The sequence below is a fragment of the Lepus europaeus genome, chromosome 19, assembly GCF_033115175.1.
Source record: "Lepus europaeus isolate LE1 chromosome 19, mLepTim1.pri, whole genome shotgun sequence".
Taxonomy (NCBI): Eukaryota; Metazoa; Chordata; class Mammalia; order Lagomorpha; family Leporidae; genus Lepus; species Lepus europaeus.
Window position 1 is genome coordinate 60754147 of NC_084845.1, and position 225077 is coordinate 60979223.

A 225077-nucleotide genomic window follows, 5' to 3' on the forward strand; every position below is an offset into this window, starting at 1 on the left:
CGGGTGACAAGCGGGAAGGCCCCGGCAGATGCGAGACGCCACCGACCCACTTCCTGGAGTGCTGTCAGATGTGGGCCTTGAGCATCCCCTGGGCCAACCTCACGCAAAGAGGTTCTGCCATCCCCCCCACTCCAGGGATGCCCAGCTTTGGCCTGGCAGGAGGAAGGAGAGTCCTCACCCCTACAGAGATCAGGAGGGGGGCGGGGACGTGGGGGGGCCGGAAAGAAGTGTGGTGCCAGTGTCCAGGGCCACATCGGTGAGGTCTGAGCGGGAAGGGTGATGCTGGCACACACATGGGGGGCCTGGGCGTGCGGGCTAGATGCACGTGGGGGCCCTGGGCGTGGGGGCTGCCTCGAGGTGTGGCAGGGAGAAGCCCTCGAGGTTGTCTTGGTCCCGCTGGTGAGCCAGCCTGCAGGGTCAGGTGGAGTCCTGGGCAGAGAGGAGGTACTGAGAGGGAGGGGTTGCTCGGCTACCTGCCCCCAGGGACCGACAGGGATGACTCCAGGCTCCTGTCCCCTGGGCCACACAGAGAGACAAAGGCAGTGAGGGCTTCGGAACAGATGCATTTATTGGGGACTGTGGGGTGGGGAGGCTCAGTTGGCCGCCAGGATCTCCTGCACCCAGGGGATGAGCTCAGTGACGCGGGCGTACACCGCGGGCGTGGAGGTGGAGCAGGTGTTGCTGCCCCAGGACACGATGCCCACCAGGGTCCAGGCTCCGTTCTTCTGGCAGACCAGGGGGCCGCCAGAGTCACCCTGTGGGATGGAGAAGGCACTTGTCTCCAGGCCTGGAGAGGGTGCCAGGGCCCCGGGGCCCTGACCTGATGGGGTGCACAGAAACAGCCAGTGGCACCTGCCTGTGCCCCCAGGCCCAGCTCTGCCATCTGCTCCCGGAGGGCCCCAGGCAGATGTCTCCCCCTCTCCAAGCTTCACTGCTGTCCAAACCGGGCTGACACATCCAGCTCAGCGGCTGGTGAGGATTGAGTCCCTGTGGGCAGCACCGCACCCCCCTGGGGCATCTGTCAGCCTCAGACCCGGTGTTCCTGGGAGCACTGGACAGGGAGCGAGGTGAGACTTAGGGGGCAGAGGAGCAGGGTCCCCGCCTGGACCCTGTCCACAAGCGCACTCGCGGCCGCACTACCTACATTGCAGGAGGAGACTCCGTTGGCGCCGGCGCAGATCATCACGTTGGTGATCTTGGTGCCCCAGTACTTCTGGCAGTCGGCATTGGATAGGAGCGGCAGGGCCGCCTGCTGCAGCTTGTCAGGGGTCGTGTTGGCTGTGGGGACAGAAAGGGAGCAGTGAGGGCCCCTCAGCGCCCCCTGGAGGGAGAGCCTAGAGGTTGCCCAGCTGCGCATGCCCAGCCCCTTTAGCCTGCACCAACCCCACAAGCCCCCGGCTTGGAGAATGCGTCTCCGGGAAGCAGCTCCTGTCCCAGCGCCCAGGGGCCATTGATGCACTTGTACCATCCCTGCCCGGCCCCGGCCCTGCAGCCACTCCGGTGGGGTATGGGGGGTGGCCTTGCTCCTGCTGGACACACTGGGTGTCCGGCGCCTCCCTGGGCCTCCCCCTTCTGGCCTGAGAAGGTGGACAGGGAGCCCAGCAGCTGAGTCCAGGCCCAGGCACTCTGGACGAAAATCAGACAGAGCAGCGGGAAGCGAGCACCTGGGCGCTGACCCCGGCCCAGCGGGCAGCCTCCTGGTGAGCTGGGCCCCCAGCCTGTTCCGGCCTGGACACCCCCCGGCCTGGTTCTCCCGCCTTTGTGCAGCAGCTACTGTTCACACCTTTGCTAGCTCTCAGTTTCAGTCGTGTTGACTTGGTGAAAGTATTTTAAATGCAGAAATGGGAAGATCTGTGAGTGTTGGAATTTAGGTCGGAGAGATGGGGGGAGGGGAGAACCAGCGCCCGAGGCGCCCCACCTGCCACGCAGGGGTGCCCGGCCACCTCTGGCTCCCGCGGGCCTCGTCTTACCGTTGTACCGGATCTTGCCCCAGCCTGTGGTGGCGCACAGCGTCCCCGCGGGGAAGTCGTCATTGGCGCTGGGCAGGCACACGGCCGACACAGTCTGTGAGAAGCTGGCGGGCGTGGCCAGCTTCAGCAGGGTGATGTCGTTGCGGATGGTGAAAATGTTGAACTTGGGGTTCTTGAACACCTGTGCGCGACACCAGAGCCCCAGGTGAGGCCCTGGCAGGGGCAGGGATCTGCAGGCCTGGGGGCCGTTCAGGAGCGGGGGCCTGGGGTGAGCCCGCTGAGGCTGCCTGGCCCCTGCCCCAGGCTCAAGCAGCGAGGGGCTTCCTCCTTCCAAGCGCCTCCCCGCCCACCCGGCGAGACCCGGGCGTACCTTGGCGATCTTCAGCACCTGAACCTTCTCCTGGCTGGAGCCCTGGTCAAACTCCCCGGCCACGACCAAGTGGGAGGTACTGGAGAGGCCAGAGAGGGGACGGGATTCCCGCCGTGAGGAGGGGGCCAGGCGCAGGGGGCCGCGGGCTTAGAGTGTGTGTGTGTGTATGGGGAGTAAGGGCCCCCTGCCCACCATGCGCTCATGCGTGTGCAGGACGCATGGGCAGCAGCAACACGAACGAGGCTGCAGCCTTGGCTCCAGCCCTTCTATGGGACCCTGGGCAGAGTGAACTTTGCACACATTTCCCACAAGGTCTCTGAGGAGTGGAGGGGATAAAGGACTCCTCAGCCATGACAGCTTCCCTACCGTACCCCTAGGGCCTTCCTGGGGACCCACGGCCCTCACCTGACCCCACAGTGGGCGGCGGTGACCACCCAGTTCTCGTTGATGAGGGAGCCCCCGCAGAAGTGGAAGCCGGTCTTGTCCTGGGGAGGAGAGAGGGGGTCAGCAGTTCCCACCAGGCGGAGCCCCCAGCCTGACCAACACCCCCCACCACCCAGTGCCTCCAGGCGCCCAGAGTCCCGCTCTCACCTGCAGGGACACCTGCCAGGGCCAGGACCCGGGGACGGCGTTCTCACCATTGACGATCCTGGACAGGCCGGTCAGCACGGGTTGGATGGCGGGGACCCCGCAGCCTGCGGGCAGGGTGCAGAAGGGCTGGACGGAAGCCACCGGGGCGCACCTGTTTCTATCTCAGCCTGTCCAGGCCATCTCCTCTGCAGATGGCCCCTGAACCCCAAATCTCTAGGTTGCAGGGTCCCCCACCCAGCCTGCTGACCCCAGCCGGGGCCACCCAGGCTGCCAGAGGAGCAGAAATGAGGTCCGCCGTCAGGCCCCAGGCCCACCGTCTGCTCTCTGCAACCCTGCTCTGAGTCTCAGTTTGCCTGTCTGTGAAACAGGGAGAACACCACTGACTTCACAGGGCCACACTCCTCTGCAGGACTTGGGGAAGGCTGGGGCTCAGGCTCGGTGACCCCGAGCCGCGGGGAATCCTGGGTGCCGCCTCTGCTCTGGGAGGGGAAGTGCACCGTTCTGCACTGGGGGCTCACGGGGAATTCCTTCCGTGACGTGTCGCAGTCTCAGGAAATACTCACTCTGTGCAGTTGGGGCTTCTCGACTGTTTAATAAAATAGGACTTTGACTCCGTGCCAATGGGGAATAAGAAAAGAAGAAAAGTGAGAGAAGGCAGCTGTACTCCCCATGTCCCAGGTGCCGTTGCGGCATTGGGACTCAGTGAATTCCTGCGCCTGCGCCGGGTTCCTCAGCTGGGCGCTGCACGTGAGCTGGTGCCCAACGTAGCCCCACAGACCAGCTGTGCCACCCAGCGCCTGCCCTCCTGCCCTCAGCACCAGGGATGGACAAGGCCCTTCACTGAGATTGGTGTGCGTGGAAATGCCGTAAGAACCATCTAACAGCAAAGGATTAAATGGTGTCGGGGGGCACTGGGCGATGTGCCTGGGTTCCAGTCCCAGCTCCACCGGTTCCAGTGTCCTACTGATGTGCACCTGGAGGGAGGCATAGCAGGTGACGACTCCACTGCTGGCTTCTGCCACCCACGTGGGAGACCTCGATGGACGGCTCCTGGGGTTGGCCCCGTCCATTTTGGACAATTGGAAATTGCAGATGTCCTCGCAGGTGGGGGTACACTCCTGTCCCTTTGCCTCTCAAATGACTAAGAATTTTAAAAGAACTATCTGGGGCTGGCACTGTAGCGCAGTGGGTAAAGCCACCGCCTGCAGTGCCAGCATCCCGTATGGGTGCCTGGCTGCTCCTCTTCATATCCAACTCTCTGCTACGGCCTGGGAAAGTGGTGGAGATGGCCCAAGTGATTGGGCCCCTACACCAGCGTGGGAAGACCCAGAGGAAGCTCCTGGCTTCAGATTGGCGCAGCTCCAGCCATTGCAGACATCAGGAGAGTGAACCAGTGGATGGAAGATTCTCTCTCTCCCTCTGCCTTTTTTTTTCTTTTCTTTTCTCTTTTTTTGACAGGCAGAGTGGACAGTGAGAGAGAGAGAGAGAGAGAAAGGTCTTCCTTTTCCTTTTTGCTGTTGGTTCACCCTCCAATGGCCGCCACGGCTGGCGCACTGTGGCTGGTGCACCATGCTGATCCGAAGGCAGGAGCCAGTCGCTTATCCTGGTCTCCCATGGGGTGCAGGGGCCAAGCACTTGGGCCATCCTCCACTGCACTCCCGGGCCATAGCAGAGAGCTGGCTTGGAAGAGGGGCAACTGGGACAGAATCCGGTGCCCCGACTGGGACTAGAACCCGGTGTGCCGGCACCGCAGGCAGAAGATTAGCCTATTGAGCCGTGGTGCCAGCTTCCATCTGCCTTTCAAATAAATACATTTAAAAAAAATAAAAAATAAAAGGAGCTATCTCAGGGCTGGCATTGTGGCAGGTGAAGCTGTCGCCTGTGACACTTCTAATCCAGCTCCCTGCTAATGGCCTGGGAAAAGCAGTGGAAGATGGCCTGAGTGCTGGGGTCCCTGCCACCCTTATGGAAAACCCAGATGAAGCTCCCGCTCCTGGCTTCAGCCGGGCTCAGCCCTGGCCGCTGCGGCCATCTGGGGAGTGAAGCAGCGGACGGAAGACCTCTCTCTCTCTTCCTCTCTAACTCTGGCTTTCAAATAAGTAAATAAATATCCTTTAAAAAACATCTGAAGCAAATACGCAAAAAGATAAGATTCGCTGACTCTCAGCAGGTGTCACAGCAGGTGTCACATTCGTCGTCTTTCTTTCTTCCTTACCGTTCCTTTCTTTTTCAAAGAAAACACAATGCTCAGCAAGTGCTGGTGGACCCCTGGGGAAGATTCCCGTGGCCACGCCCTGCCCCCTACAGCACCGCACTTCCGGAGCCTCAGGTCACGGCTGAGCCCCCACTCCTGGGGATGGGCGGGAGGCTCAGACAGCCCCAGCAGCCCCAGCTGTCCATGCGAGTGCCCTAGGGCCCGGGGCAGGGAGGGGCTCAGAGCTCCTCCCAGCCAGGCCGCAGGGTCCTCAGCAGCCTCTCCACGGGACCCTGAACGCAGGGGCCACCAGGAGCTCAGAGACTCCCCCCCCCCCCGCACCCCCCACCCCACCCCCACCCCCCACCCCCGGGCCTGGCTGGCCGCTGGGCCCAGCACTCACTGAAGGCGGTCCCCAGGAGGGCGAAGCAGGAGAGGAGCCCAAGGAAAGCCATGGTGCCACAGGCGGGGAGGTGTACAGCTTACCTGCCCCAGCCGCCTTTTATATCCCAGGGCTCCCCAAGCCCCACCCAGCACCTACGGCCCTGCCCAGCCAGGGAGGCCCGAGAGCCACCCTTCATTATCCGAGGACCTTGGGCGATAAGTGGGGCCAAGATCCCCTCACAGCCCAGCCTGGCTCTTGGCCTGGAACACCTCAGGTGTCTCTGGGAAAGAGTGCACCTGCTCGTCCCAGGGCCCCACCCCACAGGCCTTGGCCATGCCCATATGCCCAGGGCACTTCGGGCAAGGCCAGGGCACGGCTCAGGAGCTCAGGACGCAGGGCCGGGGGACCTGTAGGGCCCAGTGCACCAGGGGGCTTTGCAGTGCCTAATTAAGGCAATCCCACTTCAGGATTCGAGAGCCCAGCTGATGGGGCTGGCACCAGGGCGTAGTGGGTGAAGTTGCCACCTGCAGTGTCGGCATTCCATACGGACACCAGTTCAAGTCCTGGCTGCTCCTCTTCTGATGCAGATTCCTGATAAAGTGCCTGGGAAAGCGGCAGAAGATGGCCTCAGTGCTTCGGCCTCTGCCACCGCGTGGGAGACCCAGATGACCCTCCTGGCTTCAGCCTGGCTCAGCCCTGGCCATTGCAGCCATCTGGAGAGTGATCCTATGGATGGAAGACCTCTGTCTGTGTCTCTGTCTCTCCCTCTCTGTGTAACTCTGACTTGCAAATTAAAACAATCAGCAGAATTTCCCCAGGGCTGGTGACCCTGGGACCTGACCCTGGACTCTCGGCAGATGGCGCTGACCGAAACTGGCATCCAAAAGCAGAGCACCGCCGAGGGCATCGGGCGGGGGCTGCTGGTCGCCAGCCCAGCCAAGCAGCCTGTGGGTGACAAGAAGTCGCCCTGGCTGGTGACGTCCACCGCGCCACCTGATGACTTGCCACCCAGGGAACCAGTTGTGGGGTCGGCTCTTGGTTTCCCATAAAATGGAGCTTTGATTCCACGTGGCAAAATGACCCAGGAAGCAGGGGGGGGGGGGGGGCTTGGTAACCGACACCACCGTGGACCTTGATGCTGTTTCCAGTTTTGCTGGTGCTTCCTTTATAAATTTGGTTTTGCTTCCAGCTGTGTGTGGATCAAGGGCTCTGACTGGGGGTCCTGCCAGCGGGGAAGCTGCCTGTGGCCGCCCAGGGCTGCCGCCTCCCTGATCCGGCGCAGGCAGGCTCTGCTGAACACACATACGCGAGTGTCCTGGCCCAGGCTGTCTGCTGAGAGCGCCGCCCGGCGCTGCTCCCCACCGCCCAGTCCGAGCGAGCAGCCTCGCCCCTGGTATTTTCCTCGCTTCAGGGAATTTTCCAGAACAGGAAACAGAAGCCGGCTGAAGTCCCTTCATCTGCTGTGGGTCATAGGGGCGGGGCGGGGGCCAGGCTGGGGAGGGAGAGCTTCCCGGCCTGCGAGAGGTGATCCCGGGGAGGTCCAGGATGACCAGGGCCTCATCTACACCTGTAGCCATTCCTCTGGGTCCCCAGCCCACTGCCCCCATCCCAGCCAGGGAGCCCGGGACCGCTCTGTGAGGAGGAACCTCCCTGCCCTCTCGTCCACACGGTCAGCCTGGTGCTCAGGGGCAGCTCAGGACAAGCTATTGAGGCAGAGAGAGGTGAGGATAATCTAACTTTCCGCTTTCTGTGCCCTGGCACATTCTTGTGGGGATGTGATACTCAATACCTGGAGCTTCGGCTGCCACTTTGATACCATGAGAACCGCAAAAGCTGCAGCTCTCTCCCCCAGATCTGCTCTCAAAGAGCAGATGCCAGGCAGCCACCAGCAGCCTCCCACTTGACCACAGCGCCCTCGTGGTGGCCTCGGCCTCCATCCCCCACAGCTGCACTCCATTTCTGGCCTCCCAGAAGCTGACCGCCAGGGGCGGGACTGCACCCACAGGTTCCCTGCCCTCTCTCCCTTCCTAATGGCTTTAGCCCATGGGAGGCACCTACAGGAGCAGCCCTGGAGTGGGGGAGGCACAGCTGTCCCCAAGTACCCACAGGGCCCGGCTCCAGGGCCCCTGGATACCAAAACCCGCAGGTGCTCACTCCCCTCATGTGAACTGGCATGGCCCTGCGCGGAAGCCACACACCCTCCCGTGCACTTCAGGTCACCCGTGAAGGCCGTGGACATGGCTGTCGCAAGGCTGTTCCTCGGGACGAGGACTGGACATCGGCCAGTGCACTCAGGGCAGACGCAAATGTTTCCTTACGTATTTGCCACCTGAGGGTGGCTGAATCCATGGGCGTAGGCGGCATGGATCCGGGAGCCCCAGATGCTCCCTAGGGCTGCGGTGGGCGGGCCGCACCCCTTACAGAGACCACAGGCCCTGTCAGCGCCCACCCCATAGCCCCCCCTGAGTCCCTGCAACTCCAGTGCGGCCCTGGGTGTCTCACTAGCCCTCCGCTGACTCCCCCTAAACACTGCCACACTGTGCACAAATTCCTGGCACGGAAACTCACCTCAAACCCTGCCCTTGGCAGTCGAACTCAGGACCCCTGGCAGTGGTGCTCAGCACCTGGCGCTCACACGGCGAGAAGTCCCCAAGCGCCTCACGGCGGGGATGGCGAGAGCCTGGTGGCCCACGCCAGAGAGTGGGAGGAGCTCCCATGGCCACGGCACTGAGCCCTCCACACCGAAGGGGCGGCCAGCAGGCACATGAGCAGGTGATCAGCAGCCCCAGGGCTTAGGATCAGCCAAGCCAGCCACGGCTTCACTCCTGCCAGGAGGGCTGCAAACCGTGCGACACAGGGGCAGGCGTGGGGCACGCGGGGGAGCTGCTGCTTAGAGTGCACGCACCCCACGTTAAGTGTCTGGGTTCAAATCCCCGCCCACTTTTCATCCAGCTTCCTGCCAACGCACACACGGGGAGGCAGCAGGCGGCGGCTCGAGGACTCGGGTCCCTGCCACTACGTGGGAGAGCGGATGGAGTTCCAGGCTCCTGGCTGTTGCAGCCATTTGGGAAGTGAACCGGCAGATGAAGATCTCTCCTCATGCATCTATCTCTCTGCCTTTCAAATAAAATGAAAATAACGAAAAATTTTAAAGCAAAAACAAACCAACCAACCAGAAAGTAGCAGGTGTTGGTGAACCTATGAAGACCCTGGGCTCCTCCTCCATGGCTTGTGGCGTCTGGGAGAGGAAAGAGGTGGCAGGGCCAGGCAGGTCCTCAGAAAGCTAAGCACGGAGCCCTGTGACCCAGCGAGCCCACTGCGAGGGGTGCACCCCAGCAGACAGACAGCGCCGGAACACGCACCTGCACGCCAGTGCTCACAGCAGCACCATTGCCAAAAGGTGGCAACCACACTTGGTTCACAAACACAACAAATTGTAGCTCCTCCATAAAAGGAGATACTACTCAGCCAGGAAAGGAATGAAGGGACCCGTGCTCCAACATGGAAGAATCCTGAAAACTCGCTAAGCGAAATGAACCAGACACAGAAGAACAAATATCATCTGATTCCACTTATATAAAACACCCAGTGTCACATACCAAAGTCCAGGGAATCAGGGACCTTATTTTTTTTAATGTTTACGTATTTATTTCTACTTACTTGAAAGGCAAAGTGAGAAAGCAACATCTTCCAACTACTGGTTCACTCCCCGAATGCCCCCAACAGTTGGGGCTAGGCAGAGCCAAAGCCAGGAGCTTGGAACTCCATGCAGGTCTCCCGTGTGGGCAGCAGGGACCCAAATACTCGAGCTGCTGCCTGTGCCTCCCAGGATGGATTAGCAGGAAACTGGATCGGAAGCAGACGTGAAACTTGAACCAGGGACTCTGGATGTGAGATGCAGGCGACTCAGGTGTCATCTCACCCACTGTCCCACAGCGCCAGCCTACATCACCCACCTTCGATGGCGCACACATGCAGTATAGAAAGTACACCCCTAAAGCTGGTAAAGACTCGGCTTGTGATGCCAGCACCCCACATGGGTGCCAGTCCCAGACCTGGCTGCTCCTCTTCCGATCCAGCTCTCTGCTGGGGCCTGGGAAAGCAGTAGAAGATGGCCCAGGTCCTTGGGCCCCTGTACCCACGTGGGAGACTGGAAGAAGCTCCTACTTCCTGGCTTCAGTCTGGCCCAGCCCTATTTATGGCAGCCTTTTGGGGAACGAACCAGTGAATGGAACATCTCTCTCTCCTCCCTCTTCTCTCTCTGTAACTTTTTCAAATGAATAAAAAGCAAAGAAAACAAAGAAAGAATAAAAGACAAAGAAGAGAAAAGAAAAGGCAACCTTCTGGGGAACGGTGTTGTAGCGTATGAAGCCACCTGCAGCGCCCGCATCCCACATGGTTGCTGGTTCCTGTCCTGGCTGCTCCTCTTCCGGTCCAGCTCCCTGCTAATGCAGCTGGGAAAGCAGTGGAAGATGGCCTGGGGAACTGGGCCTCTGCCCTTGCATGGGAGACCTGAAAGAAGCTCCTGGCTTCTGCCTGGCCCAGCCCTGGTCTTTGCAGCCGTTTGAGGAGTGAACCAGCAGACAGAGGGTCCCTTTCTCTCTCTCTGCCTTTCAATTACACATATTTTTTAAAAGGAAGGAAGGAAAGGGTACGTGCAATCAAAAGGCTCATGATGGCTGCAGAGCAGGCCCAGGGAAGCTGTCCCAGGGCAGCTGAGGCCAGCAGGACCCCCAAGCCTGCCCATCCAGGTGGGAAGGTCGTAGGACCCATTGAGGACTCAACACTCAGCCCCAGCAGGCCTCCTGGGCACAGAAGCTGCGCAAAGGGTGTGGGAGCCCAGAGATGGGGGTGCGGTCCCCCGGGCAGACAGAACCAAGTTCCAGAACCGCAGCCCAAGGCGCCTCGAAGGGCCCTCGCCCACCTGGTGGTGGTCCCCCCGAAACCCAGCCACCGGGCTCACTGACCCTGTGCCAGAGCAGGCCCTGCAGCCGCCTGGGAAACACCCAGGTCCACACTCGGCGCCGTGGAAGTTCCTGGGGAAGGTGAGAGGCCGAATCCACACGGGAACACGGCCACACGAGGAGTGAGATCCACACGGGAATACAGCGAGACCACGGGCGCGGCGCCAGCCCCAGCAGCCAGCCCCGGGAGCCAGGCGGGGAGAGCCAAGGATACCCCCCCCCCCCACCCCCCCGACAGCCGCGCCCGCCCCTAGCCCGTGGCTGGGTCTACCTCGTGCTGCACAACCACCACGTCGCGGACGTGGTCTTTCTCCCAGGTCCAGGCGCCCGCGGGTCTGGCGCTTCTGCTCCCCGGATGCCGCCTGGAACCCTGCGGCCCAGCCGGCTCCAGCCTGCCCAAGGCGGCCTCCCCAGGCATCGTGAACCCCACCCAGGAGCCTGCGCAGCCTGGTTGTCTCTAAAGGTCCCGCCTCCTAATTCTGTCAATTAGGTGTCAGCTGCGAAGGCTTCGTGCTGGGCGCGGCGGCTGAGACACCGCGTGCCTGGCTTCTGGTCCCGGCTCCTGGCCCCCCGCCTGCTCATGTACACCCCGGGAGGCGGCAGGCCATGGCTCACTACGTGGGCTGCCGCCGCCCACGCCCACATGGGAGACCCAGCCCGGGTTCTCTCTGGCTCATGGCTCCCATTGGCCCCAGCTGTTGCGGTCACCTGGGGAGTGAAGCAGCAGGTGGGAGACTCCTGTTGCTCTGTCCTCCAGTCTCTTGGATAAACAAACACATAAGCGAGGACCCAGCCTGCGCTTGGTAGGGGAGAACCAGGCAGACGGCAGCCGCTGCCTCAGTTTCCCCAGGCCAATCAGGGCCCCCCCCTTTGTCCACTGTGGTGCTGGCCTCCCCCTGCTGCCCTGAGTCCCTGCCAAAGATGGGGGACAGCCACTGCTCCCCTGCTGTGGCCCACAGCCTTGCCCTGCCCCCTTGGGTGCTCCTCGCCTGTCTCCCAGAGGCCAGCTCGCCCAGCCCCACTCCCCTTCCCGGAGGGAAACTGCTTCTGCAGGCCTAGCAGAAAGGCCTGGCGCCTTTGTAAAGGGCTTGTGCCGAACCGCCCATGGTTTGCGCTGGGGAGGGGTCCTCCGTTTCCACCAGGACTGCAGGCGTAGCTGGGCACACCTCACCCCTCTCCACAGGTCCTGGCAGGGCCCCCTGGGTTGAGGCACTGAGAAGCCAGGTGTGGACAAAGGCCAGGTTTGCACAAGCTGGTTTACGCTGGTTGCTGTGTTTGCTGCATTTAAGACCTCTGCAAAGGGGCTGACGCTGTGGCGTAGCTGGTAAAGCCGCTGCCTGTAGTGCCGGCATCCCATATGGGCACTGGGTCGAGTCCCGGCTTCTCCACTTCGATCCAGCTCTCTGCTATGGCCTGGGAAAACAGTAGAAGATGGCCCACGTCCTTGGTACCCTGGACCCATGTGGGAGACCCAGAGGAAGCTCCTGGCTCCTGGCTTCGGATCAGCTCAGCTCTGGCCTGTGTGGCCAATTGGGGAGTGAACCAACGGATGAAAGACCTATCCTCTCTCTATGTAACTCTGACTTTCAAATCAATCAATCAATCTTAAAAATAAAAAAGACCTCTGCATTTTGCCATGTGCACCAGCACTGTGGTACAGAGTAGCACTTGTGACAGCGGCATCCCCTGTTGGTGCTGGCTCAAGTCCCAGCAGCTCCACTCCCCATCCAGCTCCCAGCTAATGCACCCGGGAAGGCAGCAGCAGATGGCCTGAGTACGGGCCTCTGCCACCCACGTCGGAGATGCGGATGGAGCTCCTGATTTCAGCCTGGCCCAGCCCTTCTCTCTCTCTCTCTCTTCCTGTAACTCTCCCTTTCAAATAAATAAACCTATCTTTTAAAAAAGATAAAAAGAAATTATACTTTGATATATTTGTTTTTTTGTTTTGTTGTTGTTGTTGTTTTGGGCAGGCAGAGTGGACAGTGAGAGAGAGAGAGACAGAGAGAAAGGTCTTCCTTTGCCGTTGGTTCACCTCCAATGGCCGGCGCATGTGGGTGGCTGTGGCTGGCGCACCGCGCTGATCCAAAGGTAGGAGCCAGGTGCTTCTCCTGGTCTCCCATGTGGGTGCAGGGCCCAAGCACTTGGGCCATCCTCCACTGCCTTCCTGGGCCACAGCAGAGAGCTGGCCTGGAAGAGGGGCAACCAGGACAGAATCCGGCGCCCCAACCGGGACTAGAACCCGGTGTGCTGCAGGTGGAGGATTAGCCTATTGAGCCACGGCGCCGGCCGATATATTTGTTTTTAACTTAAAAAAAAAAAAAAAAAAAAGGCTGGGATTTGACTCCAGGGCAGGCCGTGAGAGAGCAGGCTGGCCTGTACCCCACAGGTTCTCATCTCTCGGAAGGTGCCAGGCATGGAGGTGCCCGTTCGGGAGGAACCCAGGTCTGAGGCCCCACTGGGCCCTTGAGGTGGGGCAGCTGCTTGGCCGGCACAAGCCTCCCCCAAGGAGGCAGAGGGCATGGACGTGGCAGGGTGGAGGCTCCCTGTCCCCAGCCACACTCTGCACCCAAACCCAAGCTGCCCAGGACAGCCCTGGCTCTGGGACGCCCTTCTGGTACCCACAAGGGTCTCCCTGAGCTGGGCTTGCCTCAGGCTGGCAGTGCGGGAGGCAGGGCGGGGAGGATTCCTGAAACGGCTGTGGCCCGGCATGCTCTGCACAGCAGTGAGGTGACACCGTCCCTCAGGGAAGCAGCAGGAGCAGAGGGCATGGCATGGCCTCCCACACGTGCACCGGTCCGTGTCCTGGCTGCTGTGCTTCTGATCTGGACCCTGCTACTGGCAGGGGAAAAGCAGCAGAGCATGGCCGGGTGTTTGGGCCCCTGCCACACACGTGGGAGACCTGGATGAAACTCCTGGCTCCTGGCATCAGCCTGATCCCGAGCTGACTTGTTGTGGCCATCTGGGGAGTGAACCAGCAGATGCAAGCTCTCTCTCTCTCTCCTTCTCTCTCTGTCACTCTGACTTTCAAAATCAATCTCTTTTTTTTTTTTTTTTTTTTTAAAGACAGTGACAGAGAGGCCAGGCTGAAGCCAGGAGCCTGGAATTCAAGGAGAGGCAGAGGCAGAGAGAGAGAGAGAGTCTTCCATCCGATGGTTCACTCCCCAAGTGGCCTCAATGGCCAGAGCTACGCTGATCTGAAGCCAGGAGCCAGGAGCTTCTTCTGGGTCTCCCACGTGGGTGCAGGGGCCCAGGGACTTGGGCCATCTTCCACTGCTTTCCTAGGCCACAGCAGAGAGCTGGATCGGAAGTGGAGAAGCCGGAACTCGAACCAGCGCCCATATGGGATGCCGGCACTGCAGGTGGCGGCTTTACCCGCTATTCCACGGCGCCGGCCCCAGGGAGAATTTTTAAAACCAGTGATGCTCTCTCTGATTAACTCTGCACATAAATACATGTGGATGCACGTAGGGATTCGTGGCAAGCTGTGGGCAGCCGAGTCCCGCAGCCGGCGTGTGGGTTTGTGATTACTATTATGAGGGTTTGGGATTTTTCAAAAATGAGTTGACACCCATCGGGAGGTGCGGGTTTTGCTGTTGCCTAAGCTGCAGGGGCATGTGGTCAGCTCAGGGCAGATATTCCCACAAGCCCCCCCAGCCAGGGAAAAATCCGGGTGGACGACATTAGCCAAAGAAGCATGTGTCACACGGCTCTATCTATCTATCCCAGGGAAGCCTGGGATGGCGTCCTGGTGCTGTAGACCCAGTCGCCACGCCCTCCGGGAAATCTGATGAGGGTGACGCAGGATGGGGGACACTCAGAATGGGGGTGGGCGCCAACTCCTTCAGTTCTGCTGTTTAAAGGAAAAGGTGGGCACCCGAGCACCAAGACTTGGACTCACGTGTTCACAACAGCTGTCCCCCTAACAGCCCCAGGCTAGAGAAGGGGTGACGGCCAAACAGTGACAAGGCTCATGGCGTGATTCTGTTGCCACACAACTCCAGAAGCCAAAGGAATCCACACGCAAGGGTGCACACTAGTGTCAGTTTTGTGAGACGGAAAGCCAGCCTATGCAGAAACAGCAGCTGCTTCTGGAGACGGGACTGGGCCCGTGGGCGAGGGGACTCTGTGGGGAGTGGGAAATGTCCGGCTGCTCACTCTGGGGGGGCGGGGGCGGGGCTCCCAAGGCCCACGCCCTCATCGGAGGCCACTGACCCATCGGTGCTGCAGTCAGCGGCGTTCAAGCAAGAGCAAAGGACCCGTGCACCTCATTTAGGAAATTCACAGATAGCAGGTGGCACCCATGTCCCACGAGGGCCTGGGTTTCAGATCCCGACTTCCTGCTGGGAGGCAGCAGGTGGCTGGGGTAGTTTGGATCCCTGACACCCATGTGGGAGACGTGGATGGGGTCCCCAACTCCTGGCTTCAGGCTGGCCGCTGCAGGCACTGGAGGAAGTGAACCAGCGGATGGAAGATCTGTCTGTCTCTGTCTCTCCGCCTTTCAAATAAATTAAAAATAACTAAGTAAAAATTTAAAAAGAACCCATGAAAGAAGGGAGCCCAGGAGGCCGGAGTCCATGGGGACTGGGACACAAGCCGCTTCCCCTCTCCATCCCCACCAGGCTGCCCGACAGAGCCACTCAAAGCTGCCCTGGCCTCAGGCAGTGCTGGCTACGGGGTCCTGCCCACAGCCGGGCTCAGGCTCCCCACGGCCCCGCAGCTGCGCCTGTTCCCACGCACTAGGCCGCTGGTGCCAGCTGCACATTCCCATGCCGGCCAAGGCCGCGCTCACAGCCACGTGTCGGCCCCTCACCCTCCCCACGCTGGCTCCTGCCTCGTGGCTCCTGGCTCCTCTGGACCACGTGGGCTCCCTGTGACCCCAGACCCTTGCCTTGACCGTTCCGTGTGCCTGGACCCGGTCCCCTCTGGAGACCCGGGGTTGCTCCTGCACACACAGCTGTTGCCCGTCCTAAGTGATGATGTTGATGTGATGATGGTGACGACTGCTCTCAGCAGGGCCTGATGCGCGCGAGTGTTCTACTTCTTTCGCCTAAACTCTCCGACCCAGGAAAGCTTGCTAAAGGGAAGGCGGGGGTTTGTGTGCCCCCCGGGAGGGGGCTGCTGGCTCTGCTGCTTGCTGGGATGAGCTGCAGGCATTCAGCACTGTGTGCCCAGCCGTCCCTCTCCGCCAACACACGGCCTCTCGGATGTGGAAGGGGCCTGCCAGGACATTAGCTGAAGAGATACCGAGAAGGGGACCACAGCGTATACCTCCTGCCGACTCACGGAAAGACGGCATCAGAGAAGGGAAGGGACTCGCCCTCGGCGCCACAGCTGGCTGACGCCAAAATCCGAGCCGTGGACGCACACGTCACCGCCATCCATTCAGCGGATGTGACGACAGCCCCGAGCCACGTTGCCTGCACTCTTTGGGAAGCTTGCCCTGTGTCTGGCAGCCTCAAGCACAGACTTCTCCCTCCCCGAGCCCCAGGGGCTGGGAAAGGGCCCCAGTGTGTCATCCAGCGCCCCCGTGCCTCCCACATGTTGAGGCCCAGCCCCGTTAGCCCTCATCGTGGGGACGAGGGATTCCCAGTGGGCACAGGCCCTGTCTTGCCCCCGACCTGCCCCAGGACACCACACACTCAAGTCCAGGGTCAGGGCCGCTGGCCCCTGGCTGCGGGGGCTGGCTCAGGTGAACGGGCAGTGGGCAGCTGTGCCCTGCCCAGGCACTCTGAGACAGTCCGATAAGCAGCTCCATGGCTGGCCGAGACCCTGCGGCCCTGGCCTCCCAGCCTCACTCCAGCCTCTGACCTGACCCAAGCCTTCCCGAACATCGCCCTGCTTGTGCAGGGCCCAGGGACGTTTGAACACATTTTTTGTCCAAGATCCTCCAGCCACAGGGACTCGGCTGGGACTTAAACCCTGGCCTTCCAGATTCAAGCCATGGAGGCCTGCACAAGAGGCAGGGCCTGGAGGAGGAAGGCTCTGGCCCGGTGATCGCTTGTCCGGCCTCATTCTGCCCTTGGCTCTGGCCCCAAGCTCGGCGGTGGGCCACAGCTGCTGCCCTCCCAGGCTCCCGCCCGGCCAGGCACACACCCAGGGAAGGGATTATCACCTCAAGGTCTGCAGATAGCAGCTGGTGCGGGGGCCCTGGGCTATAACAGGGAGCTGCGGGCAGGCGCCCTGGATCCGCGCACGCGGCGCAATGGCCTTCCTCTGGCTGCTCTCCTGCTGGGCCCTCTTGGGCACCACCTACGGTAGGTGTCAGCAAGGCCTCCTCCTTTACCCCAGGCTACAGGGTCCCTGCTCCCTGCCCACAGCGTGCTGAGCCAGCGCCAGCCCCTCCCACTCTGCGTGCCATCGGCCACATCTCCAGCTCAGGGACGCTGGGAGGATCCGCCCGGGCCCCCAGCTCCCTCGCAGTCTCAGTCTCAGGGCTGTTCCCCCTCCTAACGCCCATCCAGTCCGAAGCCCCCAGGGAAGGCAGCGAACATTCCTGGGGCTGCCTTCAGGCCCTGCACCCTGGGCAGGGGTCAGGAAGACAGGTCTAGAAGGAAAGACAGTCGGGGCTGCCACACAGGCTCGGATGGTGACAGGTGGGCACTTGCAGCTTCGTCCCTTCCACTCCTGCTCTTAGAAGCTCCTGTTCACTGTGCACCTACTATGCGCCAGGCCCAGAGCCAGCACTTTGCAGGCTAACTCGTCTTGCATCCTTACTCCAACCCTGTAAGCCTGGCAACTTTGTGATCGCCATGTCACTGGTGTGGAGACAGACTGGGCAGTGCTGGGCCGGGGAGCAAAGGCATGGAGCCCACCTTGTACCCCACCTGTCAGTCTGGCCAGGGTAGAGGTGGGCACCAGTCGGATTCCTTTGCCTCTGATGCCCAGTGCACGTCAGCCTGAGTTGCCCTATGGGGATTTCAGGGCCAGAGTGTAGTCAAGGCCACCTTCTCAGAGGGGAGGTGGGAGCCAGGCCTGGTCCCAGAGGCTGGGACAGGGGTAGAGGTGAGGAGGCGGGGCCCTGGGTCAGGGTCAACCTTGGCATCCACCCTCACCCTGCCCTGCCCGCAGGCTGCGGGGTTCCCGCCATCCAACCCGTGCTGACCGGCCTGTCCAGGATCGTTAATGGTGAGAACGCCGTCCCCGGATCCTGGCCCTGGCAGGTGTCCCTGCAGGTGAGAGCGGGACTCTGGGCGCCTGGAGGCTCCGGGTGGTGGGGGGTGTTGGTCAGGCTGGGGGCTCCGCCTGGTGGGAACTGCTGACCCCCTCTCTCCTCCCCAGGACAAGACCGGCTTCCACTTCTGCGGGGGCTCCCTCATCAACGAGAACTGGGTGGTCACCGCCGCCCACTGTGGGGTCAGGTGAGGGCCGCGGGTCCCCAGGAAAGCCCTTGGGGTGCGGTAGGGAAGCTGCCATGGCTGAGGAGTCCTTTATCCCCTCCACTCCTCAGAGAACTTGTGGGAAATGTGTGCAAAGTTCCAGTGCTGCCTGGGCCCCCGGGAAAGTTGTGCCACTGTTTGCAATCACAGCCGTGTGTGCTGCCCCGTGGTCACGAGCACGCACACAGGCACACTGTGCACACACGCCTGCACACGGGCTCCTGAGAAGCCGGCCGCCTCCTGTGCCGGGCCCCCTCCTCATGGCGGGAACCCACTGCTCTATGACCCTCTCCAGTACCTCCCACTTGGTCGTGGCCGGGGAGTTTGACCGGGGCTCCAGCCAGGAGAAGGTTCAGGTGCTGAAGATCGCCAAGGTAAGAGGGCTACCAGGGTCCAGGTGCCACCCTGGCGGGCAGGGCCTGGGGACTCCATGGCTACTGAGGCTGGACCAAGAGCACGGGAAGACCTCCAGCCCCGGCCCTTCCTGATCACCCCAATAACCCCCGATGGCACAGGCAGATGGGAGCAGAGCTTGCAGACCGCGTCAGGGGCAGGCCCGGGCCTCGGGCTCCTGGGGACACAGAGGGCGCAGCTAACTGAGGCCACTGTCCAGGGAGGAGCAGCGGGGCGTCGAGGGAGCCACGCACCCCTCACTGTCCTTCCGGCCCCGCATCTTCTCCCTGGACTGCAGCTGGATCTTTTTGGTCCCAAACCACAGGTGTTCAAGAACCCCAAGTACAACGCAGACACCATCAACAACGACATCACCCTGCTGAAGCTGGCCTCATCCGCCCGCTTCTCGACGACCGTGTCGGCCGTGTGCCTGCCCAGCGCCAGCGACAACTTCCCGGCGGGGACACTGTGCGCCACCACGGGCTGGGGCCTGACCAAGCACACCAGTGAGACACCAGCCAGGCGGGCGGTGTGGGGGCGGAGGTGGCACTGTGGCCGGGCGGGCCGTGGCTGCTGACCACCCCTTGCCCTTCCAGACGCCAACACGCCCAACAAGCTGCAGCAGGCGACCCTGCCGCTCTTGTCCAACACCCAGTGCAGGAAGTACTGGGGCACCCAGATCACCGACCTGATGGTCTGCGCCGGTGCCAGCGGTGTCTCCTCCTGCATGGTACAGCCCCCACCCCGGGGGGGCTCTTCCTGCACCCCCTGCCCTGCCACCTGGGGGCAGGGAACGCCACTCCCAGCCCGGCGTCTCACCAGGGCCTGTCCCTTTCTCCCTGCACACATTTGCCCAAGTGGTGGGGGAGACGCACCCGGTGTATCACGGATGGCCTCAGCAGGGGGAGAGGGTTAGGGGCTCCGGGCTCGGAGGCGCACTGCTGGGAAATGCCACGGATGCCATGTGAGCGGAAGGCACTGGCCGGAGCTGTGCAGTGCGCAGCCTTGGCAGTGGGATACGCTGGCCAGAGGACTCCAGATCAGGCAGCCCCCCCTCCCTTACCGTGGCCACATGGCAGCCCCACTCGTGCTCTTTCTCCTCTTGGACAAGTCAGCTTTACGGAGCCCTGGGGCCGCCCAGACCTGCAGGGGCCACAAACCACACAAGGAGCTCCCGAAGCCTTTCCCAGCCCAGCACTAACCTTGCCCAGCACCTGCAGGGAGGGCTCTGGGAACAGCATCGAGGCCCCTGACCAGGCTACCAGACCCACGGCCTCTGCTCTCCCCCCACTCCTGCAGGGTGACTCTGGTGGCCCACTGGTCTGCCAGAAGAATGGAGCCTGGACCCTGGTGGGCATCGTGTCCTGGGGCAGTGACACCTGCTCCACCTCCAGCCCCGGCGTGTACGCCCGCGTCACCAAGCTCGTCTCCTGGGTGCAGGGGATCCTGGCGGCCAACTGAGCCGACAGCCGCACCTCACCCGATACCACACAAGGCAAAATAAATATTGGACCCCACGCTAGCGCCGTCTGCTGCCTGTTTGGGAGCCGCCAAGGCCTCTCTCTGCCTCCAAACAGGACCCTCCTTGGGTGGGACCAGGCTGCAGGTGTCCTGAGAGACCCTCCTTCGTCCCCTCCCCCACCACATGGGTCCCTACTCTCCAGACCCAAGAAGGGCACACGCAGGGAAAAGGAGGGGCCAGGTGGGCCCTGCCCACTCCGGTCCCATGTACCTGTGGTATCAGGGGGTCCAGGTCCCTCGTATCCCTGAGCCCCAGCCCAGGTGACCCGATGCGTTCTCCCCTCTTCTCATCCCCTACTGCCCCTCGGCCGGCCTCCTGCCTGCCCCCAGCCCCTCTGGGCTCTTCACTTGGCCCCCAGCTGTGCATGGGGCACAGTAAGCACCGGCAACTCAGATGGACACGTGCAGTCCTCTCTCCCCTCCGCCTTTTCCATCTACTTGGACACCAACCCCCAATCACCGGCCGAAGCTGGGGGAGGCCCCAGCTCTACTTGCACGCCTCCCAGGCGTGTCCCCCCAGCACTCCAGGTATGGAGCAGGCTGTGACATACCAGGCCCCTGTCCTACAACCCTGAGCTCAGAGGGGGTCAGGCACGCCCCTCAGGGAGCACAGCAGCCAGGGGCCCTGCCCTCCCACCTTGGGGCTCCAGCTGCAAATGCCTGCACGTTTCTTCCCTCCACGGGCACCTGGGGCAGCCGCGCTCTGGGTGTCTCGGAGGCGTGGCACTGCTGTCTCAGGCCACCATCAACCCAGCGTTCCCCATGATGGATTAGTGCACTCCACCCTCCCAGAGCCAAGAGCCAGTGTCCAGGATTCCCCAGACTCAGGGTTCCTGACCTAATCCCACACCCACCCACCCATGGAGTTAGCACTGTTCTCCCCATTTCAGACAGGGAAACTCATGGCAGACCTCCTTTCTGCTTCTTCAGGCAGCCTGGGTGGCCCTGGCTGGGTGGGGGACCCTGCAGCTTAGATTTGGGGCTCAGGGACCATCTGCAGGGGAGGTGGCCTGGACAGCCTGAGGTAGAAACAGGTGCGCCCCAGCAGCTCCTGTCCAGCCCTTCTGCACCCTGCCCGCAGGCTGCGGGGGCCCTGCCACCCACCCTGTGCTGACCGGCCTTCCAGGATCATCAATGGTGTCCCTGCAGGAGAGAGCAGGATTCTGGGCGCCTGGGGACACAGTGGGGGCTGCTCGGGTGGGAGCTGCTGACACCCAGGGCAGCACCAGCTTCCACTTCTGAGGAGGCTCCTCCATCAGCAAGACTGGGTGGTTGCCGCTGCCCACTCAGGGCTCAGGAGAGGATGCTCGTCCCCTCCCACCTGGGTCAGCAGGGCAACCCGAAGGGAGAGCAGCAGGCCAGGATGTACCCCATCTCTGCTGGAGACCCCAGGCCGCGTCCTCAGGCCCTCCGGCCATTGGAGTTGCCGCTTGGGAGCCCGGGGCAGTACTGTGCCTCCACTGCACCCCAGCAGGCCCCTCCCAGATGCCCCTTGGGGCCCCCTCCCAGATGCCCCTTGGGGCCTGAGCACCTTTGCCACCTCCCCTCTCCAGGAGGAGCCACCTGGCTCGTTGGGGTAGGGGGACCGGCTGTGTGACCCCTCCTGGAGCTACTCCAGGCCTTCCGGGCCTCAGCCAGTGTCTCTCCCCACCCCACCTCCAGGAGCCACTGGGGCCTGTGCGCAGGCCTGGGGTTTTGTGTGGGGCCGGCAGCCTCCAGCCCTTTGTACTTGGTGGCCTTTTCACCATGGCCCGACTCGGGCAGCTGCTTTTCATTTTTACATTTTTATTTAAATGTAGATTATTAGTCAAATGATTGGAAAATCAATAACGAAAAATAATTGCTTAGGGTCTTCCCCTGGTGTGGAGAGCCCGGCACGGCTGCACCAGCCCTGTCGGGGCAGGGTCCCCGCACGCAGTGGGATCCAGCCTTGGGGCGGCCCCCCGGCTGCCCTGGGCTCCACTCCTGAGGCAGTGCCGTCCACGGCCTGCCCTGTCATAAATACAAACACACCCTGGACAGTCAGGGCTGCTGGGCCGAGGCAGAGTGGGGAGGCCTGTCCCCATGCCTGCCGCGTGCCCTTCAAGGCGAGCACCTGCTGCCCCGGCCCACTGCCCCCGCCCCCATCCACTGGTCTCAGGCAGCCGCCAGCTGGCCCAGGACCCGGCGGAACTGCTGGGTGCTGTGGCCCAGCTCCTTGACCCTGTCTACCATGTCCTGGGCAGCGGAGGGGGACGGGTACTGCAGGGCGGCGGCCTTCGTGGTGGCCACGATGCCGCGCAGGAGGTCGCAGAGCAGGTTGCTGTAGTGGGTCACCTGGCTGCGCACGTCGGCGGCCTTGGCCTGCCGTGACAGCGTGTCCCCTATGAACACCAGCTTGTGGGCGCTGAGGATGACGAACTTGCTGTGGGCCACAAAGATCTTGGGTGGCTGGTTGGTGGCCACGGCAGTGAAGAACGCGTCCACGGCGTTGGTCAGAGTGGTCAGGTTGGCCTCGCACTGCTCCAGGTAGAAGAGCAGCAGCTGTCGGTCTGAGGGCCCGAGGCCGCCCGTGCGCCCTGGCGCCAGGGGCTGTGCTGGCGTCCAGCTGCTCAGGTCGTGGTCGATGGGCCGCGACACCTCCTGCTCCAGTCGCTCAAACTGCTTCAGCTGGATGGCAGGGGAAACACAAGCAAGGTTAGAGTCCTGGACGGGAGCCCAAACCGCAGCCAGAGGCTGGCCCCGTCCCCGGCCGGCTGGCGAGGGCCTTCCTCACAGTCGCCAGGGTCACGGGGACGCAGGCAGGCTCCTGTCCTAGCAGGGGTCTCAAACCCTCACTGGCCTTGCACAGATCTCCCAATTCCTCTCCTGCTTATGTAACACTGGGAAACAAAGACAAGCAAGATGGAGCACAGGTCAGTAGTATGACCCCAGGGGTGGGGAGGCCGGCGTCTGGGACTGGGGCCCACACCAGAACTTCTTAAATGGAGCCATGGGGGCAGGCACTGTGACACAGCGGGATAAGCCATCACCTGTGACACTGGCATCCCATATGGGCACCGGTTCAAGTTCTGGCTACTCCACTTCCAATCAGTTCCCTGCTAATGGGAAAGCAGCAGAGGGCGGCATAAGTGCTTGGGCCCCTGCACCCATGTGAGAAACCTGGATAAAGCTCCTGGCTTCAGCTTGGCCCAGCCCTGGCGGTTGTGGCCATTTGGGGAGTGAATCAGCTGTCTGCCTCCCCCCCACACCCGTAACTCTGCCTTCCTAATAAATAAATAAATCTTAAAAATAACAACAAAAAGAACCACATATTAAGAAAAAAAGAGAGGGGCCGACACCGTGGTACACTCGGTTAATCCTCTGCCTGTGGCACTGGCATCCCATATGAGCACTGGATTCTGTCCCGGTCGTTCCTCTTCCAGTCCAGCTCTCTGCTGTGGCCCGGGAAGGCAGTGGAGGATGGCCCAAGTGCTTGGGCCCTGCACCCCATGGGAGACCAGGAGAAGCACCTGGCTCCTGCCTTCGGATGGGTACAGTACACTGGCCGTAGCAGCCATTTGAGGGGTGAACCAACGGAAGAAAAACCTTTTTCTCTCTCTCTCACTCACTGTGTAACTCTACCTGTCAAATAAATAAAATCTTAAAAAAAAGAAAAAAGAAAAAAAAAAAAAAAAGAATGGTGCACTAAAGCGCTTGCAGAAGAAACGGCCTGAGGGTCTCAGCACCACCTGGGGGTGGGGACGGGGCCACACCAGATGGGACTGGCTGTGCGCAGGGTGGCTGGAGACAGACCTGGGTGACTATTTTCTCCAATTTTAGAAATTGTTAAGTTTTGGCCGGCGCCGTGGCTTAACAGGCGAATCCTCCGCCTTGCGGCGCCGGCACACTGGGTTCTAGTCCCGGTTGGGGCACTGGATTCTATCCCGGTTGCCCCTCTTCCAGGCCAGCTCTCTGCTATGGCCTGGGAAGGCAGTGGAGGATGGCCCAAGTGCTTGGGCCCTGCACCCACATGGGAGACCAGGAGAAGCACCTGGCTCCTGGCTTGGATCAGCGTGATGCGCCGGTCGCAGCGGCCATTGGAGGGTGAACCAATGGCAAAAGGAAGACCTTTCTCTCTGTCTCTCTCTCTCTCACTATCCACTCTGCCTGTCAAAAAAATAAAATAAAATAGAAACTTTAAAAAAAAAAAGAAATTATTAAGTTTTCCACAATACAGATTTTAAGCAAACGAAAAGGGCATATGGCACTTGCAAAATATTCAGAAAGGAAAAAATTCACATATGCACAAAAATTGGTGGATATTAAGACATTTTCTTTCTTTCTTTTTTTTTTTTTGACAGGCAGAGTGGATGGTGAGAGAGAGAGAGACAGAGAGAAAGGTCCTCCTTTTTGCCGTTGGTTCACCCTCCAATGGCCGCTGCAGCCAGCGGATATTGCTGATCTGAAGGCAGGAGCCAGGTGCTTCTCCTGGTCTCCCATGGGGTGCAGGGCCCAAGCACCTGGGCCATCCTCCACTGTGTGCCGACGACGCAAGGCGGAGGATTAGCCTGTTAAGCCATGGTGCCGGCCGACATTTTCTTTCAATTGGAAAAATGGCAGTGCAGCGTATGCTTCTGTGACGGACTTCTCTCTCCTAACACCACATGACCCACGTTCTCATGGTAGTGAGCACGTGGTAAGGAGTCTGCCCTCGGGTCGTCTCGAAGCTGCAGCCTTCGTGCACAAAGCCCACCAAAGCCTCGCCCACCCGACACTGGCCCTCACCTCTCCCTTCTCGCACCCTGGGGAGAACACACTTGGCTTCTTTCTGTTTTAAGGTAACCCTGGCGAATGCCGCTTCTCTTCACCATTCCCCAGTGCTGTGCTGACAGTCTGCGGCGTGAACGCCCCCCCATTCCTGCCCTGTGACTCCTGTTCACGACAGCCCACCTCACAGCAGCAAAGGCCGCGAATGATCTAACCACCCAGTTACAGGGGACTAATTAAACGCTGGGACAGCACATGTCCACTTCTCAAAACAGCGGAGCTTCTACGTATGTGTGTGTAAACCCGTATGTGTATATGCACACGTATGTGTGAACTGTTGTTTCTTAATTACTGATACTCGCTCCTTTCCCGAGGGTTTTCTACATGCCAGCCACTTGCTAAGCATCTCAGCCGCATGGATCTCACAGCAGCTCTGTGACACGTCCCCGCCAACCGGGGATGCCACGGCTGGGCCTCAGGGCGGTCACAGGGGACGGGGCAGGCTCTCTCCTCTGCCTTCCTCCTCACAGCCACGGGGAAGGTGGGGTGAGGGAACCTTAACGCGTGATATTTTGCGTTGATTTTATACTATCTTATCAAAATAGAAGTCCTTGCTCTTTTTTATACCCTTTAGCAGGAAGAACATTGTCTGTAGACGAACACGGCACCGCACTTCTCCCGGGGGATGGGGCACAGCGAGAAGATGCAGTGTCACGTTACTGGGCACCTTGTGACCTTCAGAAAGAACCTCAGTGCCATGGAACGTGCCCGAGAGGGCACAGTGGCTCCCCGAGTGTCCCCGTGAAGAGCGCAGCACGGCAGCCCAGCAGAAGGCCTCCCAACCTGGCTACTGGCATCTGTCCCTGCTCTCCTCCCCAACCACACAAGGAGGTGGGGATGGTCTCGCGGGCGGGGCCGGCTGGGCCTGGGCAGCAGAGGCGGGGCCTTACCTGCTGGGGCTCCAGCTGGCCCTTCCCCTGCCGCACGATGCTGCCCCTTTCCAGAAGCTCCTTCTGCGTCTTCTCAAACTCCTCCTTGCCCTGGGAAAGACAGGGAGCCGGCTGAGGCACCTGCTCCGGCCCAGGAGCCCACGGGGCCCTGTGGGACTCAGCAGGGGAAGACAAGGAGCCGGCTGAGGCACCTGCTCCGGCCCAGAGGCCCACGGGGCCCTGTGGGACTCAGCAGGAGCACAGCGGCCACCAGGTGGCGCCGCAAGCACACGCAGGCCCGGGGAGAGGCGGCTTCCAGAGGAGGGTGCTCCTAGGCCTCTTGCCAGCTCAGGAAGGTGCCGAGCACCCGCCTGACACCCACTCAGAGGATGCAACTCCACGTGGCCATGGCCTTCTGCCCCACCCAGCTCTCACTCTCTGGTCAACCTACGAGCCTGGGGCCTGCGTCCCTAGCCACTGTGCACCTCCCAGGCCGGGCTGTTGGGCACTGGCGGCTGCTGGCTCTCAGTATGGGATGTTCCTCACCTCACTAGGATTTCCTTCGGTCTCAACCCATGACCACGAAAGGGTCCTACCTCAGAGACCCCCACCCCGACCTCCCCACTGCCCCGCTCTATGTCCCCCTGGCCTCAAACAATCTTGCTCCTGTTTATTCTCTCCAAACAGAACCCTGGCGTGTCTGCTGGGGTCACTGCAGTAGCTAAGCTTGGGAGCCATTCCTGGTGAGCACTGCCAGACCCAAGGACACAGCCACACTGGCCACAGGGATGAGCAGGGGGCTTCCAGGGAGCCATCTGGCCCAGAAGGCTGGAGAGGAGGGTGCGGGGTGTGGGGTCTCACCAGTGTCTGGGCCTCAGCTGGGGCTCACATCTCCCTCCGACCACAAGAGCCCTGTGTGTGTGTCAGGGGCAGGTCATGGTCCCCAGGACGGGGGTGTCCGGGCAGGGCAGGCACCCACCTGCAGGTGAACGTAGTCATAATCCTCCATCCAGCCCCCCTCACTGTTCTCGTACTGCCCATCTGGTGAGTCCTGGGACGTGAACTTGGGCGGGGAGGGCAGAGGCCGCGACTGAATGCTGCTGGCCTTGTCAGTGTGGTTGGGGTGCAGGGGGCCACCCCCATCGGGCCCTGGGGCGGGGGCCTTGGTCCGTCTGAAGAGCAATGAGGCGTTGCCATGTAAGAAGGAAGCCAGCTGCTTAGCGTCCTCGGGCACAGCCCGGGAGCAGGCCACCAGCCGGTCCAGGTCTTCGGGGGTGGCGCCCAGGCCTCCCCGGCTGCTGTCGAGGGCCTGACCGTGCGCCACCAGCGTCTGGTACACATCGTCCATCTTTTGCAGTTGTCGGCTGAGCTTGGCATGCAGGGTGCGGTCAGAAGTGTGGGCGGCGTTGCCCACGGCGCTGCGGGCAAACTCCAGCAGCTCATGCACAGCCCCCTGGACGGCGGCCACCGCAGCCCGCAGGTCCTGCACTGGCGGCTCCTGGGGCTCCGGGGTGCTGCGCCAGCCCCCAGCCCCAACAGCACTACCCGCTAGGTCCAGGAGGTGGCCCACAGTGGCGCTCACACTGTGCTGCAGCCGAGCCAGGGCCTCCACGGCAACTTCTAGCTCCAGGGGTTCCCGGCCTGGCACCGCTGCCTCCAGAGAGGAAGCCGACTGGCTGCTGCGTGTGCTGCCCGTGCTGGAGGCCGACAGGCGCTTGGCATCCGCCGGGGCTTCTCGCTCAGCTGGGGGGGGCACGGCGTACACCCCATTGTCAGCCACGCTGCCCTCGGCCACCTCGGGAGGTGCCCGCTCGCGGGGCAGGTCGTACAGTGTCCCAGGGCCCGGCCGCCGCAAGCCAGGGGGCACGTCGTAGAGGTCAGGAGCTGGGGGCGGCACGTCATACACGTCCTCGGGGGGTGGGGAGTCTGGAGGCGGCGCGGCGAGGACCAGTGGATGGCGGGCTGGGTCAAAGGGCTTGGCCTTGGCAAAGGCAGGTGGCACATCGTAGGTCTCTTCACGGAGCAGCGGGCCGGCAGGCATGTCCTTACTCACCGAGGGAGGAACGTCGTACACCTGGAAGCCAAGAGGGGGGTCAGGACTGGGCATGGCCCAGGCACACGCACTTGTGTGGCGCTCGTGTGCAGTGGTGATGGCTAAGGGCCTGTCTGGAGCGGGGCCTCGGCCTCCCTCTGGCTGTCTGCTCACCTGGGAGGCAGGAGCCACACAGCACAGGGGGATCACAAGTGTGTTAACACACACAACCGTAGGACACGCAGGGAAAGGCTGGCTAGCACACTGCTGCTGCCACCGCCACCACTGGGACTCTTCGCCCTAGGCGCGTTCCACTCCAGTCTGCCCAGGACAGGCCTGGGTTGCGCCTGAAGCCCCACGTAATTACTGCCCCTCCGCTTGGTGGTGGCCTTGCAACTACCCTCTCCAGGAGGCCCAGAACAGGCCATTCCACAGGCTCAGAAGAGATCCTGGTTCCCACATCTGCCCCACGCAAATGAGAGCAGAGCTGGACGGGACCGGTTCCCACCCACAGCCGCCCACAGGCACGGCCTTGGCCGCTGCAGTCCGGGTCCTGCTGGTGGCTCACCGCGTGGTGGCTGGAAGGTGGCAGGCCTTTCTCCACACTGGGAGGCACATCGTACACGTCCAGCAACGGGTCTCGGCCATTCGGACCCTTGACGGCCATCGGAGGGGTGTCATATACCTGGGAGCAGAAAAACACAGTCAAACAGGTGTCAGGGCCCCCTGGGTGAGACGGGAAGAGCAGAAACCCCATAGGTCCCTGGGCTGCAGACGCACAGACTCGCCGCCCCTGCCTCTCCCAACCGCCCCAGCCCCCAACACCTACCTCCTGGCCATACTGGTTGGGAAGCAGCCCCCGGACAGGAGGCACATCGTAGATGTCCTGGGGCCCAGGAGCCAGCAGGTGGCGCGGGATGTCATACTCGTCCTGCTCCGGCTGTGAGGCCTCGTACACGTAGCCCTGCCCGGCGCGGGTGGGCACCACCACCTGGGGGCGGACAGCCCACTTCACCACTGGCTCTGGCACTCAGTCCTCAGACGGCCACCCCTGCTGTGAGGGGGCCAGGCGCACACTGGAGCTGAGGGAGGGCCCCACCAGTGGGCTTGCAGGCGCTGGTCCTCACTCCTTCTGTGACAGCCACATGGGGTGAGCCCTAGGCTTCGTCTGCCGCTGCCTGGCTCGGGGACAGGGACAGAAGAGCTGGGCACGTGGGCTGCTGAGGAGGCAGACGGGCAGGGCAAGAGGCCCTCGACCCTGCAGGACGAGAGGCCTCAGCCGAGGTCTCCTGAGCGCTGTCTGTCCAGCGGGGACTTCCCCAATCCTGGCACCCAGCAGCCACCTCCAGACACAGAGGTGCCAGGAGCCACAGCGGCCAAGCCTGGCACTGAACGGCAGGCAGACAGAGGCCTGGGGGCGCCACCCTGGGCTGCTCACAGCCCCCACGAGGGCCATGCTGCCCTCACTGAGTCCGCAGCCTCCTCCCAGACCGGAGGCCCAGCAGGGTTCTCCCACACGGCCTGGGTCAGCCGCCCCCGCTGAGCCTCCCCCGGGGCTCCCTGCTCAGCTCTTTCCACAGAAAGGCCTTTGTTCCCTAATCAAAGGGGATGTCTGGGCCAGGGTTGACTCAGGCCCTCCCCACACGTCTCTCTCTCTCCGCAGGCTCAAGGCCCCCTGATCAACGCCAAGGCCCCATTCGTGGCCACGTGCCGGCTCTCCCAGGGGCAGCAGATGGGTCTGGTGCCCCCAGGAAGCACGGGCACCAGCAGCCCCAGGCTGGCAGAGGCTCCCCTGCCCACCTCCCGGGCAGGGCCCCGGGCTGCTGGGCTGCCGGCCTGGTGGTGGGGTGTTCCCTGCCCAGCAGTGTCTGGGACTGGAGTCAGGGCTGCCTCTCCACACTCATCTCCGTCCTGGAGCCCCAGACTTGAGTGGCCTCCAAAGCTATTTTTAGATGCTAGAACCTGCCAACACAGGGGCAGGCGGGGCAGGCGGGGGCTGGAGGGACGTGGCAGGTTGGCCAGTCCAGGAGGCGGAGCCTGGGGCTTCTCCAGCCTCTGCAGCAGCCCTGGGGGCAGGCAGGACACACCTCTCCAGGTGGAGGTGAGCCAGAGCCCAGGGCCAGGACGAGTGGGGAGCGAGTGGGGAGCAGCCCCGCCCGCAGGCCCCATCTGTGCTCATGTCACCCTCACACAGAGCAGGGCTGGACCCCCAGCAGCTGGGGAGGGCCAGAGTGAGCAGTAGGAGGGGCCAGCAAAGGCTTTCTGTTAAAGCCGCCACCAGCAGCAAAGCTCATTAGGGAAACGGATTCCCCAGAGAAGGGAGCATGCTAATCACAGGCCACCCTGCACGGCACCTGAGCCCCACTAGCAGGACCTGGAGGCCCCTGGGGGCTGGGGAGCAGGGCCAGAGTCTAGAAGGAGACAGAGACAGAGACACTGACACGAGGCCCACCTGCTGCCTCCAGCCTCGCACACACAGAGAACCCATGTAGCGCAAGGTCCTGCCAGGGCCGGGGATGCTGACCCTTCCAACCTCCTCCCCCACAACAGGGTCTGGGGAAGGAGTGGGTGACCTAGAAACGTGTGCCGAATCCAGGTCAGTCCTGGGCGGCAGAGTCAACCTCCAGAGCAGAGGACAGGGCCCCTCCCTGCCCCTCGGCAACTCGGGCTGAAGCCTCCCAACTAAAACGGCCCTCACCCCTGACCTGGGCCAACTCCTGGCTACGGAGCATCCCGCCCCTCCCATCGAGGACTCCCACTTTGTCCCTCTCACAGCCACAGAAGTGTCTCTGCCAAACCAGGACACATCCTACTGCCAGGCAGCGCCTGACCGGGGTCACAGGCGTGGTGGCCTGGGGGCCCAGCGCGGTAGCACACTTCCCCTCCCCCACTCCAAGCTCCTGGTACCTTATGGCTCAGGCAGTACAGCTGTCCCTTAGCGCAGCTGCAGCTCCTGACCCAGAACATGTCCACACCCCCTCCCCACACCTCCCCTACTTCCAGAGTGGCCTCACAGATGCCTTCCCCTCTGCTGGTCCCAACTGCACACAGAGAGCCTGAAGCCCTCAAGTCCTGGGGACCAGGCACTGGCCCTAAGCACCCAGGCCCTGCTGGCCACCCAGCCCTCCCCTCACACCAGATGGAACCGGCTCTGGAGTCTGACCCTCCTGGCCCCAGCCTCGCCACTTGCCCTCTTGGCTTCTTGGGGCCAGGCCCCTCCCACCCACCTACAGTCCTCGCCAGGGCTGGTCCTCAGCCCACATCCTACCCTGGGCCCAGGAGCTATCTGAGGGAAGACCTCAGGCTCATGAAAGCAGGACTTTGAAATGCAGGCACAGATGTGCAACCCAAGATGCTTATTGCTTCGCTGTTTGTAATAAAGACAAAAGCAATCAGACTGCACAGTGCCCACCTCCCACTGGGAGCAGCCACCCCAATCAGGCTTAGAGAAGTCTTACCACCAAGAAAATGGTTTTGATACCTCATGTTGATTTTATAACTTTAAAATGCAAAAGTATGTATATAAGCCTACAAAAGACAGAGAGTATGTGACAAAATAGGCTGAAATTTCCCAGCAATTACCTCTTGATTGGGGAATTTTATCTCTAGACTTGTTCATGCATTATGCATTTTCCAGGGTAAACAAGCATCACTTTCAGTCATAAAATACAAGCAGATACATTCCAAGCTGCCCAGGGCAAGAGTGATGAGGCTTCCTGGGGGGAGCAACCAGGTGCTGGACACGGGGCTCCCCTGCTGGTCCACCGGGCAGGGCAGGGCCCTCAGTGGGCCCCTCCCAGTCCAGGAGCACACCCGTGCCTGGGAAGGAAAGAGCGGCTAACAATCAACAGCCTGAGTCCAAGGCCTGGCTGAGGTCCTTGCACCGCCCGCCCCAGCTTCCCCACTGTACCAGGACAAGCTGTGCTGCAAAGGCGGGGCAAGGGATGCCTGACTCGGGTACGTGTGGAGCATGGATATGTCTAAGAGTGTGTTCAAGGACATGGTGTGTGCACACATGATCACACACATGGGGGCATGGGAAGTCTGTGTGCGTGTGCATGTCTGTGGACATATGGCTGTGCGTGTGCATTCGTATGGGAGGTGTGCTGTGTGTGGAGGACAGACCATGGCCTGTCTCGAGGCTCACCAGGCTCAGTGTCCATGGACTCCTACCTGCTTCCGGCTGACTTTCTGTCCAGTATTGGCAACAGCAAGATCCCTAACTCAGCCAAGGCCATCTCTGAAGACAGAGGCTCATGTCTACTTGGCCACTGACTCTCCAGACACAGGAAGCTCCAGACTGGACATGGAAACAGCACAAGACTGGGCAGCAGCTCAGGGAAGCTGCCTGGGCTGAGCCTGGGCTGCTCCTCCTAAGGGGAGCTGTGCCCCTCCAGGGGGCCTCTCTCCAGCACAGCCTCCCTGAGGAGCAGTGGGGGGGGGGCACTCCTTGGTGTAGGCTGGGTCTTTCGGGGCCCCCTTGGGTGAGCTACAACGGCAGAGCAGGCTCGTAACGGTGTAGGGCTAGAACAGGGGACAACTCTACTTCTGGGCCCAGACACAGGGCAACCAGAGGGGAAAAAGCTGTTCCCGACTGCCAGAAGCAGGGGAGGTGCTTGATTGCCTATCCATAGACAGACAGATCTGGGAGTGGCATGGGAGTGCACAGGGCGGCCACATGGAGCTGAGTGCCCGGGTTCAAGGCTGCGGCCCAGAGGCCTCGTCCCCAGGCCCAGCGTCCCCCAGTGATAGCCTGCAAGGGACTGAAGGCTGAGTCTCTCGGGGCAATCCTGCTCTAGCGACCCCGGAGCAACACCCTCCCCACGGTCACTGCCCCAGAAGAGCCGACAGCTGGCCTTTGGGGCCAGGGCACAAATGACTCCACTCACACGCAGACGCTGACACACAAGCTGAGAGCAGGTGAGCCCCTGAGCACACGGCCGCCGTGCCTTTCTCCCCGAGCACAAGGAGCCCCCCATCCCTTCTGCCTTAGAACCCGGCCCCTGAGTGACGTGGAGCACGTGGCCAGCGGGGAGAGGCGCCATTTCCACCCTCCCTGGCAGCTAGGTGGACCACAGGCTGCAGCTCCGGCCGACAGGAGGTACCCTCCAGGAAGGGCCACACACAAGGTCCATCTTCCCTGCTGGGCAGACCGCACGCACAACAGCCGCATCCCAGGAGACACAAGCGCACACTGAGGATGAAAGAGGAGGACACAGGGCAGGGCGGCTCCGGTAGTTAGGGAGGGCCCTGGCGGTCCCGGCCCGCTCGCCGCCAGACCTGGCTTACGCGACAAAGAAGTAAGTGTCTCTGCTGTACTGGCGCTCATCCAGATGACCACTGATCTCTACCCACAATTCTCCTAACTGCCACCGGAAAGCTCAAGTCCTCCTCTCCTAGCATCCCCGCCCCAGTCTTAACCGGTCCAAGCTCCAGGGCGCTTGGAGGACCTCACTCAGTGGTTGGAATGACTTCATCAAGGCATGGAGAGGGGCACATCACTCTCACATGAAACCCCCGACCCGCAGCACAGCATCCAGCTATTCAGTGGGCACCAGGCCCCTAAAAACCGTCCCTAGCTTGCAGCTCTGGCCTCCGGTGCCACTGCAGGCACTTCCCCACATCTCAAGGCTGTGCCCTCCCAGTGACACCCTGCCTCTGGGGTCAGCCTGCTGAAGGCCTCCACATTCTCCGAGGTCAGCCTGCTGTGTCCCCTCTGGTGCCGCAGCCTGTTCAGGACCATCTTCACCCAACAGGAGCACAGTCTCCAAACGGTCACCTCCCACCTGGCCCCCAGAGCAAATGCTCAGCTCCTATGGGAGCGTGGGGACCAAGAGTGGCAGTGCCCAGCTGCCGGGGTGGACTTACCTTTGCTGGTGGCTTCGTCCCCTCCCAGGTGCGGGAGTCCATGGATGGGGGGACCTGGTAGATGTCATGGCCCATCCCGGCGGAAGGTGGCACCTGGTAAATGTCCTGAGCGGGACTTCCTGGCCCTGGCGGCACCTGGTAGAGGTCAGCGGCTGGGCTGGGAAACGGGTGATGGGATGCCTGCTTTGAGAACGCGGACGTCTGCTTGGCTGGGGGTGACTGGAACTGCGGGCTGGGCCCAGGGGCTTGGTAGAGGCTTTGCTGAGCCTTGCTGGGAGTGGGCACCAGGTAGACACTGTCGGGCTGAGGCTGGTACGTGGCAGGGAGCATGGGGGTGTACTGGGAGGTTGGGGGCACTGTGGTGTGGACACCCTGCGGGAGGCCAGGCTGGGGCTGGGGCTGGGGTGGGGTGGCAGGTGGGCCAGGCCCAGGCCCGGCTGGTTTCTTGTCGTACATGCCCACCAGGATCTTGAGGCGGTTCCCAGGCACGATGCCTTGGCGCCCATGCAGCGAGCAGAGCCACCAGCCATCCAGCCCCTGTGTGTCCCGCTCCAGCACCGTCATGATGTCACCCTTGCGGAAGGAGAGCTCATCCGGGGACTCAGCCACGTTGTCGTAGAGGGCTTTGGCCAGCACATTCTGGAGGAAGAGGGTACAGATGGGCATGAGGGCAGGCGGACACGCACAGGGACTGCTCCCCACCCGTCTCTGAGACCAGGGAGGCCTCTGGCTTTAGGGCCAGGAAAGGAACTCCGCTGAGTGTGGTGAGACTGCGGCACCTTGCCCCGGGCAGGAAGCCCCTGCTGATCCTGGCATTTTTTTTGACTGAGCCTGGACAACACCTCAGATTCTTCTTGATGGCAGCCACCCCCAGGGTCATGACAACAGTAGCCACCAGGTTAAACAGGACAGCAAGTGATTATCTATCTCACCAGATGCAAGAAAGTAATTTGACAAAAATCAGAACTCAAGATAAGAAATACTGAAAAAAAAAAAAAAAAAAAAAAAAAAAAGGAAATTTCCTTAACTTAATGAAGTCTACTTACTTAAAAAAAAAAAAAATCTATGAGAATACCAATAATTACTGGAGAAACTCCGAACACCTTCCCTTAAGGCAGGGAGGAAACAGGGACTCTCCCTGCTCAAGTCCTGCTGCCCTGGCCAGCACAGTTCAGTAAGAGCAAAGAAGGGGCCGAGCGAGAATCGCACAGCGCGCAGGGAAGCCAGCGAGCCGTGGTCGCGACATCAGTAACCGGGGCAGCAGTTCAGTGCAGACGCTAAGCCGCTGCCAGGGACGCCCTCACCCTGTATTGGAGACCCTCGTCTGAGTCCTTGCCACTCTGCTTCTGACCCAGCTTCCTGACGGGCAGCAAATGCTGGCTTGAGTCCCTGGGTCCCTGCCACCATGTAGGAGACCTAGATTGAGTTCTGGGCTCCTGGCTTTGGCCTGGCCCAGCCCTGGTCACTGTGGGCATTTGGGTGACTAAGTAGCAGATGGCAGATCTCTTTTCATCTGTCTCCCTGCCTTCCAAATAAAACCAAAAGCTAAAAGTTACCCAGGAATTAATCACGGAACAACTGCATAGACCTCCGAGAAGAAAGCTCTGTCAAGGCACCCGAGGAAAAATCTGAAGAAGAAAAATCTACCAAGTTCACGGCCAGATTTAACACTGTAAGAAGTTCACACGCTCAAGCTCTCTTAGCACAGTAGCTCCCCTCCCCTGCCCACTCATGGTTTTTCGTTGACCACAGTCAACTGCAGTCAGAAAATATGAAATGGAGAATTCCACAGACAACTCATAACTCTGAACTGTGTGTGTTTCTCAGTGTCACAATGAAATCTCACACCGTTCCGCTCCCTTCTAGCCTGAACACAAATGTCCCCTGTCCAGCGTATCCACGCTGTATATGCTACTCACACGTTATGTCACTCAGGAGTTAGGTCAGTCACCAGATGGACTGTCCTGTCACCCTATGTCACATTAACAAAATTATTTATCTGAAAGAGTTACAGGGAGAAAGAGAGAGAGAGAGAGAGAGAGCACGAGCGAGCTATCTTCCATCTGCTGGTTCACTCCTCAAATAACTACAACAGCAGGGCTGTTGCAGGGCTGGATCAGGACGAAGCCAGGAGCCTCTTCTGGCTCTCCTACACAAGTACAAGGGCCCAAGCACTCAAGCCATCTTCCCCTGCTTTCTGAGGCGCATTAGTAGGGAGCTGGATTGGAAGTGGAACAACCGGGACTCCAACTGGCACCCATATGGGATGGTGGCGTTGCAGGCGGCAGCTTTATTTGCTACACTGCAGCATGGGACCCACCCTATTTCATTTAATAATGGCCCTAAAGTGCAGGCGCAGTGACCCTGGCAACTGGAATGTCGAAGGGAAGCTGTAGATGACTCCTTTAGGTGACACAAAGTAAACTAAGACACTGTGGGAGGAACAGAGAGACCACATGCACACAACTTTATTATATTGTTATAATTGCTTTATTTTATTATTTTTAGGTGTTGATTTTTTACTATGCCTAACTTACACATTAAATTTTATCACAGGTATGCATACTACATAAAGCATATATGGGAAATCTTGAAATACATCTCCTGCAGTTTAGATCAGACTACTGTAAACTCATTACAATCACAGTAAAAAGGCCAGCAGGATTTCATTTTTTTAAAGGAATTTGACCAAAGGGGGAGAAAATCTTTCAAGAACTACATGGAGGAACAAAGGCTCATGGATTAGAAGGTTAATCTCGAAGATGAGAAGGCATCGGGGCCCTGCCCCACGAGGCAGCACCTGCCACAACTCAGGCACAGGGACCAGCGCACTGGGGCGGAACTCTACAAGGGCCCCCTGCACAGACGGTGCCGCACACAGCACCCCGTGGAGACAGCTCAACTGGGACATATTTCAAACAAAGGGCAACCACAGGTCTGAATGCAAAAGGTACAACTCTAGTACAAATAACAGTGATTACCCTAGAATTCGGAGGGATGCCTACAAATCAACAAGGAAAAGACAAGAACAAGACAGGAACACCATCAGGAAAACTCACAAAGATGAAGAGTTCACGAGAGGGGAAGGTAAATGGTTAAGGCCTACATGAAGGAGGCTGAGAGCTCCAGGAAGCCCCTCGGAGACCCTGCTATGCGGCCCAGCAGCCCCTGTGTGGCACCTCGACAGCACCGAGCACAAAGGTGCCTGTGCTTGTCCGTCACTCCCTGCACCCTGCGCGGCCCGGGACAGGCGAAGGACTCCTGAGTCAGAGCATCAGACCGGAGATCGCCGGTCTTCTTGTCAACCTTAAGATCATCTACAAAACAAGCTTATACATTTCAAAGGCATTTATCCAGGAACAGATTCCAGACATACTGCATGAGTACAGCGGGTGCTTCTGAGAGAGGGAGAACCGAGGCAGAGAAGCACAGACGAGAAGAGCTGGGCGGGCAGCAGGTGTTCCCAGTTCCAGGAGCTGCCACCCGCGTGCCCCAGGAGTCCTGGGCCAGAGCTCACTTTACCAGAGCTGCTCAGAAAGACCCTAGAAAGGGCCAGAGGCAGAGAGGTGGCAGCCGAGGGGGCAAGGTCCAAGGGAGGAGGCAGGCCAAGCACAGCCCAGGCAGACTCAGCACAGCCCCAGAATGAACACCACCACCCACGAGGTGGGAACTGCTAGTTCCTACACCACCCCCCACAGGACCGCAACAGAAAAAGACACCGAAGTATCAACCAGGCCTCAATAACACTGCCTGATGGGGCTGGCGTTGTGATGTAGCAGGTAAAGCTGCCATCTGTAGCGCCAGCATCCCATATGGATGTTGGTTTGAGTCCCGACTGCTCCACTTCAGATCCAGCTCCCTGCTAATGGCCTGGGAAAGGCAGTGGAGGATGGTCTAAGCGCTTGGGCCCCTGCACCTATGTGGGAGACCTGGAGGAGGTTCCTGGCTCCTGGCTTCGGCCTGGCCATCTGGGGAGTGAGCCAGTGTATGGAAGATACCTCTCTCCCTCCCCTCCACCCCGCTCTGCATAACTCTGACTTGGAAATAAGTAAATAAATCTTAAAACAACAACAACAAAAAGCATCTGAAATTTTTAAGTGGGGAGGGTCTGAACAGCACTGTTCATATCTGAGACAATGGAAGATAATTTCTCTTCCTGTTTTGCCGAATTTTCCCATTTGTAGTTAATAAATATTTCTTGCTTCGTGGCTGAAAAAACTCACATCCTATAAAAGAATACAGTGGACTGCCTCCTAAGCTTCAAGGGAGCATGGACAACAGTGACTGTGCTGCGGCAACCCAGAGCAGAGCCCTGAGGAGGACCAGGCAGGGGCTGCTGCCCTGCAGCCCACCAGGGCGCACGACGCCCATCCCCAGGCTGCCAGCAAGCAAAGCAAATTTCCCAAATATGGTCCGCAGCCTGTCTCGGGGAATCACATCCCGTCCAGGGGCGGGACACCCGGCCCGTCCTCCCCTAGTGACCCTAGAACACAGCACAGTCTGCTGGGTCCCCCCAGCCCCTGCCCCAGTGACCACAGGAAGTGCCAGCAGAGTGAGTCACAGGAAAATCCCCTCCAGCCGCGTCAGAGGGGGTGGGGTGCAGAAAGGGGACCTGCCTTTTGGAGGCCCCTCACCACTTAGGAGGGCAACTCAGGAAAGGCAGAGAGGCCCCTGCAGCAAGGCTGGCCCCCAGGGAGGACTTTGCTGAGGCAAGGTCAGTGGGGGGGGAGGCGCTGACCAGGTGAACTCCCAGGACCTCTCCGCTCTCAGGGCAACCAGCCCTGACCCCGTCACTCATGGTGTGAGCTCAGGACATGAGCTCACGGAGCTGAAGCTGTCCAAGGCGGCCAGCAGACTGCCACTGTATAGTCTGGGGCAGTTGGAGCCAGGCTGGGAAGCACCTCGCGGCTGGGCACGTGGCACCAGGCGCCTGGCACCAGCAGCTCCTCGCCTGCGTCAGCTGGCATGTTCCTACCCAGGGCCTCAGGCAGCCTCCCCCCACAACAGCTCAAGTCCTGCGCACTGCTGGTGTCCAGCCAACCAAACAGCTCCAGCTGACCGAGCATCCGCCCCTTTGGCCACTCTGCCTCCCCAGCTGCTCCCCCTGGGTCAAGCTAATCCTTTCTTCTCTCTCAAGTCATTAAGTAGCAGCCAAGATCTACACCAGGGCCCACTGCTCTGTGGCCCTGGGCAAACCCCTGCACCTCTCTGGTGATGAGGGGACAGTCCTAGTTTCATAGGATGGTCCCCTTGTTTAACAGAAGATTCACCTGACTCCTGATCCTGGCCAGGATCCTCCAGAGAGCAGAAGCCTAGCTCAACAAGGGCCTTGTCAGCATGGGGCTTGCATTGCAGTAGGGCAGAGACACCAAAGCAGTAATTCGCTACGTGAGCTGCCAAATACAACATGGGACAAGGTTCTGCACTCGCATGCACACGGCACATACAGCTATGAGCTTCTAAGAGCTCGCTGGGCCCGGCGCTGTGGCATAGAAGGTCAAGCTTCCGCCTGCAGTGCTGGCATCCCATATGGGTCTGGTTCAAGTCCTGGCTGTTCTGCTTCCGATCCACTTCCTGCTAATGTGCCCAGGCAAGCAGTAGAAGGTGACCCAAGTACTTGGGTCCCTATACCCATGTGAGAGACCTGGAAGTAGCTCCTAGCTTCTGGCTTCAGCCTGGCCCAGCCCCGACTATTGTGGCCATATGGCTAATGATCCAGCAGATGGAAGATCTGTCTCTCTCCTTCTCTCTATATATCTCTGTCTTTCAAATAAATAAACAAATTTAAAAAAAAAAAAGCTTGCCAAAAATTCTCATTTTTTCCAAATACTTACAGCCTCCTTGCAGATATGTGTATGTTTTCTTCAAAAAGTTCATGGAACTGCATATTATGAAAATATTATACATGGATTTCAAAAATTTTTCATACCAAGATAAACTTATCTTTTTTTTTTTTTTTTAATCTGACACATAGAGTTAGACAGTGAGAGAGAGAGAGAAAGACAGAGAGAAAGGTCTTCCTTCCGTTGGTTCACCCCCAAAATGGCCGCTACAGCCAGCGCACTGTGCCGATCTGACCCAGGAGCCAGGTGCTTCCTCCTGGTCTCCCATGTGGGTGCAGGGGCCCAAGCACTTGGGCCATCCTCCACTGCCTTCCCAGGGCCATAGCAGAGAGCTGAACTGGAAGAGGAGCAACGGGGACTAGAACCTGGCGCCCAATAAACTTATCTTTTAATTCAATTTTGCATGAACTTTCCAAAGTACTCTCAGCTACAGGGGAGTCTCAAAAATCTATGGCTGGGGGACCAGTGCTGTGGCACAGTGGTTTAAAGCCCCAGCCTGCAGCGCCGGCATCCCACATGGGCACCAGTTTGAGTCCCGGCTGCTCCACTTCCAACCCAGCTCTCTGCTATGGCCTGGGAAAGTAGTGGAAGATGGCCTAACTCCTTGGGACCCTGCACTCGCATGGGAGACCTGGAAGAAGCTCTTGGCTTTGGATAAGCTCCGCTCTGGCCGTTACGGCCATCTGGGGAGTGAACCAGTGGATGGAAGACCTCTCTCACTCTCTCTCTCTGCCTCTCTGTAACTGCCTTTCAAAAAAAATGTTTTGTTTTTTTTTTTTTAACCTATGGCTGGGGCTGGCACAGTGGCACAGCGGGTTAAAGCCCCAGCCTGCAGTGCTGGTATCCCATATGGGCACCAGTTCAAGTCCTGGCTGCTCCACTTCTGATCCAGCTCTCTGCTATGGCCTGGGAGAGCAGTGGAAAATGGCCCAAGTCTTTGGGCCCCTGCACTCATGGGGGAGACCTGGAAGAAGCTTCTGGCTCCTGATCGGCGCAGCTCTGGCAGTTGTAGTCATTTGGGGAGTGAACCAGCAGATGGAAGACCTCCCTCTCTCTCTGGCTCTACATCTCTCTCTAACTCTTTCAAATAAATTAAAAAAAAAAAAAAATCTATGGCAAAACAGAATTACAGGATAACTTGAGGAGCCAGCATTGTGGCACAGTAGGTTAAGCTACTGCCTGCAATGCCAGCATTGCATATGAGTGCTGGTTCAAGTACCAGCTACTCCACTTCCAATCTGGCTGCCTGCTAACGGGCCTGGGAAAGCAGCGGAAGATGGGCCGAGTACTTGGGCCTCTGCCACTCATGTGGGAGACCCAGATGGACTTCCAGGCTCCTGGCTTTGCCTGGTCCCAGCCATTCAGGGAATCCACCAGGGGATGGAAGATACCTCCCCCCCCCACCCAGGTTTTTCTCCCTCTCTGTAACCCTGCTTTTATACTTTTTTTTTTTTTTTTTTAAAGGATAACTTGAGGGTTGGGTGTTTAGTGGCTAAGATTCCGGTTAAGCCTCCCACTTTGGAGGGTTCAGCATCCGGCTCTGGTTCCTGACTCCAGCTTCCTCCAGACCCTGGGAGGCCACAATGATGACTGAAGTCATTGGGTTCCTGCCACCCATGTGGGAGACCTGTACCCAGTTTCAGCCTCCAGGCTTTGGTCTAGCTCAGCCTTGACCATTCCAGGCACTTGGGAATTCAACCAGTGGATGCGAGCTCTCCGTGTCTCTGTCTCAACCTTCTGCTTCTCAAATAACACATCTTTAATCTACCAGTTCACTCCCCAAACACCTGCAATAGCCAGGGGTAGGCCAGGCCAAAATAAGGAGCAGGGGACTCTTCCAGGTCTCCCCACATGGGTGGCAGGGGCCCCAGTGCGTGGGCTACCGTCCGCTGCCTTTCCAGGTACACACTGGACCGGAAGCGTGGAGCAGCCAGAACACAAACCAGGCACCCTGAAGTGGGGTGGCTTCATCAGTCGCACCACAACGTCCATCTCCACTAACTCTGGAAGCCTTCTCACACGTATCTGATCAGACAGCCTCCCCACGGAGGCGACACTTTGGCTAACGCACACCAGGGAAGAGCGTGAGGGCAGAGGAAGGCCAGGGACTCGGGTGCTGGAGCAGCAGACAGGATGGAAGGGAGATGGGCTACCAGCAGGGCCAGTCACGCGTGGGTGGCTCAATACACGCCATCAAAGTGGTGACTCCCCCTGACCAGACAAGGGCGAAGCCCACACCACTCCAAGCATTCCTGCTCCGGACATGCTTTTAGCTGATCTCATCTTCTCCCCCAGAACCCTGTATGCGGAAGGTCACTGGACTCCCTCACGCTGGGCAAGCCAAGCTGGGCCAATCAGTACTCACGTCCCAAGCTCACAGGGCACAACTGAGACCCTGTAGGGGTGCACAGCTAAGGAACAATTAATTGCCGGTCCAAGTGGACGCCACCGACCACCCGTGTCCAGAGCACCAAAGGCTGCTGACTGACCTGACTAGTCTCTGGGCACCTTACACATTGTGGCCCTCTAGGAAGGCTTCTGTGTCCCTCGCAGGGTATATCTGCTGCCCCTTGCCCTCATCTCATAGTACTGACCACTGTGTGTTATTGCCACCCAATCATGCCTCCTGATGCCACCAGCCTGGGGCCCCTGGGTACCCACACACCAGGGCTGGCACAGGGCACATCAGCAGCAGGTGTCTTCTCACTCATCCCAGAGGACGGGAACAGAGAACTCCCAGCCTGATGCCAGCACTCCTCCGCCAGCCCCACTCTGAACATCATCCTGGCAGCCAACAGGACTGCCCCTGGGCCCTGCCCGGCCCTGAGGCTGCTCCTCACTGTGTCTCCAGGGCCTGCCAGTGGGCCAGACTCCAGGCCACAGACGTGAGCAGCAGAGGGAGACTGCACGCAGCCAGTCAGGGCTCAGGTCTCCTCCTCGGCCCTGCCAGCTCTTCTGGGAGTCCTGAGCAATCTGTGGTGTCTCTAAACTTCAGCTCTGGGGTACAGTGCAAGCTGGTAGCCGGGAGTGATAGAGAAGGGAGGACACGCTGCAAGGCCTCCTCTCCAGCCTCCCTGGTCGCCTGAGGGGAAGGCCCCCAGCAGTTCCTTAAGAGCAGGGTCAGCCCAGGCCACACTGACCACAGCCCCCTCGGCCAGGCCTGGCTCTGTATCTGTCCTGCATTTATGCACTGGACAAATGTGTTCTCAGTACCCACAACCCAGCCCAAGGTGGGAGCTGGGGACGGACTGTGGAAGATCACAGGACCCTGTGTCGTGCCCAACTTGGAGAGAGGAGTCAGCTTCTCCGGGCTGAGTGAGAGCGTGACACAAGCGGGGCCAACCAGTTCTCCCAGTCCAAGCTGGCAGGGAAGGACCCCTGGTCCCTTCAGGCCTCTTCCCTGGCTGGGGGGAGGGGAACAACTGACAGGTGACACAACTGACAGGTTCATAAGAAACCAGAAGAGCACACAGACTGCACACCGGAGGCAGAGCTCCCTCACGCGCGGTGATCACCTCGTTTAACCCCCAAAACGACCCTGTGATGAACTAACTAGGATTACCTCCAACTCACGGTAGGGAACACAGAGCATAAAATAGGTACCTTACTAGGTCAGAGGCGGATCTGGAGCCGTGAGATAAAACGGAGCTGAACGCAGTGGAAATTTCGGAGACCTTGCCGAGCCCTCCACTGGCCCCAGCCCCACCACCCCACCACCCTACCCCAGCCCAAGCACAGAGCCGCAGGCAACAGGAACTCAGGAAACACTGGCTCCCTTCATACCCCAAATGATGGCAAACAGGGGCCAAGTTTACTGCTGGGGAATTCTGTTTGTCCCAAAGAGCCCCTGGTAGCCAAGGGACAGAGGCCCAGGGAGCATGCTGCATCCCCAACCCTCCCCCTTTGTGCCCCAGCCTATACCTGGAGGGGCCAGCAGCCACAGGCCTGCTGCTCAGGGTCCTAAGCATCTACCTCACCCTGCCCCAAGGCTGGGTGCGGCGGGAGGAATGGCGCCTGCTCCCTTCTCTGCCCACACGTCCCGGGTGGAACACTGGGAACAGCCCACCAGGCTCAGCAGGATCCTCACGAGCCGGTGTCTGGGCTCCAGTCCCTGGGGCAGCTGACAGGGCCTACATGAGCCACGTGGCCAGAGCCAGCTCCTACCTGCTCTCTCAGGAGTGTGAGGCTGGGGGAGAGGCAGGGACAGGGTGCGGGTCTTCCGCACTGGGTGGGGGAAAAGCCACCTGCACAAGCACAGAGCCACAGCCTGGCCTTGGCTACTGCAGCTACAGACGCCTCTGTGTCCAGGGCCAGCCATAGGCTCCCCTCCTGTCCAGGAGACCCAGGCACTGTCCCCAAGAGGCGGGGCAGAGAAATGGCTTGGGGAGGGCTCTCCTGCTGCAAACACAGCAACGGCAGCCCCAATACCACTCTGGACAGGGGCACAGGCTGGCAGCCCCCCGCCCGGCCAGCACCCCTGCTCCTCTGGCCCTGCTAGGAGGAATCACAAGACTTGAGCAGGCTGGCTCAAGTTCACAGTGAGGCTGACGCTGCAGGGACAGCCCCAGCCCCTAGCTTAGTTACGGAGGGGTCCTGGGCCAGAGGAAGAGGGGTCGGGGGAACCTCACTCCCTACAACTCCATCCTGACACCTGAAGTCCCTGACTCTGTCACTCTCCAGAGCTAATGATGACTTCCCACAGCCCGTACCAAAGCACCACCCACCTTACTGGAACAGAGGGGCACAAAAGGCCACAAGAAGTGAGCTTTTCCAGCCTAAAAAGAAGTACCAAAATCCCAATTTTTAAAAGATTTATGAATTTCAGAGGCAGAGTTAGAGAGAGAGGGAAAGAGAGAGAGAGAGAGAGGTCTTCCATCTCTGGTTCACTCCCCAAATAGCCGCAACAGCCAGAGCTGGGCTGATCCGAAGCCAGGAGCCAGGAGTTTCTTCCAGGTCTCCCACGTGGGTGCAGGGCCCAAGGACTTGGGCCATCTTCTACTGCTTTCCCAGGCCACAACAGAGAGCTGGATCGTTAGAGGAGCAGTCGGGACAGGAAATGGTGCCCATGTGGTACACTAGCACCATGGGCAGAGGCTTAACCTACTATCTACAGCACCAGTCCCAACTCGTGATCTCTGCAATGCACTAGTAGACGGAGCCCTGCCCCTCTGGCCCTGAAACTTCTTCCACCCAGGTGAAGACACCTGGGTCCACTCCTCACCTGGAGGTGGGAGGGAGTGAGGAGCTCTCCCCAGGGCTCATACACCAACAAGTGCCTGACGGAGGGCAGGGCTCCACCCCGGGAGGTGACTACCTACTGTCTACCTGGACACCGTGTCCTCTGAGGACGAGGCACTGTCCACCCAGGAGGGGACCACCTGCTGTCTACCTGGACACCGTGTCCTCTGAGGACAAGGCACTGACCACCCAGGAGGGGACCACCTGCTGTCTACCTGGACACCAGTGTCCTCTGAGGACAAGGCACTGACCACCCGGGAGGGGACCACCTGCTGTCTACCTGGACACCGTGTCCTCTGAGGACAAGGCACTGTCCACCCAGGAGGGGACCACCTGCTGTCTACCTGGACACCATGTCCTCTGAGGACGAGGCCCTGTCCACCCAGGAGGGGACCACCTGCTGTCTACCTGGACACCAGTGTCCTCTGAGGACAAGGCACTGACCACCCGGGAGGGGACCACCTGCTGTCTACCTGGACACCAGTGTCCTCTGAGGACAAGGCACTGTCCACCCAGGAGGGGACCACCTGCTGTCTACCTGGACACCGTGTCCTCTGAGGACAAGGCACTGACCACCCAGGAGGGGACCACCTGCTGTCTACCTGGACACCAGTGTCCTCTGAGGACAAGGCACTGTCCACCCAGGAGGGGACCACCTGCTGTCTACCTGGACACCATGTCCTCTGAGGACGAGGCACTGTCCACCCAGGAGGGGACCACCTGCTGTCTACCTGGACACCGTGTCCTCTGAGGACAAGGCACTGTCCACCCAGGAGGGGACCACCTGCTGTCTACCTGGACACCAGTGTCCTCTGAGGACAAGGCACTGACCACCCGGGAGGGGACCACCTGCTGTCTACCTGGACACCAGTGTCCTCTGAGGACGAGGCACTGTCCACCTGGGGGGGGACCACCTGCTGTCTACCTGGACACCGTGTCCTCTGAGGACAAGGCACTGTCCACCCAGGAGGGGACCACCTGCTGTCTACCTGGACACCGTGTCCTCTGAGGACGAGGCCCTGGCGCTCTGCGTGCCTCTGCTCCTATCCATGCCAGCCACAGATCGGGAACAGCCACCTCAGGGGCCTTTCCTGACAGAGAGGACGCGCTAGTGGCATTGTCCTCGTGCAGGCCTGGTGGGACGGTGCCAGCCCACAGCACTCACCCTCCTGTCCAATACAAACAGCAGTGGCCAGAAGCTCCGGCCCTCCTTCACCCAACAGGAGGTGGTTTTCCTGGCACAACCGGGGCTGCCCTGCCCTGCTCGGCTTCTCTGGGCTCCATCCCTGGCCAGGGCAAGCAGGAGGTGGGTGCCGGTGCCGGCAGCTCCTCTCCCTACAGGTTCCACCTGTGCTGCGGCCTCGGGTCTCCAGTCCCCAGGTCCCCAGACCCGCTCTTCCCTGTGTGCGAGCCCCTGCCCCGCCCACCTAGCAGGGCGGGTGGGGACCTGTCCCAGCAAGATGGTCCTGTCCCAGGGCTACTCTGCAAAGGTGATCAAAGCCACAGCCAAGCCAGGCCCCGACCCCCAGCTGTCCTCAGGCAAGGGTGCGGGGAGAGGAAGCCACAGGCTCTCCAAAGCGACCTGGGGGCCTCGCGGCGGCCGCTGCCAGAACCTACACTCGCGCCCCGCCCCTTCTCCGAATCGGCGTGGACCGTGGAGCCCGGGCTGCCCAAGCCAAAACCGACTACCCAGCTCCGAGAGCTGTCGGGCCGGAGGATCCCCAACACGGGCCCCAAGGCTCCCACGTCAGTGCTGCAACGGGACCCCCTCTGCGGGCCGGCCCCGGGCGCCCGCCCCCAGCTCTTACACGCGTCCAGGGTAGGGAAAGGCCGAGCGCACCCGCCCGCTCCCGGAATCCAGGCCGCCGGGCCGGAGTGAATCATTAACAGAGCCGGACGGCGCTCCGGCAGCGCCCACTTCCCGCCGACGCCGCCAACCCCTCGCCGGGGGCGGTGGGCAGCCGCACTCCCGCAGGGCGGACGGGCCACCACCGCGCCTGGAAGCCCGGCCACCTCCAGGGACCTCGACCCCTCCTCGCAGCCGAGGCCGGCTCCGAGGCCCAAGGTCACCGGGCAGGCGGCGGCTGGCAGGGGACAGCGGGCCTCCAGCCAGCAACTCTCCTGCCGGCGCCGGCCCACAACGGCCCCCACGCGGGCGCGCCCACGCCATCGGTTCCCAGGACCCGCAGGTCCGGCAGGAAATGCCACTCGTTTAACCCCTTCCCGCCCGCGCGAGCGGACTCACCAGGTAGTTCATGGTGCCCCGCTGGCCGGGGGCCCGGCTCTCCGCAGAGGCGCACGCCGACTGCCGGGGCAGCGCGCTCTCCGGGCTTCGAGCGCGCCACGGCCACCCCCGCTCCGGCCCCGGCCCCGGCCCGGCAGCCCAGCGCCGCCCGCACCTCGCTCCGCCCGCCGCCGCGGCCCAGCCCGGCTCCCGGCATGCCCAGCCGCGCGCGCCCATTGGCCGCCGAGGCTCCCCATGCAAATGAGCCGCCGGCCCCGGGGCGCGGGAGCGCGCGGACACGCGCCCGCCCAGTGGGGCTGCCTCCCACCCTGGTCCCCCCGGCTCCGGGACCCAGCGCGGTGCCGGCTTCAAGCCTCCTGCGTGGGATACCCCTCTTCCTCCAAGAGCGCGCCGCCGCCTTCGCCGGCAAGGCTCACGCAAACGCCTCCTCTTCTGGGAAGACTGCCCAGATTGCTCTCTCCGCCGGCACACCGAAAGCCCTACAAACCCCCTTTCCTCTCCAGAGACCGAACTCAGGTAGACTTCCGCCTTCCACGCCCACCAGCACTGGGCATTCGCGTTTCCACTGGGTCATCCACTCAGATCTCAATCTGTAGGGAAACGGGGAGGGGGCGTGCCCCAGTCTGCAGGGAGCATGGACTAGCCTACAGGGTAAGGTCCCCAAGAAGGCTTTTCACATGCCACATCTCCACCCCCACATTGTCCCGTGAAGCAGAAGTGTCAGGGCTCATCTGGTTCTCCCCATCGGCCCTGGCACCAAAGGGCAGGAGACTTGCCAGCTCCCACCCTTTCCACTCATGTCCAGCTGCCTCCTACGCTGGCTGTCCTCCGTGGGAGCTCTTCGTGGCTACAGGATCGCATTCTCCAATTGGGCCTAAAAGCTGTGCCCAGCGCCCTCCTGAGTCCTGCTCTAACTCCTGTCTGAGCAGCATGGCCGTGAGAGGGTGCCTGTGATGGAGACCTCCGCAGGAGGGAGGAACCACTGGAGCTCAGAGCCGCGGCTCTCCTGGGTCCGTCTGGCAGCGTGGCTGCAGGCTGCTGACACTCACTCCATGCAGAACCAGGGTGCTGCAGCCCCTGCACAGTCCAGGGATGCACGGTGCTCTGCAGGGAGATCTAGGGGCGCCTGCTCCAGCCCCGACAGGATCCTCGAAGTCAACAGTCCTGGGGCCGGCGCTCCAGTGCAGCTTGGGACACCTACGTCTCATACTGGAGTGCCCGAGTTGGGGTCCTGGCTGCTCTACTTCTGATCCAGCTGGAGTTCCCGGCTCCTGGCTCCTGCCTGGCCTAGCCTGGGCTGTTGTAGCTCTTTCCAGAGTGAACCAGCAGACAGGAGCCCTCTGCCTTCCCAAAAAATAAGTACACATTTTTCTTTAAAAAAAAGCCAACAGTCCTGGGCTCCTCCCAGTGCAGGTGAGGCAGCTCCAGCCTGCAGAGAATTCTCACACACGGCTTCTCACAAGCACACGAGCCCAGGTGCACCTACAGCGTCCACCAGGCACCTGACGCCCAGGCTGGATGGACCAGGCCCCTGCTGGATGTGCCACCATCTGTAAAATGAAGACTCTGGGCCAGGGGAGCTCAGACCCGGCTGCTCACAGCCCCTCCAGTGGGCTTCCTAAAAATATTCCTGGGTCCCGCCCCTCCAGAAAAACTACCCATCTGCACCTCCCCAGAGCCAGGACCCAGTGGGACAAGCAGCTGGCACCTGACAGCCTCAGAGCAGCCCACTCCCCACTGCAGAGGCGCCAGCTCTCTGGGAGCACTGCCTGGAACACCCCTCCTGCTTGTCCCCTTGGCTGTGCCCCGTCCAGTCCCTAACTCCTCAGGTCTCAGAGAGCAGGTCTGAGCCTGCCGGGCCAAACCCCAGGCAGAAGGGAGTCCTCCGGGCTTCTTCGGGGAGGGGTGAAACCAGGCCACTGGCAGCATCAGGCCTCCGCAGGGAGGGGGCTGGCCCCCACGGAGACCTAGCAGGGGGCGGGAGAGGGGAGGGAGCAGTGCAGAGGCGGCGGCTGGCAGGGAATGGGAGACCCCCTCTCCCTCCCTTTCTCTCTCTGGAGCTAGATTAAAGTGGCATCCGGGGGTGGGGCTGCTGGTGTGGGCGTGGCGGCGGGGGAGGGGAACCCGGCTCAGGCAGAGGCATTTCAAAAATTTGCTGCTTTTCCACTTAAACTCCCTCCCCCCCCCCCAAGCCTGTGCCTCCCAGAATGGCATTTCCGCTTTGGAAACAAGGCCCCAGGACCTACATCCCACTTTGTTGGGGGGGCTAAGTGGGGAGAGGGGCGTCACCTCGGGGTGAGATGCAGCCCACCCGGCCCAGCCTCAACGGGCGCAGCGCGCTCTGTGGCCACTTGCTCATTTCATGCCCAAGCAACCCTGCAAAGGGAGCTCCAGCAGCAGCCCCATCTGACCAGCCCTTGCCTCACCACACACACTCCCAGGCACAGAACCGGCAGGGCTGGCAGCCAGGCTGCCAGACCGGAGCCCACCCTGACTACCCTGCAGCAGGAAGGCGTGCTGGGGACAGCGGCACTCCCAACTCCCCACTCCCAACTCCCGGCCAAGTCAAAAACCCCATCACACCTGGGACTCAGCAAGGACAGGCAGCTGAGGCCAGCGCTGGGGGCAGCAACACCTGCACCCACCGAAGTTAACCCTGTTGGTGAGGAGGGGGTGCAGTAACTATTTAGAAACTGGGTGGAGTCTCCGAGCTGGCTGTGGTGGGAAGGGCTGTCCTGGGTAAGGCACTGAGGCTGCCCTCACTTGGGGAAAGGTACACACGGCACACACAGTGCAGGACCCGCCGGAGGAGCTGGGAGAGGGGGCTGTGGATGGAGGAGAAGACAGGAGCATGGCCTGGCGCCAGCCCTGTTCTTGACAGCTGTCAGTCATCCCTGTTAAGAGGCCTGGCACCTCCAGACGGACCAAAGATGAGCTCATGGGCTACAGGGAGATGTCACCAACCCCCGGGGCCTGGAAGAGCCGATAGTGCGGGGGACAGCACCCAGGACACTGGCTCTCCTTTGTCCACTAAAGTGTCCACTGGGCAACAGGCTGCTGAGTGGAGCGAAGAGCCTGGGCTAGGGCCTGAGCTCTGTAGGCTTCTCAGGGCCTAGCTTCAATACAGACACTGCACAAAAGAGCTGTTCTCGCTGGATGCCCAAGCACGTCCACTGCGGCGCTTAGAACAGCAAGGGACGGGGAGACACCAAATAAGTGCCCGGCTCCCGGAGACTGGCTGGACGAACCCAGCCCCCCAGTGGAATGCCACGCAGCAATGAAGACTGGAGTCATGCAGGAAAATGCTTAGTGAGAGAACCGGCCGAAAAGGACTGGCACGGACACTGGCGGCCACCAGTCCCGTTCCAACGTCCTGAAGCCTCCGCTTTCCCGGCAGCACCGCAGGGTGGGCTGGACAGGTCAGCTGACAGCCGGCCCTGGAAGCGGCAGCAGGGAAGGATTTCCTGAGGCCGGAGGCGAGGGCTGCCAGGCCCAGGGACAGGAAGAAGTGATGTCTCCGGAGGGCCACACGGAGCTGCTGCCTCTCAGCTCAGCTGGCCACTCACGGCGACCCCCTCAAAACCTGGGCCAGGGAGCATACCCTTGTGCATGGCTCAGACAAGGGGTGAGCCCCGCTGTCACACACAGGCCAGTCACCCCAAATTCACTGAGTCCTTGCTGCTGCCCTGGGGACCAGGACAGAACTACCACTAGCCAGAGGTTCAGAGAGGGGCAGCGCCTCCCCCAGGTCACACAGCCGGGAAGCAGCAGAGCTCACAACCCTAACCCTGCCCCGAGACTCAGGCAGGTCCCCAGCAGAAGCAGCCCAGGTGATGTCAGAAGAGCAGAGGGAGAGCTCTTAGGGTGGGGCTGAAGCGGTCAGCCACAATAGCCTTCCCCATCCTCGGCTCTCAAGGGTGGAGGGACCGAGGGGGCTGCTCCTGTGTTGTCATGGTGGTGGCGACTCTGCCTGGGCTGGGTGAGGGGCTGCCAGGTGCATCCTAGATCCCAGCCCCGGCCCCCCACCCCGGCTCCTCCCTTTTCCCTTCTGGGGCTTCCAAGGAACAGACCAGGGGAGTGGCCCCACAATCCTCAGCGTGCTCACTGCTTGCCTAGGGGGACAATTACTGAGCGCAGAGGCAGCACCAACACCCAAGGCCCATGGCTGCAGGGGCCACAGGGTACGTGCTGAGTGGCCTGCATCTCCCACGCCTGCGCCCTCCCCTGCCCCGCCCCATCACAGACTGCCCAGGGTGTGTGTGCTGGGGGCAGACTGCTGGAGGCAATGGGGACTAGGGAGAAGAGGGCTGAGGGAGGAGGAAGGGCAAGGAGCAAGATCCCGTCCTCAGGGACAAAGCCCAGCTGCTGGGCTACCAGCTCCTGTCTGCCAGCCGGGGTGGGCAGGGACAAGGGTGTGGTCAAGAGGCCTCCCCAGCCCGGCCATCTGCTCTCCCTCTGCCATGACAACCAGCCCCAGCAGATCAGGCAGACAGACAACCTCACAGCCATCTGCTGCCCGCCCTCGCCGCTTCCGCCACACACAGGTGCCCACGCCCACAGACACCCACAGCCACTGCAGGAGGGGTCCCTGGGCTGTGGGGTGGGAGTCGGAGAGGGTGTCTACAGAGAAGGCAGAGCTCGGGCAGCCACGGGGCCATGGGCTCTCCCGCCTGGGCGGCTTCAGCCCGCTTGCCTAGGCTCAGCCCACAGGGACAACAGCAGACAACTTAATGACTCCGGCTGGCCGTGGCCCTGCAGCCAGAACTGCGTCTCTCAGAGCCGGTGTGTGTGCATCAGTTAAAGGAACCACGCCAGCAGCCTGGCTGTCCCCAGGGTGGGAGACTATGACGCCTGCACCAGCACACACATCCTGCGAGGTCATCCGCCAGGCCCCTGGGGCCCCTCCTTTGGCAGGCACTACATGCACCCGTGCCCCCGACCAAGCTCTTCTTGCTCTCCCCACGCCCTGCACAGACACCCTGTCAGCAGGTGCCTAGAGATTCCCCCTCATCTGGGACTCTGGGGCAAACACCTGCTCCTGGAGCGCTGGTGCCCCGTCAGCAGCCCGCACTCGGGGGTGGGCAGGCGGTGGGGAGAAGCGGTTTCGGGCTCTGTGGCTATGCTTCCTGCCCCCTCACTGGGCGTGCGGTGTGTGTGCTGGGCGCTGTACGAGAACCCTGCCATGAACAGCCCCCGTCCTCGGGGGACATACACTCAGGCTGGAGTGCCGCGGTGGGGGAGGGGAGGGCACCGAGGGACAGGGGAGAAGAGAGCAGATGGCCCTGAGTGGTGGGGAAGGGCTGTTATCTTATACAAGGTGTTTGGGGGCCGCTCTGATGAAGCAGCATTTGAGCAGCTGCGTGAGCCTTTTGCTAAGCCTCACCATGCAGAAGAAAAGAACAGTCAAGACACACAGGCAGCTAGTTCCTCCTGTGGGTGGGCAACACAGGAACCTTAGGGGCCAGGACCCCCCCGGGGGGGCTCCCCCAACACCCCTGCCCTGGCTTTAGCTTTGACTTCTGGGGTGGGGGACACAGTAGGCAGGCATGGCTGCCGGTGGGGTGGCTGAGTGGACAGCCAGCCGGGGCTGAGGCGGGAGGGGCACAGGCGCTCCTCGGACTGGCTGCTTCCTTCCCAGCCAGGGCCACGGTGGTGCTGGACAGGCCGGGAGATGAACACAAGATGCCTCAAAGGCCTAAGACCTTAAGGTCCCAGATTACTTGTGAGGAAGGAAGTCCACCACGAAGCCACCTGGGTGGCTGTGAACAGGGGGACGGAGGGGTGTGCGTGCTGGTGCCAGGCCGAGCAAGCCCGCAACGTGCTGAGGACCAGGATCCGCACTCGGATCTGTGTAGGCCACAGGCGGATACTGGCGCACAGTGTTATGCCCACAGGAAGCCCCGAGTTCTGGGATGCAGACACGCACGGCCCACACACGCTAGCAACACACATGCCCCAGCAGAGCACGTGGCAGCACGCCGTGGAGCACCACTCAACAACCATGGAGAGCCCAAAACCTCCACGCTGCGTGGAAGAAGCCCGATCCAGCAGAGTGCCGCCGTCCGGTCCACTTACACAGCGCTCACGGACAGGCGAAGCCAAGCCAGGGCGACAGCAACCAGACGGGCGACGGCCAGACGTTGGAGTGGGCACCTGACCGCAAAGGGGGGCTCTGAGAGCATCTGGGGCGAGGGGACCGTGCCGCCACTTGACTGACAGCTGCACACAGGTCACGTAAATCAGATCTGAAGTCACCCAACTGCACAGCTAACACCGGCACATCTCACAACACAGGAAATCCTCCTCCGTAAGAGTCTCTACTGGTCAAAAAATAGAACAGGAGTGGGGGCCTGGCTTGGCGGGTAAGGTGCCAGCTGGGACACCTGCACCCCACACCGGAGTGCCTGGGTTCAAGGCCCGCCTCCGCTCCACTCCCAGTTTCCTGCTAATGAAGACCCTGGGAAGCAGCCGATGAAGTCGAGTGGGTCAGTCCCTGCCCTGCATGTGAGAGACCCAGGTTAGGGTCCTGGCTGTCAGCCTAAGCTCTGACCCAGCGGAAGGGAGCTCTGTCCTCTCTCCAAATCTCAAATAAAATCTTAAGACAAATACAAATAAATAAAACGCAGCACAGAAAACACACGGCATTCTATACTGTTTTGAAATACCAAAAAGCGGCTGTTTCAAACCTAATCAACACAACACCGTGTTACCCTTTTTGCCCTGCCTGTCAGGAAGCTCAGAGTTGAATTTGTGTGCCTGGGCTTTCTGGAAGAATGTTTCTTCCTTCTCCATGCATTACTTAGTACGGATCTTTTGATGACCCTAACCTATTTGTCTTCCGCTGTAATCTGCTTCAAGTCCGTGGAACTTGGCACGGTTTAAACAATGATTTTAAATCGCCAAAGAGCCCCTTAGCCTCTAATTCCCCCCAGAGAAGAGATGAACTTTAGGGCCTCCTGCCACAGCCAGCTTCCTTCAGCACCGCCAACAAGGCTTCCAACCCGTGCCAGCTCTTTGTCTCTCTCTTTTTTTAAGATTTATTTTATTTGAAAGAGTTACAGACAAGAGAGTGAGAGACAGAGAGTGAGAGACCTTCCATCCGCTGGTTCACTCCCCAAATGGCCGTAACAGCGGAACTGGGCTGATCTGAAACCAGGAGCCAGGAGCTTCCTCCGGGTCTCCTATGTGGGTGAGCGGCCTAAGCACCTGGCCCATTTTCTACTGCTTTCCTAGGCCATTGGCAGGAAGATGGATCGGAAGAGGAGCAGTTGGGACTTGAACCAGCGCCCACATGGGATGCCGGCGCCCAGGCGGAGGCTTAACCTAGTGCGCCATGGCACCGGCCTCCCACCTCTCGTTCTTTTCTGAGGCCCCAGCAAACGGTGACTGCGATGAAGCCAAAGCAGCAGCGGGTTTGGCCCAGATGCAGCAAAAGCAAGCAGCTGTAACGAAGCCAGGGGAAGCCAGGGAGGGGAAGGTGAGCAGAGGGGGCAGGGGCAGGACGGGAGGGAGCACAGACTGACGCCCGAGTCTGAGGTCAGCAGGGGTCACCACGCTAACGTCCACTCACAAGCTCCCGCCTCCTCTGTAAAGTCCACTCACCATGGCGTGGGGGGCGTCCTTCTCTGCCTGCCCCGTGGGGACCAGGCTGCTGCAGAGTACCCCCGAGGACAGGCCTGCCCCGCGCTAGGGGCTTCTGCTGCTACTCTTGGGGCACTAAGGACAGCGTAGGCATCTGGCCTGGGACATGCAGGTGAGGCCCCGGACCTGTACATCCAAGTATCAAGAGGCAGGGGTCCCAAGCCCACACCAGGACACGGAAGGTTATCAGGGTCATCCCACCACTAAGGTCTTGGCAGGAACCACACCAGCCACAAAGGAAGACTGAGAACGCCACGGAGAATCGCAAAGGGTGAGCCTGGGCCAGATCAGCGAGGCAGAGCTGCAACTCCCTCCCCAGGCTGGTTGCTGCAGGAACTAGGAGGGGTCTTGAGCCCTGACACCAGCCCACTGTGGCTGGAGATGATCGCAACAGCAGTAGCCGCTAAGACTCAGCTTCGCCCTAACGGCGTCAGCGCTGGAAACGCCCCCAACACACAGCTGAGGCTCAGGAGGTTTAGTAAGAGCCAGCACTGTTCATTCTAGAGCCCTCGCCCCGCCCCACCCTACAGCGGTCACCCCAGAATGTGCTAAGGGCCAGACTCTGCTTGGGGCCGCACTCCGAGCAGGCCAGGAGCACGCCAGACCACTGAGGCAGAGAGAGAAAACGCCAGGTGGCCACGGGTCCCGCCCTGCCCGCAGTCTGAGCAGGCGTTTGGCAGCCCCCCTCCTGGAAGTGCACACCCACAAATGGGGCTGGGAGGGCTTGGGGGGGGAGGGGCAGCCCATGCCAGGGAGCCTCTCAGCACTGCTGAAGCCAGGCAGGGCTACCCCGACCCTGCTGCACAGCCCGGGCAAGCTGCTGGGCCAGGAGCCTAGAAGGGCTCACACAAACTCAGGTTCGGAAAGCCACAGGCATAGGGTCCATGTCTGCTGCAGTCGTGACCTCTGGACAGCTCCAGGCTGTCGGCCCCCACGGCTGGAGAAGCTGTGCAGGATGATGGCCGCTATGGCTTTGGATCCCGGCAGGCTTGGTTCCCGGCCATGCCACGCTGGCAGAGCCCGGAACACAGGAGGTGCCGGGCACAGTTCAGCGTCTGCACTCCTTGGAAGGGCCCTTCCCTCAGTGGGAGTACACGCGCGGCTGCAGGGACTGTGTCTGTTTCAGACGGGAAACGGGGGGCAGAAGGTGACGGCAGAGGGACTCCCCTGGCAGCTGGAGGCTGGCCCCTCACCTGACAGTGCTGGAGGGGTAGCCAGCATCCGTCCACTCAGAGACACGATCCCAAGCCGGTGCTGGCCAGGGACCGGAGGCGGTGACAGAGCCGTTCTCAAGTGTGGCCCACCTGCCTACAGAGCAGAGACGCCAGCGTGCTGGACAGTCATGCCCAAGAGGAAGGCAGAGGCCACAGAACACCCGGAAGCGAGTGTCCAGGGACTCCCCGAGCACAGCTCTCAGCTCCAAGCAAAGAAAGGAGCACTGAGCAGGGGGCCGGGGACAATGGGTGCCACTGGAGGTCACGTGACGGGGCGAGACCAGCTGATCTCGGTGCACTCCCTGCTGGAACTCAACCTGGCCATCCTGTCACTCCCACCCTGTTCGGAGGCTGCTTGTAATTTCTGTGGGCCGAGTGCCTGCGTCAGCCTCATCCAGGAAAAGACTGCCCAAATGACTGGGTGTGCCTAAAACCCAAACGTGTCCCCGAGCACCACATGGGCACCGCTCTGGGTAACCAGGGCTGGGCTCGAGCAGGCGGCTCACTCTGGAAGCCTCCCCGGTGGCCACTGGCCCATGAAAGCAATTTTCTGAACATGTCATAGCTGCCCGAGAACTCCTCCTCCTAGCTTCAGCGTCTGACACACAGCCCAAGGTCCCCGCAGACGGGCAGGGTGTGACAGCTCAGCCACTCGGGGAGCAGGTGGCAAGACCCCCACCCACCCTCTGCAGAACTCCCGCAGGCGGCGGCTACAAGCAGGAGGCTGGGAAGTGACCTGAAGCTGGTTCTGGTGTGGACAGGCCCGGAAGACCTCTGCTGTGGACCCCTATCTGGGCAACCCCACCTGGCCTGCCGCCGTCCCTCATCACAGGTGGAGCTGCTGAGGATGGCCGCCCAAAGTCCTGTCGAGCAAGCGGTCTGAGTGTCATCCCAGACTCCACAACCAGGGCTCGCTCTGACCGTGGACAACCAAACCACATGGGGACTTCCCCGGCAGAGGCCTGGCCGGGCTCTGGTGCGGCCACAGCGACGTTCTCTGTTCTCTCCTGCCCTGGAAACCCCGGCTCTCCAGCAGGCTCTGGGGTCGCCCTCATTCCTCTCACTGTGCCCACAGGGGCAGGGCCGGTCGGCCGCCTGTTGCCCTGGGCTAGAGAAGATTCAGAGCAGAAGAGAAGACAGGCTTGGCAGGCACTTCGTGTCTTCCTTCTTTCTACAGATGAGACAATTACGCTTTGAACCAGAACAGACTTGGGGGGTGGGGTGTCACTTCAGCAGGGTCTGGAAGCCCTAATTTTTCCTCTCTGGAGGTGGCCTGGGGCTGGGATCTTTAACTCCGTAATAACAAAGCTTCCCACTGACACAGCATCTCGGCTCCAGTCGTCTCCACGCACTCGATGGCAGTTCAGTCCGAGGCCACTGGTCCTGCCAGGGAGCCCCCACTGTCTGCTTCACCCAGAAGATGGGGTCCTCCAGGGGAGGCCAGGGTGGACAGGGCGCTGGCCCCCTCCCTTCCCGCCCGCGGGAAAAGGCCCTGACTCAGCAGAGAAACAATAGCCCCAGGCCAGGGCTCTCCAGCCGGCAGCCGGTGCCAGCAGGAGGCAGGGTGCTCGTGCCACCTCCCTGTGCCCATCTGCAAAGTGGGCCGGAGCTTCCTCCGGAGGCCTGGGAATCCCAGACAGCCCGGCGCGCTTGCTAACCCTCAGGAGCAAGACCCAGATGGCCAGAGCGGCCCGGCCCCAAGTGCCACCCCGGAGGCTGGGGGAGTCAGGCTGAGGGGAGCCCCCCACGTGGGGGAGCAGGGAGTGACCTTACCAGAGCCCTGGGGTTCTGTGCCCACCAGAAAGACTTCCACCGGCATCGGCCACTCTGGGGAGGGAGCCGGGCTGTCCCCGGGGCCGAGACAGCCTGGGGGAGGGGTGTCTCGGGGGACAGACACAGCCCCTGGCCCGCCGGCCAGTCTGCTGGGGTCCCCGGAACACAACAAGGCAGCTCTCTGGGGTGGGTCCTCGGGGAAGGGCAGACCTGCCCCCTTCCCGGCCGGCGCAGCGGTCCCGGAGTGGGCTCCGGAGAGCGAGCGGGACGGCTCCGCGCCAGGCCTGGCCACCTGGGGAGGAGTCCTGGGGGACAGCACGGGCTCCCGCCTGGCCCAGCCGTGCCGGGGGCCAACAAAGACCCCTGCCCACTCCGCCGTCCTGCGGGGCTCCCGGAAGCAACGGCACGGACCGCAGCCCGACCCAGCTCTCCTGGAAAAAGCCGGAGAGGCCGGCCCGGGGGAGACGCCCCCATCTTTGCCCCTCCCCGCCACAGAAGGCACGGGTGGGGCGACCCCGCCCGCGGCCCCCGCGTCCTGGGCCCGCCCGGGCGGGGGGCGGTGAGCCGGGGTCCGGGCGGCGGGCGCTACTCACCGGCACGGACATCTTGAACGCCGCTCCGAGGGCCCGGCGGGCGGCGGGGCCTGCAGACTCGAGGCTCGCGTCCGCCCGCGCCGCTCAGAGCCCCCCGGCGCGGGGTCTCGGCTCTCGCGGCTCCGCGGCTCCCGCGGCTCCTGCGCGCTCCCGGCCGCCGGACTGTCCGGCTGCTCCAGCCCGCGGCGCGCATGCGCCGCCCGCGCGCCCCTCCCCCGCCCCTCGCGTCGGCTCTGCCGGGGGCAGCATTAAAGGCGAGGACCCCGGACCCCGGCGTTTTTCTGTCGGCCCAATTCGGCGAGGAGCCTGCTTGCCCACACCTTGCCGCTCCTTCTAGGCCGCCTCCAGGGTCTTCCAGGTCTGATCTCTAGTCTGCTTCTGGGGGCCGGAACTCCGACCCCCCCACCCCGCCCAGACGTGTCGCGTAGCCGGGCGGCTTCGGGTCCTTGCGTCTGGGTGTGGACGGGGAGGGGTCGGCCCAGCCGAAGGACCCCCCTGCCCTCCCCACCTGCGACCCCCAGGACCCGCACGCTGCTGCCCAGGGCCGCTCTGCTCCCACTGGCTCAACCTAGGGTGCCCAGACCTGGACTGGCTTGTCTCCCGGTGACCCCACTCATGGACTCGCCATGCGCCGGGGAAAGATGGTCATTTGCTGGCCCGAGCCTTCCTGGGCCCTTGTTTCTTCAGCTGTCCCTGACTGACATGGTGCCCAGCACTGCACCTGGCCAGTTCGTCCTCACCCCAACACCTCTGCCATTGCTGTACCCATGCTACGGCCGAGGACTGAGGCTTTGAGATCCCTCAGCTCCACAAAGGAAAACCCAGCAGCCTGATCCCTCGGTCCTGCTCAGCACACCCCGCCTGTACCTGCTCCGTGGGGCCGTTCCTCGGCAAGGCTAGCCCAGGAGAAGTGGCTGCCACTGCCCACCCAGGGGAGGAGAGATGCAGCCGCCTTGCTCACGGGAGGGTGCTGGGAGAGCTCCAGACCCTGAGAAAATCTCCCTGTGGGTGCCCAAGGTCAGTGACAGGAGGCCCAGGACAACTGCGTGGGGGGAAGCAGAGATGGGCACCTGGGTTCCCTAGAGGCCCAGGGCCGGACCCTGCTCCCCCAGCTCAAAATGTCGGGGCCGGCGCTGTGCCGAAGTGGGTTAACACCCTGGCCTGAAGCGCTGGCATCCCATATGGGCACCGGTTCGAAACCTGGCTGCTCCACTTCCAATCCAGCTCTCTGCTATGGCCTGGGAAAGCAATAGAAGTGGCCCAAGTCTTTGGGAACCCTGCACCCATGTGGGAGACCTGGAAGAAGCTCCTGGCTCCTGGCTTTGGATCGGCACAGCTCCGGCTATTGTGGCCAGTTGGGGAGTGAACCGTCTGATGGAAGACCTCTCTCTCTCTCTGCCTGTCCTCTCTGTGTGTAACTCTGACTTTCCAATAAAAATAAATAAATTAAAAAAAAAAATGTCCCACTGCGGGTGTGGAAGGCTCTCAGCCTTCCCCCAGGGCGTCTCCCCCACCCCACCCCAGGGTTCTAACAGGGCCACTGGCAATGAGGGAAATAGAGTGGGCCAGAAAGGAGGTGTGGCTCTGGGCCTGAGGAGCAGGGTGGCCCCTGCCTTCCAAGAGTGGAGGTTCCCGAGTGTGCACCTCTGTGTCCCCGAGTGTGCACCTCTGTGTTCCGACTGTGCACCTCTGTGTCCCCGAGTGTGCACCTCTGTGTCCCCGAGCCCTGTGCTCGGCAAGGCCCTGCTGCAGGGGGCAGGCGGGGCCATGGCAAGCAGAGAGGGGTCTGGGCCCACAGCTGCCACCTCCTCAAAGGGCGCTCTGTGTGTGTCTGGCACGCAGCCCTGCCCGTGCCCACCCGCCCGCGACCAGCTGGCACAGGGGCTCTGGAGCTGGGAGCAGCCGCTCAGCCTGGCGCCCGGGCTCTGGGCCACACGCGCCTGCGGTCTCCGGGGCCCAGGCTCCGCCTCTTCCCTTCGCTCCTGCTTGGTCCTCTGTTTCTGTCCAGGTCCCAGGCCAGAAAGGGATGGGCAGTGGGGTCAGCCCCGCTCCGCCTCAGGGGAAGGATCAGTGGTGGCCATGTCCTCAGAGCCGGCGAGTCTTTGTTTCCTGCCGCTTCCCGGAGAGGAGCCCCTGACCACTTGCTGCGAGGCCGGGATCCAGGGCCTTGGTGGGGGCTTGGGAGCGGCCAGAGGGGCTGCGTCAGGCCATGAGCGCCCTCCCCTGGCGTGCGGCGGAGCAAGGGCGCTGCCTGCCCCTCCTTCGCCCACCTCAGCCGGCGGTGACTCACCCCGACCCGCGGAGAACCAGCAGCTACAGCTGGCGGCCCGGCAGGCGCCAGGCTCGGGAGGGTCCTCGAGGGCTGCCCGGGGGCCCTCCCGCCTGAGGGCGCCGGCTCTCCCCCAGGGGGAGGCAGGATGACTGTTGCTCCTGGCGCTGGAAGGGAAAGGAATTTGGACAGGGCCCCGGAGTCTATGTGAGCAGACACCAGCTTCACACCCAGCTCTCCAGGCACCCAAGCCAGCCTTGCGTCCCCTGGGCCTGGCCACGTCGGCAGGGGGTGAGGGGGGTGCTCCTTCTCGCCTGGTCTCCTTGGTAACCCGGGACTCCTCTGGTCCAGGAAGATACAGTGCTGTCAGCTTGCATGAGCACGGTCCATCTGTGACGACTAAACAAGCCCCAGTGCTCATGCCGATCAACCAAGTCCAAGCTGTGTCTAGATTCCTTTAATTTCCCCCACTGCCCTCTCTGTCCCCGGAGCCTCTATAGGACCCCACATTACCTGGTCAAGTCCTCTAAGCTTCCTCTCACCCATCCGTTTCTCACACCTTCCTTTATTCGGGCCGCCTTGGCTGCTCCGAGATGCGCTGGTTAGGAGTTTATAGAATGCCTCATGTTTTCTGTGTGATTAGACGGGGGTTATGCGTTTCTGGGGAGGAAGACAGAGAGGGCGAATACTAGTCTCATCACAACACGTCCAGGGTACGCACTGCACACATGCCTTCTTCCTGCCAGTGTTGGCCTCCGTCAACTGGCTGGGGCAGCGTCTGTCAGATTTCTCCTCCGTGCAGTTGTCTTTTTCCTTCCTGTTTCCCATGCTTTATTTGCTTTTGAAATTCTTCTCTGTAACTTATTTTGAGAGGCAGATAGAGATCTCCCACCCTCTGGTTCACTCCCCCAAAGGCCCACAACAGGCAGGACAAACCCAGGAGGCCGGGAGCTGGGAACTCCATCCGGGTCTCTCACTGCTGCCTCCCAGGGTGTACATCAGCAGGAGGCTGGAATGGGGGCCAGGGGAGGGACCTGGACCAAGGCTCTCAGATACAGGACGTGTGCGTCCTAACTACTATGCCAAAAGCCCACTCCTCCTCTTCTTGGAATGAAGCCATGAGGCACAGCTCAGGCTTCAGGGGCCGTGAGTTAGTTTCTGCCTCTTTGAGGGTTAGAGTAGGTGCATAAATTATTTGGAATTATTCTGTATAGGGATGTTTGCCTCTACCCCATTCTTTAAATTTTAAATGAAGGTTTATTTATTGAAAAGGCAGAATGCCAGAGAGAGGGGGCGAGACAAAGAGAAACACATCTTCCATCTGCTGGTTCATTCCCCAGATGTTCACAACAGCTGGGGCTGGGCCAGGCCAGAGCCAGGAGCTCCATCTAGGTCTCCCACATGAGTGACAGGGATCCAAGTACTGGGCCGCCATCTGCTGTCATCCCAGGCGCATTAGCAGGAAACTGGATCAGAAGTGGAGAAGCTGAGACTCCAAAGGCACTCCAATGTGAGATATAGGTGTTACCAGCGCCAGCTTAACCCATCACACCCCAGCACCTGACCCTCCCTCATTCGTTTGTTCATTTATTTGTATGTTAGTATGGACTTGTGGGCGTTTTATGCTTTGGACTGCACTACTTTATGTATTTTGTTGCTCAAATTGGTCCCGCTTTGTCCATGTCCATTGGCAGCTCTTTGTTGTGAACCAGGTTTCAGGAGAACCCAGGGATTCAGCCCGTTTTATAGACTCTCCGGCTGGACGAGGCAGGGTAAATGCCTTCCCAGGCCAGTTCCAGGCAGCTGCGGGCTCTGCAGACTCTGCCTCTGTAACCATGTCTCCTCCTCCCTCCCTCTTGGAAGGACCCTTGTTCTTCCACAAACCTTCCCCCCCCCCCCAACCCTTCATTTAATCCCATCTGAGAGACATCTTCTGCCTGTGAGGTAACTCAGTCACTTATCCCAGGGATTAGGATCCACCTGCGAGAACCATGCGTTGCTCTTGCGCCTGCGCCTGGGAGAAGTACCGATTTCTCATGCAGGCCCCACTTGGAGTCCCAGCTCTTCCTCTGGTGGCAGACCAGGCCTTCTGGGCGGCAGTGTGGGCAAGGAGACAGACAGATCCTCTGCAGCCCGGGCAGTGGCAGGGAGACACCCCGCCCCCCCCCCCCCCACTCTTCCTCCACTGGGTCCCACAGCCTGGACTCAGCGTGGCTGAGCTGGCCTTCTGTTCAGCGACTCACACAGGTCGTGGGAACAGCTGCCGATGATGTGTGGCTGCCGTCACGGTGCAGACGGATGACATGAGGTCCAAAACTCTCACACGTACAGAAATTCCAGGAATTCATCCTAAAAATGCACTCACCAGTAGCCAAAGATAAACATGCAAGGATGTTACTTGTGGTTTTCCTGAGGATCCAGAAAACTTGGGAACAGCTCACTGTTCAATAATGCTACCAGTTAGACAACTCACTGACCACTCCCAGCAGAATCCCAGGCAGCCCACACAGTGGGTGACACACCAGTATTTCAGTGTCCTGGGGAGAAAGACAGGCTTCCAGATAACAGGTTTTCACAATAGCTTGCACATTTCTATTTATGTCATATAGTAGCACTGGGAAATGTATACAGGAGGATAAAGTCCAAAACAGCAGCTGTGGTCATCTTGGAGCTGGGGATGAGTTTTTCTTGCCGTTGTGTAATGTTTCGGGAGGGTCTCTTGGGCTCTTGTACTATGTGGCTTGTAAGTGGGCCTTTTCCCAATCTTCATGGCTGGGAATTTCAGATTTTTTAAAATTTTTGGCAGGAAGTGAAGAATTATTTTGTTTTTTAACTGTTCTCAAATTCATTTGCTGCTTGTGTGACTTTGTTTCTTTACAGTAAGCACACTTTTAAAATTGTGGCCTAGAGTTGAGATGCACCAGGTTAAATCACTGCCTGTGATGCCAGCAGCCCTTATCTGAGCACCGGTTTGAGTCCTGGCTCCCTGCTAATGTACTTGAGAGAGCTGCGGAAGATGGCCCCGAATTTAAAAATAATGAAATAGGGGCTGATACCAGTGCCGTGGCTCAACAGGCTAATCCTCCGCCTAGCAGCGCCGGCACACTGGGTTCTAGTCCCAGTCGGGATGCCAGATTCTGTCCCAGTTGCCCCTCTTCCAGGCCAGCTCTCTACTGTGGCCCGGGAGGGCAGTGGAGGATGGCCCAGGTCCTTGGGCCCTGCACCCGCATGGGAGACCAGGAGAAGCACCTGGCTCCTGGCTTCGGATCAGCGCGGTGCGCCGGCCGCAGCGCGCCTGCCGCAACGGCCACTGGAGGGTGAACCAATGGCAAAGGAAGACCTTTCTCTCTGTCTCTCACTGTCCACTCTGCCTGTCAAAAAAAAAAAAAAAAAAAGAAAGAAAGAAAGAAAGAAAGAAAGAAATAGGGGCTGGCATTGTGACACAATGAGTAAAGTGGCCATTCTGTGATGCAGACATCCCATATGGGCAATGGTTCAAATCCTGGCTGCTCCACTTCTGATCCAGCTCCCCACCAATGGCTGGAAAGCAGCATCAGATGGCCCAAGTGCCTGGGTCCCTGTCACTCATGTGGGAGACCCAGAAGCTTCTGGCTTCGGCTGGCTCAGCCCAGCCTGATGTGGCTACTTGGGGAGTGAACAACCAGATGGAAGATCTCTCTCTCCCTTCTCTGTAACTCTTTCAAATAAAAAAATCTTTAAAAAGAAATAAAATTGTGACAATAGACATGAAATTGGCCATTTTCACCTCTTCAAAGTCTGTGATGCCGTGCCGTTAGACACGTTCACATTGTCACCGTGTTTCCAGAACAATGCTGTCATTCCCAATAGCAACCCTGGACACTTAACGCTCACTGCTCACCCACACCCTCATCCCTGGTCACCACCATCCCACTTCAGCCTCCAGGAACGTGCCTGTTCTAGGTGCCTTGTGTACACAGTCATAGATTATTTGTCCTTCTGTGTCTGGTTTGTTTCACTCAGTGTCATGTTTTCAAGTGTATTTTTTTAGAAGCACGTTGTGAAGGGATACTCCAATGACCGGGTTCTAGGAGGCAAGCTGCTCTGCAGAGGTTGCCATGGGCCCTCCGGGGCCTGACAGAAGTGCTTTCTCAGGGGCAGACGCTGCGGGAGGCCAGGGAGGAGTGCCAGTGAGTGCCATGTGCAGCCCCATCCTTGGCCAGCTGGGCTGGGGCACATCCCCACACTCCCACCTCTGCGGGCTCCCAGGGCACTGGCTGGGGGCCTCCTGGTCTCCCAGGCTCTTTGCAAGCACCCAGAGACCAGGGCCCCTTCCAGGAATATGCTCCCATGCTCAGTGACTGTGACAAGTGGAATTCCACCCTCCACTGCAAAGGATCCCCAGGGCATTCACTGCCTTTCTGAATCCAGAGATGAAGGCGCCTGGCGGAAGAGTGCACATTTTCTAAATTATTAAAGAGCCCAAAAGAGCGGCTGCCACATTGGGGTCACCAGTGCGAGTCCCCTGGAGTCACAGTGTCCTGTTCTCAGCGAGGCCAGAACTCCAGCACCCTGTCAGCAGTCCTGTGATGTTTGCCCAAGGCCAAAGTGCTGCCCCCTGGGGTGTGCTGTGTTGGGGAGGGACAAGGCTGGGAAAATCTCACCAAGCTCTGGGAGACCGAGCTCTGGGAAACGAGAACAGACTCACTAGGAATGAGGTCTGTGCTTTGGCACGAACCCAGGGTGTACCTTTGACCCCCAGTGGCAGGGCAGGACCGAGTGGCTGACCAGGGTTCCAGTTCAACTACGTGAACTTCAGCACGGGGATTACCAAGGCACCAGGCGTCTGGGATGGGAGGGCACACCACTGCTCCACTTGGTGTCCTTTTCACATCTCTTGCCCTGCAAGGACGAGGGTCTAAGGCGTGGGAGGGACAGGTGTGGCACCTGGCATGTGGTAAACTGTTAAAAACTGGTGCTGTTGGAATGACGGTCAACCCTCACACCCTCCAGCTGCACCCCCTGGCTCAGGATTTCTGCTTCTCCTTGGATGAAGGCCACTGTGTTGACTGACAGGGCTGAGTGGGGGTGGGCTAGAGAGGAGGTTGGAGTCTGGCCACGTGCTGGGCTCTTAGATAACCTCAGGCAAGTTCTTCTGAGTTCAATGTTTGACAGCAGGAATGTCTGGCAGAGATTTCTAGAAAGGGCTGCACATTTTCCAGATGACAGACCTCCTGAGTGGGACAGCGTGCTGCTTCCTGAGGGGCCCCTGCCCCACTGGGGTCAACAGCCCTGCTACTCAGGTTAAGATCTAACAGAGGTCAGCGTTGAGGGCTCCTCCCTCCTGGCCTGCTTGGATTGGCAGATGCTTCCTGGAGGAGGCAGCCTGGAACAGGAGCTTGAAGGATTTGTCAGAGGTCAGCTGGTGGCAAAGTCCGCGTGGGGAGTGGCTACCCTCCCAGAGGGCCATTCCGCCCTGGTCTGCCACGTGCCCTGGGTGACCCTTCCCTGCTCCACAGCCTTCTGTGCAATAGGGCAGATCTGCAGGGTGTAGACGGGGTGGCGGGGGGGAAGAGTTCTGCACCAGGTCCAGCTGCCTCGGGACTCACTGGTTTTCTCAGAGCCATGTGTGTTTTTTCTGCCCACTTTAACAAAAGCCTCCAGTTTATTTTAGGCACCAGTAACCTCCTTCTGGATACCTGTGTCCTGGTAGGGGTCAGGGTGGGGAACTGGGGTGAGCAGATGTCATTTTGAGGGTGGATAAATCCCAGGATCTTCGGACACTAAACCACTTTCCAAGTCCTCCAGCGTCCAATGGTCCAGGGAGCTGTTGGCTCCTGTGCAGCGTGTGCTCCACACCCCCAGGAAATGAGGAGGGAAATGGTCAGGTTAAGCCCCTCCCCCGCCGAGACCCTCCAAGAGTCTGCTCTGCCCGCTCAGACGAAATGCAGAGCCCACCTGCAGGGGTAACCTGGGAATAATCAGGGATGGAGAGATCTAAGGACAGGGTGGTTGTACAAGCATTATTTTGAAAAATATTTGAGAGGCAGAGAGACGGAAACACAGAGCAAGCGCCCATCTTCAAACGCCTGCAACAGCCAGGGCTGAGCAGACTGAAGCTGGGGGCCCATAACTCAGTCTAGGTCTTCCATGTGGGTGAGAGGGACCCAAGGACTTGAGCTACCACTGCTACCTCCAGGGAGTGCATCAACAAGAAGCTGGAATCAAAAGCAAAGCTGGGATCTGGGGAGTCAACCAGTAGATGAATCATCTCTGTTTCTCTGCCTTCCTTTTTCCTTTTTTTTTTCTTTTTACTTGAGAGGCAGAGTTACAGAGAGGGGGAGACAGAGAGGTCTTCCTTCTGCTGGTTCACTTCCCCAAATGGATACAACAGCTGGAGCTGAGCCAATCTGAAGCCAGGATCCAAGAGCTTCTTTCGGGTGTTCCATGTGAGTTCAGCGGCCCAAGCACTTGGGCCATCTGGATCAGAAGTGGAGCAGCCAGGACATGAACCAGCGCCCACATGGGATGCTAGTACTGCAGGTGGCGGCTTAACCTGCTACACCACAGCGCCATGCCCCCACCCCTGCCCCATTTTTGAGAGGGGGAAACTTGCATGAGGTCTTCAGGGAGCCAGCCAGTGCCCCCCACCACATGACTGTGGGAAGGGCAAGTGCCACTCTTCTGCACCTCCCCAGGTTCAGGGGTGCCCATCACAGCCTTTTTCAGTCTCTTTTCATTGCTCATGCTTTCCTGCGCACAGGCACGCTGACACCACACGGAGACTGGGATGTGGAAGCTCAGCAGAGCCCTCCCCTCAGGGGCTGCCCTCCTAGTCTGCAGCAAGCTTCCACGGTGTGTGATCTCAGAAAGCCAATGGGAGGCACAGTCTGTGCTCCTATAAGCTAGAGGGGGAGCGTGGTCAGTTAACGTAGGGTTAGCCACACTGAGGTTGGTGCCGTGCCTCAAACATTCCTGGCTGTGTGGTCCCACCGGGTCCCTGAAGTTCTTAGTCTCAGACACCGTGTTTCCAAAGGTTTCTGAGAATGACAAATAATCCCACTCTGCCTACCTCACAACATTGTATTCAGTCAAGTACACTCTCCAAGTGTTAGGTTGCTATAATTAAATTGTGCACCTGGTTCCTCTTTCTCCAAGAAAGTCAGGCTTCTGGGAGTATAAATCTGTGCCATCTGAAGAGCACGCTGGTGCCATCTGACCAAACCAGAGCTGTCGCTGGCTGTGGCCCTGCAATCCTCCTGACTTAGACCCAGGAAGCCCCAGGAAGTGTCACGAGGGATGATCACTGGCAGTCATAAAAAGCTAGAAACCACTGATAAGGAGGAAAGAATTCTCTAAGAATTAAACGGACACCATACAGATTAACAGGAGAAAAACATACAAGCTTCAGGTTTTTGTTTGTTTACATGTCTTCTGAGGGAGTCCTCACAAGAAATATAAAGACTTGGCACTGGGGTTGTGAGTGGGTTAAGCCACCACTTGCAATGATGGCATCCCTTACTGGAGGACTGGTTCAAGTCCTGGCTGCTGTGCTTCTGATCCAGTTCCCTGCTAACGCTCCTGAGAAAGCCGCAGAAGATAGCCCTAGTACTTGAGCCTGTGCCACCCACGTGGGAAACAAGAAAATGGAGTCCCTGGCTCCAGGCTTCAGCCAAGCCGACATAACTGTTGTGGCCACTGGGGAAGTGAACCAGTAGATACAAGATCGAGCTCTCTCTTTCCCTGCCTCTTTTCACTCTGTGTTTCAAATAAATAAATCTTTGAAAAAAATGAGAGAAATATGAAGACCCAAGAAAGCAGTTAGTTGAACACTCAAATCCTAAGTGAAAATACAAGGCTTAAGGAGTTGGCTTAGTTAGCTGGGTAGAGAGGTCACTGGGAAGGTTAGAGCTAATGAGGGTTGTTTGTACAGATCTCTGTCTCGACTTCCTGTCCTTGGAGATAAAGGTGTGTCTTCTGGTAGAGGGAAGATACATTTCACAGGGGAATTTCACCTGCTTTTGAGAAAAGGAAAGGTCAGAGTTTCACTGTATCAACTGCTTTTCATGTGTCTTTACCTAAAAATAGTCAATAGGCCAGAGAGGCAAAAGGTAGGTGGCAGGTTCTGTACTCCACTACCAGTGTCTGCCAGGAGAATGGATCCACTGTGAAATAAACACACACTGGTAATGATTCAGTAGCAAAACAAACAAGCTATGGGGTACCTACATCCACAACGCAGCGCTGATGCCAAAGACCTAAGTACAATCCTAGTAACATAGGTTTTTTTTTTTTTTTTTTTTTTTGACAGGCAGAGTGGATAGTGAGAGAGAGAGAGACAGAGAGAGTTCACTTCCTTTTTGCCGTTGGTTCACCCTCCAATGGCCGCTGCGGCCAGCGCATCTCGCTGATCCGAAGCCAGGAGCCAGGTGCTTCTCCTGGTCTCCCATGCGGGTGCAGGGCCCAAGCACTTGGGCCATCCTCCACTGCCTTCCCGGGCCATAGCAGAGAGCTGGCCTGGAAGAGGGGCAACCGGGATAGAATCCGGCACCCCAACCGGGACTAGAACCCGGTGTGCCTGCGCTGCAAGGCGGAGGATTAGCCTGTTAAGCCATGGCGCCGGCCCGTAACATAGATTTGAAAGGTAAATACAGAGGCCAGGGTTGCTCAATATTGTGAATTTACTGCATGCCACTTAATTGTACATTTTCAGTGGTTGGGTTTATATTCTGTGAATGTAACTTCAGCAAAATATTTCAAAGATGCAGTTTGGAACCCTGCATCCCATTTTGGAGTGCCTGGGTTCAAGTCCTGACTCTACTTTCAATTCCAACTAATGCACACTCTGAGAAGCAGATGGTGGCCCAAGTACTTGGGTCTAACCACCCACACAGGACACTCTTGGCTTTACCCTGGCCTAACCCCGGCTGCTGGGAGTAAGCAAGGCAGATGGAAGGTCTGGTTCTTTCTCTCTCTGTCTTTACAATTAAGATAAGTAACTAAGACATGGAAAAGACACTCTACGATACACTAAACTCAGCATGGTAGGCACCTCTGCAGGACAGGGAAGTGATCAGAGAAAAATGCAAAAGGCGCTTTGCTTACAGACTTTGATTTTTATTTACTTGTAGAGAGATCTATTTCAGTGCAAAAAAAATTGAAATTCATACATAGCTTTTTTGTAATACACATTTTCCTTGTACTTTTTAAAGACTCCTTGGGAAGAAATACCCGAGTCTTACCTCTTTTAATTCCATTCATTTGTTTTTAATTGTTTTCTTTTTACTTTTATGATTTATTTATTTATTTGGAAGGCAGAGTTAGAGAGGCAGAGGCGGAGGCGGAGCAGAGAGAGAATGAGAGAGAGAGAGAGAGAGAGAGAGATCTTCCATCTGTTGGTTCACTCCCCAAATGGCCTCAATGGCCGGAGCTGGGCTGATCTGAAGCCAGGAGCCAGGAATCTTCTTCTGGGTCTCCTACCGGGTGCAGGGGTCCAAGAACTTGGACCATCTTCCACTGCTTTCCTGGCCATCGCAGAGAGCTGGATCAGGAGTGGAGTACCTGGGTCTCAAACTGGCACCCATAGGGGATGCCAGCACTGCAGACAGCAGCTTTACCTGCTATGCCACAGCACCAGCCCCCTTAATTCCATTTTTCCACAAACTTTTTCAGGTGTCCTTGTACAGATTTCTACCTATCTAAACTATTCAGTATTTCACCTTGTCTCCTTCCCACAGGTCCAAATGCAGGGCTGGAATGGTTGCCATGGTGACAAGCTCACTGGATGTCCAACAGCTTGCCCTGTAGCCCATCCTGGCTCTCAGGCATCCACGGTGGCTCCTGGACCATTTCTCAGGAGCTGAACATGCTGGGTGCCCTCTACTCCCCTTTCTCTGAGAATCAGGTTCAGGGTGGCTGGGAAGCTGAGGGTCTGGGCAAGGCTGTCTGCCTCCTGCCAGCACAGCTATATGGTGAGATTGCCCCGCCAGCCCACGGTGGGAACCTGCCGAGTCGGCCTTAACACGGCCCTGAAAGATGCAGAGACAGGGTGTGAACAAGCCATATGTTACAAATGCTACAGCAGGCCTCGACTTGCTTGATGCAAAATAAATGGTCCCTGGATAAATGAGACTGAAGTCTGAAGGCACCAAAATGAATTAGGCAATGTCTGGATTTTTGGGCAGAAGGTGTGGAGCTGCCCCAGGACCCCTGGCCATGGCTGGGATTGTAGGCTGCTGTAGGTATCCGCTCAACGGAAATTATGGCCAAAGCACTCAAGAGTGGAGAAATAGCTGCGACAAGCTCCTCCCCTCCCGGGTGCCCAGTAGGGAAGCATGAGCTATCCTTTGACTGCACCTGCTAGGCGCAGGGATTGAGACCTGCCTTCTTCCACTGAGCACATCTGCATTGTAACCTGGGCCTGCCCAGAGTCTGAGGGACCCTGACTGGCAAACAGAAGACTTTTTTTTTAGCACTCTGGGTGCCTAAAGGCACCTTCTGTGGCAGGGTGGTCCCTCTGTCCCAGACCCTGTCAAGACTGCCTTCTCCTTATGTTGTCTCTGATTATGTACACAGTTCTGTTACAGATCTGCCATTGAGTGCTGTTACTGCTTCTTGGAATTTGAGTTTGGGGATGGGGATCCTGAGAAAGGAAGGGGAACCTGCTGCCCCTGCCTATCTCCCAGTCATGCTCCTTCTCCCCAGCACCCCTAAGCCCACCCCCTACCATCAGTGTCAGGCCTATGCCCTTGGCACCTGCTGCTGACAACTGCCTAGAAATGATGAAAACAGCATCACTGTAGCGGCCTGTCTTGTCTCTGCAGTGCAAGTTGTATTCTCCAAAAAACTGCAAATAACCCCAAGTAGTATAATACATATTTGGCTTCATGTGCTTGGCACAGAGCTCCAGAAACCCTAGGAATTTACTGTCTTTTGTATGCTAGTAAGGGGTGGAGCGCATCATCTCCCAAGCCTACTACCAGGTCTCTCCCTCTTACCAAGCCACTGATGACCTTATCTAATCCTAATCACCTTCCCAAGTCCCTGCCTCCAAATACCATTGACAGGAACTTGAAGAGTAAGTTTCCAACATAAGAACTTTTGGGGACGTATTAAAGCCACAGCAAGGCCTAACTGCCACAGACAACTGAGAGGCAACGGAACAGAGTGGAAGACAGCACGTCAGACACCGGATTCTAATCCCAGCTCTGCTGATCAGCTCGTGGCCCCAGGCACATGGCTTGGCTCTCTGCCTCCCTCAGTCATTCTGGCATCTGTAAAATGAGGGGGTGAATTAAATAATCCCTGAGGCTTAATGCCAGGAATCTACAAGTCTCCAGCCAGGCAGGTGATTTTTAGGCACTCTAACATCTGAGAACCATGGTTTATAGCCTCCCGACTTGTAAAAAGTTTAAAAGCCTCCAGCTATGCATTTAGGAAAATTACATCTTCTTTCATCCTTGCAACTTCAAATAATTCAAATTCCTAAGACTCCGGCAGCGCCAGCAAAACCGTAACGAGTCAGCCCACATTCCCTCCCTGGCCTCTGCTCAGACTCACCTGCAGGAACCCTCCTGTACTTACAAAGACTTTGGAGCCCTTACCAAGAGCTTAGCAGACTCCACCTTCAGACTGTGAACGACTTGGGAAAGCAGCCCAAGTCAGGTCTTGAAGGCAAGCATGAAAGTCACAGAACAAAATCCACCCAGGTCCCAGTAAGCACAGCTGAAGAGGCAGCACCTGCTGCCAGGCTGGCAGCGATGGTGAGGCCCATGTGCGCACACTCACACCACTCAGCCGGGTCTGTAGTGTGTCAGCGAGGCTGCACTGCAGCTTGGAGAAGACCCAACGACCAGACACACGGTTCTCCTGTGCCAGGCGGGTTCCCCCAGCTCCCGGGTCAGCTCAGCCAGCGCTGGGCCCTCCCTGCCTGCTGGCCTCCTCCTCCCTACTTCCCCTTTAGATACAAGGGCTCTTCAAAAAGCTCATGGAAAATGGAATTAAAAGATAAGTTTATTTGGTGTAAATGCGTTTTTGAAATCCATGCATAGTTTTTTCATAACACATATTTTCCATTAATTTTCTCTTCTTTTTATTATTATTTTTTTATTTTATTTTTAAAATGATATTTGTGTTTATTTTGGTCTTTTTTTTTTTTTTTTGACAGGCAGAGTGGACAGTGAGAGAGAGACAGAGAGAAAGGTCTTCCTTTTGCCGTTGGTTCACCCTCTAATGGCCGCCGCGGTTTGTGCGCTGCGGCCGGTGCACCGCGCTGATCCGATGGCAGGAGCCAGGTGCTTATCCTGGTCTCCCATGGGGTACAGGACCCAAGCACTTGGGCCATCCTCCACTGCACTCACTGGCCACAGCAGAGAGCTGGCCTGGAAGAGGGGCAACCGGGACAGAATCCGGTGCCCCGACCGGGACTAGAACCCGGTGTGCCGGCGCCGCAAGGCGGAGGATTAGCCTAGTGAGCCGCGGCGCCGGCTTAATTTTCTCTTCTTTTTAAAAATATTTTATTTATTTGAAAGGCACAGTTACAGAGAGAAGGAGAGACAGAGAGGTTGGTCTTCCATCCACTGGTTTACTCCCCAAATGGCCACAATAGCCGGAGCTGAGCCAATCCGAAGCCAGGAGCCAGGAGCTTCTTTCGGGTCTCCCATGTGGGTGCAGGGGCCCAAGCACTTGGGCCATCTTTTGCTGCTTTCTCAGGTGCATTAGCAGAGAGCTGGATTGGAACTGGAGCAGCCTGGTCTTGAACCGGTACCCATATGGGATGCCAGCATCTCAGGCAGCTGCTTAACTCATGATGCCACAACAGCCCTTACCATTTTTTAAAGATTCCTTATATACTTATCGTTCTGATTATAGAATGAATCTGCTTGCTTGAGAAAAAATGTTTTACATATTTAAAATTTTTATTTTCATTTTAGAGAAAGAAAAAAAATGCAGGGCTGGTGCTATGGCGTAGCGGGTAAAGCTGCCACCTGCGGTGTTGGCATCCCAAATGGGTGCTGGTTCGTGTCCCAGCTGCTCCACTTCTGATCCAACTCTCTGCTGTGGTCTGGAAGGAGTGGAAGATGACCCAAGTCCTTGGGCCCCTGCACCCACGTGGGAGACCCTGAGGAAGCTCCTGGCTTCGGACCGGCACAGCTCCAGCTGTTGAAGCCAACTGGGAAGTGAACCAGCAGATAGAAGACCTCTCTCTCTGCCTCTCCTCTGTTTAATTCTGACTTTCAAATAAATAAATAAATCTTTAAAAAAAAAAAAAAAAAAAAAGCCATGGGTCTTACCCAGCATGCCTGAGCAATTCCAGCTCTGGTTAAGGATTGATGGCAGAAAGCACAAGACAACACTCCCAAGAGCCCACTTTGGGTCCTTTCCATCATGCCATACCAGACCATGCCAAGCAAACCACACACGCCATACCATACATACCGGACCACACCAACCACTTCCTCTACCACATCACACGTGCATCTCACACCATCAACACTGCCTCTGTGGAGCAAGCCCACCACTCAGCCTCCCTCTTCCCAGCCTGGGTACCCGAAACACCTCACTTCCCTCTAAAAGTTCTCTTCCTCTTTCTGTGGTGCCAGTCACTCAGCCAATCTTCTGTGCCACACAGTTCTCAGGAGGATAGGCCCCGGGCTAGGTTGCCACCAGGGCTCTTGGCCCAGTTCTGCCTCATTAGCTGTGACAGCATACAACTCACTCAAGACTCAGCCCCAGAGGCCCTATGCAAAGCTAATTAGAGCGCCGCATTCTTCCAGAAGTAGGTGAGCTGAGCCCAGCAAGAGGCGTCTTCTATTCTTTGACCTTATACTGTTTTAGGGCAGATTTCAGTGAGAGAAGGTAACAGATACCCTGGAAATCCAACATGTTCATCTGGGACAGGGAAAAGACAAAGCACTACCGGCAACAGCAAGACCAGGAAGCTCAACTCCTGGGGAGCCTCTGGGCTTCGTAGGTCCAGCCTCTCCTGTCTCTCAGGCCACAGGGAGGGCTGAGCACTGTGGGCAGAGGCCGCCAAACTGCCCCTCAGCACTGACTCATGCTTTCCACTTCCACTTCCTGCAAACGTTTTCCTTAACTCCCGAGTAAGGGACATCATTTCCTTTGGGAGTCAGTTTTCACTAAATGTGGATATGTGGAGCTGGATAAAATATTCATTTGCTCTTAAAAACCGTGGGCTGGCCGGCGCCGTGGCTCAATAGGCTAACCCTCCACCTAGCGGCGCCGGCACACCGGGTTCTAGTCCCGGTCGGGGCACCGATCCTGTCCCGGTTGCCCCTCTTCCAGGCCAGCTCTCTGCTGTGGCCAGGGCGTGCAGTGGAGGATGGCCCAAGTGTTTGGGCTCTGCACCCCATGGGAGACCAGGAGAAGCACCTGGCTCCTGCCATCGGAACAGCGCGGTGCGCCGGCCGCAGCGCGCTACCGCGGCGGCCATTGGAGGGTGAACCAACGGCAAAAGGAAGACCTTTCTCTCTGTCTCTCTCTCTCACTGTCCACTCTGCCTGTCCAAAAAAAAAAAAAAAAAAAAAAAAAAAGAAAGATAGAGTTACAGACAGTGAGAGGAAGAGACAGAGAGAATGGTCTTCCTTCCGTTGGCTCACTCCCCAAATGGCCGCAGTGGCCAGAGCTGCGCTGATCCGAAGCCAGGAGCTAGGAGCTTCTTCCAGGTCTCCCATGTGGGTGCAGGGGCCCAAGGACTTGAGCCATTTTCCACTGTTTTCCCAGGCCACAGCAGAGAGCTGGATTGGAAGAGGAGCAGCCAGGACTAGAACCGGTGCCCATATGGGATGCCGGCACCACAGGGGGAGGATTAATCTACTGTGCCACAGCACCAGCCCAGAAAACGGGGGTTCTTGAGTGATGATGAACACACTTAATCCAGCCCAGCACCCAGCCTGGTCTCAGTGGCTCTGAGAAGGGCCAGGCAATTGTGGTGGTGGAGCAGTTCTTGGTGGATAAGGTAGGGAGGGATCAGAACAGGTGGCAATGCTAGCTGAGAAGGCCAGTCCCATAGGGACATGGATGGGCTCAGGCAGAAGTTCAGATGACTGAGAGGAAGACAGGCCTCAAGTGTCCCCATGGATGCCTACCTGCTTAGTCTCTGCCTGGGTTGCTGGCTGGCACTGGGGGCACCCTTTGATCTGCAGCCACACCACTCAGTCCATTGTGAACGGCCAGGCAGGGCTGAGTGACTGCTGGCTCTTGGCTTACAAGAACCACAAACAGCTACTCTTTTGAAGAATAAGCTACCACGCCCCAAGAGCCTTGCTCCCGGCCAAGTTCCTCTGTTCCTTGAAATTGACCCACAACAGTAAGAAGTGAACAGGAGTCAAACGAGGTGCTTCAAAGACTGGGAAGATGAGAGGCGAGACTTGGAAACCTTAGTTTCCAAGCTGTCAGGATGGATACAGGATCTTGGGAAGCAGGAAGGGCCTCCTCCTGAGGCCAGGGATCCCAAACTGTACTCCTGGCCACGGGGCTGCCCACTTTCTCCCAAACACCTCAGAACATTTCAAAGTCCCTCCTTACAGAGGTCAATTCTCTCTCATACAAACTTAAAGCATGTTCCATTACAAAATGTTCTACTATGAAAGGTTCGAATCTATAAAAAAGACAACAGCACAATGAACCTCATATATACCCCTCCCAGCTTCACAGTTACCAAGATGTGGCCTATCTTGCTTTAGCTCTAACCCCACTCACTCCTCTGGACAACTTTAAAGACCAAATGGAGAAAAGCCTAGACAGAACGTGCCGGTGGGGCCGGTGCTATGGCATAGCTGGTACAGTGCTGGTAGCCCATATGGGTGCTGGTTTGAGTCTCAGCTGCTCCACTTCCGATCCAGCTCTCTGCTATGGCCTGGGAAAGCAGTGGAAAGTGGCCCAAGCACTTGGGCCCCCCACCCATGTGGGAGACCTGGAAGAAGCTCCTGGCTTCTGATTGGCACAGCTCCAGCCATTGCAGTCTTCTGGGGAGTGAACCAGTGGATGGAAGACCTTTCTCTCTGTCTCTCTGTCACTCTGCCTTTCAAATCAATAAATAAAATCTTAAAAAAAAAAAAAAAAAAAAGAAGAAGAAGAATGTGCCAGTGTGCTGGCTGGCTGACCGATCACCTGTCCACATTTCGTTCTTCCCTGCCTGTTGCCCACAGCAGAGTGGGATGGCTGAACCCTCACCTTTCCAGTGGATTTCAGTCTTCGGAATGCCACTTTTACCCAAACATTCCTTGCCCCAAAGTCAGGAGCAGGCTAACGCTTTGCTAATATGAATGGTGACCACCTCTACTTCCATCCTCACCCCAAATGTGTTTGTTACCTATCCCCTTGCTGCTTCCCAGAGAACATATGACTCGAAGCAGGAACTTGGGACTTAAAGTTTCTTTTAAAAGTCTAGGAAAAAGAAAAAAACAAAAAAAAACCAGGGTCCTCCAGAGTATTCTCTGACAAATAAAAAATTTCAGAATTACTGAGGTAGAACACATCTGAAGTTGGTTCTTCTCTGGAAGGAGGAAAAGGGCTGGTGGCAAAGCCATGACCTCAGCAACAAAATACCCTGATTTTCAGCCTGGTGGGGGAGGAGGCCGGCTCAGGAGTGATACAGGGAGAAGTGCAAGGGGATGCGCATAGACGCCAGGGACCTGGCATCGTGCTCTCACTGAGAGCCTCCTCCCGAGGTCCCCAGAGCAAGGCCAATTTCAGAAAGCGCCTGGTGCCCAAGATTCACATCTACGTTAGACTGGTTAGCTTTTTCCACTGCGGCCGCCCAGGCCTGGGGAGGACTCCGCAGCAGAAAGGGAAGGTGGCCAGTCATTGTCTTCAGCAGCCTCTCACAGGACCACTTTTTATTGTAGCTTGTTTTTTTAAGGAGCAACTTTTCAAAGTAAAATGAATGAAATCACATGAAGTCAGGGTACATACATGGAACTTCAACGTAGAAAAAGAGATCTCGCCTGGAAGTAGTGGATGAGAAACACTGGAAACATTTCACAGATGCACGAAAAGCTCACACTGTAAATAGGATTAAGTGGCTACTGATTTCCCCCAAGACATCCAGGTTTCATTTTGCTCAGCCTGAGGTCCCGCTCAATTTCGAACTGCCTGTGATCCACGCGGTCTAGAAAAGCCTTCCGTTCAATATACCTGCAGGAAGATGAAAAAAGTACTTGTCAGCAGAGTAGAGGGGAGCATGGCCTCCCCTGCTCCATCTGGCCCCTCGCATATCAACGGGGTGCAGTCGTCCCAAACAGATGAACACAGCTGGTGCCCAGAGCGACCACCCACAACTCTTTCAGGAACATCCAAACCACTCATATTTCAGCTAAACAAGGTTGCTTGTGATCCAGATGTGAGTGAAAATAAAATGAAGAGGAGAGGGGAGGGCAACACCTCATCAAAGGGAAAGAACACTAGAGGCTTGGGGCCAGGAAAACAGGGCACTTTTGTTACAAGACTTTAGGGGAACATGAAGAAAACGACTTAGCCAAGCATAGGTCCAAACCCTAGCTTGGTCACACATGAACTGGGCAAGGACCCAATCTCTCTGAGTTCTGTCTAGCTCTACAGAAAGTTCACGATGCTCCATGTTCTGGGGTTAGTGGGTGCTGAGTTGGGTGAGCAGAAGCTATGCCTCCCATGTATCCGAATCACAACGTGAAAAAGATGCATCTGAAAATGGAAGACACAGCACAGTAGCAAGACCTCAGGGGTCCGCTGTGAAGAAGGCATAAGTATGTGGAGTGCACACTGAAGCTACTTAACTGGCCTCGCTCTTTGCCTCCACTCCTACCTTGCTCCTCTCCTTTGTCTTCTCCACCAGTTTGGGTCACCTGTTAGGGTGACCCCCACCACAAGATTAGGGATCTCTGCGGCCTGCAGTCCGCATGCAGGGTCCCCTTCAAAGGCTGGGGCTCTGCTCAGCAATGAGACCTCCCCCAGTCCTCTCAGGCAGCAGGGAAGGCAGCCCAGGCTGACACAGGCAGGCGTGCTCAGTGAGACACAGCTTGCATTTTAATGCACCGTCTTGCCATGAAAGTGTGCTGCCACTTGCCTGGGGGGAGGAGATCTCTGCCGCTAATTAATCTATTGAGAGAGCAAAATTGCCATTGAAAATGGGAGACATAATTGAATCTCTGCACTAATTTTTCTTTTGCTGCACTGTGGAAAATGTGCATCTGTTGTTGCAAGGTTATTACACTTAACGGTGCGATCATTACCAGGTTCAAGAACTTGTGTCCCCTTGCTGAATCAACGTCTCACTTTCTCTCCCAGCAGCCTCCTGTGAAGGGCAAGACCCGCTCACTGCCTGACAGCCATTGACCCTGCACCGACTGCGGAGGGCTGGTGGGAACATGCAGACTCTGAGGGCGGGAGCTCCGAGTCTGACTCCCGACTGTCACTCACTGAGTGTAGGACCCCGTCAGGAAAAAGGATGGCCCGTTCTTAGGTTTGCTATAAACCCTCTGACCAGGGTACCTGCCGGGGAGACAAGGTGGAGAGGAGGAGGAGTAAGTATGTGGGTTTCAATGTTTGTGGTTTTTCCTTCCTGCTTTCCTTCAGAGAAGAGGAAGTGATACTTAGATTGGGACACTCACTGAGCATGAATAAACCCACTGCGAGTTCCCAGAAGCTGTACTGGGTTGAGATGACCTTGAGACCATTAAGAGGGAAGCACAGGCTGGACACTAGATGGGCAGGTATGGCGGAGTTCAGGGTAGGGAAGGCTTCAGACAGCAATGAGCGGCAAGTGCAGGATGCAGTGCGTTCTCAAGGGCATCTCGCACAAGGACCAGCTTCACTCCTCATTCACAGCCCTCTGCAGCTGCTAACAGGATCCTTGTGACAGCCTTGGTTTACTGCCAGGAGTTGACCATGAACAAAACTTCTACTGACAAGGACTCTCCCACCTCTAAGAGACAGAAAGGTGCTGAAGAGGACAGAAGCCCTCACGTCTTACTATTTGACTTTGGGCAAGACACCTAATGATTTGTGCTTTATTGTTTTCTTCTCTGTAAAACAACAGTAAAAATTACAATATCCTGGGGCCAGCATAGCAGGTAAGGCTGCCATCTGCAGTGTCTACATCCCATTTGATCACTGGTTCAAGTCCTGGCTGCTCCACTTCCAATCCAGTTCTCTGCTATGGCAGCCATTTGGGGAGGGAACCAGTGAATGGAAGACTTTGTCTCTTCTCTGCCTCTACCTCTCTGTAACTCTTTCAAACAAATAAATAAGTATTTTTTTAAAAAAATCACAATATCCTTCTGAGAACCCAATGACTGTGAGAAGTACAATAAAACAAAAAATGTCATGGGAACTGGTAGGGAGTAGGAGGGTCTTGTCCTCCACTTTTTTTTTTTTTAATAAGATATATAGATTTGAAAGGCAGTGAGAGTGAGAATGAGGGTGGAGAGGGGGAGAGGGAGAGGGGAGGAGAGAGAAGAGAGAGAGAGAGTGAGTGAGAGAGCGAAAGAGAGAGCTTGATCTTCCATCTACTGGTTCATTCCCCAGAGGCCTGCAACAACCAGGCTGGGCCAGGCTGAAGGGCCAGGAATTCCATCCAGGCCTCCCATGTGTGTGGCAGGAAGCCAAGCACTTGGACCATCATGAGCTGCTTCCCAGGACGCACATTAGCAGGAAGCTGGATCAGAAGCAGAACAGCTTGGACTCAAACCCAGGCAATCTGAGATGAGATGTGGGCATCTGCTGTGCCATGGTGCCCCCTCTTGCTTCTCTTTTCTTTCTTTTTTTTTTGATTTATTTTTATTTATTTGAAAGACAGGGTTACAGAAAGGTACAGAGAGAAAGAGGTCTTCCATCTGGTGGTTCACTACCCAAATGGCCACAATGGCCAGAGCTGTGCCCATCTAAAGCCAGGAACCAGGAGCTTCCTCCAGGTCTCCCACGTGGGTGCAGGGGTAAAAGGACTTGAGCCATCCTCTGCTGCTTTCCCAGGCACATTAACAGGGAGCTGGATTGAAAGTGGAGCAGCCAGTCTTGAACCGGCACCCACATGGGATGCCGGCACTGCAGGCTGCGGCTTTAACCTGCTGTGCCACAGGCTGGCTCCATTTTTTTTTTCCTTTTCTCTTCACTTTGCTTCTCTCTCTCTTTTCTTTTTAAAAGACTTATTTATTTATTTGAGCGAGTTACAGAGAGACAGAGGCAAAGAAAGTGAGAAACGTCTTCCATCCACTGGTTCACTCCCCGAAATGGCCACAACGGCCATAGCTGGGCTGATCTGAAGCCAGGAGCCAGTATTTCTTCCAGGTCTCCTATGCGGGTGCAGGGGCCCAAGCACTTGGGCCATCTTCCACTTCTTCCCCAGGCCATAGCAGAGAGCTGGATTGGAAGTGGAGCAGCTGGAACTTTAACCAGCATCCATATGGGATGCGGGCACTGCAGGCTGGGATTTAACCTGATGTGGAAGAGTGCTGGCCCCATTTTTCTTTCTTTCTTTCTTTCTTTTTTTTTTTTTTTTTAAGAATCAGGAGTTTCATCCAGGTCTCCTACGTGGGTGGCAGGAGCCTAAGTACTTGGACAATCTTCTGTTGCTTTCCCAGGCACTTTAGCAGGGAGCTGGATTGGAAATGGAGCAGCTGGGACCTGAACCAGCGCTCATACGGGATGCTGGCATTGCAGGCGGCGGCTTAACCTGTTGCTCCACAAAGCCAGTCCCCTGCTTTCCATTTCTGACCTGTCACTCAGTAGGAACGGAGACCAAAGGGCCAATACTCCAGGAAGGGGAGTAGGAATACTCCAGTACTCCAGGAAGAGGAGCAAGGCTGCTTCCAAAAGATGGCCTGGGTGCTCAGCTATCTCAACTAACCCTCAGGGAGCTTCCAAGCACTTTATGTGGGTCACAGTCCCAGAACAACATGGCCACAGACAGATGCAATGGGAATCGTAACTCTGGCTCATTTTCTGTCTTGAAGCTTTTCTGACCTGTGCCCAGCCCTCCTGGGGCCCTAGCCTGGTTCAGCCCAGTCCACAGGGAAGCTAGAGGACACATCATCCTTTTCTGCTGCTACTGTCTTTTATGGCCCATTTAAAAGGCAGTCAGTCTTCACTTTCTATAATAAAACATCCCAGTAGCATCAAGAACCTAAGGGATTTTCTCATTTTTTTCCTTTTAGAACCAGGTTAGACATACCAGGCTCTGACATCTTTTATCTTTGGACCTTCCAACCCAAATTACTTTCTTGCTACAGATCTTCCTGAGGCCCAGGCAAATGGAGAGGGAGGGAAGGAGGAAGGGACAGAGGGTAGGAAACGCTGCCAGAGAAGATGTCAGTCACCAGCCACTATGGGGCAATCCAGCCCACAAGAGGTCAGAGGGCTCGATGGTGGGAAGGCCCAATGGTGTGCTGACCACCCCTGAGAGGCCTCCTGCAGGCTGGTCAGGACACATAAGAACACAGGGAGACACAGGAAACTGGAAGCAGGCACATGTAACTGAGGCCGTTTTCTGGCTTCATTATTTGCACATTGCTCCAAGCAGAGCCAGTGTGTGGTTCCCTAAGTGAGCATTCAGTGCAAAGCAAACACGGGATGGAAAGGGGTATGCCTGTTTCTCACACCACATTGCAATAGGCAATGAAACATGCCAAGGCTGGAATACAGCTCCAGGATGGTCATTCCTGCCCCTAGAAATACAACTGAAAGAAGCAGTCTGCCTGATACCGCACAGGTCTACACTCCCAAGCTGGGATCTAATTTACAAACACTTCAAGGGCCAGAATGAAAGGGCAGAGATTTTAATTCAATTTATTCTCCACTGCTTTCCCTCCCATGTCACCTCAAGGATGCACCAGTTCTGAAAGACGCTTAGCGGTCATGGAGACAGATTCTTTGGAAAAAGAAAATTGTTTTCTCTGGTCTCTCTGTCATGCCTCTTTGACTCACAAAAACATCTGGTTTCCAATCATCACGCTTCATGAACTTCAATTTGATTGGCCAGATGAAAGCAGTCAAAAACACACCTGCATTTCTTTTCTTTTCCGCATGATTCCTCCCCAGCAATGCTAGTCTCCACGCTGGCACTGCTGGAAAGCAAGGCTGCTGATGGCCACCACCAAACAGGTTACAGGGCTAGAGGGACTTGTGCTCAACAACCCAGTGCACAGCGACTCTGCTCCAGGGCTGCTGCGCCGGGCTTCGATGGAAGGCAGCAACCTTTGCTGGACAGATGACTCTTCTGGTGGCCATTTCTTTTTAGTTTTTATCTATTTGAGAGACTGATATATGCACAGAGAGACAGAGAGGTAATTCTCATCGGCTAGTTCACTTCCCAAATATCCACAACAGCTGCGGTTGGACTGTGGCCAAAGCCAGGAGCTGGGAACTTAGGTCTCCCATGTCGGAGGCAGGAACCCAGTCACTTGAGCCATCATGGGTGGGGACATTTCAACCAACTCTGCTGACTGAAAGTGATACATGGATGGAGGCATCATTCTGATGTATCATGCTCCTCTCTTCTGGGTGGTTAATTCTAATCCTATCAGGCAACCAACCAGAGCCAAGGCTACCAGCTGGCTAGTGGGATGGGCATTTAGACATTGCAATGGTGTAGTTCCTGCTCTGTGCTAGGGGCTGCTCTGGGTGTTGCTGATAGAGTAGGGAGTAAGATCTTGCTGTAAGTCCCAAACAGGACAACACATATCAGTCAATAAGTGTGACAGAGAAAATCAAGCAAGGTGATATGGCTGACAGTTGCTGGGATACAGTCTCCCTGGGGAGGAGAACCACAGAGGGGCAATGAGGCCAGGCTGCAGCAGACATGAGGAAGAGAGGCCAGGGGAGGGTGGGAGACAGCCTGCGGAGGGCCTGGCTGGTTGGGGGAAGGAACATACCCTGATCTGCAGTGCTCCTGGAGGGGTCAGGGCAGGGAAGGACCACAGGCTGAACTGTACTCTCCAAGCTGCATTTCAGATGCTGGGTGGACAATGGCTAGAAGGGCACAGAGGCAGAAGCATGGAGCAGAGAAGATGCCAGTGGCTGGAGCTGGGGTGGGTGGCAGTGGGGCAGGATAAGGAGGCACGGATTGAACTATTCTGTGATGGAAGCACAAACAGGACCTCAGGATATAAATGGGAAGAGAAGAAATCGAGGATGACACCTGGGTTTTCTTTTCACAGTGGCATGGACTGTGATGTGTCATTTTCTGAGAAGTCAGAGGAGTCTGTGGAGAGAGATCAAATGTTTGGTTTTGGACATTAAGTTTGATGTGTGGCTTGGACATTCAAGTGGAGATGTGAACTGACAGCTGAATCACAGTCTGGAGCTCAGGGGAACGGGCAGGGTAGGGGAGAGTGACTTTACCAGCAGAAAATGGTAGTTAAGTCCTGGAATGAGTGAGCTTTCCTGTGTAAGAAGAGATGGCGGGGCCGGTGCTGTAGCATAGTGGGTAAAGCTGCCACCTGCAGTGCCAGCATCCCATATGGGCACCAGGTCAAGTTCTGGCTGTTCCACTTTCGATACAGCTGTTATGGCCTGGGAAAGCAGTAGAAGATGGCCCAATTCCCTGGGTCTCTGCACCTGTGTGGGAGGCCCAGCAGAAAGTCCTAGCTCCTGATTTTGGATACGCTTAGCTCCGGCCATTGCAGCCACTTGGGGAGTGAACCAGTGGATGGAAGACTTCTCTCTCTCTCGGCCTCTGCCTCTCTGTAACTCCAACAGCTCAGGGAAGGAAGAGGGACTAGAACAGATGTCCCCAGTTCCACTCCATACCACTGTGGAAAATATTCCTGAAGAGCTGGCAGGAATGCACCAGGAATGGATTCAAGGCGGTAAAGCTTGAGCCATGTATGGTCAGTAATGGCAGGTGGGAGGAAGAAATGCAAGCAGAGGACTTGGGGGACTCCTATTTCTCAACACATTAGGTATCTCTACTTAGTTAACTCCCACAATAACCCTGAAAGGCCCACTCAAGAGGCCTCACGTTACAGATGGAGAAATGGGGGCTAAGGCCCATAGCAGGTTGATGGCTGGGTCAAGACTGGAACTCAGCTTCAATTCAGTTTATTGTGAAATAACATACATGCAGAAGAATGCAAGGACAAGGCAAATGAATGATTATAAAGCAAGCACTTGTAATGGGTCCAGAAGAATAAGGCTGCTAGCCTTGACAAGGCCCCTGAGTAACTCTGACCCCAACACCAACAGCCCAGAGAGGTGTGAGCTCACCCAGGACCTGGTTACTCACTTCCTCACTTTCAAGTTTTTGTTTCCTCAACACTGAAGTTCAGTTGTATCTATTTCTTGCACTTGACATAAGTAGAATGATACTACATGTACTCCTTTGTGACTTTCTTAACAAACTGACCTAATGGACGCAATGGTTTTGCCTGGTTTTGGACTGAGGGCATGTATTCCTTTGTGTTATGTTCCTACAATTTCTTCGCGTGCCTTCCCACTGAGGAACAGCACCCCACTGTGTGAACATACCACACTTCTATTTTCTATTACCCTGTACATAGACATTTGAGTTGCTTCCAGTTTCTGGATGTTAATTTCATTTCTGTTGGAGACAAAGCTAGGAGTGGCAGTGCAGAATCACAGGGAACGACTCTGTGGAGCTTCAGCAGGTAATGCCACAGTGCCCTCCAACTCAGATCACTACTTCCCAGAGAAGCTGGGTATTTTTATCACATGAAGAGACTGCATTCTTTCTTTCTGGAAACAATTTTGTCTTAAAGCTTACTTTTTTCTATTTCTATGGCTACCTCCACTTTTTTGGGGTCAGTATCCACTTGATTAATCTCCCATCTTTTAATTTTAAGCATTTTTGCATCCCATTGTTTCAGATAAATCTAAATAGCCAATAGCTTGTTTTTTAAAATTCAAAATATTACTGTCTTTTAACTGGGGCTTTGGTTTTGTCTATACTTTATGGAAGCATTGATAAATTTAGTCTCCAATCTCATACTACTTTGTTTTTCCTATTGGTCTAGCCTTTTCTGTGTTACTCCTGTATCTTTTTTATCCCTCTATTACTTTGGAAATTATATACCGTGCTTCTAGCCTAGAAATTCCAACATGCACACTTAATTAATGCCTCTACCCTCCTTCCAACTCTGTGGCACTCTTCCCAACGGCATCCACTCTGCAGTTGGCTCTCTGGTTGTATGTATGCTAGAAAGGACACTGTTGTCTGGCTCTTGCCTCCAGAATTTTGATGCTATGATTTGTCTAGGATTTTTAACCCTAGCTGTGTAGCAAAATCACTTGAGGCGTGACCTATCTGTCCTAGACTTTCTGATTCAGTATTCTGTACAGGGGCGACCTTGTCATCTGAAATTCAGAAATGTTCCCCAAGGGAAGTTCATACTCAGGCAAGGTGAGAATCAGAGCTACAGTCCCTTCCCTGGATAAGGGTCAGACTCCTTTACTCCATCTGTAGAATCTGGGAAAGGAAAGCGAGGGGGAGGCATGGGGTTGACATAGGAGCAGGCAGGTGAGGAGGGTCAAGGCAGAGCACAGTATCATCAGGTCTGCAATGGAAGAACAAAATCACCAGGCCAGCACTATGGGTAAAGAAATCATCTGCAGTGCCAGCAACCCACATGGGCAATGGTTCGTGTCCCGGCTGCTCTACTTCAATCCAGCTTCCTGTTAATGTGCTTGGGAAATCAGCAAAAGATGGCTCAAGTGCTTGGGCCCCTGCACCCATGTGGGAGACCTGGAAGAAGCTCCTGGCTCCTGGTTTCGGTGTGGCCCAGGCCCAGCTGTTGTGGTTATCTGGGGAGCGAACCAGCGGACAGAAGGTCTCTTTCTCTGTCTTGCCCTCTCCCTCTGTAACTCAAACTTGCAAATAAATAAGTAAATCTTTAAGAAAAAAAAAGACACCATAATCTCATCTGTGAAATCTGGGGGAGGTGTATGTGCTCAGACGGAGGAAGGAAAAGCAGAGCAGCAAAGCGGCAGTTTCTTAGCTACCCCTAAACCACTTACGTGATTTTCCCTTGCTTGAAAGGCCCTCACCAGGCTGCTGTCCTTCTTAATCATGCTTTCTCTCTCAGCCTACATTTGATTAACTCTTCCTTATCTTCAACAGCACCTACTCTTACTTTTCTAAGATCTCCATTAACTGGAACAGAGTGAATGTTGTCCAACCTGTATCATCAATACCCAAGAAAGCAATAGAGCATAGTACACACTAGCAGCTTCTCTGTTGCCCTAGATCCCTGTGCAAAAGCGGAGAAGAGGAGGGAGCTGTGAGTTAGCAGAGCTGAATCAGAGTGGAGCAGCCTGGGGCAAATGTCAGAGCTGCCCAGCCCTGTGGAGCCAACACCCACTCCTCCTTGTGCTTCATCCTGGGTCTTCCCACATGGCTGTGGCTCCTCTGCCTCTGGCTAAGTCTGACTATTAGGCAAGTCCACAAAGTCACTGAAACGTTTTATTGCAAAACATACCAGCTAGCTTCTAGGTTCATTCAAATAATCTTGAAGATTAATTTGGGCATATGACCACCTCTCCCAAGAAAATCCCTCCTGTCTTTCCACTGATTTAGCTTATTAATAACCCAAATGACTTGTATTTCATGTAAGCTTTTACATGACAGGTGTGCTGTATGGTGCATTATGTATTTCACACACATGTAACATGTATATACATACTATATATGTATATAGTATGTATATATGTACACACACACACATATAAAATATATCTTTTCATGAAATCCTCACAACCACATGATGAGGGTGTTAACAAAATGGTGCCATCTTATCTGGGGTGCCATCTCAAGCCCCAGATGCCGTCTTAGGCTCTGGCCCTGTCACCATTTTGTACAATCAGCTTTGACCCTAAGCCCAGCCTGGCTTACTAAAAGTCGGGTGATCAAAAGGCCCAATCACAAGCATCAGCTCCACCCCCACCCTAATGGGATTCGCTGCTCCCACTTCCTTACTTCTGCAAGCTGTGCAAGACCTGTTCTCCTAGTACAGGCTGCTGTTTTCTCTTGCACGGGGAGGCAGCTTGTTAGTGCCCCCCGCCCCCAATAAACCTTCCTTACTCCAGTGTTTGCTGTGTTTTGTGGTGGCCTTCCAGAGGCCAACCTCCGTGGGGAAGAGCCACCTCAGGGGTGCCCGGTGTGCTGCCTCTCAGCACTTCTTTTCACCCAGAGGGGCTGGGAAGTTGACTTGGAGCCTTCAATCCACTTCTGCAGTAACTTTGCTCCTGAACTCTTTATGGGGTCCCTAAGTACTTACTGACCCTGAAAATATTCTCTTGACATTTTTTTTAAATCAGCAGGAAAACAAACATGAGAAGGAAGGGATCCCTTTTACCACCAAATACATACTTGGTGGATATCTTTGTGTTCCAAAAGAAAGTGGAAGGGGGGCAAGCAATGGCCTGGGATGCTGTCCAAGGGGTAGTCACATCAGACAGGCTGTAGCCACCAGCAAAGTCCCACCCTGGGTCACAATGACACGAACAATAAGTGAATGAACAAAAATAAAAAACTCCCACTAGGCACTGTGCTGGTGTTGCTTTTGAAGCATCTGAACTAGTCTGGCTTCTCTGGAGGCCAAATGATTCGATCAGGCCAAGGCTGCTCCGAGGAGCCAGATCCGATCACGTGAATAAATCAGGCGACTTGCGGTTCACTGGAGCCGTAATTCAGCAAGTTCAGCTTGGCAGATGTGACTGGCCCCGAGAGCAGTGCCGCTCACACAGCCTCCTTTCCTTCACCCGCAGCGACTTTCCTGCTCATGGGACCTGCCCCACGCTAGGACGGCGCTTCCCTGACAAACCGGAGCACTCCCGCTTTTGCTTCACCACGGAAAGGCCCTGCTTTTTAAAATTGCACTTTGCCTCTAAGCAATCATTTGAGTTCTGAGGACTGGGAGAAGAGCAGGCTCCTCCTCCTTACCCCTCTTTGCCTCGGTTATGGATGGCCAGTTCTTCACTGATCCCCTCTTCCTCCTTGAAACTCTCCCAGTCCAGCTTGGATTTCTCAAGGGTGCTCATTTTCTGCTTCTTGGCTCCGATTTTCCCCAAAAGGCTGCTCATGCCACTTGACCTTTTCAACCTAAGGGGAAAAGAACACGAAACATGTAGCACGCAAACACTGTACACTCCTGATGAATGGTTTTTCTGATGGGCCCAGGTTTCCCTCGACTGGAGTCATTTGTCTTAATGGAAGTCATGCTCTCACCCAGGGCATTTCCCCGCGGTGTGGAGGATGCTGGGAGTATACGGGAGTTCTGACACGATCTTTCGGCCAACGCCTCTGACTGCTCTGCACGCTGCGAGCTCCTGTACACCTCTGTGTGCTCTTGAGGGCAGGTCCCTGCTTGCAGAAAGGGAAGAGTGGTGTGGCTCAGGTGTGGTTTTGGAAACCTACGCCCAGGTTCAAATTCCAGTTCTGCCTGTGTGACTTGAGGCTACTTACTTAAGTACCTGTGCCTCTGCTCCCTAATCTAGAATGTGAATGCTTACTCACAGGCTGTAGCATATTTTCTGTGTAAAAGTTAAAGCAGCACCAGGCCTGGGGTCAAAGGTGCAAAGTACTGGCTTCTTTAGTAACTGCCATCATTTGTGCTTGGAAGCCCCAGGGGATTCAGTTCCCAGCACTGAGGAGCCGGAAGCCACAGTACCATAAAAGGGCCCCAAGGACACTTTCCTTTCAACTATTGTGAATTTCTCCGGGGAGGTGGAGAACATTCCTGTCCTGTAAGCAGGGAACATACAGTGACGCCTGATCTGCTGGTGACGCTATCAGGAGCTGTGGGAGAAACCCCATGTGCCCAAACTCAAACTCTTGGCAGATCAAATGTTTCCAGTCAATGTTAAAGGTGCGAGATAAAGCAAAAAAAAAAAAAAAAAAAAAAAAAAAGTAGGCAGTCAGTTTGTTAAAGGTGGTACAAGGGGAAGGATCTACAGAAGGGATATGGCTTTTGGTTTCTTTATGAAACTAAAACAAGTCATCAACCAGAAGGTGGGATTTGGAGGTGGTTCTCTGCCTCACAGAGATTTGTATATTAAACATCTGGAAACTACAAACAACGCAACGCCTACCAAAAGCACTGAGCCCTGGCCTAGAGTGCTTGTTCTCCAAGTGCTTCCATAGTCACTTTTTCCTTCTTCTTTTTTATTTTTTTATTTTTTTTAATTTTTATTTTTTTTAATTTTTGACAGGCAGAGTAGACAGTGAGAGAGAGAGACAGAAAGGTCTTCCTTTTTCCTTTTTGCCGTTGGTTCACCCTCCAATGGCCGCCGCAGTTGGCGCGCTGTGGCCGGCGCACCGCGCTGATCCGATGGCAGGAGCCAGGTGCTTCTCCTGGTCTCCCATGGGGTGCAGGGCCCAAGCACTTGGGCCATCCTCCACTGCACTCCCGGGCCACAGCAGAGAGCTGGCCTGGAAGAGGGGCAACCGGGACAGGATCGGTGCCCTGACCGGGACTAGAACCCGGTGTGCCGGCGCCACAAGGTGGAGGATTAGCCTATTGAGCCGCAGCGCCGGCCCCTTCTTCTTTTTTTTTTAAGATTTTATTTATTTATTTATTTGAGTCGCAAAGTTACACAGAGAGGGAGAGACAGAGAAAGGTTTTCCATCCACTGGTTCACTCCCCAAATGACCTCACCACCTGGAGCTAGGCCATTCTGAAGCCAGGAATCAGGAGCTTCTTGAGTCCCCTATACAGGTACAAGGGCCCAAGCACCTGAGTCATCCTCTACTGCTTTCCCAAGCCACAAGCAGAGAGCTGGATCAGCAGAGGAGTAGATGGGACAGGAACCAGCGACCATATGGGATGCCGGTGCCACAGATGGAGACTTTACCTACTATGCCACAGCATCGGCCCCTCCTCAGTCACTCTCTCAACAGCTTCTCAGAGGCCACTGCGTTTCTGAGTGGGAAGGGGGTCATCTTCGAGACAGGCTAGTGTCACTCCAGCCCATTCTGAAAGCTGCCCTCTGCCTGGGGTGAGTCAGCAGGCCAGTGTCCACTACGAACATGAGGCTCTTGGGGCCAAGTGACTGTGCACATTCTCTTCCCCGATCACTGGTCCACAGTGATCAGTCCCTGTCAGGTCACACCCCACTATGCGCCAAGCCTAGTAAGTCCAGCGCACAAAAGGCTAGGTAGGTGTCATCATCCTTGTGCTGAATTGACCACATAAACAAAGTTCAGTGAGGCTAAATGACACAATGAAAGTCAAACCAACAGGACACAGCTCTGGGACAGCAGACGTCTCTGGGGAATCTCGGTGTGAAGCACTCTGTGGCCTTGCCTCTAGGACGAGGCAGCCCTTGAGATTTTCTGACAGCAATTTTACTTTCCAATTTGTTTAAGATGTTTTCGAACAGCTCTTTCATGAAATTTTAAATGAACTTTCCATTCACATCAAGTCCTACAACAATCTATGCATGTGCGCGCGTACATACACATACAGAATTTAGCCAGGAGCAGAGTGTAGATATGAAAATGGAACGTGTCTTACTTTCCTCCCTGATACTGCTCTAATATTTTCCATTTCCTCACCTGCGTAATTCAATAGCCTCTTAACATGTCTCTCGGCCTTCTTTTATCCTGCCCCTCACTCACTGGCCCTATCATAGCACCTACTGACATAATCTGATTACACTAAATTTTCTACAACACAAACTGATTGTATCTTCCTGCTTACATGGCTCTTCCCTGACCCTTACTGCCCTTCTTGGTAATCAATGCCCCAATCACACAGTTCTGAACTTGCACTTCACCTTTACCTGCCTCCTTCCCTTTCATATTGTTTTGCCTCAGCTTAGAAACCACTTCCTCTAGGAACACTACCTTTATCTCTGGGTCAGGTGACTGCTCCCCTGTTCTTCCCCTATGGAAGCACCAGTCCTTTCCAGAGCAGCTGTAGGCGCAGTGGACAGTTCTGGGCAAGCTCAGACTCACTGCAGATGGCATTCTACCAAAAGCACACACCTGGGGGTTTCTCATCCCTGCCTGGATATCATAGGCACGGTAGGGACATATGATGCAGTTCTTGCCACTGGGGCTACCTTCCCACGTGACAGGAGCTGGTGGCTAAGTGTCTCCCATCCCCATACTCAGTCAACTCCAGGAGCTGCTCTGAATACTTCTCATGAGTTCTCGTGGCACCAAGTCCTTATGCCTTAAAAACATGCTCATGTATTGGCTTGTCCTTCTTCCTTATCCAACTCTATCCACACCTCACTCTTGCTGTGTGGAATCTTTTTCCAAATAAATTCTTGCGACCCCAAATCCTGTCTCAGGTTCTGCTTTTTGTTTTGAGGGTGCAGTTTGTAACTAAGATGTTTAAGAGAAGAATTGTCCTCCTAATATAATCTCCTAATATTTAAATATTTTTATTCATTTGAAAGGGAGAGAAAGAGGAACAAACAGGCAAAGAGAAATTATTTTCTGCTCACTGACTCCTCCAACACCTGCAACAAGAAGAGCCAGGCCAGGCTAAAGCTGAAAGCCCAGAACTCAATCTGAGTCTTTCACATGGGTGGCAGTGACCTAAGTGCTGGAGCCATCACCTGCAGTACCCCAGGGTGTGCATGAACAGGATGCTGGAAGGGAAGTGGAGCCAGGCATCCAATCCAGACATGGAAGTGGGCGTCTCCAACAGTTGTCTTAACCACTCTGCCAATCACCTGCTCCTTCTTTATGTAATTTCTATCTCTCTGTGAATATTTGATTTCCTGTAAGCCTTTCTTTATCACATGAACATAGTTCTGCAAATACAGGGTGTTCCATGCAGTCAACAATGCCAACTGGATCACAGAACCAATGAGCAGAAGAGAATCAGATCTTTGTAGACAAATGGTATTCAGGGCACTTCCAGACTCTAGGGTTCTAAGGAGAGTAATTTCCACTTTTATTCTCCCACCAGTCTGGGGTTTCGCATTTTGTCGGGGCAGCACAGAGGCTATGCTCGCCATTTCACCCCTAAGCCTGGCTCTGATGGTCTTCCTAGATACTCCATCTTTTGGACAAAGCACTTTGAGAAGTCTGTGAGAATGATTTTTTTTTTTTTTTTACTGCAAAGCAGTCAGGAAAGGTTCCAGAAAAAAGGAAAACAAAAAACAAAAAACAAAACAACTTCCTTTGCCTTGTTTGCCATTAAACATCAGTGAAATGTCACCTGTGCTATTATGCTTTTGGGGAAAGCTTTCAGCTCTGCCTTCACTGGGTCATTAACACGCTTTATGATGTCCTAATCTAACAGTCTCTAGAGCAAAACAACTTGCCTTTTATTTGAGGCTAAATCAAAGTGCATGACACACTGACGGCAGCAGCGAACACATGTGGGCGGCTCATCCTGACAGACCCGCAGTGTCTGTCTGGAGCCTGGTGTGTGGGTCTCTGCAGGCTGCCGAGACCTCTTGCTCTCTTTCCACCTGAACATGCAGTTTGGGCAGCGTCATAGTCTTGTCATTGCACGACAGCTTCCAGGAAGGCAGAGGCACCATGACCTTCGTACCATCTCTGCCATTAGGGTACATCAGTCAAGCTTTCAGAAGGTGGAGGCAGGCTAGGGGGCTGCCTCTGAGCAGGGGCTGTAGACTCTGCTGGGAAAGAACATCGGAGAGAACCCACGGCTGCCTTTCAAAAATCTGCAAAATTTATTTTAAAAAGGGGCAGAAAGGAGGAAAGGAATATCACTGTATTCTTAGCATTTTATCCATTAAATATATTGAATCTGTTAAAAATAAAAAATTTCATAAATGCTTAAAAATACAAAGATGTCTAAGGAGCATGGTCTTTTCTCTACCTGCCCAGCTTCTACACCATGCCATGAGAGGGCACAGCTGGCCAGCGCTGTGGTTCACTTGGTTAATCCTCCGCCTGTGGCGCCGGCATCCCATATGGGCGCCGGATTCTGTCCTGGTTGCTCCTCTTCCAGTCCAGCTCTCTGCTGTGGCCCAGGAGGGCAGTGGAGGATGGCCCAAGTTCTTGGGCCCCTGCACCCGCATGGGAGACCAGGAAGAAGCAAGCTCCTGGCTTTGGATCGGCACAGCACTAGCTGTAGCAGCCTTTTGGGGAGTGAACCAACAGAAGGAAGACCTTTCTCTCTCTCTCTGTCTATAACTCTACCTGACAAATAATAATAATAAAAAAAGAGAGAGAGAGAGCACAGCTGAATGCAGTTTCCTGATGAGAAGACCCTTGTTTTTTTTAAATTTATTTACTTGAAAGGTAGTTACAGTGAGGGGGGGTGGGAGGGGGAGAGAAAGAAAAAGAGGGAGAGAGATATTGATCTTCCATCCACTAGTTCACTCCCCAAATGGCTATAACAGCTGGAGCTGGGCCAGGCCAAAGCCAGGAGCCAGGAACTCCATTTGTGTCTCCCATATGGGTAGCAGGGGCCCAAGTACCTGGGCCATCCTTTGCTGTTTTCCCAGGTGCATTAGCAGGGAGGTGGATCAGAAGCTGAACAGCATGGCAGGCAGCGGTTTAATCCACTGTGTCACAATACCAGCCCCAAGAGGAGACACTTGAGCTGATTTTCTTCGTTGGGTATTTTGTCCCTATCCATCAATCATTCGGCAGTTGTCTTAAACTTTCTTCCCACTGAATCTAGTCCAATGACCATCCTGATACCAGACATCAACTATGCATAAAAAAGACTCAGAAACTCAGCAAAGTGAAAAAGAGACAAAGAAGCCAAAGCAACAAGTCATTTTTTCCTTTCTGGGCTCAGAGTTTACAATGACAGTTTGCTAGAATTTACTCTGTGTCTCTTTAGTCCAAGAAATATAATATTAACAAATTCCACTGTAACTAGATGATAAACTCCATCCTGCTGCCTCTGTCATAAAGATATCATGGTAACTTGTTTACTTTGTTCCATGCTCATTAGCACGAACTCTGATTCATCCAACTGATTTGTTTTGCAGCCAGAGGACTGCCCCATCTGATCGCACTCAGCAATCCCCCTGTCTGCTGTTTACTGACAAGAGGTCCTGGGAAGGAGTGGGGGAGGTGACTTTTTAAGTGGAAAAGCTGAAAGGTTCATCAACTGGTTGTGATGGAGGGTGGGAAGAACCATCAGTTCCTGAAACTGGTCTTTAAAAATCAGCTCCGGCACCTGGCGGCCTCCTAGAGTAGAATTTTAAGGTTTGGGAAGAATGTAGTCATTCACTGTACTCATCCTATAGAGATCACTGAGAACTCACAGTCTACCACTCACTGAGCTAGAAACTGGGGACACAAAACCACACAAGGTATAATCTTTGGCTTCAAGGAGAAAACCTACAGGAGGAGAGAGCAACACACAAACTAAGATCACACACTGACAGCAGAAGAGCAAGCAGCTGAGGCTTTTTGTTCCAACCTCCAAGTCTTACAGAAGAGGTGCTAAAAAACACCAAAAAGGGTGAGAAATCTGCCCAAGTGCACAGTGGGAGACTTGAGATCAACACTCAGTGCTTCTGAAGCCTACTATCTTCACCATGCATGAAGGCTTGCGATGGGAGACAGAGAACCTCAGATCTCTCTCCACACTCTAATTTCTTTTTTTTTTTTTTAATTTATTTGACAGGTAAGAATTATAGACAGTGAGAGAGAAAAAGAGAGAGAGAGAGAGAGAGAGGTCTTCCTTCTGTTGGTTCACTCCCCGAATGACCGTAATGGCTGGCGCTGCGCCAATCTGAAGCCAGGGGCCAGGAGCTTCTTCCTGGTCTCCCATGCGGGTGCAGGGGCCCAAGAACTTGGGCCATCCTCCATTGCTCTCCGGGGCCACAGCAGAGAGCTGGACTGGACAAGGAGCAACTGGGCCTAGAACCCGGTGCCCATATGGGATGCTGGCGCCACAGGCGGAGGATTAACCAAGTGAGCCACAGTGCCAGCCCATCCACACTCCAATTTCTAACACTGCTCATTTTGGGGTGGATATTCTTATGTTCCCTGTTGTCCTGGGGCATGTCTTATTTTTTCTTGACTCACCCACTGCAAAGCACAGAGCCTTGTCCCTGGTACGCAATTACTATGCTTTTCATGAATGAAAACCCCATGATGTGACAAAGGACTTACGGAAATGACTTTTGTTCTCATGACAAAAAGATTCAGTGCTGCACTTGAACAGTCCAGAAAGGCCAGCTCCAAAAGTGGTTATGGAGGCACTACTGACCTTTACTCAGAACCTCACACACAGAGCCTGGTTGGAGACTACGCCTTGCATCTCAATATTGCATGATCACTAAAATCCACATGTCTGGAACAAAGATTCTTTGGCAGAGACTCAGTTTCCTTAGTATCTGCCCTCTGTTTAAAAGGCAGCAGTGGGTTCTCTGTAGCTCACACACACTATTTCCTAGAGCCACAGAAGGGGCTGACACTGGCAAGGTTCTCTCTGAGAAATGAGAAGGTGGCTTACTGGTAATTCCTGCTTGAGCACTGCTGTTCCCTGCAGATCTTCTCTGGGTTTAGATGAAATCCCTAAGAATGAAAAGTAAAACCCAAATCTCTGGGCCAATTTCATTACCTACCTGTGTAAATCTCTAAGAAATCTCCCCAAACCCTAAGATCAGACCACTCGAAGGAACAGACTGGAAGCCAGTAGTACACAAGGGTGGCAGTTTTAATCACATTCACTTTCCAACACTGTACTGACAGCATTCTCCATGACAGCATTCTACATGTGCTCAGGAGAGCAGAAAGCCAGAGTAAGACAGGAAGTTCCAAATGATCTGAAACAAACTGTGACTTGAAAAATCATCAGCACTCTTCAATCTGTTATTGAAGTTGGCACAGCATCAGCAAAAAAAGTGGCACCTATCAGCAAAGGGTGAAAATAGAAGCTGACAAACAGCAGCAGTTTCAGTTTTTATACAAATAGTGACTTTCTACTCAGTGCAATTACTCTTGTTCCTATCTAAGAGTAAAGGGAACTTGAGTTTGACTGCTTTGATTTCTGCTGCTCAACACCCTAACAGCACGTGAGTGAACACACCTGATTATTCTGGCGACAGAGCCCTGAATTCTGACCTCTTCTGGAACATTACAGGAAGCCTCTGCAACTGTTCCCTCTACACGTTGGTAAGCACAGGGGTCTGTTTTGCCTTGCTCTGGCTTCTCAGCTGACCATGTAGGAGGACTTTGGGTCTATTTAAATGAAGAGATCTTCCTATGTAAGATACCATGTATTTGTCATTAACATGACAATAACCATTTACCCAAAAGCAGTAGAGGTACTCTGGCCATAGTCTCCTGCTCTCTGCTATGGTCAAAGGCAATCATTTCTGGGACAGTTAACTGAGGTTAGGGACTTTATCTCTTGACAAGCTTCGTGCCTCACTGGGCAGTCTCACTAGTAGCATCATACTCCAAGACAAAGTTATGGCCCTGTCTTCTGTGAAGAACCCTCCACTAAGGGTCTCATGGTCTGCAGAAATCAGCCAATCCAGCGAGTTTAAATCCCTTGCCACACAGGGAACTGCTGTTTGGTTTCACTAATCTACCTAGTTCAGATGTTTCCAAGAGGGTCGAACTTTGGTAAGTATTAGGAAAGAATGGGCTCCTTTCCATGGGGTGCATATTAATGCTTGGTTCTCAAACAGTCGTCGAGTGCAGAGGGAAACGCTGTGTGAACACACAAACGGACTTGTATTGCAAGTTAGCCATGTCAGTTTTAAGGCATTTGAGTTGTTCATTCTATTGCTTTTGAGGGATGTTATATATGATGGAATATGTCTCAATACTGCAGAAAGCAAAATAACATCTTTAGTTGCATGTATACCCTTGAAATATATAAAATCAACTCCAGAGAGAACCTTAAGTTGGAAGTTAAAGTTGCTGGACTTGCCCCTAACCAAGGCAAATGAAATGCAATGAAGTTAAGTGTTCATCACTGTAGGTGCATAGGAATAACTTCAAGGATAACAAGAAAAAACTACTTAATACACTAGAAAAAGAAATGGAGTATCAATCCATGCATGCTACAACATGGATAAACTAGGAAAACCTTACGCTAAGTCAAAGAGGTCAGTCACGGAGACCCACATGTCATGTGGTTCCATTTATGTGGAATGCTCAGAATAGGTCAATCTACACAGAGTGGATTAGGGGTGACCAGGGGAAAGGGGGAATCAGGAGGACTGAGGAGCTGAAAGCAATGATGGCTGAGGGGTGCAGATTTCTTTTGGGAGTAAAGAGTATGTTCTAAACCTGTAGTGACAAATGTACAACTCTGAATATACCAAAAGCCACCAAAATTTTTAAAAAATTTATTTATTTTCGGGGTCGGCGCTGTGGAGAAGCAGGTTAACACCCTGGCCTGAAACGCCAGCATCCCATATGGGCACTGGTTTGAAACCCAGCTGCTCCATTTCCAATCCAGCTCTCTGCTATAGCCTGGGAAAGAAGTAGAAGATGGCCTAAGTGCTTGGGCCCCTGCACCCATGTGGAGACCCAGAAGAAGCTCCTGGTTCCTGGCTTCGGATCAACACAGCTCTGGCGTTGTGGCCAACTGGGAAGTGAACCATTAGATGGAATGGTTCTCTCTCTCTCTCTGCCTCTCCTCTCTCTGTGTAACTCTTTCAAATAAATAAATAAATATTTAAAAAATTTATTTATTTTCATTTTATTTGAAAGACACACACAGTGGGGGGGGGGAGGAAGGAAGGGAGGGAGGGAAAGAAGGAGGGAGGGAGAGGGAGAGGGAGAGGGAGAGCAAGCAAGAGAGAACATGCACAAAACAGATCTACTGGTTAACTGCAAATGCCTCCAACAGCTAAGACCAGGCCATGGGAGAGCCAAGAGCCCAGAACTCAATCTGGATTTCGCACATGAGTGGCAGGAACTCAAGTACTTGAGTCATCACCTGCTGTCTCCCAGGAGGTACATTAGCAGGAAGCTAGCTGAATTGGAAGTAGAGATAGACTTGAACCCACAAGGGATGTAGGCACCCTGAGAAATGTCTTAACCTCAGTGTCAAATCTCTGCCCCACTAAAAGGCATTTAATTGCAGATTTTAAATAGGTGAATTATATAGTATGAGGATTATATCTCAATAAAGCTATTTTGAAAAAAGGTAAGTGACCACTCTTTGTCTTGGCATTGAATTTATGTACCCAGTTTATCTTTTATCATTCAGAAGTCAGGAGCTTCTTCTGGGTTTTCCACGTGGGTGTAGGGGCTCAAGAATTTGGGCCACCTTCCACTGTTTTCCCAGGTGCATTATCAGGTAGCTGAATCAGAAGTGGAGCAGCTGGGACTCAAATCAGTACCCACATGGGATACTGGTGCTGCAGGCAGAGGCTTCACCTGCTACACGACAATGCTGGCCCCCACAGTGCTGTGATATATATAATATATATAAAATATGCATTGTCATGAAAAATTTGAAGACCCCTCAATGCAGATTCCAAAGTATTTCTGCATCAAAATAAACTTACCTTTTAATTCTATTGTCCATAAACTTTTCAAAGTGTGGATGACTGGGTGGACTGGGGACGCTAAGTGCGGACCCAGGGTAAGGAGGCTACTGCCAGAGGTCTCACTTGTAAGATACATTTCCCCCTCTATAACTGATGTGTGCTATGTGGGACAAGCTTCTAGGAGGCTAGGAAGTTCTGACTGTTGCTTATTTCTAGCATCTTACTTTATAATGCCCTGGCCATGTCTGTGGATAGACTGCAGTGAATGAAAAGTAAAGGAATCTATTTGGAAAGTAAACATTTAGAAAATCTCCAAAGGATAATACTGCTCTAGCTCTAAGAAGAGCAGTATCGAGAGACAAGGCAGAGGGCTTTGGGATCATCAGCAGGGTCTTAGACCAGACAGAACAGCCGCAGTCAGAGGCCCTGCCCCACACAGAAGCCTTTACCTAGCTGCGTGGATACTCAAGGGCCGGGATCCTGGTAGGCGTGGGGGTTAAGTGACACAAACTCAGTGGCAAAGAAAAACCCCCAGTCCTTTAGGAAATACTTGCGTTTCCCTTCCTCTCTGTCCCACCAGAACATGGTTTCATCAGATTCCCTGGGAAAGAGACAATGCTGCGGCCCTTCCTGCCCCTGCTCCAGCCATTTCCTTCCTTGAGTCATTCCCAGGATGAGGGACTCATGGCAGGCAGGGGAGGGCATGCAGGGCAGTGGGGGAGTGAAGGAGGTGGGGGGCTTTCCTAGCAGGAATTCCAGATGAACAGGAACCAGGACTTGCCTGGGGGCGGGGCCCTGCTTGCCCCCCCACCTCCCCCAGGCACAAACTGCTGCTGCTTTAATTTGTGTGATTAGACTCAGCTCAGGGGATAATTTATTGACCAATACAAACAGGCTATTTACATTTCTGAGACAGAATTTTAAGGGAATTATTAGACACAGCTTCTAACAAAGCCCACATTGACATTCTTCTTTATGCAGAACCCTGAGAGCTCAATGGAGGGAGACACAGCTCATTTTCCAGATGCTGGTTCCATATGGGCTCCCGACCAATCACAACCACAGAGCCCAGGAAGAGCTGAGGCAGGATCAGGACTTGACAAGTAAAAGCAACGACCTTTCTTCTCAAGGAGGACACTGCCTGGCTTTCTGCTGCAACCATTCCACTCCCAGGGCAGGTCTGTGCAGGTCTGAGGGTCCCAGCCACACACCCTCACACACATCAGGAAATTATGGTTGGGCAAGGAGCGCATCTCTCCAAGCAGCCAAGTCGAGAAGCAGAGCACAGGGCAAAGAAGGGCAATGTGCCTCCATGACAGGCTGGTGGGCTAACTTCTGGTTAGGGATTTGGCATGCTTCCTTAAACAGCAGCATTCCGCCTTTGCTTTGACTTTGAGCTTGCTTTGTCTTCCCAGGAAAGTCTCTGCCTCTTCATTAAGAAAACAAAACAACTAAGGATGTCTTACACAGGAATTCTTGGGTACCTCTCACGTTGAGGCCAGGTTAAAATTTCAGCATATGTGTCTCTTAGTTTTACATCACAGAGACCTCATTTAAAATGGGCCTCATCTGCCCCTTTCTAGAAATGAGTCGGCACACTAACCACATGCTTTCAATGAACTCACAGGAGCTGGTGAGCACACATTTCGCAACATTATTCCTCCTCCTTCCCAAATGTCTCACTGCTACTAAACAAGCATGCAAAATTCCAAATGAGAAGCTGTGGTTCCAGACACCTCGAGCTATGTCTGGTGCCGGTATTAGATGAGGCTAAGTGGTGAGGGAGGCCATTTTTCAGCAGGCAGTGCTCCTGCTGTGGTCCCCAAATCCGTTTCTTGGCAGCATCTGCTAACACTGCTTATTTGCTCAGTTGACAGGGAAGCATCAGACAGGCCACCATCCTGCTAACTGAAATGGGCCACTTCCCCTCCATAGGCAGCTCTCACCCCTCCTCCAAGTGTAGCTGCACCATCAGCAGCACCAGTTTCTCTTGTCAGGTCACCCCTTGCAACTCAGGATCTAAGGAGCCCTTGGGAAGCACAAGGACAATCACAAGGAGGGGTTATTTAAGCAAGAGACCATGATGCCACTTTGCTATAGCACCACAATGGGTTTCAACCAAGAAATATTTGTTCCCACGTAGGACGAGTACCAAAAGCAGAAAACTTTCATTTAACCACACACAGGAAATGGTTTTCATACATGCTAACCACAGCTGGGGCATCTGTAAACCACAACATCGTTTCTCTTTAATAAATGAAGATTTTTACCGACTGCATCACTGACCACCAAAAAGAATCCCCATCTCTTCAGCAAGAGAAAAGGCTAAGTAGAGTCTCTTTAATCTGGCAGCCAGGAGTTGCTTAAGCAGCCTTTTCTTGCTTCCGTTCTTGTTAAAGACTGATCTATTCATTTGAAATAAAGAGCTAGAAAGAAAGAAAGAAAGAGAGAGGGTCGGGGGGAACTCATCCATCTGCTAGTTCACTCCCCAAATAGCTGCCAGGAGCTTCTCTGGGTCTCCCTTGTGGGCATAGGGATCCAAGCACCTCGTTTATCCTCTGCTGCTCTCCCAGGTGCATTAGCAGGGAGCTAGATCGGAAATGGAGCAGCTGGGACTCAAACTGGTGCTCATATGGGATGCCCACACCACAGGCAGTGGCTTTACCTGCTATGCAACAGCGCCAGCCCCTAAAGCAGCCTTTTCATTCAGAAATGTACATTTCTTTCAAAGGTTCCTGCCTGGCATTTTGACCAGTGAGTGACACACGACCCCTTGCACAAATCCAGTTTCTTTGTACTCTGGAACCCCCTCAGGGCATGCCTTTTGTGACCAGTGTTCACAGTGGGTCATGGCCAAAGAGTGAAAAAGGTGCTTTAGCAGTCACTGGCTGGTAGATGAAGTCTGATAAAACATAGCTGGCTGGCCCTGCTGGGCACAGACCGAGGGAAGACACATAAAAACATCCAAATGCATCAACTAACCATCAGCTACAGGAGGGCACACGAGCCTGCTCTGTGATGTGTCCTCGTAGATCACAGTTGCCTGGATAGTCGGCATCACTCTCTCGCATCCTTGACCGGCAGGACAGCCTGTCAGGGTCTGGGACTACCACCCTCTCTGGGCACCAGTGGCAACTCTGTAACAATTGTGTGAGTGGGTGTATCCTCCTCATTGCCAGAAGAAGGAATCAGGATGATGTAGCAAAAAAGGAAGACACTGACAAGGAAGACAGACTCAAACACGACCTCAGTCACACTGAGGAAGTTTTCCTCTAACAGTGAAGAAAATGGAAACCAGCTAAGTATAAGCTACTAAAGTTACTGATATTCTGAATGAATGCTGGAAAGTTTGATGTTCAATCATTTCCTGTTTTCAGCTAATACTTTTTTTTTTTTTTAATTTATTTATCACTTGAAAGACAGAGTTACAGAGAAAGGTAGAGACAGAAAGAGAGGTCTTCCATCCACTGGCTCACTCCCCAAATGGCTGCAACAGCCAGAGTTGAGCTGATACAAAGCCAGGAGTCAGGAACTTCTTTTGGGTCTCCCACATGGGTTCAGGGACCCAAAGACTTGGGCCAGCATCCACTGCTTTCCCAGGTGTATTAGCAGGGAGACGGATCAGAAGTGGAGCAGCCAGGATTCGAACTGGCACTCGTATGGGATGCTAGTGCTGCAGGCCAGGGCTTTAACCCGCTGCACCACAGCACTGGCCCCTCAACTAATACTTTTCAAAAACAGCTTTACTGAAACAAAATTCACATACTGAAGAATTAACCCACTTGAAGTGTATACGTCAATGATTTTTAATATATTCATCCCATTTTAGAACATTTATTACCCCACCAAAAACCCCTCATATCCAATAGCAATCACTTTGTATTCCCTCTAGTTCTAGGAACCAACCATTAACTGACTTGTGCCTCTGCACATCTGCCTGTCAGTTAACATTTTATTTTGAAAATCAGGATGACCAGAGACAACCACAAAGACACAGGGAGACATAGACAGAAGACAGATCTTCCACACACGGTTTATTACCCAGACAACCCCAACAGCTGAGGCTGGGCCAGGCTGAAGTCAGGAGCCCAGAACCCCATCCAGGTCTCCCACAGGGGTGGCAAGGACCCAACTATTTGAGTAATCCTATGCAGCTTCCCAGGATGTGCAACAGCAGGAAGCTAGATGGGAAGTGGAGCTGGGACTTGAACCCAGTCACTCTGATATGGGAAGTAGGCATCTTAAGTGCTAAGCCAAATGCCAGCTCTGAGGTAACACTTTTAAATCAGAAGTTTTATGTTGCACCTAAGCATTCACACACAACACATCTCTCAGCCATTGTCCACTACAGCCTCAACTAGGAAGCACCTTTAAATTAACATTTCTAATGTGTTCTCTATGGTTGTATATAAATCCCACAAGGGCCAGAATTACAAATCTAGACTTTCAAAAAAATGTACTTGAAAGGCAGAGTTGAAATTTTAAATACGTATTTCAAATAGAGAGGGGGAGAATGAGGGGTGGGAGAGATCGATTTTCCATCTGGTTCACTCCCCATATGGCCACAATGGCTAGGGCTGGCAAGGCTGGTACCGGGAACCAGAAGCTTCATCCCGGTCTCCCACATGGGTGCAGGGGTCAAAACACTTGGGCCATTCTCCACTGCTTTTCCCAGGCCAATAGCAATGAGCTGGATAGGAAGTGGAGTAACCAGAACACGAACCAGTACCCTTGTGGGATGCTAGCATAGCAGGCAGCGGCTTTACCTGATATACCACAATGCCAGCCCCTAAGCTTATCTTTTAATTCCATTTTTCCAAAAACTTCTCAAAGTAACCTCATTCATGTCCTAAAACAGCACATAGTTTCCCATTAATATATGCAATTTTAGCATGTCAATTAAAAAATAAAAGATTATGAGATGGGCATTTGGTGCCGTGGTAAGACTGCATCTCATATTGGAGTGCCTTGGTTGGAGCCCTGGCTATACTCCCAATTCCGACTCCCTGCAAATATGCACCGCAGGAGGCAACAGCTGACGTTAAAATAAGGTGGGTCACTGACACCCACATCAGAGAACCGGGCTGAGTTGCTTGTTCTTTGCTTTGGCCTGGCCCAGCCCTGATGTGGTGGGCATTTGGTAACTGAACCAGCAGATGAAAATCTCTGTCTGCATTTGTGTCTCTGTATCTTTGAAATTAATTAATTAAAAGGTAAAAAATTTAAAAAGCAACCAGTTTCTGCAACTGGCAGAAACCAGTCCCTGCTACTAAATCAAGTTTTATTTATTTATTTTTACTCTGAGCAAGTTAATTTCTGTGTCTCAAGTAACCAATTAGTCAAAAGAGGATAATAACTATCTAGAAGGGTGATGATGAAATGAGACAGTCACTCACTCAGCCATAACTGCTGAGAGTCCTCAGTGTGCCAGACACTTGGTTGGCAGAGACAGACACAGATTTCTTACCCTCACTGAATTCAATCGCCAGAAACAGATACACAAACCAGCTATTATATGATGTACCCACATGGGAGACCCGGAAGAAGCTCCTGGCTCCTGGCTTCAGTTCAGCACAGCTCCAGCTGCTGTAGCCATCAGGGGAGTGAACCAGAGGATGGAAGACCTCTCTCTCTGTCTCTACCTCTCTCTAACTCTTTCAAACAAAAATAAAATTAATCTTTTAAAAAAAATTTTGGCTTCTTTTCTCAGTTTTTGAGAAATTTCAAGCCAAGAAAAGTTCATTCCTTTAACCAGGACCAGTTCCCCCATCTGTAGAGCAGTCCACAACTTGGACTTGACCGACTGTTAATTTCAGATTCTATGAAAGCACCTGGAAGTCTCCAGCATGTGACCCTTGGACTTCATTTACTCTCCACTGTCTCTGCACGGGCTCATCCAATCCTGAGGCTTAAACAGTACATGCTTAAGGGCCCAAGATGTCTTTTTCAGCCTCACCTTTCTCTGGCTCCAGCCTTATGTACCCAACTGTCCACTGGATGCCCCTCAGAACTGCCCCACCTGTAGTCTTCTACATCTTAGTGGTAGGCAACAATATCTGGTTGGTACTTACCTCTCAGATGCCCCTCCTGTCCCCTCACTCCTTCCACCTTAGCCATGTGTCTACCTTACAGGCCTTGATTCAAGCCACACCTTTCTGCCCAGAGTGGTCTATGCCTTGTTTTACTTTTCAACTTTTAGAGTCTTTACTCAAATTTCAATTTCTCAGTGTACTTACCCTGTCCCCGTCTATTTAATACTATAACCTTCAATATTACCCCATACCACTGATGCTGCTACCCTTCTCAAACTTCTCCTTTTTAAAAAAAAAAAAAAAGTTTTATTAATTTTTTTTTTTTTTTTGACAGGCAGAGTGGACAGTAGAGGGAAACAGAGAGAAAGGTCTTCCTTTTTGCCGTTGGTTCACCCTCCAATGGCCGCCGCGGTAGGCGCGCTGCGGCCGGCGCACCGCGCTGTTCCAATGGCAGGAGCCAGGTGCTTCTCCTGGTCTCCCATGGGGTACAGGGCCCAAGCACTTGGGCCATCCTCCACTGCACTCCCTGGCCACAGCAGAGAGCTGGCCTGGAAGAGGGGCAACCGGGACAGGATCGGTGCCCCGACTGGGACTAGAACCCGGTGTGCCGGCGCCGCAAGGCGGAGGATTAGCCTACTGAGCCATGGCGCCGGCCAAGTTTTATTAATTTTAAAGAGTTACAGAGAGAAAGAGAGGAGGTAGACAAAGATCTTCCATCTGCTGGCTCACATCCCAGATGGGCCTAGGCCAGGCTGAAGCCTAGAATCAGAAACTCCATCCAGGGATAACAAGGGCCCAAGTACTTTAGCCATGACCTGCTGCCTCCCAGGCACATTAGAAAGCAACACTGGAAATAGGAGGTAGGATTTTAAGCCCAGGCACTTTGATATGGGATGTGGACATCCCAAGTGGCAGCTTACCAAACTGTGCCACAATGCCTGTCCCCTCCTCAGATTTTTCTTTTTCATCACACTTAGCATTTTCTTTTCTTTTTTTTTTTTTTTTTTTGACAGACAGAGTGGACAGTGAGAGAGAGAGAGAGAGAGAGAGAGAGAGAGAGAAAGGTCTTCCTTTTTCCATTGGTTCACCCTCCAATGGCTGCTGCAGCTGGCGCGCTGCAGCCGGCGCACCGCGCTGATCCAAAGCCAGGAGCCAGGTGCTTCCACTGGTCTCCCATGCCGGTGCAGGGCCCAAGCACTTGGGCCATCCTCCACTGCACTCCCGAGCCATAGCAAAGAGTTGGACTGGAAGAGGAGCAACCAGGACAGAATCTGGTGCCCCAACCAGGACTAGAACCTGGTGTGCCGGCGCCACAGGTGGAGGTTTAGCCTAGTAAGCCGGGGCGCTGGCCTACACTTAGCATTTTCTAACATGTCATGATTTACTTATGTTTATTCTTTACTGTCTGTCTCCCTGTTGGAATGGAAACTATAGAAGGGTTGGAAACAAGGTCTGTTTTGTTCACAGATAAAATCCAAGAACCTGGTCTGCTAGGTACTAAATAAATATTTGTTAAAAAGGAGGGTTGGTGTTGTGGTGCAATGGATTAAGTTGCTACTTCCATCACTGACATACCATTTTGGAGCAGTGGTTGGTGTCCTGGCTACTCTGCTTGTAATCTAGTATCTTGCTAATGTGCCTGGGAAGGCAGTGGAAGATGGGTCAAGTATTTGGGCCCCTACCACTCATGTGGGAGACCCAGATGGAGTTCCTGGCTCCTTGCTTTGGCCTGGCCTAGTCCCAACTGTTGTGGCCATTTGGGGAATGATCTCTTTCTCTTTGTCTTTACCTGTGGCTCTTTCAACCAAATAAAAATAAGTATTTTAAAAACAAACAAAAAAGTGCTACTAGTATTCATTTTACATGAAAGTGGAATTCTAGGGGCCGGTCCTGTGGCACAGCGGGTTAACACCCTGGCCTGAAGTGCCAGCATCCTATATGGGCGCCGGTTCGAGTCCCAGCTACTCCACTCCTGATCCAGCGCTCTGCTATGGCCTGGGAAAGCAGAAGATGGCCCAAGTCCTTGGGCCCCTGCACCCGTGTGGGTGACCTGGAAGAAGCTCCTGGATCCTGGCTTCGGATCAGCGCAGCTCCTGCCATTGCAGCCAGTTGGGGAGTGAACCATTGGATAGAAGACCTTTCTCTCTCTCTCTCTCTCTCTCTGTTTAACTCTGACTTTCAAATAAATAAATAAATAAATAAATCTTTCTTTCTTTCTTTTTCTTTTTTTTACAGAGTGGATAGTGAGAGAGACAGAGAGAAAGGTCTTCCTTTTCCGTTGGTTCACCCTCCAATGGCCGCTGCGGCCGGCTCATCACGCTGATCCGAAGCCAGGAGCCAGGTGCTTCTCCTGGTCTCCCATGGGGTGCAGGGCCCAAGAACTTGGGCCATCCTCCACTGCACTCCCGGGCCACAGCAGAGAGCTGGCCTGGAAGAGGGGCAACCGGGACAGAACCCGGTGCCCCAACTGGGACTAGAACCCGGTGTGCCGGCGCCGCAAGGCGGAGGATTAGCCTGTTAAGCCACGGCGCCGGCCAAATAAATAAATCTTAAAAAAAAAAAAAAAAGAAGAAGAAAGTGGAATTCTGTTACCCAGATCAGGATACTGACTTTCCTGTGTGTGGCAAGTGAGTACTCCAACCTCTGCCTGCTGTCACTGCCTGTTTTGATTGCTTTCTGGTGTGTGTGTATAGGAGAGTTTGATTTTTCATAAAGTTTTTTAGCGACTGACTGCCTGGAGAGGCAGGCAGACAGAGCTCTCGTGCACTGTCACTCCCTAAATGCCAGCAATGGCCATGGTCAAAGCCAGGAGCTGTGAATGCAATCCAGGATTGGGGGAATAGTTTTGAAGTCATATCCTCTACTATGTTAGGAGCCAGAAGCAATGCCTGGATCCAGCCTGGAAGATAAACACCAACACTAGATGTATGTAATTGGAACAATTAGCTCACTCAGTACTCAGCCAAGTGAATAATTTGTCAGAATCTGCCAGAAAGAATTATTTGGCTATACATATTCGCTATAGGCAGTAGGCTCAGCTGCAGAAAAGAAACAGCCCGCCTCCAGCTGCCACATTCTGCCAGGAAAAGGTACAACAACGATGTGGAGAGTAACTTGCTCTCCTGTGCAGTGGGAATCTGAGCCAGGATGGAAGATATCTCTCTCTCTCTGTGCAGTGGAATAGGGACAGTGCTAACAGCAACTCAACAAAGGGTGGGGAACTCAGCGCTCATCACTGCTGCAGATTTCAGTGCCTAGTGAGGACCCCAGGGATAAAAAGAGGATCTTAAAATCTTGCAAAGACAGAGGGAAGGAGATGAAGTCATAAACAGACTTCCAAACAGCTCCAGACTTCTCAACAGCAACACTGGGTCAGAAGCCTGATGGTGGAGCAATGTCCTCCCAATTTGGAAGGAAAATAATTTTCCACCTGTAACGCTACATGCAGCAAAACCACTGCTAAAATGCAACAGTGGAGTAAACTTGTTTTCAGACGTGAAATTAACACTTTACTCTCTTTAAATTTACTCTGAGGAAGCTACTGGGGGATGAGCTCTACCAAAACGGGAATAAACCTAGAAAGAGAAAGACCTGGGATCCAAGAAACAGGAGAGCTCCACAGGAATAAAAGGCAGTCTCGGAACAATGGCTGCTTAGAGAGCCAGGACAAAAGAGTCCAGACCGCAGTGGGAGCCTGGGGAGAGCAGAACTGTCGGAGTACAGAATGCAGATGAATAGGGAATAGAGTAGAAAACAAAGTACAGTAGAAAAAAGTATTCAGAGGGATTTGGGGAATTTAGAAAAATATTTTTGATAGGAACACAGAAAACCACCCAGACAACCAACATACATATTTATACACAAGCAGGGAAATACGATGCTAGTCTATACCCTGGCTCAGTGGTGAACACTAACAGTGACAGTAAGGTGTAGACAAATATGAATGTAATTGGGGCTGGTGCTGTGGCACGGTGGTTAGGTCCCCCTAGTCCCAGCTGCTCAGCTTCTGATCCAGCTCTCTGCTGATGTGCCTGGGAAAGTGGTAGCAAACAACCCCAAGTCCTTGGGCCCCTGCACTCCTAGGGGAGACCTGGATGAGGTTCCTGGCTCCAGGCTTAGGTCCAGCTCAGCTCTGGCCATTGCAACCATTTGTGGGGTGAACCAGCAGATGGAAGATCTATCTCTCCTCTCTCTCTGTAACTCTTTCAAATAAATAAACAAATCTTCAAAAAAAAAATACATGAATAATTAAATTGGAGGAGCAGAAAGAACACTGGAAGACTGAGGGGCATGGAGTGGAATGAGAACATTGAAACTTCCTCTTCTAAAATAAGAATTTGTTAACTTAAAACTTAACAAAAGTCTAAAAGTGATAAATCAAGAAATACCATTATAGTGGGATTACTTTTTTTTTTTTTTTTTTGACAGGCAGAGTTAGACAGTGAGAGAGAGAGAGAGACAGAGAGAAAGGTCTTCCTTTTCCGTTGGTTCACCCCCCAAATGGCCGCTACAGTTGGCAGTGTGGCGCGCTGCGCCGATCCGAAGCTAGCAGCCAGGTGCTTCTTCCTGGTCTCCCACGCGGGTGCAGGGCCCAAGCACTTGGGCCATCCTCCACCACCCTCCCGGGCCACAGCAGAGAGCTGGACTGGAAGAGGAGCAACTGGGACAGAATCTGGAACCCCAACCGGGACTAGAACCCGGCATGCCGGAGCCACATGCAGAGGATTAGCCAAGTGAGCCATGGCGTCAGCCCTGAGCAGATTATTTTTAAATATGGACAAGAATGGCACAAGAAATAGCTATGAGTTTTAAGTGACTGCCTCTGGGAAGGACTCAGGACTGGGTTAGGCAAGCACAGAGTACACCACGACTTTTCAAACTATGCACCTGTATGACCTTCACTTAAAAAAATCATTGGTAGTGGAGTGGGCATTTAGCACAGCACTTAAGGCAACTGCAGCCATATGAGAGAAAGGGGTTCAGTTCCTGTCTCTGGCTCCTGCCTCCAGCTTCCTGCCAGTGGTAACCCTGGGAGGCACCAGTGATTACTCAAGCGATCAGGTTCCATCCAGGTGGGAGACCTAACATTTAGCTCTGGCTTCTGGCTCCAGACAGAGCCACTGTGGGCATTTGGGGAAGGAACCAGCTGATGGGAGCACTCTCTCGCTCATTCTCTCTTCTTTTCCCTCAGTTTCTCTGCCTCTCATAAGTAATTAAGTGAACAAATAAACAAATACTCACTGATAACTAGTCCAGCTTAGTAAATCTTACTTAGGTTTCCTTTGCCAGAAAAATGATGGAAAGGATTCTATTGTGACAGTCTCCTGCCCTTCTTAAGTTTGAAAGTATCTTATTTGTTGTTGTTGTCATTTAACATGTTTCTGATTGCTCATTTTTTGGAGATAACATTTTTAACTTATATTATAGTCAATGGTTTCACATAAGTGCTCATTCTTTTTTTTTTTTTAACCATTTTTAATATGTATTATCTTGGCAGCTGTGGGAATATGTTTCAGGGGCTGCTTCTTGGTCTTTTTGCCAACTGCTAAATATGTTCATTTTGATTACACTTCTGGAACCTGGAAAATGACCTGAAAGTGAGCTTCTGGATCCACTGTGAGACATATTTGGATCAGTACTGATTATCTGACACCATATTTCTTAATGAGAGTGGGGCTGGCAGTATTGTGAGTATAGGTACTAAGGCGATGTTTTGGGTCCCTTGAGCATCAGTGGCAACTCAGGATCCTATCTCTCTGTTTCCTAACTCGAAATATGGGTATTCTTCTTTCCCCACTGTAGGATTAAAAGAGTAAATAATTCTCTTTAAATTGATGTTTTGTGAGGCTGGCATGGTAATATAGCATGTTAAGCCACGACCTGCAACGTGAGCATACCAATATGAGCACTGGTAGTGTCCATTCTTAATAAAGATGCCCTCTATGTGTCATCCTTCCCATAACATAAAAGTATATGAATGGAGGGGTATGTGGTAGTGGTCTATGTACAGATATAGGACATTTGTTCAGCAGTCTTAATTAATTCACTTACTCAAAATGTCTCACTGGCCGGCGCCGTGGCTCAACAGGCTAATCCTCTGCCTTGAGGCGCCGGCACACCGGGTTCTAGTCCCGGTCGGGGCACCGATCCTGTCCCGGTTGCCCCTCTTCCAGGCCAGCTCTCTGCTGTGGCCAGGGAGTGCAGTGGAGGATGGCCCAAGTCCTTGGGTCCTGCACCCCATGGGAGACCAGGAGAAGCACCTGGCTCCTGCCATCAGAACAGCGCGGTGCGCCGGCCGCAGCGCGCTACCGCGGCGGCCATTGGAGGGTGAACCAACGGAAAAGGAAGACCTTTCTCTCTGTCTCTCTCTCTCTCACTGTCCACTCTGCCTGTCAAAAAAAAAAAAAATGTCTCACAACCCCACTCTGTGCAAGCAGCCACGCTGATGCCAGCAATAAGAGGAAGTCTGGTTACTGCTTTTGAGGAGCTAGGGCTCCTAGAGTGCCTGGTACATACCAAGAAGGAAGTCCTCTTTCTTGCTTCTCCCTCAGAGAGCGTTTCTAGTATTTTCTGTTTCTCAGTTTTCTTAGTGCTCTCTAAGAACCTCTTGATTTAGAATCCCCTGAGCTATTAAACATGCAAGCTCCAGGGGCAGGCATTGTGGAGCAGCGGTTATCAGAGTTTCCTTGTTCAACTCCCAACTACTCTGCTTCTGATCCAGCTTCCTACAGGTGTGCATCCTGGAAGGGAGCTGATGAGGCCTCAAGTACTTGGGTTCCTGCCACCCACAGGGGAGACCTGTGGATGGAGTCCCAGGTTCTTGGCTTTGGTCTGGCCCAGCCCTGTCTATTGCAGGCATTCAGAGGAATGAACCAGAAGATAGGAGATTTAAAAAACTTAGATAAATTTTTTAAAAGCACACTCTAGCATCCCTTTCCTGACAGTTGGAATTAGACCACCTGGGGCCCCAAGGCCCGTATGCTACTAAGGGCATACTAAGATACGAAGGCCATTTTATGGCAGGTTCCTGATGCGTCCCACTGAAGCACATTACCAATTAAGTAATGACCCAAGCACTGTGGCATAGAGATAAACAGAAGGAGCTACCTGAGAATTCAGGCCAAACTCTGGGTTCAGTCTTTAACCAGCAGGAAGCTTGTTTTCAAAATTAATAATGAGTATACAGATTCAGGATAGCTGTGACGCCAGGGGTTCTGGTCTGTCTGCTGTTCTGACTTTGAACTCCTCATGAACCAAAATCACTCAATACATTGTTTTTTCTCTGTTGGAAAAGCTGATGAAATGATCTGTTCCCAGTGAGCACACTGCTGAAATGATGAAAACTAGAACTTTCTTCCACAGAAGAAAACATAACAGAACAGGTTTTACAGATTTGCATTTATTTCTCAGTTCATTCTGTATGCTATCAACTGGAATATGAGGAGTTCATTACCCTTTTTTTTTTTTTTTACAGGCAGAGTGGACAGTGAGAGAGAGAGACAGAGAGAAAGGTCTTCCTTTTGCCGTTGGTTCACCTTCCAATGGCCACCGCGGTAGGCGCACTGCGGCCAGCGCACCGCGCTGATCCGATGGCAGGAGCCAGGTGCTTCTCCTGGTCTCCCATGGGGTGCAGGGCCCAAGCACTTGGGCCATCCTCCACTGCACTCCCTGACCACAGCAGAGAGCTGGCCTGGAAGAGGGGCAACCAGGACAGAATCCGGTGCCCCGACCGGGACTAGAACCCGGTGTGCTGGCGCCGCAAGGCAGAGGATTAGCCTATTGAGCCGCGGCGCCGCCCCCCCCCCCCTTTTTTTAAGATTTATTTATTTATTTGAAAGGCAGTTACAAGGAATCAGAGGCAGAGAGAAGAGAGGAAGAGCGAGAGAGAGAGGTCTTTCATCCCCTCGTTCACTCCCCAGATGGCTGCGATGGCAGGAGCTGTGTCCATCCAAAGCCAGGAGCCAGGAGCTTCTTTTGGGTCTCCCACATGGGTGCAGGGGCCCAAGGAGTTGGGCTACCTTCTACTGCTTTCTCAGGCCATAGCAGAGAGCTGGATTGGAGATGGAGCAGCCAGGACTGGATCCGGCGCCCATGTGGGATGCCGGCCCTGCAGGCAGCAGCTTTACCTGCTACACCACTAAAGGTACTGATTACCTTCTGTCAGGTTTAGCAAATGCATACTCCCACATGACTCATTCTGGTGGTCACACATAGAGCAGTTCCACCACCCTGGAAAGTTCCCTTCTCAATTTCCCATACCCAGAAACAACTATCTTGACTCCCACCACCAGATCAGTTTTGCTTGTTGTCAACTTTAGCTGGAGCACTATGGCATTCGTCTGGTTTATTTTTTCTTTGACAGGTAGAGTTATAGACAGTGAGAGAGAGAGACAGAGAGAAAGGTCCTCCTTCCATTGGTTCACTCCCCAAATGGCCGCTAAGGCTGGCACTGCGCCGATCCAAAGCCAGGAGCCAGGTGCTTCTTCCTGGTCTTCCATACAGGTGCAGGGGCCCAAGCACTTGGGCCATCCTCCACTGCCTTCCTGGGCCACAGTAGAGAGCTGGACTGGAAGAGGAGCAACCGGGACTAGAACCCGGCACCCATATGGGATGCCAGCGCCGCAGGTAGAGGATTAACCAAGTGAGCCACGGCGCCGGCCCCTCTCTGGTTTCTTTAGTGAAGCACAGTGTCTCTGAGGTTCACCCATGTGGTACCTGTCAGTGGCTTGTTGCTTATAACTGCCATATTTGCTCATTCTCTCACTGACTGATAGCTGAGCTGTTTCCAGTTTACAAACATGAGTAAATAAATCTTGCATAAAGTTATTTTGTAGACTCATGAACATTTAGAAACAAATAGAGTAGACATAGGCTTAACTTTATAAAAAAAATGCCAAACTGCTTTTCTCCAAAGTTAGAAACTCCTATAGTGGACATGCATACCGGCAATGCATCAGTCTCTGGCTGCTCCACATCCTCACCAACTACTGGAAGCTTTCCAGGGGGTAAGGACTGAAATCTGCTGTGGTTTTAATTTGCATTCCCTAATGTCTGATGATGAACACGTTTATTCCCATGCATTTATGTGCATATCTTCTGGTGTGAAATGTCTTATTTTTTAACTGCTTAAAAAATAGGGGTGCTGTCTTTTTATTATTCAGTCATAATTCTTTTCATACATACACATATTTAGATGTATTTTACATATAACATATTATGCAAATATTTCCTTTACATCTATGGCATGCCTATTTATTTTCTTTTTACAAATTTTAAATTTTACTTGAAAGTCAAAGTGACAGGGAGAGAGACAAACCGATCTTCTGTTTACTAGTTCATGCCCCAAATTGCCACCAATAGCCAGGGCTGGGTCAAGCAGAAGCCGGGAGCCAGGAGCTCCAACCTGGTCTACCATGCGGGTTGCAGGTCTATTATCTGCTAACTCCCAGCTGCATTAGCAGGAAACTGGAATGGAAACACACACTCTGCTTCAAGCTACTGACTTTGCAAGTGGCAGCTTAACCCACTGCCCAGCAATACCAGCTCCTATTTTTTTTTTAATTAATTTATTTTAAAGGTAGAGTTAGAGAGGGAGAGGCAGAGGGATATTTTCCATCCATTGGTTCACTCTCTAAATGGCTGCAATAGTCAGGGCTGATTCCAGAGGAAGCCAGGTGCTTCAGCAGAGTCTCCCATACGGGTACAGGGGCTCAAGCATTTGGGTCATCCTCCACTGCCTTTGCAGGCACATTAATAGGGAGCTGGATCAAAAGTGGAGCAGTGGGACTCGAACTGGCACACATATGGATGCTGGCAATGTAGGCAGAAGCTTAACCTGCTACACCACAATGCTGGCGCCCCATTCATGTTTTAAAGGATATCTTTTGATGATCAGAAGGAGGAGTATGCGTGTATGGCTACTCGGTCAACATAAAAGGGAAAAAACAGTAATGTTCCAGATTTAAAGAAACAAAATGATTCGCATTTTTTTTTTAAACCATTTGCTATTAGAAGCTAATTCTGTGTGTTATCAAACACAGGACCATCATACTCATCCCACTGCTCAAGCACAAAGTAAATTTTATTATTTTTCTTTCTTAAAAAATTATTTAGGGGCCAGTGTTATGGTGCAATGGGTCAAGACACTGCCTGTGACACCAGCAAGTCTCAGCTGCTCCACTTCTTCTTCTTCTTCTTTTTTTTTTTTTTAAAGATCTATTTATTTATTTGAAAGTTAGAGTTACTCAGAGAGAGAGGCCTTCCATCCGATGGTTCACTCTCCAGTTGGCTGCAACAGCTGGAGCTGTGCTGATCCGAAGCCAGGAGCCAGGAGCCAGGAGCTTCCTCCGGGTCTCTCATGCGGGTGCAGGGGCCTAAGGACTTGGGCCATCTTCTACTGCTCTCTCAGGCCACAGCATAGAGCCGGATTGGAAGTGGAGCAGCTGGGTCTTGAACCGGCGCCCATATGGGACACTGGCGTTTTGAGTCAGGGCATTAACCTGCTGTGCCACGGTGCCAGCCCCAAGCTACTCCACTTCAAATTCAGCTCCTTGCTACTGGGAAAGCAGTAAAAGATGGTCCAAGTGCTTAGGTCCCTGCCAGTCATGTGGGAGACTCAGATGGAGTTCCTGGCTCCTGGCTTTGGCTTGGCCCAGATCTGGTTGTTGCGACCATTTGGGGGATGAACTAGCGGATGAAAGAACTTTCTCCTCTATTTCTCCATCTCTAACTTTGCCTTTCAACAACATAAAATAAATATTTAAAGATAATATTATTTGAGAGGGGGAGAGAGAGAGAGATAGAATATGAGAGAGAGAGAGAGAGAGAGAGCGCACGCTCCCATCTACTAGTTCACTCCCCAAAAGCCCACAAGGGTCAGGCCAAACCCAGAAGCCAGAACTCAATCCACATGTCCCACGTGGGTGGTAGGGACCCAACAACCTGAGTCATTGCCTGCTAGCTCTCAGGGTGTGCAACGTCAGGAAGCTGGAATAAGAGTGGGAGACATGTATCAAATCCAGGCACAGTGATATGGGTATGTTTTTTTTCTTTTAAAGATTTACTCATTTGAAAGGCAGAATTATAGAAAGAGAGAGAGAGAGAGAGAGAGAGAGAGAGAGAGAGAGAGAAAGACTCTGTCTGCTGGTTCACTTCCCAAATGGCTGCAATAGCCACGGCTGGGCCAGGTCAAAGCCAGGAGCCAGGAGTCAGGAACCAGGAGCTTCTTCCAGATTTCCCACATGGGAACAGGGGCCCAAGGACTTGGGCCATCCTCCTCTGCTTTCTCAGGCACATTAGCAGGGAGCTGGATCAGAAGTGGAGCAGCTGGGACTCAATCTAGCACCCATATGGGATGCCAGTTTTGCCCACTAGATGTGAGTGTCTTAACCAGTGTTTTTATAGCTAGGCCAAATGTCTACCCTACCCATTACATTTTTTAAAAAGATTTATTTTTTATTTAACTGAAAGGCAGAGGTACAGAGAGAGGAAGAGACAGAATGAGGGATATTCCATCTGCTGGTTCACTCCCCAAATGGCCGCAATGGCCAGGGCTGAACTAGGCTAAAGCTAGGAGCCTGAAGCTTCTTCTGGGTCTCCTACATGGGTGGCAGGGGCCCAAGGACTGGGCCGTCTTCCGTTGCTTTCCCAGGCACATTAGCAGGGAGCTGGATCAGAAGTGGAGCAGACAGGACTCAAACCGGCGCCCGTATGGGATGACAGATGACGGCATGGCAGGCAGAGGCTTAACCTGCTATGCCACAATGCCAGCCCCAACAAATTAAATTTTTAAAGGCCAGTAATCTTCAGTGGTTGTCCTTTTCAGATACATGCTCTGCTGTGCAGGCAAAGTAAATCACAGGAAATGCTTATGAGGGGACAACTGAGAAGGGAAGTCCTGAAATGCCTCTGAGATGACCATGAAACCAGAAAATTAGGCTTTGCTTTTTTTTCTTTTTTAACAAGTGAAGGGAAGTAAAAAATTAAAAAAGGAAGTCTTTAAAACCTTTCATACCACATTTGGGTTATTAATGCAGCCCATTCCTTCTTCAGTTCTCTCTGTAAGCTGATTCAAAAATGAGGAAGGAAGTTATGGTGGTGAGAGCAAGGTTTAAGGTGCCCAGACTTCTGGGCTGTGCTTCTAACTCATGCTGTGGGCTGGCCGCCTCCCCCCGCATAAATCACCCTTCCCATCTTCTGCTTCAGTGCCTGAGACACAGAGGCCAGTTTAATTTGGTGAGAGGCCATGAGCTTCATTAACCATTAATGCTCTGCAGAACTCTGTGGCCCAGAGGCCTGGGCTGTCAGCAATCTCAGTGTCATTGGAACAGCCCACCATCACCCCGCCCACGCACATGCACCCAAGAATCGCCTCTTCCTTATAACACTGTAGCCATTGCAGATTCACAAACGTTTGCTTTCTTGCTCCCTGGATCCCAATAAAACCCCTTAGGATAACTGAAATGAGTAAAAAGGAGCACAGGACAATAATGAGGATAAAATAACGCTGCAGCAGTGCCCTGTCTGGCCTCTCCTGCCAGCCCCGGCTGCTCTAGAGAACACACGCACTTCCCAGGGATGCAGCCCCACAGAGCGGCTGCCAGCCGCCATCAGTGGATGCAGTGTGTGAGCAGGGGAGGTTTCCACAGAGTGAAGGAGAGGGGAAGGCAGAGGAGGTCACTGCAGTCACAATTCAGCATCTACCCCCTTAGCCTATTCCTGCTAAACTGTACAAACAAGACGACACAAAGGAAAAGGCAGAACCCACCAGCACAATCTAAACCCTACCAAATCAAAAAGTCTGCAAAGAAAAGCCTTCACTTAGCAGATCAACCAATGGACTAACAGCAGGTGTGTGCAGGCTGCGAAATGGTTCTGTCTCCTTAAAATCAGTCTTGGGCAGGTTACGGGGTTAGGGGCTGTGCACCCATGGCTTCTGTGATCACTCTGGAGCCAGGCATTCATCTGTCTGGGCTCTGCCCGCTCATAACTGGGGTGAGCTGTCCCACTCAGGCTTCAGACACCCTTGGGTCTTGATTTACAAGTAAACCTTCAGGCGACCAGAACACCAAAGTAGAGTGGGTCAGATGTCTTATCAGCATCTCATTGCCCTTAGGACAGAAAAATAATTTAGACCTTTATTTGGTTTATGCTCACGTCAAAATGGAAAACGAACAAAAAGGGACCCAGTGAAGAATAATTTTCTGCTTGTCCCCCCAGCCCCTGCCCCAGTGGTCTTTTTCTCCTAGGCAACCACTGAAACCAATTTCTTATGTGTGTGTCCAAGACTCTGCAAATACCATCGCTATCAGTCCAAGAGCTACCTCCTTCCCCTGCAGTAGTGCATTCCTTCCCTCCTCTATAAGCATCTGTGACTAATCTCCATATACACAGTCTTGATTTGAATCGGGAAACAGAGTTCTGCAAACAGGAGCTTAAAAAAAAAAAAGAAAGCCAAGGATATAACCAGGGCTGAGCTAACACAGGAAGAGACGACTGGCTCCAAAATGATCAGCGCATTAAGGGGAAGACAAAGGAGGTAAAAGATCATTCAAGGGAAATGAACAAACGCTTCCCCAGTCAGTCAGAAACAGACCCAAGCTGCCGTTCTTTCTCGCCACCCCTTGAGAGTCAGCTTCACTTGGAATTTTGGTTGTCCCTGAGTCAACACTGAGCACTTTCTCTGATCCAGACTCTGATACCAGAGCTGGAATACAGCAGAGAGCAAGACACTCCCCGCCCTCAAGGAGCCGACACCCCGGGTACAGATGGCATCACAGAAACCAGAGTGAAGACGCCAGGCTCCAGCAGGAACATGGGGCCAGAGTGGGTGCCAGACTGGGGGCGAGGGCAATATGGGTGCAGTTGCCTGAGTGCTGGGAGGCCTTTCTGAGGAGAGCTTGAAATTAAGAGCTCAGTGAGAAGTAGGGGCAATGTGAAGTCAGAGGGAATGTTCTAGACAGCAAGAACAGGCTGTGTTCCTGAGCTCAGTGTGGTTCGAGAAGAGTCTGGCTTGAGCAAGCTCATGAGAGGGCCGTCCAGTTCTGCCTGTCAGGGCTATTTCACGCATATTCAACGTGTATTTACGTATACTGGCCCTGCCCGCCCACAAATATAAACTAACAGTTCTATGTCCCTGCACTGTCTGCTCCTGGTTTTCTCACTGGTGTACCATGTGTTACAGAGACCCCCCCACCAGTACATAAAGGACATTCTTATTCTTTCTGCACTTCATGGGATTCTACTATAACACAGCCACACTTTCGTCAAAGCAGTCATCCAACATTATGATTTCTACCAATCTGGTGAAAAATGGCATCTCCTTGTCATTTAGAAGCTGGAGCCAGAGAGACAGGAAACTTAGGTATTCCAACACAGGACTCAGGTGTCTTAACCACTATGACAAATGTCCAGGCCTGAAATGAGCCTTCTTGTTGTGTTCACTTCTCTATCACCTCTTTTTATCAATTTACCTTCCGGGAAAATTCTTTGGCTCTTTCCTCCTGCTAATTAACACTCTTTATTTGTATCCATTCTGCCTTTTGGCCTCTTTAACAGAAATTCTAGACGAACAATCATGTTTTATTTCTATTATCTAGGAAATAAAATCTATTCTCCGCCTGAACAGTTTGTTCTTATTTCATGAGTGCACTATTCTCTTTTTATCCCTTTCAAGATATAATTATGCTCCTTTATGTTCCATATCTGGATCCTCCAGTGTAAGCTTTCCAACGTTTGCTTTTCCCTAATGTGACAACTCTTAGTGCTTGCTCACATAATATTTCAGATCCACTGTGTGTAAATGCCACCTCTATTCACCACAGCGTCTCCACTGGTTACAGGAGATGGGTAAGAAGGGCAGGGCTTCTGGACTGACAGCCACCTTTAATCTGATCCATGTGCCTCTCCCTTCTGCCCTTTAGAAATTCCTCAGATTTCTAGACTAACCAGGACACTTTTTTTTTTTAAGATGTTATTTATTTATTTGATGGGTAGAGTTACTGGCATGAGAGAGACAGAAAGGTCTTCCTTCCAGTGGTTCACTCTCCAAATGGCCGCAACGGCCGGAACTGTGCTGATCAGAAGCCAGGAGCCAGGTGCTTCCTCCTGGTCTCCCATGCAGGTGCAGGGGCCTAAACACTTGGGCCATCTTCTGCTATCCCAGGCCACAGCAGAGAGCTCGACTGGAAGAGGAGCAACTGGGACTAGAACCGGTGCCCATATGGGATGCAGGCGCCACAGGCGGAGGATTAATAACCTAGTGTGCCAGGGCGCCAGCTCCCAGGACACTTCTTTTCTTCTATCATTGTTAAGCACATGTATCTCTGACACATTTAGGGATTTGGGGCACAAATATGGTTGAATGTGTTGTTTGCCACCTTGAACCATCTTAACTAGGGCCATATAGCCCTGTCCAGATAGAGTGTTCTAGGCACAAATCATTAACACCAAGTACCCAAGAGATATACCTCTACAGTGGAAGACAAAGATGCCTTAAGAAATCTCCAAATGGCATCTTAAGATGATGGATCCATTTTTTTTGCTTTGCTTCCCCAACAAAGCATCCTGTTCCTTTAAATGATTTTTTAGGCATTGGTTGCAAGAAGCCTAATAGGACAAAATCCTCCAGTGACTGAAAGGGTAATTGTCAGTAAATACACAAGCATTTGGGTTTTATAAAAAAAAAAAAAAAAAAAAAAAAAGTTTGGGGCCGGCGCCGTGGCCCACTTGGTTAATCCTCCGTCTGTGGCACCGGCATCCCATATGGGCACCAGGTTCTAGTCCCGGTTGCTCCTCTTCCAGTTCAGCTCTCTGCTGTGGCCCGGGAGTGCAGTGGAGGATGGCCCAAGTGCTTGGGCCCCTGCACCCACATAGGAGACCAGGAAGAAGCACCTGGCTCCTGGCTTCGGATCGGCGTAGCTCCGGCCATAGCGGCCATTTGTGGGGTAAACCAACGGAGGGAAGACCTGTCTCTCTGTCTCTCTCTCTCACTAACTCTGTCAAAAAAAAAAAAAAAAAGTTTATATCAGACTTATCACTGTCATAAATCAAGTCATCAGAATCTAACTGTGCAATAAAATCACATTCTAGAGTTGCAAAGTTGAGAAATAACCCTGTAACAGATACAAATTCTGGTTACTTAAACACAACCTGATTTAAAGGAGACTGTTGTTTCTCTAGTAAGCCAGACAGGCTCTGCCTCTTCTAATAACATGCCTGGTTTCTAATGCTTCTTACAGAAGTATACATTTCTTTTTTTTTTTTTTTTTAATTATTTGATAGGCAGAGTTATAGACAGAGAAAAAGGTCTACAGCTGGCACTGTGCCAGTCTGAAGCCAGGAGCCAGGTGCTTCTTCCTGGTCTTCCATGCAAGTGCAGGGGTCCAAGCACTTGGGCCATCTTCCACTGCCTTCCTGGGCCACAGCAGAGAGCTGGACTGGAAGAGGAGCAGCCGGGACTAGAACCCAGCGCCCACATGGGATGCCAGCGCCGCAGGCAGAGGATTAACCTAGTGAGCCCCGCTGGCCCCCAGAAGTATACATTTCTTCCCCTCCCCCCTTACATTGAAATGTTTACATAAAGCTCACACTACTTAGGCTGCTCCATTCAATGCAGTTATGAGTAGGCACATCCTTCAGTAAAATGTCATTGCCTTGGGGTAAAGGAAACAAAATTAAGGAAGTTTTTTTTAAAGTTCTGAAGTAAGAGGAAAACATCTTTGTGAATACAAATGCTTTCTGGAATTGAAGTTTAGGAAACAGACAATGCTTGGTATTCTCCCATTCTTAATCACACACTCTTTTTCATTTGATGGGTAGAAAAGAGTTAACTCATAAATTACAGCAATGTGGTTTCAGCTCTACAGAAAGCTTTTAAGGGTAGGGTCAGCGCAAGGACTAGATTCTTTATTAACTCATTAACAAGACAGGTCACCGTGGCCTCAGGGTTCATTTATCAGCAGGAAAACCTCAGCTGGTAATGGCTGGTTGTTTCCTGCCCATCTCAGAATCCAGAGTGGAGGGGCAGCCGCCATTGTGAGCCTACTTCCTGACTGGAAGGAAAGAAAATATTTTCAGGATGACTATTCTTTTCTCCGGCTGGTGTTACCTTTGGCCCACAGGCACATGACTTCTACTCCCAGAGTACTTTCTAATGCTTTTTGTTCTCCAGTTAATTATGTTCTAATGATGCTATGTGTACCTTGTTGGGTTTTAGTGACAACACTGGAGTTTTTAAATGAATCTTTATGTAAATGTTAATAGCTGTAAATTAGGGAAGGTTTAGCAGTAATTGCTTGCCCATCCACCTGCACCACATACCATCCATTCTCCTGGCCTTGCTGTTCTCCACTGGGAGCTATTGCTGCCAGACCAAAGTGGAATTTAAAGCTATTAGTAACCTATGGAAACCCAACTGGTTTTGCTACAATGTTCAGAAAGGCTTTCTTTTGTAATGTTGACTCCTGCATCTACCTTGAGGAGGAAAACCATGAAAGATGGGGCAATTGCTAGCAAGGAAAAACTGGTGTTTTCTCTTTAAAATAAGAGATTGGCTGGATTAGCAGGCAGCTTAAAGCAAATGCTGAGCTAAGACCCTCAGTATGCGGATTAGTAGAGCTGCTGTGATTTTGGCTTTGCTCTGGCAATTACGGCCTGGGAGGCCTTCTTTGGCTTTTTCACAAATAGCAGAGGGCTCAGCAAGGTAAAAGGGGATAAAAAAAAGACCTGGTCCAGCAAAGCTGACATTGTCACAGCTCCAGGCACAGAATTTCTGGAGGTGGGCGAGCTCCTGTTTTCCCTTTTCCCTTCTTGTTTTTGTGTTTGTCACCCATCTCTCTCACCCACTTCATGTGCGCCGTTACCTGCTCTTCTCAAACAGGTGAGGAGGCCGTGTGGCTCCATGGGAAGTAACTGTGGTCTTTGACTCTGCTCCAGTGCTTCTCTGAGCTTCATCTCCCCTTGGGGACTCTCTCACTTCTAAAGCCCCATTGGCATTTTATGAGTCCCTCACAGTTGTACAGAGCACAGTCTAGTCAAGCACTTCAAAGATACACATCACAGGCCACCATGGATGTTTCCAACTGCTAGCACACAGCAAATCCACTGCTAGGACCAATTCAAGGTATCTGTAATGCTACAGTTTGATAATCCCTCAGTTAAAATCAGTTTATTTTGGGGGTTGGCGCTATGGTGCAGTAGGTTAATCCTCTGCTTGCAGCACCGGCATCCTATAGGTGTGCTGGTTCTAGTCCTGGCTGCTCTTCTGATCCAGCTCTCTGCTGTGGCCTGGGAAAGCAGTGGAAGATGGTTCAAGTGCTTGGGCCCCTGCACATGTGTAGAAGACCTGGAAGAAACTCCTGGCTCCTGGCTTCAGATGGGCTCACCTCCAGCCGTTGTGGCCATCTGAAGAGTGAACCAGCGATGGAAGACCTTTCTCTCTGTCTCTTCCTCTCACTGTCTGTAACTGTACCTCTCAAATAAATAAAATCTTTTTTTAAAAATCAGCTTACTTTTTACTGCAAGATGTAGAGAACATGGCTGGTGTTGTGGCACAGTGGGTTAAGCTGTAGTCTGCAACACTGGCATCCCTTATGGGTGTCGGTTTGCATTCTGGTTGTACCACTTCTGATCGAGCTCTCAGCTAATGCACCTGGGAAGGCAGTGGAAGATGGCTTAATGGCCCCTGCACTCATGTGGGAGAGATGGATGGAGTTCTAGGTTTCGGCCTGCCCCAGCCCCAACTGTTGGGGCCATCTGGGGAGTGAACCAGCAGATGGAGGATCTCTCTTTTGTCTCTCCTTCTTTCTCTGTAGCTCTTTTAAATTAATTAATTAAGTCTTAAAAAATGTAGAAAACAGGAGCAAGCATTTGGCACCGAAGTTAAGTTGTCTGGTTCGAGTCCTGGCTACTCTGCTTCCAATCCAGCTTCCTGCTGATGCATACCTGGAAGGCAGCAGGTGATGGCCCAAGTACTTGAATTCCTACCACCCATCTGGGAGACCTGGGCTCCTGACTTCAACCTGGTCCAGTCCTGGCTGTTGCAGGAACCTGGGGAGCGAACCACATGATAGATGACATGTCTCTATGTTTCTCTGCCTTTCAAATCAAAGTGAAGATAAATAAAATGTACATCTCTCAGATCTACTTGAGACCTTCCTTTTAAAAAAAACTGATGTAGAGCTCAGTGATACTTTCTAATCATTATTGGGAAAAACCTGGGATGTACTATTTTGAAAAAACTGCTACTTACTGTAACCAAAACTCTTGTTGATGATTTTATTTGCACTGGTATCTTTCCCTGTTTGTTAGAGGAAAAGTGAGTACAACAGTAACTGATGTGTCCCAAACTCTGCAATGTCTCAGCTGCATAACACGCATTGGCCCACTGCCTCCCTCAAAAAAAAAAGTATATCAGCTGATTTATTAACAGAAAAACTGTGAAAGTCTATTTAAATGGAACAAGAGGGGAAGGTAGTAAGGAGGTCAGTGCTGGCTCACCACCTCTCCTTCCCCGTTGGTGGCCAAAGCCAAATGCAGAGTCTCAGTACTGCCTGGCCCTGTATAACTCCACACTTGTGGCTCCACCTGTACACGAGATCAGACCACGCATTCTTTCTTCAGGTTCTTACTTTAAAAAAGAAGAAAAAATATTCTGAGGTTAGGTGGCTTGGCTACAAGTCAGGAACCTCCATCTTGCCTTTGAGAGAAAGTGTAAGGCAGTGATCCTGAACCTTGGGTGACTTGGCACTGTCTGGAAAATTTTCTGGTGGTCACAACTTGGTTAGGGGAGAGGTATGGCAGGCATTTATCTAGTGGGTAGAAACTAGGATTCCGCCAAACATTCTGTAATGTACAGGACAAAACTAACCAGCCCTAATGTTAGGCCAAGGTTGGGGAGCGCTGCCCTTTTGGAAATGTACCTGCTCTTAGCAATGGGGGTAATTCTGCAGATCTACTGTGAAGAGGGCAAGAGTTTCCCAGGCAAAGTCCTCTGAACACCTTGGAAAAAAATTAGATTTAAGGTCAGGGCCATCAGTGAATCACACTTAAATACCAACTTCTAACTGTTTTTGGAGAGAGAGGCTTGCTCGGTCTTTGGAAACAGTCTCTGGGCTACAATGAAAGACTATTGCATGACAACTAACATACAAAAACTCCACACAGCAGGAACCCCTTCCCCTTCTGCTGACTGGCACCAGACAGCCAGGTACCTGCATGCACCTGTGCTTTTTTTTTTTTTTTTTTTTTTAAGATTTTATTTCATTTATTTGAGAGGTACAGTCAGAGAGAGGGAGAGACAGAGAGAAACATCTTCCATCCACTGGTTCACTCCCCAACTGGCCACAACAGCCAGAGCTGAGCCCATCTGAAGCCAGGAGCCAGAAGCTTCTTCTAGGCCTCCCATTCGGGTGCAGGAACCCAAGGACTTGGGCCATCTTCCACTGCTTTCGCAGGCCACAGCAGAGAGCTGGATCAGAAGATGAGAAGCATGAACTCAAACCGGCGCCCAGAAGGGATTCTGGAGGCGCATGTAGAGCTCAGCCCACTATGCCACAGCGCTAGCCCTGCTCTCTTGCTTATTAACAGCACTTCCTTTGGGAAGGATTCTGCCTTCAAGCAGACCTTGGAGGGTCTTAGAACAGCCTGGCTATGGTCCCCTCACACTAAACATCTCAACTGCATTTTTCTCTACCAAAGCAGGACCTGCTCCATATCTCAGCGCTGAGGAACAAGTGCTAGTCGAACTGTTCCAAGATGGAAAGGAATTCTAAAGAAATACATGTACATGACAAAACAGAAAGGACAGTTCTCACAGACATGGAGAGGCAAAAGGATCCAGCAGAGTACTTGGGGAAATCTGGGAGGGAATTTATGACTTTATCTCTAGCTCAAGTATTTTAAACTTCAACCCAGAAACTAAGCAATAAGTTTTTTTTTTTTTTTTGACAGGCAGAGTGGACAGTGAGAGAGAGACAGAGACAGAGAGAAAGGTCTTTGCCGTTGGCTCACCCTCCAATGGCTGCCTCATCGCGCTGATCCGAAGCAAGGAGCCAGGTGCAACCGGGACAGAATCCGGTACCCCAACCGGGACTAGAACCCGGTGTGCTGGCGCCACAGGTGGAGGATTAGCCTATTGAGCTGCGGCACTGGCCAGCAATAAGTTTTAAAAATGCTGTAGCTAGAAAACAAAATCAAACACTCAAAAGGCAGTCTGATGAACCAGAAATGGGCAAGTAGGGCTGCTCAGAGGTCAAGACCTCCATAAAGGAACTGCTACTGAATGAGAGAGCTCTGTGCAGAGAGACCTGGCCACCCAGCGGAACCAGCATTTGGTTCTCTGAATGGAATTTTCAATGTTTGGTGTCATGCAGTGGTCCTTTAGTTTAGCCTAGGGACTTTTCTCATTTCTCCAAGCAAATAGTTTTAAAGATGTATTTTATTTATTTGAAAGGCAGAGTTACAGCAAGAGAGGAAGAGACAGAGACAGGAGAGGGATCTTCTATCCACCTATTCACTCCCTAAATGGTTGCAGCAGTTAGGGCTGGGCCAGACTGAAGCCAGGAGGCAGGAGGCAGGAGATTCTTCCAAGTCTTCCACATTAGGGCAGGGGTTCAAGGACTTGAGCCATCTTCTGCTGCTTCCCCAGGCACATTAGTAGGGAGCTGGACTGGAAGTAGAGCAGCCAGGAGTCAAACTGGCATCCCTGTGGGATGCTGGCACTGCAGGCACCTGATTTACTTGCTACATCACAACGCTGTTCTCCCACCCCACCCCAAGCAAATTTCTGATTTCCCCAAGAACAACTAGAAATTGGTACATACGAGCTACGGTTCACTGATGATCCTAACACTGACTAAGCAATGCCAGTAGAGATTAGTTATTCAGTATAAGATCGGTTCATACAAGACTGATTTCTTAAGGAGGCAAAGAACAGCAGATAATTTAGTGGATAATTTTAGTCGAATCGATCGGACTGCAACATTTTATGCGTAAACTTAAATAGGCATTTCTTTTATTATGACATTTTAAGAATCTCTTACAAGAAAGTTTCTCCTTACCTCCAAATTAAAGCAGCATAAACAAGTTTTTTTTTTTTGGGAAGATTTATTTATTTTGGGGTGGGCGCTGTGGTGCAGCGGGTTAAAGCCCTGGCCTGAGGCACCAGGAATAAACCAGCAGATGGAAGACCTCTCTCTCTGTCTTTCAAATAAATAAAATATTCAAAAATAAAAAAGATTTATTTATTTGAAAGACAGACATAGAGAGAGGGAGAGAAGGAGAGAGATAAGAGAGAGAGAGTTGACGCCGGGAGCCAGGAACTCCATCCTTGTCTCCTATGTTGGGGGCAAGACCCAAATACTTGTGTCATCGTCCGCTGCCTTCCCAGACACAGTAGCAATAAGTTGGATTGGAAGTATGTTCTGGAGCAATTAAAGTGGTTTAACTCCTTGTATTTATCTTCTCCTGTAGCTTTTACATCAAAATTCAGGATATGGTTTCACCGCTTTCAGTTACTGCAATAGATAGGTACTGGCTTTAAGCGAAGTGAAGTCCTTGTAGTGTGAGGATCGGAGCATGGGACTCAAACAGGCACTCTGATGTAAGTAACATGCTGTGCCACAACTCCGGTCCCTTTTTTTGTTTGCTTACTGCCATACAAAGATATTAAAATGAATCACAGTTATGGCTCCACAACACTGCAAATTTACTAAATGACACTGCATTGTATAACTTTAGAATATTATGTGTATTTCACCACATTGAGAAAACAAAAAAATAAGGAGTTAAACCACTTTAATTGCTCCCAAAAAATCATAGCATGTATGCCCATTAGAAAAACATCTATATAATAATGGTATAATTCATGACTCAACAACCATATTACACCTTATTTTAAGATGTTTTATAACACGTTTATTCACACAACAGGAAAGAGGAAGGAAACAAGGAACGTAGGTTGGATAAAAGGCCATTTAAACCAAATGTTTAGAAACACAGCATTGATCCTTAAGAAAAGCCCAGAAGCAACACCGTTCAGAAAGAACATCCAGAAAACTGTGAGACGGTTTGGTAACAGGAGAACAAGACCGTTTGTTTTCCTATTGTGGCTGCTTTGCAGTAGACCAACATGGAAGCTAGATTATAAGGAATGTAACTCAGTAAACTTTAAAATCTTGAAAAATGTTATCTTTTCAAGGCTTTCGTTATTTGCTTCCAAGTTGATGTCCAGCTGCTTCCAGCTCGTCATGCGTCAGTGACTGGACTGAGACTACCCCAAGGGAATAATGAAGCTCTTCTAGAGATGAGGTCTGAAGGACTGAAATTTGGAGGGGTCATTACAGTGGCACAGTGGGCAGCACAGTAACCTGTCTTGGAGTGTCATTTCAAGTCCTGGCTGCTCAGCTTCTGATCCAGCTCCCTGTGAGTGCACCTGGTTCCCTACCACCCACTTGTGAGACCGAGATGGAGTTCCAGGTTCCTGGCTTCTGCCTGGCCCTGCCTAATCTCTTTTGGCCAACTCTGGAGTGGAACCAGTGGATGGAAAATCTGTCTCTATTTCTCCCTACCCCCACTGCCTTTCAAATAAATAAAACGAATCTTAGAGAAAAAAAAAAGGTTACTGGAATGTCCATTAAGTGACAAGTAACAGAAGTGGATGGCGGCAACATGGAACAATCACTCAAATGTTTTGTGCTTACACTACAAGGACTTCACTTTGCTTCAAGTCAGTACCTATCTATTGCAGAGAAAGGTGGTAAGACCAAATCCTGAATTTTGATGTAAAACTGCAGAAGATAAATGAAGTAGCCCAAGGACTAGGAGAAACGTCAACTTGCCTAAGTTTTCTATGGGGAAACGCTCTACTTCAGGTAGTGCCAATAAATAAGATAAAGAAAACAACAGTTCAGTTTTTAAGATAATCTATACTGGGCATATTATGATCCCTCAAGATGACTCTAAAATCTTCCCATACTCTCTCTGCCCCCAGGGGGAAAAAAGAGAGGGGTGGGCATCTGGCCTTGTGTTGTTCATGTCCCACTTTCAACTACCTGTGTTCAATACTAAGCACTAGTTCCTGACTTGGGCTTGACCCTAGAGGCAGGGTGTGGTTGGTGGGGGTGGTGACAATGGCACAGGTGGTTGGGTTCCTGCCACCCTTGTGAAAAACCTGGATTGAATTCTAGGATCCTGGCTTCTAAGGACATCTGGGAAGTGAACCAGTACATGGGGGTTCACTCTGTCTCTCAAGTAAAAAAAAAAGTCAGCAGTTCCTTTAAAAAATTGGTATGCCACCCAAACTCTAGAAATGACCTTCTCTCATTCCTCTCTTCTGAGGCAGTATTTTGTTGCCTAATATAGACTCGGAAAAACCAGTTGGTCCACAGGACCTCCTCAACCACCTCACCCCTAAAAAATGACTTAGCTTTCACTGCGAATATGCAGATGGTCTTTTCCATCCTTCCATGTGACAGCAAGCAGTTGGTACCATAATGCATTCTGGGAGCTCAAGTTCAGTATTAACATTTTTTTTTTTTATATACCAGTAGAAAACTGATCCAAAGCAATAAAAAGATCAACTTAAAGGGGAAAAAAGTAACCTTACCGTGGAGAAACCTGCAGACTCCACCTTAAACCCTGAAAATTAACATTATCAGTGATATATTGATATTGTTTCAAACAAGAAGGGTATGTTACCTCTCTGGTAGTCTTCCACAACATCTGTAACCTCAGTCTAATTTTGAGAAATCATGAGGGAAACCCAAATGGAGAGACATTCCACAAAATACTTGACCAGTATTCCTCAACAGTGAAAAAGTCATGGAAGATCAAGACAGAGAAACTTTCATAGATCAGAGGTTAAGGGGCTGTGACAACTAACTACAAGGTGGGGGCCAAATACTGATTTAGATCCTGTAACATAAAAGAGCATTAGTGGAAAAGCTAGAGAAATCAGAATCGTCCATTGTTCATAGTGTTGTATCAATGTTAATTTCTTAGTTTTGATAAATGTACTGGGACTATGTAAAGTTAGAAGTTAGGTAGAGGGTTTATGGGAGGGGTAGGTGTGTGGTGCAGGGGTTGTAATATACTTGGGACATGTGCATCCCATACCAGAGTGCCTAGTGTGAAGTCTCAGCTCCACTCCTTATTCTAGCTTTCTGTTGATGTGACTCTGGGAGGCAGCAGGTGACGGCTCAAGTAGTTGGGTCTCTACTACTCATGTGGGAAACCCACACTGAGTTTTTGGATCCTGGTTTTGGCCTGGCCCAGCCCCGGTCTTTGCAGGAATTTGGGGAGTTAGCCAGGGCCATGGCTCAACAGGCTAATCCACTGCCTTGTAGCGCCAGCACACCAGATTCTGTCCCGGTTGCTCCTCTTCCAGGCCAGCTCTCTGCTGTGGCCAGGGAGTGCAGTGGAGGATGGCCCAAGTGCTTGGGCCCTGCACCCTATGGGAGACTAGGAGGAAGCACCTGGCTCCTGCCTTTGGATCAGCACGGTGCGCCGGCTGCAGTGCGCTGGCCGCGGCGGCCATTGGAGGGTGAACTAACGGAAAAGGAAGACCTTTCACATTTCTCTCTGTCTCTCTCACTGTCCACTCTGCCTGTCAAAAAAAAAAAAAAAAAAAAAAAAAAAGGAATTCGGGGAGTCAATCAGCAGATGGGAGATCTGTCTCTTTCTGCTTTTCAAATAAAAAAGTATTCTTTGTAGAAAAGAGTTAATAGGTGACCTCCATACCATGTTTACAACTCTGTAAATCTGTAAGTATTTCAAAATAAAAAATTTGGGGGACTAGTGCTGTGGTAAACAGTTAAGCCTGTGCCTGCAACACCAGCATCTCATATGAGAGTGCCGGTTAAAACTTAGCGACTCTGCCTGTAATCCAGCTTCCTGCTAATCCTCCTGGGAAGATCGAAGATGGCCCAAGTACTAGGGGACCTGCTACCCTCAGAGGAGACCGTGTTGGAGTTCCTGGCTCCTGGCTTTTGGCCTGACCCAGACCTGGATGTTCTGGCCATCTGGGAAGTGAACCAGTGGATAGATCTCTGTCTCTCTCAATCTGCCTTTCAAGCCAACACATAAATATATAAATATTTTTTTTAAATGCTTTTAAATTAAATTTTAGGCCCAAAACTTAAAATTTCTTGTGCTTTGCTTCTGTAAATATTATCTTCTCCCAAGAAAGAAAGGCTTATTTAATAGAAAAACTGGAAAATTGTAGATCATTTTTTAAAGACATAATTTGCATATTATATAATTCAATATTTCAAAGTGCACACTGCAGTAGTTACTAGTATAGTCAGAGAACTGTATAATCAGTAACATCTAATTTTACACTATTTCCACTGTTGCCTCCCCCTTAAAAACTCATACCCATCAGCAGTTACTTCTCATTCTCTACTCTCTTTAATTCTTGGCTACCAGTAATTTTTTGAAAGTTAGGGGACTGGTTCAAGTCTCAGCTGTTCCACTTCCAATCCAGCTCTCTGCTATGGCCTGGAAAGCAGTAGAAGACGGCCCAAGTCCTTGGGCCCCTGCACCTGCACAGGAGACCTGGAAGAAGCTCCTGACTCCTGGCTTCTGATCAGCTCAGCTCAGCTCAGCTCTGGCCACTGCAGCCATATGGGGAATGAGCAGACAGAAGACTTATCTTTCTCTCTGGCTCTACTTCTCTCTGTGACTTTTTCAAATAAATTAAATAAATCTTAAAAAAAAAAATTTTTTTTTTTTTTTAAAGAAAGTTAGGACTGATTTATTTATTTGAAAGGCAAAGTTATGGGGTGGTGGGGATTTCTCCATGCACTGGTTCACTCTCCAGATGGCCCACTGACTAGGACACAGCCAGGCCAAAGCCAAGTACAGGGGCCTAAGCACTGGGCCCCTCTTTTGCTGCTTTCCTAGGCACATTAGCAGGAAGCTGGATTGGATGTGGAGCAACCAAGCACAAACTGGCACCCATCTGGGATGCCAAAGTCACAGAAGGCAGCTTACCTTCTGCACAACAGTGCTGGCCCCAGCAGCCACTAATTTAATTTACCTTCTATTACAGACTTGTTTATTATGGATACTTCATATAAGTGAAATTATACAATGTGTGGCCTTTTGTGTCTGGCTTCTTCCACTTAATTAAGCTTCCAGGGGCCGGAGCTGTGGTGTAGCGGATGAAGCCGCTGCCTGCAGTGCCAGCATCCCATGTAGGAATGAGTTTGAGTCCTGGCTGCTCCACTTTCAATCCAGCTCTCTGCTGTGGCCTGGGAAGGCAGTGGAGGATGGCCCAGGCCCTTGGGCCCCTACATCCATGTGGGAGACCCAAGGGAAGATCCTGTTTCCTGGCTTTGGATTGGTGTAGCTCTGGCCGTTGCAGCCATCTGGGAGGCAAACCAGCGAATGAAAGACCTCTCTCTCTCTCTCTCTGCCTCTCCTTCTCTCTCTCTTTCAAATAAATAAATAAATCTTTTAAAACAAAGTTTCCAAGGCTCATCTAGGGTCTAGCATGAGTCAGCACTCACTCATTTTCATGGCCAAAAAAATATTTCATTGTACAGATTTTACACATTTTATCTGTTCATCTGTCAACTGATAGATTCATGAATTACTCTTACTCTTAGGCTACTGTGAATATTGCTACTATGAACATGTATTTGTGTGGACAAGATATTCAGTGTCCCAGTACCATTTGCTGAAAAAGATATACTGTCCCCATTTCACTGCAATGGTATCCTGGTCAAAAATCAACTGACTCTAAGTGTGAAGGTATATTTCAGAACTCTCAATTCACTCACCTATATGTCTGTCCTTAGACAAGTACTACACTAAATTGATTAACTTCTAAGGTTAGAAAGTTTTTACAAAACTGCCTTGGCTTTTCTGTGTTCCTTGTGTTCCCATATGGTTTTCGGAATCAGCTGATCAATTTCTACAAAGACGACTGCTAGGAGTCTGATACGAGCTGTATTACATCTGTAGACTAATTTTGGGAGGATTACCAATTTATTTTATTTTATTTTTTTTATTTTTTTGACAGGCAGAGTGGACAGTGAGAGAGAGAGACAGAGAGACAGGTCTTCCTTTTGCCGTTGGTTCACCCTCCAATGGCCGCCGCGGTAGCGCGCTGCAGCCGGCGCACCGCGCTGATCCAATGGCAGGAGCCAGGTGCTTCTCCTGGTCTCCCATGGGGTGCAGGGCCCAAGCACTTGGGCCATCCTCCACTGCACTCCCTGGCCACAGCAGAGAGCTGGCCTGGAAGAGGGGCAACCGGGACAGGATCGGTGCCCCGACCGGGACTAGAACCCGGTGTGCCGGCGCCGCAAGGCGGAGGATTAGCCTAGTGAGCCGTGGCGCCGGCTAGGATTACCAATTTAATAATTTTAATTCTTTTAATCCATGAACACTGGATGCCTTTCCATTTATTTAGCTGTTCTTTAATTTTTCAGCAGTATTTTGTAGATGCCAGCATACAAGTTTTGTACATCTTTATTCTTTTTTCTTTAATACCTTTGTAAATGGAACTGTCTTCATTTTTGCATTGTATACTGCTAGTTTACAGAAATAAGAGTGATTTATTTAAAGAAATTATTTGAAAGAGAGGCAGAGAGAGCTCGGCCTTCTCAAATGCCTGCCACTGTGACGGTTGAGCCAAGAATTCAACACAGGTCTTCCACAAGAGTGGCAGGGATCCAAGCACTTGAACCATCAGCTGCTGTCTCCCAGGACGCATACTAGAAAGAAGCTAGAACAGAAAGCAGAGCCAACACCAAAGCCGGCTGCCTCAATATGACACATCTGGGCATCACAAACTGGCTCCTCCAGTTGATGTTTATACACTGATCTTGTACTGTGCTACTCTGCTGAAGTAGTTTTCCAGTTCTAATAGTTTGATAGTGGATTTCTCAGGATTTTCTATATACAAAATCATGTCATCTGTGAATAGAGATAGTTTAGCTTCCTCCCCTCCAATCTGGATCCCTCTTATTTCATATAAAAAGATGAACAGAAATGGTATGAGTGACATCCTTGTCTTGGTCGTGTCTTTCATGATTAAGTATGATGCCAGTTATGTGTTCTTCATATATGCACTTTATCAGGTTAAGAAAGTTCCCTTCTATTCTGAGTTTGCTCAGTGTACTTCATTCTGGTTTATGGTCGAATAATATACTAAGTGGACATATGACATGCTGTTTATACCACTGGATTGTTTTATTTTTGGCTGCTATGAACGTATGTGTATAAGTATTTGTATGAACACGTTTTCATTTTCCAATTACCTAGCAGTGGAATTGTTGACTCATATGGTAACTCTACCTCAATTCCTTGAGGAATTGCCAAATTCTCTTCCAAGGCAGCTATACCATTTCCCCAGCAATGAAGGAGAGGGTTTTAATTTCTCCACTTCCTTGCCAAAACATGCTATTTCACCATTTTTGGTTGAAGCCATCCTATAGAGTGTAAAGTGGAATCTCACTGTGCTCTGATTTGTACTTTCCTAATAAATAATTATGTACTTCAAGCTCTTTTTACTTATACTTATTTTAAAATTATCACAAAGTTAAAGGACAGCCTTAAATCGCACTGAAATCCTTCCCAGAAACCACAAAAGCAGAGATACAAGACTATTCATTGCAGGACTCTCTTTAAACATAAAAGACTAGAAACCACTCAAATGTTTACCAAAGAAAACTAATTATTAAACAAACTCAAGTCTCAAGTAATTAATACAATGAAATGCCTTACATTTAAAAAAAAAAAAAAAGAGAGGAAACTCTTTAAGTTACCTCCAGAATATGTCAAGTAAAAAGCAAAATATAGGAAACTTTATAGTAGTATAAAGGAAGGAAAAAAAATTAAATGAAACAAAAGTAATCCCTAAAAATAAAATAAGTGAAATTAACATGCAACCAACTACTAGCAGTATTACAATTTTAGAACACAGTAACTTAACTACAGCTTTCTAGTGAAATATACCCTAAAGACAAAAAACTGCAAAAACAGAACAGGGTCCAGAATTGTGGCATAAGCGGTTAAGCCACAGTCTGTGATGTTGGCATCCCATGTCAGAGTGCCAATTTGAGTCCCAGCTGTTCTCTATTTCCAACCCAGCTTCCTGCTAATGTGCCTGGATAGTCAGTGGATGGTGGCTTAAGTGCTTGGACCTCTGTCACCCATGTGTGTGACCAGGAATGGAATTACTGGCTCCTAGCTTAGCCCTGTCTGTTACAGTCATTTGGGGAGTGAACCAGTAGATAGATAGAAGATGTCGCTATCTCTCTTTTTCTCTGACACTGTGCCTGTCAAATAAACAAGTAAATCTTTAAAAGAGTGTGTGTGTGTGTGTGTGTGTGCGCGCACGTATACAACTACCAATTTATGGGAAACACAGAGGACAGAGAACCATGCCAAATCCTGTATGAGGAAGTAGTCAGCAAAATCCAGGATGTGGGAAGCCATTAAACGAACAATCCAATTTCTTCAACACATTTGAAGTAAAAACAAACAAACAAACGAGAAGAAAAGAAACTAGGGATTAAATGGGAACAGCCAACTGCCTTAAAGGACCTTTCTAGAGCCAAGCAAACATAAAACAAATAGTGGGGCCAGCGCCATGGTGCAGTAGGTTAATCCTCCACCTACAATGCTTGCTGGCATCCCATATGGGCACCCGTTCTAGTCCCAGCTGCTTCTCTTCCAATCCAGTTCTCTGCTGTGGCCTGGGAAAGCAGTAGAAGATGGCTCAAGTCCTTGGGCCTCTGCACCCACATGGGAGACCCGGAAGAGGCTCCTGGCTCCTGATCAGCTCAGCTTTGGCTGTTGCGGCCATCTGGGGAGTGAACCAGCAGATGGAAACCGCCCCCCCCCCCCTCCTCTCTGTGTGTAACTCTGACTTTAAAGTAAATAAATAAACCTAAATAAAAAAAAGAATAGTGTCAAATAATTACTGCCAACATCATCCATCTTAAGTGTGGCAGATGTCTAACAGAGCTGGGGAAAGGAGATACTGGCCCATGAATATTGAATTATATGTCTTTAAGATCCACTTCTGTGTAAAGAGTAACATGTCAAGCCTTGTGGTGAATTGTGATGTATAATAAAGAGTACAGGATGTAGGGTTGGTGTTGTGGGTTCAGCCACCATGTGTGATGTAGGCATCCCACATGGGTGCTGGTTTGAGTCCTGGCTGCTCTTCTTCCTATTCAGCTCCCTGATAATGCGCCTAGGAAAGCAGTGGAAGATGGCCCAACTACTTGGGCCCCTGCACCCATGTGAGACACCTGGATGGAGTTCCTGGTTCCTAGCTTGAACTTGGCCCAGCCTTGGCCATTGCAGCCATTTGAGGAGTGAACCAGAGGATGGAAGATCTCTCCCTTTGTTAAAAAAAAAAAAAAAAAAAAAAAAATTTTTTTTTTTTTTTTAAGATTTATTTTATTTACTTGGAAGGCAGAGCTACAAAGACAGGTAAAGACAGAGAGAGGTCTTCCATCTGCTGGTTCATTCCCCAAATGGCCGCAATGAGTGGGGCTGGGCCAGGCTGAAGTCAGGAGCCAGGAGCCAGGAGCCGGAGCCTCCTCCAGGTCTCCCATTTTGGAGCAGGTGTTCAATGACTTGGGCCATCCTCCGCTGCTTTCCCAGGTGCACCAGAAGGGAGCTGGATCAGAAGTGGAGCAGCCAGGACTCGAACCAGCAACTGTATGGGATGCCGGTGCTGCAGGCTGGGGGTTTTAACCTGCTATGCTACAGCGCTAGCTCCTGACTTTCAAATATTTGTTTTTAAATGGTGAAGTTTGGTTAATATCACTGTCTCACCCTTAGTCTCTTAATTCTGATAAAGATATCACAATCATATAAGATGTTAACATTAGGGGAAGCTAGGTGAAAAGTGTATGAGAAGTTTCTATCATTTTAGAAACTTCTGAAATAATTGATTCAGATCATTTAATAGAAAATTATTCTACAATAAAAGCTTTATTAAAACAAAATTGTTAAATAAAATAAATGTTATATAAATTTACAGTATGATTTTAATTGTATGAACCATAATCTTATATAAGGGGATTAATTTATTAAATCCTGATTCCTAAAGATATATCGTTTAAAAAGCTTTTATGAAAATGAGAAGTAATCATAAACTACTTCTGCCAAGCAGTAGTTTTAAGGAAAGGCATTTGTGCAACTGAGTTAAAGACTAAATTATCTACTTTTTCCCCACAAAACACCTTTTTACTTGAAAGAAGGATTGGCAGAAAAACTGTGATTATTCATAGTTGGGCTTTTGGCAGGCATTTTCTCATTTCTCAAATGAAGTCTGTCACTTCAAGTAAAACAACTGACAGTATTTGCTGCCAATGATAAGATTTCGAACTTCAAATTTTTGGAAACTTACTATCTGTCACTATGAGCTGGATAGCTTCCCAGTTCTTAGACTTCTGATGAGACTGGTGGTGATGTCAATGAATGTGACTTGTTACTAGCCGTCTAATGAAATCAGCCAACATTAGAAGGTCCAGTGAATCAGTATTTTCCAAATAACTGATGCATGGTGTTACAATCATGCATACTTGTAAAAAATTAATTAAAAGTGCAAGAGAGACCAAAGAATTTTAATATACGGTACAAAAAAGCTTACTGATTTGGTTTAGATTACATATTGCAATTAAAACTTCACAAAACTACTATTCTCACATTTTGGTGTGTTATCACAGAAGAATAATTCAAAATTATTGAAATAGCTATTAAAATAACTTCTTTCTCATCTGAACTTACCTATCTGTGTGAGGCTCAATTTTCTTTTTCTTCATATAATTAACCAAATAACCTATTAAAAGAAACTGAATGAAAAAGTAAACCTGGGACTGTGCTATTTTCTATTAAGCGAGACATGACAGGTTTTTTGTTTTGTTTTTTTTTTTTAATAAAAGACTTATTTATATATTCTGAAAGTCAGGCTGATACAGAGAGAGGAAGAGACACACAGAGAAATATCTATCTGTTGACTTACTCCTCAAATGTCTGCAATGGCTGGGACTGGGTCAAGCTGAAACCAGCAGTCAGGAGCTTCTTCTGAATCTCCCATGCAGGTGCAGGGGCCCAAGCACTTGGGCCATCCTCAGCTGCTTCCCTAGGCACATTAGCAGGGAGCTGGATCGGGAGAGGAGCATAGCTGGGTCTCAAACTGGCACCAAGATGGGATGCTGGCATCCCTGTTGGGGTGGGGCTGTAACTGCTATGCCACAATGCTGGACCTAACAGAGATTTTTTATTTTAAAGACATTTTATTTACTTTAAAGGCAGAGTGACAGAGATAGGGAGATACACAAAGAAAGTGCGAGAGAGATCTGCCATCTGCAGATCCCAGATGGCTGCAATGGCTAGGGCCGGCTGGGGCCTGGAACTCCAGCCTGAACTCCATTTGGGTGGCAGGGACCCAAGCAATGGAGCCATCTTCTGTGCTTTCCCATGCTCATTAGCAGGGATCTAGATTAGAAGCAGAGTAGCTGGGACTCAAAACAGAACTCACATAGGATGCTAGAGTGGAGCATCTTAAACTGCTGCACCACAACTCTGGCCCTGACAGAGAGTTACAAAACCACAATGCTACTATTCTCACTAATTTTTAATATACTCATTTATATTAACATAAAATGGATTTATTGCTATTTAAAAATGAGCTATTTCAAATTTTTCTCAATTTTAATTTTTTAATACTACAAACAACAATAGTTCCAGTCTACTAGATAATTTAAGAATCCAAAGAGATCCTGAAAATAACAAGATTGAGAACTGCCAATTTTGGGTAATATGCACACAACTTCTTTTCTCCAATAGGGAAAAAAAAAAAAAGCAGCAGCAGCAGCAATAGCCTGACTCTTATTAACAGAGAATAATTCACACCACTGGTTCCAAACAACAAAGCTCAAGGCTAACACACTGTGAAGTGGATCAAACAGTAAATTTTTAGTCTTTGCACTGATTCTCCCTCCACACTCTTAAAATGTAAAATCATGAAAATCTGATGCCTTGCATTTGCCAAATTATTATGCCAACCTTTCTGAGACTCCAGTGCAACTCCAGGGTAACAGTACTAAGAAAATTTGGAGACATATTTTGGATCATTAAAAATAATTGGTTTTGAACTCAGAACAAAATGGTAACAACCTCTGGCCCAACAGGGACATGTTTCTCTGGGTCCCTGATGAAAGCCCATTTTTCTGAGTGTCAGCCATTCGTTAAGTACCATCTACAGTTTTCAATGTTTTGTTTACTGTGCTATCAAACCTCACATTTGACTTCCTAACAGCTACCCTCCAACATAGGCTAAAAATGATCTGTTGAGACATAACACTCTGGATGAATCACATGCACTTTCTTCCTTTTAAAATGCTGGATCTCCCGACAGAACTTGAAATGATCTGTTCTGTAACTTTTCCACATATCCCTCTTTAAAAAAATTTATTTGAAAGACAGAGTTACAGAGAGAGAGGTAGAGACAGAGAGAGGTCTTCCATCCAATGGTTCATTCTCCAGTTGGCTGCAACGGCTGGAGCTGTGCCGATCTGAAGCCAGGAGCTTCCTCCCGGTCTCCCATGTGGCAGGGAAGGGGACCAAGGACTTGGGCCATCCTCTACTGCTCTCCCAGGCCACAGCAAAGAGCTGGATTGGAAGTGGAGCAGCCGGGACTAGAACTGGAGCTTATATGGGATGCTGGTGCTTCAGGCCAGGGCTTTAACCTGCTGATCAACAGCGCTGGCCCCTCCACATATCCCTCTTATCAAATAGGGTGACAGTTTCTGGAAGGAGGTCGTCTCATAAAGAAAAACATCACGAGTCCTTGTATTATGATACAGCTTTATTTCAGCCTGTGGACTCTGGGGAGGAAGGCAAGCTGGAGATGTCTCAGAGGTGAGTAATCCATGCAATTAAGTCTCAAGCTCTGAATTGGGGTGTTGACTTCAATGGCTGGTTAGTATATAAAGTTCCTGGGAGGCAACATAGTGGGACAGATTCTAATTCTTGGGATTGCATGAATAAAAGAAGCTATAGGGGAAACAGAGCTGAAGAATTTTTGTGGCATTAGCTGATAAAGCAAGCACATACCAATTTTCTTTAAAGATCAATTTACACATGTAAAATTATACCCAACTATCAGTTATATCAGTAGCATGAACAAATCATGTTGTGTGTAACTGTAAACCTCCTCAGACACTAAGGCATCAGCAAGGTCTCACGGCTACTAGATCACCCTGTCAAAAATTTATAAAATTGATTCAAATCTACCATTTCACATACATGGAAAACATGCATCCTATCTACTCTCTTTCTTGTATTAGTTGCTTCCATCTCTGATTTTTTTAATTTATTTTTTGGTTCTGATGAATTCCTAATCTCTGCTCTGTGAGTCACCTTTTAGTACACACTTTCTATCTGTGGAGTGTGAGTATCAACTAAACTCTGCCACCAATGCAAAGATATAGGCCAGACCAAACTCTTACAGGCTGTTGGATGTGGAGGAGGAGGTAAGGAAGAGGGTGAGAGGTATCAATTAAGCACACTCAGTCAGAGCAGAAGAAAGAATTAGTTATCTCGCTTTTTTGGGAGTCCCTAGGAAATTCTCATCAGCTATTCCTTCCCGTGAAGGTCCCAGAATGGCCAACAGCACTCTGAAATATTATGCCAAATTTATATGTATGTATTTATATAACCTTTCTATGAGGTAGGCTCATAATTTTCATCAGATACTCAAGTGTCAGAACAGCCAGGAAAGAGTGAAACCTATATTTTAGTAGAAGCAGCAGTAATAGTAGTAGTAGTAGTAGTAGTAGTAGTAGTAGTAATATTTTTCCTAGAAAGAACTCAAGTCAGAAATGACTTCTGAAATTCCAATGGGTTCTTACATGACAGCCTTTGCAGGCTCTCATCTGTGAGCTTTCCCTGAATGCCTCAGGATTGGCTCGGAGCGTCCGTCTCTAGCTTTCACTGCCTGTAATCACCATCTCCTCGCTAGATAATCCATTTAGTAATGGAGAAATGGTACAATATAGTATTTCACACCCATGAGACAGGCAGCACTAAAGTTTGCCATCAGTAAGGACTGGAGTAACAGGAACTCTTATCTGCTGCTCTACTAGTTCAACCACTTTGAAAAACAAGTTAACATAAACTCCAGTTTTAGACCAGCAAATTCTTAGTTTTTTTTTTTTTTTTTTTTTTAATTTTTGACAGGCAGAGTGGACAGTGAGAGAGAGACAGAGAGAAAGGTCTTCCTTTTGCCGTTGGTTCACCCTCCAATGGCCGCCGCGGTAGCGCGCTGCGGCCGGCGCACCGCGCTGATCCGATGGCAGGAGCCAGGTGCTTCTCCTGGTCTCCCATGGGGTGCAGGGCCCAAAGACTTGGGCCATCCTCCACTGCACTCCCTGGCCACAGCAGAGAGCTGGCCTGGAAGAGGGGCAACTGGGACAGGATCGGTGCCCCGACCGGGACTAGAACCCGGTGTGCCGCCGCCGCAAGGCGGAGGATTAGCCTAGTGAGCCGCGGCGCCGGCCCAAATTCTTAGTTTTTTTAAAACTCCAATTTGTAATTCAGTATTGTATGAATCAATTTAGTGGGTCACAACCAGTATCTTCATGAAATGGAATGATTGTTATGTTTTTACCTCAACACAAGTATTACATTCCACCTTATTATAATCTATAGGTAAAACAATTAGTGTTTTAGCTAGTACACTGGTTAGTGTATGTGCCTATACTGCAGTCATTGCCATGGGGTCATGTAACAATGTCTAACAAAAACAGCAAACTGCAGTAACATATACGCACAACAGACGTTTATGGCATGTTCATAGAAATACTTTTCCAAGAGCAAAACTTGAAACAATACCAGAAAGCACAAAAACGGATGTATTCATATGCTGAAATATAATAAAGCAGTGATTATGAATGGTATCATTCTGGCACTGCTTAGTCAATGTTAGGATCTCAAAATAATATTAATTGCACCTTTTCAAGTCTAAAAACAAGCAAACCTAATAACAACTGTTTAGGGGTATTCACAGAAGCAGTAAAATAACTATCACGGAGGGGTGGGCATTTGGTGTGGTGGTTAAGACACCTCTTGGGTCACCCCCATTCCACATTCAGAGTACCTAGGTTTGTCTTAGCTCAGCTGCTGATTCCAGCCTGCTAAGGTATAGCCTGGGAGGCGGCAAGTGATGATGGCTCAAGTACTTCGGTCCCTGCCACCCACGTGGGATACTGGGATGGAATTCCAGCCTCGTGGCCTCAGGCTGGTCTAGTTCTGGCTGTTATAGGCATTTGGAGAGTGAACCAGAGAATGGGATACCTCTGCTGTCTGTTTGCCTGGCTCTCTGCTCAAAAATTAAGATAGTGGTTCCTTATCTCGTTGGACTGGAAGAGGAATGCCATAGAAAAGGCTATTTCTGGGCACATGGTGTGTGTTTTATTTCTGCTTTTTATGTATACACCATACATACTTTGACATGTAGGAACACAGTTCTGCCACTAAAGTTACTTAACTAGCAACAACAGCACATTTGCTCGTCACCACACCACTCAGGAGCTCCCTGCATCTCAGGGAGCTTGAATATTACTCTCCACTAAAAGGAACCAGGACTCCTAAGGTGGAGATGACTTCATATTTTTGGTGTAGAAAACAATCAAGACCGTTCTAATACTTTCTAGCACAGTAGAAGGCAAGAATACTTAAAAGCTTCTCAGAGTTGGGACCTGAAAGGAGAAAGGCGTCAGCTCAAGACAGTGCGCTGAGCTGGACTGTTAACCTGAATATCACAAAGAAAACTGAGTGAGCCAATTTTATAAAAAATAATTTAGCACCACCACAAACAGGATACCCAAAAGGACTAAAGTGGGTTTTTGTAGATGGGAAGATAAAGTGCTCTCTTCCACCTCAATATCCCCCAAAAAGAGCAAAAGTAAAGGTTAAAAACAGCAGATACAGTAATAACATCTCTGTGGCTGATTAAAACCACTCTTCATAGTTTTCCTGATAAAAAAAATCAAGATAACTGGAGATTTGCCACAAGTTTATCCCCCAACCAGACAGTATCAAGTTCTATGTTAAGGCCAGTGCCGTGGCTCAACAGGCTAATCCTCCGCCTTGCGGTGCCAGCACACCGGATTCTGTCCCGGTTGCCCCTCTTACAGGCCAGCTCTCTGCTGTGGCTAGGGAGTGCAGTGGAGGATGGCCCAAGTCCTTGGGCCCTGCACCCCATGGGAGACCAGGAGAAGCACCTGGCTCCTGGCTTCGGATCAGCGCGGTGCGCCGGCCACAGTGCGCCAGCCACGGCGGCCATTGGAGGGTGAACCAACGGAAAAGGAAGACCTTTCTGTCTCTCTCTCTCACTGTCCACTCTGCCTGTCAAAAAAACAAACAAACAGAAAAAAACAGTTCTATGTTAAGAAGTTTAAAGTGTTTTAAAAGAATAAGTCACATAAGATATTAATTCATGTTTAATAACATTAATTTTCAATAAACAAATTACATAAGTGACCATGAGACAACCCACAAAAATGTTATAGGTTTAAAACAGGCTAGGGCTTTAACTCACTGTGCCACAGTGCTGGCCCCTGTTCTTCTTCTTCTTTTTTTTTTTTTTTTACAGGCAGAGTGGATAGTGAGAGGGAGAGACAGAGAGAAAGGTCTTCCTTTTTGCCGTTGGTTCACCCTCCAATGGCTGCTGCGGCCGGCGCATCTCGCTGATCTGAAGCCAGGAGCCAGGTGCTTCTCCTGGTCTCCCATGCGGGTGCAGGGCCCAAGCACTTGGGCCATCCTCCACTGACTTCCTGGGCCATAGCAGAGAGCTGGCCTGGAAGAGGGGCAACCGGGACAGAATCCGGCGCCCCGACTGGGACTAGAACCCGGTGTGCCGGCGCCACAAGGCGGAGGATTAGCCTGTTAAGCCACGGCGCCGACCCCTGCTCCTCTTCTGATTCAGCTTTCTGCTAATGCACCTGAGACAGTGGAAGATGGCCCAATTGCTTGGGATCCTGCTACCCATGTGAGATACCTAAGTGAGTTCCTGATTCCTGGCTTTGGCCTGGCCCAGCCATGGCTGTTGTGCCGGTTAGAGTCCTGGCTCCTCCACTTCCGATCCAGCTCTCTGTTATGGCCTGGGAAAGCAGTGGAAGATGGCCCAAGTCCTTGGGACCCTGCACTCGTGTGGGAGACCTGGAAGGAACTCCTGACTCCTGGCTTCAGATCAGTGCAGCTCCGGCCATTGCGGCCAATTGGTGAGTGACCCAGTGGATGGAAGACCTCTCTCTACCTCTCCTTCTCTCTCTGTGTAACTCTTTCAAATAAATAAATATATTTTTTTTTAAAAGATGCACTTTTGGCTATTCTTTCAGGGATAGCACCCTAGTCTTCTGATAAGTGCATTTGCTAATTCAATAAATATTTACTGAGAGCCTATTTTTAACATCAGCCATTCTAGGTGCTACTGACAGGTAAGCAAACAAAGCAGGCTGGGTTCCCACTGTCCAGGAGCTTGCTATCTCATTACATAAACACGGTGCTGCACACACTGACAACATCTGACCACTGCCCAGTAATGGTAGCTTTCACAGGTGAATTTTCTGAGGTGAAGTCACAGATTCAGGTTCCTAGGAAAGCCTCCCAGATACTAATATCAGAATACTGCTACAAATGTCACAAAGTCAATGCCTTGTGACACGAGGTCCAGCAGGAGCTGTAAATCTCACTTTAAAACAGAATGTGGGCCGGCGCCGCGGCTCAATAGGCTAATCCTCCGTCTTGCAGCGCCAGCACACCGGGTTCTAGTCCCGGTCGGGGCACCGGATTCTGTCCCGGTTGCCCCTCTTCCAGGCCAGCTCTCTGCTGTGGCCCGGGAGTGCAGTGGAGGATGGCCCAAGTGCTTGGGCCCTGCACCCGCATGGGAGACCAGGAGAAGCACCTGGCTCCTGGCTTCGGATCAGCGCGGTGCGCTGGCCACAGCGCGCTGGCCACAGCGGCCATCGGAGGGTGAACCAACGGAAAAGGAAGACCTTTCTCTCTGTCTCTGTCTCTCACTATCCACTCTGCCTGTCAAAAAAAAAAAAAACAAAAAAACAAAAACAAAAACAAATAAACAAATAAACAACAACAACAAAAAAACACCAGAATGTGAACTCAGCTACCACAAAAGTGTAGGAAAGGAAAACCATTTGAATGAAGAGCTCAGGGAATTAAAAAAAAACCACCCTGTTTATTTTACAATACACAATAGAACTGCCAAAGCACCTGTACCCTCCATAAATATACTGTGTAAAACAACAGCACATGAAACATGTTCTCTATGTGTCTGGTTTCTTTTGGAACTTTTCAATGTCTTGTTTCCTCTTCGGTTCCCCTGGTTTCCTTGTATTTGTTTTCAGAACTTTTGTTATTTCTTTGCTCTCTTCCTTCTCTTTTCTAGTTTGTCACTATGAAATTGGCATGAAGTGTGGTCTAAGAAAAACAAGCAAAAGAGCCTATCTTGATTGTATTTCCCATACCTACAGGAAGTCATTTGTACAAGACCAAGAAACGGGGAAAAACCCAAGAACCATCGAAGTTATCCATGCTCTGAGGTCTTAGTATTCTTTTTTTAAAAGATTTATTTATTTTTATTTGAAAGAGGTACATAGAGAGAGAGGAGAGGCAGAGAGAGAGAGAGAGAGATCTTCCATCCAATGGAAGATCCCCAACTGGCTGCAATGGCTGGAGCTTTGCCGATCCAAAGCCAGGAGCCAGGAGCTTCCTGCGGGTCTCCCACGTGGGCGCAGGGTACCAAGGATTTGGGCCATCTTCCACTGCTTTCCCAGGACACAGCAGAGCTGGATTGGAAGTGGAGCAGCCGGGACTAGAACCGTTGCCCGTATGGGATGCCAGCGCTTCAGGCCAGGGCATTAACCCACTACGCCACAGCACTGGCCCCACTTAGTAGTTCTGACATCTACACTCAAAGGGGAGGTTAGTGGCAGACTGCCCTGGGTCAGGATGGTCATCACCTGCTGCCACTGTCTGTCCTACAGCCTTCAAGGTGAGGCAAAAATACCCTCATACTAAAAAACAAGTCTCAAGGCCGGCAATGTGGCTCAGCAGGTAAGGGCCATCTGCAGGGTCGGCATCCTATATGGGCGCCGGTTTGAGACCTGGCTGCTCCATTTCCAATCCAGCTCTCTGCTATGGCCTGGGAAAGCAGTAGAGGATGTCCCAAGTGCTTGCACCCCTGCACCCATGTGGGAGAACAGGAAGACGCTCCTGGCTTTGGATCAACCCAGCTCCATCCGCTGTGGCCATCTGGGGAGAGAACCAGTGGATGAGGATATCTCTCTGCCTCTGCCTCTCTGTAAATCTTTCTAATAAATCTTAAAAAAAAAAAAAAAAAGTCTTCATACAGACAATGGTTCTGCCTAGAGTCCATGGTGTAGCATCCTACCCCAGGGTCAGGTACGGCCAGGCTACAGCTCAAGCAGTGTTAATATCAACAGTGTACTGACTCAATCTCCTGTCTTCCCAGCAAGACAACCTCACATTCTAGATTTTCCTGGATTGTCCCAAATGTTTTACTCCTAAAGAGATAATTACTTTTTTTTTTTTTTTTTTTGACAGGCAGAGTGGACAGTGAGAGAGAGAGACAGAGAGAAAGGTCTTCCTTTTCCATTGGTTCACCCCTCAATGGCCGCTGCGGCCGGCACACCACGCTGATCCGAAGCCGGGAGCCAGGTGTTTCTCCTGGTCTCCCATGCGGGTGCAGGGCCCAAGCACTTGGGCCATCCTCCACTGCACTCCCTGGCCACAGCAGAGAGCTGGACTGGAAGAGGAGCAACTGGGACAGAATCTGGCACCCCGACTGGGACTAGAACCTAGGATGCTGGCGCCGCAGGCGGAGGATTAGCCTATTGAGCTGCAGCGCTGGCCAATAATTACATTTTTAATGTTTGCTTGTTTTTTTTCTTTTAAAGATTTATTTATTTATTTGAAAGGCAGAGTTACAGAGAGGCTGAAGCAGAGAGATATCTTCCATCCACTGGTTCTTTCCCCAAATGGCTGCAATGGCCTGAGCTGGGCTGATAGGAAGCCAGGAGTCAGAAGCCTCTTCCAGATCTCCCACGCAGGTGCAGGGGCCCAAGGACTTGGGAAATCTTCTACTGCTTTCACAAGCCATAGCAGAGAGCTGGATCAGAAGTGAATCAGAGGGGACTCGAACTGTTGCCCATATGGTATGGTGGCACTGCAGGTGGCAACTTTACTGGCTATGCCACAGCACCAGCCCCTTGTTTTGTTTTTATGCCATTTAAACACCCTTCTGATTAATAAATTCATAAATAAAATATATATACACAGTCACAGCAATTGTGCTGACTTTTGGTTTGGAAAAATGCTCACCACACCTTAAGAAAACATGCACACAGTAATGAAGCCAATCTCAACCTACAATACAAGCTGAGTTGAGGTACCTGCCAGAGACGATTCTCCGGTCTTCATTCCTTCACTTACAAGCAAACCTAAGTTACAGTTCTGTTTTGTAAAAGTGAAGAGAATTACTTTACTCTAATGCTGTAGTTAACTGCGGGCCCTCCTACTTATGACTGGGTGTTTTGTACAGAACAAGTGCTAATTCACTGTATAACAATGATATAACACAGAGCCAGAGGCAGGGCACTGAGGCCTCTGAATGGACCTCAGTGGCTGCAGCAGGAGTTCCAGCTGAGGTTTTGTTATCACGGCAGTGGCAGATCCTGAGGCAACAGAGGCCCTTGGAGTTGATGGATAGATAAGCAAACTGCTGGCTCTGAAATGCAGCCACTTGCACTCTGTCCACCCAGTGGCAAAGTCATCTGAGAACACTGAAAGAACTGCAGAAGGAAACAGATGCTAGCATGTGTTCAGTATGACCTTCTATTCTGGCACTGCAGTCAAGTTGGATGGATTTAAATGAGGTATTTAAAAATCATTATTTCAGGGTTGGCATTATGACACAGTGAGTAAAGCTGCCAACCGCAACACTAGTAGCCCATATCAGTGTCCGTTCACAGCCCGGCTGCTCCGCTTCCAATCTAACTCCTTCCTACTAGGCTGGAAAAAGCAGCAAAAATGGCCCAAGTACTTGGGACCCTGCTACCCACATGGGAGACCTGGATGAAGTTCCTGGCTTTGGTCTGGCCTAGCCATAGCCATTACGGCTATCTGGGGAGTAAACTAGTGGACAGAAGATCTCTCTCTCTCTCTCTCTCTCTTTCTCTGCCTCCTCCTCCTCCCCTGTAATTCTGCCTTTGAAATAAATAAATCTTAAAAGGTGGTGGTGGGGGGGGGGGGGACAGCACTGTGATGTAGCGGGTAAAGCCGCCGTCTGTGATGCTGGCATCCCATATGGGTCCCAGCTGCTCTATTTCCCATCCAGCTCTCTGCTATGGCCTGGGAAAGCAATAGAAGATGGCCAAGTCCTTGGGTCCCTACACCCACGTGGGAGACTTGGAAGAAGTTCCTGGTTCCTGCCTTTAGCTGTTGTGGCCCCTGGGAGAGTGAACTAGCAGATGGAAGACCTCTCTCTCTATCTCTCTGCCTCTGCTTTTCAAATAAATAAATAAATAAATAAATAAGCCTTAAAAAATGCCTGTTAGAAAAAAATACTAAACCAAAGAATGAGAAGGGAATCTTTAAAACAGCAAAAAGACTTCATGTCTGAAAGTCTAAGCACCATTTGGTGGTCCTGTCTTCTGATATTCACATGCTAAATTTTTTTATTAATATTCCTCAATACAAGAGGAACTAGAAGAAATGCACGAAGCATTTCACCCATACATAAAAGGTGCCTGAGCAAGACTTCTCCCTCTTTTTTAAAGATTTTATTTATTTATTTGAGAGCCAGAGTTACAGAGAGAGGGAGAGAGACAGAGAGAAAGGTCTTCCATCTACTGGTTCACAAATGGCCACAATGGCTGGAGCTGGGCCGATCCAAAGCTGGGAGCCAGGAGCTTCTTTCTGTTCTCCCACATGGGTGCAGGGGCATAAGCACTTGAGCCATCTCCCACTGCTTTCCCAGGCACATCAGCAGGGAGCTGGATCAGAACTAAAGCATCCAGGATTGAACAGGCACCCATATAGAATGCAAGCAAAGCAGGTGGAGGCTTAACCTACTACACCAAAGTGCTGGCCAAGACATCTCTCTTGTGATGACTTATAGAACTACTCAGCATTGCTGGCGCCGCCATAGCTCACTAGGCTAATCCTCCGCCTGTGATGCCGGCACACCGGGTTCTAGTCCCAGTCGGGGCACCAGATTCTGTCCCGGTTGCCCCTCTTCCAGGCCAGCTCTCTGCTATGGCCTGGGAGTGCAGTGGAGGATGGCCCAAGTGCTTGGGCCCTGCACCTGCATAGGAGACCAGGGGGAAGCATCTGGCTTCGGCTGCAGCGGCCATTGGGGGTGAACCAACGGAAAGGGAAGACGTTTCTCTCTCTCTCTTTCACTGTCCACTCTGCCTGTCAAAAAAAAATTAATAAATTAAAAAAAAAAAAAAAAAAAAAAGAACTGCTCAGCACTAACAAATGTAAAACTGGGCTGGTGCCCTGGCTTAACAGGCTAATCCTCCACCTTGCGGCGCCGGCACACCGGGTTCTAGTCCTGGTTGGGGCGCCGGATTCTGTCCCGGTTGCCCCTCTTCCAGGCCAGCTCTCTGCTATGGCCCGGGATTCAGTGGAGGATGGCCCAAGTGCTTGGGCCCTGCACCCGCATGGGAGACCAGGAGAAGCACCTGGCTCCTGGCTTTAGATCAGCGCGGTGCACCGGCTGCAGCGGCCATTGGAGGGTGAACCAATGGCAAAAAGGAAGACCTTTCTCTCTATCTCTCTCTCTCACTATCCACTCTGCCTGTCAAAAACAAAAACAAAAACAAAAACAAAAAAAATGTAAAACTGGTATGAGTTCCCTAAAGCTCCCCATTCATTTAATCAGTATATATGTACTAACAAACCATCAGGAACCAAATCAGGAACCAAGTTCTGAATTGAGAACAGTGAAATGATATGATTTAGTCCTTCAAGAAGCTAACAGTCTGGCAAGGAAGAAAAGAGGTGTTCAAAACATGTAAACAGGGGCCAGCGCTGTGGTGCAGTGGGTTAAAGCCTGGCCTGAAGTGTCGGCATCTCATATGGGCGCCGGTTCTAGTCCTGGCTGCTCTCTTCCAATCCAGCTCTCTGCTGTGGCCTGGGAAAGCAGTGGAGGATGGCATAAGTCCTTGGGCCCCTGCACCAACGTGGGAAACCCAGAGGAGGCTCCTTTTTCCTGGCTTCAGATCGGTGCAGCTCCAGTCGTTGCAGTCATCTGGGGAGTGGACCAGCGGATGGAAGACCTCGGTCACTCTTTCAAACAAATAAAATAAAATGAAATAAAATAAAATTTTAAAAAATGTAAGCAGAAAAAAATCACACAATTACAAACTGAAAAAAATTATAAATAGAAGAAAATAAATATGGGGCTATCAGAGTTAATGACAGTGAGGACTTAATTTAGACCGGAGAGGTGTCTCCTGAGGTTCTTCTCACTTCTAAATTCATGTGTCTAAAATGGAAAAAAAAAAAAAAAATCTAAATTTTTTTAAAAGTTCCCTTTGATTTTTAAAATGTTTACTTTACCTGAAGGGCAGATTAAAAGAGAGAGAGAGAAAGAGAAAGAAGAGGGAAGAGGAGGGGAGGGGAGGACACAGATGGGTTGATCTTCCACCCACTGGTTTACTTCCTAAATGTTAGTAACAGCCAAGGCTAGGCCAGATCAAAGCTAGGAGCTCAGAATGCCACCCAGGTGCCCTGTGTGGGTTGCAGTGGTCTAGGCACTTGAGTCGTCAACCACTGCCTGCCAGGATGTATTAGCGGGAAGCTAGATGAGAAGGGGATGGTATCATAGCTCTGACAGCTAATGGAATTTACAAAAGCAGACATGAGAGCTGCTGATTTGCTATTAAGACAAATTTGTGGGGCTGGTGCTGTGGTGTAGCTGGTAAAGCCGCCGCATGCAGTGCTGGCATCCCATATGGGCGCCCGTTCGAGACCCAGCTGCTACACTTCCGATCTTGCTCTCTGCTATAGCCTGGGAAAGCAGTAGAAAATGGCCCAAGTCTTTGGGCCCCTGAACTCATGTATGAGACCTGGAAGAAGCTCCTGGTTCCTGGTTTCAGACTGGCACAGCTCCGCCTGTTGTGGCCATCTAGGGAATGGACCAGCGGATAGAAGACCGACCTCTCTCTTTGTAAGTCTACTTTTCAAATAATAAATCAATCAATCTTTAAAAAAAAAGAGAGAGAGAGATTTATAAATATATATACAATGCCACTCTTTCCTGGGCCACCAGCAGGGAGCTGGACTGGAAATGCAACAGCCGGGACATGAACTGGAGCATATATGGGATGCCTGCATTGCAAGCAGCAACTTAACACACTATGCCACAACACCAGCCCCTCAGTACTTTTTTAAATTTTTAAATTTTTTTATTTGTATGTATTTCATAAATACAACATTAGGAACACAGTAATTCTTCCCACCATGCCCACCCTCCGACCGACTCTCTCACCCCTCTTCCTCGTTCCTCTCCTATTTAGTCTGAGAAGGAAAAAAAAAGAAGAAAGAAAAAGAAAAAATAAAATAAAATAAAAAACTAAGAAAACTGTTCCTCAACAGTCTAGACAAGGGCTGTTCAACATTGCTTTTTGAAGGTGATTTTTTTTCTTTTCCCCTTTGCTCTTTTTCCTTCCTTCTTCCCCCTTATTTCCTTTTTGAAACTTTACTATCTTTGAAAGAGAACTCAAGGATGCTACATATTTTGCAAGCTCACAGACATAACTATAACTTATGAGACATAATAATATCCACCATTTATACACTAAAAGGGAGTGATTCTTGTGAACAAGTTTTATTAAGTCTCATGATACAATTCTTTGGAGACAGAGGTCCTACATGGGAAGTTAGTGCACAGTGACTCTTGTTATTTATTTAACAAATAACACTCTTATGTATGACATCAGTGATCACCCAAGGCTGTTGACATGAGCTGCCTTGCCTATGGAAGCCTTTTGGGTCAACTAATTCAACAAGGCCATAAACAAAGTGGAAGTTCTCTCCTCTCTTCAGAAAAAAGTACATTCTTCTTTGGTGGCCACTTCTTTCCACTGGGGTCTCACCCACAAAGGTCCTTTATGTAGAACGTATTTTGGCAGAATGTCTTGGCTTTCAATGCCTGAAATGCTCCCCTGGGCTTTTCAGACAGACCAGAATGCCTTATGGGCTGATTCTGTGGTTGGAGTGCTACTTAAAGTGATTGTCATTCTATAAGTCTGCTGTATGGACTCACATTGGAGCCTTCACTCCTTTTTACTTCTGTTATTATTTCCAAACACTTAGTCCTATTTACATGTTAACACTTGATCTTGTCTATATGGTCACTTTACCACTTAATCCTATCCATTTGATCTCTATATCATTTAAGTTGATATTTTTACTAGACAGCTTAAGGGAAATTTGGGGTCCCATGGCAAGTTGTTAAGCTGTACCCTTAGAGGTAAGTCCGTAGGAATGTATGCAGGACTATACTGCTTTGCAGTTACAAACTTCATACATTCACAATTACAACTTCAGGATCTTAGTAATTCTTCCCACCGTGCTTGCCCTCCAACCCATACTTCCACCCTTCTCCTCCTTCCCTTTCTTATTCTCACTCTTATTGTTTACTAAGATCTATTTTCAATTAACTTTATACATATATGATTAACTATATTAAGAGTTCAATGATTAATATGAAAGAAAAAAGATAAGGAAAATATTATAAAGAAAAACAAAAAATATAGAAAAAGCTGTTCCTCAACAGTCAAGAGAAGCAGCCCCTCAGTTTTAATTTTTAATATGGCAAATAGCAATACATCTAAAAATTTGTTTGGTTCAATAATAATTTATATGGATAGAACAGAGTCCTACAACCAAACAGCTTGAGAACCACTAACTAAGCATTTACAAATGTATGTCAATCACTTTTTACCCTGCTGAACACTGATCATCTATTACATCATTTTGGTGAATGTTTCTGAGTGTTTTAATAGAAGGGTGCTGAGAAGGAAACAAAATTACCTCTTTGTGGCTACAATGTTGTAGATTATGTGGCCACCAACAAAACACATATTTCACCATGGTGACTGGTTAGCTGTTGTTCCACATCATCTTAAACACTTGGTGCTTTAATATGTGGACTTACGTTAAGCCTATAAAGAGCTTACAAATCAGAATGTAATTATAACTTATATCTAATATCTGAAGTTGAAAGGAAAGGTTAAATACATATCTGTGTTGGGAGGGTAAAAACAGAAACTGTTATTAAATGGAACAACATGATAATGGTGTAGCTCTTTTGGACAAACCCTTCCTGAGACAAGTAACAAGGATAACCTTTGGCCAAACACAAAAAAACAGCCCAGATGGAGCCAACCAAAACCAGTAACAACGATAGCCAGCATTGTGGCATAGTGGGTTGAGCTGCCACCAGCAATGCTGGCATTATATGAGCACTGGTTTGTGTCCCAGCTATTCCACTTCTGATCCAGCTTCCTGTTAATGGCCTGGGAAAGCAACAGAAAATGGCCCAACTACTTGGGCTCCTACACCCACATGGAAGACCCAAGTGAGGCTGCTGGCTCCTGGCTTTGGCCTGGCCCAACCCTGGCCATTGCACCATTTGGGAAGTGAACCAACAGGTAGAAGATCTCTCTGTCTCTTCTCTTTCTTTAACTATGCCTTTCAAATAAATAAATAAATAAATCTTAAAACAATAAAAGTAGCCTAAAGCACACAGTGCTAAGAAGAATTTTAGTTAGATGTGGGCTGCCTCTGTTCTAATTCCTACACATTTAATGGCTCATGGCTTTGCAGTGGGTAGTCTATTTATTCTGTAATAATCTAAACAAAGTTTATTGCTTGCTAGACACATATCCCCACACTTGTTTCTTCTGAAGAAACTGGAAAAGTAATATTGCACATCTGTCTGCTGGATCCAAAGGGGAAGGAGAGAGAAAAAGAACGGTATTAAATATATTCTCTTATTAATTATTGACTTGAAAGGCAGAGAGACAAACATACCTTCCATCCACTGGTTCACTCCCAAAATGCCTTTAACAGCCGGGGCTGGGCCACGCCAAAATCAGGAGCCCAACACTCAACCTGAGTCTCCCATACATATGTAGCAAGGACCCAAGTACTTGAGCCATTACTGCTGCCTCCCAGTGTGCTCATTAACAGGAGGCTAGATTGGAAGTAGAGTAGCTGGGAATCAAATCAGCCATCTTAGGCAGTACCTTAACTGTTGTGCCAAATACCTGTCTCAAGTCAAGGCAAGTCTATTCTCTATTGCTCAGAGTCTTACAAGAGGTTAAAGAACCAGATCCGTTTCCAAACTGAAATGCTTTAGTCTCACAGGAAAAAAAAAAAAAAAAAATCACACAAATTTAAGATCTCTGGAAAAACCAAGGGGTGAAAGCTGTAGCGCAGTGAGTTAAACTGCCTGTTGGGACACTGGCATCCCATATGATAGTTCTTGGATTGAGTCTTGGCTACTCTGCTTCCTGTCTAGCTACATGCCAATGCTCCTGGGAGGTAGCAGATGATGGTTCAAATATTTCAGTCCCTGCTACCCACATAGGAATTCCAGATGGAGTTTCTGGCTCCTGGCTTCAGCCTGGTGCCATCCTAGCTGTTGTGCGCATCATGAATCAGTGAATGGAAGTACACATACTCGTTGTGGTATTGTGCCTTTCAAATAAATAAAAATGAAAAAACACTTAACTATAAAATCTGACAAAGTTTCCATATGGCGGTAACTGGTAAACACTGGAGTCTAAGACCCCTGTCCTCAGACTGAAATAGAGACAAAATAAATGTTCCCTGCCTTCATGACAGATAGATTTAATTCAATCATAATGTGGAGGGGGGGGGCGGGGTGTGAGTAAGAGACAGAGACAGAGAGATATTTATTGGTTTCTCTCAAAACTTTTTATCTCCTTGTAATGTTATATTTTCTGGGATGTAAATGTAGTCCATTTTTTTTTTTCTGCATCACGTAGCACATGCACCACCAATATCACACTCCTATCAATCCCTTAATTTACATTTCTTAGGAATCTTTAATTGGCATGAGGACCCTAACAAATGGTACACTAATTTTTTTTTTTTTAATTTGACAGGTAGAGTTATAGACAGAGAGAGACAGAGAGAAAGGTCTTCCTTCCATTGGTTCACCCCCAAAATGGCCGCTACGGCCGGTGCTATGCCGATCCGAAGCCAGGAGCCAGGTGCTTCTTTCTGGTCTCCCATGCGGGTGCAGGAGCCCAAGCTCTTGGGCCATCCTCCACTGCCTTCCCAGGCCACGGCAGAGAGCTGGACTGGAAGAGGAGCAGCAGGGACTCAAACCAGCATCCAGATGGGATGCCAGCGCTGCAGGCAGAGGATTAGCCAAGTGAGCCACGGCGCCGGCCCCGGTACACTAATTTCACCAAACAAAATTAAAGATCAGTTTGTAGAAATCTCATCTGAGGCCAGTGCTATGGCATAGTGGGTTAAGCTGCCATCAGCTGTGCCGGCATCCCATCTGGATGCTGGTTTGAGTCCCTGCTGCTCTATTTCCAATCCAGCTCTCTGTTAATGTGCCTGGGAGAGCAGCAGAACGCGGTCCAAGTCCTTGGGCCCCTACACCCATGTGGGAGACCTGGAGGAAGCTCCTCCTGGCTCCTGATTTCGCATCGGCCCAGCTCCAGCTGCTGTGCTCATTTGGAGAGTGAACCAGTAGACAGAGGATCTCTCTTCCTCTGTCTCTCCCTCTCTCTCTAACTCTGCCTTTCAAATAAATAAATAAATCTTTAAAAAAAAAAAAAAAAGAAGTCAACTCATTTGTAAAAGGACCTGACCATTACAAATTGCAAGTTAGCACCTAAGTTACTTTGTTATTTTATTCATATCTGAAATATGTTCTGTCAAAGCATAAACTGTGCCAAGGGCAGAAACAGGCCAATTCCAGAATCATAAAAACAATCAAATTACTAAATGTTCACACAGGCCTCACAGAGTACTTATAGAGCTTCTCAAACTGGGCGTTACCGACATTTTGAACAGGACAATTCTTAGTGGTTAGAAGCTGTCCTCTGTATTGTAGGATGTTTAGCAGCATCCCAAACTCTTACTCACTACAAGCCAGGTGCAGCCCCTGCCCTGCCCATGTTATAACCACCAGGAATGTCCCCAGACACTGAAAATGTCTCCCAGGACACGATACTAATGAAAACATTTTAAGTAATGTCAGTAGGACAACACACAATTCCATAATAAGTGATTTCTTTCTCTAACATATATTTCTTTCTCTCAAATGATCAAATCTTTCAGTCCTATGATGAAGCTTCCTCTGTAGTCAAAAAGTTCTTATCTGTGTAACTCAGACTTTCTGAATACACATTTAAACATTCTAATATATAAAAACATTAACATGGCCCAACAGTCAGGGGAGACTCTCCCTTTCGAGTCTTCCCTCTCGGGCAGTACATTATGTATTAAAATGAGCTGAGGAATTTTTTGTTGTTGTTTACAGATTTATCTGTTTATTTGAAAGGCAGAGTTACAGAGAGGCACAGGCAGAGAAAGAGAAAGAGAGACAAAGATTGATCCTCCATCTGTTGGTTCACCCCCCAAATGGCCATTTCGGAGCGAGCCTCTTCTGGGTCTCCCATGGGGGTGCAGGGGCCCAAAGACTTGGGCCATCTCCTACTGTTTTCCCAGGCCATAGCAGGGAGCTGGATTGGAAGTGGAGCAGCCAGGAATCAAACTAGCACCCATATGGGATGCTACCACTGTACACGGCGGCTTTTCCCACTACGCCACAGCACAGGCCCCCCGAGCTGAGGAATGTTAAGTGAAACTGCAGTCAGGAAGCATTTTCCCCAATGTCAAAAGGTTTTACTTAGTAGGAAGAAGATGGACATACTGAATAAGCCTACATAGATTTTAAATGCTTTTTTTAAACATTTATTTAATTATTTGAAAGGCAGAGTTACAGAGAGAGAGAGGCAGAGGCAGAGAGAGAGAGAGAGAGAAAGAGAGAGAGATCGAGATCCTCCATCCTCTGGTTCACTCCCCAGATGGCTGTAACGGCCAGAGCTGGGCTGATCCGAAGCCAAGAGCCAGGACCTCCTGTGTCTCCCACAGGGGTGCAGAGGTCCAAGGACTTGAGCCATCTTCCACTGCTTTCCTAGGCCACAGAAAAGAGCTGGATTGGAAATGGAGCAGCCTGGACTTGAACTGATGCCCATATGGGATGCTGGCACTACAAGCAGAGGCTTACCTGCTATGCCACAGCACCAAGCTCAGGTTTTAAATACTTCTAAATTTTGGGGGTAGGCGGTGCAGTGCAGCAATTTAAGCCATCGCTTGGAATGCCCACATACCATACTGGGATTGAGTCCCACCTCTGCTTCTGATCCAACTTCCTGTTAACGCACCTGATAGGCAGCATAAAATGGCCCACCCACAGTGAGATCTGGCCTATCCCTGGTTGTTTTGGACACTTGAGGAGTGAATCTGCAGATGGAAAATCTCATACCTCTGTGTCTCTCTGTGTCTATCACACTGCCTTCATAAATCTTTAAAAAAATACTTTTAAGTATCATTTATTTGTTATCTCTGCTCCCTATTTCCCTTGATTATTTCATAGTTTATTTGTCCTAATATGAGCTAGTAAGATCAACCTTATTATTTAATAAGGGGAAAAATTTTTATTAAGCTCTTCTGTGCTAGGCACTGTATTAAGATAACCTTACCTTATTTCATTTCAAAACAGCTCTATTAAGTAGGAATTATGATGCCTATTTCACAGTTCAAAGCATTAAGAAAAATTAGTATTTGAACCAAGTCAGTGTGTCTAAGTCAAAGACATATATAATCATAAGCTACCCATTTCTAAAGAAGGGGCCAGAAATATTCATGACAGCATTCTCTACCATGTACTATAAAATAGACATGGCTCAAAATCACAGCTGTAAGAAGGCTTTTAATCTAAATGGTCTGACAAACAGCTAAGAATCCCCAAACAATCAAAAAGAAAAATCCAGCTCTATCTAGCAGTTATAAAATTCAGACATGTATGATTTTCATATCTGTTGATGAATAACTCACAACTTGGCAGCAAGACTTCTGTCAGAGTGCCTCACTGAAATGTCAGCTTGCTACAAAAGAATCCATCAGGAGAACTTTCTAGTTTTCTAGAGAAGCAATAAATAGTTACCTTCAGCCAGAACTAGGAATTAAAAATAAAAAACAAGACCAGTCTCGGGTATTTTAGTCGCATGTGCCTCAGCCCAGGGTTAAGGCCTATCAGTCTAGTTTCTCATCTGCTTGCTTGCATGGTATGTTCAAATTTTCCTTCTTGGTTTTATTTCATGGAAGAAAAATAAAATTATCACCTTTTGACAAGAGGGAGTAAGCTTTTTCTCCTGTCATCTATGAAACCCACTCACGTTAACACACACAGACACACACACCCCTCTGAATGTCTGAATCTTAAATAAACCAGCACACATGTGCCAAGGAGGGGAAAACAAACCTCAGCAAGGAACACTGTAGTTCTAAAGGCAAATCTTTAGTTGAAAAGGGAACTTAACTTTATCAATTTTAAGAGACAGAAAAAAAGCTCATGACTTTGTTGTTGTGAAGGAGTTCCTAGGCCCAGAATCAGACCAGAGACTGAGTTTCCAGTGTAGGAACTGCAACAGGCCAGCCTGGAGATCCAATGGTAATGACGTGCTCCACACACCTCTCCTGGAGCAGCTGTTTGCATCTGTCCACTTTCTCTCCTTGCTCTAAAAGCTCCTTCAAGGTCTGGGCTTATCCAGTTACATGTGCTAACTGAAAACAAGGCACATTTCCCAGGCCACATTATGGAAATAATGTGATGATGACCCATTTTAACACTTTCACAAACAAATGTTAAATTGGTCAAAGTATATTTAAATAATCTCAACTCATTCATTCTTACTAATGCTTACAGATTAATTTTCTTATGGGACTTTCACCCCACAGAATGACTGCCCTTACACTAAGTTTTATAAATATTAGGAAGGCTGTTTTGCACTAAAACAAAAAACAAACAAACAAAAAACACTTGGAGAAGAAGAGAGCTTTTCAAAAGCATATTTAGATGAAGGGCATTCTAAATGTTCCTCAGCTAAAAAAGAGAACACAGGTTCTTTTTCTCCGTGAACCACCCCCCTGCCTAAACTCACTGTGGAAGTGATCAGGAACAAAAGAAAGACACAGCCTGAACTCCAGAAGGGGGAATACACTACGTTCAGAGGGCCTGCTCTGCAGATATGGTGCTCACTGCAGATATAAAGCTACTTTGTTCTTTAAAAGGGAAGCCTTGACTTCCTCTTTGCAACTCCCCAATCCTAGTTGAGAAACTATTTGTGAAGAAATCTTTCTAAGTAAGAGTTATAGCGTCTTTCTAAATAGAAAACAAGCTCTAGAAATACATCTTTTTTTTATTTATTCATGTATTTGAAAGGCAGAGTTACAGAGATAGGGAAATAGAGAGAGAGAGGCAGGTCTTCAATCCACTGATTCACTCTCCAAATGAGTCAGAAGCCAGGAGCTTCTTCCTACTCTCCCACTTGGTTGCTGGGGCCCAAGCACTTGGGCCATCTTCTGTTGCTTTTCCAGGCACACTGACAGGGAGCTGGATTGGAATGGAGAAGCCGCAACTCAAACATCGCTCATTTGGGATGTTGGTGACCCAGGCAGTGGCTTTACTGGCTATGTCACAATGCAGGCCCCACAAACACATCACTTACCAGAGAGAAAAGGTTAAGTAATATAAATGTGCCTACGGGGAAATAATTTCATAAATTATAGAGCATTCCAAAGAGAATACTACTATGTAACCATTAACAAGAATCAGATAATCCATATGAAATACCTAAGTGTATTTGTGTCTTTTTAGAGCAATTCAAACTAAAACCCATGGGAGATACCATTTCACATTTACTAACCTAACAACAACCGACAACACCAAATGTGAGCGTGCACATAGACCAAGTGGAGCAAACCCTCTTACATCACGGGCAGGAAAACTAAAGCGGCACAAACATCTGGGAGAACTGTTTGGCAGTTTGTGGTAACATTAATCACATATACACTCTCTGACCTAGTGATTCCATTCCCAGGTATGTATTCATCCAGGACAAATAAAAACAAAAGTTTTAAAAAAGATTTGGGAACAACCCACGAGCTCACCAACAGGATGGATGGATAAAATGGATATTCACACAATGGAAATACAAAAAAATGATACACACGGCAACATGAATGAGTCTCAAAAACATTATGTTGAACAGAAAAAGCCAGGCACAATGTATGATCTGATTTACATGAAGTTCTGGACTAGGCAAATGCATTCTATCACAATAACAATCCACAGCATCCATAGCAGCATGGGCAGAAGGAGCAGGGCAGAGCAACTGAAAGGGGCACTAGGCACTTTCTTGGGTGATGCAACCACACCATACTCTATGTTGGGTGATGGCTACATGGCTGTATACAACTGACAAAACTAACTGAACACCTAAGACTCTCGGGATAACTAATCTGATTCCTGTCATGAAAGTCAATGTTACGGGAACCAAAATGCACTTCGTAAAGAATACCGTTTGATACATGATGAATAAATGAACAAAGACTGAGAAAATAATAAAAGTTGGAGAGGCAGTCATTGTGGCACAGTTGTTTAAGCTACCATCTGTGACGAAGGTATCACACATAAATGCTGATTAGAATCCTGGCTGTTCTACTTCCAATCCAGCTCCCTGATGAGCCCGAGAAGGCAGTGGAGGATGGTCCAAGTACTTGGGTCCCTGCCACCCATGTGGGAGACCCAGATGGACTTCTAGGTTCCTGGTTTCAGCCTGGCTTAGCCCTGCCTGTTGTGCCTATTTGGGGAGTGAACCAGCAGATGGAAGATCTCTTACTCTATCTTTCAAAGAAAATAAATCTTTAAAAAAGAATAAAGGTTGGATATGACAAACTATCAGGAAAATGTTCTCCATTCTTCTTCTTCTTTTTAAAGATTTATTTATTTACTTGAAAGTCAGAGTTACACAGAGAGAGAAAGAGAGGCAGAGAGAGAGAGAGGTCTTCCATCCTCTAGTTCACTCCCCCAGATGGCTGCAACGGCCAGAGCTGCGCTGATCTGAAGCCAGGAACCAGGAGCCAGGAGCTTCTTCTGGGCCTTCCAAGCAGGTGCAGGGGCCCAGGGACTTGGGCTATCTTCTACTGCTTTCCCAGGCCATAGCAGAGAGCTAGATCGGAAGTGGAGCAGCCAGGTTTCCAACCAGCTCCCATATGGGATGCCGACACTGCAGGCGGTGCTTTTCTCTGCTATGCCACAGCACAGCCCCATCTCCATTATTCTTCTACCACTATATTGATTTGTGTCCACATAAATCTCTTCAATTTATTTTGCTATAATTTGTCATTTATAAATGAGACAAAGAAACAGTAACAACTAAGATGAATGACATTCTTTCTGAAGTATTGCTTGATTTATAACTCATCTCTTTCTTGAATATTTGCAATGAATGTTCACATAACAAGTCTTCCAGCTGAGGGGCCGGCACTGTGGCACAGAGGGTTAACGCCCTGGCCTGAAGCGCCAGCATCCCACATAGGCGCCGGTTCTAGTCCCGGCTGCTCCTCTTCTGATGCAGCTCTCTGCTGTGGCCTGGGAAAGCAGCAGAAAATGGCCCAAGTCCTTGGGCCCCTGCACCTGCGTGGGAGACCCAGAAGAAGCTCCTGGATCCTGGCTTCAGAATCTTGCTAAAAAAAGAAAAAGTCTTCCAGCTGAAGTACCAAAGTTCTATAGTTTTTCACAGGCAGTAAAAAGTCTATGAAAATTTCCGAAAGGAACATCCTGGTAGTCACCCCAAACTGTTTTAGCACTGATACCATACCAAGTGGCAAAACGTTCATTAGCTCACAGCCCTGCCATGTCCGCTACATCTATACTATCATCTACATCCTAGCAACTCTGCTAGTGATCAGCAGCCATGGCCTGAACACTTCCTTTATACATCAAAATCTCCTGGATACATTTTAACCTGATGCCTATGCTAAATGGTAGCAAACCATTGAAACGGTTTCCTGTTATCCATAAGGTAACCCAAAGTTCAGTGCAGGAAAGGCTAGGGAGTATCATGCAACTTCAGGCATACAGCACAGCTCTTGAGTGCTCCGATGAGGAGTGCACTGTGAAAGGTATTGCTGTGGAAGCACTTCTACAAGAGGACAAGACAACTTGCAATAAAGGAAATAGCAGAAATTGCAAAATAGGTCTGGCGGAATGAGTAAGGGACACATGTCTATGCTTGAACTCTGGCATGATTAAGCTGAAAAAGAATGTCATTCCAACCATAATAGACACTAGACCATTTCTGGGGTCAGCTGCTTGTGGAACACAAGCTGTAGAACCAAAATCTTCCTGATTTTAAGACTAAAGCTGATCGCAGAACACACTGGGTACATAACCAAAAGGGAAAGAACTAAATCTCTGCAGGTCAACATTTACCATGACCTCTAAAAAATGGTGACCACTAATACACGTTATTCATTTATTCATTTGTTTGTTATAAATTGTTTGCCATATACCAGGCTGAACACACAAAGACAAGACAAAATTTATGCTCTAAAGTTCAGTACAGGATAGAAACCAAAATGTGAACTGACAATTCTAATAGAACTAGTAGAATTAGGTTTATAGATGTAAGACACAGATACTGGCTGATTTTGACATAAAAGGATTTCCTTTTATAAATACTGGGAAATTTTTATCTATCTACCTGTCTATCTATCTATCTATCAACAGAGAGGGCGTGAGAGCACACATGTATGCACGCATGTGGACTTTGCAAGTGCCCACAGAACCTATAACAACATAAGGCCATACTGTGGCCCATACAACTAATGTCAGCAAATTTAAAAGTTAAAATCATTAAGAGTGCATTCCCCAATAATAACGTAATGAAATCAGAAAGAAAACAGAAAAACTTCTGAATACTTGCTAATGAAACAATATACTTTTAAATAATTCATGAGCCAAGGAGGAAGTCTCGAGGTAAATAAAAACAAAATAAAGGACAGAATGAAAATGAGAATACACAAATCAACATGGGAGGAGGGGCATATAGCACAGCAGAAGCTGCCACTTGGGACGCCCACATTCCCTAGTAGCGTACTTGGATCTGAGTCCCAGCTATGCTCTCCATTCCAGTGTCCTGCTAATGTACAACCCGGAAGGCAACAGTGACAGCTTGTATCCCTGACAAACACATGGGACGCCTGGATTGAGCTCCTGCCTCCCAACTTCAGCCTGACCCAGCTGTGACTGTTGCCAGTATTTAGGGAGTAAACCAGTAGATGGGATATCTCTCTCAATAAAAACTGTTTGTGGCACACAGCTAAAGTAATACAGGAGGGAAATTTATAGCACTAAATAAATATACTGTAAACTCTCAAATCCACAATCTAGGCTTTCACCTCAAGAACCAGGGAAGGGAGCCAGCGCTGTGGTACAGAGGGTAAAGCTGCTGTCATCTCATATGGATGCCGCTTTGAGTCCCAGCTGCTCCACTTCCGATCCACCTCTCTGCTATGGCCTAGGAAAGCAGCAGAAGACAGCCCAAATCCTTAGGCCTCTGCACCTGCGTGGGAGACCTGGAAGAAACTCCTGGCTCCAGGCTTTGGATTGGCACAGCTCCGGCCTTTGCAGCCATCTGGGGAGTGAACCAATGGATGGAAGCCCCCCCCCCCCTTCTCTGCACCTCTGCCTCTCTCTAACTCTGCCTTTCAAGTAAATAAATGAATCTTTAAAAAAAAAAAGAAGAAGAAGAAGAAGAGGAACCAAGGAAGAACAATACACCTACAAGGCAAACAGAAATAAAGAATTAACAATGACTGGAAGCTAATGAAACTGAAAAAACAAATCAGAGAAAAGTAAATGAAATAAAGAACAGGTTCTTCGAAAAGATCAATAAAATTGACAAATCTTGAGTCAAGATTGACAAAATGGTAGACACAAACTACCAATATGAGAAACGAAAATGGGTAGTACTAGACATCAAAATGGCAGGGGGTGGTGCAGGCATTCTGGTGCAATGGGTTAAATCCACTACTGTGACACCAACACCTCCTATTGGAGAGCAAGTTTGAGTTCCAGTTGCTCTGTTTCCGACCACTCCCAGGTACATGGGAAAGTAGTGGAAGGCAATCCAAGTACCTGGGCCCCTGTTGCCCATGTGGGAGATACTAGGAGGGTGTTTTGGGCTACTGGCCAGACCTGGCTATTGTGGCCATTTGGGGAGTGAACCAGTGGATGGAAGATGGATCTCTTCCTCTCTCTGTGTTGCTCTTTAAAAATATATATTTTTATTGGCCAGCGCCACGGCTCACTAGGCTAATCCTTCGCCTTGCGGTGCCGGCACACCGGGTTCTAGTCCCGGTTGGGGCGCCAGATTCTGTCCCGGTTGCCCCTCTTCCAGGCCAGCTCTCTGCTGTGGCCAGGGAGTGCAGTGGAGGATGGCCCAAGTGCTTGGGCCCTGCACCCCATGGGAGACCAGGAGAAGCACTTGGCTCCTGCCATCGGATCTGCGCGGTGCGCCAGCCGCAGCGTGCCAACCGCGGCAGCCATTGGAGGGTGAACCAACGGCAAAGGAAGACCTTTCTCTCTGTCTCTCTGTCTCACTGTCCACTCTGCCTGTCAAAAAAATAATAAAAAAATAAAATAAAATAAAAAATATATATTATTATTATCTTATTGTTAATCTAGTCATTCACAAAGGCTGGATCCCAGAAGCTGGAAAGCCAATCTAGGTCTCCTATGTGAGTGTCAGAGACCCAATTCTTTCAGCCTGCCGCCTCCCCGGGTGTGCATTAGCAGGCATGCCAAAATCAGGATCTGGAACTGGGAACTGAACCCAGGCACTCAGATGTGGGATGTGGGTGTCTTTTTAAGATTTTGAGAGAGAGAGGACAGAAAGAGAGACCTTCCATCCACTGGTTTGCTTCCCCAAAGGCCACAACAGCCAAGGTTGGGTCAAGCTGAAGCCAGGAACAAGGAGTTTCTTCTAGGTCTCCCAAGTGGATGCAGGGGCCCAAGCACTTGGGCCACTCCCTGCTACTTTCTCAGGTGCAGTAGCAGGGAGCTGGAATGGAAATGGAATAGACAGCACTCAAACCAGCACCCATATGGGATGTACCGGCTTCACCTGCTGTGCCCTCTGTGCTGCCTTTCAAATAGACATGTAAGACTTCTGACCTAGCACTTAAGATGCCTATGTCCCATCCTGGTTCCCCTCCATTCTCCATCTCCAGCTTCTTGCTAATGTGACCCTGGGAGGCAGCAGGTGACAGCTCAAGTTGGGAAATTAGATTCAATTTCTGGCTCCTAGCTCTGGTGTAGGCCCATCTAGCCATTGTGGGCTTTTGGGTAGTAAATTAGTGGTTCAACTCTCTCTCTCTCTGAAATAAATGAATAAACAAATAAATAAAGTAAATCCCTTGACACTCTGGAAAAATAAAGGATAATAAGAGAATGCTATGAAAAACTCTATTTACATACATTTGACAACACAATGGGCAAATTCTTAAAAAAAAAAAATACAACACATCCAATATGAAATCAAAAATTTGAAGAGCCCTATAAATATCAAGGAAACAGAATGTGTCAATAAAAAGCTCCCAAAAGAAAAATCCCTAGATTAGTACTGCCAGAGGCTGAGTGAGGAAGGTGAGGTAGGAAGAAAGTGGTTGTATCAAAGAGCAACATGAAGGAGAAAGGCAGAGAAACAGAGACGTCTTCTATCCACGGTTTCACTCCCCAAATGGTCTCAAAGGCAGGGGCTGGGCCAGACCAATGCGTGGAGCCAGGAGCTTCATCCAGGTCTCCCATGTGGGTGCAAGGGCTCAAATACTTGGGTCATCTTCCACTACTTTTCCCAAGCCATTAGCAGGGAATGGGTCACAGATAGAGCAGCTGGGACAAGCCGATTCCCATATGGGATGCCAGCACTGCAGGTGGAGGCTTTACCCACTGCACCTCAAGGCTGTCACCTTTTGAAAATTTCTAAGAGATCAGATACCAGACTTACAAAACTAACTCCATGAAAGTGTGTACAAAGATTTTCAGAAAAGACATAAAAATGGAAACAAAATGGGTTACACGAGGCCAGTGTTCGGTAAGTCACACTGGCATCCATGTTGGAGCACTGGTTCATGTCTTCGCTGCTCTGCTTCTGATCCAGCTCCCTGCTGATGTACCCAGAAAAGCAGTGGATAACGGCTCAGTTCTTGGGTCTCTATCACCCACAGTGGAGATCTATATGGAGTTTCTAGCTTCAGCCTGGCAAAGCTCTGCCTGTTGCAGCCATTTGGGGAGTGAATAGGCAGACAGAAGATCTCGTTTTCTGTTTGTTGCTCTGCCATTACAATAAATAAATATAAATATTTAAAAGATGGGTTACAAGTAGAGTGATACAGATCTGAGGGAGTTTCACGTAAGAAAATCCATGCTGTCTTTTTTTCTTTTTTTTTGACAGGCAGAGTTAGAGAGAAAGGTCTTCCTTCCATTGGTTCACCCCCCAAATGGCTGCCACGGCCGGGGTGCTGCGCCTATTCGAAGCCAGGAGCCAGGTGCTTCCTCCTGGTCTCCCATGCGGGTGCAGGGCCCAAGGACCTGGGCCATCCTCCACTGTACTCCCAGGCCACAGCAGAGAGCTGGACTGGAAGAGGAGCAACCAGGACAGAATCCGGCGCCCTGACTGGGACTAGAACCCAGGTGCTGGCGCCGCAGGTGGAGGATTAGCCTAGTGAGCCGCGGCACCGGCACAGGAAAATCCATGCTGTCTTAAGAGATCATACAGGGGTTGGTGCTGTGGCCTACTGGGCTAAGCCTCAGCGTGTGGTGCTAGCACCTCAAATGGGCGCTGGTTCTAGTTCAGGCTGTTCCTCTTCCAATCCAGCTCTCTGCTATGGCCTGGGATGGCAGTAGAAGATGACCCAAGTGCTCCTCCACCCATGTGGGAGACCTGGAAGAAGCTCCTAGCTCCTGGCTTCAGATCAGCCCAGCTCTGGAAGTCACAGCCATTTGAGGAGTGAACCAGCAGATGGAATCTCTCTCTCTTCCTCTCTCTCTAACTCCCATTTCTTAAATAAATAAACCTTAAAAAAAAAAAAAAAAAGAGAGAGAGAGAGACCATATACAAAACATTCCTAGGCATTTCTCTCTAAAAAGAGAAAACCAACAGAGAGAACAACATAAATAGCTCAAAAGGGAGAAAAACATCAGAAATTTGGAGCTGGCACTGTTACGCACTGGGTTAAGCAGCTTCCTGTGATGCTGGCATCCCATGGGTGCCGGTTACAGTTCTAGTTGCTCCACTTCGATTGAACATCCTGCTAATGCATCTGGTAAAGCAGCAAAGGTGGTCCAAGTGCTTGGTTCCCTGCCAACCATGTGAGAGACCTGGATGGAGTTCCAGGCTCCTAGCTTCAGCCTGATCCAGTACTGGCCACAGTGGCCATGTAAGGAGTGAACCAGTCGCTGGAAGAACTATGCCCCTGTCTCTCTCTGTAACTTTTTCAAATAAATAAGTAAACCTTTTTAAAAAAAGAAATTTAAGATATGAAGAGGCAGCCTTTGTGTGCTGTGAATGATAAGCAGTCAAAAGTCTGGCTGGGGCTGTGGTACAGCGGGTTAACGCCCTGGCCTGAGGCGCCAGCATTCCATATGGGTGCTGGTTCAAGACCCACTTAGAAGAAGCTCCTGATTCCTGGCTTCAGATTGGTGCGGCTCCAGCTGTTGTGGTCAATTAGGGAGTAAACCATCAGCAGGAAGACCTTTCACTCTCTCTGTGTAACTCTGACCTTCAAATAAGTAAATAAATCTTTTTTTTAAAAAAAGCTGTCAAATGTAAATAAAAAGGAAAATCAAGTAGTCACTCCTATGCTCAGAATGGTTGGAAAGAATTATATTTCCTTTTTTTTTTTTTTAATTTATTTATTTGAGAAGCAGAGTTAGAGATGGGAAAGACAAAGAAGTCTTCCATCTGCTGGTTCACTCCCCAAATAGAAGTGGAACAGCCAGGTCACGAACCGCCCACATGTATGCCAGCACCACAGGCGAAGGCTTAACCTACTATGCCACAGTGCCAGCCCCAAATTATGTTCGCTTTTAGTACTAGTTGCTGGAAAACAGCAATATGGGGTATGCACCCTCAAGGATTTCAGCATGAATTTTCGTTTCAGGTTAAGATGGATATTTAATATAATCCAAACATTTTTCCAAAGACTAAAAACACTAGATAAAATGTACAAAAAATTATTTTAAATGTATAGCTAAACTTGGCTGGCACCACGGCTCACTAGGCTAATCCTCTGCCTGCGGTGCCGGCACTCTGGGTTCTAGTCCTGGTTGGGGCACCAGTTCTGTCCCGGTTGCTCCTCTTCCAGTCCAGCTCTCTGCTATAGCCCGGGAAGTCAGTGGAGGATGGCCCAAGTGTTTGGGCCCTGCACCTGCATGGGAGGCCAGGAGGAAGTACCTGGCTCCTAGCTTTAGATCGGCACAGCGCGCCAGCCATAGCGGCCATTTGGGGGGTGAGCCAATGGAAGGAAGACCTTTCTCTCTGTCTCTTTCTCTCTCACTGTCTAACTCTGCCTGTCAAAAAAAAAAAAAAAAAGTATAGCTAAATTCAAAAGGAAGAAAGGGAAACCCCTGGGTGCTAAGACTGAAAAAGGAACTGAAAGCCACAGCAGCAGCCCATGCCCTGTTGTAGTGGCTGGGGCGTGGGAGGCAGTTTCAATTACTTCTGGGCTTGGGTTTGTTAGCCAAGTGTTAACAGTCTGGTCTTGGGCTTAGACAATGCAGAGAACTAGAACTAAGACCCTGACGGAAGTACAAGCTCTATGCCTCCTCGGTGAAAGGCTGAACTAGGAGCAGATAAGAAAGCTAGGCTTTGCCTTAGTCATGAGGGGTAAGGACAAAAAGTCTCTCCTGACAATTAGAACCCTAAGCCTGCAACTCACATGGATACGGAGTTCAAAATCGTGATTTCTAGTGTAATACCTGAACATTCGAGGAACTTCAAACCATGAAATTAACATAAATACCAGCTCAAGCCATGGCCTCTACAAGTAAATTCATCCCATTTCAGAGAAATACTATGTAGCCCAGGCCTTCTAAGTTCACCCCACAGATAAAACCTCTCTAAAGAGTAATGAACTGCTAAACACACCAGGAAACAATTCACAAGACATCCCGTGTTGTCTTCTATCTGCTGGTTCACTCCCCAAATGGCTGCAACGGCTGAAGCTGCACTGATCTGAAGCCAGGATCCAGGAGCTTCTTCTGGGTCTCCCACATGGGTGGAGGGGCCCAAGCACTTGGGCCATCTTCTACCGCTTTCCCAGGCCATAGCAGAGAACTGGATCGGAACCAGAGCAGCCGGGACTCAAACCGGCGCCACATAGGATGCCGGCACTGCAGGTGGTGGCTTTACCTGCTACACCACAGCGCTGGCCCCAAGAGACTTTTTAAAACCTGTATTTTAATGTCAAATATTTACATGCCTGTCAATGGGACAGGAATATGAAGGGGGGAGGGTACATTTGACAGCATGAACCATGAAGACTGCAGAACTCAACTGGAGTTGAAGAATGGGCAGGATTCCTACATGCAGGAGAGAAGAGGTCAGCTGGGGGAGTGGGGACAACAGCTCAAAGCTGAGGGAGAATACAGGTTAAAGGGAGAGAGTCCTTCCAGGCTGTCAAACAGAGTAACTTACAAAAGGGTGACGCTGGCTGGAGATAGAGCACCCTAATATCAGGCTAAAGAATCTGAATTTGATGTGTCAATGTGGATAAAGTATTCAAGCAAGTGACATGACCTAGGCCGAATCTCTGCCAAACTGTCCCAGTGGCAGCATGTAGTGCAGCCATAGAAGAAGAACCACAGGCTTTAAGTAAACTCAGGAAATGACTACAATACTCCTAACTTCTCAAAACACTACAGAAAATATTCCAACCAAGTAGTGACAATGCTTCAGAAAGTAAGACCCAGGAAAAGGGCAAAGGGAGGGAGCAGAAATGGGGAATGGGAGGGAGAGAGGAGAGAATGGACGAATACTTGAGTCACTGAAAAGCAGAATGCTCAGCGCTGTAGCTCAATAGGCTAATCCTCCGCCTGTGGCGCCAGCACACCGGGTTCTAGTCCCAGTTGGGGTGCTGGATTCTGTCCTGGTTGCCCCTCTTCCAGGCCAACTCTCTGCTATGGCCCGGGAGTGCAGTGGAGGATGGCCCAAGTCCTTGGGCCCTGCACCCGCATGGGAGACCAGGAGAAGCACCTGGCTCCTGGCTTCGGATCAGCACGATGCGCAGGCTGCAGCGGCCATTGGAAGGTGAACCAACGGCAAAAAGGAAGACCTTTCTCTCTGTCTCTCTCACTGTCCACTCTGCCTGTCAAAAAAAAAAAAAAAAAAAGAAAAAGAAAAAGAAAAAGAAAGGCAGAATGAACAGGGCTCAGGGGAGTGGGTATCTGACCTGGCAGTGAAGACACTCACTTCTGACACTGGAGAGTCAGGGGTCTGATCCCTGGCTCTGGCTCTTGACTCCACCTTCCTGTCAATGCAGAACCTGGGAGGCAGCGATAATGGCCTGACAGGGTCCCTGCCACCCATTCGGGAGCTCTAGATTGAGTCCCTGGTCCCCAGTCCAGCCAGCGGCCACTGCAGACCTTCGGGCAGTGAACCCACAGATGAAGAGCTCTCTCTCTCTCCCTCAAATGAATAAACAGACAAATAAATATAAAAAGACTTACTGGATTGGCAATTGTGGGGAGAAGCAGAGGAGAGGAACAGAATTAGTGAAGATAGCTGATCCAGGGGTTACACAGGTAATTGAAGAAATGGTGGTGGCACATTTTCCTCTCAGAAACAGGCAGTCTGGCCAAGCAGATGAGAACACCGCAGGGTCAAGGGAAACCAGAATAAATCACTAGTGAGCAGTGAGAAAGGGTCTGGAGCTCCGGAGAAAGGTGGTACGAGGAACAGAGCAGAAGATCAGCTCAGAGGAGAACTGGTTAAAGCAGCAGGAGTGGGGATTGTCAGGTACATAAAAGCAGAGGTTTATGGATTTTGGGTAAACCTGGAATACATACAGAAAGGTAGCAGTAGAAGTTAAAAATCATACCAGTCTTATCAGGAAGGGGTACACTGAGATAGTGTGTCATAATTATAATGTATTACATTCAGAGAGAGGAGTTAGGTTCCATTTTCCATTGCCAAAGACAGAATGTAAGGAAAATAAAAACCTCTGTCACCATCTCACCATCTACAATGCCTTGGAATCACTGATCCTTTGCTTTTATTATGATGTTAACAAAAATCCTACTTTAAAGAATTTCTAAGGGGCTGGAAGCTGGCATCCCTTATGGGCACTGGTCTCCTGCTGCTTCACTTTCAATCCAGCTCCCTGTTAACCCACAGAAGATGGCTCAACTAATTGGGCCTCTATACCCACAAAGGAGACCTGGGTGAAGCTCCTGGCTCTTGGCTTTGGCCTGGCCCAGAACAGGATGTTGTAGCCATTTGGGGAGTGAATCAGCAGATGGAAGATCTCTCTCACTCTCTGTAACTCTGCCTTTTAAATAAATAAATAAATGAGTTTTTAAAAAGTATTCTAACTTGCCGGCGCCACGGTTCACTAGGCTAATCCTCCGCCTGCCACGCTGGCACACTGGGTTCTAGTCCCGGTTGCTCCTCTTCCAGTCCAGCTCTCTGCTGTGGCCCAGGAGTGTAGTGGAGGATGGCCCAGGTCCTTGGGCCCTGCACCAGCATGGGAGACCAGGAAAAGGCACCTGGCTCCTGGCTTCGGATTGGCGCAGTGCGCCGGCCCTAATAACCACTTTGGGGGTGAACCAACGGAAAAAGGAAGACCTTTCTCTCTGTCTCTCTCTCAATGTCTAACTCTGTAAAAAAAAAAAAAAAAAAAAAAAAAAAAAAAAAAAAGGCAGATACTTCATAATCAAAGCCTCCATACAGGGGCCGGTACTGTGGCGCAGCGGGTTAATGTCCTGGCCTGAAGCTCCGGCATCCCATAGGGGCACCGGTTCCTGACTGGGCTGCTCCACTTCTGAGCCAGCCCTCTGCTATGGCCTGGGAAAGCAGTAGAAGATAGCCCAAGTCCTTGGGAGCCCTGCACCCGCGTGAGAGACCCAGAAGAAGCTCTTGGCTCCTGGCTTTGGATCGGCACAGCTCTAACCGTTGCAGCCATCTGGGGAGTGAACCAGTGGATGGATGACCTCTCTGTCTGCCTCTCCTCTCTGTGTAACTCTGATTTTCAAATAAATAAATAAATCTTAAAAAAAAAAAAAAAGCCTCCCAAGCCTCCAGACAGTTGAAATTTTGCCTGGCTAAGGCCTGCTTAGCACTGTAAAAAACACAGCAATCCAAATAGGCTCAACAGGAAAGCTGGCTTCCCACATCAAGAAACTGAAATCCAGACAGGCCCAACAGGCTGAATCAGAATGAATGAATGAGATGGTATCCAAACCATGGATTTAGTTAATGCACGGTACAACACAAATACTGCTGAGAAGTAGACATGATGCTTTGATTACTGCTCTAAATCAAACTTTTCCTTAAATCTTTGCTTTGAAGCTAGTTACACTAGACAAGAGACCAAGATCAAGAGAGTTTAGTACACAGTATTCCTTGGATCTTCTTAATTCTGGCTTCTGATCCAAGCAAGTCACATCCTACACACACGATCTATCTGCCCCCACTCCTACAAGTGCATCATTCTCACAGGCAGCTGAAAGTACAGGACCTTAGCACAAAGCAGAAGCCAGTGCAAAGCGTGGGTTTTTTCCTGCTCATCCTCAAATTAGCAACTACAAAATGATGCCACATTTCAAATTCAAGGAAAGGCTAATAATCAAAGCACTCTGAATTTTTTTTTTACAGTCTTAAGCATCCAGATTCACTCCATCTACAGATAAACGCTTGGTTAGAACATGTCATTTCCTAAATGATATGGAAATGCAGCCTATTTTTTAGAAGTCTGAAATTATTTCATCTCAAATTTATCATAGACCTACTTGGGTAGCAGGGTTTTGGCAAGAATCCAAAGCTAAGTAACTGAATATAGTAAATGCTGGACTTTAGATCAGGCTAATTTTCAATCTCTAGCCCAATAATTAGAGCACAGCTGCTTAGCCTCTCCCATATGAAAAATCCCCCAATCTAAATTAAAATATTTATCTACTATGATTCTTTCTGTATAATCATAGCCTCTATGAAATGGCATCGAGGTTCCCTTACTGGGTGCTTGATCAGAACAGAAGCAGCAGTGATTGCTGCGCTCAGCATGAATGACATTCTTCCCTGACGTTAAAACATTTAGGACAAGTAACTTCCATCACAAACGACCTAAGAGAGAATACCATACTACATTTCAAAGGATCAATAATACACAATCCCTAAACTGACAGGTATACAACTGATACTTTTTTCAACCTGAGCTCTTGAATGGCTGAGAATTAACTTTGATAAACTAACATAGTACAAAAACTCTCTGTAGTATCCAAAGCTTCATTTATTCAACCCATAACACTTGACAAACACACAACAATGTATTGTTAATTTAATTTTTAGAAAACAAAAACAAACCTGTTTTTGGTAAAGGTTTGCAAAGGAAGAAAAATTTTAACTCATAATTCAAACCAGGGGGTTATGAAAATCCAGTTAACATAAGGATTGTGGAGAAAACCCTGATAGACACTGGTAACAGTGTACAGTGGAAGATGACACAAGTGCTTGGGCCCCTGCAACCACATGGGAGACTTGAAAAAGCTCCTGGCCTGGCCATGGCTGTTGCAGTCATTTGGGAGAGTGAATCAGTAAACAGAAGATTTCTCCTCTCTCTTTCTTCTAACTCAGCCTTTCAAATAAAAAAAATTTTTTTCAAAGTTTTTATAAAGATTTATTTCTTTCTTTGAAAGGCAGCGTTAAAGGAGAGAGAGTGGGAAAGGAGGGGAGAGGAGAGAAGAGAAAATAGAGATAGTCAATCCACAGGCTCACTCCCCAAATGGCCACAATGACCAAGGCTAGGCCAGGAGCCAGGAGCTTCACCCAGGTCTCTCACGTGGTTGCAGGGAGCTATACTGCAAGCAGGGCTACCAGGACTCGAACCAGTGCTCACACGGGATGCTGGTGCTGCACATGGCAGCTTAACTTGCTGTTACACAGCACTGGCCCCTAAATAAATAAACCTTTAAAAAAGATGCCTGGCCGGCACTGTGGCATAACAAGTAAGGCTGCCACCTACAGTGCCAGCATCCCATATGGGTGCCAATTCGAGACCCAGTTTCTCCACTTCTGATCCAGCTCTCTGCTATGGCCTGGGAAAGCAGATTGCTCAAGTCATTGGGCCCTGTACCTGTGTGGGAAACCAGGAAAAAGCTCCTGGCTCTTGGCTTGGGGAATGAACCAGCAGATGGACTACCTCTCTCTCTCTCTCTGCCTCTCTGTGTAATTCTGACTTTCAAACAAATAAATAAATCTTAAAAAAAAAAAAAAAGATGCTTGCATCCCATACTGCAGTGCCTGAATTTGAGTTCTTGCTCTGCTCCAAATTCCAGCTTCCTGCTAATGCACACCCTAGGAGGTAGCAGGTAATGGATCAAGTACTTAGATTACTGACACCACTGTGGGAGACCTGGATTGAGTTCTTGGCTTTGGTGACCTGGTTGGGCCATCTGGGAAGTAAAGCAACAAACAGGAGTGCCTGCCCTCTCTTGCTCAAAGAAATAAACACCTGCTTCCATCTTTCACTTTTAAATCACAGTGGTAGAATTAAAAACAAAACACATTCCAAAGAAAGAATGTAAGTTACTCAGTACACAGAAATCCCATACCAACAGACTACAGTAATTAGGCAAAAAAAAATGTAGGGGCCAGCTCTGTGGTGTAATGAGTAAGCCACTGCTGCAAGGCTGGCATCCCATATGGGTGCCGGTACTAGTTCTGGCTGCTCCTCTTCCAATCCAGCCTTCTGCTATAACCTGGGAAAGCAGTAGAAGATGGCCCAAGTCCTTGGGACCCTGTACTTGTCTGGGAGACCTGGAAGAAGCTCTTGGCTCTGGATCAGCCCAGCTCCAGCTACTGTGGCCATTTGGGGATTGAACTAGCGGATGGAAGACCTCTCTCTGCCTCTGCCTCTCTGTAACTCTGCCTTTCAAACATAACAAAGAAAAAACAAAAATGTATAGTACTCATATATCCAATCTTAGTAATGGTTCAAGTTCCAGAGATGTTGCTAAAATCAACCTATCTTTCAAGGGGGAATTTTGCCCTCTAGTGTACACTACAAGAAGTTAAACCCATGATGGAATTACATCAATAAACTACTGTTAAAGTTAGCCAAAATACTTTTTTCACTTCAATCCTTGGGCATCACAATTCTCTCCTTTAATAGAGATATTCCGTGGCCAGTGCTGTGGCACTGCCAGTGAAGCCACCTCCTACAGCGCTGGCATCCCATATGGGCGCCAGTTTGAGTCCCAGATGCTCAACTTCCAATCTAGCTCTCTGCTATGGCCTGAGAAAGCAGCAGAGATGGCCCAAGTCCTTGAGCCCCTGTACACACCTGGGAGACCTGGAAGAAGCTCCTGGCTTCGGACTGGCTCAGCTCCAACCATTGCAGCCACCTGGGGAGTGAATCAGTGGATGGAAGACCTCTCTGTCTCTCTGCCTCTCTGTAATTCTGCCTTTCAAATAAATAAAACTTAAAAAATAAAGATATTCCTTATTCCCAAATCAATTTCCACTGTCATATTGAGTGATTTTCTTATTGTCATTACTTTAAGTTCTTATTCTATTCTTTCCAACATACCCAAGAAGTACCTAAAGCACTTAACTGACACATTTACCACACCAAGAGAAATTCAGTACAACTGAGGATATAGGAATTCAGCAAAATAAAGTTATGTTTTATTACAATTTTAAAATGTTATAATACAGATACCTGGCTCTTAAAGTTGTAAAATTTTTATTTGTTTTTTTGAGACGCAGAGAGAGAGAAGAGCAGGCTCTATCTGCTAGTTCACTTCTTACATGCCCCCAACAGCCAGAGCTGGGCTGGGGCTGGAGCCAGGAGCTGAGAAGATAATCTAGGTCTCTCACAGAGGTGGCAAGAACCCAATTACTTAAGCCATTATTGCTGACTCCCACAGTCTGCATTAGCAAAAAGCTCAAGTCAGGAGCAAGAGCTGGGAATCAAATCCAGGTACTCCAACACAAGACACAGGAGACTTAAAACTGCTAGGAAAAATGCCTGCTCTCAAAGACAGGTTTTTAAAAATCTGTTGGCACTGTAAGCCAAAGCAAAAAGCAAAGGAAAAAAACTGTCGTGTGTGACAAAATTCACCTCTTCACAGTATTTTCTAAAAACACTAGAATTTGTTCAACTATGGCCAACTTTGAAAATCACCAGGGATGGCCGGCACCGCAGCTCACTAGGCTAATCCTTTGCCTGTGGTGCCGGCACCCCGGGTTCTAGTCCCGGTTGGAGCGCCGGATTCTGTCCCAGTTGCTGCTCTTCCAGTCCAGCTCTCTGCTGTGGCCCAGGAGTGCAGTAGAGGATGGCCCAAGTGCTTGGGCCCTGGATCCACATGGGAGACCAGGAGAAGCTCCTGGCTCCTGGCTTCGGATCAGTGCGGTGCGCTGGCTGCAGCAGCCATTGGGGAGTGAACCAACGGAAAAGGAAGACCTTTCTCTGTCTCTCTCTCTCCCTGTCCACTCTGCCTATCAAAAAAAAAAAAAAAAAAAAAAAAAGAGAGAGAGAGAGAGAGAGAAAAAAAGAAAAAAAAAAAAAGAAAAGAAAATCACCAGGGACGAACACGTCCTAGGTTCACAGTATTTGCTGTGGGTATTCAATCCAAAATGACAGAGGTTACTCTATCCTGGTGACTATGAATGAAAGAAGTTTTTGCTTTGAAAGCTTTTCTATGTGTGGAATCCCATTTGGATGCTTGCATTGGCAGAGATTTCATTTCCTGATCCAAATGTCAAATATCACTTCCCCCACACCACTCAAGAACATCACAGGCCTCTCCACTCCTGATTCTCAGTTACTAGCTTGGCTTAGAACAGTATCTCCAACTCAGGAATGTTAATGAGGGGGAGGCATCGTGGCATAGCTGGTTAAGCCACTGCTTGCAGTACCAGCACCCCATATGGGCACCGGTTTGAGTCCCAGCTGCTCCATTGCTGATACGGTTCCCTGCTAATGCACCCGGATAAGCAGTGGAAGATGGCCCCAAGTCCTGGCCATTGCAGCCATTTGGGAAGTGAACCAGCAGATGTAAGATCTCTTCTCTTTCTCTATTTCTCCCTTCCTCTCTCCATAACTGTGCCTTTCAAATAAATAAATTAAATTTTTAAAAAGTTAATGGCATCACCTTTAATAAACTCAAAATATCCCAACCATTCATGAGGAAATAGTCAAATAATTATTTTCCTTATACAAGTTCAAATCTATCCTTGTACCTGAAACCTGAAGTACATTTTTAAGCACCTGATGATAGATTAAAACCCACCCAGGTAGTAGTCACCCCTGAAGAAAATGAAGGTCCAAGTCAGGCAGGCCTTTATGGTCCAATCCAAAGCACTTGCTTCTGGAGCTGGCAAGCAATAACAGCAGGACTACCCTGCCTATCAAACCAAACATTTCCATCATCGTCAGGAGCTACTGCAAGACGCTCTAATTGGTTACCATACGGACACAGTACTGGTCATTATTCCCCAGCTGAATGAACATACTTTATCTACGGCTTCTCTGTTGACAGCTGTCAACGAACAAACAAACCTAGAGACTAAAAGTTTCTACCCAGTGGTTCTCTCCCCAAATGCCTGCAGTAGCCAAGGCCAGGCTGGAGCCAGGAGCTGGTACACAATCCAGGTTTCCCAAGTGGGTGAAGGAACCCAACCACTTGAGCCATCACCACAGCCTTCCAAGCTGGGATCAGGGGCTGGAGCTAGGAATCCAAAGCAGGCACTCCAATGGGGGATGCAGGCATCCTAACTACTAAGCTAAACAGCTGCTCCCTGGAACTGATTTTGAAAATTACTTTATTTTATTTACCTATCTATTTTCACTATTTGAGAGGCAGAGGGACAAGGTAAACCAGCTGATTCACTCCCCAAACACAGACAAAAGCCCCAAGCTGGAGTTAAAGCCAGGAACCAGGAACTTAAGTTAGGTCTCCTATATCAGTGACAGGACACTAATTCACTTCAGCCATTGCCACTGCCTCCCGAGGACTGCAGCTCCTAGCTGGAGCCAGCAGCTAGAAACGGGGCCTGGATATCAAACCCAGCTATACTAATATGGGATGCGGCATATATTAATATAATGCTCACTCTGGAACTCATCCGAAAAAAATCTACTGGGGCCAGCACTGTGGAACATGGGCACCAATTTGAGTCCCAGCTGCTCCTCTTCCAATCCAGCTCTCTGTTATGGCCTGGGGAAGCAGCAGAACATGGCACAAGCCCTTGGACTCCTGCACCAATGTGAGAGACCCAGAAGAAGCTCCTGGCTCCTGGTTTTGTATGGGTGAAGCTCTGGCTATTGTGGCCATTTGAGGAGTGAACCAGCAGATGGAAGACCTCTCTCTCTCTCTACCTCTCTGTAACTCAAACTTTCAAATAAATAAATAAATAAATCTTTAAAATATAAATAGTTTTCAAAGAGTCCCATTAAGGAGTAAAGTTGAAGAGATTCTTGTCACAAAAAAAGACCAATCTGGGGAGGAGCTGTATGGCCACAGTGGCTGAGAGCTGGCTTCAGTCTCAAATAGCTCTGCATGGAATCTTGGCTCTACCAACTGTCAATTATGCAACCTCAATGAATTAACAGTATTTCTTTAAGCCTCAAAAATAATTTCTGTCAAGTTGATCTGTCAAATGGGAAGAAAATTAGTACTTACCCTTTAAAATGTTAAAGTGGGGAGCCAGCACTGTGGCGCAGCAGCTAAAGCTGCTGCCTGCAGTGCCAGCATCCCATACAGGTGCCGGTTCGAGTCCTGGCTGCTCCGCTTCTAATCCAGCTCTCTGCTATGGCCTGGGAAAGCAGAGGAAGATGCCCAAGCCCTTGGGCCCTTGCACCTGCATGGGAGACCTGGAAGAGGCTCCTGGCTCCTGGCTCTGGATTGGCCTAGCTTCAGCTGTTACGGCCATTTGAGGAATGAACCAGCGGATGGAAGATCTCTATCCCTCCCTCTCTCTGCCTCTCTTTAACTCTGCTTTCAAATAAATAAAATAAATAAATAAAATGTTAAAGTAGAATAAATAACACATAAAAAACTTGACATTATGCCTTAAATTTAGTTAAGTAGTCAACAAATAGGAACTATCTACTCTTTTAAAAAGGGTAACCAAACACTTAACTTGGAATCTGAGAAGAAAGTATATCTGAAAAAACAAATTCTTTCCAAAAGGAAACTGATATTGTGATTGAAAGGAAACTTTACCACAGAATGGGGAAGCGGCTGCCTTCAAAAGCCAAGCAGACATCATAATGACGGAAGGAAGGAAGGACCAGGAAAGGGCAAACCCCTCCACTCTGCCTGCCCCTCGCTGCTGTAGAGGGAGAGCAGTGTTGGAACTTCTCATTTCTCAAGAAAAACCAGTGGGGCCGTTGCTGTGGCATAAGCGGGCAAAGCCTCCGCCTGCAGTGCCAGCATCCCATGTGGACACTGGTTTGAGTCCGGGCTGCTCCTCTTCCAATCCAGATCTCTGCTATGGCCTGGGAGAGCAGTGGAAGAAGGCCCAAGTGCCTGGGCTCCTGTACCTACATGGGAGACTTGGAAGAAGCTCCTGGCTTCTGACTTCGGAATGGCACAGTTCTGGCTGTTGCGGCCATTTGAGGACTGAACAAGCAGATGGAAGACCTTTCTCTCTTCTCTCTGCAACTCTGCCTTTCAAATAAATAAATAAATCTTTACAAAAAAAAAGTTCTTCATAGACGCACCATTTAAAAAAAAAGAAAAACTAGTAATAGATTTCTATGTCAACTTTCCTGATTTTTAAATATAGACCAGACAATAATATCTAAGGACAGATCAGGCCACAAACAACCAATCTGTGAATGACTGCATGAACACGGAGGTGTAAATCAGGAACAAAAGAAAACCACAGTGGATATGCAAATGAGGGGCTCAGGCTCCCTGAAACAGTGTGGCTCAGAGGGACATGGCTGGCATTTTAGAAAGGAGAAACATTCTGCATGCAAACTCTCTGAAACATTGCAGCAATGTTAGCATCCATGAACCCCACCCACTAATACCTGTGGCTTCCTCAAGTCACGTGACAACAACAACAAAATTTCACGATGTATTTCTGAACATCTCCTACCATGGCACCACATCTACTAGCAAAGTTAAATTCAAATGTCAGTGGGATAACCAAGAACATGTATTTACAAACAGTAATAAAGACAGGGCCAGCTCTGAGTCAACTGAATCCCACACTGTCAGCAGACAGGAAATCTCATTGAGTGGAAAGCTTCAAGTTGGTTTTAGAAACAGATCAGAAGACTTGATTCCACCTCCTACTTCCAGAATTAATTAGGACACAAGGAAGCTGCCTTTTTCTTTCTACTAGTTTTTATAGTATTTATAGTGTTACTATAAATACTTTTATAGTAATATTTTATAGTATTACTAGACATTACAGTTTTCCACCAGCCTTTTTACACTAGAAGCTTACATTTAGAACAGTATATGCTTCCAAGACACTATATGGAAAAAATCTAGGCAATCAAGGCACTCAACCCTTAGGACCACTCCCGAATTTTTCCCTTACAGCCTATTCTCCTATTCAAGAACATGTCTCGGGGCAGGTATTGTGGTGCAGTAGGTTAAGCTATCACTTTGGCCCATTTGGAAGTGCCTGGGTACTCATGCTTCAGATCCAGCTTCCTGCTACTGTGCCTGAGAGGCGGTGAATGATGGGTCAAGCACTTTGGATTACTGCGGATGGAGTTCCTGAATCCTGGCTTCTTGGCTCAGCCCTGGCTGTTGTGGGCGTCTGGAGAGTGAACCAGTAAGATAGAAGATCTCTGTCTCTGTCATTCTGCCTTTCAAGTAGATGAAAATAACTGAACATTAAAAATGTACAAGTTCCTTTCGCTCTGTCTCTCTAACTCTACCTATCAAAAAAAAAAAAAAAAAAAAACTGTGCAAGTTACCATAGAACCCAGCAATTCTACTACTAGGTATATAACATAATCACATAAAAATGTATACAAGAAATAATGAAAACGTGTCCATCAGTTAATGAGCGGACAGACAAAATGTAGCATATTCGTACAATGGAATATTCATTCCATTACAGGAACAAAAAGGTCGTAAGAAAGAAGTATAAATGAACGGTATAACTTAGTGGCTCCTAGAAAACATTATGCTAAGTCAAAGAAGGCAGATTCAGAAGGACAAATATCACGCCACTGGCACTGTAGTGCAGTGGCTGCTTATGATAGCCATATTCCATATCAGAGTGCTGGTTTGAGTCCTGGCTACTCCATTTCCAATCCAGCTCCCTGCCAGTGTGCCTGGGAAAGCAGAAGACAGCCCAAGTACTCGGGTTCCTGCCACCCACAAGAGAGACCCAGATGGAGTTCCAGGCTCCTGGCTTTGGCCTGGCCCAGTCCCAGCTGTTGCAGCCATTTAGGGAGTCAACCAGAAGATGGAAGATCTGTCTCTGTCTCTCTTCCAAATAAATAAATTTTTAACAAATGGAAAATAACGGGGCTGTCACTGTGGCACAGAAGACTAAGCCTCTGCCCGCAGTGCCTGCATCCCATATGGACACCAATTTGAGTCTTGGCTGTTTTACTTCCTATCAAGCTCCCTGCTAATGCTTGGGAAAGCAGTGGAAGATGGACCAAGTGCTTGGGACCCTGCAGCTATGTGGGAGACCTGGAAGAAGCTTCTGGCTCCTACTTTGGCCTGGCCCAGCCCTGGCCATTGTGACCATTTGGGGAGTGAACCAGTGGATGAAGATTCTCCCTCTCCCTCCTTCTCTCTATCTCTGTCTTTCAAATAAATAAATATATTTTTTTTAAAAAAAGGGAAATATATGATTCCATTCATATGAAATGTCTAAATCAGAAAATACAGAAACAGAAAGTAGATCAGTGGTCAACTGAGAGAGGTGGGAGGGTAGAGGTAAAGATGAAAATGGAGAGTGACAGTGACAGCTAAAAGTTTTGGGATTTCTTTTAGGAGGCAGCAAAGATAACTGTGATTGCATATTCTGTGAACGCACAATGCTGTGTATATGCTGTAGACCAATGAACTGCATAGAAATTCATGAATTATATGCCACATGAATTATACCTCAATAAAGTTATTTTTACAAGAGGAAAAGAGCAAATCCAACTGTAAGTTATTCAGCTGACAAAACACCATTGGTTCTCTCAAAGAAAACTATTTAGATTCCAAAAACTTCACAGGTCTTATCTGCTGGAATACCCACTTTCTTCTAATATCATAATTGTGACAATAATTATGACATGAAGTTTATTTTTAAGATTTATTTATTTCAAGGCAGAAACACAGAGCAAGAGAAGGAAAGACAGAGAAAGAGATCCTCCATCCACTGGTTCATTCCCCAGATGGCCACAACAACTGGGGCTGGGCCAGGCTGGAGCCAGGAGCCAGGAGCTTCTTCCAGGTCTCCCATGTGGGTGCAGGGACCTAAGGGTTTAGACCATCCTCTGTTGCCCTCCCAGGCACACCAGCAAGGAACTGAGTAGGAAGTGGAGAAGCTGAGACTCAAACTGGCGCCAACATAGGATGCCAGTGCTGCAGGCCATGGCCTAACCTTCTGCATAACAGTGCCAGTCCCAACATGAGTTCTTTTGAAATAAACTGAACTTCCTCTCCTTGGAAAAGCTGCTCTCCAGGGGCTAAGTGACTACTACAATGATCTATTCCCAGGTGCAGGGCAACTCACTGGGCATTTCACAAAAGGATCAAACCAGGAAATGAAGTCAGATTGACAAGATAACTTCTCTTTTTTGTCACTAATATTTAAATATATTGATATGAATAAACCGGGGCCTTCTTTCATTCTTAGTAAAAAACAATTGAAATATAATAAGATCCAGCTTTGTAAAACTCCCTGCAACACAAAGGCAATTCTTTTAAAGTAAAACACTTGGCCGGCGTCGTGGCTCACTTGGTTAATTCTCCGCCTGAGGCACCAGCATCCCATATGGGTGCTTGGGTTCTTGTCCTGGGATGTCGCTCCTCTTCCAATCCAGCTCTCTGCTGTGGCCGGGAGGGCAGTGGAGGATGGCCCAAGTGCTTGGGCCTCTGCACCTACATGGGAGACCAGGTGGAAGCACCTGGCTCCTGGCTTTGGATCGGTGCAGCGCCAGCCGTGGCAGCCATTTGGGGGGTGAACCAACGGAAGCAAGACCTTTCTCTCTGCCTCTCTCTCTCACTGTCTCTAACTCTACCTGTCAAATAAAAATTAAAAAAAAAAAATTAACACAGATTAGAGGTCTGATTGCTTCAGCACCACAAGAGATTCTGATCAAACATCAGAAACATTTCCTCCGAATATTGTGGCTATAGGGACCGGTGCTATGGTGCAGCGGTTAAAGCCCTAGCCTGCAGTGCCAGCATCCCATATGGGCGCCAGTTCAAGTCCCGGCTGCTCTACTTCCAGTCCAGCTCCCTGCTAATGCGCCTGGGAAAGCAGCAGAGGCACCTATATGGGATGCTGGCGGCAAAGGCAGAAACTTAACTACTATGACACACAGCATCAGCCCCAGTTTTCTCTCTTTTGTGTTCGCAATCTATATGGAGACAACTCAACAGTAGGCCATGAATTAAACAACTCAATGCTACAACAGCTCAGACTACAAATTTGGAGGAGGCTAATAGTATCCTATTTCTGGATTAAATGAAGTTAAGTAATGAATGTTGGGCTGAAAGTACCAGGGGCTGGCATTGCAGCATTCCATATGGATCCAGCTGGATTCCTGGCTGCTTTATTTACAATCCAGCTCCCTGCTGATGTACCTAAGAAAGCAGTGAAAGATGGCCCAAGTGCTTGGGTCCCTGTACTCACACGGGAGACCTAGAAGAAGCGCCTGGCTCCTGGCTTCGGACTGGACAGCCCCAGCCCTTGCAGCCATTTGGGGAGTGAACCAATAGATGGAAGATCTTTCTCTGTCTATTCCTCTCTCTCTGTAATTTTGCCTTTCAAATAAATAAATCTTTAAAAAACAAACAAACAGGCCGGCGCCGCGGCTCACTAGGCTAATCCTCCGCCTTGCGGCGCCGGCACACCGGGTTCTAGTCCCGGTCGGGGCACCGATCCTGTCCCGGTTGCCCCTCTTCCAGGCCAGCTCTCTTCTGTGGCCAGGGAGTGCAGTGGAGGATGGCCCAAGTCCTTGGGCCCTGCACCCCATGGGAGACCAGGAGAAGCACCTGGCTCCTGCCATCGGATCAGCACGGTGCGCCAGCCGCAGTGCACCTACCGCGGCGGCCATTGGAGGGTGAACCAACGGCAAAAGGAAGACCTTTCTCTCTGTCTCTCTCTCACTGTCCACTCTGCTTGTCCAAAAAAACCAAACAAACAAAGAAGAAAGGGTTGAAGACTGACTAGCCAGATCCCAGCAAATAATGGCAGAAGCTGGATGCAAGCAGCTAACTTAGTGTTCATAGTGAGGCTTGCAGGGGCAGGGAAGCAGTGCATTATGAGCTCAGGATGAACCATGAGGATCCAGATACCTTTAAGTTAAGTAAGCACTGGTTTTCCGCTAGCAAATGGGGAGAGCATTTCTGGTAGTTTGATTCTTGCCTCTAATTAAAAGTGGGTTTACTCCATTCCCAAAGTATAAACTCTGGCTTTTTATAGTCTAAGCAGTGTGCTATTTTAAACATGTGGAGGAAATGCATTTTCAGTTGCAAACATTTGCTCCTCTGAATCTGTTCTCGTTAGCAAAAGATGTGGGACAGGATGTTTTACTCTCTTCCTCTGGTTTTCCTGTATTGCTTAAATCTGTTTAAAGAAAAGGAAAATAAACAAATAAAGCATTTCTGCTAAACCATTTCTATAAACTGAAACTGCTTCCAAAATGAAAAGAAGTTCATGGAACCTATCCTACTGAATTAACTTCCTCTTAATGTAGATTGCTCCTGAATATTCTTCCCTTGAAAAGACTTTCTGGGCCCTGCCCTTAGAGCCTGCAGCAGACCTGAAGGTTGGCACCCACTAAGCTACATTAGCTTGGTTCCTCTTGGCCCTTGCTTCCTAAGCACAATGAGGACTGTAAAAGCTTTCTGAGATCCGTTTCAGAAAAACGATCACACTGATCTTGAAGGTCATCCTGGGTTTACGCAGAAACTCCAGGCATACTGTATCATAATTAAATGCATCCCCATTTTTATATACAACTCCGAAGACTTACTCAGGCACTCGGCCACTCTGCAATCTGTTATGTTCCAATATGGCTTTCAGAGAGAGTGATCCTGTCAAATTTCACTTTACCCCCTTCAGCAGGAAGCCCGCAGTTCATTAGTCTACTGACAACATTTTAGCTGAGGAGCCGCTGGGAACAGGTCCTGGAGCTCCTCCAGATTCCCTCTGCCTCAGGAGCTTCCCTGTATGCACAGCCCAGCAAAGACAGCCTCCTTAACCAAACCTCACGCAGACCCCTCGGAGCCTGCTTCTTGACTAAGCCCGGACCAGTCCCTGTCCTTGCCAGGCCTGCATAGGCCAGTTTTTTTGTTTTTGTTTTTTTTGACAGGCAGAGTTAGTGAGAGAGAGAGACAGAGAGAAAGGTCCTCCTTCCATTGTTTCACCCCCAAAATGGCTGCCACGGCCGGCGCACTGCACCGATTCGAAGCCAGGAGCCAGGTGCTTCCTCCTGGTCTCCCATGCGGGTGCTGGGCCCAAGCACTTGGGCCATCCTCCACTGCCCATCTGGGCCACAGCAGAGAGCTGGACTGGAAGAGGGGCAACCAGGACAGAATCCGGTGCCCCAACTGGGACTAGAACCTGGAGTGCCAGCGCCGCAGGTGGAGGATTAGCCTAGTGAGCCGTGGCGCTGGCCTGCATAGGCTAGTTTTAACTAGAATCCTTCTGAGTCAGTTAAGAGAGAATCCCCTACCCTTGATGTCTGATGCCCTTAGCCTGCCTTCAGTAAGAATCTTGATAAGGGGATTTAGCAAGACTCTCCCCACCCTTGACATCTCTTCTTAGTAATTTTCCATTCATGGATTCTCCCACCACCCAATTTTTTTAAAAATTTTTTTTTTGAGATTTATTTATTTACTTGAAAGTGAAAGTTACACAGAGAGAGAAGGAGAGGCAGAGAGAGAGGTGTTCTACCCGCTGGTTCACTCTCCAGCTGGCCGCAATGGCTGGAGCTGTATGTATTCGAAGCCAGGAGCCAGGAGCTACTTCCGGGTCTCCCACACAGATGCAGGGGCCCAAGGACTTGGGCCATCTTCTACTGCTTTCTCTGGGTTGGAAGTGGAGCAGCCAGGACCCAAACTGGTGCCCATATGGGATGCCAGCACTGGAGGTGGCGGCTTTACCCTCTACACCACAGTGCGGCCCCAGCTTCCTTACTGTTTAAAAAGTCTCAGTGGGCAATGGAGTCACTGAGAAGAGACTGGAGGGGTTGAAAGGGCAAATGGGTAGCTCATTCCCTTGGTGCCTCCCTAGGAGAGTCGACTGATCAAAGCAAGGTCTCAGCTCCTGTCAGGAGGCCCAGGCCACATAACCTTGCCTTCCACTGTCACCAACAGTTCCCCTCTCGCCCTTCAGGCCATTATGAGCAGCCTCCGGAGCGTCACCCTGTCCCCGAGGTTTTCTATCACTGTATGAAATACTAAACTCTCCTCACGGGACCCCAATTTGAGGACGTCATCTGTTTCCTGCTGGGCTTCCCTGAGACAGACACTGTCTCAGCACACTGCTTCTTCTAGGAAGGCCATTAGCTTTTTCTAAGGCAGGCAGGCACAGATACAGAAAGCAGTGAAACTTCCCTGAGTGGCTTAGTAACTTAAACAAGCTGCCTTTTCAAGCTGCCACTGTTCTCTCCTCTAGTAAGTTTCATAATTCTAGCGACAGAGAGTATCTTCTGAAACATGTACTTCCCAAAGTGGGGATCATCTTAGGACGAAATATCCAAGATAAAAGCCAAAACTGTGCTAGTTGAAATAACTATGCTAGAAACCCTAGGTCAAAGAACTTCTTCGTCTTTATTTCTATCTGGTGTTTATGACTGGAGATTACTTCTACTGTAATGGTTTTAATAAATACGAGGAACACTATTTAACAATACTAGATACAGAGGCGGGTGTTCGGCACAGCAGCTTAAGTTGGCACTTAGGACACAAGCATTCCACATCAGAGTGTCTGGTTCAAGTCCCAGCTACTCCACGTCCAATCCTGCTGTCTGCTAGCGTGCACCCTGGGAGGCAGCAGACGATGATTCAGTACGTGGGTTCCTGCCACCCAGGTGGGAGACCCAGATAACGCTCCTGACTCCTGACTCCTGACTCTGGCCAGGCCCAGTCCTGCTATTGCGGCCATCTGGGGAGTGAACCAGCGTATGGAAGATTTGTCTCTCCTGGCCGCTTTCTGTGAGTGTGCCTTTCCATTAATTAACTAAAAAAAATAGTAGGGGCTGGTGCTGTGGTACAGCAGGTTAAAGCCCCAGCCTGCAGCACCAGCATCCCATAAGGATGCCGGTTAAGAGTCCCAGCTGCTCCACTTCTGATCCAGCTCCCTGCTAATGCACCAGAAAAAGCAGTGGAGGATGGTCCAAGTCTTTGGGCCCCTGCACCCATGTGGGAGACTGAAAGAAGCTCCTGGTTCCTGGTTTTGGATCAGCTCAGCTCTGGCCATTGCAGCCATTTGGGGAATGAACTCGTGGGTGAAAGACCTCTCTCTCTTCCTGTCTATATCTCCCTCTGTAACTCTGCCTTTCAAATAAATAAAATAAATCTTTCTAAAAAAGTACTACATACAAACACAGTAAGTCACAGAACAGCCCGTTCAAGGCTATTACATTTGAGTCCAGGGCAGCATATGTCAGATTCAATTTGTGGGGGCAGGTGTTGTAGCATAGGAGATTAAGCCACTGCTTGGAATGCCCAAACCCTGAATTAGAGTGCCTAAAATCAAGTCCTTTTTGCACATCTGATCTACCTTCCTGCCAATGTGCACTGTGAGAGGCATTAGCTGATGGCTCAAGTACTTGGGTCCCTGACACCCACAAGGGAGACCCAAATGGAGTTCCTGGCTTTTGGATTTTGCCTGGCCCAGTTCCCGCTGTTGCAGGTATTTGAGGAGTGAACCACTAAATGGAGGATCTCTGCCTTTCAAATAAAAATAAACAAACTTTAAAAAATTCAGTTTACACTACATTGTGAAATCAGTTCAGTGAGTCACAACAATTTTTTTTTAAAGATTTATTTATTTGAAAGGCAGAGTTACAGAGAGAGAAGGAGAGACAGAGATCTTCCATCCACTGGTTCATGCCCCAAATGGCCACAAGGCCAGGAATGAGCCAGACCAAGGGCTTCATCCAGGTCTTCCATGTGGGTGCAAGGGCACAAGTACTTGGGTCATCTACTATTTTCCCAGGTACATTAGCAGGGATCTGGACTGGAAGTGAAGCAGCCAGGACTCCAATCAGTGTCAATATAAGATGCCAGCATGTTAGTGTCTTTACCCACTGTGCCACAGCATTTGCCCATGTGAATTTTTATTTTTTTATTTAAATACTTGTCTTTGTAAGCATACTAGCGCATCATGTCAAATGTATTTTACTACGGGGAACAGTCAAGAAAGCCTGACAGCTACTGGCCTGAAGAGAACCACTTTCAACAATATGGTGAGGGGCTGGAGCTGTGGCGTAGCGGGTAAAGTTGCCACCTGCAGTGCCTGCTGGTTTCTATATGGGCGGCGGTTCGAGCCCCAGCTGCTCCATTTCCGATCCAGCTCTCTGCTATGGCCCGGGAAAGCAGTGCAAGATGGCACAAATCCTTGGGCCCCTGTACCTACATGGGAAACCCAGAAGCTCCTGGCTCCTGGATTCGGGTCAGTGCAGCTCTGGCTGTTGTGACCAGTTGGGGAATGAACCAGCGGATGGAAGACCTCTCTCTCTCTCGCTGCCTGTCCTCTCTCTGACTTTCAAATAAATAAATAAATCTTTAAAAAAAATTATGGTGAATATAAGGCTATGAGCATGTTACTTCAGCCTACAGCTTCACGTTTTTATCTGAGTTCTCACCAAAAATAGTTTACTTTGTCACGCAGTGTAAGCACATCAACAGCTAAAATTAATTCTTTTTAAAGAAATATTTATTTGAAAAACAGAGTAACAGAGGAAGAGGCAGTACTTGGGCTAGCATCCATCGCCTCACAAGGGCATTAGAGGAAAGCTGGACTGGAAGTGCAGAATAGCCAGTACTAAAACCAGTCACTCCAATATGGGACACAAGCCCAAGAAGTGGTTTAACCCACTGCACAATACCTGCCTCCTAAAATCAGAACTTTATGAAACCATATTTACCCTTACTACAAGTGATATACTCTGATATTTTCCTTTAACTGATGACTGTAAACTATAACTAGCAAAGTACTAGGCCAGGCCTAGAGAATTCTCTTCATAGAACCACAAAGCTGTTCTTCCACAGTCACCTTCATCTGCTTTTATGTCATTCCCGCTATGGCAGCAAGCACACAAATCCTTTTCCTTCTGAGGTTGCTGTGTAACCACTACATGACTTCTTCCACCTGGCAGCTCCAATGGGAGACGACTTGGCGCAGGAAGCATACAGCAGATGCAGACACAGCCCATGCACAGCTCTTCACATCCATGGCCATCACACAAGCTGAGGGTAGCATGTGAGCAAGTGCCTGCCACTCGCAGTCAGAGGACAGACATCGTATGGAAGCAGCTATCAGGTGGAGACTGCACCCAGTCTCCTTGCCTGCCCCTGGCCGTGTTCTTCACAAACGTCCCAGTTCCTCAGCAGGACTGGGTACCAGGTACCACCGGCAGTAACCTGACTGAGAATACACTCTTCATCTTTCTCCTGCCTTTCTTCATTCCACCTCCTGAACCAGGGCTTCCTGGAATCACCTCTCACACAGACAACCTGCACCCAGACTCTAGTCCCAGAATCTGCTTCAGGATATACGCATTCTAACAGAGTACACCAGCATAACACAGCGCTGTTCAGAGCGACGGCTGCAAAGATGAGACAGGCCTGCCCTAGAAAAGCTCCCAATCTGGCAGGAAAATGTATGTGGGAGGAGGGAAGGGAAAGGTGACAATCTCTGACCGAATGGCCGGTAAAGCCAATTCAGGAGACTAGCCCGGCTTAAACACCAGGGCTCCAGACACAGAAATGCCAGTCAGCTGGTGGTGAGGGCTACCCAGGGACTATGGACTGTGTTCACCTCCCTGTGGGTCATGGCCTTGGGCTCTCTCCTTTACTGTGATGCTTTATTTTTCTTACATGTAGGTTAAAAGGTTATTTTTCTTTGAAAAAGGAAGAATTCCAGTTTTCAGCTAAAAATAACTCAAGTAACAAAGAAAATATGGAAGGACAAAAATTACTAAGTTCCTGACCATATGTTAAAAGAACCATGTATAAATCACCTTTGGCCTTTTGTGTTCCTTTGAGGTCAGGGGGATGGAAGTTGAGTACTCAATTCAAATTCTTATTAAAATTTCTGATGAACTGCTATTTTCATCAAAATAATAATGCAGAATTTCCATGTTCAGCTGTGGTCCATGCTACAAATCAGGACTCCTTTTTGGCTAGAATCAAATGAGAAACCGATAGCCAATTTCCCTTTGCATCTTCAATTTGCTAAATATTTCAGCAAAGGCAGAGCTGCAGCACAATTCCATCGCTCAGCAAAGGATCCACAAGGGCTGCAGACAGGGCAGTGCTGCCACTGAGATACTTCTGCCCCACACCAAGGACACCTGGAACTGAGACGCAGCACTCACCCAGATCCCGCAGCAAGTGACAGCGCAGCTGACGGGGCATTAGCCTGGGGTTTTTCTTTCTCGTTTTGCTTCAAGAAGGATTTGGCTTCTTTAGAGGTAGCATCCACTTCCTTAGTCACCCTGTGGCAATGAACGAGGCATTAAGTTTACAAAACGAATTCAGAGAGAAACAAAATCTAAGGAAAGAGAATAAATGACAATAAGGAAAATATTTACCAAGTTTTTAATAAATTCTGGCTGCTGAGCTTTCTCGAGACAACTTACTACAACAACCCAAGACAAATGCATGTTCCTGACTAAAATCAACAAACCACAATGTTGTTTCTCCCTCCCTAAAACCCCCTGCGTAGCATCCGTCAGCATGAAGCACTCTGCACCTTAGCTAGTCTTCAGGCCTTAAGTCCAGTGAAGGCTGAGATGGGGAAATTGCATTATTTCAAGGAAAGCAACACAAAAACAACTGGAAATGCTTTTCAGAAGGCTCTTGTTCGACAACCAAAAAAAAAAAAAAAAAAAAAAAAAAAAAAAAAAACCTGAAGATGAAACAAAATTCCTTAAAACTAACTAACTGGCACCGGTTTAAGATTGTTAGAAATCAAGACAACTGGGGCCAGGCCAGCATTGTGATACAGCAGTAAGGCCGCTACCGGCAGTGCCAGCATCCCATATCCAATCCAGCTCTCTGCTATGGCCTGGGAAAGCAGTAAACGATGGCCCAAGTCCTTGGGCCCCTGCACCCACACAGGAGACCTGGGGGAAGCTCCTGGCTCCTAGCTTCGGACTGGCGCAGCTCCAGCTGTTGCAGTCATCTGGGGAGTGAACCAGTGGATGGAAGACCTCTCTCTCTCTCTCTCTCTGCCTCAACATTTGTTTAACTCTGCCTTTCAAATAAATAAATAAATCTGAAAGGGAAAGGGAAAAGAGAAAGGGGAAGAAAGGAAGAAAGGAAGAAATCAACACAACTAAGGCAGAGTTGCAAAGATAGGGCAAGACACAGAGAGGTCTTTCATCTGCTGCTTCATGCCCCAAATGGATGCAATGATCAAGGCTGGGCCAGGCTGAAGCCAGGAGCCAGGAACTTAAGGTGTCCACATGGGCTGTTTTCCCAGGCACATAAACAGGGAACTGGATCAGAAGTGGAGAAGCTGGAACCTGAACCTGTGCCAGTATGGGATCCAGCACTGCAGGCAGGGGCTTAACCTGCTGTGCCACAATGCTACTCTCACTCTTTTATTTTTTAAAGAAGGTAGGATTTAAAATCTCTTTGTTGGCCAGCGCCGCGGCTCAATAGGCTAATCCTCCGCCTGCGGCGCCGGCACCCCAGGTTCTAGTCCCTGTCGGGGCGCCAGATTCTGTCCCAGTTGCCCCTTTTCCAGGCCAGCTCTCTGCTATGGCCCGGGAGTGCAGTGGAAGATGGCCCAAGTGCTTGGGCCCTGCACATGCATGGGAGACCAGGAAGCACCTGGCTCCTGGCTTCAGATCGGCGCAGCGCCAGCCTCGACAGCCATTGGAGGGTGAACCAACGGCAAAAGAAAGACCTTTCTCTGTCTCTCTCTCTCACTGTCCACTCTGGCTTTCAAAAATAAATAAATAAAAAATAAAATCTCTTTGTTAAAAAGGAAGATTTATTTATTTATTTGAAAGGCAGAGTTACAAAGAAAGAGAGACAGACAGAGACAGGGAGGTATATTCCACCTGCTGGTTTACTCGCTAAATGGTTCCAATGGCCGAGCCTGGGCCAGGCCCAAACCAGGAGCCTGGAATTCCATCTGGGTTTCCCATGAAGATTCAGGGGCCCAAGCACTTGGGCCATCTTTCACTGCTTTCCCAAGCATATTAGCAGGGATCTAGACCAGAAGTGGAGCAGCCAGGACTGGAACAGGCGCCCATATGGGATGCCAGAGTCACAGGTGGCAGCTGTACCGCAACAGCAGCCCCACCACTTAGAGTCTTATCCAATTTTAAATTTAGGAAAATTGTCCTCACAATAAAACTGAGTCCTAAAGAATCAAATAATGACATTCCTGGTACCTGAAATTTCAGGCAGAGAGATGAAGAAATGTGCAGTGCCTGTTCTGAGCTCGCCAGATCAACAAAAACATCTGAGGGCTTTGTTAAATTCCAATCGATCAAGAGGGGCCTAGATTACAGCAACTTTATTGTGAAAAAGACTGATCTAGAACAACAGGTAGATCTTAAAAGCTGTTTTTGAAGGAATATAAGTCGCTATGTTAACCCACCTTCTGGTCCTCTCTTTAGGAATAATTTTTTTCTTTATAAAAATTTTATTTATTTATTGAAGAGGTAGAGTTACAGTAAGTGAGAGAGACAGAGAGAGAGGTCTTCCATCCGCTGGTTCACTCCCCAAATGGCTACAATGGTCGGAGCTGCGCCGATGCAAAGCCAGAAGCCAGGTGCCCCTGTCTGGTCTCCCATGTGGGTGCAGGGGCCCAAGGACCTGGGCCATCTTCCACTGCTTTTCCAAGTCACATCAGAGAGCTGGATTGGAAGTGGAGCAGCCAGGACTAGAACTGGCACCCATATGGGATGCCGGCGCTGCAGGCAGAGGATTAACCCACAGCACCTCAGTGCTGGCCCCTTTTTTTCTTTTTTAAAAAAGGATTCATTTATTTATTTGAAAAGGCAGTATGACAGAGAAAGACAGGGAGAAACAGACTAAGAGTTTGTTATTCATTCACTCATTTCAAAGGCACAGTGACAGAGAGGGAAAGACGACAGAGACATACAATCTATCTGCTGGTTCATTCTCCAAATGGCTGTAACAGCCAGTGGTGGGCCAGTCCAAGGCCACGAACTCCATCCAATCTCCTCTCCCATGTGTATGACAAGAATCTAAGTACTTGGGTCATCATCTGCCACTTCCCAGGTGCATTAGCAGCTGGATAGGAAGTGGAGTAGGTAGGCAAAGCAGCACTCAGATATGGGCAGCCCAAGCAGCTTGCTGTACCACAGTGCCTACCCCTAAGAGTCTTGGAATTTCTGAATTAAAATTCTTCCATTAAGGATGGATACTGGCCTAGTAGTTGAAATGATCACATGTCACATTGGGATACCTGGGTTCAACATCCAGCTGGTGCTAATTCGGACCCTGGGAGGCAGCAATGATGGCTCAAATGATTGGGGCTCTACCACCCACGTGGGAAACCTAGGTTGAGTTCCCAGGTCCCACGTTTGGTCGCTATGGGCATTTAGAAAATAAACCAAAGTTCTTTTCCCACCTCCGACTTCTAAAAAAAAAAAATTCTTTACTTGAAAGACTGCCAACTTAATTTTGAAGGGTAACATGAAAAAAAAAAAAATACTGTTACTCTCTATTCAAGTTCTTATTACTCAAAAGATCAAATATAAACTACTGAGCCTATTACTGAACCTACTAACCTCACCTATGACAGGCTGAATCTGTGTATCCCTCTACTCTCCCAAACGAACCTCTCAATAGTAAGAGCTCAGAGTCAAAAACAAGACCCAAACTCTACTGCATAGTGGTAAATAAATTCAAAAAGACAAAACTACCCTAGAGTGACAAGGGTATATCAGAAAAGACAAACAAATTTTCTGAAAGTAGAAAGCAAACAGACAAACAGTAATTAGCTTTGGTTTTTGTTTTCTCTGATATTCTAAGCTTGTAGCCATGTGGAATGGCCAACAAGCCTGCCAACCTGTACTACAGTACCCTAAAAAGCTCATTAAATGGAACACTAGGAACCCTTGAAGGTAGAGGAGCGGGCTGGGGCTAAAATTAGTTGAAAGTCTGCATGAGGACAACTAGGCCCAGACCTCCTTCATCTCAGACCACAGCTGACTGTGCTCACCCCAACACAGCAGGACCCATCACTCTAGAGAAACGAAAACCACAGAAGTTCCAAAGGGCAGGACTACCATCTCATCCTGAGACGTGAGGAATTACACGAAAATCAATTTGTTCACTCCTCACTCTGTGCCATCACCTTGCCACAGCAACCTCAAAGGCTCTGTGTTCCAGCAGGCTGAGTTACAAGATGTAGTGCTAAGCAACCTGTATTGGACTTTGTACCAGTGAAGAAATAAGTAAAGTACTGCATTATGCTGAGGTCATGAATTCATTTGTTAACTCAGCCTTGCCCATCCTATTATAGCAATTCAACTAATAACAGTGTCACAGAAAGAGAAAATGGGGGAAGTTATCAACAGTAAAAAAAAATTTCTAGAAGCCAAGGATGTGATTCCATTAAAAAACGCACAGAGTATCTAACAGCAAATTTTAAAAAGATTTCCAACAAGGCCCACCACTGTGCATTTTTAGGATGTTGGTGATAGAAAAGATGAAGATCTAGTGGCCCAAGTTACAGGGAAAGCAAAGCAGCCTTGATAGAACACATGCTTGGTTTTGTGGCTTACTTCTTTTACTATGGGACTGACTATTAGCCACTATGATAATACAGTAAACACTTTCTGAAAAGCAGCATAATTTCAGTGCTATGTTCGCTGTTAGACATATTAAAAAACAAAAACATTATGGCCTCTGCCTTTAAGGAGTTCTCAGTACAGTAAGACAGCCAACATTAAAGCAAATCACGACAAAATATGAAATATGTGGGTACTTCATACAGGTAGAAAAATGGAATTGAAAGACAGTTCATTTTGCTGCATAAAATGTTTAAGCCCTGGTTTTTCATAGTATGTATTTTCCATGAATTTTTTTAAGAACCCGGTTTACTGAGTACCAGAGGGGAAGCATGGAGAAAGCCTAACTTCTAGGAATCTTTTTTTTTTTTAATGATTTATTTATTTGAAAGGCAGAGTTACAAAGGGAGAGAAGAGAGAAAAACAGAGATTTTCCATCTGCTGGTTCACTCCCCAAATGGTCTCAATGGCCAAGAACAAAACCAGGAGCCAGAGCTTCATCCAGGTTTCCCATGTGGGTGACAAGGACTTGGGCCATCCTCCGCTGCTTTCCCAGAACACTAGCAGGGAGCTGGGTCAGAAGTAAAGCAGCCTGGACTTGAACCAGGGCCCATACAGGATGCTGGCACTGCAGGCAGCAGCTTAACCCACTGCACCACAGCGCTGGTCCCAGGAATCTCTCTCCTATTTTTTTTTTTTTTTAAACAGAGTTAGATAGCGAGAGAGAGAGTGAGAGAGAGAGAGAGAAAGAAAGGTCTTCCTTCCATTGGTTTACCCCCGAAATGGCCGCTACGGCTGGAGCTACACCGATCCAAAGCCAGGAGCCAGGTGCTTCCTCCTGGTCTCCCATGCAGCTGCAGGGCCCAAGCACTTGGGCCATCCTCCACTGCCTTCCCAGACCATAGCAGAGAGCAGGACTGGAAGAGGAGCAACCAGGACAGAATTCAGTGCCCCAACCGGGAGTAGAACCCGGAGTGCTGGCCCCACAGGCGGAAGATTAGCCTAGTGAGCCGCAGCGCAGGCCAGGAATCTCTTAATTTCAGTCTAACTCAGACTTCTCTTACGGACTTTGGTAATTGATATAAAGTAGTATTAGCATATTACCCTTCATTGATAGTATGCCTAGAAGAACTTCCTTTAAACAAGCAGTAAGAGACTCAGCTATCGAAAAATCTTCGAGTAGAACAGCTGTATTACAGACCACCTCTAATACATGAGCAGGAACCCTGATGGGAAAAGACCTATTATTAGTAATAGTTAATACAAGTATTCTCAGTGGAAATTCTATTTTAACTTCATTTTCACTCACTCAGAACTTCATGAAAGTCTTTATTTGGACAGAAACTTTCTATGACTAGTCTCTTCCAAAAGGTGAATCATTTAGGAAAATCTGAGCTAAGTGGCTCAGCTGGTTATGTGATAGGAAGGATAAAAATTACTATTTGTCCCTCATTCCCCAAAGTTAATAAGATATACATTTTTTTCAAGTGTGCCTGGGGGGGTGGGGGTAGGGGACAAAATCTAGAATTGAACAAGTGAAATGTAGTTAGAAAAACAGAGACTAGCTTTGTACTAATACCACCTTACGCTATACTCCGATTCTTGCCAGTCATGACTAACGCCCACATTGCTTAAAGGTGAAGTAATGTGCTGAATTTGATACAAAGGCAAAACGATGACATCAAGAGTACGAAAAAATCCATATACTTAAATTTGTTATCTGGCTGCCAAGTGCAATTAAAATCTACCAAGGTCCCTCCAGAGGGTTCCTTATAACACCTAAATTGAAATGTAAATAATTTAGGTTACAGAAAAATTCTTGCCCCAAGCAAACTATTAACAGGGTTTTCTTTTCTTTTTTTTTTTTTTTTTTGACAGGCAGAGTGGACAGTGAGAGAGAGAGACAGAGAGAAAGGTCTTCCTTTTCCGTTGGTTCACCCTCCAATGGCCGCCGTGGCCGGCGCACTGCGGCCGGTGCACCGTGTTGACCCGAAGCCAGGAGCCAGGTGCTTCTCCTGGTCTCCCATGCGGGTGCAGGGCCCAAGGACTTGGGCCATCCTCCACTGCACTCCCTGGCCACAGCAGAGAGCTGGCCTGGAAGAGGAGCAACCGGGACAGAATCCGGTGCCCCGACCGGGACTAGAACCCGGTGTGCCGGCGCCACAAGGTGGATTAGCCTATTGAGCCACGGCGCCAGCCGGGGTTTTGTTTTCTTGAGGGGGGCCAGAGTTAGAGAGAACTTTTTCATGTCATGTTACACATTTCTGTAACATACAATCTTTTAAAGTAATGAACATGAATTACTTTTGAAATATAAAATATGTCCGTGAGGACATGTAATTTAAGGGGAAAACCGCTTCTACACCCTTTCTTCCTCTTTGCAGAGAAGTGGTGCTGCCCTCTTCTGTCAACTGATGGAAACAGCTGACTCCTTGAACACCCAATCCAGTATTTGAAATCACCGTTGATTTACTTTCAAAAGTGAATAAATTTGTGGCAGATAACTATAATAATATCCACAAACCATAAAATTTAAGTAGATAAGAAATTTAGTAATTTCTCATAGCACCAGTATTCACTGGCTTTTTGTACAGTATACATAGGCCATTGGTAAAGTTATAAATCAATCGTCCTTATATGCTCTATACGACACAGAGTAAATAACCCAAGCTAAGAAAGACTTAACTTGGGGGCCGGCGCTGTGGCATAGTGGGTAAACCCACTATCTGCAGTGCCAGCATCCCATATGGGCACCAGTTTAAGAACTGGCTGCTCCACTTCCGATCCAGCTCGCTGCTATGGCCTGGGAAAGCAATACAAGATAGCTCAAGTACTTGGGTCCCTGCACCTGTATCGGAGACCCGGAAGAAGCTCCTTGCTCCTGGCTTCGGATTGGCACAGCTCCAACCACTGCAGCCAACTGAGGAGTGAATCAGAAGATGGAAGACCTCTCTCTCTCTGCCTTTCCTTCTCTGTGTAATTTTGATTTCCAAATAAATAATAAAAATAAATCTTTAAAAAAAAACTTAACTTGTAAAAACTTTTAAACCTCTATTTCTAATGGTATACCAATACACTTCTGATACTATATTTAACAAGGCCACCAAAGCACAGAAGGTTTATATCAGCATTCTGCTACTCCCTATCAGAAAACTCAGTAGACTAATATGACGCCTAAGAGCAAAACACAGAGTAAATTACTAATTCAAATTATTAATAATTACTCAATGGATCTCCAAAGCAATTACCACGGGAAAGGATGCCCTGCAACAGAGAATTCTGTCACTGCCTGGAGTGGTCTAACCTGTCATCACCAACATACTGGCCAAACGAACAAGAAGCATCACCAACACAGCACTTTATTATAACATTTTTAGAAGATTTATTTATTTGAAAGGCAAAGATACAGAGAGATAGAGATAGCAAGAGAAATCTTCCATCTACTGGTTCACTCCACAAACGGCTACAACAGCCAGAGCTGGGCCAGGCTGGAGCCAAGAGCCAGGAGCTTCATTCAGGTCTCCAACATGGGTGTAGGAGACCATGCACTTGGGCCACTTTATGCTGCTTTCCTGGGCACATTAGCAGGGAGGTGGATCAGAATTGGAGCCCCTGGAACTCGAACTGGCACCCATATGGGATCTCGGCACTACAGATGGCAGCTTAACCTATTACCCAACAGCGTAGGCCCCAACACGGTACTTTCGTCCAATGTAATTAATCTGAAACTAATCATGAGGAAATAATGCACTACACAAACTGAGGGACATTCTGCAACACAAATGCCCAGGACACTTTTAAAAGATCAAATGTAGGAGCCAGTGCTGTGGCGTAGCGGGTAAAGCTGCCACTGGCAGTGTCAGCATCCCATTTGGGTGCTGTTTTGTGGCCCAGCTGCTCCACTTCCAATCCAGCTCTCCTGGCCTGGAAAAGGATACAAGATGGCCCAGATGCTTGGGCCCCGCACCTGCATGGGAGAACTGGAAGAAGCTCCTGGCTCTTGACTTTGGATCGGTGCAGCACCGGCCATTGCGGCCATATAGGGAGCGAACCAGCAGGTGGAAGACTTTTCTCGCTCTGCCTCTGCCTCTCTGTAACTCTTCCTTTCAAATAAATAAATAAATCTTTAAAAAAAAAAATTAAAAAAGGAAAAAATGTAATGGTTTAATCTTTGGTTGGCTCTTGGACTGCCCAAGAAATGTAGCTATAAAAACATTAATCAGAGTAACTGGGGAAACTTTTTAGCGGAATTTGATATAATGCTATTTAAAGTGTGGGTTTCAACACTACCTGCTATTAGGGGACAAAAGTAAACACAAAAAAACTTATGTTACTGGTCAAAGATAAGATGGGTTGGGCCAGCACTGTGGCGTAGCAGGTTAAAGCCCTGGCCTGAAGCACCGGCATCCCATATGGGAGCAGGTTCTAGTCCCAGCTGCTCCTCTTCCAATCCAGCTCTCTGGTCTGGGAAAGCAGTAGAGGATGGCCCAAGTCCTTGGGTCCCTGCACCCACGTGGGAGACTCAGAAGAAGCTCTTGGCTCCTGGCTTTGGATCAGCACAGCTCCAGCCATTGTGGCCATCTGAGGAGTGAACCATCAGATGGAAGACCTCTCTCTCTCTCTCTGTCTCTACCTCTCTCTGTAACTCTATCTTTCAAATAAATAAAATAAATCTTTAAAAAAAAAAGATAAGATGGGCATAGAAACTGTATTTAGAAATTTATGACAACTTGGCTAGTATCACAATATTCAACATATCATCAATACAGTCAACTGCTCTGAATGGAATACAGATCAGTTCAGTTATTGTCAAACTTGGAACATGAATCACAAATGATACAGACTATGTACTATTCAGTAGTAAGATTATGTTATATAATAGTATGGTTTTTGGAGTTTTTTGTCCACTAAAACCCAAAAATGTAATAAAATTGAGTATTTATCTTTAAATCACTGTGTTAGTAAAATATGATTTTTCTTTAATTTATTTATTTACTTAAAAGTCAGAGTCACATTGAGAGAGAAGGAGAGGCAGAGAGAGAGAAGTCTTTGATCCTCTGGTTCACTCCCTAATTGGGCACAATGGCCAGAACTGTGCCAATACGAAGCCAGGAGTCAAGAGATTCTTCTGGGTCTCCGACATGGGTGCAGGGATCCACACACTTGGGCCATCTTCTACTGCTTTTCCAGGCCATAGCAGAGAGCCAGATCAGAAGTGGAGCAGCTGGGGGCCGGCGCCGTGGCTCACTTGGCTAATCCTCTGCCTGTGGTGCTGGCGTCCCATATGGGTGCCGGGTTCTGTCCCGGTTGCTCCTCTTCCAGGCCAGCTCTCTGCTGTGGCCCAGGAGGGCAGTGGAGGATGGCCCAAGTGCTTGGGCCCCTGAACCCACATGGGAGAACAGGAAGAAGCACCTGGCTCCTAGTTTCGGATTGGCACAGCACCAAGTAGCAGCCATTTGGGGAGTAAACCAACGGAAGGAAGACCTTTCTCTCTCTCTCTCTCTTACTGTCTATAACTCTACCTGTCAAATAAATAAATAAATAAAAGACCCTGATGTCTGGGTCATTGTTTAAAAAAAAAAAAAAAAAGAAGTGGACCAGCCGAATCTCGAATCAGCGCCATATGGGATGCTGGCACTACAGGCGGCAGCTTTACCTGCTACATCACAAGGCCAGCCGAAATATGATTGTTTAAAAGATTGATTTATCTGAAAGGCAGAGTTACAAAAAGAGAGGAACAGAGAGACAGATCTCCCACTCACTCCCCAAATGCCAGCAGCCCAAGCACTTGGGCCATCCTCTGCTGCCTTCCTAGGAACATTAGCAAGGAGCTAGATTGCAAGTGGAACAGCAGGGACATGAACCAGCACCCATATAGGATGCCAGCATGGCAAACAACGTCTTAACCCCCTGCTCTACCACAACACTGGGCCCAATCAAGTATGAATTTTTTAAAAATTTATCTGGAAGGCAGAGTTACAGAGATGGAGACACACACACACACACACACACGAGAGAGAGAGAGAGAGAGAGAGAGAGAGAGAAGAGAGAGAGAGATATGTTCCAACCACTGGTTCACTCCTCAAACGGTCACAACAGAAAGGCAAAAGCTAGAAGCCCGGAACTTCTGGGTTTCCCATGTGGGTACAGGGACCCAAGCACTTGGATCATCTTCTGTTGTTTCCCCAGGAAAATTAGCAAGGAGATGGATTCTGAGTGGAGCACCCATGTCTTGAACTGGCACCCATATGGCATGCTGGCATCGCAGGCCACAATGCTGGCCCCTCAAGTATGGGTTTTTATAGTTCAAAATTAGTAATCAAGAAAATAAAGTTGGGGCCAGTGCTGTGGCGCAGTGGGTTAAAACCCTGGCCTAAAGCACCGGCATCCCACATGGGTGCTGGTTCTAGTCCCGGCTGCTCCTCTTCCCATCCAGCTCTCTGCTATGGCCTGGGAAAGCAGTGGAAGATGGTCCAAGTCCTTAGGGCCCTTGCCCCACGCGGGAGACCAGGAGGAAGCTCCTCCTCCTTGTTTGAGGCCATCTGGGGAGTGAACCAGCAGATGGAAGCCCTCTCTCTGTCTCTACCTCTCTTGTAGTCTGTCTTTCAAATAAATAAAATAAATCTTTATAAAAAGAAAAGAAAGTTATGTGTCCTTTTTATTCCTAATTTACTGCTGGTAGTAAAAAGCCTCACTGGATGTTTCTGTAAAGAAAACGCACACCTTTTCTGAAGGCAGCAGGAGCAGTAACAGACAGGATAACAAAAGTGATTCCAAAACCCTGAAGACCAACTAATATACCAGTTTTACTCTATGACCCTTTATATTTTCAGGTTTTTTGTTTGTTTGTTTAAGATTTACTTATTGGCTGGCGCTGCAGCTCACTAGGCTAATCCTCCGCCTTGCGGCGCCGGCACACCAGGTTCTAGTCCCGGTCGGGGCGCTGGGTTCTATCCCGGTTGCCCCTCTTTCAGTCCAGCTCTCTGCTGTGGCCCGGGAAGGCAGTGGAGGATGGCCCAAGTGCTTGGGCCCTGCACCCGCATGGGAGACCAGAAGCACCTGGCTCCTGGCTTCGGATCAGCGAGATGCACCGGCCGCAGCGGCCATTGGGGGTGAACCAACGGAAAAAGGAAGACCTTTCTCTCTGTCTCTCTCTCTCTCACTGTCCACTCTGCCTGTCAAAAAAAAAAAAAAAACTTATTTACTTGTAAGGCAGAGTTACAGAGAGGCAGAGAGAGAGAGAATCTTCTACCAGATGGTTCATTCCCCAAAGGGCTGCAAAGCCAGGAGCAGGGACAGTTCGAAGCAGGAGCTTTTTCTGTGTCTTCCACCCGGATGCACTTCCTCCGCTGCTTTCTCAGGCATGTTAGCAGCGAGCTGGATGGGAAGTGGAACATCCAGGACTCACGCTGGTGCCCATATGGGATGCCAGCACCACAAGAGGCAGCTTTACCTGCTATACCACATTGCCAGTCCCCAGTTTGGTTTTTGATCATGCACGAGTTCTTTGCAGATGTTTTAGCTAATGAAGCAATGAATCCATCAAAAGTTCAGCAACATTTACACACAAAAAACAAGTAAGCTCAAAACCAAAGAATTCTTTAAAAGAATAAAAACCAATGTTTGAAGTATGAAAAATAGTTTCTACAAACTAACATTTCCTAAGTGTTTTAAAGTGTATTTTCTATCAACAGAATACCCATGCACAGGAAAATCATGCATTAAGATCTTCCTTTCTCCTACTAAAATATAAATTTAATCATTACTTGAGGGGATGAATTATTGGAACTGGCTAATCACTGAAGTATTACAGATAAACTCTGAAAATACAGAATGACTAGCTTCACAATGGATAAAAGTAAAAATGCAAATCAGAAATCTAGCGAAGTTGCCTTAGAATTCTTATTTTTGTTGCTATGAAAAATCTTTCTATGAGATGGGCTTCTTTATATGCACTATTAAAAAAAAAAAAAAAAGGAAACAAACACAGGAACTGGCGTTGTGGTGATGCCAGCAACTCACATGGGCGCTGGTTTGTGTCCTGGCCACAACATTTCTGGTCCAGCTCACTGTTAATGGCCTGGGAAAAGCAGCGTAAGATGGTTCAAGTGTTTGGGTCCCTGCCACGTAAATGGGAGACATGGATGAAGCTCCTGGCTTCAACTGGGCCCAGCCAAGGCCATCGCAGCATCTGGGGAGTGAATCAGTGGATGGAAGATTTCTGTCTCTGTCTTTAACTCTTTAAAAATAAATCTTAAAGGGGGGGAGGGGGAAGGACGGCACTGTGGTGTAGCAGGTAAAGCTGCCACCTGCAGTGCCAGCATGCCACATGGGCGCTGATTCAAGTCCCGGCTACTCCACTTCCAATCTCACTCTCTGCTATGGCCAACTGGGGAGTGAACCCAGGGATGGAAGACCTCTCTCTCTCTCTCTCTCTCTCTCTCTCTCTCTCTGCCTCTCCTTCTCTCTCTCAGTAACTCTTTCAAATAAATAAATCTTTAAAAAGAAAACAGTAATAATTTATGTATACATTATCCTCAGTAGTGCTCTAGTCAATCTAAGTCAGATTAAATTAACAAAAAAGAAATAAGCTGTTATCACAAAAACACATAAATATTTATGTAGTTTATTCAAAGTGTATACTCGATTGTTTAAAACTGAGAAATAGCATTTTACTCTTAGCTATTTGTTTCAAAAACAGAATAAAAAGAAATAACAGTGATTCCTGTATAAATCATCTATACTTGGGGCTGGCGCTATGGCGCAGCGGGTTAACACCCTGGCCTGAAGTGCCGACATCCCATATGGACGCCGATTCGAGACCCGGCTGCTCCTCTTCTGATTCAGCTCTCTATTATGGCCTGGGAAAGTAGCAGAAGATAGCCCAAGCCCTTAGGGCCCTGCGCCCACGTGGGAGACCTGGGGGAAGCTCCTGGCTTCGGATCGACGCAGCTCCAGCTGCTGTGGCCAATTGGGGAGTGAACCAGTGGATAGAAGACCTCTCTCTCTCTCTCTCTCTCAAATAAATAAATAAATCTTTAATAATAAATAAATAAATCACCTATACTCACACTTTTAATCAACAGTCTGTAATTTGGTTCAACTATACTGGAATGTAATTTTTTTTTTTGGACAGGCAGAGTGGACAGTGAGAGAGAGAGAGACAGAGAGAAAGGTCTTCCTTTTGCCGTTGGTTTACCCTCCAATGGCGCTGCGGCCAGTGCACCACACTGATCTGAAGGCAGGAGCCAGGTGCTTCTCCTGGTCTCCCATGGGGTGCAGGGCCCAAGCACTTGGGCCATCCTCCACTGCCTTCCCGGGCCACAGTAGAGAGCTGGCCTGGAAGAGGGGCAACCAGGACAGAATCCAGCACCCCGACCAGGACTAGAACCCGGTGTGCCGGTGCCGCAAGGCGGAGGATTAGCCTATTGAGCCACGGCGCCGGCCTGGAATGTAATTTTATGCCTGTTGAATATTATTAAAAATTTGGGCTTGCATTTTATATGTTTTCTTTTTCTTTTTGAAGATTTATTTGAAAGGCACAGATAGAGAGAGGGCAAGACTAAGACAGCGAGAGATCTCCCATCCACTGGTTCATTTCCAAGTGGACTTAACAGCGTGATTGGGCTAGGTAGAAGCCAGGAACCAGAAATTCCATGCAGTTAAAGTACTTGAAGTATCTCTTGGTGCTTTCTCAGGCATATTAGCAGGGAGCTGTACTGGAAGTGGAGCAGCTGGGACTCAAATTTGTATGTGATGCCGGTGCTGCACCAGAACACCAGCCCCCATTTATTTTCCAGTGATTCCTTTTTATTTTACAAAAGTCCTTGTCTGCAATGACAGGTATTAAATCACAGACAGCAGTCTGGTCTAACATTAAATATACTGGTGTAATAGTTATATCCTTTTTTTCAGATACATGTGCCAAAGCATTTAACAATTTAGTGTGACAATGATGTCTTTAAGTAAGTAATTCTTAAATGGCTCAGCCAAAACAAAACAAAACATAGATACACATCGTGAAAGGGGCAAATGTTAAGTAGAGTTTCTAATCTGAATTACAAATGGGTATCTGTTGTAATACTATTCTTACCAGGCCAGCGTTGTGGTCTAACATGTTAAGTCTGCCTGCGATGCGAACTTCCCATACGGGAGCTGACTGGAGTCCTAGCTGCTCCACTGCTAACCCAGCTCCCTGCTAATGATCTGAGAAAGCACTGAAGGATAACCCACATCCTTGAGCATCTGCACCCATGCGGCAGACCTGGATGAAGCTCCTGGTTCCTGCTTTGGCCTGGCCCTGCCCTGCCTGCTGAGGCCATTTGGGGAGTCAACCAGCAGACAGAAGATTCTCTAGCTCCCAACCTCTCTCTGTAACTCTGCCTTTCAAATAAAAAACTTTCTAAAAATTCTTAAAAATACTGTTCTTGAAACAGTATGTCGGCGCCGGCTGACAGATCTCATTTCTTTTTTTTTTTTTTTTTTTTTTTGACAGGCAGAGTGGATAGTGAGAGAGAGAAACAGAGAGAAAGGTCTTCCTTTTCGCCAGTGGTTCACCCTCCAATGGCCGCTGCGGCCAGCGCATTGTGCTGATCCAAAGCCAGGAGCCAGGTGCTTCTCCTGGTCTCCCATGCGGGTGCAGGGCCCAAGGACTTGGGCCATCCTCCACTGCCTTCCCGGGCCATAGCAGAGAGCTGGCCTGGAAGAGGGGCAACCGGGATAGAATCCGGCGCCCCAACCGGGACTAGAACCCGGTGTGCCGGCGCCGCAAGGCGGAGGATTAGCCTGTTAAGCCACGGCGCCGGCCAGATCTCATTTCTAAACGCACCACTTTTGGGGCAGGCCTTGTGGCGCATCAGGTTAAACCAACACATGTGAGGTTAGCAACCTATATGGGAGCACCCGTTCAAGTACCAGCTGCTCCACTTCCTTGTCTTCTTTTTTTATTTAAAGATTTATTTATTAATTTGAAAGGCAGAGTTACAAAGAGGCAGAGAGAGAAAAAGAGAGAAATCTATTTTCCATCTGCTGGTTTACTCTCCAAATGGCTGCAATGGCCAGAGGTGGACTGATCCGAAGCCAGGGGCCAGGAGCTTCTTCGGGTCTCCCAGGAGGGTGTAGAGGCCCAAGGACTTGGACCATTTTCTACTGCATTCCCAGGCTGCTCCACTTCTGATCCAGCTCCCTGCTAATGCACCTGGGAAAGCAGTAGAAGATGGCCCAAGCACTTGGTCCCCTGTCATCCACCTGGGAGACCCAAATGGGCTCTGGGCTCCTGGTTTCGGCTGGGCTAGCTCTGGTTACTATGGCCATTTGGGAAAGAACCAGACGACAGAAGATCTCTCTTTGTCTCTCCCTCATTCTACCTGTCAAATAATAAAATAAATCTAAAAGCAGCAGTTTCAAAGTTTGTGGAAGTCTTCTTACCTCACTTCTTCACCAGCAAAATCAAACACCTTGGTGATTTTAACCTTTTCCGTTTCTTTAGGTTTCTCAAGCTCTTCTGCTTTCACCAACAATTTACTGGAACTCATCTCTTCAGTCTCCTCTCCTTTCTATAAGAAAAGCAAGAAATGCCATCAGTTTCATCAAATGACAAAATGCAAATGAACCATATAAGTATGTTGCTCAAGGCTGTTCTTAAATGTTTCACCTTTAACCAGTTGAAGACTTACTGGAAATGTATTTCAACAGAAAGGTGTAGCTTCCTAGACCTAGAGAATTATTTGGCATCTAGTCTGCTTTCTGCAATAAGCTTCAGATCTCAGTTTGTATAACTAAACAACGTAGGGTGTTTCTAGAAGGGCATGCATCCCATTAACCTCTCACCTACCTGCACTTGCGAACTTGGGGGGGCTTTTGGTTTGGGCCCCACGTCACTGAGGAAGCTGGCCCAGAGTTCATCCTCCTTCTTTTTCCTCGCAGCCTCTGACCCAGTGCCTTTCTCCTGCTTGGCTGCTTCATCCTCCTCCTCACTGCTACTTCCTCCAGATTCTGCCTTGGCATCCTCCTCTTCCTCTTCTTCTAACAAGAGACCACCTTGCTTTCTCTTCCTAATAACCATCAGTTACAAAGATAAGGAAAGACAAGACAAGGCAAAACGATTTCAGTTACCCTTTCCTTAATTCCACATACAATGTTGCAAATCTGAACAAATTTTGAAGTCTGGGACTACTGTAAACACAGTGCCACCAGGAGCAGGGGAGGGAAACTGAGATTTTTATAAAATAAAAAAACTGAGAACTGGGCTCTTACTGTGAACATTTTCTCCAATCACTTAGAATCCAAATAGTGCTCTAATCCCAAGTTGGACCAGTTATTTTCACAAAGACAACATTCAAAATCACTTGGCAGAATGAATCTGTCTAGACAGAGTGTTCTAAGGACATAATTTTTTCCTTTTTAACGCTACTCCATTTGGAGAACAAATTCTATCAAGAAGAGCCTCAAATTTATTCATTCTATTTCTTCCAAGAATTTTTGGGGTGGGAGAAGCTCAATATTTCTTCCAACTTTCTAAAGAAATGAAAGCTGGAATACAAAAAAAAAACAAAAACAAAAACAAAAAAAAAACACAAAAACTTAAATGAATCAGACCCAAGACTTACAAAAGTGAATTGCTTTTCAAACTGTTTTGATTTTAGGTGTATCATTTAATACCTAAATGCTTTTTTTCCTTTTCATGAACAATAATTTGCTTTTTGCTTCAATGCCTAGGAAGACAGAAACACTGAAGTGAAGTACAAGATTTTTATGGAAAATGCCCTAACCTGAGTTACACAACCTGTCAGAATTCTCTTCACTTTTGGTGGGACATAATTCAGTACCATGTCTGTGGAAGGTAATTTGTTAAAATTTACTAGAAAACAAAAAACAAAAATTAACTGTATGTAACTTTAGAATTAACAATTCTAAATCTACAAATATGACCTGAAGACCTATTTGTACATGCACACAAAGACACATAGGAAGAATCCTCACCACAGTGTTGTCTGTGGTGGTCAAGACTAGGTGCAACCTAAATGTTATGCAGCGCTTCAAAAGAATGAGGTATATAAAAATGGACTGCCATGGTACCATCTTCAAGATGTGAAATAAGAAAGAAATGAAACGCACAGTATGCTACCATTTGTAGTTTTACCAAAAAGAGGGTAAGATATATGTACGAGAAACCTTCCAACAATTCATGGAAAATTCTTATAATTCCACTTTTCCATAAACTTTGCGGAGTCGCCGTCCACACGTGCTTGCACAGGCCCAGTGTCTCTAGTGGCAGTTCTTCAGAGGCAAAGCAACAAGGGCTAGGAACACAGTACACATTTTTGTAGGAACTGTGCTTTTGTTTCAGTCACATGTACCTATTACCTATTAAATGTTTTTAGTACTAAAATATCAGCAAATGTTTCCCTCAGAGAGGAAGGAGTTAGAAACACTGGCAGTGAGAAATCTATCATCAGACCAATCTCAGCAATGAAGATGGTTGACAATAGCCCCTAGCTTCTAAGAAGGGCCTTGAGGGCAGCATCACCTGGCTGGAATGCTCTGAGCTTTTCTCTTTTTCCCTTTGGTTTTCTGTGTCTGCTCTTCACCATCCACTTCATCTTCCTTCACTAATTCATTTACATCATCTTCACTATACTCTCCACCTGAAATCACATAACAGGGTGGTAAGACAAATAGGAATAAAGGGTTCCACATCAAGATGAGACATTTTCATTAAGAAAAAAAGTCTAGAACTTTGCTCCTCACTCTTGGTCTAACACACACATCATTTCCTTAGGGAAGACCTGGCTAAGGTCTCCTATGCTAGGCCACCAGCACAGCACATTTCCCTTCCTGAACTCAGCCCCTGGGTTTTCCCGTCTGCAGTCTCTGCTGTGCTCTCCCCTCCGTGAGGACACGGGCCCTGACCTTCCTGTAGAAGGACTGGCTAATAAACGAGTGAATGAACGAATGGCAATTCCAGTTCTACCAACGCACAACTCAAAGACGACACTGACACTCCCACCTCATCCTGGGCATCTTTCAAAAAGTAATCAAAAGATAGCTTGTTTCATCACTAAATATGGTTTGGAAATAAATCTGAAGTCTTTCAGTTAAACATGGCAGAAAGAACAAAAACATCTACGTCCACGTTCAGACACTGACATTCAGGGACCCCAAGGAAGCAGGGTTGCCTGCATAAACCAACCCTGCACACAGAAGATTCAACTGGCTTCCCTAGTATTTCAATATGAACGTCCATTGAGTACTGGAAATATGTGTACGGAAAAGCACACAAATCTAACATACATCTCAATGAAAGGAAACAGTGAACCAGGATCTAGCGCAAGGAACAGATCACAACCAGCATCCCAGGAAGCCTTTTGGGCCCCTGTCCAGTCACTAGTCATTGGTCCCACCCAAAGGTAACCACTGTCCTGACTTCCAACCCCCCAGATTTAGCTGTGCCCGGTTATGAATTTTAAACAAAAGTCTATAGCACACACTCTTCTGTGTCTGGCTTCTTTCACTCAACAGTATGTTTCTGAGAGTCATCCACATTGTTGTATGTAGCAATAGTTTATTCACTCTCATCTCTAAATAATATTTTGTTATAAGACTATACCACAATTTACATTTATTCACCCATTCTACTGTTACTGTTTCCAGTTTGTGTCTATTACAAATGGTGCTACTGGGAGGGCATCTGTTATAGTGGTTAATTCACCACGTGGGATGCCTGCATCTCCTATCAAGTCCAGAGCCCAATACAAATCCAGGCTTTTTTGCTTCTGATCCAGGTTCCTGCTAATGTGTACTCAAGGAGGCATTAGATGATCACTCAAATACTTGGGTCCCTGCCACCCATGAGGGAGTCCTATATGAAATTCTTGGCTCCTGGCTTCGGCCTGGCCCAGCCCTGGCTTTGTGGCTTCTGGATAGTGAACCAGCAGATACTATCTCTATCTCTCTTTTAAATAAAATGAAAATAAATTTTAAAACAACTTTCTCTTTTAAGATTTATTTATTTGAGGGTAGCATTACAGAGAGACAGAGAGAGGGAGAAAAAGTCTTCCATAAGCTGGTTCACTCCCCAAATGGCCACAACAGCCAGGGCTGGGCCAGGCCAAAGCCAGGAGCCAGGAGCTTCAACTGGATCTCCCATGTGGGTACAGGAGCCCAAGCACTTGGGCCATCCTCTGCTGCTTTCCAGGCACATTAGCAGGGAGCTGGATAGGAAGTGGAGCAGCTGGGACAAGAACCGGAGCCCATATGGGATACCAGTGTCAAAGGCAGTGGCTTGGGGGCTGGCATTATGGCATACATAGTAGGTTAATCATCCACCTGTGGTGCCGATATCCCATACGGGCACTGGTTCAAGTCCTGGCTGCTCCATTTTTAGTTCCTTGCTGATGGCCTCGGAAAGCAGTAGAAGATGGTCCAAGTGCTTGGGCCCCTGCACCTGCATGGAAGACTTGGAAGATGTTCCTGGCTTCAGATCTACACAGCTCCAGGTGTTGTGGTCATTGGGAAGTGAATCAGTGCATGGGAGACTTCTCTGTCTCTCCCTTTCTCTGTCTGTAACTATGCCTCTCAAATAACTCAAATAAATCTTTAAAAAAAAAAAAAAAAAAAGGCAGAGCCTTCTCCCGCTATGCCACAGCACTGGCCCCTCTCCCACTTTCTAATGATTAATTTATTTGAAAAGAAGAGTTAGAAAGAAAGAGACAGACAGACCCATCTTCCATCCCCTGATTTATTACCATGTGGCCACAACAGCCAAGCCACAGCCAGGACCTTGGAATTCCTTCCAGGTCTCCGATACAGGTGGCAGGAACCCAAGCATTTGGGCCTTCTTCTGCTGCTTTCCCAGGTACAGCAGCAGGGAGCTGGATTGAAGCAGAGCAGCCAGTACTCCAGCTGCTGCTCCTATGGGATGCTGGCATTACAGGAGGCAACTTAATCCCCTGTGCAACAACACTAGCACCACTCTTCTACATAAATATTTCACATTTGTACAAATATGAGAAAAGCTAGGTACAAAATACTATAAAAGTCACTGCTGTGGCCGGCGCCGTGGCTTAACAGGCTAATCCTCCGCCTTGCGGCGCCGGCACACCGGGTTCTAGTCCCGGTTGGGGCGCCGGATTCTATCCCGGTTGCCCCTCTTCCAGGCCAGCTCTCTGCTATGGCCCGGGAAGGCAGTGGAGGATGGCCCAAGTCCTTGGGCCCTGCACCTGCATGGGAGACCAGGAGAAGCACCTGGCTCCTGGCTTCGGATCAGTGTAATGCGCCAGCCGCAGCGGCCATTGGAGGGTGAACCACCGGCAAAAAGGAAGACCTTTCTCTCTGTTTCTCTCTCTCACTATCCACTCTTTCTGTCAAAAAAAAAAAAAAAAAAAAAAAAAAAAAAAAAAAAGTCACTGCTGTGCATAGACAGCAACTACCATACTCACTTATCTGTAATTTTGATAGATACAGCTAAATTCTGGCAATTTTTCTTTTTCTTTTTTTTTTTTTTTTTTTTTTGACAGGCAGAGTGGACAGTGAGAGAGAGACAGAGAGAAAGGTCTTCCTTTTTGCCGTTGGTTCACCCTCCAATGGCCACCGCGCCGTTCCGATGGCAGGAGCCAGGTGCTTCTCCTGGTCTCCCATGGGGTGCAGGGCCCAAGCACTTGGGCCATCCTCCACTGCACTCCCTGGCCACAGCAGAGAGCTGGCCTGGAAGAGGGGCAACTGGGACAGGATCGGTGCCCTGACCGGGACTAGAACCCGGTGTGCCGGCGCCGCAAGGTGGAGGATTAGCCTAGTGAGCCACGGCGCCAATTCTGGCAATTTTTAAAAAAGATTTGTTTATTTATGTGAAAGGTAAAGTTACAGAGAGAGAGAGAGAGAGAAAGATCCATCTGCTGATTCACTCCCCAAATGGCCACAGCAGCCAGAGCTGGGCCAGGCAGAAGCTAGGAGCTTCCTCTGGGTCTCCCACATTGGTGCAGGGACCCAGGGACTTGGGCCATCTTCTGCTGCTTTCCCAGCCACATTAGCAGAGAGCTAGATGGGAAGTGGAGCAGCTAGGACCTAAACTGGTGCCCATATGGGATGCTGGCACTGCACACCGTGGCTCAACCTGCTGCGCTACAGCAATGGCCTCTAGCAAAATGTTATGAAAGAGAATTTAGTCATATATATTTTTAAAGATTTATTTATTTATTTGAAAGTCAGTTTTACACACACAGGGGGACAGATCTTGGATCTGTTGTTTCACTCCCTAGATGACTGCAATGGCCAGCATGGGGCCTTGGCAGAAGACAGTAGCTTCTTCCAGGTCTCCCATATAGGCAGCAGGGGCAAATATTTGGGCCATCTTCTGCTGCCTTTCCCAGGCCATTAGCAGGGAACTGGATTGGAAGTGGGGCAGCAGGAACGTGAACTGGCACCCATATGGGATGCTGGCATCACAGGTGGCAGCTTTGCCTGCTATGCCACAACTCTAGCCCCAAGCCATATCTAATGAAATTACCAATGTATTTACCCTTCAGTCCAGGAATCTTACTTCTAGATTTCCATCTGAGAACATCTAACAAGTTATTATTCACTCCAGAGCTGTTTGGAAAAATAAAAGACTGAAAATAGTCCAAAGAATGCAGTTTAAGTGACTGGCATTTTATTGGATATCTAAATAATGGAATATTACACAGACAATAGAAAGCAACATGTAGAATTTTTAAGTATTTACCTGCAAGGTACACTATTAGATTAGAGAAGGGAAAAACAATGGGATATGGAATATACAGAATTGTGATGAAGCAAAAGGAAAACCTAAGCATTGTTAAAATGTATTTGTTTATATGTACAGAGAGCAACACTAGAAGGATAATGACACTAATGAAAGGAGCTCCCTATAAGATCTGAGCACCACAGAGTGGGCAGGAGAGAGTTTTCTAGATTGGTATTTCTATAAAACTTCAAAACTCTGTTAACTCAAGAAATCTGAGCAAGTGAAACCAAAATAATAACATAAGCACATAAAGGAATGACTTATTCCATGGATTCTGAAAACAGAGCATACATCTTTAAAGATGCAAGCTAAAAATGAAAATGCTTCTATTTGTTGTAGTAACATCAAACTGGCATTTGGGGGTGCAGATTTAGCCCATCAGTTAAGATGCTCACGTCTGACACTGCAGTGCCTGGGTTCAACTCCCAGCTCTGGCTCCTGACTCCAGCTCCCTTATGTAGACCCTAGGAGGCAGCAGTGAAGGCAAGAGAATGGGTTCCTGCTACCCACATGAGAGACATGGATTGAGTTCCAGGTTCTTGGCTTCAGCTCCTTCTACACTGTGTTCATTTGGGGGAGTGTACCAATAAATAGCTCTCTGCCTTTCAAATACGTTTTTTTAAAAAATTGGTATTTTGCAACCATTTCCTATAGTTATAGATTAAAGCACTAAGTTAATCACATTAGGAAGGAAGATCTTCAAAGCAAGAGAAATGACAAACAATTATAGAATCAAAGGAGGGGCCGGCACTGTGGCATAGTGGGTAAAGCCACCACCTGCAGTGCCAGCATCCCATATGGGTTCAAGTTCAAGACCTGGCTGCTCCACCTCCAATCCAGCTCTCTGCTATGGCCTGGGAAAGCAGAAGAAGCTTCTGGATCCTGGCTTCGGATCAACACAACTCCAGCCATTGTGGCCAACTAGGGAGTGAACCAGAGGATGGAAGACCTCTCTTTCTCTCTCTCCTTCTCCCTCTGTATAATTCTTTAAAATAAACAAACACATCTTTAAAAAAAAAAAATCAAAGGAATTAAGTGAAAACAGAAATGCTAATATTGAACTTAAAATATCAGTATAAACTATAACCCTTTTGTTATTTTCTAGTTTTTCTGCAGAACAGAAAATATGTCACTGTAGTACAAGCAACGAGTCCAAAGGCATTGTGGCCCAGCAGGTTGAGCAGCAGCTTTGGATGCCAGCATTCTTTACCAGAGTGTTGGTTTAAGCCCAGGCTCCTCCACTTCTCATCCAGCTCCCTGGTAATGTACCTGGGAAGGCAGTGGATGATGGCCCAACAGCTTGGGTTCGTGCCATCAATGTGGGAGTGCAGAGGAGCACACCTAAGAACTTTGCCTAACCCAAGATCACAAAAACATTCTATCCTGCATCTATCTGGTGCCTCCATAGACTGCCACTTCTACTTCTGATTCAGCTTCCTGCCAATGCACCTGGGAGGCAGTGGATAAGGGTCCAAGTACTTGGATTACTGTCACCCATGTGGTAGAACTAGATGGAGTTGTTAGCTTCAACCTGGCAGAGCCCTGGCTGTTGCAGACATTTGGAGAGTGAACCAGCAAACTGAAGATCTCTCTCCCTATTTGTCACTCTGCCTTACAAAAAAACAAAACTCCTATTTTTAAAGATTTATTTATTTGAAAGACAGAGTTACAGGGGGTCGGGTAAGGTGGAGGAGGGGCAGACGCAGAGAGAGAAATCATCCATCTACTGGTTCACTCCCCAAATGGCTACAACAGTCAGGGCTGGGCCAGGCTGCAGTAAGGAGCCAGGAGCTTCATCCAGGTCTCCCATGTGGGTACAAGGGCCCAAGAGCTTAGGGTTATCTTCTGTCACTTTCCTAGGCGCATTAGCAGGGAGATGGATTAGAAGTGGAGTAGCCAGGACTGGAACCAGCATCCATAAGATTCCAGCACTGCAGGTGGCAGCTAAACTCACTATTCCACAACGCTGGCCCTAAAATATATTTTTTAAAAATTCATGGTCGGCGCCGCGGGTCACTAGGCTAATCCTCCACCTTGCGGCACTGGCACACCGGGTTCTGGTCCCGGTTGGGGCGCCGGATTCTATCCTGGTGGCCCCTCTTCCAGGCCAGCTCTCTGCTGTGGCCAGGGAGTGCAGTGGAGGATGGCCCAAGTCCTTGGGCCCTGCACCCCATGGGAGACCAGGAGAAGCACCTGGCTCCTGCCATTGGATCAGCGCGGTGCACCAGCTGCAGCGCGCCTACCGCGGCGGCCATTGGAGGGTGAACCAACGGCAAAAGGAAGACCTTTCTCTCTGTCTCTCTCTCACTGTCCACTCTGCCTGTCAAAAAAAAAAAAAAAAATTCAAGCTGTATTCTGTCATATTATTTACCACAAAAAGGCTTGCCAAAAAAAGCCCAGCTAATTTCAAGTATAAGTCAAGGAATTCCCAAAGTGAAATCGGGTATTTTGCTATGCCACAAAGCCAGAAAGTTATTTAATAGGTCACATTTAGAAGATGGAAGGTCTAGCCTGAAGTAGCTCCTAATAATCAAAGGCGTAATAAATGACTTGGGCACTAAAATAAATTTAACCAATAAAAATCTGTGAGCCCTTTATGATAAATTATTTTAAAAGAAAAAAAAAAGTTCCATTTTAGGCTATTAAAACTACTTTCTTGCCGGCGCCATGGCTCAATAGGCTAATCCTCCGCCTGCGGCACTGGCACCCCGGGTTCTAGTCCCGTTTGGGGCGCTGGTTCTGTCCCGGTTGCCCCTCTTCCAGGCCAGCTCTCTGCTGTGGCCCAGGAAGGCAGCGGAGGATGGCCCAAGTGCTTGGGCCCTGCACCCCATGGGAGACCAGGAAGAAGCACCTGGCTCCTGGCTTCGGATTGGCGCAGCGCGCCAGCTGTAGCAGCCATCTGGGGAGTGAATCAACGGAAGGAAGACCTTTCTTTCTGTCTCCCTCTCTCACTGCCTGCCTGTCAAAAAAAAAAAAAAATTAAAAATTAAAAAAAACTACTCTCTGGACCAGTGTTGTGGCATGGTGGGTAAAGCTGCCACCTGAGACACTGGCATCCCATAAAGGCACTAGTTAGTGTCCTGGCTGCTCCACTTCCGATCCAGTTCCCTGCTAATGGCCTGAGAAAAGCCGCAGAGGATGGTCCAAGTGTTTGGGCCCCTGCCACCCACATGGGTGACCCAGATGAAACTATAGCTTCAGCCTGGCCTAGTGCTGGCCACTGCGGCCATCTGGGGAATGAACTAGGAGATCTGTACATTCTTTTAAAGTAAATCTTTAAAAAAAAAAAAAAATTAGACTTCACTGATGTTACAAAAAACTTGCTCTGCATATAACACTGTAAAGAAAATAAAAAGATCTGAAAAAACTGAGATATAATTCTGCAAAACATGTATCTGACAGAGAATTGTATCCAATGTTCATACAGAAATTTTTTTTTTTTGACAGGCAGAGTGGACAGTGAGAGAGAGAGACAGAGAGAAAGGTCTTCCTTTTTGCCATTGGTTCACCCTCCAATGGCCGCTGTGGCCAGCTCATCACGCTGATCCGAAGCCGGGAGCCAGGTGCTTCTCCCGGTCTCCCATGCAGGTGCAGGGCCCAAGAACTTGGGCCATCCTCCACTGCCTTCCCGGGCCATAGCAGAGAGCTGGCCTGGAAGAGGGGCAACCGGGATAGAATCCGGTGCCCCAACTGGGACTAGAACCTGGTGTGCCGGCGCCGCAAGGCGGAGGATTAGCCTGTTAAGCCATGGCACCGGCCCATAAAGAACTCTTAAAGTGAACAGCAAGAAAAACCAATTTTTAAAAAGATTTCAATATACATCATGGATGGCAAGTAGGCGCATGAAAAGTCAACATCATTAGTGAAATATAAATTAAACAAATAAACTGGCTAATACTGAAACAGAAATCAACATGACAATTCCAGGTGCTGATGAGAATAAGCGGTGACTGGAATTCTCACATGCTGCCAATAGGAAAGTCATTAGGGAAAAGTCCGGCAGTTTCTTGGAAAGATAACAGACACCTGCAAGAAAAGTCCAGCAGTTCTATTCTACTCCTAGGTGTTTACCCAAATAAAATGCTCAAACAAAATTAAAAATAAAATGGGAGCTAGAGATGTGTCACAATGGGTTAAGCTGCTGCCTGTGAAGCCAGCATCCATTATGGGTGCTGGTTCAAGTCCCAGCTGCTCTATTTCCAATCCAGTCCCCTGCCAATGTGCCTGGGAAAGCAGCATAAGATGGTCCAAGTGCTTGGAACTCTGCACTGCACATGGGAGACCTAGATGGAGTTCCAGGCTCCTGGCTTTCACCTGGTCCATCCCTGGCCACTGCGACCACTCTAAGAGTGAGTCAGCAGATGGAAGCTTGTACATGCTCTCTCATGTGCTCTAACTCTGCCTTCCAAATAAATAAATAAACCCTTAGAAAAATAAAAAAAATTTTTTTAAATACAAAGGAGAAAAAAGTCAATGGGATAGGAAGATGGGGTGGGGCCTTTGAAGGAATTGTTAAGACACCACAGGGGACACCCACATCCCAAATCAGAGTGACTACATCCCAGTACCACATCTGCTTCTGATTTTAGTTTCCTGCTAACGCGCATCCTGGGAGACAGCAGGTGATGGCTCAAGTACTTGGGTTCCTGTCACCCACTTGGGAAACCCAGACTGTGTTTTCAGCTTCTGGCTTCAGCCTGGCTTAACCTGGTTTTGCAGGCATTTTGGGGAGCGAACCAGTGGAAGGAAGCGCTTTCTCTATCATATAAAACAAAAATAAGTTCAAATTTTAAGGAAGAGAAAGATAGGGAGATAAAATATTAGAAATTTCCCATAAGACAGGAGAAAAAGCAAAGGGGTGGAAAAAACAGAGGTCAGAAATTAGAAGACTAGTCCAGAAAGCCTAACATAAGGGTCAGTGGGTGCATAAGAAAGTTCCAGAAAAATAAGGTGTGGGGGGGATCATCAAAAAAGTTTTCTGGGAAAGATAAAAAGTTCCCAGAATGTCGGGCACGAAGTCTGAAAACGGACTCATGGCAAGGTGTGGCAAAGTAACACAGCAGAAAATGGGAACAGAGGGAAGGCTCCACCAGTTTCCAGAGACCAAGAGATCTTTTAAAAGTAAAAAACAGCAACAAAAAAGACTACTTAACAGCTACATTGGAATCTAGAGTAATGAAGCAACACCTTTAAAATTCTGATGGAAAATTACTTCCAAGCTAGAATTCTGGATCAATCAAGTCAGAGGGTAACATACTTATTTAGACATAAAAGACTTAACAAAAATGTTCCTGCCACGCATCCTTCCTCAATAAGTTACTGGATTTCATCTCATTTTGGTGGGATATTCAGAAAGAAGGTAACATGGGATTCAAGAATCAGAATTAAGAGAGAAACAAAGGGAATGCTTAGAGTACTGGTGATGATGGACAATCCTAGGTTTAAAACCAAATTGATGGGTGGAGGGGAGGCCAGCACTGTGGTGCAACAGATAAAGCCAGTGCTTGGAGTGGGCGCCGGTTCGAGTCCTGGCTGCTCCACTTCTGATCCAGCTCCGTGCTACAGCCTAGCAAAGCAGTGGAAGATGGCCCCAAATCCTTGGGCCCCTGCACCGACGTGAGGGACCGGGAAGAAGTTCCTGGCTCCTGGCTTTTTAGACTGGCTCAGCTCCAGCCGTTGTGGCCATTTAGGAAGTGAACCAGCAGATGGAAGACCTCTCTCTCTCTCTCTCTCTCTCTCTCTCTCTCTCTCTCGGTACTCTGCCTTTCAAATAAATCAATCATGGGAAAAAAAAAAAAAAAACAAAAAAACCAGGGGCCGGCACTGTGGCACAGCGGGTTAAGCCACCGCCTGCAACGCGGCATCCGGAATGGGAGCAGGTTTACAAACCCTCAAGCTCCCTAAGAAAGCAGCAACCCAAGCGTCCGGCTCCCACCCTCAGTCCCGCCCAGCCCCAGCCTTGGCGATCCTGTGGGGAGGGAACCAACGGGTGGAAGACCTGTCTCTCTCTGTGCCTTTCAAATAAATAAAATAAATCTTCAAATACAAAACAAACAAAACACTGCACGAGTCAAAGAGGACAACCAAGCCAAACCGGAACAGGCGAGAAGACGAAGATTTCGGAAGGTGAGAGTGAAAACCCAATGAGTCAACGCCGTTAGGGGGACGAGCAAGGCAAGCCTTGGAGTCAGATTAGTAGTGAGCACACAGACAGCTCGGCGGTGACAGAACGTGGCAATCAACACCAGAGGCAGCGCAGGCTAGGCGATCGGCCCCCCACCCCCAGCGCAGCGAAGAATGGTATCGCCGTTCGAAAAAAGCAAACACCGAATGCAAAATCCAGCCAAAATGAGACCCAGGTGCAGCGAACGGCAGGCGGAGGCGGGCCGGAGGTGGAACGGTGGGGGCGTGGGGGCGCTGTGTAAAAGCCCCCCCTCCGGAGAGCACCAAGCAGGGGCACGGGGCGACGGCCAAGGCGTCTCCAAACCGAGCCTTCTAGAAACTCAAGCACGCGCAGCCCCAGTTAGAGGGGAAGCCAGTGTCCCGCGGCCCCACGGCCGGGGACCCGACGGCGAGAGCAGCCGGCAGGTGGTGGGAGGGCCCCCGAGACGGCGTGGGGCTCTGAGCGCAGCCGGGCCGAGCGGCCAGAGCGCACTCCCCCCACGCTACAGACGTGGCCGCCAGCCTCGGTGACGGCCACGGGGCGCCGGCGACCCCTCGCGAGGGTGGAGGCCGCACACGCCTCTCGGACGCGCGGGAGCCAGCGGGGCCGCCAGCGCCGACGTCCGCCTTCCAGAAGCTTCCGAGGCGGCGTCCACGTGCCCGTTCCCGCGCTCCGCGAGCGGCGGCGGCCGAACCCCGCCCGCCCGGGGGAGCCGCCGCTCGGGACGCCGCCGCGCACACGCCTCGGGCCGGGCGGCGGACCCGCTCGACGCCGGGAGCCACGGCCCCGCAGGGCGCGCCGAGCGGATGCCCGCGAGCGCCGGGCGCGCCTCACGTGAGGCGGGGGGCGGGGCAGTCAGCCTCGCCTGAGGCGGGATCGCTCACCCGACGGCACGTAGTCCTCGTCCTCCTCCGAGGTGGAGAAGTCCTCAGAATCGAATTCCTCCATGGTGCTGCAGGTCGGGGCCAGCCAATCCACGAGACCGCAAGAGCAGCAGCTGCCCACCAACAGCAAACCTCTAGGGAGAGACCATAGAGCTGCGGTGGCGGCGGCGGCTAGGGCGGCCCGGGCTGGGTATGCACATGCGCAGAAAGTGCGACGTGGTGGAAACACACTTCCGGTCACTGCCTCCGGGCTGACGCTCGCGTGAGGCGGCGCGGGCCCGCCCCCCGAAGCGGTGCATGCTGGAACTTGTAGTCTTGGTGAAATGCGGCGCTAAACTTAGTTGTTTATCTATGGAATTAGAGCTGGGTTTGCCTGATGGAGAAAATACGGGTGTTAGACAAGCTCCGCTCAGGCGTGAGTTACAGCGCGGCTGGCCGCGAGTTCAAGGTGAATGAGTCGACCATCCGGTACCTCAAGAAAAACGAGCAGGGAAGCCGCCGATGTGGGCGTGAGGCGGCCCCGGGTGGGTACTCACGTCTCAGCATAGCGCGAGGTGAGGCGATGGAGACGCGCCTGAACCTGTGGATTCACGAGGTGCCGGCCGACGGGGACAGCGTCGTGGGCAGCCTTGTTCTGAGACGGAAAGCCAGAGGGATTCAGGGCCCCGTCACCCGGGGCAGGGACGCGAAGCCCCTCTCGGCCAGCGCGGCGCTGCGGCCTGAGCAGCGGGAAGCTGGCGGGCGAGGCCGGCTCTGCAGACGGGTTTAGGACACCTGCGGAGTGTTACACAGGAGAAGAGCTTCGTGGGCGCCCAGGCTTCCAGTGCCGATGAGCCTGGCCTGTTTTACAAGGATGTTGGCAGACGAACCTATGTAACCCGCGTGGCCTCCGAAGCCCCTGACTTTAAACCATCCCGAGACCATGCAGCCTTGCTGCTGGGCGCCAGTGCCAAGGGCGACTTCAAGTGCAAACCTTCGTGGTGTACGGAGCCCAACTCCACAAGGCCTGAAAGGCAAAAACGTCAACCACATGCCCCTGCACCCACGTGGAAGACCCAGAAGAAGCTCCTGGCTCCGGATCAGCTCAGCTCTGGCGTTGCAGTCATTTGGAGAGAGAATCAGCGGATGGAAGACCTCTCTCCTCTCGCTCTCTCTCTGGCTCTACCGCGCTCTGTAAGTTTCAAATAAATAAATCTTAAAAAAAAAAAAAAAAAAAAAAAAGAAGAAGAAGAAGAAAATGCACACCCCAACGTAGAGGTTCTTTTTATGCCCCCAAACACCACCCATCAGCCCCTCCATCAGGGTATAATAAAAGCTTCAAGGCACACTGTACGGAGGAGCTTTACAGCAAGGCCTGGGAAACGCGCAAGGCCCACGAGGAAACCACCGTGATGGACTACTGGAAGTCCATCACCATCCGCAGCAACCTCGTCGATTACGATGGCACCGCCTGGGACAGCCTCAAGCCGGCGATTATCAATACCTGCTGGAAAAGTGGCCGGACTGTGTGGAAGACTCCGAAGGAGTTGCAGAAAACGGAGCAGTGTGGGAAACATAAAGCAGTTCGCATGGCGAATAGGTGGAGGCGGCTTGGGCCACATGCAGGAGGAAGACGTGAGGACGTTCTGGCTGAGAAGGGTGCAGAGCCCACCAGTGAAGACCTGGACGAGATGGCAAAACAAGGCAAGGACGGGGATGGGATCAGCCTGAGACCCCAGGAGCCGTCCCTCTCACGCTGGCCGAAGTATCGGAATGGAATTTGCCTTGGGTAAAATGTTCTGTGACGTGGAAGAGTGTGGCCCTATGCTTGATGGCAGCCTCAAATTCCAGCGCCTCACTTCCACCTGTTTGCCCCTTACCCTGACATCCTCAAGGGTCTGAAGCAGAAAGCCAAGCAGACCAGGCTTACCCAAGTGTTCAAGCCAGGCTGGGCGGGCAGACTGCCGACTTCCTCATCAGGTAGTGAGAGTCAAACTACCAAGGTAGACCGGCCACCCCTCTGCCTCTGCGGCAGGCCAAATTCTACCCACTGCTCCCCTGGTTTACATGAGGTGAGCCTGGAGGTGTAGAGGTTTAGGCACAACGTGTGCTGCCCTGCCACACCCTGCAGCTCCACTAACAGTAAGAGTTAATGGTTTTGTGGGGGCCAGTGCCATGGCAAAGTAGGTTAATCCTCGGCCTGTGGTGCCGGCATCCCATATGGGCACCGGTTCTAGTCCCGGCTGCTCCTCTTCCAATCCAGCTCTCTGCTGTGGTCCGGGAGGGCAGTGGAGGATGGCCCAGGTCCTTGGGTCCCTGCAACCATGTGGGAGACTGGGAAGAAGCACCTGATTCCTGGCTCTGGATCCGCGCAGCTCCAGCCATTGCAGCCATTTGGGGGGGTGAACCAACCGAAGGAAGACCTTTCTCTCTGTCTCTCCTTCTCACTGTCTGTAACTCTACCTCTCAAATAAATAAATAAAATCTTTAATGGTTTTGTGAAACTGTTAAGTACTTAATCTTTTTTTCAGGACCTTATTGGAACAACTCTACTATATACAATGTGTTCCTGGTACTGATGTGTTTACTTTGAGTCCTGGATAGGAAGGGGACATTGTTCGTGGACAATGTGCATTATAAACAACTGCATGAAATTAAAAAAAAATTTGCACCATTTTTAGGAAAATAGAATTAAAAGTTTATTTTTATGTAAAAAAATTGAAATCCATGCATACCTATATAGATAACTAATTACAAATGTGAAAAACTAGGGCAATCTTAGTAGATTGTACCAAAATTCTGTAATTGAAATTTTGTTGTATTATAAATACCACATATAATTATGGTAAGAAATATGTACTAAGTAAGGTGTCGCTGGACAGAAACGCACATAAAACAAAGTTATGCATTGAGCAACTGATGAGTGTTGTGACCGGAAGCTCACAGGAACCAACTCCTGTATTTTCTCTCAGGGCTGTGGCTCTGGATTTGCTAATTCAGTGCTGAGGATGACGTTAGACCTAAGTACTGTAACAAGAATTAAGCATGATCCAGAACGCACACCTCATCCACTTGAATCATTGCTTCAGTTAATCCGTGTGCAAGTATTACCATGTATAATCTACCATTTTTTCAGATTAACATTGTAATTATAATCTAATTACGGGAAGCAATTATCAGAAGCTCACCGGCGCCGTGGCTTAACAGGCTAATCCTCCGCCTTGCGGCGCCGGCACACCGGGTTCTAGTCCCGGTTGGGGCGCCGGATTCTATCCCGGTTGCCCCTTTTCCAGGCCAGCTCTCTGCTATGGCCCAGGAAGGCAGTGGAGGATGGCCTAAGTCCTTGGGCCCTGCACCTGCATGGGAGACCAGGAGAAGCACCTGGCTCCTGGCTTCGGATCAGCAAGATGCGCCGGCCGCAGCGGCCATTGGAGGGTGAACCAACGGCAAAAGGAAGACCTTCCTCTCTGTCTCTCTCTCTCACTATCCACTCTGCCTGTCAAAATAAATAAATAAAAAATCAATTATCAGAAGCTCATTATGATGGGGCTGGCATTGTGGTTTAATGGATTAAGCTGCCACCTGCAATGCCAGCATCCCATACGGACACCAGTTCAAGTCCAAGCTGCTCCACTTCCAATCCAGCTCTCTTCTATGGCCTGGGAAAGCAACAGAAAATGGGCCAAATCCTTGGGCGGCTGCATCCATGCGGGATACTCGGATAAAGCTCCTGGCTCTTGGCTTCAGCCTGGTCCAGCACCAGCCATGGCGGCCACTTGGGGATTTAACCAGGGGATGGAAGACCTCTTTCTCTGTCTCTCCCTCTCCCTCTCTCTCTCACTCTAACTCTTGCCTTTCAAATAAATAAAATAAGTCTTTAAAAAAAAAAAGCAGCAGCAAATGCATTGGAGATACTAAAGACTACCTTGCTTATTACAATCACGCAGACACGTGTTCTCTCTCAGTTGAAAACCGTTTTTCATTGGGTCTGTCACCCACTCTTTTTTTTTGGACAGGCAGAGTGCACAGTGAGAGAGAGAGAGAGATAAGAGAAAGGTCTTCCTTTTTGCCGTTGGTTCACCCTCCAATGGCTGTTGCGGCCGGCACATCTCGCTGATCCGAAGCTAGGAGCCAGGTGCTTCTCCCGGTCTCCCATGGGGTGCAGGGCCCAAGCACTTGGGCCATCCTCCACTGCCTTCCCGGGCCATAGCAGAGAGCTGGCCTGCAAGAGGACAGAATCCGGTGCCCTGACCAGGACTAGAACCCAGTGTGCCGGTGCCGCAAGGCAGAGGATTAGCCTGTTGAGCCACAGCGCCAGCCAAAAAACACTCTTCTCAAGATACACTTCAAACACCATTAAAATCTATCCATTTGGAGTGCACAGTTCAGTAGTTTGCTCTGTTCAGTGAGTTGTGCAATTATCACCAAATCAACTTTAGAATATTTCACCACTGGGGCTGGCGCTGTGCCGTAGTGGGTGAGGTCGCCGCCTGCGGTGCTGGCATCCTATATGGGTGCTGGTTCAAGACCCAGCTGCTCCACTTCCGATCCAGCCCTCTGCTGTGGCCTGGGAAAGCAGTGGAAGATGGCCCAAGTGCTTGGACCCCTGCAACCACATGGGAGACCAGGAAGAAACACCTGACTCCTGGCTTCGGATTGGCGCAGCTCTGGCCATTGTGGCCAATTGGGGAGTGAATCAGCGGATGGAAGACCTCTCCCTCTCTGCCTCTCCTTCTCTGTGTAACTGTGACTTTCAAATAAATAAATAAATCTTGAATATTTCACCACACTGGAAGGAAACTCCTGTTCCACCGATAGTCATCCCCACTTCTGCTCAATCCCTAGCCTCTACAGGTTCGTCTGCAGTGGGCATTTCATGCCTATAGAATTGTATGATGCAGGGTCTTTTGTAACTGGCTTCTTTCACTTAGTGTGACATTTTAAAAATTAATTTCTTTTAGGTGTATCTTAGAAGTAGAGTGCTCCATCATATGCTAACTGTTGTTTCACCTTTTCAGGAGCTGCCAAACTTCTCCCAGCCCTTGCTCTTTTCATATTCTTACTAGGCTTGTATGAAGGTCTGTTTTTCCACTCTCCAATTCTTTTTTTATTACAGCCATCTTCATGAGTGTGAAGTGGCATCTGTCATTTAGATTTCATTTTTCTGACATTATTAGGCATCTCTTCATGTCTTTATTGGCC

At 50.4% G+C, this 225077-nt stretch overlaps 4 protein-coding genes across 7 annotated transcripts; 1 reads left to right on the forward strand and 3 right to left on the reverse strand.

Moving 5' to 3' along the window:
* Window positions 1-593: 593 nt before the first annotated feature.
* On the reverse strand, window positions 594-5580 carry CTRB2 (chymotrypsinogen B2). The gene is made up of 7 exons (XM_062176979.1): window positions 5529-5580; window positions 2932-3035; window positions 2746-2825; window positions 2341-2419; window positions 1971-2151; window positions 1145-1278; window positions 594-755 (listed from the first exon to the last, which is right to left on the reverse strand). Exons 1-7 carry the CDS (start codon window positions 5578-5580, stop codon window positions 594-596), a joined length of 792 nt encoding a protein of 263 aa, XP_062032963.1.
* Window positions 5581-16676: 11096 nt separating this feature from the next.
* On the forward strand, window positions 16677-19704 carry LOC133748318 (chymotrypsinogen 2). The gene is made up of 7 exons (XM_062177038.1): window positions 16677-16728; window positions 17543-17646; window positions 17753-17832; window positions 18146-18224; window positions 18569-18749; window positions 18840-18973; window positions 19543-19704. Exons 1-7 carry the CDS (start codon window positions 16677-16679, stop codon window positions 19702-19704), a joined length of 792 nt encoding a protein of 263 aa, XP_062033022.1.
* Window positions 19705-21535: 1831 nt separating this feature from the next.
* Window positions 21536-60698, reverse strand: BCAR1 (BCAR1 scaffold protein, Cas family member). Of its 4 annotated transcripts, none has more exons than XM_062176071.1 (7): window positions 60651-60698; window positions 33322-33960; window positions 28283-28444; window positions 28022-28138; window positions 26401-27495; window positions 25443-25532; window positions 21536-22413 (listed from the first exon to the last, which is right to left on the reverse strand). In XM_062176071.1, exons 1-7 carry the CDS (start codon window positions 60681-60683, stop codon window positions 21901-21903), a joined length of 2649 nt encoding a protein of 882 aa, XP_062032055.1. In that variant the 5' UTR covers window positions 60684-60698; the 3' UTR covers window positions 21536-21900. The 4 variants fall into 4 exon arrangements, with proteins under 4 accessions (XP_062032055.1, XP_062032056.1, XP_062032054.1 ...); XM_062176072.1 differs by lacking the exon at window positions 60651-60698 and adding an exon at window positions 57869-57977; XM_062176070.1 differs by lacking the exon at window positions 60651-60698 and adding an exon at window positions 47697-47870.
* Window positions 60699-76943: 16245 nt separating this feature from the next.
* On the reverse strand, window positions 76944-220073 carry CFDP1 (craniofacial development protein 1). The gene is made up of 7 exons (XM_062177891.1): window positions 219897-220073; window positions 208617-208734; window positions 206922-207141; window positions 206516-206643; window positions 190685-190804; window positions 88006-88164; window positions 76944-77273 (listed from the first exon to the last, which is right to left on the reverse strand). Exons 1-7 carry the CDS (start codon window positions 219958-219960, stop codon window positions 77162-77164), a joined length of 921 nt encoding a protein of 306 aa, XP_062033875.1. The 5' UTR covers window positions 219961-220073; the 3' UTR covers window positions 76944-77161.
* Window positions 220074-225077: the final 5004 nt, after the last annotated feature.

Excerpts from the sequence above, each read along its gene's own strand:
- BCAR1 (XM_062176070.1), bottom strand. The coding sequence starts at position 47,855 with ATGAGACGTAGGTGTCCCAAGCTGCACTGGAGCGCCGGCCCCAGGACT. Across the intron at positions 33,961-47,696 it reads GCACCCTGGTTCTGCATGGA|AATGTGCTGGCCAAAGCCCT; the intron begins GTGAGTGTCAGC and ends CTCTTCCTCCAG. Across the intron at positions 28,445-33,321 it reads GGACGAAGCCACCAGCAAAG|GTGGTGGTGCCCACCCGCGC; the intron begins GTAAGTCCACCC and ends GTCCGCCCCCAG.
- LOC133748318 (XM_062177038.1), top strand. The coding sequence starts at position 16,677 with ATGGCCTTCCTCTGGCTGCTCTCCTGCTGGGCCCTCTTGGGCACCACC. Across the intron at positions 17,647-17,752 it reads CCTGGCAGGTGTCCCTGCAG|GACAAGACCGGCTTCCACTT; the intron begins GTGAGAGCGGGA and ends TCTCCTCCCCAG. Across the intron at positions 18,750-18,839 it reads GGGCCTGACCAAGCACACCA|ACGCCAACACGCCCAACAAG; the intron begins GTGAGACACCAG and ends TTGCCCTTCCAG.
- CTRB2 (XM_062176979.1), bottom strand. The coding sequence starts at position 5,580 with ATGGCTTTCCTTGGGCTCCTCTCCTGCTTCGCCCTCCTGGGGACCGCC. Across the intron at positions 2,152-2,340 it reads AGGTGCTGAAGATCGCCAAG|GTGTTCAAGAACCCCAAGTT; the intron begins GTACGCCCGGGT and ends TGTCGCGCACAG. Across the intron at positions 756-1,144 it reads ACGGAGTCTCCTCCTGCAAT|GGTGACTCTGGCGGCCCCCT; the intron begins GTAGGTAGTGCG and ends TCCATCCCACAG.
- CFDP1 (XM_062177891.1), bottom strand. The coding sequence starts at position 219,960 with ATGGAGGAATTCGATTCTGAGGACTTCTCCACCTCGGAGGAGGACGAG. Across the intron at positions 207,142-208,616 it reads GCTCAGAGCATTCCAGCCAG|GAAGAGAAAGCAAGGTGGTC; the intron begins GTGATGCTGCCC and ends GATGGTTATTAG. Across the intron at positions 88,165-190,684 it reads TCACTTGCTGCGGGATCTGG|GTTGAAAAGGTCAAGTGGCA; the intron begins GTGAGTGCTGCG and ends TTTTCCCCTTAG.